The sequence below is a fragment of the Agelaius tricolor genome, unplaced genomic scaffold (genome assembly GCF_023055355.1).
Source record: "Agelaius tricolor isolate 1412-34295 unplaced genomic scaffold, bAgeTri1.0.p SCAF_3, whole genome shotgun sequence".
Classification (NCBI taxonomy): Eukaryota; Metazoa; Chordata; class Aves; order Passeriformes; family Icteridae; genus Agelaius; species Agelaius tricolor.
The window spans coordinates 37508798-37777845 of record NW_027269263.1 but is presented as its reverse complement, the minus strand read 5'-3'; the positions used below and the strand labels follow the sequence as shown (position 1 = coordinate 37777845).

At 39.9% G+C, this 269048-nt stretch overlaps 2 protein-coding genes across 4 annotated transcripts; one reads left to right on the top strand and one right to left on the bottom strand.

Annotated features, from left to right (window-relative positions):
* The first annotated feature begins 8452 nt into the window (after nucleotides 1–8452).
* MON2 (MON2 homolog, regulator of endosome-to-Golgi trafficking) lies at nucleotides 8453–84989 on the top strand. Of its 3 annotated transcripts, none has more exons than XM_071423521.1 (35): nucleotides 8453–8723; nucleotides 21611–21674; nucleotides 25621–25748; nucleotides 26543–26674; nucleotides 28121–28250; nucleotides 28808–28905; nucleotides 30102–30227; nucleotides 31005–31199; nucleotides 31918–32042; nucleotides 32427–32566; nucleotides 35179–35332; nucleotides 37889–38118; nucleotides 39206–39287; nucleotides 39971–40152; nucleotides 41416–41528; nucleotides 42661–42765; nucleotides 43004–43084; nucleotides 43172–43245; nucleotides 43324–43414; nucleotides 44571–44672; nucleotides 46907–47017; nucleotides 47695–47870; nucleotides 51062–51224; nucleotides 51742–52035; nucleotides 52773–52971; nucleotides 54288–54916; nucleotides 57787–57930; nucleotides 58455–58472; nucleotides 58739–58867; nucleotides 60810–61000; nucleotides 67644–67704; nucleotides 68965–69088; nucleotides 69856–70063; nucleotides 71316–71398; nucleotides 73307–84989. In XM_071423521.1, the coding sequence occupies exons 1-35, from the start codon at nucleotides 8613–8615 to the stop codon at nucleotides 73468–73470; spliced, it is 5157 nt and encodes a 1718-aa protein (XP_071279622.1). In that variant the 5' UTR covers nucleotides 8453–8612; the 3' UTR covers nucleotides 73471–84989. The 3 variants fall into 3 exon arrangements, with proteins under 3 accessions (XP_071279622.1, XP_071279623.1, XP_071279624.1); XM_071423523.1 differs by lacking the exon at nucleotides 8453–8723 and adding an exon at nucleotides 22517–22533; XM_071423522.1 differs by lacking the exon at nucleotides 58455–58472.
* Nucleotides 84990–107366: 22377 nt separating this feature from the next.
* On the bottom strand, nucleotides 107367–238780 carry PPM1H (protein phosphatase, Mg2+/Mn2+ dependent 1H). Its single transcript, XM_071423520.1, has 10 exons — nucleotides 238171–238780; nucleotides 180938–181106; nucleotides 171997–172341; nucleotides 165053–165165; nucleotides 149554–149638; nucleotides 142309–142427; nucleotides 129161–129224; nucleotides 127423–127530; nucleotides 118803–118954; nucleotides 107367–112234 (listed from the first exon to the last, which is right to left on the bottom strand). Exons 1-10 carry the CDS (start codon nucleotides 238404–238406, stop codon nucleotides 112087–112089), a joined length of 1539 nt encoding a protein of 512 aa, XP_071279621.1. The 5' UTR covers nucleotides 238407–238780; the 3' UTR covers nucleotides 107367–112086.
* Between the last annotated feature and the right edge of the window lie 30268 nt (nucleotides 238781–269048).

The following is a 269048-nucleotide window of genomic DNA, read 5'->3' as shown; positions in this document are numbered from 1 at the left end:
TTTTGTTATTTGTCAGGGCAGTAACTGAAATAGACAGTTGGTAATACAGATGCGCCTAAATTATTATAGTACTTGGCACTTAATTGTCACTTCAAGTATCACAATACTCTCATCAACACATAAATGTTCCACAGTATCATCCAACACAAAGTTTAGGAAATTACCAACAACCTCAAAATAATTCCCATTAGGAAGTCATTGTGGAATAGAGATGTTGTTGAAAAAGTTGGTGGCACTTGGTCTTAAATTAATGTTTTTATTCAGTGTGCAAAATATTCAGATCGTATCTACAGCATGTGGAAAGCAGTAAGCACCCCTACATCCTCTGTAGCCCCGGTGAACAAGCATTCAGCACTGAAACAGTGGCACAAGAACTAGTCCTTGGATACATAAACAGAAATGAGAAATTGGCTTAATCTTTCTGGGTCTCCGGTAAGGAGCCTGTGAAAATACACTATTTGAGTTCCTACCTTTTCAAAGTTTGGGTTGTAACCTGGGACACATTACAGAAAAAAAGTTACAACCACAGAGTTTGCACTAACAGATGGGGAGAGGAAGAGTTACTTTCTCAGAAAAGTAACTTTCTCAGACTACTCCTAGGTGCCTCAATTTGCATGAGACACCTTATGAGTGGGGACTTAACTCTATGCAGGGAGTCTTGGAGTGTAGGGAAACATTCAAATAACTAGTGGTTCAAAACTGGAACGGGACAATCTGAAAATAGAGCTAAGTGTGGGAGTCTTTTATGCAATTTTTTAAAAATGAGAAGGAAGACACTGGCAGAACAACCAGCAGAGGCAAGTGGTGCGTTGTTCTATTAACTCTGGGCTACATGCCTTCCCTGGGCTACAGAGGGAGGCAGCTGAGAGGTGCAAAGGCCCTTCCCCTTCCCGGATGGAAACTTAGTCTGAGTCATCTGAGCCACCTGCCCCAGCTTTGAGATCTTTGAATCCATAAACATCCTGTTCTTTTGAGAGGAATGTTCCTCCCTCTTTAGACCAACTGTACCCATTAAAAATCACTTAGAAGTTTTGAGTGGAGGCCTGAATAGATACGTATTTGCTCCGTGCTCACCATGGTTTGAGGGAATGCCTTTACTCACTAGTGTTATAATTCATTAACAGGGGAATAAAACCCATGCTCTTGTTCAGCATAGCAAATGGTATGACTTTCCTTCCCTTCTTTCACCATGGCTTCCAACTTAAACTCATGAAGCCACTCCAAACTCTCTTGTTAGACTGTCCTAGTTCTGGCCAGGGACATGAGGGATGGAGCCTGGAGCCATGTGTGCATGGCCAAGTCATTGTGCTATTCCATATTATCTTACATCATGGCCAGGGGCAGGGAGAGGGCTCATTTCCCGGGCCAGGGCAGGCATTCCTATTTCCAGGGAGAAGTGGGGTAACAATTGTCCTGACCAGAGGGTTTCTCTACCACTGTTTTCCATTGTTTTGGGCCTGGGGGGAAACAGGGCATGAGGAGGGGCAGAGGGACATTTTTTTCTTTGTCTTGGAGCTGTGCAGCACCAAGTTGGGTAGCTCAGTTACACATTTTTTGTATGTAAATCACCCTCCTTTTTGTCTACTTTTGTTATTAATAGTGTTGCTGATATTGTACATTTTCTTATCTCATTGCTGTTTCCAGCTGTTCTTACCTCAGGATCTCTCTTTTTTCTCTCTCACTAGAGGGGTGAGGAAGAGGAGCACCTGTGTGGGGCTTAGTTTCCAGCTGGGCTTAAACCATGAAAAAGACCTTTGACTTATTATCATTTCCTCCAAGTAACACTTTCCCCCCATTACAGCCTATACCAAAACATATATCTCCCTTTTCCTTCTTTCTTTTCCATTCTGGAGGAACATCCTTGCCTCTCCAGGACAATTTCTGTTAAAACACAATGACCCATTCCAGACATGTTCCTGTTGAAAAATTAGTAATTCCTTAAAAATGAAAATTAAAACCTACATATGGTGCAATTGGTAAGAGGTCTGCAACCAGCTCTGGAGGCATAAAGGCATTTTCCAGAACACAATGAATGCTTGTCTGGAAAAACTTCAGATGAGCTATGCTTGTTTTCAACATCTGTCAACATTCTAAAATACATATTATGCTCTGGGTATTGTATAAATGTGGCTTTTGCCTGAGAAGAAAGTCTGCAAACACAAGGGACAGTAATTACTGACTCTGTATCATCTATACCTATTAAAAGCAAATACAAATAACATATTGATTTTAGGTATAGGAAATAATGTCTTAGCAGATGTCTTCAGAAAATTTCACCTTAGCTATTTATATAATATTTTTGAGATAAGGTAGTGCAAATTAAAAGATAAATCAAAGAAGGCTGTAGTACTACTTAATATGGGAAGTATTAGGTTATCCTCTGTGTAATCTTTGAAATTCTCTTTGCTTTATGTCACGGTCAGTCAGAAATTGTAATTTAGGAAGCTCATTTTTATGATGCACATTGTTTCTGTAATATCTGAGAGGAAGAAATAGTGCAGAACTGTGAGTGTATGTAAAAATGATGAATCACACTATGACAAGCCAAGAGTATGGACAAGCCTATACTGCATGAATAGAAAAGAGGAATGCAATGAGAAAGTAGCTGTAGGATACTAGTAAGGAGGTGGTAAAGGATTTCAAAAAGGAGCAGTGTCCTATGGTTAAAAAAAGCAACTACTGCAAAAGTCATTAGCAGGCAACTAGAAATTAAAATCTTCGATAGTGGTGGTTTGTCTTGCAGAGATACAACAAAAATAAATTTGGTTTCTAGCAATGGATTTAACTTGTTAGTGAAAGATAATGGTAAACCAGTAGAAAGGAAACAGTCTAGAGGTGATTCCAGCCCATTATAAGGACCGGGAACTGAGTTTCTAATAATTTTTAGGGACTAGTTTACAAAGGAAGGTTTAAAATATCCTGAAGGGGGGGAAAAAAGAATGACAGAATCAATTAGATTGGAAAAGACCTCTAATTGAACAGCACCATATCAACTGGATCATGGCATTTAATGCCATGTCCAGTCTTTCCCTAAAATCCTTCAGTGACAGTGGCTGCATTACCTCTTTGGACAGCCCATTCCAATGTCTAATCATCCTTTCTGTGAAGAAATTCTTCCTGATGTCCAACCTAAACCTCCCCTGGCACAGCTTAAGACTATGTCCTCTCATCCTATCACAAGCTGCCTGGGAGAAGAGGCTGACCCTCACCTGGCTAAGACCTCCTTTCAGGTAGTTGTAGAGAGTGAGTGACCCCTGAGCCTCCTCCAGGCTAAAGAACCCCAGCTCCCTCAGCTGCTCATCACAGGACAATGAAGTGTCAATTTCTTTGAAATTCTACTGTTGGTGAGGCTGGTTCTGGCTTTCTGTGATCTTGCCTCCAACAAACTAAGACATTGAAGCCCACCAGACATTTGTATCACCCATGACAAAGTGTGGCTGAGTGGGTCAGGAGTAGAGCCATTAGGTAAAGAATCTATCAATAGTTACTACATGTTAACTTCTAATTTTATAGTTGTTTATCAAATTTGTGCTTTGTGCTTACACAGCATGTTCTTAGATCATGGCAGGGTTTAGTTAGTTATGACTGAAGCAGGGAAGCAAGGCCCTTAGAAATAAACAGCCATAGGAATCCACTGATGACCATGCTGTCAAAGGGAAATAAGGTTTCAGACTGGCTGAACAAGTTTTACATCCCACTTCATCATCTGTTCAGTAGCTCCAGGGCTTGGCTCTCAGGTGGAACAGTGAGTATTCAGACCTGGAATTTCCTATGCTCTAGCCAGCAGGTTGCCAAGAGCATATCCATGCACTGGTGTGAGGAGACAGATTGTTAAGGTGGTAAGGATGGTCAGTGTTGGGTTTTTCTGTGTAAATCATGTAGCATCTCCACATTCTCCTTCTCTTTTTTCTACATTTGACAGAAAAAATATGTATCATGTATGGGCTGCATTACACATCATACAGGGAAAACTCAGAGATGAACAGATATTAATTCTGTTATTTGTGTAAGGGAATGAAAGACAAATTCAATTTAAAGCACAGAGTAATGCTTGTTTCCCAGGCCAGCCACATACTTTCTGTGTGAGCTGGAAAGTACGAAGGGCATGGGAGATGCTGATAAAATTTTGTGATTATTGTGTCTCTATTGGTCTGTTGTTACATTGCCAGCTCTAACACAGCAATAAATTAATTCAAGCATTGGACAGCAGTTCTTTCTCACAAAAGGTGTTACCAGGTTCAGCTGATTCAATTATCAGCATGCAAAAGGCTAATTAAAAAAAGAACAACAACAAAAACTCCACTGCTTTGAAAATCTGTTTGGACAAAATTCAAGCAGGAAAAATTGGAAAAACAGCTTTGCTGGCTGGTTACACGAGAGTCTTGGAAACATCTAAGCCTCTGGTCAAGAGATTTGTGTGCAGGCTCTGGAGTTCTGCACTCAACAGGAAATCACTGCTGAGTACCTAATACACATCATAGGTCTGACATTTTGGGCATTGTTGCTTAACAGTGCTGTGAGTGACCTTAAACAAAACATGACATAATTACCAATAGTTTGCTAATGGCAAAGAGGATGATCCCAGAGAGTAGCTGGGATTGCTTTTTTAGTTGACCAAATGAAATAAAATGTGTGTTAGCTGTAAACATACAAACAAAATGGGTACCAACATGTAAACATAAGCTCACTCCTATGCAGAAAGGAACACAGGCTAAATTAGTGAGCAGTTTACACTGGAAAACATACTTTTCAGTCTGCTGGTAGATCTAACTTCCTTGCACAGCCACATCCTAAAGGAACAATTTCTATTCCCTAAAAAAAACCTGAAGAATACTATATACTAGGGGGAAGTTTATTACTTCTTTTAACCCATTTGTGTCACAACAAGTACTCTCTTGGCCTGCTTCTTTGGTCTGTAATTTAAGGAGCTACTGAATTGTTCACATAATAATGACCTCCTTTGTGCTTACACAGACCAATACAATGCATAGTTTTTATAAAAGGCTATAGGACATATTTAGTATTAATCCATCTCTCACTGTCTTTTAATTTAAAATTTAACTTTGTCCTTTGATATCAGTATCTATGCTTAATCTGAGACAAAATTTTCTCAATTGTGATTCTTAACTCTGCAGTACAAAAAATCACCAGAGACATCTGCAAACACCTTTACTTTTCCACACAAATGTTTTTTCATATCCTGAAGTTAGTTTAGTACTGTAACTACTGACAGATTCATATCACTTACAGAAGTATACAGGAGGGTAGGTAAAGTGAACTCAGAGAAAAATCACAACTCTTCCCATAACGATGAAACCAATTCATTGCCACAGTGAATGAAATCTGATAATTTTGCCTCTGTACAGCATGACAGAACCCTGTTCTCATATACAAAGCCTGCATCTGCATACATCTGCCAGGATGGGCTATAACTAGGACTAAACACCTGAAATTAATACAGCCAATGTTTAATCCAATTAAAAGGACTGATGCACATCATTTGGAATGAACATGAGCTAACTTAATGAGTCACAACAAGTCTCATGAGCATTTTTGTTGCTAATTAGGGCCATAAAGCTACAGGGAATTATTTCAATCACCCACTGCCCATCACAAAATAACATATAATTTAATAACAAAGCAAACCACAACATAATAATTGCAGTGCAATACAAAGTTAGCTTAAAAGCTGAGAGATAAGCCTGAGATGCAGGCAAATGTCCTATTCCCAATTAAGTCAGCCTAACAGCTAACTAGCATTCTTAACTTGCTGGTCAAAAATGTGCCCTCAGAGATGTCCACAAACACTGTGCCAACTGCTGAATCAAAAGTGACTTGAACTGTAACCAGGGTATTTCAGTGTACAAAAGACTGGCAAGCACTTCTGCTGAGGGTTAGGACTGCATGCAATAGAATCTATTGAAATGAAATGCAACTGCAGAAGTCATATTCACAATCAAATCAGTGTATCTTAAAAGGATCCTGGCTAGTTTAAACAGTTTAACTGCACTGATTTAGATTAACTGATAAATCTCTGCATTTACAAAAGGCATACATGAAAACGGTGAGAAAGATGACCTTGTTGTTTAAGAGACATGTCTGAGATTCAGGCACATGTTCCCAGTTCTTGTATTCAGCAGATCCAAGAGGAGTTTTCAATTCTACAACTGTAAGAATTCTACAAAGTGTAAGATGCATTTCCAAACTCATGAACAATCTGGCAGTATTTGGCTGGCAATGCTGAGCAGACTGAGTGTCTAAGCTGGTAGTTGAAAAGATATGTGTGATCAATGTAAGTGATATCAAGTGTGCAAACAAGCAGACAAGTAGATTCAGGGAATATCAATGTGTCCATGGCTTACTATACAGTAAATCTGTGGAAAAATCCGAACATCAAAAAGGAAGTAAATCATTAAAGCTTACCTAAGAAATACATGTGCATAGTCAATAATTGATTAATTAATTAATTCTCCTAGCTAATCATCCACGTTTCTTATTAAGGTATTTGGGACTGGTCTGTGAAATGCATCAGGCCTGAAGCCCAGAACAGATGCACTAAGATGGGAAAATCCTTAGGAAAATGCTTATTGATTAAACACATAAATCCTTCTACTAAAGACAACAGTCTTGCTCTTTTGTTGCTGTTTTTTTTTTAAGCAAGCATAGAAAAATCAAAGCTTTTGAGAATAAACAAACCAATGAACTTTGAAAGTATAACAGTATTATAGAATCATGTTTGATATTACTGGACACAGGGGGTGAAATCCTAATTCCTTGTCTGAAGGCACATAAAGTTTAACTATCTAATTCAATTGCAGCAGCATTACACAGTTTTAAAAACTCACATCCATGTATCCAGTACTGCCAAGCTAACAGCCAGTATATTGAAAACAATACAAAAATAAAGATCTTAAAATAACAAATTAGTTAGAAAACAAGACTGCATGCTTTGCTTCAGAAAGCACCCCTAAAGATTTATGTATACAGGTACAGTCAATGCTGTGCCAGTGGGAGCCTGTTTACTCTATTATTTGCAATGGTTCTCCCAGTAAATGAACTCAACATACAAGTAGGGATGCTCAAATTTATGAAGCATTTTTACTTTTTCATTACAAGACAAAAACCCCAATATATTAGAACATTGTCTGAGTAAGACTGAAGACTTTCAGGAAAGTCTAAAGAAAAGCTGTTACTCAAATTTTTTTTAAATCAAATGGCAGTTAAAATTTGTCCTTCATTTGGCTTCTTCATAATTTTTCATTCAAGATTCCCAGGTTGGAAAACTACAGCATGTCAAAACTCGTGGATGTTTCCCAACTCCCTGAGTTTATAGATGGGAGAACAGAACCATGCTGCATAACATGTGGGCAGCCAGCACAGTACAGCATTTGCAGTACCAAGAATATGGAAAAATTTTTATTGCAGAGACCAAAATCTTTGTGAAATGTTAATTGTTATGGTGAATGATGAATGGTATCCTCCAGAAGGAAGCTCCCAGACAACCATCAGGCCTAAGCTCCCCTGCATTATAAGTAACAGATACTGAAGAGCGTGTTCGAGTTGTTCAGGAGCCAGCTTTAGAAATGGGTTAAAAATTGCTGGTATGGAATTCCGAGGGACACTGCAGGTGACATGGAAGGTACCTGGGACCCAACCATTTCACATGCCCTCGTTTTTTCCCTGCCTGTATTTATCTCAAAGCTTCTCAATGAAGGGTTCACCCTCGCTTTGCTTGGAGGAGACCATGGAGCGCTGCGTACGCCCACGGGCCGAGGAGGGTACAGAGCTTCACTCCTGCTGAAGAACCACAGAACGACGGGCAAGGCTGGAAAGGACCACTTTGGGTCATCTCGTCCGATCTCCGTGCTCAAGTAGCGTCACCCCAGAGCACATTGCACAGAATTGTATCAAAACGGTTCTTGAATCTCTGGCGAGGGAGACCCCGCAAACTCTCCGGGCAATCTGTTTCAGAGCACACTCACTCGCATTGGAAAGAAAGCAAGAACTTCAGGATTCTAAAGAAAAGCAGTGTACCTCGCTTTTTGCCTTTTTAAATCAGACGTTCCTGAGAGCCGGACTTGGCCATAGGGGATCGACCCCTACCGCCCTGGGGCCGCTCGGCGGGGCTGGCGGCTGCTGAAGCTCAGAGAGCTTCGCCACCTCCTTCCTCAGTGACCCTTCGCGAACGCCGCAGTTTGTCCCCTCCCCACGGCAGCTCCCCGCCCTCGGCCCAGGTCCCAGCGCCTCTCCTGCCCCTTCACGCCGACCCAGTAACACTGCGGGGAAAGGACCCTGGGGAAAGAGGCCCGCTCCCCGGGCCGCGCCCGGCCCAGCCTGGTGGCACGGCTCCGGGTGCCGCCTCCGTCCCTCCCTCCCTGCCTTCCTCCCTCCCAGCCGCCGGCCGCCGCTCTCCCCGCCCCCGGCCGTGTGTGCGGAAGCTGCCGGCGCCCGGGATTGTGGGAGCGGGGGGGACGCGGAGCGGGGAGGGGACGCGGCCGGGGCCGGAGGGTTCCGGTGCGGGGCGCAGACGTGTCGGCCGGGGCCGCGGAGCGACAGGCGCTGCCCCTGCCCGCTCGGAACAGCGCCCGGCCCGGGGCCGGCCCGGCGGCGCCATGGCCGGGACCAGCAGCCCCGAAGCCGTGAAGAAGCTGCTGGAAAACATGCAGGGGGACCTGCGGGGCCTGAGTCTGGAGTGCCGGAAAAAATTCCCCCCCGTCAAGGAGGTGAGTGGCGCTGAGCCGAATCAGGCCGGGCCGTGCTGGGCTGAGCTGGACGGCGGACACCGTTCCGGAGGGGCCTCTATGGCCCCGGGGCCGGGCCGGAGCGGAGCTGCCGGCGAGCCCATGCTCCGGTACCCAGCCCGGTGCCGTTCCCGGTGAGCTCCGACCTCCACGGCCGCGGACTGTGCCCAGATGTGGCTGTGCCCAGATGTGGCTGTGCCCAGATGTGGCTGTGCCCAGATGTGCATGTGCCTGTCGCGTGTTCTATGGCTGCTGTTGTCAGTGCGCTGCCGAGGCGGGGGCCGTGGGCCGGGCTGTGCCCCTCGGGGCTGGCGGACAGACGGGCGAAGCAGGAGCGGCCCCTCGGCGCCCTGGGGGGAAAACACAAAGTTCGGCTCGGCTGTCTCGGCACCGCGGAGCGAGCGGAACTCGCCCGAGGCGAGCTCGGCGCTGGGGCTTGGCCGCCCCGAGCGAGCGGGGAGCCCGCCGGGCGGGCTGCGGCCGAGGAGGGCCGTGCTCAGCCCCGGCCGGCCCTGCGGCTGCCGTGGGAGCCGGGGACCCCGCAGGTCTCCCTCGGGTCTGTGCCTTGCCCCTCTGTCGAAGGCTCTGTGCCCGGCCCTGGTGCCTTATTCCTCAGCATTCACACCCGTGACTGCCGGTGGGAGCTGTGGCGGTCGCTCGTCATCGCTACCGCGTCGTTTTGGGGTTGTGTGGCTTTCCAACGGTGTGGGCACAACTGAGGAAGCTTGGGAGACACAGAAGTTTGGGTTACTTTTTTTTTCCTCTTCTTAAGAAACCCTTTAATATACTCATTACAGTAGGACTGTGTATTTTGTTTTTGAAACGTGACTTTATGCTGTGCAGGCTGAGACCTCAGTAATCTTGGTGAACAGGATTATTTTAATTGAAGAGGAATCCGAATTTTTCTTGCTAACTTAAAATATACTTTTTAACCACATGTTCTTCCGTTGTTTTTATAGAGTTAGTTTAACTTTCTCCCTATCAGCAGTCTGCTGCTTGCTCTTTAAAAAAGTTTTCTATGAAATAGCGGGAAGAAAAATATGAAACAATCAGGTCAGATTAAGATGCAGCCCCAGAAGCATCTGAGAAAGGCTTTGCATGTGTTATGTGACTTAACTTCCAATTAAGTGATATCGTATTTAATGTTGTGCTTGTTTGGAAAGACATGAGGTGACACACTGTAGCAGAGAATGTTGTGCACTATTTTAGTTTACAGAGGAATGCTGGTGTGTTATGTGAAATTTTGCGTGGTCACAGAAAAACGAGAGAAAGTTACAATCAGTCCTGACGAATTGTGTGTGGTCACATGTAAATAAGAAAAAGCTGCAGTCAGTAGAACAGAAACTTCTGTGTGTTTGAAGGGAGATGGGAGTGCTGCTTGCACTCCCTTCTGTGTATTACTGTGTGACTCTTGTTTTGTCTCTGAACAAGTTTCCCCACTGTGTTAACATTTATTTTCCTCAAGATCTCCAAAGGACTTGGGCAGTGTCGTTCATAAGCTAGTATTTTTAGTAATGCTTCATTAAGTTTGCCATGGCTGAATATTAGAGTAACTACTGCGTGTACTTCATACTTGTTCAGCACGTTTATCATATTCTTGTGTAAGCTCAACCTTTGTGTTGTTCACTTTAAATTGACAGCAATTTGTATAGCTTTCTTCATTAAAAGCACTTACCAAACTTTTTCACAATTGTTTGGGATTTGGATAGGTTTATTGGAATAGTACTGGAAGACATTTATGAGGAGGTGGGACTTTCTGCTGGGAGTTGTGTGCTCTTACAAAGAGTCTGAGGTGAAAGCAGTCTTACAGTAGGATGCATGATACAGTTGCAGGAAACGATCTTACTTCCTCACTTCTGGAAGCCCTTTTTTTGTTCTAGTTTTTTTAAACAAAATGGGTGTCCTTTTTTTGTCAAATCTCAGCTGCTTAAAGAGATATTTTAATTGCATTCTTTTGGTCTGATCGTGATTAGATTTGGCTAGAATGATCAGAGGAATGGCATATTCTTCTTACTGACTTGAAACAGCACCACTTTTTTAAACCATGTTTAAATACTGGCTTTTAAAAACAGATTCTTACGAGCTCACTTTTTAACTTGCAGTGTAACTAAACTCTCCCACATGCATTGTAATTTATGAGTTTGTATTGCAGTTGATGTGTATGCTTTCATGTGATGAGCTTACCATACTGGGATAAAACTATTGAAAAACTCCTAGTCCCAGATTCATAGTTATGAGATGTCTATCAAAGTTGTTAGATTTGATAGGTACTTTATAAAGGTAAACTGTTTCTCCTAATCTTTCTAGTGTCTGACATAGTCAAAGATTTTGCTCACAGTTGTTATCTTCAGCCACTTCTAAAATGAACTGTCTGTTCTGGTTTTGTTTTTTCTTGTTTTTATATTAATAGTATTAAAATTCTACAAAGTGAATTTAGCTGATGGGTTTGCTGTGATAAAAGTAGTAATGTACTTCTCAGTTCTGGTTTTTGCTCAGATGATTAACCTGAGTAAATTCTTTAACCAATACTGTAAGGATTTAGACCAGTTGTATGATCAGAAAAATAGAGCCTGTTTTATTAAAAGGGGTTTAGTTTTCACTCTCTAAACACCTTTCTAAGGCATATGTTATTGCAAAATTATGCAGAATCTCTTAGGTTCAGAGACACCAAAACAATATTAAATGATTCTTTGAACAGGCATGTATATGACGCAGCTGAAGAAGTTTAGTGGAGTTCTTTTGGAGGAGGAGGAGGGTGGAGTTTGTATACAGAAGAGAAGGGGACAACCAACCATGGGATCTAGATCTTATACTCAATTAAAAAGTAGAAGTGAGTTCTTAATGAAACCTTATTGAAAATGGAACTTGAACTCTTGAATGTTTTGAGGACTTTAATTTCATTTTTTCTGTTACTCTGAGTCTGTAAAGTTTTCTTAGTAGGTCACGTTCACGTGAAAATTTTGTAGTTTTAAGTCCAGTAACTTAAAGCTGTAGAGTCTGAGGTTTTTGCTGACTTCAATAATCTGTTAAGAAATGTTCAAATTAGTGAGTTTCTCCCATTGTTAAACTTGGACACAAATATGGCCAACTTCCTTCCCCTTAGTTAGAGCTTTTAACTGAGAAATAACAGGATGTTGGCTCCAAAGTATCCATATGTTGTCTGTGCTCTATGTTAACAAATAATACCAAAGTAGGATTTTCCTAGGTTATGCCATTTAAGGCTTTAAAAATAGGAGCTGCAGAAAGAACCTGAAATTGTATTGCTGGCAATGTTTGGGGTTTAAATAACATAACAGACTTATTTTTCTAAAGGGTGTGGAGAATATCAGTTACTATTACAATTGAAGCCCATTTCTCTTTGATGCTAGATGTTTTTTATGTTTGATACTTCCTCAGATCAGCAGTGACTACAGAAGTGTTCTAGGCATGAATGCTATACACTATGACCAAGAAGGGATATGGTGACTATGTCTCTGATATGCCAAACCTGTTTATACTGGCAGACATGCAAATAATGACATTGCTGGAAAATATGTTTGTATTTTCATGATGTATTTCTGTTGCCCAATTAGAAAAGTAGATGCCAGCCATGGATGGGATAGAAGCTCTCAGGGAAAATGTAAATAAAACACTGTCTTTTGGAGCTTGAAATTACAGAGGATGAAACAGTCTTTGGTAGAGGCATCAGTCCTGTTGATGTTATCTCAAATAATCTGGTGTTTCCCCTAGAAAACAATACTACTTGATCATTAATACAGTGGGCTCTGAGATTTGCTCTGTACTAGAGAGTATTGCAATGCTGCTTATGCTGCACTGAATTGCATGCTGCACACACAGAGCTTTATAAACTGTTTTGACCTGCTAGTGACTGGAGTTTTGGTATTGTGTGCTGCATTTGGGGATAGCTTGTGCTGCTCTCCTTAGTGAACTGGAGTAAGAATTTTCTCTTATCACTGAATTGAAGATGGTTTACTGTCCTAAATAGGTTTACCTGCTGTTTCTTATTACAGAATGAAAATACTGCTCAGTAAACTGCATCTGATTTGGTTAGATAATTCCACTGCATTAAAAAACTTAGAAATACAAGGGGAAAATACTTAAAATTGGCAGAAGTAATGGAGTTAAAATGAGAAATAAGTATACCCAAAAATTTCTTGCAGCCTGAATTCCAGTTGTATGTAAATCCTTGTTGTTTACACAGATCCAATCAAGCAGTCACAACTTTCTTGTAGGCTTGTGGCTTGTATTCTCTGTGTTGTCTCAAGTCTTTTCTTGACTTTTAAATAGCAGTAAAAGCAAAGTGAGTTTAAAAAAATACCACCAAAATAAAAACCAAACAAACCAAAAACAAACAAACAAACAAAAAAACCTCTTATCCAGGTCCCTGCACAGTTTCAGGCACATCTGTGCTGGTAGGAGAGGGGAAGGCAGAGGGCTGGCAGTGTTGGGGCAGACAGGGGCTACTGCATCATCCCTTGGCAGGATCAGCTTGGCCTGGGCCAGGGCTTGCCCTTTTCTTGAGAGCTGTGTAACGTGTTGCAGGTGCTTGTGTGTTTTAGGGTGTTTGTTGCTGTAATAGGGCTGGAAAAAAGGTTGTATTTGATTTGCCTCCACAGGAAGAGCATCACAGAATTAGCTTTGAATATTTTGATCAATAGAAGTGCTCTCTTGAGTCTCTTGGAAGAAAGCTTTTGGTAGCCTCACTGTGCTGTTTCTTTACCCAATCCTTGTTTGAAGGAGCAGTATTGCTTTTACTTAGCTACTTGAGTTGTGCACCTTTGGCACATAGACATCTTTTTGAAACTGTATTGTAATTTGCTGTATCTAGGAAAAAGAATATAATCCAATTTTTCAGACTTACTTTTTCGTCTTTTATAAGTAACTCTTCTTGCAGGCAAGTAGTCTTACAAAGCTCATAGGGTAAAAGTTAAAAAGGTAGGATTTGAGTGATTTCTGGACAAAGCAAACTTTGAATTATTTAATTACAGTAGATGTGGTGTGGACTAGCCTGAGGCAAGAGATGGGATTTGCCCTTACTGAGAGGCTGTGTGTTGTGTTGTGTGAAGATGAGCATTATTCTAGATTTCTTCCTTTAGGGTTCAGTCTTGTTTGCATTGAGTGACATACATGACAGTTCAGTCCCCTGGGTTAAATCATTCTTGTTGAGGAATGATATGCCAAACACATTTTAAAGCTAATGTAATTGGGAAGCTTGTTCTTTTTAGAGAACCTCTGATGTCATTGGGTAGCTGTGTGAAACTAAACATGAGGATGAATTGCAAAAGGTAAACACTCATTAAAAAGATACAGATCAGTTAATTTAGTGTGCAATGTCAAAGTGATCATTAGGACTCCTAATGCAACTGGAAGGAACAGTTAAAACGTGTGAATATTTGTTAGCTGTTTGTAATGGTGATAATATTTTAGAAATTTTGTTGAATATAGGGCAGTAGACATACTGCAGAAGGCTAAGAAGGAAATTACATGCTGAGCTGTCTTGTGATATGAGCATCTGAGTCACTTGATGTACTTCTAGCATTGAATAGTTTCTGAGTGCTCTGCACTCATGCTACTTTAGTGGTAAAAGGATGAGCCAAATGATCCTAGGAAAGAAGAGATAAACCATTTTCTGTAGGAGTAACCAAGTTTTTGGGTTTCCTGCTTTATTTTTTGAATAAAATGGTTTAAGTAATTCTGACACTATAGCCCACAGGGAATTCAACCTACACTGAACTTTCCAGGTTTATTTTCAGGTCTTCACAACATTAAAAGTATGAAAACTAGAGGGTTTTGTTTGTTGGTTGTTTTTTTTAATGGGTATTCACTTAAATGTGTTTTAAGGGTTCTTTCGAAATAGAGAAACAGTGCTCTGTAAAATGTATGTTGTCATACTTAGGCAGCTTGCACCAAAGCATGTGTTTTGTGCATGTGACTGGAGATTACTCTGTAGCATTCTTGAGTTGCCAGCCCATAGCTGAACTGGTAATTTGAAACCAGTAATCCCTAATATCTCTTTTAGTTTCTTTTATAATTTCTGATCTTTACCTTTTGCTGTGTCTGCTAGCTTCATGTTTAGAGTCCATTAATTTTGCAGTGATTTTTATTTAACATTGACCTTTATACAGTAGCATTTTTTCAAAATTATGTTTTTAAAAGTAAATTCTTACAGTTACAGGGGAAATCATCTATTCAGATGTGTTCTAAGTTTTGTGGTCCATTGTAAATCATAAGTTTCATGTGAGCATTTTAGTCTGTGAATAGAAATGTCGCTTTTTCTGAAGTGATTCACATAAGGCACACAGGTCAAGTTTCTTCATCATGTAAAGCCTTGAAATGTAATGAATGAAGAAAATTGTTAAGACTTTCACTATATTGGTCTGTCTTTCTGCTTTCCAAGTTACACTTTTCAGTGCAGGATAAAGTTGCCTGATGTTGGGTGTCCGAGCTTCATTGATTGTGCAGAGCACCTACACACTGGGTGTTCTACATTGCCACTTGAGATTCAATAATGTTTCCTCCTTGGCTTCCAGCCTCTGGTCCAGAAGAGCTTGGGTCTTCTGGTGTCTGCATGTAGTTGTCTTGGATACAGAGGCCTAAGCTTAGACCTCTGCATTGAGCCCCTGCTAGTGGGTCAGCTGAATTAGCTTAAGGAGAGGCTTTAAGAATTAAGGGGCATTCAGGAGAGACAATCTCCATTGTAACGGGAGTCTAAATATTTAAATTTGTGCATCTTAATCTCTGATTTAATTCCTCCCATGGCTTCTTGAATATTATACAGGAAACTTGCAGCAGAAGTTGGAAATCCTTGGTGACTCCAGTTCTCAACTAGTGCCTAAACTGTGAACTGTTGTTTCCCTTTACCAGGTGTCTGGCAAATGGACATTGCTGACTGAATATAGTACTTGTGACAAATCCTCAAAAGTTGCCTGGTCCCATCTGTTGTGCTAGAGAAGCTGAAGGCAACATTAGTTTGAGCTTCAAGTGTATGTCTCCCGAAGCTCTGAAACAGGGTGTTGTTTTATTTTTAACATAGAATGATAATTGTTGTGTCAAAAGTATGTAGCTACATTTCAAGTGCAAGTGCTCTGTTTCAGTGGTTTAAAATCAGTTGTGTAGTATTTGAATGGATCACTCAGAAATCTCTTAATGCTGGACATGGGCTCTCTCAGAACATCCTTATACTGCATAGGTATCTAATGTATTATATGCATTAGATATATACATGTATATAAGGTGTTATATACATTAGGTACCTATGCAGTGTAAGGGTATCTTAAGAGATATCCTCATCCTGAGAGATACCATGTATAATGTATTTTACATACTATTTAGGTATCCATATAATTTATACAGAATACAGTACAACATATAAGGTACATCCTTGCTCTCTCTGTTGAAGAGAGAAGAAGAACTTTAAATTTGTTGCTATGTGGCTTGTGTTTCTTCTCTTTCAGGTGTTAGGTTTTTTGCCTTTCTGTCTACATTAGTGCAGTTCAGTAATGAGTTGTTTTATGTTATGCCGTGTGATTGGATCTCTTAATTTATATGTGATGCTCTTTCCAGCTGAGGTGTAGTATTTTGACTGTCAAATGAAAACTTGTGGTAGTAAGTATTTGTATTTGAATATCTCTGTGTTCACGTCAAGTGAGGCAGCTCCAGAGGCAGCAGCTGGCAATTCTCCTGGCATTAGTGATGGTTAACCTTCAGCATTCTGAATTGGCTACTGGTACTGCAAACTGACAATTTCAGAAGATTAATGGGCCAGAGGAGTAGTTATTCCTGTTAAGTGTGACTGAGCACTCTGAATATGACAGCAACTAATATAGTTGCACTAAAGCTGGAAATGAACAAGGTTGTGTGTTTTTGAAAAAACAAAAACTGCAATATCTTAAATCTTCAGCTGGAGAAGAAAGTGTACGATAAAATCTGTTAAAGCTTTTTTTTTTCTAATTTATGATAATTTTGTAACAAAATGATAAATTCTTCAGTGTAATAAACCCCTGTGAGTGCACAGCAATGTCAGATCAAGACTGGCATTTTGCCAGTTTAAATTACATGTAAAATGAGTATACATAAAAGAGAAGGGTCAAAGTAGGGGTTGTACTCAGGGGGAGGAAGATAAAAATACAGGAGGCAAGTATAGTGCTTTTTCACACAAATGTGGTACACTTGAGTGCTTTCATGAGACTGATTTATTGAGGAGTTTTTTGTGTGTTCTTTTTAAGCAATTGCTTAGCAGTATAGTAATGGTCCAGAATGTGCTTTTGCACAGCAAGCCAGAATAACAATGAAGTGAAACTCTACTTTAGACAGGAGGACCTCTTATCTAAACTGTTGGATATAGGGTTAGTGTCCCAGTTGGAAAGGCAGACAGTCATGGATAGAAAAAAATTGCTCTTTTTATTTCATGTAATAGATATGGAAGTGACTACAGGTAACATATTACTCTCGTCCAGTCTTAATAAAAGGTTGGCAAACAATGTAATGTAAATACCAATAAAAATCATTCTTTCTGAATGCTTTTCTTTTGAGAATAGAGAAATCAATAACCTGTGTGCTAAGGACTTCAAATGTTAAAACAATTTTAGTGTCTCTGGAGATAGCAATTCGCTCTAATGTACAATGAAAACACAAATGGTCATTCAAAAGCACTAGCAGTGAAAATTCTTGGTTTTATTAACTTTTGGTAACCATGCTATCACATTTAGAAATTCATACAAAAAGATTCTTGATGTTAGATCAATCCTTAGTAGAAATTAGTACATGTTTGATTGTTGCATTAAATATCCTTATGGGAATATGTATTTTTTTGGTTAATAAAGTCAAAAAGGTGTTGACTTTGTTCCTAATTGTTAGATACAAATTCCTTTGAAGATGAGCATATTTATCCTTTTTAAACTTCTTTAAAAATCGTTTGAAACTTTTAAAGAAACGATTGCTATGGCAGAGACAACAATTACTTTTTCTCACTTTAGATTCAAATTTTGTGTCATCTTTCCCTTAGGAAAAGTTGTTACCTGTGTTATTATTTTTCAGTAAAAGAAGGGTAGTGCTTTCATGTTTACCCCAGAGTAATGAATGACAAATCCATAGAGATTACTGCAGAGCACCTGATGTACTGTGAGATCACATCCCAGCTGATGCCTCTGGTCCTTCACTTGCCTGTCTGTATGCATTGCAATAGAGGTCCAAGATGTACCTCTGTTAATGTTAAATGTTCAAGCATATGCCATGCCATTATTCTTTGTACTGCCAAGACAAGTCCTGTTCTTGGGCTGCAGGGTAATGTTATGGTGATCATGGAGTTAGCTCAAGTGGAATCTTTAGTTAATGTAGATTGCCTACTGCAGCTGGATTTGGGAGCTTCCACAATGTCCCAGCAGACAGATTTGAAGAACTGGTGCTTTCTAGATCCACTTACTGCTCATGGTGTGGATGGCTTGCCTTTCTGCCATGTTGAATTCATGTAGAATTGAATATCCCAGTTATCCTAATACCTTCATATGTGATTTTTGAGTTACAGATCTTTAAATATATGTAATGTGGAAAAATTTAGCTCATGAATGTTACCTGGATGTTGGTAAATGTTGGTTTTGCTTGAGGATGTGTTAAATCTTTCCTTCCTGATTGCCTGAGTGGATATTATCTGCCTCTCTTACCCAAAAAGTGCTTTAGATCCTAAACAAAGTAAAAGTTTCCAAAAATTGGGAAGATGGTCACAGCATATCTGTTGACAGGATGGCTGAAAGTTTTCTCTGTTTCAGCTGAAGACTGAGAAGTCCATTAGGAAGGTAAGAGTTTTGCATCTGAGAAGCTCCTGAAGCTGTGTTTGGAAGTCTCTATGCACCTCCACGTTGTGGTCTCTCATATGCAGAGAACCTCTGGCTGTAAGGCAGCTGTGAATGTTGTTGTCAGATTGTACATTCAGAGAGGAACTTTGAGGCCAGAAGATAGATGTTATGCACAGACTCCTTTTCAGTCTGCTTGAAACTGCACTCTCCTGATTTTTTTTAATTTTTTTTTTTTTTGGTACATAGGTTGTCTCTTTGCCTTACTTTGATTTCTGTGAAGGGTGATTCCCATGTAATTAGCAAATACTTGGTAATTTCCATGGAAGCAGAAAGATGATGGGGCAAGTGTTTGAATGTAGAGGGTCTTGTTGAATTTTACTGGGGGTTATTGACTGTTTGATTAAAACCAGGTCAAAGTACTGGAAGAGATTGACTTGATTATGTGCCATCACTGAGAGTCAATTTCTCTTCTTTGTCAATATTTCACCTTCCCAGACTGGATGCTGCAGTTGCTTCAGGAGAAACATGAACCAAAACTCAATAATGGCATGTGTGTGTTTGAGACATTTTATATCAGTTCATTTCACAATTATTAAAGCAGCAGAATTGGAAATCTAATCGGTGGAAGGTTTTAAATACATTTAAGCTTTGTTAAGTTTCAGGAATTACATGTATATTTTCTTCTTTTCAAAATAAAGAGAGAACTAACTTGATTGTTAGGCTACTATGAGTTGTGGTGCTAAGGGAAGCTGGTATGTTGCAGCTAAAATTGGTGATTGATTTAAAAACATTGTGTCTTATATTTATGTGAAAGTAAATTTTCATATTTGTACCCATAAATACACACAAGATAATGCTCTCTCCTTGATTAGTGCTTTATAAGATCCTGTTCTCATGTGATAGTGTCCTGCAAACTGCTATAGTAATTGATGTAAATTTGTAAACTTAAAAGCTATGGAATATATCTTTTAATTTGCCACTTAAACTGATGCAATCCCAGCACACTTTTACATTAATGTATACAGATTAGAACTGTTTGTAGTTATCATGTTTTCTATTGGCTATTTGTGATCAACTGAGGTATATTTTTATAGTGTTAATATGTTGTCTCTTTTACATATACAATAGAGTATTTTGTAGGGTGCATGTGGTGTAATTAGTTTTTAACTGTAAACATTTTTAACTGGGATTCGGAATAGAAACCATAGCATCATGCAGATGATCATACAAATTTCTCTATCTCATGGAGAAGAATGCTTATATTCAGCAGTTGTTTTGTTTTACTTTTTTTTTTTTTAATATATATTATTTTATATAAAGCCAGCATGGAAAAAACTGAGAGCCATTATGTTGGAAAATTTTTGTGCAAAGTGCATGGTGTTCGTGAATGCCACTACTATGAGCAGGCTTATTATTTCTTGGAATCAGAATGAGTTTGTCACTCCTGGCAAGACAGAAATCAATTGCCATTAGTAATTGTGATTAGTTTTCATTTAAAGATGATTGAAGTTGGACTGTGACAAATCCTTCATATTAATTAATAGAAACAAAGTGTTATGACAAGAAGTTCAACACATTAAGTTAATATGATTAAAATAAATAAGAGCTGCATTTGGCATGCCTTATTTTAGTTATGCAAAATACATATGTTCATGTTGCTTTGTGCTCATTTGAACATGTTGTATTGTTAATCAGGCACTGTGAATATTATTAACTTCATTTTTAAAGTACAAAACTGTGTTCAGAAAAATTTAAATAAATCTCCAGAATTTTAAGGCAGTGTTTAGTCTTCCTATATTGTTTTGGGAAATTTTTTTTTTTTAAAAAAACAACCAAACAAAAACCCCTCACCTTTGCATTTCTCATTTCGCTATTTTGAGAAATATGTATGTCAACTCTTAATTTAAATATTTAATTGTGAATTTATACAGTCACCTTAACCTGACTTTCTATGAAACCTTTTTGGAATAATGTTCTGATGGAGAGGGAATATTAACACTTGGTAAAACTTCATGTACTATCATTTTCATATTTCTGATGACACTGTTTCTTTGCTTCTCTAATCTGTTTTATGTGGTGACAGCACACATCTTAAAATAGTAGTATCAGAGGAAAAATAGTGATGTGTAGTGTGGAAAGTGCACAGAAATACAAAGCTAAAATAAAAGGGGAAGTGTGCTTTCAAATTTGCAGAACAGTATTTTCCAGCAATTTGCATCCAGTCATTTGGGAAAACCATTTATTTTGATTTGTTTAATTCTTTCCGGAGGCTTATAGTGTATTAATGAAATTTAAAAACTGGAAAAGCACAATGTAGAATGTATCTTTTTTGTTTTGTACACAAAGCTTTCAGAAGTCATGGTCTTGAAATGTAAAGCTTCAGTGTTATGTTTCCAGTTTGGCTTGATTTCTATTAGAGAGCACGACTTGAGTGATTTCTGCAGGGAAGTGTTTGTGGGCACTGGAGAGGGAGTTGCTGTTCCCTTGGGGCCGTGTGTGATGCCCTGGCTGGGCTGGGCAGCCCTGGCCCTGCTGGAGGAGTGGGAGAGGGGAGAGGATGATATTGCTGCTCTGCCAAGTCATACCTGGGGGAAAGGGAAAGAGGAGCTGGTGCTGTGCTCTGTATGGCAGCTGGGAAGAGCAGAAAGTATTGTTAGAAAGTCACCTTTGCAGCATTGCCATGGGGTCATTTGTATGGGACATTTGGGAGCCAAAATCCAGGGGGAAGATGGGTTTCATTTTTCTACTTGTAAAAAGTACAAAAATAAACTGTCTAGAGACTGTAACAGTGTTTATGCTTACTAGTGATTTTTTTTCCATTCATAAGACTGGAAAGTAATACAATGAGAATCATGATTTCTAAAAATTCTGAATATAACTCTTCCTGTGGAATTCTAGAAAGGAAGTCCAGCAACTACAAAAAATTCACTTCTGCGTTAACTCTGCTGGCAGAAACCACTGCAAATGCATTTCTTTATCTGAGACTATACCTTTTTATTTATCTACAATATTTTTTATTTCTTTGCAGATATTGATGTATGATATAGCATCTAAACTACTTGTTTTCTTTTCTTCCAGGCTGCTGAATCAGGAATAATAAAAGTGAAAACAATAGCTGCACGAAACACAGATATTTTGGCAGGTAATTATTTGCTGTGCAGTAGGAAGAATAAAGCTGAGTTACAGATCAAAATGTTAAAAAGATGTTTTGGATATGTCTAATAATGCTACACGTCTTTTAGTGTGTGCTGTATTGTTGATGCTTTACTTTTGGGCACCTAGCAAAAAATCCAGTGTAGAAAGTATACAAGCATAGAAATTTTTTAACACTACTTGTTTCTTGTTAGTGCTATTAGGATGCTGAGGAAGGGCTCCATTTTCAGTTGATGCTCTACAAAAGTCATCATCCACTTAGAAAAGTACCGTGAAATACTCAGGCCCTACATTCTCAGTGTTTTAGCCGTTGTGGTTGAGTGCTCTGTGTGGAGTTCTGCAGTATGATCCACATCTATGTATTGGTCCAGCCTTTGGGACTTGTAACTGCAGGCAAAAATCCATGTTTATCTGAGACAAGGTCATTCAATTTAAGATGTTCCAATGCCTTAAGAATGGGACATATCTTGTGAGATGCAGATTTGTAAGTGCTTAAACAATATCTCCTGACTGTCTTCAGCTTTATAAAGTTGGCTTCTTGTCAGTTGCTGGTAAAGCCCTTGGCTGGATTTGAATGTCCCTGCATCAATACTTGAGTGTCTACCCCAGATGTAGTCAAAATCCTTGAAATGCTAGAAATGTTTGGCAAGTCCAGTGAAATAGCTGCAAAACCATATCTACTTTTGAGATATGTAAATCAGGTATTGTTAAGGAGGCATTTTCTAGGATTATTTATATTAACAGACCCACTCCTCAGTATTTCACTTTAATGCCTCTTTTTTATTTGTTTATTTTCTTTGTTTTTACTGCTGTCATGTATGCTGACATAAGTGGGAAAAGTATGCCAGGTAATGTCAGCTATATCAAAATACACAAATGAAAAAGGGAAAGCAGTAGTTAGCCATTTTGGAAGCTGTCAACATATTACTGCATAAAGAAGTTTTTATTTTAGAAAGCTAGTTTCTAAATCTCTCCTGCAAAGTTCTCTGTTTTTTAGTTTTCAAAGGGAAGAGATAGGAAAGATCATTAAATTTAGTCATGGATGGGCAGTCTTTGCTTTCATCTTTTTGAGGGAACACTTTCTCTTAGTTGGTAAAATTTTTAAAATTATTTACTCTTGGAAAGTTCAAACTGGAATGTACTTAGTATTTATTTCATTCAAAAAACCTGAGCAGATTTGTTGTTAAGAGGTGTGGGAAACCAGCAGGTCCTAAAAGTTATTTTGATTAGTTAATCTTTGCTAATAGGATAATAACTTTTTCTTCCACTGTTCCACAGTTTTCTACTGGGAAAATGTAATTTGCCTGCACATTATCCTAACATTCCACAGTTAAAGCATAATGTCACTAAACAGACTCAATTCTTTATGAACTTTTGTGTTTTTTGAGGTATCAATTAAAAGCTAATCTTATACATAAGGTAGTGTCAAGAGATTGTCTATCTAATATTTAAGGTCTCCTGAAGAAAAATCATATATATTACTTTGTAATAATAAAGCTGCAAAATGCTACAATGTAATTGTGGAATCTAGTGGATACATTTTGACTGCTAGATTATTTAAGAGCATCTACAAGACATTCTAGTAATACAAATAAATATTTTGATCAGGATATGATTTTTTAATATTTTGATGTAAACTGTCATTTCACTAACATAGATAAGAACAAATGTATCAGATTGTTTTGAATAAGCTAATCTGGTGCTTTCTTGAAGCATTTCATTGTGTAGGATTATAATTTTTAGGAAAATAGATGCAGGCTTAAAATCTTTATTAAAATCTTAAAATCTTTGTTATTTTTGGTGGGATATGTTTAACCTGCCAGAACTTTGAGGTCATTGATCTAACTTCTCTCTTTCTCTTTGAAAAGTTAAGTTGAGCTGTTTCAAAGTCTTCATTCTTGGCAGTGTGTACATGCTTTATTATTTATTTATAAGAATTTGAGAAATTCCAGAGGAGGAGAAAGCCTTTTATCACAGGAGATAAATTTGAGAAATTATTTCCATGTGGCTTTGAGCTGTGCAAAAACTTATGGTTTAGGAGTTCTTCTAAAAAATCGCAATTATAATCTTGCTGATGAAATGAATAGGTAAGTTATACTTCCCAAAATTTCTCATTTGTTATGATTCAGTAAGGTAGATTTCTTTTTAATATATTCTGCTGTAAATTGGCAGCAAAATGGAGGCAGACCTGGGAATAAGAAATTTATTGTGCATTTTAAGACTGAAGCTAATACAGCCACAGAAACACATGATCACAGAATATTCTGAGTTGGAAGGGGTTATCAGCATTTAGCTCCAGATCCTCTGAATAAGGAACAACTCTGCCTGATTGCTGTAAAACCAGATACGTACCAAAGGAGGTCTACAAAACATTTATTTTTCAGATTCATTAACTAAAAATACTTATATAGATTCTGTTGTGAGAGTGTTGCTTTTAATGGATTATAGAAGAATGTATTGTAAAAGGCTAAATTTCTTCTTTGTCTTGTTATTTATTAACTCATGCCATTTTAACCATTCAGAACTGTATCTCGAGTTTCATATTAAGGATAAATGTTTTGTAGTATCTTTTTGCTTGCTTTTTTCTGCTTAATGGTTAGAATTTAGTGGTAGTTCAGAAATGTCAACTGGACATAGAGCCTGCACTGGCTCTGAAGAGGCTGATGAAACTGGACTGTGTGTTGATATCACCCTGTCAGAACTATTATCTTATAGAAAGTTGGCATCCATAGTTTATAATAGCCTATCCTTTTTGTAGAAACTTCTGAGTCAGTTAGTGTTTCAGTTGGAGAATATCACTGAAGTATTTTTTTGTAGTTTTATCTTGTTTCATTTTTTTTTCCCAAATTAGTTGTAGTGATGCTTAGTGGTATAGATCATGTTTGCATTTTTATGTGAGAATGTATTTTTTGTTTGTGGTAACTGCTGTCCTCTGAAAAGCATGTGAAACTTTTCATGAATACATTTCTTCTATTACACATAGACTAAAACACAGTGTATGACATTCAGTGTAAGAACAGACATTGAACTTTCAACTGTGAGGAAATTTTTAGTATCTGAAATGGTGATGAGCAGCTAAAATCTTAGAAGTTTGCATGAATCAGCAAACATACCTGCAAATGGAAAACCACTCATCAGTGAGAGACATGCTTTCCTTTCATATTTTTGGTATTTTCATAGTCTAAAATTTTATTATGTCAGATTTCTTGAATTACTTTTATGGAAAAAAAACCTGTTTTATATGCAGTGTAGAATGTTGTATTCATTATGAAGCTTTTTCTCCTTAACAAAAAACAAAACAAAACAAAAAACCAAACCAAAAAAAAGGAGAGAAGTTTATGGGAACTAGTTTTCTCCTGGCAAAAGTCCGTTTTAAGAAGCTACCCTTTATCACTAAAACAGCATTTGACAAATTCACAGCCAGGTGAACGTACCCAGGATACAGTCTAGTCTCTCTCTTCCTGTTTTGTCAGTGGCAGTTTGCTCTTCCCCTTCCTGCCCTGTGCTTTGGGACGTTGCTCTGTGCCAGAGTGGGTTGCTCCTGCATTAGCTGCTGAGGTGACGCAGAGCAGAAGGACAGTGCTATCAGCCTGAGCCTGGTTCCTGGGGCAAGGCCAGGGAAAGCCCTGGGGGTGGCAGAACCTTACACCTTCCTGCTAACCACATGGACTCTTAAGTGGACGTTTTGGATTTGGAAAGTCACTTGAGTGTGTAAGGGAGAAGGTGCTTGGAATTTGAGTCTTGACCAGGGTAATTGTGGAAGTGAGCTGTGTCAGTCTAGTGTCCGTCTTCACTTGGCTTTTCCCTTGTTCCACGTGTAAATCCCAAATTTCTGAAACTAGAGATTGCTTTTATTAATAGGTGTGGTTAACAGTTTTTGCATTGTATTTTTCAAAGTATTAAGCATTGACTGCTTCCATATTTCTCTTTGAAAGCATTGAAAGAGAACAGTTCAGAAGTGGTTCAGCCTTTTCTGATGGGCTGTGGAACAAAAGAACCAAAGATCACTCAGCTGTGTCTAGCAGCCATACAGAGGCTCATGTCTCATGAAGTTGTTTCAGAGGTAAGATTGATCTTTATACAAAAGCAGAAATATTTCAGAGTGAAAAATATAGACCTCAAACAGAAGGTGAATGAGTTGTTTTAGGTGGCTCTTTATATTATAATGAACATAGTCCACAAAATATTTTACTTTTATCTATTTTTCAGTAATTTAGAAGAAAACCTTTTACATTACTAAATAAAAAGGTGAGGCAATATTAGTAACCTCTAGAAGGAAATCCATGAAAATTGAAACCAGCTCATTTAGTTCACATTCTTCCACTGCAGTAACTGAACATGTAATGAACCTTGTGCATCCACAAATATACTCTGTGCAATAACATTTTTGTGCTTTTGTTACATTTTATTTTTAACAATAAGGTAAAATGGATGCACATTTTCTGCAGCAGTAAATGTCATGATAGTGTGTTAGGAAGCTGATGAAAATAATGCTGTTAAAATACACCTTCAGTTGTGCTTGCATAATGTAAAATTACACTAATTTTACATTAGTGAATTCTGAGGGTAAAATATATTTTTACTGTGTCTTCCATATTTCCAAATAAAAAATTAAGTACAGGCTTTAATTTGTACTACATATTAAAACATTTCTGTTGTCACTTCTTCAAAGTGACTCTGGGAGGGTTATGACAGTGTAATTTGCTTTATAATGAAATCTCAATGTAGTGCTATGGTATAGACAAACAGGCAGATTCAGTGGTGATATGTCCTTATGGCAGTGATATTCTTACATATGTACATGATATACCAGTACATGAATATTGTAATAGGTGACAAAAAAATATTTCTTTGTAGGCTGCAGCCGGAAACATTATCAATATGCTTTGGCAGTTGATGGAGAACAGTCTTGAAGAACTTAAATTGCTCCAAACAGTTCTTGTACTTTTAACAACCAATACAGTTGTGCATGATGAAGCACTGTCCAAGGTAAGAATTTGTGGTATCAGCTACTGAATTTGAAATATCCAAGAGGAAAGATGGAGAATTTTCACATATGAAGCATGCAAAAACCGTGAACAAGAAGGGGACTTTCTTGATTCTGTTGTGTCCCTATTGTCTTTATGGCTAGACTCTGAAAACAGGATTTTTTTTAGCTTCCTTTTCCACGTGTTTTGTAATTCCTCCACAATAATGCGTTTTGGACTTGATTGAAATTTGAAATAAAAATACTGAGCTAATGCCTATCCTTCTCATGTGTTAAATTTGTTGTGATTTTGAATTGGAATCAGAGCACATAGCACAGTGTACACTCTCACTAACAGAGAAAATGTTAAAAGAAGCTGCTTTCCACCCTGCCTTAAATCTCTTGAAAACAGTCCAGTTATTGCTCTCTTTTTACTAATTTAGGGTCATAGTTTTAAACATGAAACATTTTGGATGTTATGTTTCAACTAGGACAAAAAATAAGGCCTCAGTCCATTTAATTTAAATTATAAGATACTTCTCTTTGAAGATGCAACATTGTTTACCATCAGTGAATTGTGTAACTGCTTTGTAAGTTTCTCTCTTAGATTACATTGTACAAAATTTGTTACAGCCAGACATTTATTGCACATTCATGTTTCAGTCAAGTTGCTGTAAGATTTTAAACTAATGTGGTGATACCATCAGAGTGGAGTCCACAAATCATAGATGTGAAGAAGAGGCAAAAGGAAATTCTGAATCTTGTATGGCTCACAGCATGTAGTACTATGGCAGGGTGGGGTTGAGGTTCTTCAAATTGCAAGAACACAGTATGTGGACAGAAGAACAAGAAACACAGGTTTCACTACATATACGGATGTTAATTTTCAAAATTCATTATAAAACAGGTAAGTATTAAACTATGAGTTGGAGGTAATAACAGAATCCAGTGGGAAAAAGCATTCGGGTCATTGCCAGCACAATGGCACGTTGAACTGCATGTCTTAGGAATAATAGCAGTCAAGGCATCAAGATTATGAAAGTGTTGTGATTCAGTGTAGGAGGAGGAATGACATTTTAGCTTGGGAGTTGACTGACCTTTCTGTGATTAACCTTACAATCCTAATGTTCTTTTGACATAATATTCATACAAGTTGTTCTGTGTGATGATTACTGTGTATTCTCTGTATGATGACAGCAATTTTATTGGTACATTGTAATGTGTTCAGTTAAATACCACTTTTTGATTCCCTTTGTGGAGGATTACTAAAGAGTTTTTGGCTAGGGTAATCCATGAAATGTATTCTGGTTCTTCAAATTTAATTTTTTTTTTCTTTTTTTTTGGACAACCTTTTGACAAACTGTAGCAAAAAGCATTCCTCAGTCCATCGACCTTCTTGACTCTTAGCTAAAAGATGAAATGTATTGCTGTAACATGATGTTTTTTCTGTTGGTTTTTTTTCCTTTCAGGCTATTGTACTTTGCTTTCGATTGCACTTCACAAAAGATAATATCACAAATAACACTGCAGCAGCTACGGTGCGGCAGGTGGTGACTGTCGTGTTTGAGAGAGTGGTTGCTGAAGATGAGCGATACAAAGGTGGGCATGCTGCTTACTCAGCTTGCTGTTATTTACCTGCTTTTTTGACACATATCAGATGTTTCTCTTTCAGATAACAAAGTAATAAAATGTCTATAGATGCTATAAAAAAGTCACAGACATTAATTTTATCTGTCTTTTACACACTTATTTGTATTTAAAGGAGATTAAATCTTTCACCAATTTGTCAGTCCAATTCAGTGCAGCAATATATAAAACCTAGATTTTTTTTTTTCAAGCTGTGAGAACTGGTCTTCAGTTTAGCACTGTAAAGGGATTTGAGGTGAGGATGTCATTTATGGTGTAGGTACCATAGATTATTGAGTGGGAAGTATATGGCAATAGTAGTTTTGAAGAGAGCATTGGAAAGCAGTGCTTAGTATTGATGATCTTTGGTAGTCAATCTAATGTTTGTTTCTATAGACATGATAAGTTGGAGAAGAATTGCCTGGCCATTCTTGTAGAATATTCCTGTAGGAACACATAATGCATACTTGGTTTTTAACAGCTCCTTTGTTCACAAAACTTTGTTTTGTTGTTTTTTTTTTTTTTCACAGATGCTGTTGACCAGCCAGCTGCAGTTCAAGGGAATAGTAATAGAAGATCTGTCAGTACACTGAAGCCATGTGCTAAGGATGCATATATGCTTTTTCAGGTAGTTGGGGAGCATATATTTATGTCTTTGCAGTTAAGATTTGTTACTTCTACATCTCTTTAAAAAATTCCAAGAATTTGCTGGTTTTGCAAATTTGCATATTGACAATGTCCTTAACCAGAGCCTTGGGCTTTCTTATGCTATTTATTCTAATTGGTGATGATATGCTCTGTCACAGGGGAATGATGGAAAAATGATTCTAAGTGGCCTTGGAAATGTTGTGCTATGAATCTTAAATAATAGCTAAGCATACATATCTGCCTTAAATTCAAGATTCTTATTTCTCTGAGCCTGTGGTGGGTTTACCCTGGCTGGACTCTCAAGTGCCCACCCAGCTACTCTACCACTCCCTGTCCCACCTGGATGGGCAGAGAAAATAATAGGGAAAACAATTCATAGGTTGAGATAAGGTAGTTTACTAAAGCAAAAGTTTGCATGTGTATGAGCAAAGTGCATCAGCAAGCAACGTTCAGCCACTTCCTGGGAAGCAGAGCTTCAGAATACATGGTGGTTGCTCCCAAAGGCAAACATTGTAATGAATGCCTCCCTTCCTCTCCCATTTCTTAGGTTCTATAACTGAGGTGTGGAATATCTCTTTGGTTAATTTGGGGTGACATTTTTTGTCTTCTCACAGGATCTTGCTCGGCCCCTTAGTGGTAGGGGGGGGAAATCTTGAGAGGCAGCACTGAGGCTGTGCCATTGCTATTCAGATGTAGCCAAAGCAGTGGTGTGTTAGCAGCACCTTTCTAGCTACCAATGCGAAGCTCAGCACTGTAAGGGCTGCTGTGGAGAAAATTAACTCTCTCTCAGCCAGACCTCATACAGAGCAAAATGCTGCAACTGTAGTTCAGTCCTGTCTCTTGTGGTTGGTGTTGGACATTAAAGGCAAGTATGTAATGAAAAGGAGTAGTTGCATTCATCACACCAATAAAAATCTTCTTGACTTAGCAAACTCACTGGTCTTGGGATATTTTTGAGGGTAGGAATGAACACACATGCTGCAAGGATACCAGCAAAGTTTGAAATGTCTTTTCTATACTTTATAATTTATGTTAAAAAGGTATTTAAAGAAAAATTATGTTGAAATCAGAAAACCTGCAGAAGAGGAGAGCGTGTAGATTTCATTATGAACTTGGGAAACTTCCTTGGTACCGGACTGTACAGAGAATGTTAAAGTTGCTGTGTTTCTTTCTAAGGATCTTTGTCAGTTAGTTAATGCTGATGCTCCCTACTGGCTCGTGGGTATGACAGAAATGACGCGGACATTTGGCCTTGAACTTCTTGAGTCGGTCCTCAATGACTTCCCACAAGTGTTTTTACAAGTGAGTAGTTCTTGGACAGAAAACAGGAAGATTTTATTCACATAGGTAGTAAAATCTACACTTTATTAAATCCTCTTTAATTTAACAAGAATATTGTTCTCTTGAAGGACTTGTAGCTTTTACATATTGGTGGTGGTGGTGGGGTTTAACAGAAAAATTCTCTGTGCTTTATGAATGTTTTCCTATTCCCATCATTTTTCTATTCCCAAACACTTTATTTATGTTTATTCATTTTGTAGTGCTGCTTGTTTTACTCTGTTTCACTTTTGGTTTTTGCTGTTTATATCTCCTCTGAAAATGCATTTTCTTATCTTGCCTGATTTATGACAGCTCTGTAACTAAATTTGTGGAATTGTTATTTCTACAAAAACATTAACCTCACCCCACTTGTAAAGTAAGAATGAAGACTGTGAATTGCATCCATCTACTGCATATAAATGCACCATGATCCTGCAGTAATGTGTTTTACTAGCTGACAATAGGTAGATTAAAGAAATTTATCTATTTGTAAGTGATATATGAGCAGCTTATTTCAACCTGCAAAATACAAGAAGGGTGCATGGCATGAACTTGACCATTGTAATTTCATGGGTTTTGGTAGCTTTACAATGGTGTCTGCAGTTCTGCCTTTTCTTTTCCTGATTGTAATTTATACCAAGATTTGCATGATTTCAGACTGCTTGATCATAACTACAAATGTAAATAAGATGCATAATCAGAGCTGCTGGTAGCAATTAAGGAATATCTGCATATAACTTTTTCTATTTTGTTTTTCAGCATCAGGAATTCAGTTTTCTTCTTAAAGAAAGGGTATGCCCTCTTGTTATAAAGCTCTTCTCCCCCAATATCAAATTCAGGCAAGGTTCCACCACCTCATCTTCCCCAGCACCAGTGGAAAAACCATACTTTCCCATCTGTATGCGTTTGCTGCGAGTAGTTTCTGTTTTGATTAAACAGTTTTACAGCTTGCTGGTAAGAATATGCTCAAATTTTCTTCCTGCAATTCTGTTTTTCTATGTATATGCCAGTGCTGTGATCAGTAGTAGTATTGATTAGTTCTTGGGAACTGTTGATGTCTACTGAGGGAAGAAAAGGCGAAATACTCTTTTCCTCTTACGTTTATTTATGTTTACATGTAAACTGTACATTCTAAATGTACATTTTTGTTAAACATGGACTTGTATGAATTTCATAGTGGATTAGCTCTTGTCTTTTCTCTATTTAACTGCCTTTCAGGTTCTGGGAACCTTTTGATCTTCTGTTGTTTGCCTCACTTTAGATAATGATGATTACTGTGCCTTGTTAATTCTTTCTAAGAGGCTTTTGACTTGAGTTGCTAAAGCTGTTGACAGAATGTGGATAAAAACACATGTTCAGCTGTTCTTATGTCCTGAGTTTTGGGTATCTGCTAAAAAAGATATTTTTCATTTGTCTACTGTAGCAAATGTATGACCTTTATTGCAATGTCTCTGAGGAATTTAGTTCCTTCAGTACAATTGCATATGTGATTTTAGCTTGTCAAAAATGTTATATTTTTATATAATTCTGAGTAAATACTCATTCCAGGGATTTTTTTTAGATTCTGTACAAAACTTGCTGTAATAGGATTCCTGAGATGGAAGTTTTTTTTAGAAAATATTTTGTAGGAGGCTTTTTATTTTTATTAATTATTATAAATTATATATTTTAGGTAACAGAGTGTGAAATCTTTCTGTCATTGCTGGTTAAGTTTCTGGATGCAGACAAACCACAGTGGCTACGAGCTGTTGCAGTAGAATCTATTCACAGGCTTTGTGTGCAGCCTCAGCTATTAAGGTATTAAATATATTGGCTTTTGCTTTTACATAAAGTTTAAGATATATTTTTATTATTTTTCTCTAATGGAAAATGCTTCCTAAAACATTGCAAATGTGTAGAAACTTAAATGCAATAAGCTTTTTATGATAATTTGTGTAATGCATTAGGCAATGCTTATTATGCAGGAAGGGCTGAATTACAGTTATTTGAGTATGTCTGTGTCTTAGCAGTATCAAAGGAGCATTTACCACAAATTAAATATTATTGTTTACCTAAATATTTGCTGATAAAATGTGATTTTAGTCTACAGTTCAGAGTGTATGTGGAGGTGAAGTTGCTGTTAAAATATTCTTTTAGTTCCTGATTTGTCAAATACTTTCTGTTTTATAAAATACCTTCTAGGTCTTTTTGTCAGTCGTATGATATGAAGCAACATTCCACTAAAGTTTTCCGTGATATTGTGAATGCACTGGGGTCCTTTATCCAGTCTCTATTTCTTGTACCAAGCACAGGGAACACATCAGCAACACCGAACCAAACTGGTAAATCTTTATTGTCATGTTATTTTCCCATCGTTTTCTTGTAATAACGAATTCTGTTTTGATTCAGCTCTGGTACAGCTCTGTACTTCTGTGTTTATTTTGGTGAAAAGCTAGCTTGAGACCAACTAGTGTTCTCAGCTCTGGTACAACAGGGGATTTTATCTACCTGGGGGGTTTGTGGGGAAGGCATAGACCCCAGTCAGCAGAGCAGTGCTCCTGCCTTGATTCCTGTTTCTGCAGTGACCCAGCTCCTTGTTTCACAACTTTTCAGAGGGAGATTCCAAAGGAGTTATTTCTAATTTCTGACTCTAAAAAATGTGTCTGCTTTCAGTCTCCTTGTGTGGGAATGTCATTTATGGCAGTGCACAATTTAAGTAGTAAGAAGGTGTATGTGGGAGGCAATCACTAATTCTTCTGGATGTGCAAGGCCAGAGCTGGAGTTGAGGGAGCCAAGAGGCACCATGAAAGATGTGTACTTTACAAATGATCTCTGTCTTTTTTGTAAGCTGTAATCATACACATGTTTAAAAGAATTGATTGTCTTTTCTTGCAGTCAGGGTTTTGGCATTTCACTAGGTATATTTGTATTTTAATAAGAGGAAATGATCATCCTCTTAATGCCTTTGCAGTTGTTTATGTCCCAAGTTAAGGCTCTCTGCTTTTTCTTGTAGTTCTGGAAGCAGTCCTCACTCACAAGCAACATAAAAAAATTTTGTAAGGGTGTCTTTTGATATGCCTTCTTAAAAGAGATAAAAGCCAGATAATAAATGTAATTATTGTATATCATATATACTACTACTACTGGAAAAGTTTGGGTTTAGACTCACACTTTTCAGTGTTCACTCATGAAATTGGAATCCCATGCTGGAGTGATAGCATGAGAAAATTTGTGTCAGTGTCTATTGTTCAGTAGCTGTCTATACAGCAGCTGATAGAACATTTCTATGAGTATTATTTCTAGGTTAGCTTAATTATCTTAAAGTAAATCAGAGGAACTCTCTTCACCATGTAACATGCACATATGAGAAGCCATTCTCTAATACTCATTCTGAAAACCTAAATTTTGCCTCAAGTGAAACAGCAGTGCAGTAGGGTCATGCCTCTAGTGCTGTTGCTATTTCTCTGGATAATTATTTCGGTTTGTTTTCTCTTTTCACTTCTTCTTTCTGTCTGAATGCTTCTCATGTCACTTTCTCATTCATTTCTTTTTTCTACCTTTTTTCTTTTCTACCTTTTTTCCTCCTGTGGCCATATTTGACATGCAAAGAGCAGATCAATGCAATGTAATTCTCAAGCTGAGTCTTCTGATTATAACAGCAGTCCTCTCATAGAAGGCTGTGTTTTGGAATTGTAGAATGGCTTGTGTTGGAAGAGACCTTCAAGGTTATCTAGTTCCAGCCCCCTGGCCATGGGCAGGGACACCTTCCAACAGACTGGGTTGCTTGAAGCCTTATCCAGCCTGGCTTTGGACATTTGCACTCCTTATACACTTGACTTTTGAGCTTCAGTCTTGCAACAGGTTACCTGTTTCATGGGAGTTGGAAGCTGCATCTGCTGAAGTTCTGTGTCAATTTTACTATACTGGCCAATGTTTACCACCCACTTTAATGAATTAGATTAATAAAAAATTAATTGCATATATCTGACTACACAGTGGAATCATAGAAAATTACACCATTGTAACTGTGTTTGGTTAACCACGTGTTTAGCAGCATGATTTTATTGTTTTAGTCTGTTAAGTGTTACTGTGTTAAAGTGTATACATAAGCTTCTGTATATTCATATTGCCTAAGTTAGGAGTTTTTTGCCAAAATTAGTAGCTTACTCTTCACATACTAAAAGCAAGCACACCAAAATGGCAGTGAGTTACATGGTGAGTTGCTGTCCTGGGGACTCTGCTCTCTCTCCCCATTGTCTCTTCAGAGAGAATCTGAACTCGTGGGACCTATTCTTAGTAAGTAGAGATGTCCTTCTCTATGAAGGAAGTGTATATATACAGACTTCCTTGTTCTTTTAGCTACTTTTTTTTGGCTTCCTCAGCTGGAACCAAAATTTGTCCCTTCTTAGCTGTTGGTTGGCACATCGTCACCTCATCCCTGATGGGGTTTGTTTTATTCTGCCTTGGCATGGAACAGATTCAAATGTTGCCATTCTCTTTGATTTTCTTCTTGTGGTTTTTGCATTTCTGAAATCTTGGAAGTTTGTTATTAAAATTAATTAAACTTTCTAGCTACTGAGTTCTTGATACAACTATGTAAATAATCCTTAACTTTCAAGTATCTGTCTGACTCTTCGCTAAAACAATACATTGTTTCAAGACTGTGAAAGTTTAATAACATTCTGTGAATGAATCAATGTTGCTGTACCTTTCACAGAAACATTACCTTCTGACTGAACATTAGGCAGTTGGCATCAATGAACTGCACAAAAGATTATGTTTTAGACAGCAGAGGGAGCTCAGAAATAGTTTTTTATGTTATTGTTGATTTTTTTATTGAACTGGGTGTCTTCAAATTAATCCTAGTGTCTCAAAAATTAAATGTAGAAAAAGGAAAAGGATATTTGATGATCACAACAAATTGGTTGATTTTCTCACTTTGTTTTTGTGACAGGAAGCAATGCATCAGGGAATACTGGCTCAGCACAAACAAACCCAGGAGTGCTTGGAATGGGTGGAGGCGCGACTGTATTACCTGCCTTTGAGTACAGAGGCACTTGGATACCCATCCTGAATGTAACAGTACAAGGCAGTGCCAAAGCTACATAGTGAGTACCTCTAGCTTTTTGAAAATGTATGTAACAGGTATTTTTATTTTGAATTTGATGATGTAAGGAGTTTTTTTCACTAGTGAATATTGAGGTTTTCGTTTCACTGGTGTTGAAGTCTATTAGGAATTTCTCTTTGTTGGTGCCATGACGTGTTCCGGTCTTTTTGCTGTTTTTTTCTGCATGCCCTGGATTCTGATTGGGGTATCCCCTATGGTTTTAGCATCAGTTGGATTTTGTTTCCCTACCATATTACCTGTATTAACTTTTCACTTTTAGGCTTCCCTGTAGTATAGAACAATTTTGGAAAACCTGTTGCTGCATTTTGTAATGGCAGACATGAAGGGCATTAAGCAAACAGGACATCAGTGGGAAGGAAAAATAGCTTTCTCACACCAGCTTTACTGTATTTACAGTTTTAATTGAGCAGGATATTGTGGTAGATACTGGTCTGGTTGTCATTTCAACAATGTATTGACCTACATACCAAGGCTGGATTCTGAATGCTCCTTAGAATGGCAAATTATTTTGTCATGACTTTGTACAATGGAGATGGTGTTCTCAGTTTAAAGCTGCAAATACTGTTACTTTTACAAATAATGCAATTTTTTTTCATGTCAGTCATGACCATTGAGGGGCAAGCACTTCCAAACCTGAAGTCGTTTGTATCACCATAAAGTTTTGGCATACTAAAATTCAATGAAATCTGCAAATAGCCTGGATCTCAATATTTTTAGGGTAGGAACTCCTTTATCTGCCTTTGAGATGCAGACAGAGAAAAAAAGTCATCCTCAGATTTCAATAGTTAATGTGTATGTGTTGACTTTTTATTCCAGCAGTGGACATAAATGTTGTTTTAGTTTACCTGCCTGTTCTCAGAGAATACAATTTTTTAATTTGGTCAGCTACTACAACTCCCACTCTTTTCCCTTTTCTTTTTTCTTGCTATCTATTCTTAACTGGATCAAGAACCTTGCAGCCACCATCATCGTCTCCTGTTTTGCTCTAAACTTGCTTGTGTTTTACCTTTGGACATCTCAAGTGACTCTGTGATTTTCTCTGCATAATTTTTGCATTTTTTCTTTTGTATAAGATTACAGAGTTGTCACAAGCATTTCACAGCAGTTTTTTTCTTCTGTCTTGTACTTCTGTCTGTAGTCCCTGTATGTAAGGAGATGACTTGCTGTAATGTCATGTTCTAGCACCAATTCTCTTCTGCTGCCATTAGATTTTCAAACAATGGCTACATTTCATACTTTTACACAAGTTTCTCCACAGACCACTATGCCTTCCCTTCCCCTTTACTTAAGGAACTAAATGTTTTTAAGGGAAATAGACAAACTATTCAAGACTTTTCACAACCACTGCTGTTTAACATTAACAACTCATATAATTTCTTCAGTAGTTAGCATTTTCTATCTTCAAAAGTAAAGGATGTGACCTCTACCTCACAAATATATTGTAACTATAAAACCCACTCATAATTTTAATTATACCTGTATATATATTCAGACTTACTTGTATATAGAGATTGAAATGCTGACCATCTGATTTAGCTGTAGTTCCTGCTCCCCTAGATATCTGAGGCAGCTATCTTCAGGAAATTAGAGGTAATGACTGAAGTGTGGCATAAGTGTGGCACAGTAATAACTGAAGTTTGGGAGAAGGAAAATTTTGTGCATTCAGGAGTGGTGACACTAGAGTATAAAAGTATCTTTGGTATATTTTAGCTGGAATATATATCTTTTTAAAAAGTAGTTTGTAGAGTAAAAAAATGATGAAATAATGATTGTTGGGGTAGCAGGTAGTTTTTGTAACAGATTGTCTCTACTTGTATAGATGCTGCTGTGTCAGCTACAATTTCTGTTGGATTTGTAACTCAGCAGTTCTTTATGTGCTTTTAAAGAAAAAAATGGAGAAAAGTGGCAATGAGACTGCTATTCCAGCACAGTGATGTTTTAATTGCATGCTTTTCAGCAGTGAATCATGTAGACATATCCTCTTTGTACAAATAACTTCCATTGTTTACCTGTGCACGTAGGTGGTGAGTATTTGGCCATGTAATACCTAGCTATGGACACGCTTTTCTAGTCATGTGGACTCAAAGATAATGATAATAGAATGTCTGGCTTGTCCTCAGATTGTTATAACTATGTTCACACTGTCATGATTTCCTGATGTATTTCTTCTGTTGTTCCTGGATAATTGTTCCTGGATAATTCTTCTGAATAAGTTCTGTTGCAGTGGCTTTAAGTAAAATAATAATACAAAGTAGAATTATTCATTATGCTTGCTTATATGTGTTAGTGTATTTTTAGAAATATTTTTTGCAGATCTGTACTCAGGATTTGTCCCTTTTGGTTACTGTCTTATTTAGTCATTCATTTACTCTTTTACCTCTTGACTTAAAGGTTTTTTTCTTGAGTTGCAATAAATCTTGAAGTATTTGGGATCTGTTTGTACTTAGCATTCATTTGGAATCTTGTTTTTTATTATTGTTTTTAAAAACAATAATAGTGGTATTGCTGCACAGTTGTCATGTTTTCAATTTTTTAGTTTGGAAATGCTGGACAAAGTTGAGCCACCTACAATTCCTGAGGGCTATGCAATGTCAGTGGCATTTCACTGTTTGCTGGATCTTGTCCGTGGTATCACTACCATGATCGAAGGAGAGTTGGGAGAGGCAGAAACTGTCATTCAAACCACAACAGAGGCAACTTCATTACCAGCAGAGTCTTCAGAGCAAGATCTGCAGTCTGTTTCTGACCAATCAGAGAAAGAACTAGGTATTTCAAAATGCAAAAACTATATGAAATCCAACAGTTTTACGGAAAGCAGATTTTAAAATTTTATGCATTTTTGCTTAAAATTGTTTCTTATTTCTATATAAAAACTTCCAATGAAGTGTGATTTTTGGGGATTTTTTAATGGAACAGCATTCCATTTAAAAAAAATACTTGGCTTAGTGTTAAGCCAAAAGCAGAACACCGAGATCTAAGGTCACAAGAGACAACCTGACTGACAGAAATGGAATTATGACCACGTTAAAAGAAACATATATTTCTAGTAACAAGATAAAAGGAATATTTTAATGGAGAAATTTTTAGTAAGAATGCATTATATAGAGAAGGACTTCCTTAAAAGCAGAACTTCTGTGAAGTGAGGATTGTCTTTGTGGAACATATGAGTCTGTACAGGGGGGTCTGTATGTACAGAAAGACTTGTGTTTGAGCAGTGAGTTTTCCTGCCCCAGGAAGCCAAGGCAGTACAGCTGAAGTTTGAGCCAAGGCACTGGGGGTGCCAAATGGACAGGGGGAAGCAGAGGGGCTTCATCCCAGGCACTGCCTCGGGAGCAGGGCGCTCTCCGTGGTGCTGCAGGGCAGAGAGGGAGGTGCACATGGGCTGGGCAGCTGCCCCTTTGCTAGGCCAGTACCTTTTTCCCTATTAAATGAAAGAAACAAAAAAGTTATGGAGAATTATAGATACCACAGGAGAGTATTTTTACTTCACTGCAAAATTTTAGTGAGTTTCTTATCCCATAATTTTGCACTTCTGAATGTTTATTTTTAAAGACAAAGATCAAAAATGGTTATATATACCATAGTAAGTTGGATTTTGATGGAGTTTTTTATGCTATTTAGAAGAGGCATTACTGGGTGATTTTTTTTTACCTCAGAAATGTTACCTTAAATGCAAGCTGTTTAAATAATACTGGTGTGTTTCTGTGTGCACATATATGTGGCTGTGTAAACATGCATACAGAAACGCACTTCAAAAAATGCTGTAGTAAGCATTTTGTTTATGATACAGTTGAAAGTTATTAAGGAAACCACTGTGTTTCTGCTATTAAAAAGTTTATATATTTCTTTTAAGTTAGCAGAGCTGTCTGGGAAGAAATGGTGAACGCTTGTTGGTGTGGTCTTCTGGCTGCTCTATCCCTTCTACTTGATGCAAGGTATCTGGTCTTTCATTTCTCTTGATTTTTCTAAATTGATATTCCAAGCTATATTTTGAACTGACTTTTGATACTAGACAAATTGACAGTTGTGAATGTAAGTGCTGTTCATGGCATCTGAGCAGTCAGGTTTGTGGCTTAGACTGAGTGGCTAAATGACACAGAAGTCCAACATAAACCTTTAATGTATTTCAATACAGAACAATTAACTGCATTTTCAAAGGGTTGCATTTAAACTATTTAAATTATCTTTATTTCTTTTTACTTTGCTTGCATGTTTCAACATATTGAAGTGATTCCAGGTCCTGATTACTGCAAGTAAGAGACTAAGTAATGTGTTGGTACTTGTTAGTACTATCTAATCTTTAAAGTGGAAAAGCTTTTTACTTGGAAATGACTGTGGTAAATTAATTGACTCTTTCAAAGGGCCTTTTGTAATCAAACACCATTTTCTGAAATTAGTTTAAAATATCTTCTCATAATATCATTACCAAGTCACTGAAAAGTATAGTTCAATTTTGTAGGAAGTGGTTCTGAAGAATTTGTTGATTGGTTATGCTTGTTCTTCAATATTTATACTGTTAATGGGTTTAAAGTATATGTTCTTATGGCTTTCAGTTTTGGTTAGCTGCCTGCCTCTGTGCTCTGTATTAATTCTTGCTGAACAATGTGTACTCTTTCAGCACTGATGAAGCTGCCACTGAAAATATTCTAAAAGCAGAATTGACCATGGCTGCACTTTGTGGGAGACTGGGCCTTGTAACATCAAGAGATGCCTTTATCACTGCCATTTGCAAAGGATCTTTGCCTCCTCATTATGCCCTTACTGTATTAAACAGCACAACTGCAGCTCTGTCCAGCAAATGTAAATATATACATTTTTCTTAATTCTGTTTCTTCGTACTGTCCTCTAAACCCAGTTTTTTTTTGGGATGTGGTTCCAAAGATATGCAGCTGTAGTATTTGGCTATATAAAATTAAGTTAGAATCCTCAGAGAGCACCTAGATCACCTGCTTTCCAGAACTGGTTAGTTTTGCAGCATTTGCTTACTGTCATTTTGATCAACCTAAAATTTCCTGAAAGATTCACATATGTCAAAAGTTCAAATTCTGAGATCTGTCTACCATTGTAAAGATCTGCTAGGATGTGTAATTAAGGCATTCAAAATCTGAAGAGGTCTCTGGGCAACTTGGATTCTAAAGCTTTTTCTAGAACATCCTGCATTTGTGATGTACTACAGTCTTATCTACAATTGTCTGGTGATGGTAATACTTATGCATAAATGGAAGATCTAAGTTCTGGGCTCTCTGTAGCCTACAAAAAGCTGAATTGATGCATCCCACATCTTGAGAGAATGTTGTAATTCATAATATACGCTGGTTTAGGATGTACTCTGTTTCTAACTTTGAAAGTGAATTACTACTTACTAAGAAAAGCAACTACCTGAAAAATATACAGATGCATCTAACATTAGAGCTCTTAATATAAAACAAAAATATCTTACTCTGGGAACAAGGACCAGCACCTTTACTTCAGTCCAGTGTACCAGCTAAGTGTATTATTAGATTGTAAGTCTGTTAAGAACTTAAGAACACATGACTGAACTACACAGATATCTATAAAAACAAAGAAGGGAACCTCAGTTATTTTGTGTAGGTTGCTCTTCTTTTTACAATTGAGTCATAAAATGGGTGTCCTGGAGTCCCATATTGGAAAAATATAATGATGCAGCATCCATGGCACTGTCATTTTCTGAGTGTACTGGTACAATGGTAGCACACAGTGATACCATTTATACACAATTACTATAAAAAACTGAGTTGAGAAAGTCTAATGCTCATCTCTTAAGCATAAATATTTCAGTCTTGACATAAAATGTATAAATGTCTAATAGTCAAGCAATGTCTAATAGTTAGAAACAGGGATTAATTGCAAGATCTTTAAATCTCTAGGGCAATGACACTGTAATCTAAATATAACCAAAGGTCTCAAAGTGAGGTATGTTAAAGGCAACACTGTAAAGAAATTTTGTGGAGTCTGTTTGCCAGGAGGTAGTTCTTACTACAAGTAAATACTGGATTTTAAATTTAGAGGGTTTTTTTCCTTCTCTTTCCAATTTTCCTCCAGCATATTCCATTCAGGGACAGAATGTTCAAATGATTAGTCCCTCAAGTGAGTCTCACCAGCAAGTTGTAGCAGTAGGGCAACCCTTAGCTCTTCAGCCACAGGGAACAGTTATGGTAAGTACAACTTGTAAGTGATCTTGCTTTGCTTAACTACTTCTTTCTGCATCTCAGTGTGTCTCAAAACCAGGCTACAGATGCACAGCATTCTTACAAATAATGGTGTAAGAATGGTGAGCTGGTCTATTGTCCTAAGGCTTTCATTTGGAACAGTCCTGGACAGTAAAGTTATCTAATTGCAAAGAATTCTTATTCTTGTTTTTTTCTGACTTCTAGTGCTGAAGTTCTTATCCATTCCACTTGGAAAACTCTGGATCCCAGCTGTGTTATGTGCATGTGTGTGAAAGTTCATTTAAGATGATGTTCATTTAAGATAGACTGATTTTTGTGGAGTGATGCAATTAAGCTGGAGTACTTGAACTTGTGTCTGAAAACAATGTGAAACTGGGAGGAGAGGGCAGTGATCAAATCAGAGAATCACAGGATGGTTTGGGATGGAAAGGATCTTAAAGATCATCTCATTCCAACCCACTTGCCATGTGCAGGGACACCTTCCACTAGACCAGCTTGCTCAAAGCCCCATCCAACCTGGTTTTGAACACTGCCAGGGATGGGGCATTGACTTCTTCCCTGGGCAACCTGTTCCAGTGAGGCTGGTGAGTTCCAGTGACTCACCAGCCTCAAAGTAAAGATTTCTTTCCTAATACTGAAACCTGTTCTCTTTCAATTTGAACCCATTCCCTCTTGTACTTTCACATGCTCTTGTAAATAGTCTTGCCCTGTTTTTCCTGGAAGTTCCTTTCAGGTACTGAAAGGCTGCAGTTAGGTCATCCCTGAGCCTTCTCTTCTCCAGGCTGAACAATCCTGATTCTCCCAGCCTTTCCTCATAGGAGGGGTGTTTTACTCCTCTAAACATCTTGGTGGGCCTCCAACAGATCGATGTCCTTCCAGTGTTGGGGACTGCAGAGCTGGATGCTGCACTCAAGTACTCATATTCAGCTTCACCAAGATAAGGCTGAGAGAAGAAGTAGAAATACTGAACTACTTCTCTAAAATAATATATTTCAGTAGTGCAAACAAAATGTAATTTTGAGGCACTTCAGTAAAAATTGGAGGTTTGCTAGAAACACTATAATTATTAATGATAAAAATTGGATGGCTGTTTGGTTGTTGTTTTTTTTTTTTGTAGCTGACATCAAAAAATATCCAGTGTATGAGGACATTACTCAACCTAGCTCACTTCCATGGAGCTGTTCTTGGTACATCGTGGCAACTTGTCCTGGCTACCCTTCAGGTAATATTTCCTGTGAGGAAATATTTATGCCTTGCTGTTATGCCTTGGTGTTTTGCTATAATTTGGTTTTCGATTGCTCAGTGGGCAATAGAAGAAGCTTTCAGTCTTCTCATGGTGTTCTGTGAATTGCCTTGAATAAGTACTGTAGCTGTTTTCTCTTGAGTTCTGTTTGGTGGCTAGCTTGACTACCGTGCTAATTTCTTCTCTGCCTGAAAAATGATCCTTCTGTATTTTTCAGCATCTTGTGTGGATTCTGGGACTGAAGCCTAGTGTTGGGGGTGCATTAAAACCTGGGAGAGCTGTGGAAGGGCCAAGCACAGTAAGTATGATTGTTTGTTTTGCAGTTAATGATTGCATATTATTTTCTGTTACAATCTGTAAGATACATTTCTGTCTTTTATTCAAGGTTCTGACTACAGCGGTTATGACTGATCTGCCATCTATATCCAGTATGATTTCAAAGCTTTTTGAAAACTCACAGTAAGAAACCTTATCTTGTAATTAAAATAATATCTGTATATCAAAGTTGACAGTGTTTTGATAGCAGTTATTTTTCAGGTACCTTGATGATGTGTCTTTACATCACTTAATAAATGCCCTTTGCTCCTTGTCCCTGGAAGCCATGGATATGGCCTATGGAAACAATAAGGTATAAAAAAGTTGTTTATTTTTTTAGATGTTTTTATGAAGCAGGCAGAAGACTTGTACATTTATTCTTTAATTAATTATTCCTAACACTAAAACCAGTAATACCTTTGATGCTAGATTAAAAAATAAAATATGAACCAGAGAAGGTCTTTTTTTTAATGGTTCATACAGTTACTACATTCTCTGAACATCCTCACTGCATTCCTGTGCTTTTTAAGGAACGTCATGTGTTTCCATTAATAAGGTTGTGGGTGGATGAAACTTTTAAAAGCCCATGTAATTTCAGAGGTTATGGATGCTGAGTAGCACAGTATGTTCGGTGAGATGTTCATTTTCATTTCAATTTTCTCTTACAATGTACTTCAGAGAAAGCCTGACAGTTAGGTATTTAAAAACCTGGTAAGTCATATTTACTTGGGAAAGCATAGTTAGTAATCATGTTGGCTTCAGTAAACAACCTTTATCCCAGAAAGATTGAATATATATTCTCCTAGTCATAATCTTATCCCAGAGGAGAGTTTCTAAAGCTTGTCCTTAATCTGTTACACTAGAGATAATTAAGGCAGAGAACAGGTTTTATAATATTTTGCTATTACAGCAACAAAGAATGAATTTAATAAGCAAAGTTTGTGTTTAAAAGCAGTTGAAAATTAGAGTAAGAAATCAGCAGAAATGGGAAGAGATAATGATTTCAGTGCAACAGTCATTTTGACTATATGTTGATTTAAAAAAAGTAAAATTGAATGAAGCTTATGACAAATATTTGCAGATACATTTGATGAATGCAAAATGTATCATATTCCTGCAGAGCATTCATGAAGCCGATGAAAGCTAAATAATTAGGGTATTATGAACTGAAACATTGCAGATTTTGTCACGTCTGTGTAGTTTGAAGAGTTGCATGGGCAGAAGCTGTTGTGCTGGGCAGTCACAGCCGGTCGGAGGCAGGGGCTGTGCCGGGCGAGCTCGCACGGGGCCGTCAGTGCTCGGTTTCTGTCAGCCGGCTGCCCCCGTGTGGCCGCTCTGCGGCACTGCGCTGGCCGCGCGGGCTCCCGGCCTCCGCGGAGCGAGCGGCACCGCGGCTTAGCAATTACCCCCAGCAAAACGCCTTATTGCAGCTACCTCCGAGTCACCTGCTCCAACTCCATTTCTTTTAGGAACCATCACTTTTTGCTGTTGCTAAATTACTGGAAACGGGACTAGTTAACATGCGCAGGATTGAGATTCTTTGGAGACCTCTGACCGGTCATCTTCTGGAGGTAACTAATGGCTTTTTATCACTTGTACTAGAATTTAGTTTGTATTAATGAAAATCTTGTGGAACTACATTGTTAATGTGTAATTAAAAAAAAATCTAAATAATAATTGTATATTTTCCTTTAGGCACTTTATTGTTGCAACTTGAATGCATTATGGTTTGGATTTAAAAGTGAATTTATTATATTTCAATTGCAATATTTTAATATCTCTTGGTAACTTTCTCTTTATGGTGCTGTCACTCTTTATATGGTTTTGACACAGCAGTGTTTAAAAAGATCAAGTAATTATACTTCACATATTTGTTCTAATTAAGGTAGCGCAAATTTACTGATTCACACAGTACAAATATTTAGGATGATTCTGAGATAGAATCTTCCTAGAATTGAAGCCAGAAGATTTATTAAGAAAGGGTTGTTTATTGGTTTGTTTTTTTAATATTTAAGCTAACTTCTGATTGCTTTCTTTGAGAGAATACTGTTCAAGTATAAAAATGTATATAACAATCCTGTTGCAATTTTTTTAGTATTTTAGTATTTTAACTTCAACATGAAAAATATACTTTACGAAGGGAAAAAACCTTACATTTTGAATTGAAAACTCAAAACAGGTGACTGAATGTAACTGTAGTTTTAGTTCTCCATATAGGAGAATAAAATGTAAGAAAATAATGTAATTCTCTATATAGGAGAATAAAATGTAAGAAAAGGGTTTGTTTCAGAGTGGGTAAAGGAGAAGGCTTTTCTTCCTCATAATTCAGAATGTATCAGATACTTCCTTAGCACCAGTGCATTGTTTCAACCAGTATCAAGGATTGGCCATATCTTTTTATGGAAGCCACATTTTGCTTTATCTAGAAAAAAAATAGATACTTCTGGGTTTAAAGACTTAAAGCACAGGCATCTCTTTCTCTTGTTTATTTTTTGCCCTGCAAAACAATAAGGTTCACCGTCCACATCCTAAGACTGTTTCCATCTAGGGAGCAGTCTGTTTCAGTCTGTTACCCATGCAGTGCAGATAATCTGCCACTGTTTTGTAGGAAGTACAGAGTCTTTCATTTTCTTTCAAAGTGTACTGCCTTATTTCCTTTTAAACCTAAGTTGTTGAGGTACAATAAGGAAGGAGGAAACATCAGCTATGATTCAATTAAACACAACCTGAGGGAATAGCTTGTTCCCTGGTTCTGGAACTGGTCATCTGGACAGAATCAGAGCATGAAGTACTTCAAATTTTCTCTTCTTATTTTATATAAAATTTTTTAAATGTAATTAAATCAGGAGAGTGGCTATTTCTTGTCCACATTTTTAAATGTTAAGCTATCTCTTTTACATTGTTCACCTTTTCAGTTTGGCTAGTGGTTGAGAGGAGAATGGTCCACCAATAAAAAGCATCAGCCTTCTTCATGAAACTGCCTTGGACTTGACTCTGGGTTCTCACACCATCAGAGCTAGGGCTGGAAGAGGGGGTGGGAATAATTATGGAGTGGTCAATGAAACTGTACACTTCCCATATTAGTGTGAGGGTAATGTATTAGATACAGCACAGTTCATACAAGCTATCTAAGAAATGAATATGCACAATGTTTGTAATTTTTATATTCTAAAAAACCAATTAGAAAAGTTGTTAGGTTTAGAGAACCTAGAGACAAAGAGAAATGAAGATACGCATTTGAAACTCAAGTTTAAAGATGCTCACTATTGTTTTGTCAAGTTTTTAAATAAAGGGAGTGTGAGGTTTATTTTGTCTTCAATATGTAGTTACTTTTTGTATTTGAGAATATAGAAGACTCTTTCTTTGTTGGCTACTGTCATGCTCCTCACTTGATTATGTTAAGCAGTGTGTGAAAATTCCAATTTTGTAGCTTTAGGTTAAGTTAAACCTCTTAGGCATTTGTTGAAGGGTTGTTTGGTGCTTTTTAATCAGTCATTATCAGAATTAGCAGTTAGTTTATTCATTTTGGAAAATTTATTTACTTGAATTATATATGTAATTTTCATTATGTTTCCTTCTGTGTCTTTCTCTGCTTCCTATTGCTTCCTTATTCAGAAGGTATGTCTATCCAAAAGATAAATTTCTTTTTTTACTCTGAAGCCAAATTTTACCATTTAGAAATCTATTGTATTATTCTTATACTATTGTATGTACATTCTAATATAATTAAAATACCAGTTTTTAATGTATTATATATGTTGGTTAAATAAAAGTGTCTTTAAACAAAACATTGGTGTGTTTTCAGGTCTGTCAGCATCCCAACTCCAGAATGAGAGAATGGGGAGCAGAAGCTTTAACTTCTCTCATTAAAGCAGGACTGACATTCAGACATGATCCTCCATTATCTCAAAACCAGGTAAAGTAAGTTTAAAAGCAGATGCTTTCCTCCTTCATTTTTAAAGTAGCTTTGCTATTAAGTATATAAAGTCAGTGGCTGTAACACTCAGTTGTAGCTATTGTGGACCATCACATGCATTGTAATGAACAATCCTCTTTCATTTTTCAAATACCTAACTAAGAGTGATGCTTGCCTATTATGTCCATTTCTTAGAACAAATTATGGGTCACCCCCATGAGTGCAAAGCAACTACAAAATGTTTAGTAGTATATATGTGATTGATTCTGTGGCAGGTAGAAAATGTGTTTTATCTAACCTTCTAAATTACAGCAGTTCAATCCATGATTAATAAAATATTCTAATATTTTTACTGATAGTCATTGGATATTTTTTCCGTGGTCTCTTGAGGAAGCTAAGTGTAGCCCTGCTGAGTAAACATAAAAGTTGCATGACACTTTTTATGCAACTGTAGTAGCATCTGTAGCTGCTTCCTGAGGAACCTGGAGAACAGGAGCCAGGTAAGTAGGTTTTCTGCAAAGACCCTTTATGGTCTGAATTTGAGCATTTTGTGAGTGAGCTACTGAGTTAATTCAATGAGTCTTTAATTTGTACTGGATGTTTTGACTCATACATAAAAATACTTAAGAATCAGTTAAATGTTAGCATCCTTAATATACTTTACTGTTTACTTTTAGAGACTGCAGTTGCTTTTATTGAATCCACTAAAGGAGCTGTCAAACATTAGTCATCCTGATATCAGGATCAAGCAGTTGGAGTGTGTGCTACAGATTTTACAGAGTCAGGGTGACAGCCTAGGACCTGGTTGGCCATTGGTGCTTGGAGTCATGGGGGCAATCCAAAGTGATCAGGGGTAAGTGGTGGAAATAAAATTTTAAACTCATGTAAGGTAAGAACAGTAGAAAAAATTCTGCTTGTATTTTTGTACTTTAATAGCCACTTCAATAATCATAGTTTCAATGTAATTTTCGGCTTGTGAAAAATTTTACTCAACAAAAGTACACTTTTTAATTCATCTTGAAGCACACTTTGTTTTACTGAATTAATCTTCCAAAAGACCAGAATATTATTCCACTCTATATTCTCCTATAGTCAGCATGCAGTATACACTCAGTGTGCCATTTCATTTGATCTTGACCATCTGGTGGACACATCTCTCTGTTGCTTGCCAATACTTCTGTGTGAATCAGCTCTCGCTCAGTTTATCTATTGTTTCTTCTTAAATCTTCTACTAGTCTCTAGTGTGTGTTTTCTTCTGATAGCTCTCTCTTTTTCTTGAAGCCTTCGTGCCTAAATGGTTGCTGGTAGCAGAAGGATGGAAGATTATTTACTGGCTGAGGGCGAATCCCTTGACTTAGACAATTGACTCTGTTGCCAGCAGAGGTGGACTTGTTCTCTGCCCACAAGGGAAAGTGAGAGATGAAGTTGCAATGAGTATTTTTGAAATGAGCAATGAATTGAACATCTGCCTTTGTAACTGTAAGCACCAAGAATTATACCCACACACTCAAACCATATGTATTGGTTTTTTAGGTGCTAGTCAAGACTAGCAGCAGGATAGGTCATCACATAATTCTAGTGTCAGTAGAATTCTCCTTGGCATAGCTCTCCTTTTGTCTCACCTTAGCTTTAGTCTTCTGGTCATATAAAAACCTAAAGCCCCTTCAAATGCTTGAAGGATTTTGCTCTTGGACCAGTATTGTTTGCATTTTCAGTAATACCTACCAAAATTCCCAAGCATTTTGGCATTCTTCATTGTGAGCATCCTCTTTTTTGTAATTAAGCTTCATTTGGTAGTTGTTGTTTCCACACTTGGTGCAATGTGTTCCTGCATGCCTTTTGATTTTCACTGTTGTTAGTGATGGATGAGAACCACCACAAATTCCTTCTCAAGACAGTCTTCAGATCCCATTAAATCTCAAACCCATATCTCACTGGCTGATATCTCAAGATGTTACTAACATCTTGTGTTATATCTTAGTCTCCTCCACAAAGTATATGGAATAATCTACTTCACCTACATGTTTGTAGCACTATTTGTCCCCATCATATTAAGTAAAGTAGGAAAAAAAAAAAGCATATCTCCTTTTCCTTCAGAAAAAACTTAATTTTTTTACCTAAGTTACAGCTGTGAGTACTAGGTGCAGATGCTATTATTGTACTTTAAATATTAACTTACTGACCACAAGACTTTATTCACAACTGTCTTCCCTCTGATCGGTGAACATCCTGGATTCCAGGACAGAGTCCATTTATCTTCCTGAAGAACTGCTTTCCAGGCTTTTATAAAAACAGAAAATGCTGTTTTGATAATCAAAAACCATACTTTGGTCACTTCTGGATTGTACAGTAATATCCTGCCAAACAAAAGGAAGCCTGTCTTTGAAGTCTTTTTCAGTGGAAAGCCTCTGTTTGTTTTAAGCATAGATAAAGCCCTACACAATCTTAAGATTTCTCACTGAGCTAAGTTTCTTCTATTTATAGTTACCTTTTCGTGGTCACCTGTAACACCAAGGACAGTTTCACAATTTGAAGAGTTGTATCACTGTTACTACTTGCATGAGGGGACTTTAAAACCTTTCTTCAAGCACATAGCAGTGTGGGACCTTAATTTGGAAAAACTGTTCTGAATTTGTTCTTGTAGCCTTGCATTTGAAGTTTAGAAAGACAGGTTACTTTCGCATTAGCTCAGTACTTCAGAATGAGTAGGGGAACTATACTTTGATTTCCTGCCTCCTTCTCTTTTCTCTTAGAGTCCTTGAGGGTCACATACCTCTGAAACTATGTACTGGAGGGGGAACTGCAGCAGTTTTGGTTCTATTTCACTTTATAGACTCCTCTAATGAGTATGAGGGAAAGTATTGTTTGAGTTTTTTCTCCATAGCAATGATAAATACTTTGATCTTACATGGTAGGATGGATGTTTCTCTGCAGTATTCATCATATTAGAGAACTATTAGTTAAATCATTACTGTCCATGTGAAGTTTCTTGTATATTCCTCTGGTTTCTGTATCATGTTGGCTGTTACAATACAGTGGAAATGACCCACATCTGATTTTGATTTAGGATTAATAAAAAAAAATTCATTTGTAATTTTGAAATAGGTAACTGACATGTCTATAGTCTGAAATTTTTTCTCAGGACGTATATCCTGAAGGACACCAAGTTTCTGTGTTACAAAGCTTTGAAGTTATTTCTGTTGTACATTAAACATTGAAAAAACCCTGCAGTGAAATTTAAATGCAGCTTCCCTATTTATGTTACCTACACTCCACCACTCCTTTTGATGCCTTTATTTTGTCTCTCACTGAACAAGATTTTAGTTGCAAATGGCCTTGCTCTTCTGAGAACTCCTTCTTGCAAACCTTTTCCGTACTATATTTTTATGTTTGTATTCAGAATCAAATTCTGAAGGCAAAGTAATTATTAAGGATCTATTTAAGGGTAGATATTTTGAAAAGTTTTTGTCTGATATAATGTAGTATTGAAGCAAGTAAGACTACGATTATATTAGTGTGCATCTTTCCTAATAAATAAAAAAAAATTTTGCCCACTTGTTCGGTATACCTTGAAGTAATTTGTAACTGCTGATATGAGAAACTCTTCAGAACAGCTTGCTCTTTGGAAGATTATCATGCTTAAATTAAGCTTGTCTTTTTTTTTTTTTTGGTCCATTGTGGCTTTTTTCTAATGTTCTGGCTAACACATTTGAACTAACAAGCCTTAGAACTCTAAAACAGAGAAATGGACTTCATTATGTAAAGTTAACTAAGGACCACTGGAAAGCTTAAACTTCCAACTCCACTAGGTAGTTAACATGGACTAAACTACTTCGTCAGAATTTTAAGCTTCAACTTAAAATTATATCTCAAAAACCCCATTTAAAGTGGTGCAAATTCTTCTCAAAAACATTAATTTCATTTTTTCTTTTTGTATTTAATAATGCTATCTCCTGAGGTACTGTATTCAAAATATTTCCATGCTCTTGAAGAAATGTGAAATGAGTGTGTGTGTGTGCTTTGTTTTCATTTTGTTTTTTTAAGAGAGTCCTTAATACGGACTGCATTCCAGTGTCTTCAGCTGGTTGTGACCGACTTCCTTCCTACCATGCCATGTACTTGTCTGCAGATAGTTGTTGAAGTTGCAGGAAGCTTTGGACTTCACAATCAAGAGCTAAATATTAGCTTAACTTCAATTGGTTTGCTGGTGAGTTTTTTATTAACCTACAGTGATGCTGCTTCAGGCTTTCATTTTTGCTTTTCTTTTTTAATGAAAACTTTTCTGTAGCCAGTTATACAAATGAAAACCACAATGTAGCTTTTTGGGTTCTTACTGAACTCCCATGCTGTCATTTGGAATCGTAGGTAAATTGAGTGAGCACATCTTACCTTTAATCTCCATGATTCCTGCCTTACTAAAAGAAATAACATTGCATTGCAAGCATGTTCATCAGTATCTTATTTTTAATACATTTTTTTACAGACAAATGTACTAAAATGATGAGTTCATTCTTCATAACAGGAACCTAAAAGCTGAGAAAAAAGAGTAATTTTTGGACCTTGCAAAATTTATGTGCTGATCTTACTTCACCAGTGTAGGGAAATTAATATCTTGATGTACTTTGCAAAATACTTTGTGAAAATAAGAGACAATTTATTTCATGAACATTAAAGCATTACCCTATTTTTATTGTACAACACCATATGTCTTATTTATTTTGTAGTGGAATATTTCAGATTATTTTTTCCAAAGAGGTGAAATAATTGAAAAGGAGCTAAACAAAGAAGAAGCAGTGTTGCAGAAACAGGCAGAAGAAAAGGGGGTGTTGCTGAACAGACCTTTCCATCCTGCATCACCATTTGACTGTCTTTGGTTATGCCTGTATGCCAAACTTGGAGAGCTGTGTGTGGATCCCCGACCTGCAGTTAGAAAGAGCGCAGGGCAGACATTGTTTTCTACTATTGGTGCTCATGGAACTTTGCTGCAACATTCAACGTGGCACACAGTAATATGGAAGGTATGATGTGTAAGCTTCCTCTGAAGGTTTTGTAAAGAGCATTTACGTTTTATTAACCATTAACCATTTACCATTTAATAACCACATCATTTAGATAATTTATTAAGACTTTTAAAAGATAACATAAGATGGCAGAAATCTAATCTCTTGGGTTTTGGGAATGTTTTTTATACTTTGTCTTCTCTGGCCTTTAAAGCCTCTTCTAAAATACAATTTTAATATCCTAATAATTTATTTTTTACTCAGGAGTTTGATAAAAAGATGGTGTCTTTCTTACAAGAATGACTTATCTTTTGTGTGAAAAGGGAGATGTTTGAGGGTCATGTGACAGGGCTGATCTGGTATTGGATAGAGCTTTGCTTTGCATTCTGTTTTGGATCTATCAGAAGGCTGTGTTCTAAGTCATGGTTGTGTTTGTTGTGCTTTATGGAAACTTTGGGCTATATTTGAACCTGCCTGTTGTACCTGTGAAGTGTCTGAGATCCACTGGTTTTAGCGTTCTCCTGGTGCTGACAGTGTTCTTGGTGGGTTTGAGTGTCCTATTTCCAGCCTTCCTCAAGTGGCCATCAGTTGACTGATTGTTAATCTTGACTGCTATGGAGACTATTTAGAACAAGGGAATTTTCAGGGTGACATAGTGACAGAAAGGATAATGAAAGAATTTGTTGGTTTACTATGAATGCAGCCATGTTATTTGAAAAGTTGCGTTTTTCCTCTTTTTTTTCTGGCTGTTACAGGTTTTATTTCACCTGTTGGATAGGGTTCGAGAATCTTCTACGACAGCTGACAAAGAGAAGATTGAATCAGGAGGAGGCAACATTCTCATTCATCATTCAAGGGATACAGCTGAGAAACAGTGGGCTGAGACATGGGTATTAACACTGGCTGGAGTTGCAAGGATATTTAACACTAGGAGATACTTACTGCAGCCTCTAGGTAAAATTTATAGATATTAAAAGACAGGGTGATAAACTTTCTTCTTTTGTATGCTCTTTTCAGTTAATGTACTGGGAAAGATGCTTAGCTCAATCTTAGCTCAAAAATGTTTTTTGTTGTGTCACCTCAAAAGTTATGAAAATTATGGAGTTATTAATTCATGCTTCATAGAGCCAAAAATTGTAACTACAGATTTCCTCTTCTGTATCATGGTACTTGAGATTAAATCTCAGTAGTCACAATTCAGTCCCAATTCTGGGTGCTAAATAGCTTTAAATTATAGTAGACTGACAACAATAATACTTTGTCTTTTCTTTGTTCTTGTCAGAACATGCTTTTCCTTTTATCTGTCTAAGGGAATGCCACACTTGCCTGGAACTCTTCTGTGGTATCAGTGTGTCAAATTTAACAGCACTCTGAGAACATAAAGAGAACTTACCTGTTAAGTCAGTGGAGTATTGAACATTTTCATTGTTCAGCTGTAGGTAGTAATATTTTAAAATAGCTTGGTAATTTCTACAAGGAAAAAGTGCAAAAGGAATAGAGACTGTATAGCTTATAAAGAAAAGTTCTCATTAGATTATTCTACCTTCAGCATCCTATAGTATGCAGTTAATGTATATTAACTGGATATAAGTTGTATTTCATTTTGGTCATTTGTGATATCATGTTGTAGTATCAACATATTAACAGCTAGTAAGTGTATCAGTCATTTGCAGAAATGTGGTAGAATTTAGGCTATATTAAACTTGAGTTAAAACTGAATAAAAAAATTAGAACTACTTTAATTATTCAAACCCTGTAATTAGTAATATAGAAAATTGAAGGTTAAGGCTAAATTTAATGAAAAACTCAAATGCCTCAAATGAAATCTATCCACAGTACAATTATCAGAGCATTTTAAAATCAATTCTTTATAAATGCATTGCATGAGTAATTGCATTAATTTGACCCTTAATTCCTTGTGTGGGTTTAACCCTTCTTGAAATCAACAGGCATCTGGTATGTTTAAAAATAAGAATATTTTACTGGTATGGGATGTGGTATGTGATTTTTTGCTAGCAAATTTAGCATGAACATAGGTATATTGTTTCATTCTTCATATTTATGTGTTTCTCCGTCACATTCATTCTTTCAGCTTATGGTTGAACTGATATAAAAGTCATTCAAGTGGCCACCTAATCTCTTGAAATTTCTGTGTATTAGACTAACATGTACATGAGCAGCCTTTTAGAGAGGCAGGGTGGGTGGGAATGGGAATAGGAAGCAAGTTCCAAATTGATTTTTTTTCTGTCCTCTCTCTTTTTTTTAAATAGGAGACTTTTCCCAAGCCTGGGATGTTCTTCTTGATCACATCCAGTCAGCAGCACTTAGCAAAAATAACGAAGTTTCCTTGGCTGCTCTGAAAAGCTTCCAGGAAATCCTGCAAATTGTTTCTCCTGTTCGAGACTCTGAGAAGCCTGAGACACCACCTGCCATCAATGTTTCTGTACCTTTGGTGGTAGGGACAACTACTGCCACTAGTCTTGGCAGATCATTCATGAGAACTGACTCCATAGGAGAAAGAATAGGAAGATATAATGGATCTGAACCTCCTGTAATAACAGATGAGATTGAAGATTTGAATCTTTGGTGGGCAGCCTGGAACAGCTGGTATAGGATTGGATCAGAAAGTACAAGGCCTCCAATTACTTGTGATAAATTGACTTTCATTCCCAGCCAGCCTTTTCTTACAGCTTTAATTCAGATATTCCCAGCTCTTTACCAACACATCAAAACTGGTTTCAGCATGGATGATCTCCAAAAGCTCGGTGTCATTTTGCACGGTGCTGTTTCAGTTCCAATCAGTTCAGATGCTTCCCCTTTCATCCTTCCATCTTACACTGAAGCAGTTCTGACAAGTTTACAGGAAGCAGTGCTTACAGCTTTAGATGTTTTACAAAAGGTAATCATGCAACTTCTAGTGTGTGAAAGGTAAACTACAGTGTGTGCTACTTTTACTCTATAGAACTATAGTGGGGTGATTTAAACAAGATTTAAAAAATTATTTTTAATTGCACAGTGTGTTGTATTTTAACAATCAGATCTCCATTCCTGCTGCAGAATAGATGAAAGTATTGAAAGGAATGGTGTAATCTTTATGAAATGTGCTTTGCTTGATTGCAGAAGTACCTTAAGTGTTGTGCTGTGTTTGTAGCCATTCATGTGTCCATCTAACATTGAAGTACTGTTGATACTGAAGGTCTGTACATGGAGATGGAGGAGCAGTCCCACAAACAGTGTTCCACATGATGTCCAGGTGCTGCCATGAACAGTCTAGAAAGAACAGCAATTATGAGAACTTACAGTTCACACAAAGCATAAAATATAGAAGGTTCTCTGGCAGATTACCTACATTCTGGACTCTTAATAATCAGATATTTAAGGAAAATGCTGCATCTCTGCTTAAGAAATTCTTACTATAGAACTCATGCTCAAAGAGCACCCTTCATGCAAGTAAATCTATAAACAACAAATGAGGGTGCTCTTTCTCTGAAAGCCAAAAAAAAAAAGAAAATAACGCTGCTTGTTTCTTTCTTTTTGCAGTGGTAACATATCTCCTTGCAAAATTCAGTGCTCATTCACATAACTTATTTATTCAAAAGAAGCAGAGTTGATCATGAATTAAATAATGCATTTATATTGAGCACTACTTTAAAAAAACACCCCCCTCCCCCCCCAAAATAAAGCCCCCACAAACTTACTTGGGAAATGCCAGAATTAAAATATCCACATGACCTGACTTCATTTCCTTTGGGATTTCATGTTAGGACTACTTTGCTTAACATGTGGTCATGTATCCCCCTGGCTGCTGTCAGGATCCTGCCCCATTTAGCTCATGAAACACATGGTGGCTGACAAATGAGCAGCAATTCAGTGTCTTGTTTTCTCTTTTGTGTAGTGTGAGGTGATTAATCTCAGCCACCCCTTTAGCTGATGGTTCTAACAAAAATTCATTCATGTATTTTGAAAACAGAGGTATAAGAATAGCATCATAAAAAGGCTTGGGTTGGAAGGAACCTTAAAGATCATCTAGTTCCAACCACCCCTGCTATGAAAATGCTATGGAGTGAATTATTTTGTTTAAATTTCAATTCAATTGGATAGAAGTTGGTATTGAATCTCAGTTTTGTGTGGGGGTGTGTAAATAACAAAAAGTTTTAAAACCAGTCATGTCTGCATTTTCAGCCTTTTCCAGTCAGGCTTACCCTTTTTTATCCTCCCTTTTCCAGCAAGTCAGTCTAACCCAAATCCTGTTTCTCCCATTTGATCAGTCCATTTATTTATCTCAGATTTTTCTGGTTTTTAGTCTTCATATCCAGATTATGTTAGTTTCCAAAGGCTGCAGGCATTAGGGCTTTTCAAAAAAGGGGTTACAAAGTTTTAACATGGGGAAAAACTGCACATTATTATACTCTTGTGCTTGTCAAGATGTTTTAGCTAAAGGTTTCTAAACAGTAACAAAAGCCATAACTCTACATGAGGAAGTGAGACATCTCCCCTTCCCCACTCCCAGTTTCAGTGGGTTGCCATGGCAGTTACAAGCCTTTGCAAATACAGACTTCCATAAGATGGTACCTCAAACCTCCTATCCCAGCTATAGTTATGTTACTAACACAACAGCACTGAAGTTCCTAAAAACATTAATGTGTTTTTGGACATCAGTAAGTTCTGTGAAGTTGTGTGATTGCTCCTCTTGGCTGTATAAACACAGTACAGTTCACATGGCAGGGCAGCCAGCCAGTGCTGATGTGAAGCAAAGGCCATGAGTCAGATGGTTTTGCTTTAGGCCACAGTACCTTCTTCCTCTCTTGAAATCAATTGATACTCTCAGGAGTACACACAGAAAGCATTAAAGAAGTAAATATTTGCAATCTTTGAAACAAAACATTTCTCTGTGTTTGTGTGTAGGATCAGGTTCTTTGCTGATACAGGAAAACTTGGCTCAGTTCTGATTTTCTCTGAAGTTTTGGAACAACTTTGCAGTTTGAATAGCATGAAAAAAACTTAACATTTTTCAGACTGAACCCTGACTAGTTTAATAAATATATCTTATAATGTGATTCCACTAACAAAGGACAGGACACCATTGCAACTCAAGAACATGGGAATAGAAGGGAGCTTTGCACCTCTTTTCAGGCTTCCATATATTGAGTCCATTTTACACCCTTTGGTTTGTTCTTTTTATTTCTCATTAGAACTCGTCTTCTAATCTTTTACTGCTGTAGTATAGAGGGAATTGAGGTTTTTTGGTAGTGTAAGTACACTGTTCCTGAAATGTTTCCCATTTTAAAGCAAGATCATGAGTTTTAGCTATGCCAAACCATATAATTCTCATTTTATTTCTATTCCTCTCTATAAGACACTCTTTTAACTATTTTTTGAAGCCTTCTATAATTGACTTCTGAGATTTAAATGTTTATTGAAGTAGAACTTAAAGAAGATGTGGCTGAGATCTATATACAAGACTTATATAAGACTTTATTTTACTGACAAATCAAAGCAGAGTGAAGAAAAGTTATCTTTTATTGGATGAGATAGCTGTATTTACTGGACTATATATGCCCAGGTATCTTGCAACTTTATTTACTTCAATAAAGTAACAAAATGTAATTTCCTTAAACTATTGGAACTATACACAATCTTTCATACAGCAGGACTCCTGCATAGTCTTATATGGGGAGTTTTCTGTAAGAGTTCCTTGTACTGATGCAGGTGTTAAAGCAAAAACTCAAGAAATATATATTAAACTTCTTTTATCTTCTTTTGATAAAGGCTATATGTGTGGGCTCAGAAGGTATGCAGATAATGTATCCTGCAATCTTTGACCAACTACTGGCCTTTGTAGAATTTTCCTGCAAGCCTCCACAGTATGGACAGCTGGAAACAAAGCACATAGCAAATGCAAAGTATAATCAGGTAATTAATTAGAAATCTCACTCGTTTCACTTGGCTGGTTAATCCAATTCAGCTTCAGATATAGGTTGTCCAGCAAGATGCATTTGTTCAATCTGTAAAAATTTAACTGCATGTTGTGTAATAAGTTTTTTTACATGCTTTTGTTATCTTCTTTTACTCCCTTTGCATTTTTCTTTGCTTTTGTACTTCGTATTCCTTCATGTAGGAAAGGTCTGGCTTGGACACCAGACAAATGTGTCTGAATTTGTACATGAATTAATCTAAAATAATTTGTCCTACAAGAGATACTAAATTTAACACAGAGGCATGATAATTTTGAATGGAGAAAATTCCCTCAAGCTGCAGATTTTTGAATTGCACGTGCTGTAAAGAAATGGAACGTGTTCAGTAATTCTTTTTATCTGTGTACACTGCTGTTCACTTAAGCATGAGCATCTGATTCAGTGTAATCAAAGAGGTAACTATTATGTATGTATTAATTCTTCTTATTCTGTTTGTCCTGCAACACAATGGAATCACACTAGATACAACTATTTGCACCGGTGAGTTAAATTTCCTTAAAGATTGTCCTAATGTAGTTGTCTTGCTTAGACTGCAACATTTCTCCTACTGAAATGTACTTTACTTCAATGTAGAGTACATTTTCATAGCCAGACTATGTTGTATTTGCAGTTTTGTGGCTTGGACCATATTCTTAGCAAACCTTGCATGCATTAAACGGAGAGTTCAGTGCAAAACATACACTTTCTGTTCCTTAATTAATATGTTTTCACACATAATTTAGTAATTTACTAATTCCTTTTCCTAGGCGGAATGGGTGGCATTGAATTACGTACCATTTGCAGAGAGATCGTTGGAAGTTGTGGTGGACTTATACCAAAAGACAGCTTGCCACAAAGCTGTGGTAACAGAGAAGGTTCTTCAGAACATTATTAAGGTAAAAGTTTGACCTGCATGTACTCTGAATTTAATGAGCTTATACTGAAAATCATGAGTTTTATTTTCAGCTAGTGCTGACAAACACTTCCTGGGAAGCTTCAAGCTGTAGTAAACAGATGGATATTTTATGAAGATGAGCAGCAGGGAATAATTTCTTTTGAAGCTGAAAGGCTATTTATTAGTCTGTTTGTACTGTTCTTAGCTGGGTAATGTCAGCATCAGTATTTCAGTGTTAGGATAAAAATTAACAAACGTGTTAGGCCCCAAAATGTTCATCTTTGAAAGTGTTATGCACCTGAGCGTGGTAAGTAGGTGCCTTAGTAAATATGGCATTGAAGGCCAAAGCCCAGTTTCTGTAGACTGGCATAAAAACTTCAAAGGTGTATGCTCTGTTACTTTTGATTTGCTTTTAATGACTTCATGTGTCAATGCAGCTCTGAAATGTTACCTAATACACCTTATAATACATAATAAATGTACCTAATATACCTTTAAAGTGAAATTGTCAAATGCTTCACTTTTTTTGACCATTCAATTCCAGTAAAAAATTTTAGTAAATAATAGAAGTAATATTTTCCAGAAGTCTGGAAAATAAGAATGTGTCTGACCTGGCTTGTTTGCAATGAATTGGCTGACATCAGGATTTTCCGGTATAGAAATATAGAAACCTGAATGTGTTTAAAACAGATGATATTATTTGAAATCTGTTTTGAATGAAATATTTGTATTTCAAAGTTAAATAGTTGTTTTCCACTTCTGTTTTAATGGGATTGGTGGAACTGATAGAAATACTGCTTTTTTATAACATTTGCAGTTGATAACAGTGGGATCTATTGTGATATACGAAAATGCTTTTAAATTTATTTTTCATGTTTCTAAAGCCCATGTTGATTTTGGAATTAGATTTGACACATATGACCAAAAGCAGAAAAAAAAGTTCTGTTTATCTCTAGGGTTAGAGTCTAGCTGTCGTGACTTTTTGCCATAGAGAATTAATTATAATTGACTCCCTTGTAAGAGTCAGAGTGAGTCTTTCCTCCTTTTGCTTTCCTCAACTCGGAGACTGCACTTAAGGCATGGAGGGCATACATATAGTACCTGAATTTAGTCACTATGTATTTGAAATGTCAAGTAAATAATTGGTTTTCCAAGAAAACCAAAAACTTACTATCAGGTTCTAAAGTTTGACTAACAATACTAAAAAGAATGCATATACATGTAAATAGTTCATATGCCTAATTTAAAAAAATTATTAATGACTTTGTTTTATAGATACTGAAGATGACTTTCTATCTAAAAGACTTAAAATTTGCTGTACTTTCATCTGCTTCACATTTGAGTTGTATTGAAGCCTTTATCTTAGAATTTCTCTAACTGTTCTTACTTTCAAATTTCATGTGGTTTAACAGTCAATAATGACCAGATTTCTTCCAGTGTTTATGTTCCAGTGTTTAAAGTTCAACTTTACTAGGAAAAATTTAAATGCAATGAGGCTCTTTTTCTTTACTGTGGTAGCACTTGGGATGGCTTTGTAGGGACTGAATTCTCCAGAATACATTTGTGATAACAGACTGCCTGCAGTCTCTTATGTGTTAGGAAAGCCCATTTGTCAGACTTAGCAGAAATGGTGGATGGCAATACAGAAAAAGAAAATTAGTATGTGATTTCGTAGTGAAAATGATAATGGATCAATTCTGGCTTCTAACCTTGTACTTGGCTACAGACCTGTGCTTTAGCCAGCATATATATGATATATGATAAATATGATAAATTATCTTCAGAATTGCATTTGTAAAAGGCCGTCTCATATACTAGCAGAAAAGGTAGGGATTGTGTATTGCCATCTGTGACAGTGTCCTCCAAGATCTTGTGCGGAAACTTGCTGTAATCTTAGATTTCTCTGAGTAACTATAAGTTTTCTTTTGACTTTCATTTTGCAGACACTTAGAATACCTCTTAGTCTGAAGTACTCATGTCCTTCTGAAAGCACATGGAAGCTAGCTGTGTCCTCTCTTCTCAAAGTTCTCTCCATTGGACTGCCTGTTGCAAGGCAGCATGCTTCTTCTGGAAAATTTGACAGTATGTGGCCAGAGCTAGCAAATACTTTTGAAGACTTTTTATTCACAAAAAGGTAAACACAACTTCCTTTTTTTTATTTTTAAAGGAAAATAAAAAATATTCATAAGTAATTTGTTCACTGTACATGTCAGTAGAGCTATTTGATATATGAAAATTATTTTAATGAATGATGGAGAAGAGGTAACCAATCTGCCAACTTCAAAAAGCTCTACTTTTAGAAAGTAGTACAAAAAGCTTCAATCAAAAGGTGAAGTGTAAGAGCAAGAAAGAGCTCAGCTGAACTCTCAATATATGGCATAGTCTTTCTGTATGGACTCCAAGTATGTTTATTCTAGATTTGATAGAGTTGCTGATGTGTACACAATCTGTTCCTTTCTTCACTTTGAACAGAGTTACAATGGTATTTTTTCTAATTAACAGCATTAACTATATGTATTTGTCCTGAGTTCCATTATGAAAAACCCCACTTACTGTGAATTTTTGAAAATTATTTAGTACACTGCTGTTCACTTAGAAGCCCATAGTTATATTTGTTTCTACCTAAGATAAATTGACTGCACCTTAATAATTAACCACACTTTATTTATTATACTCTTTGAAAAGTGTAGTTAAATAGTCATATTTAAGACTATAAAGATGGATAGATTCCTCTCAAGAATGAAACACAGTCTCAGTCTACAATGGGCAGGCTGAGGAAGTCCAGAAGTGAAAAATAGTAATGATCAGAGACAGACAGTTTAATCACAGAATCATAGAATGGTTTGAGTTGGAAAGGCTCTTAAAGATCATCTAGTTCCAGACAGCCTGCCATGGGCAGGACACCCTCCACTAGACCAGGTTGCTCAGATCCCCATCCAGCCTGGCCTTTGATCTGTTTGTTCAAATAAAAGACTACAACATTAGCAAAACATTGTAAATTTTCAGAATATAATAAAAGCTTGCTTCAGAGAAGAATTTTTTTTGTCCCTTGGCAATGGGTAAAAACTTGTTTCAGTACAGCAAAGATTTTCTAGGTTAGACACTAAGAGAATCATTTACTCTAAGGAAGGTTAGGTATTTTAGATAATTGCTTAGGAGTGGTATGGAATTTCCATCTTCTGTAAACATCTGTGGACAAGCATCTTTTAGGAGTAGTTTAAGTATATCTAATAGTGTTTTAGAATAAAGAACAAGGTGAAAAGAAAAATATTTTCAGTAACAAATAAATCTTTCTTTTGAACAGAAAACAGTAAGGTTCTTCAGTGCCTTACACTAATATGCTGTGTGTTTAGTTTTGAAATACACAAAAGTCAGCAACCAAACACAGCTGTATTTACTAATGATGGATAAATACCAGCTTGCCCAAAACAAACAGGCAAACAAAAAAAAAAACCAATGAAAATTTATTTTAGAGACACATGTGTCACTAGTGGAAATGCATAATAATGAATGAGTTTGGAATATCATCAATAGGATTACCATCCATAGAAAGGCAATCAGGTGAAAAATCTTCCTGTTGTTTTTGCATTTCCTTGAAAAAATAATTCTGTTAAGTAGGAGGACCTTAAAATAGAAAAGGTCATCCATGATGGCATAAAAGGCACTTCAATCATCCAAGTTTTTGTTTTATGCTTCACTGCTTCTTTAATGTGAAATAATCCTTGCAGTATCTTGCTTGGTTTTCTTTTCAGCTGCAGTTAGTATTCTTGCTTCCATTCTGAGACAGGCAGTCCACATCAGTTAACACTCTATAATCTCTATCATTGTTGGGTGATCAGAATTCAAATGAAGGTTTTTCAGGTTATTGTAGAAGAATGTATGTTCACTTAAAAGTTGCTTTGGAAATACATATTACTATTTGTTGTAATTTAATTATTCCTAAATATTTGCAAAGCAAATTAAACATTTCTGTTTTGCATATTCTTAGCTGAACAAGACTAGTACTACTACAGCTTCTTGGTATTAATTGGTCATAAATTCAGGGAAGCAAAATTATCTCAGCTCTTTAGTGTAATTCAGGATAGTCCACGATCATCTGCATGACTTTTTGGCCAAATCTGTTTGTCTATAACAAATGTGTTTAATTTACAGTGAGCGAAATATACTTTACTTGAATATTATTTCAAACGTAGAAATTTCATCTTAATGTGTTGCTTGCTAGAAACTATTACTCTTTATGTTAATTCTAATACCTTTTTTCATTTATCATGTATGGACAAATACTCTCTGGAGTCAGAAGAAAAAATAGTACTTGTGTGAATATTTATGATGCCTTATGATGTCTGTCTTGACTGAAGTCTGGTTTTGCCTCTTAAATTATAGTATACACTCTGGTTGCTAAACATACAAAATGTGTTTTAGAGAAAATTTTTTCATCCTAATTAAAGGTGTCTTTAGAAAAGTGTAGGAAACTTTTTTTTTCACTTAGAAACTTTAAAGTTTAAATTAATTTAAAGCACTAAAAATAGGCCGATATATTGTAGAACCTCATGGCTACAGCAAGATAATTTGACCTGTTAGTGTAATTAATGGCCACTATCATTACGCTTTCCAGGCTTCTTGTGAGTAGATTAATTTTGCTTATGTAGTTGTATTTTGTGTGGCTACAGAATGTCTGGGGTTGGGTTTTTTTTTTTACCTCCCTAATGCTCATCTTTTTCTAAATAGCAGTTTGCCTTCCAAGTATATGGTTGTCCTACATACAGTTAGAGCCTTGTCCCTTGGTATCTTTAGGATAGATAGACAGATAAACTTTCTGTTCTTTCTATCAGCCTGAGCCTTGTGCTCCTAAAAAACATTAAAGCTGAAAAGGGAATACATCTTCCTCATGCCACTAGTCAGGACAATTAGTAATAGCAGTCATTTTTCCTTTTCTTCATCCTCCTCGTTCTCCTCCTCCTCCCCATATTGCTACTGAAGCATATCTCTCTCCCTGTGATGCAAGGAGGGCTCTAGAGATAGCTGTGGAAGTTCCCCACATTGAGGTAATTCTTTTCAAATTTCCTCTGCTAAAATCTTTCTGCACTCTGTGCAAGATGCTATGAGACTACCCTTGGCAAGTAAGGCAACCTGTCCTTTTTGGTTTGAAATTTGCTAAATTGTGTCTTCTAGTGGTTTATAATTGCAGTTTACTTAGTCTCTTAATTTGTAGTTGTTCCACTTGTAAGGAAATTGAATTCAGAATTTTCAAATTTAGTGCGTGCTTTCATTTTTTTTTTTTTTTAATTCTAATAGAAAACATACACTAGTCATAGTGGTGCCTTATTCCAGGGTAATTTGAGAGAATCTATTCACTGTTTTGAAAATAACAGCTAAAATTTATTGCTGAGTTGACATGCATGTCATCCTTCAGGTTGCAGGGGAAGGCAGTGAGAATGTACTTTCCAACTATCCATATTAATCCTTTATTTAAGGACAGCTAGGTGGTATAGAACTGGTTTTGTTGTGTTTCCTGATTTATTTATACTAACAATGAGTTGCGTTTTTTAAAATTCTGGAACTACTTGCATTTTTGTCCATAACACCAAATCAATTAACCAAGCCACAGCTGAGAAGAGGAGAGTGGTTTTAGTTAGATTTGTGACTTGTAAACTTGAATTGGTTTTAGTAACTCTGCTGAACCTGTCCAAATGGCTTTAGTGCAGCTGTGAGTCAGGTCATCTCTGGTGGCTTCCCAACTTGCAAATGTGCCACACAGGACAGGAAGGTTTTTAAGTTAGGTGCAGGAGTGTAGAAATCTCCCTAAGACCAGCATGGATTGAAAAGGTTTTGAAGCACAAAGAATTTGGGAAATGCAGTTCAGTTGAGTCCCCCAAGAGGCTGACAGCGAGACAGAGTAACCATTATCTGGATTTTTAGCATCCTCTAACATGTCACCCCTTGTGACAGGAATAGTTAGATATATGCAGTTAGACCTGAATATGGTTAGAACTGAAAATCCATTTTCTTATGCTGGCGTTCTGTAATTTTTCCTAGGCTCTTTGTTTCAATGAAACTGGAATGTTGTGTCACAAAATCCCCCTTCCTTTTCTTCCTTCAGTATTGATAGATTTTCATATTCCACATTTTCCACTATTAAATGTTCTAGATGTTCTGTGCTGTTGTCTGTCCAGGCTATATGCAAAGCTAGGTAAATGGCTTCCTTTTGTACCTCATCTTCAAACCTTTTCTCCAAGCCTGACTTAGGACTGCTGGCATGGTTCTATATATGAAACATCTGCATCTTTGTAAGACTCACAAAAGACTTAATGCAGTCAGTCTTCCTAACTGATTTGATTAGGTTTTTTTCCTTTTGCTTACATTAAAATATGCCAGTGCACATTGCCTTATTTTTGTATGCATGTTCTCCAAGTTTCTACCTGGCTGAGCATTGGGTAGAAAAATGAAATTATTTCACTGATGTTCTAAATTTTTAACCAATATTTGAAACATTTTTCTGATCTAACTTGTAACTCTTCTAGTCACCATGGTCCTAGAAATCATATGTGTAGATAGCCCAATGCTTCTGGCATTGAAACTGAGTTGGCATTGATTAGACAAGAGGCCACTGTAGTTTGAACCCTTAAACCCCTAAAGCTCTGTGAATAGCTGTATTTAAAATAGTATCCCACCTCTCTCTTTTGGATAGGAACAGAATTTCAAGCCAGCTATGGAGCTTAAATGAGAGGTGATACTCAATGATGTTTAAAAAGTACAAAGCACAGCAGAAATTCTCTCTGCAGCTTTGTACAAGAAATTTCAAATATAGCCAGGAGAGCCCAGGTAAATGAAAAAGGAAAATGTTACGGTCAGAGCATTAGTGCTTTCTAAGACAGAAGTTTCAGCTTAAAAAAAAAAAAAATTAGAGCAATCTACAGTTGAGGTGACTCAATAATCTTGATTTTTGTCATAAATCAAGACGACATTTAAAATTAATACATTTCATATAACTAAATTTACACAAAATTGTCTTCCAGTAAGAAGCTGGTATGTTTATTACTTCATATTTGTTCTTCTTTCCCAGAGGCTTTCATAGAGGCATGTCATGCCACTATATACAATAAAATTCACCAAATATATGTGTGTATATATATATATATAATTTATTAGAGCAGAAGTCTATGCTCACATGAGGGAATTAAATCAATACTTTCCCAAAAGATGCTTCTGAGCAGAGTACTGTGCTCAGCAGGGCTCCAGGTGCTTGTTAGGTCTTTGCTCTTGGCTCTGAAGCCGTCCCTGTTCAGTGGGCAGGGGCTGGGAGCTCTTTCCTCTCTGAGGAAAGTTGCTGCATCACACTCTTATCTTTCCTGGCTCCTGACCCTCCGGTGTGGTTTGGATATGTTGTGCCAGAACAGCAAAGCATTTGGCCCCCAGATAGGTGTATCCACATAGACAAAAATCTATTTACTTGGGAATAATTTGCTACATGAACAAATATGTACCATAATCTTTAGTAGGTAAGGTAGATCAGGTATGGATGACTGGGCAGAAAAGCCTGAACACCTCTTTAGGTAAACCTCAGCTCAGAGAGTGAGTCATAAATTGGAAAGTGTCAGTCTGAAATCTTCCCTTGTATTTCAACATGACCTGCATTTCTATGCATTATAATAACTTAAATTGTTATCAAAAGGTTTTCCATACTTTAACAACTTTGTGTGTTAGAAAAGGTACTGACTGAACAGCTACTTAATATTTTATTTTATTCTATGTTTTCAACATAAAATTTCAAACTTCCTGACTCCCTAATACACAACCCAGTAATAAATATAATAATTTAATATTTTATTCTTTTATTCATACATGTGATACATGTCTGTTTCATAGATAAAGTGATCTAGACTTTATCTGCATAAATTCTCTTGAAGAGCAGAGATATATTTATTTTTCAAGCAGAAACATTGGTGCATATATAAAACATTCTTAATTGTCAAAACTGAAAATTAGCTGTAGATGTGAAGACTGATCTTCAGTGTTTTATGTTAAGTACTCAGAAGATGGGGAAAAAAAAAGCCTATCTAAGAAAAATCTTTGTCAGCAACATACAGGAGCATTGGAAGAAAAAAATCACATAAAACAAAATGTCTGTCAGCTAAACTAATCAGATCTGAATGAGATTTCAAAGCCTTCAAGGTTCTTAAACTTTCATTAAAATTGGCAATGGGACAGAGGAGGCAGGCCCAGATGAGTACCCTTATGAGGACAAGATTGGCACAGGTCCACAGTCCTATCCTGGGCAGCTGCCTTGCCTGTGAGCCTCTGCTTAGCTCTGAACTACTCACCACAGGGTCTGCTGAATCACTTCTGGGTATTTCATCTGAAAACAAATTCATATGTATGTATGTGTATATATATATATATATATATATATATATATATATATATATATATAAAATGGAAGAACTCAAAAAAGTTCTAAATTTCTTCAAAACTATTGTTTATAAAATGGGTTTTTCTTTTTATAAAATTCATTAAAATGAGAACAAATGCATCATTTCAGTTAGCAGGGGAAAAGGACATGGTAATACCCCATTAATGAAAAATGTTTCATTAATATAGAAGAAAATGTAAGACTAGGTTGCTTGAAGCCCCCATCCAACCTGACCTTGTGATCATTAATCATTACCATATAAGAGTACTAACTTGATGCATGTAATAACTGTAAATGTAATGCACTTTCCCATACTTATCTCCTTATGTTGTAAATTTAAAGTATAACGTAGTGTGTTTATTTTTAGTACACCTCCTGATAATCTCTCAATTCAAGAATTTCAGAAGAATGAGAGTATTGACGTTGAGGTAAGGAGCCTAAAACAAATAATACTGTTAAAATTAACAAATAGTGACATTCACGAGTTGCATTTTGTTCTGAAATAATTTCTTGAAAAGTTACCCTTTCATTACTTTTTCTGTGATACTGTTTTCATTTTTGAAAACAAGACATAGGCCCAGAATTCAGCTGCTTCAGGGTGATGCAAAAAGTAGGAAGTGGGATGCCAGAAAGTATTTCTTGTCATCTCAACTTCAAAACAGCATAGACTGGCTAAACCAAAATGCATTTCTGACTCTAGCTTTATCCTTATTTATTATGTTATTGCTGAGCATTTATGCTGGTAATTGTAGACCACAGAGAAAGCTGAGAATTAAACCTGAAATGAATGCCTTCTGTGTTGAGGGGGTGGTCAGCAAAAAGCCATTTTTTCTTAGACATTGTTGCCCTTAAGATGTGTTCTCTATACTGAGAAGCTTTGGCATAAATGAAGAAGCTATGGTAGTTTGTGCAGCACAGAGATCGCTGTATGTTTGGTTGTATAAGGCTGAAGAAAATTAGAAGATGATACCTGAAGTAAGGAGGGACTTCTCTCCTTTCACTCCAGGACAAAAACTATGGCAGAACAGAGATTAGGGATACAAAGCAAAAGGAGTTGCAGAGAAGACACGGCAGTATCTGTGGTTTCATCACCCATCATCTTTCCAGAGGGGTGGTTGGAACACAAAAATATATGGATGAAAAGAGAGTGGTTCTGCTTGCAGTGAGCAGAACTCTCAAATCTAATGCATTAATTTATGGAGATCTAAACCTATTTTGTTCCTGAATGGGAGCACCAAGACAAGGATAGAGAGCATTTCTGTTCACATGTACTGCCTTAAGCTGGTTTAGATAATTAACACACTTGTTCTGCTTTGCAGATATCATATTATCAGGGATGTTTATGTGTGTTAATGTCATAGAGAGGATATTGAAGTGGGGTGGAGGGAGAGAGATTCCTAATGTTAAATCTTCTCTTTTCAAAACCATACATTTGACTTGAAGAATGTACTTCAAATGTCATTTGAAATCTGATCAGAAACTCTGGCCAAAGTGGCAGGGGAAAGGTTTTTATTTCAAGTTTAATGTCCCATGCAAGACCACACTTTAGGACATATCTGCAAATTTTAAATGCTAGCAATAGAAGATTTTGTGAAGTCTAATTAGGCCTTTCTCTCTTGTTAACTGTTTCTTCATACTAGATTTACAGTATTTAGAAAACCTATATAAATATATGTAATTTATTTTAGGTGGTGCAGCTTATCAGCACGGAGATACTGCCATATGCTAATTTTATTCCGAAGGAATTTGTTGGTCAGATAATGACTATGCTCAATAAAGGCTCAATACATTCTCAGTCATCCTCCTTTACAGGTATGGTACCTCAATGACAAAAATTATAGTGTTTAAATCTACTAGAAAATAATTAAAATGTTCAGTGTGCTTATGATAAAGACTTGAAGTTCCCTGGCATGTATTCAGTACAGACTGTTTGATATCCAACTTCTTGAATAAATTATATTTTGTGGAAGTTGCCAAGCTTTCCTTGCAATTTTTAAAAAATTGCTTCCTTACAGCTTGGACAGTATCATATTGAACTTGTGTTACTTTCTACATAGTTTATTTTCCTTTGTGCCAGTTCTAATAATAATTTCAGACAATTGTAAGACAGATATCCTGTTCTTAAAACCTAAATGACCCTAGTGTAACTATATGGTGTACCTAGCCAGATACCTTCTCTGTCTTTAAGAAAAACCATTTGTAGGGGTTTTTGGAAAGATGAAAAAAGTGAACATAAGCCATTACATAGAAAAATACTTAAATTGTACAGTTCCAAATATGAGTACTTATGATGTAGGATTGTTTGCTGTTTTTAAATTATTTAATGTATTTTTAATTAAAGTAATGTCAGGTATGTGATATGTTACTGAGAACGTGTCATAATTCATCTCTTATGTTCAGAACTATTGTGATTTTTTCACAGTCATTTTTTTCTTAGAATATATTCTTAATATTTGGTCTTATCACTGTTACTATTTTTTAATACTAGAGTGATAACCTTTTCTCAGCATGTAATAAGTGGATTGAAATGCAGCATCATGCGCAGTGCACAATTGAAATGCATCATTTTACTTTGACAGAAGCCGAAATAGATATTCGAATGAGAGAAGAGTTTTCTAAGGTGTGTTTTGAAACACTGCTCCAGTTTTCATTCAGTAATAAAGTCACAACTCCTCAAGAAGGCTACATCTCTAGAATGGCACTTTCTGTGCTCCTGAAAAGGTCACAGGATGTATTGCATCGCTACATAGAAGATGAGCGATTGAGTGGGAAATGTCCTCTTCCACGGTATGTGCATTGTCTTTAGAAAATAAAGGTATTATCTGGACTTTATAAGAAGAAGTTTGCATTCAAAATATCACTTAGTCATGAAAAAATGAGGGGAGTAGGAGAGAATGAAGTTTAAAAGGCAGGGAAATGTTTAGGGGAAGATATCTCAAAAGAAATGCTAGTACCCCATTTTTTTAAAAAAAAACTCTAAGTAACAACGGCCATATTCTGTGCTGTTAAAAGGGTTTTCAGTTACTGAAACAGTATTTCTGATATCTCTAGCATTATATTTCTGAAATCTGATTTCCTTTTATTCCCATTAGAGCTATGTGTAGTTTCTAAATTGAGAGGTGAGTAGAATCTCCTCAAAAATAAAGCATCCAAACAGCAATATTGGGAATCATTACTCAAGTAATTGTTCTTGAAATGGAAAAATTAGATCAGAAAACTAGGAAATTCTCTTAAATGGGAGTTTACCTGAAATTCACTTCACTTCTTAAGGTTTTGATCATGAATGTGGAAATTGATTATCTTTGTTAGCCTTATCATGTACTTTGATAGGAGTGTATTGATTTCTCTGGGTCTGGATTGAAGGCACTTGAGACGGTAGTTCACGTTTGGACTCAGGTGTTTATTATTTCTTATCAGTGAAACATTCTCACAACCATGAGTTCAGCAGTGTTTCATTAGCAAGGCACAAAATGGCTAACTACCTCTTGTTACAAGGTCTTAAGACTAAACTATCCAATTAAGAACTGACACCTAGATTATTTTCCCTTTTAACCCAATAACTGATCCCTGGAAGCCCGCAATGCGGACTTTTCTGTCCAATTACACCCAAACCCATGAAGAAGAAGAAAGAAGAAGGTAAAGAAGAACAACCTGCCTCTGCCCTAAAACCTCCATCTTGCTTCATATTTATTTCTGTATTCTAAAATACCAAACTCTTAAGTTTTCCACCCTGTGGTATTACACACTTCTTATCAACTACATACCCATAATCCCAGTACTATCAATCAATTCTGGAAGCCTTCTTCACGGCCTCAGGTCAAATGTAGTGTTCTCTTGTGGGTCTGTGCCTTTAGGCACAGAAAGTTTAAAATTCTCAGCATCCAGGATTCCAACAAGTGTTTTCAGATTGAGATTTGTATGGTGTTACTGTTTGAAGTTAAAGCTGTCCTAGATAAGACAACAGCAATGATAGTGGGTAAAATTTACATCGTTGAAACAAAAACGAGTAGTTGATTGTTTGCATTGTTTTCATTTGTAGGCAGCAAGTAACAGAAATCATATTTGTTTTAAAAGCTGTCAGTACTCTCATAGATTCACTTAAAAAGACTCAACCTGAAAATGGTAAGTTATTGTTGAATAACATTGTTCCAAACAAGGTAACATTATATCTGCCCCAAAGATGGATTTATTATTTCTTTTAGTAGTGTTCACAGAAATTTGAAAAAAAAGTGTACTCTGTAAGAGTCAGTATTCTGTAATTCTTTGTATATGTAGGTGACAGGTAGATGACAAGAAACCCCACTATGTTTTTCCAGTATGACTAAAAGTATAAGGACATAAAAGTATATGCTCAATGAAAGAGAAAACATCAATTTATGGTGTCCTTTTTTAGATAAAGCTTAGTGTCTTCTGAAAACAAAGAAAAAACACCATTCCATAAAATATTAATGGAATTCTTAAAAATATGAAGCCTGGATAGATCCTTTTTTCTTTCTCATGATACCTTTTTAGGTTGTTATGGATCACGTTCACATGGGTGCACTCTGCAGTTAAAGGGGTGTACAAGTTAAATGCATGGACAGGCTGGTAGATACTTACACTCGTGGTCTTGCTTTTCCCTCTCTTCCTGCACTATTATTTTCTGTCCCCTGGGCTGAGCTTAGGTCATTGATGCCTGAGTAAATGTCTGACAGATTTATTTAAAGGGCTGAATCAAATGAAAGACTTCAACTTCATTTGTAATTACCTATCCTGTTCCTCCTGTAAGCTGCACCTCTGGTATATGTGTAGAGTTCTTGGAAGGAAACTTAATCATGAGTCTTGTTTACGTCCATTGTATTGGACTCTCAAATTCTGACAGAATTGTGTATACAACATTTCCCTCTACCTCCCTGTTTTTGATATTAGGAGGAACAGAAAAAACCCAACCTTTATAATCCCCAAACAAACAAACCAACCAACAAACCAGCCTTTCCAGAAAAACACAGGCAGGTCAGTTTCTGGAAAGAGGCAGTGCCTCATTTGTATAATCACTGAGCAGACAGAGTTATAATGATACGGTTTTCAAGGTTTCATAGCCAAAGTGTGCAGGTAGAACTATGCCAGGATGCATAAAGCCTTTTGGCTAACCCTGAAGCTGCTCTGGTGGGTCTTCCTCTAAGTGCTGCTCTGGTGGGTCTTCCTCTTAGAGGAGCAGAGAAGCTGAATCAGCTGGACTGTTCCCAACATCTCTCTTCCTGCAATGAGAGACATTCTTCCCCTGGTCCATATGCAGTAGTGCTTGCCAAACCTCCCACACACTTTCTTAGAAAGAGAACTCCTGGACAAATTGCAGAATCACTTCACTCCCACTTCTTCTACCTTTTAATAATTTTATTTATTTAAGATAATTATTAATGTCTGGTTTGGGGTTTGTTCTCTTTTGAAAGCAGAGGTAAAACAGAAATAACCAAGGAAGTGACATTATAATAAGAATCATGCTACAATGTTTAATTTTACTTGTTGGATGACCAAAACTCTACCATGAATATTTTTTGTCATTGTCCAGTGTTTTTACCTTTGCTTTCTATAGCTCTTGTATTCTGAAATGATCTGAAGTCAATAGAAAGTCTCACTGCTGACAATTTTCCAAAAGTGAAATGTGCATCCAGTTCAATTTTCTGTCAATAGCTGAGACAAGCAGGCAGAAAACACGTGTATTACACATTGAAGTATTATCTTAAATTTGTCAGTTCTTCATCCCAAAGACACAGTGAAGGACTCATATGTAGAAACACAGGTGTGTAGCACTACTTTAAGGATATTATCCCATATGGCCTCTGGTTGCAGCTGAAAAAACAAATGAAATGGTTCTCCTGCAGAAATCCTGGCCGGTATCTGAGTGCCTTGCATGGATGCCACAGTACAGCATTAAGTACCTATGTTTAGGCACACTGTGAATCTACCATTTCCTAGAAGGTATTGGAAAAAATCTGTTGTCAGTATTTGGACAGTGGTAAGTGATTCAGTCTGTTCTTTTCTTCCCTGCAGTTGATTCTAGCACATGGGCACAAGTTATTGCCTTGTACCCGACTTTAGTAGAATGTATCACCTGCTCATCCTCAGAAGTGTGCTCTGCTTTGAAGGAGGCACTGGTTCCCTTTAAGGACTTCATGCATCCACCAGCAGCCAAGGTACAGAATGGAGAGTCTTGACCCCATAAAACTTCTTTTTTATTCTTGAAGGGAATATCCAAAAATGTTTGCTCCTGGGTGAAGTTTCTCTGAGGAAATCTCTTGTGACTAGTACTTTGGCAACCAGTGCTGACTGCCTCTTAACTGTACTAACAAGAGCTCAGTAAGTTGTGAATACAGGCTTTATCTCAAAGGTTCCAGAGTGAGTAGCAGTGCAAACCTTTAATAAATTTAATTGACTAGTTGGAATCATTTATAATCTAATGTACTTGCTACAGTATCTTGAAGTGGTGATTGAAAAGTGGGCTTATGTACAGCTTGTTGTGTATGTGTTAATGATGTAATTAAAAATATTTCAATTCAGTCAGATTTATTAGGCTGGTGTTTTGCACCCTTTTTTGAAGTACGAATTGTACTAAAATTTTATGCAAGATGGTACTGTAACATTCCATATATCTGTAACCAGCCTTTGTAAACAAAGGGAACTGATATACTTGTGTGTATAATAAATGGTACAGTTATGTATAAAATAGTTGCATTTATTATTTAAATTCTTTTAAAAATATTGATAATGTCAAATGCTTGAAAATGTATTTATTATGAATAAGTTGTATGCTTGCATTTTTACTTACAGTTTGCCTTCTAAATTACCAGATATGCTCATTCATATCTGATCATGTTAGTTTTTGCTTAATTGAATGTATCTTCTTTGTGGCCATTGGACATCTGCAAAGGGTCATATAACAAAAGATTGAAGCAAGCAGTCGCAGTCTGCTGATCTCAAACTTCAGAGTAGTTGACCTGAAATAAGTTTGAATATGCACAAATCCACTGTAGCACTTCAACACTACCATACCTCACTTCATAATAAATTTGTTTCAAGATTTTTGTTCTACTTAAGTCTATCCATTTTTGCAGTTGCAGCCTTGCTTTAAAAATAAAACAAACATATTTGAGGGTTGTTAGCCTTTTTTGACCTTCTTGGCAAGTATCAGAGTCTTTGAATCATGACCCAGAAAAAGCAAGTTCAAATACCTAAAATACTTGGCTGTGATATTTTGTTCAATAATTTTAAGTGTCTTTTCAACCCAAAAAAATTGTTCTAATCTTTTAATTATAAACTGTGTCTGATAAAAACCATGAGAAGTGTATTTTTGAAGATAGATACTCAGTTAGAAATGCAGTAAAATTTGTCATTAAATAAATGTGAATTTGTTTCATTTTAACATAGCACACAATTGAAGCAAACCACTTTTAATGGTATTGTTTTTAAAGTTTGTGATCTAGCATTTAAACTCTTATTTAATGAATTTTGATTTTAATAATGTTTCACCTGTATTCACATTTTTAATCTGTGATGTGAAAGCACAAAGGACAAATGTGAAAAAAAAAAAAAGACAGGTGCCTTTCTATGGATTTCAGAGCTTACCTTTAGGGTTTTATTTCTTCAAGTCTTTTGTAGATATTAAAAAATTGTCATGCATAAGAAATGGTATTACATCTGTTTGCTTTGCACTTTCCTCGCTCAATGAACACTGATTGGTACATGTGAATAGGTGTAAAAGCTGTAGAAGCTTCAAGCTGAAGGTGTGATGAACTGGTCAGGGTTACCCTGCATTAATAATGTTCTCCAGGCAGTTCTTTGGACAGCTTGCTCCCATAAGTCTCCAGATTATGGTCCTTTTTAAAAGCTTTCTGTTTCAAAGTATGGTAAATATTAAAGAGGCTTCAAGACCTTGCACATTTCTGTGACCAAAGTTGCATGGGATATAATTGTGAAACCTGAATAGTTTTAAGAGAATACACAGTTTACATGAAGGAAACAAATGTTTCTTGTTAATAGAATTTATGTCAAAATACCTTCTCTAGAAGAGCAGTTCCAGGATACTGCAGAACTGGGTCTTATATAAAAGTAGCGACATCATCCATACTCTGAAAGTGAAAACCTGACAACTGGTCTCCTAATGAGTGGAAGATAAGTTGAGGTCATTAAAGAAACAAACTGTAGGCCAGGAAAGAAGGGAATTAATTTGTTTTACAATATCTAGGTGTGCAGTGCAAGCTATGGGTGAATTTGTTTCTAATTAGTTTTGAATGGATTTTTCAGTGATTTTTCATTGAGGCAAATCTTCATCTTTACCTGTAATTCAAAAAGGGATGCATGAGTCTTTCTTGACTCTAGACCTTAGACTACTTTACACCTATGAAAATTGATCTTCAAAAGATTTTGAAATAAACTACCAATCAGCTAACTTACCATCCTTTCCTCTTAATTACAAAATGAATAATATCTGTGCTATTTGAAGCATATTTTGGACATGCAATCTGAGGTTGACCGTATTATTGCTTTTTTGTATTTTGTATAAATAGTTTGAAAACTAAAAACAAAGCTCCTTAGCTTAGAAAATGTTTTGACTAATTTTGTTTGTGAACAAAAATTATTCCCTTTACTGTGCCTTCTTGTCCAACACTCAAGTATTTCTTCAACTTGAAATATCAATGTCTTTTTTCTATTTGTACTTTTTGCTAAGCATTCTTAGGGCTTTTTTGAGGCAAGCAGCATTTTTGAATATTTAAATTTCAAATTTTTACATGTTTCTAGCAAGGTAAATCTTGTTCCAGAAGAAATTGAATTAATTTAACATTACCTGTTGAGTAGACCCGTGTCCAAGTTCATTTCAAGTCTGTAGGGTTGCTTAGTCATGAGAATTAAAACCTGTGGACATTTTCAGGATGGGGTCCGCAGTGTGTCGCTGAAGTCAGCTAGAAAAGTGCTACAGCTGACTGTATAGAAAGGTGTCAGCTGGAAGTTAGAAGATAAGAATTAATTGCTTATTAAATGTAACCACAATCTTCACCTTTTTCCTTCTTGTTCACAACTTTAAAAAAAGATGTGGATGGGAATCCAAAGAGAAAATTATAAGATTATTAGCACGTTCATATCAAGACTTTGCTTTACTTGGGGAAACTTGTATGTCTCAGTGCTGTGACCACTGCTTTAATGTACATGAGGATTTAAGATGGCATAGGAACTGGTTATGTAAAAAGAACAGATGTCTCAAGCTGGGAAGTTCTTACAGAAAGTCTTTATTCCCAGATGTAACCTACAGTAGTTTGCTTATCATCAGAGATGGTTATCTAACTGGACATCTGTTTTGTTCCCTTGTACATGAGCCTGCTTCTCCACCTGCTTTATTGGTGAACTGTGGGATGTTACTGGACGTTAAACCACATCAAACACATGGTCACTTAGTTAATTACATGAGCAAATAAGAATGTCTGTGAAACTTGAGTAGTTTATCATTGTACTCTGCAGATGGAGTTCTTTTTTTACCCAGGTTGAGTTGTTTCTTCTTGCCAAAAAGCAAATCATCTCATAGCTGGCCTTGAACTCTTCAGGCAAGATACTTTTAGTGAGGCTAATGCCTTTCTTTTCCTCACAATGGCAAACACAAGTACTAGTCATCAGTGTATTTTGCAGAACCTCATTTAGAAGCTCAAGATATGAGTGTTCTTGTGGGGAGGGAGGAGGAAAGCACATTTTGCACATTTTCTACTCATCTGTTTCTGTACAGCTCATTTCTGTCTCTTCACTAGCTGTTCACCTCACATTTGCCGCTAGCTACTCAGTTTCTGTATGCAATTTGTGTGTTGAAGTTTTTGGTTTGTTATGGTGATGGGTAATCAAAAACATCAGAAATCTACTGCCAGTCTATTGCTTGTGCAATTGATATGAGTAACAAGGATTACCTTTGTTACTTGCCTAGGAAAAGGGAAATGAGAGAAATTGGTTATATGTTATTAAATTGACTGAGCCTGAAGAATTTCTTCCTGGGATTTAAAGAACTAATCTGAGTAACCTCAGCATTTTTAAGATCATCTTTGTGGTGTCCTTGTGTCTGTCAGAGAGTAACATGCTAAAAACTGATCCCTCTTTTTCTAAGCTCCTTATTTAAGAATTTATGCCTTGACTATGAAACAACTGATAAAAAGGATAAGATTTACCTGTGTGTTTACTGTGCTAACTACAGGATTTCACTAGCAAGAGATGAGACTATTCATTGCTTGAATTTACTTTATTATCTATGTTTAGAGGAACTCTCAGATAAGCTTATTTTTATGATCAGCTTGATAAGCTTTTTTTTCTCCATGTTAACACATTTATTTCCACTGGTGATCCAGATGCCTGCCTTAAGAACTTACTTCATAAATAATCTCATTTATCAACAGTGTAGTTCTTTTTTCACCTAAAATATATTCCTTATGGAAAGAATGAGTTAAGTACAGCTACCATATTTTTCTTCCATCAAAAATATTGTGATGTTGAAACATACTCAAAGGCATCGGCCCCTTTGTCTGTTTTGTTTTCAGAAGAGATTATCAATAATTAAGTAAGAAGGGCAAGCCCTTGGAAGTCAGGTATCTGGCACCTTCACAGTTTTGTTACTGAAGACCCTGATCTTCAAACTGGGGTCATTCCTGCTGCCCTCTGTGCACAAAATATCTGCCTTAGACTTGACACAAGTCTCCAGTGGTATCTCCAAAGCTGAAGCTGCTTGAAGACTGCAGAAGTTCATGAGGCTGTGGTGGCTGGAAACTTGAAGTCTGATATCACTCAGTCTGATGTTTTTAATGGTAACTATTTCTTACTTAGAACAATTGAAGTTGCCAAGGAATTGCTTACATTTCTGGCTTCCTTGCCAGAAGACTCACACTTCTGTCCTGCATCACATCAAAGACCAGTGCCTGGTCGTGAGGGGTGGGGCTGAGAGGCTCCATAGAAAAATGGCAGCCAAAACTGGATTGCCACCAATTCAGAGAGAGCACAAAGAGCAGTCTGGTTTTGATCAACCTCTGTCATGAGAAAACATGGAAGGGGACAGAAATATTAAGTGCATTGTGCTGCTGGGATGTACATGTACAAAGAACTGGTTTCTGGAGTACATCACAACTATTACTTACAGATCTACTTACTGAACATCTGTTCATGCCTCTGGGCTTGGTGAAGCATTATATGGTACTACCTTCCCACTAAAATGAGCTCCAGAGTCTACACAAAGTACTGCCCTAGAACAAATGAGGAAAGATAAACATTTATCTTAGAACAGACTTATTTAAATTAAATATTTTCTCTCAAAATACAAAATTAATAATGTCTGTTACAGCTGTATGCACTATACTGTTAAAATTTTAAGCAGTTTTGTTGTCATAGTCTCAAAGAGAATGCACTGAACTGATGGAGTAGCATGAGCCCTCCCTTTTTATAGAGTGGGAAGCAAACTTTTGAAGTATTAATCTTCAGTCTGATAGTAGTAGCTCTTTCTTGCAGTTTAGTATCACTTTAACCACTTCAATTCAAACAACTAGGTCAAACTTGGAAATGGGTTAGGAACTGAAAAAAAATCTGCCTTTTTTTCCCTCTTCCATACACAGGATAGACCTGTGAAAGTAAAATCTGCTCTCTCTAAAAGCTGAAGGCAGTGACAACCAGAAACAATTAGTTCTGTGCTCTTTGTTAACAAAATGTATTTCATTTATGTATTCAATACTTTTAAAAGATCAATCTAAGAATGATTTTGAATGCCAGTTTTCATATTTTACTTTGAATCCAAACAGAGCTCTTGTCGAACTAATTAAGTGTTAAATTATCAAAAAAATGTACTCAGATGTTTTCAAATAAAATGTAACCATTTAGCATCTAACAAGCGATGTAATCTTAGCCATGTAAAATGAATTCCCTAGTTTTAGAAAGTTACCAGACTTAGTGGGACTATATTTAATTGCAAGCAAACATTTAAGTAATTGCTAATGAAATAATAATATTTTAGAGGAGATGTGTGTAAGTGCAAAATCAGGCTTAAAATGTAGTTTCTTGTTTGTTTAAGTCATTATTAAATAGAAGCTACTTTTGACAGAAATCATTCCTCCTATAATAAACTTAGGAGAGGCAGTATGGAATCTTTGAGATGCATAAGTTAGATTTCTCTTCTGAGATTTAGGTAACTAAAATTTTGAGGTCTACCACAAGATTAACTAACCTGGCTTTCATTTGCAGTCAGGGAAGACAAAATAGGTAGAGTCATTCCATCTTAAAAGGTCATCTAAGTTGCTATGTGAAAGTGGCAGTTCTTGCTACCAGAGCATAGGACAGCTTCCTTAGGCTTAGGCATATGGTGTTTCATGGTGTTTTTTTAGTTTACTTTAGACATCTCAAAATGGAGAAGATGAGAGAGCCACAGTAAAAGCAGTTGACTTTGCTGTTGCAATGTGTCAATGGTGCTACGGTTTTTTTGAGTTCCCCTAAGAGCATCTTCTTTGTGGCTTTTGTTTGTTTGGTTGTTTGCCTTTTGGGTTTTTACATATCCTTTGTAAGGGCTTGCTCTAAGGCTTGTCTGTTTTTTCCATGTGTGAAGATAATGTTCAAATATTTATCTGTTGTACCCTGTGTCTGCAAGGGACAACATGCTGTGACTTCCTTGTAGTCACGGCATCAGTCTAATTACATGAAGAGCTGAGATCTGCTATTGGAATGGGATCCCAATATTACCGGGTGGAACGTGCCTAGGCTCTTCTGGCCCTTGCTGCTTGACCAGAGGCAGCAACTGTGGTGTTTTCACCTCAGAGACACCCCTGGCTGGCTGGATGTTGCAGCTGGCACTTGGAACAAGTCCAGGCAAGCAGGAATTCAGTTTTTACCTCTAATGGGAAGGCTTTAGGTGAGGTGAAGAGGAAAAGGAGACTGATTCTGCCGGAGGGTTAATCCAGAGTTTTATCCCACAGTCACAGATCTCCAAATCTTGGTAACAGCTCCAACAAAAGGCCGACCACATGCTCTCAGTGTCCTTTTAAGCCCAGGGAAAGGGGGAGGGAAGGGGTAGGTGTGCCACCAACCAGGTGGGAGGGGGGAAGGCTCAGGGGACAATGACACCCGGACTGGCCAATGACCCCAGGGCTGAGGGGCATCTTTTGAACTTGAGCAATCACACGACGCCCTTGCTGGAATGTTAAGATTGACAGACAGCACTCAGCAAGGGGGCAAGGGGCAGGGGAATGGAGAGGTTGGCACACCTGGGAAACTGGGATAGCTAAAACAGGATATTGCTTCACACTGCAACAACTGCAGTTACTGTTAGTGTACAAAGCTGAGCTCTTTTTGAGCCTTAAATTCTCCCTGCTACTGATCCATCTTGGTTTTCCATTGGTTTCCCAATTTGCATGAGTACATGATATTACTGCTCAGTAAACAGAACTAACCATTTCCATCACTGCTACACTTTTGTACACTCGTCAGACAATTTTTCTGATTGTTTTACATATTACATTTAACTGCTGCTTTTTTCACAAGTGTTTCAGATCAACAAGGTTACAGTTACTTCTGATACCGTCCACTTGGGTGCCTGAATTCTTATTTTTGGCATTTGAATTTCTCATCTCTTAGGAAAATGAGAAAATACTTGGCAGTAAACATGAGTTCTTTGAAAGTCGCTGCACATTTACACTCTTGGTAAACAAAACTTGAATTACTGAAAGTAACTAGGGTTCCCATCCTCAAAATCTTTCAGAGCTTTGTATCATGGCATGAAGCAGCAAGATGGGTGGTTCCAACAAACATTAGGGATTGAAAGCTTGCAGATTGGTGCAGCCTTGCATATTTCCTAGCCTATTAGGTAATTTTTCATTGCTTTCCAGGATCTACTGTAATAGATCTTGGACTTTTTAGATAAATGTGAGACAAAAAAGATGGGTAGGTCTTCTGATTTGCCATATAATAAACTGTGATGTATGCTGAGTATCTGCCAGTAGTTTGTACTGATATCCAATTATAATTTTTAAAACAATTTCTGTTTAGACATGATAAATATTCCAATTATTTAATTTACCAAACTCCAAAAAGAAACAATATCCTGCAGTTATCTCCCCTTCTTATAATGAACTTATCCAAATGATGTGGTTTGAATTTACATTTTACATTCGCCCTGAAGTGCTGATTTTCTTCAAATAAAAATTGCTAACCCCTTATCTAAGAAACTTTCTAAATAGTCTCATGATTATTAAGATGAATTTCAGTCTGTTAATGAACAAATATAAAACATTCCTTAATTCAGGAAAGTAAGTCATTGAGATGTGAAATACTAATAGTCTTGTGTAAAAGTTGCTTTACATCATAGTTGAGGTGACCTTAGAATAAAAGGGAGCACATTAAAGGTAAAAATTAACCCAGAATTAAATAAAAACTTTAATATTCTAAGTTTTCAGGATTTTTTCCACTGCTAATATATTTTGTAATATACTTTAAAATAAATCTGCTTATTTAATAGGAAAAATAATATTAAAATATCTAGCCTTTGCTTTTTAATAAACACTTAAATGTCCCAATTTTAAATTGTATTTCTTTTTCAGAACTGAGTTTTTATGTGTACACCAACTTAACTGAGTAGTAATGGAGCATACATTTCCCTAGTGCATCCATATTTGTAATGCTTTGCCTCTCCTTAGCTGACCTCAAAGAATACAACAGTTAAGTCTCACTGTCTCTGTGAGAAATATGGATTTACAGAGGAAAACAGGAATTGAGAGAAAGCAGTCTGGAGGAGATCAAACAGTCCCTTTCAGAACCACAGGTAAAGGACTCGGAGTTACTGGATGCTTCTGTTTCCTCAGCTGTAGAATGTTCTTTAACATGCCACGTGCTATCAAAACCACATGAGCTTCAGGATCACCTCATCATGCACAATCTCTTAGCATGTTTTCTCCAACAGAATGTCACTGGGTTAAATGTGTTTTAAACAAGTGATTAGTGATCTGATTGTGCCTGATGCTTCATGTGTGTAGCAACTTCAAAAAGGGGGAACTACCTAATTGTAATGTATTTTATCTTTGTCTCTAAGGTGGCAATGTTTTGGCTCATTTCCAGTGCGACTTTCTCAACTGCAAATTTGTTGCAAGTTGTCATAAAAGGCATTGCATTTCCTTCTTAAGCCATGTTGTAGACAGATGTTTGCATTAGAAACTTCAAGACTATTGTCCATATTCCTATTTCCATATTCTGCACCACTGATGTTAATACAGTCTTTGTAAAGACAGTAACACGTTTTAATTTTTTAACTCTTCCAGTCTAATCCCTCTGGTGTGCCGGTAGCTGTTTTTTCAATAGATTTGTTTATAGATGTGTTGGTGGTGAAGGACAGATAGAATAAGAATGTTAGTATTTATAACTTTCGTGAATCCGTAATGAGGTGCACAGTGGGTCAGTTTCTGTGGAATAATCGTCATGGAGTCTGTTTACATTTAGAAAGAAAAGAGCTTCCAAATTAGAAGTCGAGAGCCAAGGAAGATACTGTGTACCCTGAAAGCCCGTGCCCACTGTGCCTCTCGGGCTGAGGCGCTGAAAATCCCGCCCCGAAGCGGCCCGTGCGGTGAGAGCCCGGAGGCACGTCCGCTGCCCGGCCGGCCGCTGCCGGTACCGCGCCGCTTCGAGACCTGGCCGAATCTGCTGCTCCCGGCCGCCCCGCCTGCCCCTGCCGTGGGCCCCGTGTGGGGAGCGGGAGATGCGGCCGTGCCCGGAGCCCCGGCAGAGCGCAGCGCCCTCCTCTACAAGCAGCGGCTCCGCGCCGCCCGCGCCATCTTGGGCGCTCGTCGGGGGCAGCGCTCCCCCTCCCTCCGCAAGATGGCGGCGGCGGGGTGAGTGACATGCCCGGTCACGTGGCGCGAATCGCCCCGCGCTCCCCCCGCGCCGCGCGGTCTCTATGGCTCAGCCGGACACACGGGCGGCGGCGGCGAGGGACGGCCGGGCGGACGGAGCCGCGGCGCCCGCACGGCGCCTCCTTTGTCTGCGGCCTCGGCAAGGCGAGCGCTTTCCCCTCCCCGGCCCTCCGGCGCCCTCGCCAGAGGGCTCGGCTTCCTCCTTCCCGCCGGCAGAGGCGACGGGGGCTCCCCGCTGAGGCGACCGGGGCGGGGGTCCTTCTGCGGCCCCTTCGCCCCGGCCGGCGACACGGCGCGTCCTCGGGCGAGCGGGGCTGGGTCCGGAGCGTCCCGGCCCATCGCAGCCTCTCCGGGGAGCGGGCGGGCAGGCCCGGCGGGGGTGGCGGGAGGTCAGGGCGGGCTGGCGGCCGCCTCTCCGCCCCGCACCCCGTTCCTCGGCGGGCTGCCCGGGGCCGGCGGGCGGCCGCGCTGCCGGGAGGGGCGGCGGGCAGATCCCGTGCCGCCGCCGTTCCGCGGGGGGGAAAGGAGGGCGGCTGGAAGAGGAGGGAGGGGGGGGTGGGGGTTTGTCTTTCGACTGTGTTTCTCTCCCCCCTTCTGCCCCCCCGGCTCCTCGCCTTTCTTCCTCCCTCCCTGCTTCCCCTCCCCGCCCCATCTGTTACAGGCTTGCGGAACTGTGGCTGTTTGAAATTAAACGTGATCTTTACTGTACCAGCTGGGGTCTGTAATGTATCTGATAAATGAAGCTCTTCCCGTCGGTTTCAGGTCATGCAAGGAAAAGGGCAAATCTGGGGAGGGAGCTGGGCGGGGTTTCCCTTTGCTTTTCACAGTCAGGCGAGAGGAGTCTGGTTGATGTCTGCAGCAGATAAAGGAGACGAGGATCATCAAAAGACCTCAGAACCCTTTTATCTTTCTTCTGTTTTTCCCTCTAATTTCATTTGTCGCTGCTGTGTTGTCTGCCTGCTTGTTTCCCCCTTGAGAAGGGGTCGGGAGCACCAGGGCCCTGGCTGAGGTAGTAGTTTGTGCTGTTGGTCGGGTTGTGACATTGCCCGCTGTGGAGATAACTGCGCAAGCTACTGCCTTGCTAGTGCTGGTGATGATCAGCTGCAGATGAAGACAATGACAATGGGAATCCCCTTTGTATTCCCGGGATTGCATGCTGCTGAGGTGGCAACAATTCCTTCTCCTCCTAGTTCTGCAGGAGGAATCTAGCCTTGGCCACCGAGACAAGTAGTGGGGTTCGACCCCATCAGTAGGATGCTCCTTCCTTCGCAGAGCTGGACGACAAATCACTAGTTTCATGCTGCTCGGAGGGTACCTGAATTTGGGCTGAAGAGCAAGTGCCTGCATTTCTTCTCGTGCTTAGACCTTATTATTCACCTGGCGTCCTTGAAAGAGGTGGATTTTCTATTTTGTGAAGATGGAGATCAGTGACAGACTTGTATTTTGTGTGTTCTGAATATGCAAAACTTGTATGTGTGCTATTAAGTGGTTTTGTCTGAATGGTAAAAAATCTTGAGTATTTCTCTAACAAAAGCAAAAATATGTAATTACCACTTTATATAGATAAGAGAGTCTTTTTACAGTATAGCTGACCAATTGTACTGCTTGGTGCTTACAATTTTAGGTGAACTTCTGAGATATCTTTCCTGTGTATTTTAACTTATTGTGACAAGCAAAGTCATTAATTTGCTGTTGTGAATTAATTAAAATCGTTGGTATATTTATAGTGATGGCTAAGGGTATCTTTTGGATACAAATTTTAGTGTGTTGATTGTTTTATTACAATGGCTTAAACTTGTTATATATTAAAACCTTTACAATAAATATACATAACTGTCTCATGTTTTTAAAAATTAATTTATTTTTCAGTCAGAATTTTTGTAAGACCTAACTATGAGTCTGTTAACTTTATAGTGAAAATTAAAGCTGTAGCTAAACACTTGAAATTAAGTCGATGCCTTAGTAATGCTTCTAGTTAATAGTTCTAATGTATTTATAATATTGAGAAGAAACTTGCAGATATTTAACTCAGCCTCTCTTTTTGAATTGTTTGAACTCATTATGTGTTTAGAAGACATGCAGAGGTTGCTCTTGCACCTCTGCTGAATGTAAAGTGTCTTGCAGAACACAGAGAAAAAGTTTAATCTGATGATACTTCATTTTGACCCTGTGCACTGCATTATTTTCTAATTCAACCTTTGTAATGAACTAAACTTTTCAAAAGCTGGCTATTATTATGCTCACTAACAAACCAACACATTAAGTGTTGTTACTAGTAGCTTTTCTCTGAAGTAAAATAGCAGCCCTAGCTGTTGACTGTTTCCAAATTTAAAACACCCTTGGGTTTTTTCCCTAACTTAGTTGAAGGGTCAAAAAGGATGCTGTATCTGCCTGCTTTTCACATCCTTACAAACAGCACATACTAAGCAGAGTTTGTCTGATCTAGAAGTTAGGGTAGTATTTTCCCCATCTACCTTTAGTCATCCTATTATAACTGGCTAATCCACCAGTCCCTTTCTCCTCAGTGGAAAAGGCAGAGAAATATCCCTGATACAAACCATGCTGGCAAGTGCCTTAGTGTTATTTGATCTGAATTAGCCTTTCACTGAGCTTGTCTCTGTATGTTGATTGTAAAGGAGGTGAAGGTGCTTCAGCTAATCTAAGTGCTTGTAGGTTGGTTGTGTGAAATTGTCCTTCCTGTTGCTTTGCCTTATGCTCAGCCAACTTGGGTAGGATGGGTCTTGGCTCCCGTTGTAGATTTTTGGGTTTGAGGGAAAGAATCAATGAGAGAAAATGTGCTTGACCATGTTGCCATTAAGCACTTAGTTGCTTTATCTCTTGTATAAAGTATCTCCCTTAAACTTCACTTGCCTCCTGAATTGGTAGGGTCTTGCACTGTGGATGGCTTAAGGACAATATTAAGAACCTGTACTAAAATGAGACAATACTACTGAAATAATGCATGCAGTGGTCTACTGAGATGTTCTGTAATGCATGAGGGGGTTTGTCCCCATGTCCACATGGGTCTTGGTTGTGTATTACTCAGTAGGTTTTAGGTAAGTACATGTGAATTGTTTCTTTGAGAAGTTGCATACAAGATACTTAGCTTTGCTTTAGGGCTCTCCATACATTTCTTGGTTCAGAACACTGCTCAATGTAGCATTCAAAATAGAGAAGTTAATCCAGGTCAGATTTCATCCTTAGTTTTGTCCTAGTCTCAGCCACTGTTTAACTGTCCGCCTTCCCTAATGTACTTGTATGATGGAGGTTGCAACATAGAGCTTTGAGGCAAAAAGATTAAATCTTGGTGGAATGGAGAGCCTTACCTTAGAGATGTTGTAAAAGTCAGGGCTCTGAAAATACTGTGAAAACCCGAAATGGCAGGAGTAGCTCATATCTTGTAAATTTAGTAATTCTTTATTGTGATTTGATGAATTAGTTTGGAAAGAAAAATTTCATCATGCCAATTAAAAAGCAGTACTGCTGGCACATTATTGTCATGGCATCATCTCTTTCTGAGACTTTTTCCCCTTTATTCTTCAGAGATTTCACTCAGTCAAACTTTTTGTGTGAATTTTTTATAGAAACATTAAAATAGGCACATAGCTGACTTGATGGAATTTCTCTGCAAAGTTATTTCGTTTATAGTGTCCCTATTGTGTATTGTTTGCTGTGCTGGGTGAGAAAGTACTGCAAGAAATGTTCGTCTGTAGCTTTTCTCAGCACTTCTTTTGACTCATGGAATAATAAAAATGCAGAGATTCACGGCATAGTCGATTAAGCTTTGGATGCTCTTATTCCCCGGTTTGATGTCTTTTTGTGCTATTGTCTTACCTATTTTGTGAAGAGCAGTCACCAGCTGCTAACCCCTCCAGCTACTGTCTGTCAATTCTGCTTCTAAAGATACTGGCATGCATCAACCTAAAATCTTAGATCCAAGATAGTTGCTTCCCTGCAGGGTGCAGTTGCCCTCTCTGTCACCAAGGAGAGTGCTGTGTTCCCATGCTGGTAAAATTGATATTTGAGAACTTGTCTTCACTGGGGGCTGGCTTGGCCTTTTACTTTATTAGGTCCTGGACCATGCACATAATAATGACTGAGACCTCCTGCTTTACACTGGGCAGCAGCTTGAGACAGTAAGAGGAAATTCCGGTTTCTAGAGAATTACACCTCTAAATACCTAAGTACTTACTTAAAATGCTTCAGTGCATTAGATAAATTATATGTGGCTTTTCATTTGATACTTCTCCATAAGAATGAGTACTAAATTAACATAAGGAAATGTTTACTCTAGTAATCACAAATGAAAGTGGACCACATTCTTTGTGTTTAAATAGTTCATGTGCATCTTCCACTATCCTGCGCCTAAGTCTTACTCAGTGAAATCAGAGAAATTAGTTCTAGAACATTGCTTCTGGAGGAGGTTTTACATCTGTTACACACACACACACACACACACACACATATATATATATAATGGAAGTGTCACTCAAGTGTGAATGTTTGGGAATCTGGTCTTACATCTGCATTACATTTGTCTAGAATGTCTTGAATATTAGTTTTTTAATACATTTTGGGTCTATTTTTACAAATGTATACATTTATTTTTAAGAAAGTAGTCAGCCTTTTTATCTGAGAAGAGTCTTTTAGCCTCTAGCTACATTATTGTATAGGCTTTGTGAACTTCTGTCCAAATGAACATGTCCTACCACTGAAGGTGTTAGACATGAGGAGAAATATAACAGCAAAAGTTACCTGCACTGGGGATCTACTGGAATCCCTGAAGTGAAAGGCTTGTATTAATGGGAAGGGGCAGGAGTGTTTCCTTGGACAAGGAAAGGGCTACATCACAGTGAAAGCTGCCATGTTTGCTGTGAGAAGCAAGCCAGAAGATGAGCTTCTCTTTCTTTTCCTTGTCCAAGACTTTACCAGCAGAAAAGTCTCTCTTACCTGGGCTTAGTTTCTCTTACCAAATTTGGGTTGTTTCTGCTGTTACTCTGCTTCCTTTGTACCTGAAGTTCTTGCTCTTGCTTTGCCAGCTTGTCTAGCCTGCTTGTCTCTGCAACCCAAGCAAGACTGCCTGCATTTTCTCAGGTAAGAGCATTTGAAGTTTGCCTACCTGTTTTAGGCTTCTGGTGAAGGATTGCAGTGGCTGCAACAAAGAACTGTATTGATGCATGAGATTAGCTACATCCAGAACTTAGTGATGCCAATGTGTCAGTACGCACATGGAAAAGAAATCTAACCTTGCGCATTCTTTCATAAATGCTGGAAGCCTCTTATTCTAAGCCAGCTAAGAAAATAGCATCCATGGCACCTGGTTATCAGTTCCCTTCCTGATCCCTGATCACTTTATCCCTATTTTCTACCCTCTCCACAGTAACTTCAGTTCTTTTCAGCCACTTGAAAGAAGGTTGATGTTTTAAAAGAAAATTATGTACATCTGACTTCACAGAAAATAGGTTTAAACACCTTGTTAAATTAGTGTGATATAGCCAAATTCCTCCTTTCACATGAGGAGAATTTGGAGTATGTCTCATCCCATTCTGAAGGATGCTTTGCCATCCAATTCACCCTTTGCAAGAAGAGAGGACTTTGTCTTAAAATTAACCAGCCTTGTTCCACAAAAATGAGAAGGAATTGGTATGAAAATGCTGGTATTGAATGAGACAAGGTCCTGTTTATCCTGTCTTCTCTGTGGATGTTGGTGTGTATTGGAAGAGAGGAGGGGATAGTTTTGCTGTTAACTTTTGAAGAACCACATTGGGAGGAACTCTCCAGGTGAAATCCCAGTGACCTTGTATTACCTGAGGTGTATGTTCCTAGAAAGAACATTACTGTGGTGCCAAGGCTTTTGACCAGAAAGGCAAGAGCATCTGTTGTGTGCCACCTGCAAAGAGAAATAGGAGGTGTGAAGGAAAGTTAAAAAAAAAAAATGGCAACAGATTTTCAGCTGCTTTGAAATCTACTTTTTTTTTTTTTTTTTTTTTTTTTAAATCTGGTCTCTAGTTTATCTGGTAAAAATCAGTGTGGTTTGTGTTGTGTGGTTTTTGCTGAGGTGTTGTTTTTCAGGCTGAAGCTTACTTTTCAGTCTAAAAACTTTTCAGTCTAAAAACTTTTCTTGTTCACCCCCAGAGTTTCTGCACCATGTTCTTAAAGAGGAGGTTGGTCCAATTAAGTTTCCAGAATGAAGCTTCTGCAAGATTAAAATAAACCTAAAAATACTAAGTTATAATTACTACAAGCTTTGCTCATGATAGTGAGTTACATTTCAGTATTTGAAATATGAAGTGGTGCCTTTTTTCCTTAGGTAGGTATAAGTGAAAGCTGTAGCAGTCTTGTCCAGAAAAATGATACCCGACATGCATTGTGGTTTTGTACATTGTGTGGAGATTTAGGTTGGCTATCAGTAAAAGGTTCTTCACCCAGAGGGTGGTTGGGCACTGGACCAGGCTCCCCAGGGCAGTGGTCACAGCACCAGCCTGACAGAGTTCAAGAAGCATTTGGACAGTGCTCTCAGGCACATGGTGTGATTCTTGGGGTGCCCTGGCCTTGTGCAGGCCCAGGAATTGGGTTCAGTGATCCTAATAGGCTCCTTGCACCTTGGGATATCCTATGATTCTGTGAGCCTTGCTGCACCCAGTTCTGGTCAGCTGGTGGAGTGGATAATTTAGAATGGGTAAATCTGATGCCTGAATCTGCTGCTGGGATGATGATTCAAAAATCTACTGCATGATGTTTTCGCTACAGTTCTCAGGCTAAGTAGAAAATAAATCACTTCCTTACCTCCACTTACTCACCTGCTTACTTCATTAGGAGCCAGTATCTACACAGACAGTGGGCTGTACTGAATATGAGGTATCTGTGCTTTCTGAGGTCTTCTTTCCCAAGGTGATAATTGTAAGTGCCATGAAGATGCACACATGCATTGTCACAGTCCAGATTTGTCTTGTGCTGCTGTGTGTCTCGTAATCCTGTCTGATTTATGCAGTGATTTCAGTTGTGCTGAAATTTGGCAGCCTAGAGATACAGTATAGTATTGAAATAGCAATCATTTGAGCTAGACCCATTGCTGGTGCCATCATGGTGGCCTTTCATGCTGCAAAACCTGCATATGGACTCAAAAATGCTTCTGTCAGCAAGGATGCAGTAGGTTACTCTTGTGTAATCTCATGTAGGTTTGGCTAGAATGCCTAGAGGAGGGTAGGTCTGAGCTGGTATCAAGTGAGAGCTAGCAGTGATATATACATTAAGTGTTTATAGGTGTGCTGGTCTTCCAGCTAAGAGGCCAGTATTTTCCAGGTCCCTCAGGTTTCTTCCCTTTCTCGTGACTGACTTTTCCACTACTCCCCAGCCTCATGAATGTCTTTCTTCTTTCCAGCACCTGAAAGATTGCTTTCTCATCATGTTAGTCCCTGATGTCATACATGATCTGTCATGCATCCTGTACCCAGCTGTTGCCTTTGCTACATTAGTACATGGTTATAGGCTAGAGTAGAAAAGAAAATGGGGAAGGGTGGCAGAGGAAGCAAGTGCTTAAGTTTACCAATCCTTTTTAACAGTTGAAAAGTAAAATGGTCTAATAACACAAGTGCAGAACTTAAAGAAAGTAGATAAATAGTAGTGATGGCAATCAAGGCACAAAATTATCAGTGCCAAGTCTAGTGGGAGCAGAGCTGCTTAAATATTTATGCAATAAGTTCTCCCCTCCCTTTCCCAGTCTTGTACTACCTATGGCCCTGCTGTTGTAGCAGCATGATGGTCGAGTTCTTAGGATATCTTATGGCTCCTGACAACCTCCAGCAGCCACTACAAGAGCTGCAGCTAGTTGAAGCTGAATCTGGAGGTGGTGTGTGAACAGATCAGGTGCCATTAAGACTTTGGTGTCAGAAATCCTTAATGCAGGTGGCTCAGCTGGTTGTGATGATCATGTGTAATGCTGCCCAGATGGCTGTGGTCAGCTCATGCCAAGGATGGACTTGGCATTTGCCCAGAAAATCCTTTATGGTAATTCTGAGGTCTTTGTGGTACCCCCACAGCCCCCTACTGAGTGGAGAGGCAGGAGGGATTGCAGGCAGCTGTGGAGCAGCACAACCCATCGTCAACATCCAGCAGAGACTGAACCACTGGAGCTGAGCTGTGCACAGGGCTGCTTCCCAAGGCCCCTCTACTCTGGCACTCATAGTCTGGCACAGTTTACTCAAGGCTAAAATTTGCACTTCTCTATATGGCTGCCAGTATTGTTCATTCCAGTTACCAATGCTCAGGAAGGCAGAATACCATCCATAATGACAGCTGCAGATGACAGAGTGATTGATGGGACTGTACACGTGGAGCATTTACTGTTACAAAGCAATCCCAATTGTTTCTTTAGTCACAGTCCAACATATTTAACACTGTCAACCATGAAGTACCATATACACTAGCAAAAAAAGTAGGCTACATCTGCAGGATGTGTTGTATAGAGACCTAAAAGTAGTTTAAGGTAACAGATGGCAACTCTCGGTCTGTTATATAAAATTATTTGTAAACGTCAGGAAAAAGATAAAAATAGAATTAATTCAGTCAAAAATTCCTGCAGGTTTAAAGAACATATGAACATATTGAGATTATATCTGATGGATAATAAGAGTGTTTGACAGGAAAATTATTGCAGTGTTTTGAAATTAAGCCTGAATGGTAGAAGAGGAGGGCTTCCCCTCTCTTCATCTCCTTTAGAATTTGTTGATTGGGTAAAAAGAGTGCAGCTTTTACCTTCAAAGTAAACACCAGTGTGGGTCACGACACTTCAGGGTTCAATCGTGATACTTGAAATCCCAAAGTTCTCAGACTAAGCCTAGGTAGCAAGGACTGAGGTGATTTTACCATCTTTACTGACTGAGCTAGTCCCAACCATTTTTCAAAATACCAAAGACTTCACTCATTTTGCCCCTTTTGTGCATTTGTTTCTCCCTCTTTCTTTTCTAGTTTTCTGATTTTTTTCCTTCACGCTAATTAAGTCTCATTTAATTAGCCAAAAACTTGCCTTCTGCAACCTTGTGATGAGGTACAAAGCAGTGTCTGATGTTACAATAAGCTTTGGTAGAGCTTTAAGTGACTGAAAGATGACACCTTTCCATTAGTAGTGGCTGGTATGGGAGAACCTTGTAAGACCAAATGGCACTTTCTTACTTTTTTAGTATTCAGGGTTTTTTCCTCCCTCTCTCTCTAGTTGTGTTTATACATCCCTTTTGGCTTCATGCTGAGAGTCTCTAAGCTATTTCAATTTGGTTTCCCATCCCTAAAAATACCATGAACACTATTACCAACATTTTGGTTTGTCAAGACAGTGAAAACAGGAGTGTTATTTCTGTTCTATATTTTGTATATCTAACATAATGGGAAAGGGATACAACTGAAGATTTAGGTTACCCTTCAAATACTTTAACTGGGTAGGACTAGTACTGCCTCCCCCACATTCTTTATAAAGTGCTTGCATATTTCTCATATGGTTGTCTGCAATGGAAGTAAGCAGGATGAAAGTGCTGAGTGCATAACTTTGACATTTCATACAAGGCAAGGCAGCATTTTGTTAACTCTTTTGCACTGATTCTGGCACTATACAAGGACCAAGGTAGTCACCACCGGGACTGTATCTCATTAGGTAAAGATTTAGGAAAAAGGCTGGCATGGTCCTCTTGAATTGGACTTACATAACACAGTGTCACTGTACAGAAAGAAAGCTATTAAGCTGAACAAAGTGATCTTCCCAGTATGCAACACTTGATTATTGTATATTGATAAACTGATCCTCTTAATTCAGAAAGAAAATGGGTCTATTGGAGAGAATTCAAAAAATTAAGTGTTTGGGGAAAACTGTCAAGATACATGCAATATATGTAGTCAGCAGATCAAATAACGGGATGGAAGGTAATATAGCACTTACGTATGCCAAAGACCGTGGGCGGCTTTTAATAATATATAGAGTCACAGAAGATGCAGCTGTATCTTGTGCCATTAATTTCTACAGTTTGAATTGTAGGAGTGATTAAACCTTTGAACAGTTGACTGGGAAAAGTGGTGGAATTGAAGCATGCTAGAGCTCTTAACAACTGTGTCTTTAATCAACACACACTGACCCATGTTTGACATTTGAGAAAGTTATATGGCTGTTGTATGGAGCAAGTGACAGCAGTGGTACTGCTAGGCCAAAACATACCTGGGACTGTCTGCAGCATCAGACTCCGTGTCTGCTTAATGGATGAGCTTCTCAATGATTTTAAAGTCTGGTCTTTAAAACAGACAGCTCCTTTTACCTTGGCAGTCTGGGCCCCGGACTGCCTTCTCTTTTTTAGGAGACGGTAATCCTGCCATCCATACAGTACTTAAAGTCCTCAGCTCCATTGAGTCCAAAAGAGACAATGACTATTGTAATGGTTCTTCTCTTCTTCCTGCAGTATAAAAATCTGCAGAATGCCTATGGCTATTAATTGAATATTCAAAGTCAGTGATTTCCTTTCTCTTTTCCTCCTGGGGGGGTTGGAGGGGTGGGAGGTTACATGTGGAGTGTGAACAGACTCTGGAAGTGTTATGCTGTCACCTGAAAGGAAAAGGGCTAATCAGAAAATCTCCACAAGTCACAGTCTGCACTGCTGATTTGACTGTAGGAGGAAACTTCTTCTTGTTGATTTTGTTCATGTGGTTGGTTGGTTTTGTTGTTAGTTGGAGTTTTTTGGTTGTTTGTTTTTTGGGGGAGAGGCCTTTAGCAAGCAGTGGCAAATACCTAGTAAATACTTGCTGGTGTTACAATTTAAAAATGCTGCTTATAAATGGAGAATTTCTATGCTATGAGATAAAGCTTGTCAGTGGGGCTGCGTTGGCAAGCAGGTTACAGCCATTTTAGTGTCTTGGTGTGGCTGTAACAGAATACTTCCTTTGCTTTCACTGGAGCTTCTCTTCCTTTCCTGTCATCATTGGCTCTGGTTCTGAATAGACATTGCTTCTCTTGGGGTGCTTATTCAAGTACAGCTGCAAAAACCCCCCCTCAAACAAACTCAAGTTCTCTGCTTCAGGAATGTTAGTCTTCTCAAACACTTCCCTTTTCTTTGGTCTCATCTTAGTTCAAGCATATTTTGTTTTCCATATTATTAAATATGGATCTTCATTCAGCAGTGGATCTTCCACTTATGTCTTTTTTGCTATAGGAGGCAACAGGGGAATTGATGGATCCACTGCTGGTATGGTCAGTATTCCTTTGAAGTAATACAGGTCCTGTGCTCTATTTATGGAAGCATCTGAGCAGTTGTTGCAGCAAGAAACTATCACTTCACATGGGCCATTAGATCAATCTACATTATGGCCTGCTTGTTAATAAAAATAATATCAGAAAATCTGTGATAAAAGCTAATTTCCTTAGATTCCTCCTTCTTTATACAGGAATGATACATTTAATTTTAAGTGTCTGTGTTTGTGCCAACAGATTTTTCTCTTAAGCTAGTGCTGAGATTGCTCTTCCTCTCCAAGGACACTCCTATGTGTTCTGCTACAGGATAACCAGCTAAACCTAATCCCAGCCTTTTTCAATACTTGAAAGGAGCCATTTACAAATTTTTCAGGAAACAGACTGAGATTTTTTCAGCTGCCCAAAGTGAACTTGAAGCAGTGAGAGAACAGGGACTCAAACACAGTGCTACAGAGATGAGTCTGGTGTTTTGGAAGTAGTCTGAAGTTATGCCAAAAATGACTAACCTTTTCTGTGAAACCTGGATATACTCATATGAGGAGTCTGCAGCCACCTGCCGTGGTATTGTCACCTAAACCCCAGGGCGGCACATTCACTGCATTTATAGGCGGTATTCTGAAACCTGGTATTGAACCTGACCCAAAACATAATTTCCTGTTTGTAGTTCAGGTGTGTTACTGTGTAATACAACTTGTTCAGCTGCCTTTGTATTTCTAGTAAGAGCCTGGAAAGCTCAGCTTGTCTTAAAAGCTACGGGAAAAAGGTGAAGGAGCAAACAATCTTCTCTATCTCACTGTCATGCTGAGGTTATCAGAAACGCCTGTTCGTGGTATCTACAAAAGAAAAGAAGGAACTGCTTGAAAAGCAACACATGTATTTATATTTTCTCCCACTCTCACCTCCCTTCTTTTATCTACTCTAACCTGAATTTGGCAAACTGCAGGATGGGTGAATTATTGCATTTATGTCAATATTTGCAAATGATGGAAAGAAACTGGAGTTCTTTTACGCTCTTTGGCTTGATGTGACTGTTGCTTCATAAGAACATGCTTATTTATCAAGAAGTATGTAAATAAGCAGGTCCTTAAGAGCTGCACAAATTTAAGATGAAAGTATGGTCATTTTCTCCAGCAATAACTGCACTTCTTTATTGAGTTTCCATTTTGGCTATTTTTTTCTTTCTGCATTTAAAAATAAACTTCCATTCTCCCTGAAGTGATTTAGCAGTTTGGAAAAAAGGACAGATTTTACATACACATGGAAAATAATTTTCTTAAAATGAATGCATCTATTGAGGCACTTTTTCGTACCTTTGCCTGACAGACCTTATTTTCCTTTTTTTAAAAATTATTTTGACCATTCCCATGTGACCATTTTCATTAGCTTTTCCCAAAAATACACTGTACTAGAGAGAATCCTATGCCTGTGACTGAAATCAAACCAGTTTCAAACATAAACTAATGACCTCATTTGTCTTGCATAAAATTTATGGCGTTTATTTTTGTTGGAACAGTATATAACCTTACCATGTAATGAACATAAAACGTATCTGCTGATTCAATGTTCTTATAATTTAACCCCTTCCTCCTTTTCTGAATTTGTTTACTTCTTCCTATCAGAAGACTTCACATCCTCTGATGTTTTGTTTCTTTATGGTGACTTCTTTTGTTAAGATGAGCCCAGGCAGTGCTACAGGCTGGGGGCAGAGTGGCTGGAAAGCTGCTCAGTGGACAAAGACCTTGGGGTGCTGGTCAACAGCACCTGAACATGAACCAGTGTGTGCCCAGGTCTGACTGAGTCACCATACCTGGAAGTGTTCAAGGAATGGCTGGACATGGCACTTAGTGCTATGGTTTAGTTGACAGGGTGGTGATCTGTCAAAGGTTGGACGTGATGATGTTATAGGTCTCTTCCAACCTAGATAATTCTGTGATTTTTTTTATCAACATGGTAATGAGTCCATAGTGACTAGACTTACTCTTTTATGTTTCAAATAATGCTGGTAAAAATCTCATTTTCCCTACACCAACCCCCAATTATTAATGACTACATAGAGGAGTGTGTTGTAGGAATGGGTTCTAATAGAATCCCCATGTCACTTGAAACAGAAGGGTAAAATAAATCCATAGCCACATGCTTCTTTGTTGTTCTTTCTTACTCTAAAGCTTGTTCTGCTTTATAATGTAATTTCGCTTGCTTTTTTATATTAATTGCTTTGCTATGGCTGAGCACCTGTAACCTGACTTTTTAAGAAAATAAGGTTTATGTGATTGTGCTAATATCCACTAATCTTTCCTTATGAACCTTGAATTCATTGGCCTATTTAATCAAAATTTGACCAACAGGAGGAAAAACTAGAAATGTTAAGTTTCTGAAAAAATTATGCCTTTAGCTAAACAACTTCATAAGGAAGAGAGCCTGCTAGTGGAGGCTGTCTCATCAGAGCTCAGTCTCATCAGTTACATTAAAATCCACATGAGGACATCATCCTATAGGCCCAACTCCAGAGTAAATGGCAGTGTAAGAAAAACACAGGAAACTCTAGAACTTTTAGAACTTTGTTAAACTAGTGGCATACACACATGAATCATTCTTGGTCCCAGTTTTAAAGGACTACTGAGCATCCCCAGCTAAGTATCTACAGAAGGCGTGCTAAAAACTAGCATAGGATTTCTCAGCAGTGGCACAGGATCAACATATATTCAAACAGTCTCTTTTAAAAATAAAAATTCTGCTGTTAGGAGAAAGGAGAATATATTGAGAACAAGACTGTTTCATGGCAGTTCTATTATGAAGTGCAATTTTTAAGAACATAGGGTAATTACTTTGAAGTTATGACTTTGCAAATTTTATTCTTCTGAGTAATTTCTTGAAAGCCTGCTTTTCTACCTGTGCCTATCAGTGCAGATGACAGAAGGTGATGCAACACCAGCCACAAGAAATGACTATGAATGCAATGATGGTAGCAATAGTAACAGTACAGATGAAACATGTTTCCACTAAAGGCTGAGATTTAAGTTAAATAACTCTGACTGTATTTACCACTGATGATAATGAGCAATTTAGTTCCTTTCCATAGGAAAGCAGCTGAAAGCAGGAAATACAGCATTCAGCATTTTTCTGTTACACAAATACATTCCTTCTTCTCATCTACAAGACTGTTTTTATGCCTAACTTCACATATATTCTGTGCCACTTTTACACCTGTCAGTAATAGCTGTAATCCAACAGATAGTTCTTTGAATATGAGGTGGAGTCAGCACCTTTGGCCTAAAGGTAAGCAAGGGTGATCATGCATCTTTGATCTCACAAACCCTCACTTGCTAGTCCCCAGCCAGTTGTGTACTGCAGTGTCATGCATTTGCACACAAGCAACTCATGATTTATATTCTCCCTATCAAAACTCCTGGCGACCCCTCCTCTCACAGGTCTATGGAGGCAACAAAGGTGCCAGTGTGGGAGTAAAAATGGAGCTTTACAAAGGATTTTCCTTGTGGTCCTGGAGCTTTAAAACTCTACTTGGAGGCTTTCTCTTACCTCTGCATTTATAAGCAATATGCTGTACGCCTGACTGATAATTAACAGCATTTTTTTTTGAAGACCAAATCAGGACGGAAGTTTCTGGGCCTGATCCTTTCTCTAGGAGATCTCAAATCATGTTAAAACTTCTGCAAAGGTAAACAACCCCCCACCCCACCGCTGTCCTAACTCAGTTCCATGAGCTTATTTCCAGCAATGTTCTTCGCATGGAAGGGAATATGAGCACAATATTCACTTCAGCTGCCAGAGTTAGCTCTAGTCCTTCGTGCGCAGAGCAGCGTAACCCCAGCCTGTTGTCCCAGGCAGATTGGATTTGGGTTTCTGTGGCTCTTCTGCTGCCAGTGCTCTGCCTGCTGTGGTGGTGGCTGGTGTCCTACAGTGGCATTTGCCCGTGCCTGTGTCCCTGCAGTGTTGGGTGGGCTCACGCTGGGCCCATGTCCCCACAGTGAGGGGGTCACCGAGCGCACACGCGCTTCCTTGCCCCAAACCCTTCCTTGTGCCCGTGGTCCTGCACACACCACCACATGCAGTGCTGTGCTTTTAGCTCATGACTTTAATTCTCACACATAGGTTATGCATTTCTGTGGGAAGAGTACTTGGCTGTAAGGTGTGCAGTGTTTTGACTGGAGCATTGCAAAGAGGTGCCCCTGAAATCCATCCTGTTTATGCTGTGCACTCCTTAAGCCGAACCAGGCTTTTCCTGGTCATGCCACATAATCTGAGCCCAGCAAACCCCCAAGCTGTGTCCTTTCTTAACCTGTGGGTACTTGCAAGAGACTTGCAGCAGCAGTTTTTGTTGTGTTTTGTTTGCAACTATATAAGAGCGGCTTTAATCACAGCCTTGGGCAGTCAGAGATTTCCTTCTAGTGTTTTCCAAGAGAAGTCTGCTTATGGTCTTTGTTGTTGGATCACAAGCAGGAGTGGGAGTGGGTTGATCCAGAGCTGGGGAGGTCAAGTGGCATCAAAGGAAGGGAATGACTCTTTCCGTGTCTTAATGGTAAACACATTGGCACTTGAGCACATTTGTCTGCAGATCGCTCTTGCAGTAATTAAAGACACCTTTTCATGAAAACGGTTCTTAAAAGTTCAAAGAAATGAAGGAGGACAATGTGTAAAAGAGCACCTTGTAGGGCTCATCAGTTATTAGCATTTTTTTCAAAGGTTCTGTCCTCTCACATTGTCTGTCTCTTGTTAAGCAGAAATATTTTTGTGAATGCAGTAACTGAGATTTTTTTCTTAACCAAAAAAAACAACAGCCCAAGTGAATCTGTATATTCTAGATTCTAGTCCTGGGCTGCTAGTGCTTCAGCAGTAAACAAGTCACATCATAGTTTTGATCCTGAGATGCCAATTAAGCCTTCCTTAAGAATATTAAACAAGAGAAGTCTGAGATGAACAGTACTCCAGAATATCATGTGGACTCTAGCCCCTAAGAGAGAATATCCTTTAGGTTGTTGTTTTTGTGATGAAAAATAATTGTGCTTTTAAAGTAACCTGTAACATTCATTTACATTTTTATGCCATCGTGTCAAGGATTGGAATAAGTCCGTGGTAAATTAAGGGATAGGAAAAAAAAGACAAACCATTTGCTAAGAAGCAGTCTTTTCTTCCAAAGTGTTTGTGACATCTGTGCTGTTGAGGATAGTTATTTGTAATTTTCCAGAAGAAAATTTGAACTCATCCAGAATGGGATTTAAGTGGGAAGAAATACATAGCATTATTTTGGGATGGACAAAGATGCAGGTCAGTACTCTGGAGGTTTATTTTATTTTTTAGGAGACTTTTGTCATGGGTAAAAACAGTGTGAGGAAACATTTTACTGTGCTACTCATTGATTATTTTTTTTCCCTGTAGATTTGAATTTAGGTAAAGAAGTAATACTGCACATAATTTATAAAATTCTCCTGAAGTATTTATAGCGTGCTATAGGGAACAACACAAGATTGATGGCAATCACAAGATGGAAAGAAGATGCTCAAGCTGACATAAAACCTTCTGTATTCTTCAAACATGGGCTTCAGCTTTGTTTTATTTGTATGGGATTTGAGGCTTGGCTGTATGGGTACCATTGGTCCCTCAAGCCTTTTAGTGAGATTTATAGCTGTTTGTGCATGTATTCTTAATCTCTTGACAATGTGTATAAGATTTTGGTGGAAGCTTTACATAGATCATAATTTATTCTATTGTCCTAGTCTTTTCACTTCTTAAAATTACTGTTATTTTATATTTTGAAAGTCTGAAATATTTTTTTCTGTTTTTTCCCGTGTTGTATGGAGATTAAGTGGACTTAGGTCAGATAGCATGTCACTGGGACAGCAGAATGACTATAAGCATTTATCCCCCATGGATGAAATCCCAACCTGCAGCATTTCTGTCTCTCACCTTGGAAAGTCGATTACTGAGATCTTTGTAGATGGGCTTTAAAGCTGGGCATAATCCAGTGGTGAGTGAAATGCAGAGCCATACAAATCAGTGACATTTAACCCCACCACACGTCAGTCCAGGTGGCAAGAGAAATTGGTAAGAACTGTTTCCAGCCCATTTTCCTGGTTAGCACTCCTTATCACACACCTCCTGTGTGATCTCTGTGCAGGTGCACACACTTGTGCAAACACACTTTATTCTGTATTCAAATTTTCTAGTTCAGGCAAACTTTTAAAGCACTTGAATTTCTTTTCATGCTCCTCTTAAAAACAGTTGTTATTTCTGGAGAGACAGTAGTCACCTTTCCCTTTGCCTTTCATCCTTTCTCCTCTTATTTGTATGAAGAAATTCTATCACTCAGTTGTGACATTTCAGTGGTGGATGCTACACCCATTTTAACCGAAAGCATATTCTTCTGAAATAAAACCTAAATATATTTACTTGTCAACAGATATGCTCTATAACTTCCATAAAGAGGACTGATTTATAAAAATAATAAAATATGTGAAGCGTTGAGGTGTTTCTGAAATCTGCCCTTAAAAAGAGCAAGAGCCAGCAATCCCTTGTGCCAACCTCTTTTATCTCTTGCAAAGCTATTTCTCATTTACTGTTATGCTTAACAATTCCATTTCACAGTGTGCTTTAGATTCCCAACAACAGAAAAAAAAATTACTTAAGAAAAAGCAACTTGCAAATCCAAGACCAGGCATCTGTTTCTGCACAGTTCTAAACGAAGCCTTACAATTTCTTAACTAATGAGAATCTTTTCCATGTGGAATAAATCCTTAGTTCTTAGCAGCATTAGTAATGCTAAAAAAAAAAAAGTCTTTAAAATGGTTCAGTTGCCTACTGCCTTTGACTGTCTCAATAAGACATTGAAACAGACCTTCTGCTCTAAATTAATAAAGCCAATCGCAGCCACACAAAGCCCAGAATGACCGATCATTCTTCTGGTGTCCTCACTATCTTTACTGAGGTCAGATAAATCACTTTCGAGCTGTTAAATCAATGATCATAAATTAGGGCTCTGTTTTTACAGCACCTTGTGGGAAATTCTCATGGTTAAATTAATCTAACAGCTGCAGCAATGAGCACCTCCCACAAGATCATGTCAAAAGTTCTCCCCCCATACACCACCTTTTTTTAAAAAGGGGAAAAAGGACTGAATTATTTGTTTTTACCTAGCACACAAAATGGAATCCCTCCGTCTATCCCTGCTAATTCGTGTTTCAATTGTACCCAGCTGTTTAAATTGCACTGTGCAGAGATTGCCTTGATCCCCAGGTGCTGGTACTCCATCTGTGCTGTTCTGAGAGACTATTTACAGCCGAGGTTAGGCCAGTGATTGCTGGGATGGAAAACTCATTTCTCAGCCTGGCTTTTATTTACACTCTTATTAAAGATCCTTTCACTCATGTTGGAATGGCAGCTAGTGGCTGCAGTAAGCGCTTGGCACTGAGCCAAGCAGGGAAATTACCATGTTGATGAAAGATAGCCTGCTTCCATTTTAACCTTTCACTGTTCCCCCCTTTCCATCTATATTTGCATGAAGAAGGATGATTATTGAAAGAGATAGGAGGACAAAGGGATGAGAGAATCCTTGTCAACTAAGCTTTTCAAGGGATAAACCAATGGTTTGTGACCAATTTTGAAAAATCTTTACTGCCTTATTAATTTCCTACTCCTTTCTCTTAATTGCTATTAGAGTTTGTTTTCACATGAAGCAACAGAGCTGCTCATGCTCTGCTCACATCCTTCCCCTGTGAACATGACCCTAGGTATGTCTGCAATGTTGAGGTTTCTACTTCATGCCCCATGCAGGTCACACAGAGCCACAGCAACACCCTCAAAGCATTTTTTCTCCTACAAATATGCCTCCTGGAAATGAATCACCTCCTTGGGAGCAAGCAGCTCATTGCATACAGCAGCATGTTCTGTTACTGGGGAGGGCAAGGGGAGAGTGTCTGGGGAAGGCTGGCAGGCAATCATCACATTATGGCCCTAGATGCATTTAAAATAAAAAACAATAACTATTTCTCCAGAAACCTCAGCACATTTGTTTTTAAGAGCAACACTGAATTGGTGAATAGCAACACAATCCACCTCAGCTGTTGCAAGACAACAAGCAATATTGTTAAGTACCAACTATAGCCCAGTACAACAAGGAGACCCTCAAAACTTCGAGTCTCTCTTCCAAGCTCTATTTGTGAGGCAGACCCTGACCTGAAGAGCAGAAGCTGTGCTAGTTCTTGACTGCAGGTAAAACCATGCTTTTGTCTCTTTGCCTGTTTCCAGAGCAGAAAGAGAGACAAGTCCTTCTATTTTCCATTTTCCTGAGTGGAGGAGCAGTGACACTGCTGAGAGGTTTACAAGAGTTGGTGTTCATGCTCTTGAGCCTTGTTTTAGGTGGCGTGCAAATAGAAGCATTCATCTCCTAGCTCAACAGAAAAAGAAAAAAAGGGAAAAGGGAAAAAGGAAAAGGAAAAGGAAAAAAACAAGAAAGGAGGTTATACCCTGAGAGATTTATCCCTTTACTTAGGTATTCATCTGCTCTTTAGCCATTGCTCAACCTTGAAGATCCTCACAAGATGTAGGCTCAACTCATCACCAGTAGGCTTGCTCTACCAGGATACATTAAGAAAAAATTTCAGGCCTTGGTTTTATAAAAACTGTACAAAATAGAATAAATTACCAGGAGCCTGCTGGTTGTCCAGTGCAGGTGCTTCACTGGCCCAAGCTGTCTGACAGCCATTGTCTGCTGCATTCCCAGTACGTGTGGAGAGATGCAGCTTTTCAGTACAAGACAGCTGTGGAATCCTCCAAAGAACAAACAAAACTGAGTTGTTCAATTTTTAAAACTCAATTTTGTCTCCATTGAGTATGAGGTGCCTGGAGAAGTGGGTGTCTTATTAGCTGCTGCTTAAAGTTAGTTATTAATTTTTCCTATATTTCCATATACATATATGTACATATATGTGTGTGTATGTGTATAACTACATATATATAATTATGTATGTTCAGTTTTTATTTCTACAAAAGCTTATTTATTAGAACTCTGTCTGTGGCATATAGCTCAGGACTCCAGGTTTGTTGGGTGTGTTTTTCCCATTTTCTAATTGACTGAGTACCCAAGTCCTCGGCTACCAGCTTTCCTAATGAAGCCAGCACCTGAAGGGAAACCTTGCAGGAGCAGTAGCAAAAAAGAATGACTGGGAAATTTTTTATAACAATAAATATTTTTCTTTTTTTCCCTTTTTTTTTTCTTTTTTTTTTTTTTTTTGGCACTAAACAAAGGTTCACTAAAACACCATTCTTAAAAAATGTAACCACAGTAGGATTTACCATCTCAGCATTGTGATTTATATTTTTCCCATTCACAAAATACTTATATGTCTGGACATGAAACTGAGTTTGAAGGTTGTGTTTTGATCCTTGTCTGGTTCATTTAAACTGCTTTATGCTGGTGCTCAGGCAGAGAAGGAGTAAGAATGATGTTCCAGATCTTTTAACATATTCCAAATTCCCAGATGTAAAATTCAATTGCATGAGTCCTGGCAAAAATCAAGCTCTAAAAGGGGGCACAAAGACCAAAAAAGTAAATTTATTTTTTGAATTGGGAGCATAGTGAACACAATCCTCAGAAAATACAGCATAAGAATTTTGTATTAGGAGCTTGTTCATGGAGTACCTTGATCTCAGCTAGATGAGATGCAGTTGACATTTGGCAGACAAAGCTCTAGGGAAAGCTGGCGGATGTTAAGAAATAAGACATTTGGTGCAATTAGCTGTGGTACCAACCCAGGAATGAAAGTAAACAGGCACAACATGGGGACAAGAGGATTTTTCAGAATTAAGGCCTAAACAGCTCATGGCTCCAGGAATCCCCTGCTCTTTGTACATTCCTTGGCAATTCCCTCTTTAAATAACTGATTTGTCTGCTTCTAGATCCTGGATAACTGCGACTGGGTTTGGCTTCTCGCTGTCTCCCCTTGCCCATCCCAGAATGTGCTGTGATACTGCACTGTAAACAGCTGCCTCAGCCCACATCTGCCACAAAGGGCTGCAGGATTAAAAATTAAACTAATACACATTTAAGAGATCTGGGTGGGCAGGGTCAGTGTAAATTCTGAACAGACTGAAATGACTGCAGGGCTGTCAGCTGCTTTTACATCCTTGAGCTTTATTGAATATTATACTGGGCAGAGAAATGGTCTCTCTTTAGGAACAGTTTGTGCTATTTCATAAGGTGACTGCCTAGTAATTTGTCTTCCACAGTAACTCTCATGGGAAAGCAGGATCTTTCCTTGTAGTTTTACTCATGGATATCTTGCAGACTTTCCATATTCTTAAGTCTTACCCTTTTAAAGCAAAAATAGCAAAATTTCAGGTTTCTTTGCTTAGTCCCCAGAAAGCTGTAGCAATTACAGAAATGCACAATGACTATCATATGAGAAGCTAAATGCTCCACCTGAGCTTGCATGACAGCCTTTGGATTTTCCAGACAGCCCTTCATTTGCCAAAGAGGAGTAGTTTTCCTGGAGAATAACTGAGCCAAAGAACTGGGGTAACAATGGTCAAAAAGTTGAGCCTTCTAAAACCGACCTAAAGACCATTAAAGTTTCCCCTTTCAAACTGGAGGATTAAAATATTACAGGCATGTAAGCACTAATTTAGAGGTAATGAGCAATATTAGAATAATGAAGAAGCCATTTCCCCTTCTGTGAGTCTTCCCTTTAGGCAGCAGCATCCCTGCATTGCTGGTGATGCTCTTGCTGTCAGCACCTGCAGGAAGCAAGTGGTGGGAGGAGGTGGATGGCCAGGGATTCAGTGGCTCATCTCAAACAACAGTCAACTACTCCAAAATATTTTAAATCTGAGAGGGGCACAGTAAGGAGAGGAAAGGAAGGAAAAATACCACCCCATAGCATAAATAAACCCAGAAGATGCTCTGTTGGAGTCCAGTCTGTTGGGAAAGTCCTTGAATTACCACAGACGAGCAGAACCAACAGACTTGTAAATCCAGGGATGACTGAGAAGCTCACAGCAAACACCAGAAAACACCATTACAGCTGTTGTTTGCCATCTTGACAGAGGAACACTGTGAGGGATTGATTCCTGTCGCTTGAGGGAATAAATGCTTGTGGTCAGGATGAGGGATACTTTGACTCTTTAGAGGCTGAGAAATTATTCACTAAAACACATAAGAACATAATTCTAGTATTAGATGGCCTCAAATTCATGAAGGTTGAGAGATCTTATCTATCTACACATCTAAATAATCAGTCTTAAATTAGCTACAGTAAATATCTAATTATTTCTTCTGCTATAGCCACCTCCCTCTTCCCTTAACATTTTGTGACAGAGTGTTGTGGACTATTGCTACAGCTTCAAATTTATGATTAATTATTCTTAAGTTATTAAGAGTCTCCAACTAATGGGTCTTTATCTACCTGTAGACACATTTTGTCTACCTCCATCAAACTCCTTTGTAACAATCTCACCCTCAAAGCACCATTTCCCCTGAAATTGTTTTTACATCCCCAAAAAGTTATGGCATCCTTTGTTTTGCAAAATGGAGGATTTTTTAAAACAACCTTCATCCTTCCTCTTAACAAGAACAGGATGTGAAAAAGCCTTGACTGATATAAGCCTTCCTGGAAAGCATGAGAGAAAGTCCAGAATCAGTAAAAGCCACTGTGTAAACGCATAAAGAAGTCAACTTTCTGTGAAAGTACATTGCTCTACCAGCATACATTAAGAAGAAACTGGTTTTACAGAAACTGTACAAAATACAATAAATTACTGGGATTGTTCCCTTATGCCACTTTAGTTAACTGGGCACATTCAGTAGAATACATGAATGGATTATTTGGCAAAGCACTTGACTTATTGCCTACATGAATTACAGAAACTGATGTCCAAATTTTAAGAGTTGTGTGAATCACCTAAAAAAAATTAAAATAAGAAGCCTTACTTGATCTACAAACTTATAGAATTTATGGCATAGGAAATGCAAAAGGATGATGTGGAATAAGGTCCTTTAGGTTCAGTTGGTGTGCAACAGTTCCCTGTCACTGCATGCTACCAGCACTTATTATTCAGCTGACACAAGCAAGCCAGGCAAAGCTGTGCTGAAGTTTTATTTGCACAGCAATTTTAAACTTGACACTGAGGTCAGACTGCAGTAATAAACTGTAGGACTTAAGGGAAGAGTAGTGAAGCAAGAGTGAGAGAAAGTAACACATTGCCTCTCTCTGCACTCTCCACTGTGCTCAGTGGATAATACAATGGGCAGGTGCAGCATTTAAAAACCACAGTAGCACTAGAACAGATGTTTTCAGTGCTCTTCCACTAACCATGAGGTGAAACAGGAAGCAGGAGAACCACTTGTGCTACAATGCAATATTTCAAAATATAATGAGTAGGTACATGCCCAGCTCTCATTGTCTTGCTGGCAACCCACTGCCCATGGCTGTGCTGGCACAGGGCAAGGCGGGTGCCAGTTCCTGCACCTTCAGTACCTGAAAAAGCACCTTTGGTTACTCAAAAACCCTGAGAGCTTGCTTCAGTGTAACCCCCAAATTCACCCTTACTCGAACATAAACTCAGAGCAGAGTTTAAGACAGTGATTCCTAAGGAACTGAGGATGAGGGAAAACTTCCTCCAACTATGCTGTCACTTCCAAAATTACATCCAATGCCTCAGAGAGCTGGTACTGGATCACTTTGCACAGCTCTTCACTGAGTCAGAACATGGCAACTGGCAGTCTGAGTGATGAATCGTGATCTGATGGCAGCACAAAGCTCTCACAGCAACCCCACAGCTGAACTCTTCCAGATCAACCCATCCACTAATCCACCTCAAAGGAATTTACTTCCCTAACTCAAGAGTCAGACCTTTTGTCAGTGAGTCATCAATTCCCTTGTAAAGCAGTGTGCTACTTGTCCGAATTGCACAATTAGTAATTCACATAAAGAGACTCAGGGAATGTTCATGACAAAGGCAGAATAAAAATGACTATACATCTAGATGGATTATATAATATATAATTTAAAATTTTATTTTAAAACTTTGCACATACACTTCTTCAGTATCCTCCTCTTTTGTTCATTGCACTGAAAAGTTTCAAAAAACACAAAATATATCCCTTTACTAAACATTTTTTGTTCTTAGGTTACAAAAAGATTAACATTTCACAGTCACAAAGCAGAAGTACATTGGTCCAAAACATCTTCCTCCAGCAGGTCCTTCCTTTCTTCAGGACATATAAACCCTAGACAGTTGTACAGATCTCAAGATATTAAGTGAGATGCCCATTGAAGGAAAGATAAATGTGGCAGGTATTAAAAAAATCAAAATTAGACACCTATGAAAGAACATCAACAGCAATGGATTAAAAAAAAAGAGGAAAACAGAATGAGCATGGAGGTGTAGAAGGGCATCCTCCTTCAAGTACATTACAGGTAGAAATACAGCAGCACAGTCACAGCATCATTTAGTCACTCTCTCTATGACAGCCACATCACTGAGTCTTCATCTAGGACACATGGAGGAAAACTACTTACATACCTAAAATGTCTGAGAGGAACAACAGTTTCACACAGTTTGCCATTCATGTTTGATAGAAAAATGCTGAAAGTATTAGTACATAAAATGTAAAATAAAAGGAAAACACCAAGGCTGGAAGAAATACAGCAGATTTTCTTGAAGCATGTAGTGTTCTTTATAAACCTAGAAGAAGTTCAGAGCCAAAATCAAGAGCAGTTCTTCAGAAACATCCTGGAGGGACAGAGCTGACAGTACCTCACAAAACTTCTTGTCATATTTCTACACAGAAGTAACTGCAAATGGAAATCCACTATTAACAGCAGATTCTGACCATTTTTCATTTAGTCTGTTAGCCCTGTTGTTTCTTAGAATGTATTAAAAAAAAAAAAATCTCCAGTGTGAGGCCACTAAACAGCAGCCCTCTCAGACAATACACTTTTGTGTTCATGAAGGAAGCATTATTGTCTTAATGCACCAAAAAATGATTGTGTGTTACATAATCTGGTGTAAATTAAATTTCTAACCACCTTCTTAATAAAATTAAATAAAGAAAATTTTAGCCTGTAGTGCAAGAGAAAAACATCTGAAATGGCTGTTCTACTTTCTGCAAGAGTATTTCTGGGAGAATGGAAATTTGAGTTTCTAGAAATGGGACTGGACTCGGCAGCAGAAGACAGTGCAGCTAACAGAACTCCTTTACTGGCACCTTTCCTTGCCATTATCCAAGAAGGGACAAGAATTTGCCCAACTTTCTAAGCACAGGCAAGGCAGAGCACTGTGTGCAATAGCAATATGAATGCAGATGTAACTGAGACTGAGGTTCCTTGCTGCTGAGGCTGTAGCAGTTTTGGATGCTGAGGGAACTTGACTGTCAAAAAGCCAGAGCACTGCCAGCATCAGGCAGTAGCTAAGATGACATGCCAGGGATCTAAAATTTGGACTTAGTGCCTAACTTGCTCCAGTTTGAGGACACAAGTGTCTTCTCCTAACTTAGGAGCCTCACTGAGCCCTAGAGCAGCTGCAAGTCTGAACATGGCAGTAGCCATCCTGCATCTGAAAAATGGCTTTGTGCACCAGGAATCCTCCCTGCCATCAGTCTTTCCTAATACTGTGTAATGCAAAGTAATTCAGCCTTTAAAGGGAATTGGAAGTGCTTTTAATTATTCTTGCTTCTCTTCAATAAGAATACCTCCCCAATAAATGACTTCTGCCTTCTGTTTCTGTGAGCCTTAAGTGTTTATATGTATTAATACCATGCCTTGAAGCAGAGCACCAGACCCCAGCTCAGGTATGCAAGAACCTCCTACTGAAAGCAGGTAAAAGTGAAAGCCCAAGTACTAATGCATGGATCAGAGATGTGCCAGACACTCCAGGGAGGCAAGCACCTAAATATGGAACAGGTACTTTCCAAAAAAGCAAAACAAAAAGCGTCACGGCATAGTTTCAGTCATATACATCTGAGTATAAAATCTTTTATTAAAGTTCTCAGAATCATTAATTGATACTAGTTGTTGATACTGTATTTCTGGCCTTTCTGGGAGAGGGGCTGACAATGAACATAACTCAATCTGGGCCCAGCTGCTGCAGAGAAGCTCCTGACTGAGGGCAATGCCTCAGATGAACAACAAACACTGTGCAGGCTGATTCACCAGCACAACAGATCATGCTCTGAGAAGTCACCTGCCAGTTTGCTCCCACCAAGACATGCAGTCTGCTAACCCATCTCTTCAGGGGCACATTTAAAAACACCCCTGAATGAGAAGGTGCCTTTTCCATTGCCATTGAAATGTCACTTTCAAATTTTGGCAAACGCTACACTGGAAATCTATTTCCATCACATTGGTGGAACTCAGTGGTTTTATAGCAACTGGTATGTGTGTTGACACCATGTTACCAAATGAAGACCAACAGTGCATCAACACTGAAATATTTGACCTGGGCTTGTAGTTGGTACCAGCAAGCACCAGCGTCTTTGCTGTTTGCTTTGTCAGCACTGATTTGTCAAAGAGGATCTGAATTGCTAGAGGACTGCACAATTGCATTTGTGAGGAGACAACAGGAGTTACACAGAGCATGAAAAGCATGTTTATAAGTTTATTAGGCCGAAAAGAAAGTGCAAGAGAAGATCTCTTGCTTAAACTTTAAAACGTATGAGGGGCCATGTGAAAAATACTGTAGACTCCAAGCCTCTCTTTTCACCCAGATGCACACAGAAAAAAAGGTAAAGAGACAAAAAGTCAGGAAAAAAGCACAAAAAGACATAATCAGATATGCCATTGATTTATGCTGAAGCTCTAGAATGTAAAACATCCATGTTCTGTACAGCTTTATCACATGAGGCACTGGGGAACTCATAGAACAGTTTTCAGGCCAGAATCACGCAGCTTGCTGCAATGTTTGAGCTGCTCCACTCTCCACATTGCCTGCTTTCATCCTGAAACTCTTCTGGGTCTAGAGATTTGCAGCAAGAGTAGTTTAAATCCACCAAACTGTACTTCCAGATGCAGTCAAGTCCAGCATCTGGGCAGCTGCACTGCACTTGGGCTGTGCTGTGTTTCCACAGCACATCATAAATTACAGAACTGGCAAGCACTGGGCCACACCTGCTCAGGAGAAAGCCTGCAAAGGGCACAGCATCTCCTTCTCTTTTGGAAAGGCCACAACGTTTGTGAGCTCCCTAGTCAATGCCCTACAGTGATGTCAGCTCCCTGTCTTTGTTCTTACTGAAGAAGTACAAACCAGATGAACAGCTCCACACCAATGTGGTCTGGGCACAAATCAGGTGGAAGCTGGTTCTCCAGCCAATATACCTGCCTGTATGCTAGAACTTTCTGATTTTGTTTTCTCTTTAATTCCTGTCAGTGAAGTAAGAGAGCCTGCCTGCGTGGACTAGGCAGCCAGGTTACACTGCAGACTTGCTCACTTGTTTCTCTCATGGACTGCTGCTTTCATGTCAAAAATGTTTACACAGATTTTCTTTATTTGAATTATCACTGCTAAGAAAAGAGCTGAAGCAAGTCAAGGGCTTGTATCTACCACAGTCATCTTGTGATCCTTGAGTAGGGTTGAGTCCAATTCTCAATGCCAAGAGGACAGAAAGTTTTAAGCTGTCCCTTTCTGATCACCGCAGTCAAGCAGGCGAAGGTGTACTGAATAATAAATGAGGCAGGAAGAACTGAAACATCTTTGAAATAGATCACTATCTGTGTATCCAAATTGCTCATGAGAACAATACCACTACTCCAAATAGAAGTCCAACTGAAAACACACTCAGGAGCCCAAACAAATTTACTAAATCTCAACTGATGGAAAAATATTATGGTCAGGGATCCTTTCAACAGGATAAAGCAGGCAGAACCACTCAATGAATGTAAATCTCTGATCCCAAAGAAACCCCAGCCTCCAGGTAAACATCACAAAAAGCTGAGTTTGCATGCTCTGTATAATCATGGTATACACACAACAAGAAATCTTGACAAGTAACTCCTTACCCCAGAATAAATTCTGCCATACAGGACTGTGACCTATTTCTCCTGGAAAACTTTGCAGGTGACTGCTTTTAGCTGCAGTAAACAGGCATAGTTACACTGAAACCAATTTCAGTTTTCCTACTAAAATACAGGAGGTATAGTCTACTGAAGAAGAGACAGGAGAGGAAAATGGGGGCTCAAAGGATTACACAAGTTTGAAGTTGCCCATAGATAAATCATGAATACAACTTCCTGAAAGAAAACTCTTGAGTCTCATATATGTATATCTATATTCTTAAATGAGATGTGACCCAAGCCCCTTCTGAATATTTGGGGGTAGATTTCAGGAGCCTCCTTGGCTTCTGATACCCACTTCTACTTTCACAACTGAAATGGCTCTTCCAAGCTACATGGTAAACTGAGAAAAAAATTAATTCCCCACCCCACCTAGAGGGATGACAGAATTCATAATATGCTAGCAGCATTTAAATCCCATTCCTGTTAAGCACCAAAACCACTTCTGTAGGGAAATTGGAATCTTAAGGGTTATCTTTAATCATATACAGTATATGTGCAGAACCCTACCTTTTGGGCAGAAAAACACCCTCCAGCATTAGTTTTGACTAGATTACATCAACTGGAAGTGTCCTGGTCAGACCACCAAAAACCTCTTGTCTCTTACAGGCCCTTCCCAAAAAGATCCCCGTCCTGTAGCCACTCTTGGTGCTCCTTTCAGGACTGCTTGTTGCCGTGGATCAGAGGGATGACGTAGACGGAGATGTCGTCCCCGGAGCCCAGCCTGTCGTTGGATATCCGCCAGCCCCGGTCCTTCAGCACGCCCCGCGCCCGCATCACCAGGTCCTGCGCCGCCAGCGTGTACCTGCGGAGAAGGCACAGTGCAGCCAGGGAGGGTGCTCTCCGTGAGCACACTGGGCTTGCACAGCCTGCTGCCTGCCAGATTTGATGGTGTGACCCACCAAGACATGCTTCCCAGTGTTTTAGAAGCAGGCAGGAGAAGCACAAACCATGGCATATGCACAAAGCAACTCCTTCCAGTTCAGTGACAGCTCCCGAGTAAGAATGTAAAGCTATTTGACAGGCACCACTTGATCAAAAGTCACTGGCTGTTCCAAGTGCCTGGCTTCACCCATCTTCAGAAAAATATTAAACATGCTTGCCTTAACAAATTGGCTTTCTAGTAGCAGTCTGAAAAATTGAGGACCCCAATAACACTACTTGTTGAAAACTACAGACTTGTTCACTGACACCCATGAAGGTAAACATGGCTCAACTATTTCAGAAATGAGCTATAACGAAGAAAGCAATTTGAAAGCAAGTAATAGAGCATAAAAATAAAATCCAAATTTCACTTTAGGACTAACTTGTCTGTTTTCTTGACCATAGGAATGACTTTTAAATATCTTTTATTCTGAAACTGGAAAAGGAAACTTACAGTTAATATGATCAGATTAACAGAGTCCCACAGTTCTTTCACATTTATGAGTTCAGTGAAAACTGCATGAATGTGAGTGGTCAAGTGCTTAATTTAGTGAAATACCAAGTTTCACACTGCTTCAAAACTTCCAGCCTGTGCTGGGCTGAGTGGCATTGGATTTATGGGAGTTATTTTTCTGTCCTGAAAAACTACCACATGCTGCTTGGGAGCAGAAGGGTGCCAGAGTCCAAAAGGTGCATAGACAGTGCTCTCATGTTCTCCCTTACTGCTTTACCTGCTGTTACTACATCAACACATCTGTGTACTCACTTAGAAGTTTCCTCTGAAAGAAATCTCATTATGGGTGAACAGCTACTGTCATGTGTTTTACTTTGTCAGCCCAACACCTGGCCAAGAGGTTTTGAATTTGATTGGGTGGAGGCAAGCTTCTCTGTGATTTGATAGTTAAAATTAACTGAATAGTTTAAAGAGTGACAAGAAAAAAAACCAGTCTGCATGGTTTTTATTAAAAGTGTAAGTATCAACCTCCAGGATGATGCAGGGCTCTATGAAGGCAGACACACAGGCCTCCAGAACTAAAGCACACCTCTGCGTTTCCAAAACAAGAAAGGACAAGAAGGGTTTGCATTTCAATACCTTCTAGGGAGGATCCTTGACCAGAAATTATCTGCCTAGATCTCATCTGTAGAAAGGGAAAGAACAATATCTCTGTTGATCAGAAGCACTGTGTGTGTGAGTTTAGGTTTATCAATTACCCAGGATTCTTCTAACCTTCGAACTTTTCACCGTAGAATTCCTTATTAAGTTGTAATTTCCATCATAGAGACTTTACTCAGTCTCTAGGGATAAAAGAAGAAAAAAAAACCCAGTCATGTTTTGTGCCTAGAGTTTTGATGCCTTCAACTCCGAGGACTCCTTTGAATCAAGAGTTGATATATTTGCTCTACTAGAAAGATTTCTTCAATGCAAATGAACCAACGCTTGACTACTCAAAAGGTTTGATGACAAATTCAAGTAATGTTGTACAGCTGCAATGCACCCACTGTTCCTGATGGTACTGAGGGATAAAATTTCCAGGCCTCACTAGTTTTGACAAATGGATTACTTTAGCAGTAAAAGAAGGGCCCAAAGATATAAAATCTAACACACACGCTTGCATACACACATGCTCTGAGATCAGTCTGTGCCACAACCTCGAGCTAGAACATCAGGATGTAAGAAGAAGCACTGCCCTTACTGTCCCAATGCAACATGAAACTCTCTTTTCTAAGGGAAAAAACCCAAACATACATACTTGCACTCCTCAGTTCTCAAATCAGATGCAGGGATAAGGAACAAAAGGACTCCACGTGGCAAGCAAGAAACTGAAATATTTATTCACAGCACATTGGAATAGGATCCCAATATTACCGGGTGGAACGTGCCTGGGCTTTTCTGGCCCTTGCTGCTTGACCAGAGGCAGCAACTGTGGTGTTTTCACCTCAGAGACACCCCTGGCTGGCTGGATGTTGCAGCTGGCACTTGGAACAAGTCCAGGCAAGCAGGAATTCAGTTTTTACCTCTAATGGGAAGGCTTTAGGCGAGGTGAAGAGGAAAAGGAGACTGATTCTGCCGGAGGGTTAATCCAGAGTTTTATTCCATGGTCACAGATCTCCAAATCTTGGTAACAGCTCCAACAGAATCCTGACCACACGGTCTCAGTGTCTTTTTAAGCCCAGGGAAAGGGGGAGGGGAAGGGGTAGGTGTGCCACCAACCAGGTGGAAGGGGGGAAGGCTCAGGGGACAATGACACCTGGACTGGCCAATGACCCCAGGGCTGAGGGGCATCTTTTGAACTTCACCAATCACACGATGCCCTTGCTGGAATGTTAAGATTGACGGACAGCACTCAGCAAGGGGGCAAGGGAGAGGGGAAGGGAGAGGTTGGCACACCTTGGAAACTGGGATAGCTAAAACAGGATATTATTGCTTCACACTGCATGTCTGATGCTGAGTGAATTTTGGCAAGAACATATTTCCCAAAGATTTCTCAGCTATTGTCAGAATTTAAGAAAGAAACACCCATCATTCTGCAAGAAAACTTTGCCTTCCTGCTTTTTCTAATTAACAAGGACTCTCCACATCTAAGAAGTACAAAGGAGTGAGTATTGCTTTTGATTGTATTTGGCTTTTGCTGCTGAATGTTTGGAGAGGGGAAGATAAAAAAAGGAATTTTAATAAACACGAAATTCTCTTGTGGACAAACTGTGAAATACTCAAGAAAACCAGCACAATGAAGCAAAGAAAAAAGGAACAGGTGAAGGCAGAAGTGAAGTAAAGTATTCCTCTCCTGTGTAGAGCTGAATTGAAGCAAAGCTGTTCAACTTGGCACTAGAAGAGATAGGGTGAGTCTCTTGTACCTGCAGATGAATAGTAGCTGCAGTCCATTACTGAATGTTTTATTCTTCAGTGCTATGAAATTGGGATTCAGCTGTCGAGATAGCATTAGAGAACTGCTGAAGTAGTTTTAAAGTATCCACTTCCTCCTAATGAATAGCCTTGCTGGAATACAACTTTTGTGTTTTAAGAATAAATATATGGAGGTTTTTTTCTTATGCCAAAGCTTTCTGTATTGATCAGTAAAAGTACTGAAGGAGAAATGGTGACAGTGGGGGAATCGTGCTGCCGTCTGAGCAGCTTCTTATCTCCTCACACCCAGCAGAGGTGGAGGAGCTCCTCAGCATCCTCATAAATCTCTAGTGAGAGGGAAAACAAGGGGACAAGAAATGACAAAAAGAAGGATGAGAAGTAAAAGATTCCCAAGGTCAGGGGTAAATGTACATATATGCAGCTGAAGGAAGTTGGCAAAGAGTCACAGTTCTCCATCTTCATACCTTTTCAGAGAGCTGATGTATGGACAGCAGCAGTGGCACTGCCACCTGTCCTTTGCTAGGAGCCAAGTAATGCTCATCTGCCACAAGACCCAGAAGAAATGAGCTGGCCAAGAAATCCAGCTCCATTCCAGCCTCTTCACTCCATCACCGCCCTCACACAGGAACTGTTCTCTAAACAAATGAGTGCCCAAATCCCCTGAGGCTGTGTCTGCATGGCTGGATGAAGAGAGACCTGAGGACTTTGCTCTCGCTGCACTTGGAGACATCCAGGCACATGCTATGTTTGACAGAATTCAGAAATGTTTTTTATGTGGGCAACAAATACTCACAGTAAGTACCACCAGGAGAGAGTCCCAAGAGCATTGCTGAGGGCTGTAAGCTCTTATCCATCAGGCTATAAAGTGACTTCTAATTCAAGTGGGAGGGATATTGGTCCCGCAAGGAGCTAATTATGTAACAGATAAGTACTCTGCAGCTCTAAAATCTTCTCTAGGCTTTTTCTTTCCTCTTTTCTTTTCTAATATGCTGCTGTCAGGAAATAAGTAGGCTATTGGGTCAGGTGGATCCAGAGGCTGTTCCACAGGTTGGTTCTCCTGAAGACCATAGCATTGCCAAACCCAGGGTGCAAGTCTCTTACATTCTGACAAGTTTTCTACATCCCTAGAGATATTACATTTTCAGCTGATCACCTCACCACAGATTATGTCACTGCACCCATCACAGAACCTGACATTTTCTGGGATAACATTTCCTTTAAACATAACATTTATAATACAGCAAAGGAGATTTTTCTGTCACTGACTAGTGAGAGGAATGAATGCAGCTCCACAGCTTGAGCTGGAATGCTACAGTAAATTCATTAGTTATACCTCATTTAGACCACTGTGAAATAATTACATAGAACCTCTCACACAGTACTTAAAAACCTTTAAATATTCTTTACAACCAAGCAGCAAGAGCAATTCCACAAAGGTAATTTTCATAAATATCACTGTAAACAATATGAGGGACTGCTCTAATTACCTTTTGCATGCTGCCATGAGAAATGTCCTGCCATCACTATCTGTAAGCCTCTAAACAATCTGGCACAAAGTTGCTTAAAAGAACAAATTTATTTACAATTCAGATGTCCATTCAAAGACCAGTAGGTCAAACAGCAATAAATATGTTTGTTCTAAGTTATAAACAGCAGGCTTAGCTCTGGAATGTGTGGTACTCATGCTGGCACAAACAGTGACTAATCCCCCACAATTACTAAACCAGTAGGAGAAAATCTAAATCAAAACAAAGAAAATACAATTTTCCTTTAGTGTCTCTCATTGCTCTGAGTGTTCTATAATGGATGAAATAACTCACCTAAAAAGTTAAAAAGGTTGAAGAATCCAGCTTCCTACAGCCTGCAGCAATCATGGTGACCATCACCATCAGCTTAGTAAAGACCAAAAGGAACAAAAGAGCCGCAACACACCCTGACTATATTCTCAACAGATGGGACTGGTGAGGATGGAAGGCAGGGCCAGCCTTTCCCAAATACTAGAAGAGAATGGAGACGGAGCAGGACAGAGGTGTTGCATGTTACCAGGTGCCTCTGCAAGAATCTCAAGGGTGAAGGAATGAGAACAAAAGCACCATAGCTTTTCTGAATGGTGTTAGGGAATAACTGAAAGTCGACTGGATAGGTCATCTCCTCCTTCCTTAAATTAATGGCACATCTGCATTGCATTCTGCCCGATACCCTGGAAGTGCCCTTAGCTGATCCTGTCTGATCTCCTCCCAGAGAGAGGGCAGACACAGATGCATGTCTGCTGAAGTAGGGATGGCCTGGGGCTGTCATTCATACCACACCTCATCTTTGGCATAAGGAGATGGGCAAAGTCAAAATATTGTAGTTGCAGCTTCATGATAATCATCAGTCATCCATTCTCCTGATAATTGCAGCAAAACCTGTTTTTGCATTCCATATTTTTGAGTGTCAGAGCAAGAAAATACTGCTGTTGAGTTATTTTGAAGGTGTTCTCCCTTTAAAACCCAAGTCACTGTCAAGGTGTCCATACCCAGTTATCTTATCTGTTGATGAACAGGGCTGATCCTGTGAAGATGACCACTTAGAAATATGACAAACAGCAAGCATTTTGAAATGGGTCTTAGCTGTTTCTGAAACTCCACTTTTCACAGACCAACTGGGGATGTGTAAAATCTCTCTTTCCTGCTCTCAGCCAAGGGTGAGGGCAGAACAAAGTGGTAGATGGCCCTAAATTCACTAGCAACACACACTTCCCTTCCTGAACAGTGCCTAAGAACAAATAACGCTCTTTCCACTTTCACAGTCCCTTTTACAAACGAGAGACTTCTGATCTCTGGCATAATGTTTTAATTCACAGTGACACTGAACTCAGTAGCAGACAAACCTATGGACAAACTCAAGGCAGAAAGCCTCTAGTTGGTTGTTTGGGAACTTGTTTGTTCACATGATGGTATGTTTTAAGGACAGAAACTGATAATCTAAGATGTGATAGATAGAAAAAGGAAGAGCATGAGGTAGCTTAAAATGATGAAATGAAGCAGGATCTAATTAAATGAAATACAAGTCAGACTTTCCACCTGTTTTGTCACCACACCTATCCTGCACTGAGCATCCTCTATGGAAGGTGGTTTAAAGGTCACACCATGACTAGGAATGAGTGGGACCCACAGTGTGCAGTATTTATGTACATATACAGTGAGAGAGAGGGAGATGTTGAGGATGTCCTCCTTCTGAAAAACAATCTTTAGTGTTACGGGATTGTCCAGGTGAGAGACTTGTTGCCATGTTCTTCCAAGACCCCAGCCTCCTACAGTTTTCACAGGACCTCATATAGCAAACAAAGTGGATCCCATTCTGTATGTAGGGTATTGTGATCCCACACCTACTCCTTTGAAGGCAGGCGTTTCTGAGTTATAATAGGGCCCCTGCTCCAGCTGCTCACATTTGCTGTAGAGGCTCCATCCAATCTATAAAATGTCTTCTTGTAAGTGTTGCATATTTCCCAAATGTTATTCATATCATACTTTCTACGAAAACATCTTACAAGAAAGTGCTCTTCTATGGAGAAGCTAGAAAATGGAGGATGAGCACGAACCTGTGGGGATCATCAGGGTCACAGTTCGGTAGAAAGTTAGTGACAGCTTCTGCCACTTCTTCATTTAACAGCACATCCCAGAGTCCGTCAGTAGCTAGGATCAGGACATCATCTGGCCCATGCTCATACTGCAGGAGGTCATAGACTCGCACCTAAAAGAAAAAACCCAAGGCACATTCATGAAGGAGGCGATTGTCAGACCTGTTTGTGAAACATTGCTGAGTTTGGCTGTGAGTTTATCAGGTGCAGCCAGGGCACTGACATAACCTCCCATGGCACTGGTGGAGCCTGTCTCAGTGCAGCCCTCCCTGCTGCAGCTCAGCATGGCTCAGGTGCTAACCCAGACGGGATGGATCAAGTGTTCCAAACCAGGCTCTAAGGCTCTCTGCTGTCTGATGCCAGAAGCACTTGAAGCCTCCCCCACCCGGCAGCCTGGCTTCAGTGCATGCGGCTCCTCCCTATCATTGGCAGGACTAGTCATATGGAAGCTGAATAATTTATTTGATGAATTTTTGATATTTTCTAATAAAATATTCACAAATAATTGTTTTCACTATTTGTCCTGATCCATTTAAGCCTGCCAGATTGCATGTTTGGAAATGCCTGTGTGACAGCCGGCATTGCATTCCCTTTTCTAAACCTGAGGCAGCTGCTGCACTCGAATTTGGCCTGAGCAAGTGAGTGGTTCCATGAAATGCAGAAAAACTGCTCAGTCACATGTATCTGTAAGGATTTCAGCAGCTACAGACCGATTCAGGATCTGCACAAAAGTGAAGCTTATTTGCACTATTAAAAATACCCGCTGACTTCAATTTGTCTGTCTGCAACCCTAGTCAGGCTGATCACTGCTGGCACCTCTTCACACCCTGCCTTTTAAAACAACTTCCACCATCCTCTTCCCAGAGAGGCTGAGAGTGGTGGAGGCAGTCACAGTGGGGGTTGCTGCAGGGCCATCAGCTGAGCCAGAATGCAAGCAAAGGTCATAGAAAGTGTTTTAAAACAAGCCTTTAGCTTGGTGTAACTCCCCTTCCTGCACATGCTCTACTCCAGCTGAGAAATGCCTGCAATTCCCAGGTTGTGATGGGGAGCCATTAGGAAGCACCCACAGAGCATTTTAATTACCACAGCAACAACCACAGTTTGAAAGAACTGTAACAACCACAGTAAGGCAGACAGGAGGGAAGGATCACCTATACTGAAATTCAGAAATGGTGCACCTCATCATGCACCCTGCTCCAGCCCTGGACTCCACTAACAGCAGTTAGTCAGGACAAGCACTGGGCATAAGAAAATATGAGCTGTTTTATTCTCCCTCATGGTGCACTCTCCCCTTAGGAGCCATGGAGCAGGCAATGCATATAAAATGCCTGGACCTTTTAATGTAATCACGCTTTTATGGGACTTCAACCAGTACCACAGAAAAAAAATAATTAAAAAATCACCTGGATCTGACTGCTAATCCTTACCAGTTCACCTTTCACTCTAAAGCACAAGAAGGTCATTTGTAAAATGTAACCTTCACTTCATTATCTAAGGTAGCAGCTGAATAAGGACTTTGGAGAGGATTAAATTCAAGGCAAGATACTCTCTTCATTAGAGCATATCTGCTTATTCAGACTTGAGTGGGAATATAGAAAAGACCCCTATATGCAGCACAGCTCTCATCTCAAGCTTATTGTACAGAAATCAGTAGCTGTCATAGTCCCTGTCTCTCAGGGAATTTATTTCAGAATTTATTTCAGCCTTAACAGCCCACAGTTGCAACTCAGAAATCACTGGGGTGTGGAGGCTGAGTTGGCCAACACAACCATCAATATACAGCACATGTCCTGGTCAGATCTCTTGGGGACCAGCAAATACTTGAGAAAGCATCACAGCTAATGCTCAGGGATCACTCAGCACCAGGCCCCTGGTAGGGCTAACCAAGCTTCAAACATCTGTGCTGGGAAAAGCACATCCCAACCGAGGCAAAAAACACATTACATCACAGGATCCATTTTTGCAGCTTCGGTGGGGAAGAAGGTGGAAAGCAAAACCATGCATCACTGATTGGAATCCTCCTGAAATCAACCATTTTGTCTGACTGAGGAGTGGCACTGGGATGGATGAGAAACTTTTCAAAGCTCCCTGCAGCCAGTCCATGAGCAACATCAAGAAGAGACCATTTTATCAAGAACATGTTTTGTTTTAGGGGAACAAGAAAAAAAAATGCATTCACTGATTTATTGTGTAATCTAGGAAGAAGGTAGGGTACTTTCCAAAAGGACAAGCTTTGTGAAGTGGGCACCTCCAGCAGAAAGGCATATGTTGAGAAGAAACTAGATGTCAGAAAAGACACAGAGGACAGTGAGGTGTTTGGCTAGTCCCCAGGCTAAGGAAAAGAGAGTACCAAGGTTACAGGGGACAAGCTTGGGGCAACTGATGTAAAATTGTTGCATATAAGGACCAGTAGGGCATGCAACAAAACATTCAATGAAATGCAGTTTTATCTGCCTTCCAGTTACCTTAAGTCCTTTCTTTGTGTCTTGCCTTGGATTTCTTAAATACAGTTGTAGGTTCCCCTAATATGTTGCTGACAAAAAAGTTAAGAGCTGTCCAGTCTATTGCAGGGTCAGGTTATGTTCACAGACTGCCTTGTCCAGGTGCAGAAAGTAACCAGCTCCTAACCCTTCATTCTTCTGCCAGCACCTTTGTTCTAGTTCTTTCTTGGGTCAGTGAGGGTCTCTTGCAGTAGCACCCAGTGCCTTCAGCTGGCTTGGAGCAGTGTGCCAGCAGAGCTCCTGGAGGCACACAGGCTGGGCAGCACCACCAGAGCACGTGGAATGGAAGCTCAGCCCAGCAGGGCTCACTGAACACCCACTCCACACACATCCCACGCTGTGCAGCACCCACAGCACACTCCACACTGTACAAAAAAGGTGACAGAGTATGATATGCCACAGTTTTGAAGTATGAGGAGACATCCAGGGAATTACCCAAGTGCCTGCAACAGGAATGAACTCACAGCCCTTTAAATCTTACATGAACAAAAGCAGTTCAATGATTGCAATGAAAATTACTATTTAATTTTTTTAGATTCCAAAGTAAACATTCCCAATGACTGCCTCCTTCCTGTAGCTGTATTTCAGAGAAGTAAAGAGTGAGGTTTAAGGAGAGTTCTGTCTGTGACACAAGTTTGTGCAAAGCTGTTCATACTGTAAAGCAGCATTGCAGAATCCTGCTCCTTCAGGTGACAGCTGGCTGGAAAATGACTGGCAGTCATTTTCCACCCAGTGCAGCACCCTTAACAAATTTCCTAACAATGCTATCTTGAATCTTTATATTCTTTTCCTTGTGAATTGCTGCTTCTGCAGCCAGACATTGCTGCAGAACAGAATTTGTGTCCTTGGCCTCCCATGATGTCCTGAGAGCCCTCTCAGCAACTCCCTCCAGCCTACCAATCCCTTTTGTGTGAAGAATGAGTTTCTCACTCATTTAAATTAATCTCTCTGGAATATCAGGGCAGCTCTGGAAGAAGCCAAGTTTGGTCACCATACTTCTCCCATCTGCTGATGTCTTATTGATGTAAAGTAGCTGACCTGTTAACTAGCTGAACCTGACAGCAGCAACCAGAAAATGTAAAAACTGTAAGGAACAAGCAGAAGAACCTCAGCAGCACAGCCAACCATCAAGCCACAGCAATATAAGGGTTACCCTTATATCCTACAGATAGAATAATACTACCTAACCTGACTAGTACTTACAGATCTGCTGACAGGTAACAGTGGATACACACCACCAGAGCCCATAGTCATACACATCTTTCTGAACGTGCATTATGCAGTTTGTCAAATAACGTCCTTCTTCAATCCAGGTACTTGTTTCTCATATTATATATTACCTACATGCAGTCAAGAGCACTGAGAAAACTGCTCTGGGCAAGCAATGAACAAACAGGTGGGCTGGTTTTTATTTACATTTCAAACAGATCCACCCACCAGACAAACCCAGCCTTTGGCTGCTGCGAAGGAGCATGGCAGCCCTGCGAAGGCGCTGTGCCTTGCTGGCCACGTTTGTTTTTAAGAGGCAGCCAAGGCGCGTCCCTGCGGCTGGAAAACCGCTCACAACAGCGACATGTGAGCCTGCAGCCACCTGAGGTGCTCCTCAGCAGCTGGCCTCAGGGAATTCCAGCTGAACAACAGCCTGCATTCACTCCCTGCACTATTGATCAACCCAGCTACTTCAATAAATTAAGCCCTTTCTTAATTGTATCCTCCCTTTTATGCACAGTGCTATCCAGTGCAGCTTTCCTGGCAAATGATGAGATCTTTCAATACCACTCTCCATGTAATTTATATGTAAATAATAAAAAGTGGGTCCCAACACTGCTCCCTGCAGCATTCACCAATTAATCTCCTTTTAGCTTTTTACTGCCACCCTTTCTTTCCTGCCTGTTAGCCTATTTCCAGTAGACTGTGCCAACTTTCCACTTTGTCTGTAGCTTCATATCTTTTATATTAATAACCCGTGATGCACAGCAGTTTCTCAAATGTTCTGAGGAATCAAAGTGCTCTCATGCAAGAGCATCAACCGTATTTTTTATTATTATTATTATTTTAATTCTCTTGTCAACATAACCTCAAGAACCTGAAGCCACTCAAGTGTGATGTTTGCTTCCTGAAGCCACTTTGACTCCCTTTGATTATACTGTGCTTCTTTATGTATTTGCTTTATTTGTTTATTGGGATGGTGTAATTCCTGAGGATTTCTCCAAAAGGCAGATATGAATCTAAAATGGTCTCCTTGGACATATTTGTGGAGTTGTCAGAAAAATTTTATGAACACTGGAATAACAAAAATTTTTCTTCATTACCTTCTTATCACTTACTCTGATGGCTGGCTTTGGGTTCCTTGCTGGCAAGGGCCAAATGCTGCCATCAGAGCCACATCTTTCCCCACCAAATAGCTGAGATGCCATTCAAAAAATTTCAGGATAAAATTCTGCCTTTCATCTGCAACAAGGCAGCTCTAAGTTTTGAAAAGCAGAACTTCCTGCTGAAAGCTTTCAAATTAACTGTTCCATTATGAAAAATAAATATTTAATTCCATGCCAGAGAGCCTCAGCCATGGCTTGCCTGCTTTGTGCTACTCCAGTTCATTATAAAAGGTGCAAATCTCTAGAGCTCACCAACCTGCAGAAGTCCTCCAAATCTGGTCTCATAACAGCTGAGCCAGTGAATACTGATTACATTTGTCAGTCTTGGCTGCATGACTTTTCCTCCCATAGCCTGGCACTCTGTCAAAGTATCATTTCACACCACCCTCAAATTACTATTATATGCCTATTTCTGGATGTAGTGTCAGGGATGTTTACCTTTCCTTGAGCTAAATTTTGGTGGATATGGCATACCAGAACTTTGTCACGCTGGAAATAAAATGTTCAGAAAACTCACCACACTGCCCCTTACTCGAGAAAGAACACTACAATTATGGCACAGAAATGGGAGCCAGAGGACTTGGATCTTCCCTCTGTCACGACTCACTCTGTGCCTTAATTTCCTGTGCCTCCCCTTTTCCAGGTCTGGAAACCACACACTGTGCTTCCCTACCTCTGTATAAACAATTCAGAATCCAGTGCTGCACAGGGACCAAATATGACTGCTGCCTGACACCACTGCCTTTGCTTCCAAATGCCAAGCCTCCCAGATGGCAGAATAAAGATGTTGTTTCTTAATGCCGGTTTCTGAGCAAGGTGCGCTGCCCATGTTTGGCAGAACAAGTCAGGGGAAAACATGAGGAGTTAAAGCACTGCAGCTCTCTCTGGGAAGAGAGGCAAGAGATGATTAAGAGGAGGAGATGCAATAGAAAGCAAGTTGGAGCATATGCTACTTCCTAATAATACTCAGGGGTTTTTTGCCAATATCTCTAAATTAAGGTGGCTGGTGCTCTGTCTTTCCTCCTCCTGCCCTCATACATTTCTGCTGAATTTAGCTGTGAAGAGGATGTGGAAACAAAGCCAATTTTGCTCCCCTTTTGCAAAGCAGTTAAGAGATCCTGAAACGTGGCTAGCATACGAACTGGATGCCACATTCCAGAATTTGAACATGTACAGACACATTCCCCACAAATCGGAAAAGCCCATGAGAAGCTTTGGTTTATAGACACGCACAAACACTGCGGCAGCAATTGGCAGAGATGATATTGCTGGGATGCTGTGTTGCAGCCATTACGTACCCCAGAAACACTGAGTCTCAGCAAGCCAGAAAGAGAAATAAATAGGTGGAATTGCATCATTTTTCTGGCATTAGATCTATCACAGTGAGGAGGGCAGAGCTCCTGCCTGCCTGGCTGAGGAGAACAGGAGCAGGTCTCAAGTGAGGGACACCACACATTCAGAGGGGAAAGTACACAATTGATAGCAAGGAAACATGAAGAAGGGGCTGTCTGTAGATCGCCCTCTTTTCTTCAGGGCTGGGTTCTCTCAGCACTTTTAAAATTTTTATTTTTATAATTGGAATTTTACATATAATTTATATATAATAAATATAAACATACATAAATTTTATATCTCTGTTTATAGGCCTGGAGGCGAGAGGGGACCACACCGCCACTCTGTGGAGTAAGCCAGATCTCCTTTAGTTGTGGGGTGGATTGTGGTGGTGCATCCTTCCTCCCTGCCTCTCCTCAGGCTAGACTATGATCTCAGAAATGCTGTCAGGCCTTGGCCTTGATGAACAGCACCTAGGCTGAGCTTCTCTCAACTTATCAGAAACACTGTCTGCTCCCAGGAACTTGTGCTGTGTAATGAGCTCCTGGCATTTTTCAAACAGCCTTGGAAACCTATTCTTACCTGGATAACAACCCAAATGGCACAACATCCTAACAAAGTTATCAAACTTTCAGAGAAAGTTATCACCCAAATTGCAGCCAGAATGGAAAATTAATATGGCTAAAACCAACTTTGGTGCAACCCTATAAACAGTGGGCCCAAGTGAGAGCCTTTGAGCTCTCCTGGACCACAGCAGGCTGTGTACATATTCTTTTAGGTCTTTGTACCTATAAGAGTGAATATACCACAACAAAGGTACTAGGAATGTTGCTCTGCTAAATTCTTAAATATGTTAAATTTGTAAGTTAAGCCCATAAGTAAGTTACTGTTGTGCTTACAGTAAATTCTATAGAATCTTCTGTTAAATTGTTTAAATTTAGCTATTGATTAAGTGTTGTTAAAACCTTTAGGCCTAAACCGGTGGTCAAGCCTGGGGAAAAGTTTGGCAAAGGGGTCTACTCTGTGACTCAAAAGGAGGGTCTCCCTTATTCCTTTTTATCCTTAACCTTTCCCTCATCCTTCTTTCTTACCCTTAAGTTTTTTTGTCCCCAGCTTCCACATAGATAATTTTGGCTAACTTTAGTTTCAACTTGATTGGTTTTAGATTTTAGTCCAATTTTTTCTCTGTGTGCTCCAACAATCTAGTAAGTAGTAGAGTGAACCCGGCCAACAAACTTTGTTGTGCTTTCATTTTAATATTGAACCTGCTTTTGTTGATACTTTTGTTGGTGATTCTTTGAGCAGCCTGAAACATTCATGACAAATTTGTCTTGGAGATGTTATAAGCAAGGTTTATTTAATAATTTCGTTCCTTCTTAGCAGTATGATGTTATTTGTGTGATTTCATTCTCTCATACTGCTATAGCAAGCAACAAATTCAAGGTCAAATACTGGGTATGGTTGAAACTCTGGCAATCCAGTTGACAATGGACAGTTTTTGGGCCATGGAAGCAAAGCTGCCTCTTTTTGTGCTGTCATCAGATGGTTTGCCCTTGCTTAATATTTTATGAAAAATATGTGACATCTGTTCCTTGATGTAGGAACAGGAGGAATGCAGTTACAATGGGAGAAAAAAAAGCAAGGCTTCCATGTTCCTTGTTAACAAATAAATTTCAATCCCTTTGGAAGGCTTGATATTCTTCACTGCAAGGTCTCCAGTGGTCAAAAAGTGGGTGGAATTGCTTGTGATGAGGCCATTCAAAAAATGAAGGAGGCATTTAAAACTACTCCTAACCCAAACTACCACATAGTCTCCTCATAACACCGTCACTTGGGAATGCACAGTGTCATTATTTGGTATTAGCACAAAACGATCAAAAGAACTGAAGGTTAAGGGGCATACAGATGGAAGCATGAAGTACTCTTTCTATGACTCTTGGCATTTTCCTGCTTAAGAGTTGATCTGGTATCCTCTGTGTAAAGCAGGATACTACACTCCTGTGGAAGACATCCCTTCTGCAGTACAGGGATTTACATCTTCTGTGAAGGCAGCATGATCTAGGCCTTTATGGGAGCTGCAGCACATGAAGGTGGAGGGAGAGATGGGTGTCTGTCATACTGAATGGCAAGGCTTTGGGATAACCATAGCACAGGGATGTGGAGCAATCAGCACACAGCTGGGGGACTTAGAATCTGCTATGAACTTAGCTCCTGCTATGTCAATGTTACTATCATGCTGCACTTTCGGAAAGGGCACCATGTTACCTGGACTGGATTACAGTCAGAAGGGATGATTTGAGAGGAACAAATAAACACACTAAGTAAATTTATTTCCCTCTCACAAATCAGATAGTTGAACCTTGGCTGTTTTACCTCAGGAGATGAGGACAGAAAAGGTTTGATGTATATATTGGAGTCGTGCACTTTCAGGTCATGGTCTCCCAGTCCTCGAGTCACTCCAATTGTTGCCATAACCCGAGCCTGGAAATAAAGAAAAGCAGTGGGATAAAATCTTGTTACGTGGACTGTGTCAATAAGGAATGAGATAATATTCCTACTCTGTAACTGCTACAGTTAGGGATGAATTCCCTTTTCTCTCCCAGAAATGCTAGATTTAATACAGCAAAACAACGTCAAACTTTTCACACTCAAGCCATCTCCATTTTCCTCCTTATTAAGCTTTGTTTTCATCCACATCCCACTCACCATCTCTAAGGTACTGGGTCTACAGAAACCTAACCCAGTCACCTCACTGTCCACACCAGTCTGTGAGAGCATTCCTTCAGCAAATTATACTGTTAGTATAGGTTTTACAAAGAGGACAAGGAGCTCAACTACTCACATAATGAATCTGTGGTATTTTCCTATTGACATATTGTTGTACATTCCCTTTACCAGGGAAAAGTGCCAAAGGCACCTTAAATTGCTGAAGACACACGTGACAGCAGCACTGACCACAGTGCTCTCTTCTAGGGAGAGTCACTCTACAGCAGGTCTGCAGTTCCCTCACATCTGCCACTTCCTTCCCCCAGCACCTTCCTCTGTGACATGAGTGGTGTCCCGAGAGGTTCTGGGCTCTCCTTCATTAAATCTGCTCCAAAGACTGACCAGCCATTCAGCCTCCCAGGGAACCCTGCTCTCTGTGCTCTACAGATCACTTCCCCCAAACTCAAGCTCAGCCACAGCAGCTTCTGAGCAAGGGAGCTCACCATCACTAACGGTGCGCAACTGACTCAGAATCATTTCGCCTCAGTGACTCCTGGCTCCACAGAGCCAAAAGAAAGTAAATTAAAAAGATGTGCATGAAACATTTTGCAAATAATTATAAACCTAACGAAATTCAGAGATAAGCTGCAGGTCTGAATCTTCGAAACATGGACAGATTTTGAAGAGCATCTATTTTTGCATTGAGATAAGAACCCAATGCAGCAGAGGAGCACTATTAAGAAACACAGCAAGCATACCAATATCAGCAAACTGACACCACTGCATCCTTATATTGATCCTACTGCTGCATCCAGCTAAGCTTGCTGGGACCAACACTAATGATCTCACTGTTCTTAATCACAGAGCTGAAAACAAAGCATAACAAACAGAACAGTGTTTCTCCCTTTCAACTATCAGCCTTCACACGGCAGAAAAATTCAACAGTGAGTTCACATAACCTTATCTTCTTCAGCTAGTGTCAAAGGTGTTATACTTTACAAATCCTGCCCTGATCCCTCCTCTTCCTAAATTAGAGTTTTGCATCTCAGAGCACTATTAAATATCTCCCTGCTTTGTTCTAACTATATTTTACAATGAAACAGGAACATTTAAAGTCAATTACTTACGACACTCTCATTGTAGCCTATTTACAATGAAAGAAAAACAAAAGCAAACTAAACAACAAATGACTGCTGTAAAATGGTTATTACTATGTTGAGCTCTCCCCACCACCCCCCAGACATGAGACTGATTTATGACAGAACCAAGATATTCTTTCAAGCTGTCAAAACGATAAAATAAAGAGATACTGAGTGGAAAACATTGGACTGCCATGGGCTAAACTGAATGGTAAACAGCACAGAATTCCTTCTTCCTTTGGTCTGAGGAAAGCAAATGTGCCCACCTTCTTGCCTTCTCCATATATAAGGGGAAACTTCAAGTCATCTTCTTCAATGGTTTTGTATGCCCTGTGGGGGGAGAACAAACAACATTTATGAAGCTTGTAGTCAGTTAGTGACCCAGTGCCCTGAAACAAGCAGCTGTGATTTCAAAAATGGGGGGAGAAAAAAAAATCATTATTTTTCCAAGGGACTCTGTCTTTGAACCAAGATGTAAATTTCTTTTTCTGCAGGAAGGTTTTCTGTAAATAGTTATCCATTTCGCTAAAAGGAAAAGTGAAGATAAGAATATATCTAACATGCCAGGCTGCTCCTATTGATTGCAAAGAAAGAGGTGAACTGGAATAACATCCTAATCAGGTAAGGTATTGTTGGATATTGTACCAGCTATACCATAACACAATGTCATAAAAAACCCCAAATCCAATCAAATAAAAAACCCAAACAAAACCAACTCCAAACCCAAGAAACTAACCAATGCCTAGATTGGCACTGTTAATGTGAAACGCGAGCAATGACAGGACATGTACACATGGCGTTAAACAGCTGTCTGATCCTGTTCTCACCCTCCAGGACCACAGAAACCAAGACAAGCTTCACGTGCTGAAGTCTTAGGATATTTAGTGCTCATTTGACCTTGACTGCAACAGTCAAGGTTGTCAGAGGTTTCACATTTCACAGCAGCTTTCCCATGGACAAGAGAAGTAAATGCTCATGCTCTGATTCTGTTTACCGCATGCCTGTGTACTCTACCTTTTACATATCCAGCTGCTGACACTGATGAGGTGAGAAGGTTAGCAATTTTGCCAGTGAGAAATAAAAAACAAACCAACAGAAGATGACAGTCATTCTTATAAGCTGTAGAGTCCTGTGGTTTGCATGATACATGCTTGAGCTCAGATGCTGCAGCTTTTTGGCTAAGGTGCACTGCCCCAGAGAGGCATGCTTCCCTTCATACCACAGTGTCATCCCTCCTCAGCCCTTCCCTGCATGTTGTGCTTCCCTCCTGGCCCATCCAAGCCCAAAGCCCTCAGGGTGACACCAAAAGCACCCCGGGTACACAAACCAGAGGGGCAGGGAAGGAGCTGGGCAGATCCCCTGCCAGCCACTGCCAACCCCTGCTGTAGCTCTCCAGGATGGCTGCCTGAGCTCCAGGGAGTCACATGGGATCGTGTTTATGCAACGTTAAGGCTCCCATGTAAACCAGCAGGAAATTGAAAATTAAGGGTGAAATCATATATTGTAATCAAACTGCCCCCTGCTTCACCAAAATATGGGACAGGCCTGGGATCAATAAATGGTGCTGTACATGCTGCATCACCCAGGCAAGACTCAGACTTCCGGAGAATTGCAGAGACATTTAAGCCCCACCATTAAATTTCCCAGTAATCACAGAAAGGGATCATATTAGAGTTCTGGAGGTGAGGAAGGACCAAGAAGAAAGAGAAAAGCCATCAAAATTCATAGAAGAAACAGTAGTGGAGGGCTCCCCTCACATACTAAAAAATATTACTATATATAAAATCCCAAAATGAAACTAGGTGAGGTTTGCAAAATACAGTGGTGGGTCCTTCATGTAGTCAAGAATATCTTAGAAAATACAACCATAATATTTGGCCATCTCTCTAAGACACAATACAGTGAAGGCATTCAAATGGAATTCTGCACTGGGCAGGGCAAATAAATTATCTCTTAAACCAAACAAAGAGGCTCAAATTACTATAAGTAGCCAACATGATAATATTTCCCTGATGTTTAAAACCTGGAACATCACTCGGTTGGGAAGGAGGAGTTGGTCATGGATTTTGCTCTTGTTCTTTCCTTTATTCCCAACAAATATCTCTGCCCCACTCACTAAGTTGGATATCCTGGTTTGAATGTAGAACAAAAAATTTACTGTTTCTGACTTCTCATGAGCATGTTTCAAAGCTTCCAACTGGACCTACAGTACTGGAAGACCTGGGAAAACATCATTGAGGAATCTGAACTATGCCTTGCATAGAGCCAGCTGTGCTCTGCCACCAAGAAAAGGGGTATCAGGTGAGCCCATTGTGGGCATCAGTCAAATGACTAATCAAGCCACAAGCCTGACAAGAGAACCATTCCTACTGGATGTTCACATTGTTGTACATATTTGTTAAAAAAGCAGACAAAACTAAGGTGATGTGGCTTAACTACTTGCAGCCCCCTCTTAAAAAGAACAAACAAGCCCATTCTTTACACACAGACTATACTATCTGCAAGGTGACCACAACTATTTAAGACCAAAGCCCTCACTTTACACTGCCCTGTAAGCTGACAAAAGCAGGGACCAAGCTTTTTCCCCTCTCTCCTCTTCCTCCTTATATTCTCCTGCACAACACCTCACACTGACTGTGCTTTAGGAAGAAAGGAAAAAAGTATCATTTAGGCCAGTGTCCTTCAAAAGAATGCTCCCCACTGCTGAGTGCAGGTTCTTTCAGGGAACCATTAAAAAACCACTGTCCCTCAGGCCTTCAACTGTGACACCTCAGTGTAAGGACACTGGGGGAGGCTGTGTTCCAAGGGCTGCAGCCAACTTGTTCCATCAGCAGATTAGGGAGAGCAGCTGGCCAGCCTGTGACCTCCTGAAGCTGTGCAACTAAGTGAGGGAGGCCCAGAGAGCTACAGTGATTTATTTTGTGGTTACTCATAGCCTGTCACCTCTTGGGCTTAGAACTTGGGTGTCAAACTCATCTCAAATGTGCTTTTTCTGTTGATGTTGCTATTGCCTGAAAAATTGCCATCACGTAAAAAACAATGCTCAGAACTGCAATCACAGCAGCAGAGGTAGCAGAGACACACTGAAAAGCAACCTGGGCCACTCTAGAAAAGTATCTATCTCCTGCATTACCAGAGAAACAGAATTAATAATAGTCTATGTGTGGTTTGCTGCAAGAGAAGCATGAAGCACAGCTTTTCAGCTAACAACTCAGCAACTGCACTGGGGAGACAAAAAGAAGGTATGAAGTTGATTTTCATTTCTGCCCTGTGAAACCTCCTTCATTTTGTATGTGGGTTTATTTCACATAGGCTACAATACAACCTTCTGGACTATTTCTCTTGATTTTATGTAATAAAGTTGCATTTATATTGTTGTTTACTGTATGTAAAAGATATAATACAGCAGTAGGTATATCAAACACAGATACACAGAGAACCTGAGGGGGTGGTTTGGCTCTTTTAGTGCCAGCACGGCCTTATTCAGCCCTCTGTGTAATTCAGCCCAGCACACTGCTTTAACAACACAGTGTTGCAACCCTCCCCTCTCCCTCTCTCTATCTTCCTTGTCCACATCCCAGGAGGTTTTGGTGGTCACCAGGGCATGACAAGAAAGGTTATAAAGACAAGGCAATGCTATTGCTTCCAGCTCTGAATGAGCCTAAAGCCTGTTAAGTGCTTCTGCCACGTAAGCCTCTATTTTTCCAAATGGAAAAACAGGAGGAGCAGTGGGGAGTAGAAAAGGCAAGCTCGTGCCCAGCTAGATCTAGCTGCATTTTTTTCAGTTAACTTTGTTTCTTCTTTTCATTTCAAAAGAATTATGAAATGCTACTGCTGTCCAAAAATACTGAACTAGGCCTTGACATATGTACCACCCACAAAGTTACATTTGGACTCAGGATCAACATTTTGGAAAACCGGGCCAAATCGCACCAGGAGCCAAAAGAGATGTCAGAACAAAAGAACTAGGACTGACATGATGTTACTCATATGCTAACTGGAATCTGCTCTAAGTGCACGGTGAAAAAATAACCAGGAGCTGCTAAATGCACAACACAATCCACAGAAGTTTCTTATAGTGCTGGGGTGATTAGTGCTTTTACACTCTAGAAATAAAAGATTATCAAAGTTACCTGTATATTTCTGAGTCAGAACTTGAAAAACCATTTATCTCCCATATGCAAATTTCAGAGCCATAATCCTAAATAATGTCTTACATGTGTTATGAGTTCTCCTGCCATATAAGTTGTTCTTAAAACTGGCCCTCTGAAAGCACATACAAATTCACGTAAGAGTAGAAGTTGATGACTAAAACCAAAATCCACATTCCATTTTCCTTTGTGGCAAACTGTGTAAGGTTACTGGTCACAAAAAGTATTGCATTGGCATCCCCAGGCACAACAGATGGTGTTGAAAACACAACCCACCCTGACCTGGAAGGTTCAGTTCTGTGCACAACAGGGGAATCCAGACTCTGTGCTCTGCTTTTTCATGGAACTTGGCTTTAGAAAGTTTGTGCTTCACATCTCTGCTTGTGACACCTAATAGTAAACTGAGAATTAAACCTAAGGAATAGCAAAGAAAATAATCATCAAAGGGCTTTAGCTTGAAGCATAGAATACACCTACTTGTGGCAAACAACCAAGAGAAAGTACTACCGCTTCATAAAGTCCTAGTTCACACTGAGTACAAGGCTAAAGGCATCTCTGAAATAGGTTTGTAGATTTTGTGCATTTCTAGCACTGATTTGCTACCACTCTAAAAACCACCAAACCTAGGGCCATCCATACACCTTCCACCTGCCCCAACTCTCCCCCTCACCCAAAAGAACCCAACTCACAACCCAACTACTCCAGCTATCCAAACAACCTCCTTCTCAAGCTCAACTTTCTTTAGTCATACCAACAGAAAATCATGTTTTAATCTTTAAGCAACACAAAACTTGATAGAAACTCTTTCTTTCTTTTCCCCTCCCATACAAGTAATCAGTGTAATGGAGCTCACCCTTTGGGCAACAGAGCTTAAACCACCAGTCCAAAAAGAACTGTTCATCTGTACTGTCTGTTGAACTACAGGCATCTAACCAGTGTAAGTGCATGCTTACTATCAAGAAGAAAAGATGTGTAGTACAGGTTAGGCACAGAGCCACTGAAAATTGTACCATTTATGTCTCAACTCAGCCATAATCTTAAAAAATGTCCTTACACTGGTGCTTCTGCAGAGTCAGGATCTCTAAGTCCAGACAGCCCTGTCTGATACTAAGTACCCTCTAGACAGGTTAGCGCTAACGTTCAGTGTCTCAGTATTTTTCCCCTATTGCTTGTCAGACACATAGTTTAATGAAATGAAATTACAATAAACAAAGATAATTAAGGGACACAAACTATAGCAATGTTTGTTAAGAGAAAAGATGATGGCAAAGCCAAATGAAAGACTGATGCACATGCATATGGGCACAAAACAGTTTTTAGGGAAAGATCTACCTTAACCAAGATACTCTCACAGGCCTTCTTTCAAGTAAAGAGGAAAACATACAAGTTTTAAAACACTCATTATTCACAGAAAATTCAGAAACACCTTCTTATGAACCTGAAATAATGCTTCATTTTGAAAATCCCAGTTCTGTCTACCAATCTACAAATTAAAAAAAAATAAATTCTCTCAGCATGACTTGTACACATCTATGATCTCTGGCTTGGTCTAATCAGACTAATACATGAGCCTTGGACTTCGAGGGAGCCTTCACTGCTGTGTACAGTCCCAAGACGAAGTCTGCACTTCAGAGAGCTCCAGCACCACATATTCCTGTGGAAGTAATTCCTAAGCAAAGCAAACAATCCATTTTGGCCAGCCCAGTTTAAAGACATGCACCAGAAATTTTTCAGGCACTTTCTGGAGTGTGGCTGACTTTTTAGTCCATTAACCTCTATTGGAGCATTAAAGAAAATGTTAGAGGAAAAGTCAGGGACAGGACTGTCAATCATCTCAAGCATTTAGAGAGGTCCTTGCCCAAAAAAAGATAAATCAGGAAGAAAATGTAATGAAGGTATTTAAAAGGAGAAGCTGGGAGGGACAGAGAAAGAGTATAGCAATCACTTTCATTCACTACTTGTGACCTGTTGAGCTTTCACTACTGAGTGACAAAACCTGTGCTCAGATACTGCAGCTGCACATCAAACAGGTTCACCTTCTGCAACAGCCTCAGCAGGCCAAGCTTTTCTTTTTTGCCCCCAGTGAACTTGCTGCCTTGAGCACTTATTAAAATTTATTTAATTTCTTCTACTCTTAAAAGACAAACAGGAAGGTTTGTCAGCAATTTACTCTGGAGATGGAGGGGTAAGGGAAGTGGTCTGTTAACACTCTGTGAGCTGAGTGCACTGCAGTGCACTGTGATGGACAGAAAAACTATTTGTAAATTGGTATTTTGCTGTATTTGTTAAAAGGTTGTTGTGAGGCAGATGGGAGAAAGGCTGCATGTTAAACTCAAGTGCCTGCTCCATACTTGTTAGCTGGGATCCTCTGGAGGCAAAGGAGATTGAGGTTGAGGAAGAATCGCAAAGTAAATTCTTCTGGGAAAGATCTCTGCAGTGCAGGATGGAGGAGGCATTGAGACACAGCAAGCAGAGACCTCACCATTCCACAACAGTGTTGGAAACTCCTCCAAGCAGCAAGGGGCTTCCTCTCAGCCAGAAGCAGAGCCATAAATCAATCTTTGGTAACAAGGGAAAGAAAGAGAACTTCTATGGACCCAGCTGAGGTTATGTCAAATTTGTGCAGATGGGGAAGCCAGAGAGCACAAGTGTGGAAAGAGACTTCACCTTATCAAGAAGAAGGGATGTTTTTGCTTGGATATTCAGATTGGAAGATTATGTCATTCCAGTTTAGTTTCCTTCTGACAAAACAGACTGGGATTCTTTTTTTTGCCCTTGCATACGCAGCACCCAATTCCACACCAAGGCAAAGCCCAAGTGGAGATGTACAGCCATGCAGGGACAGGTCTTAGATGCACAGAAGGAGATGCTCTTGCAGAACATGACTCAGACCAACCTCATTCTTATAACTCTCATTTGGCCCCAGAGAGGCCATTTACACAGAGCTTTACTCCAGCCTTAAGCTTTCTCTTTTGTTGCAGCAGTATTACTTTCCTGTTTTTGCTTTCTCCTGCCCCAAAGACTCTGGCTCAGCTGCTGTGGCATGTGCACACTTGGGGGAAAGAGCCATTCATCACCGTCAGGAGACGTGCTGTACACAGCAGGTCAGCTCTCACCTCCTGCTGCTCCTGCAGTGAGGGCCGCAGATCCTGAAAAGATGCATAACATGCACATTGCAAACAGCCATTCATCATTGCAGAGCTGTGCCCCAGACAGCCAGGCACAGCCCAGCAAGCTGCTCTAGCTGTGTGCACCAAGGAGGCACGTCCCCTCCCGCTCCCCGCTGCCTTGCAGCGACAGACAAAAGCACACACACAGAAAGCCGGGCAGGTGACTGCCGACGATGGTTTCTGCTGCAAAAATTATATCCTCTCTCTCCCCTCCAGAACGGCTCAGTGCTGCAAAGGTGCCCCATAATCATTAAATTATGAAAATGTAAGTTGCTGGAAGGAAATTAATACCAGGCACGACTGGGGAAAAGGTTGCTTTCTCGTGAAGTAATTATGAAATTAAAATTTGATCTCTCCCTGGCGATTGTACAAAGGATACAGCTGAGGTCTCAAACACAACAATACAGCCAGGTTTTCAGCAGAAGAAGCATAGAATGTTTCACTAGACAAAAAATCTCAATTAAAAAAAAACAGGGGAAAGGATGACTTTTTGTAAATTACATGATTTTGGCTAAAAGGCACAATCAAGCAGGTTAGAGCACAGGGTTTGCAGACTTCCAATTACTTCTTACAAGTTGGAATCAAGCTGTTAGGAAATGCAGCTTATCTGAATAAGACTAATAATGCTAAGCTAATTAGACCCACAGGCATTAGCCAGCAGATAAATTCAGGCCAAAAAGAGGGACACTGTCACTTTAAATACTGCCTTGGGATCGGTGGAAAAGCTAATGAGGAGTGTCAGTTGGGGCTGTTTTATTAGGTGGTTCTCTAGAGACTATAGCCTGAGGTTGCTGTAGCAGGGCTTCTGTGCTTGATTCAATAAATCAATTTATATTAAAGGAGGGTGCAGCACAGGTGCCAGCTCCATAAAGCATTTTTGTGGCATTTCTCAATCTGCTCAGGCACTCCTTGGGCAGGCTACCTGAATGTGCTGTCAAAGGACATTGAGCCCAGCAATAAAGAGTAAGATAGCGGCCACATTGGCAATATTTGCTCAAATCAGCTCACACATTACCAAGCAAAACATGTACATTGGCTCTCACCGGGTATTCTGGATCCCCAATAAGTGATTAATGAGAGCCTGGTTTTTGTGAGCTGGAGTCTGAACCGCAGACGGCAAGGCGGGCTGCACAATGAAAGCGAAAGGCATCCATCCCAAACAAAATAAAACGGCTTGAAAAGTGAAGTTGCTTTTTTAATCAGATGCTCAGAGGCTGAAAGACATTCCCTGTTGGAAAGAAAAGGGCGAGTGCAGAGCAGGCTGGCAGCTTTCCAGGCAGTGGACAATATTGACTCTAGAATAAAATAGGTTTTGCTTAGTGCTTGCCTCAGGGCACCAGCCTCCCTGCTTTGGAATAAACCATGCGGGCAGGCGATTCCCCAGCACGGTCTGACCCTCGGGGCTGACCCCGTGTGCCACCGCACTCCCTCACCAGACACACGGACACGGAGCTGGCCAGGGCTCCACTGCTGCTGCAAAGACGGTGCGCTCAGAGACTGTGCCCAATTCCCCTGCTCACAGCCACCTTGGCTTCAGCCCATGGTGTGTGGTGGGCACTACACTGCCTCAAACCATTTCAGATGGGGTGCAGCTCAGCTTTGCTGCTCAGCTCGGCCTCTTCTGGAGGGCAAAGGAAGCAACCAACAAGTAGGTCAAAAACCGTACTTGTTATCTAGGTCTCTTTTGCCATCCTAAAATCAAGTCAAATAGCTGAAGCTGTGATCTGGATACAAGCCTTTAAAGAACTGCACTTCAGTGCAAGCAGCAGTAAAGCCACTGTTTCTGTTCCAAGGAGGAGCAAAAAATTAATTTTGAAACCACTGAAGTTGATCCCAACTGGTAGTGCCTTCTGGATGCCTTTGGTTAAGCACAGTGCTGTATGGCTCCTCCAGCCCCACAGAAGGCTGGGAGGGGAACTCTGGAAGGAGACACAGTGAAGCACACAGCCAGTCAGAAACCCAAGTTTCTGAAGGTTCTAGGATATAGTCAAAGCAAAATACCTCCAAACTGTTCACACTGGATGTACACATGAAGGAAATCTGACCAACTGTGTCTTACCTTTAAATAAAAGCCAGAGACAGAGAGCACTAATTCTGTGCAGTCCTTTAAAGGAGCAGCTGTCACCAGGCCTACTGTTTCCCTCCTCCCCCCCATTTCCACTTCAGATTACTCACCCCACTTTTTAGCACTGACCAGACTCTGCTTACATCATGGCCTCTCGGTCTCTCCTGATGCTTATATTGCCAAGACTTGTGAAAACCACCAGGACACCTCTCTCCAATACAAGTCTAAGCTCTGCAAGGCATGGCCTTGGAAATTCCAGTCCAGAACCCAGCTGTGAAAGACTGTCAGTAACACAGATATCTGCCAGCAAATTATGGCTCGAGACAGCTTGAAAGCTTGTTCAGCAGGACACACTGCTCTTAAGATGCCTTGCCAGCTACACTGCACGTTTTGCAATCGTTGTTCAACCACAACACACATAGGGCAAGGGTGCAGGAAGGGCAGCTCATGGTCAGCTCCCAGCAGTGTGGGATTTATTTTACATATATTTAATACAGCATGATTTCTCATTGCAATTGCCACTGCAAAGAAAGGAGCCAGGGTAGGCGAGCTGGAGCGGGAAGGAAAAGGCTGGTCTCAAAGCAGTTGCAGGCAGCCTGGGCTAGTGATGTGGCACACATTGCTGGATCAGTGGTTGTCCTAATGCTGTGGGGAAACTTGGCAGCTGTGCTACCACCGTGGGCTGTGGAGACAAAGCCAGTGTGGAAACTTCACATGAAAAAGAAAAAAAAAAAAAGAAAGAAAGAAAAAATAAAGGGCCAAATACATTATAACAGACCCAAAGACAATAATCTTTTGTAATCCAAACAAGCTGGGCAAGCCAAGCCATTGTTGAGAATCTGAAAAGCTCTGGAGCAAAGGAGGAGGATAAAAATGAGGAAAAAAAAGTCATACAGCCTCTAATAGAAAACACAAAAATTATACTGAATTGTAAACTAAACCAGTTTAGTTTCCTGAGGAAACATCAAAGCAGAGAGTGTTCTACATTCTCTCACTAAAGGATTAAGTAATTAAGTGTAAGAGTTGCTTTTTCTTCCTAATATCACCTGCATCTCTCTACATGTATGTGGAAATGTCAACACACAATGAGGTTAGTGACCAAAAAACAATTCACACAATTGATCATCTGCATTGTATGTGATAAAAGTTCAGCAGCATTTTAGTGTATCAAGCTCTGGCTGGCCAAAGCACCATCTGACATTTTCTAGAAAAGGAATATATATGCTAATTTATTCTCCATGATAGATAGTGTCCTTAGAAACAAATGCAAAACAGACATGTCCTCGGCCACTGTGTCCTGATGCATCAGTTGAATCCAGGAATAAGAAAGGGAAGAAAATAGAAGCAAAATCGTTGAAGTGGAAAACAGCCGCTAAGAAACCTCTGCCACTTCAAACCATCACCTCTGAGGGCCCACCAAACTGGAAATCTAATGTCTTGTCCACAATCACAGCCACTAAAATTGACCCAGACTTTTACATAAATAGAAATGGATTGCTTCTCCTCTGCCTAGGGGTTCACTGCATACCATCCAATGGATAACAAACACCTTCAGTGAAACCTTGCAAAAAGAAATGGATCCTTATTTAGAAGGGCTCTGTTTTACACAAATGTATGGCAATAGAGCAATTTCCTCATCATTTTATTGTCCTGAGGCAACCAAACAAAGAGGTAATTGATGCACTAGTTGTGCAATATGGAGCAGCTGAAAGGTTCCAATTCTTTTATTAGGACAAAAATGTAGGCCCCATTTTTCACTTCCATCCAGAAGTCAAAAGGAACAGCAGGGAGAGGTAGCCTCACCACAGTCTCCACATGCTTCTGCTTGGCACAGGCCACCTTTTTCTGGGACAATACTGTGGTGAATTCAGACTTGAATTTTCAAGTCGCAGTTCAAACATTTATTCCAGAATAACTGCTTACAGCTAAGCATATTTGTACTGAACTGGTGACAATTTTTGCATTGACCATATTAGAATCTCTAACTGGATCAACGTGTGTCCTAGATTTCAGGAAATTCAGAAAAATCAAATGGAAAATAACTTTCTTCTCCTCCCTGCTATATGTTAGAGCTAAGAAAGTTCACAAACCAGTATTGAAAAGCAACACATTGGATCAAATCTGCCAGTCTGACTTACGAAAGCTCTTCTACCTCACTTATTATTCTACATTTAGAATTTCTGTTCCTTTTTCTAATGCCAAACAGTATTAACTATATAATGACCATTTTGGATAAGGTAAAGTGTTATGCATACATTCACAAGTGAGGTAGAAATATACAGATTACCCCTTCACTTAACTTTTAAACTGTCTATTGCTGTATGAATCTCAACTTTCTGCTGGTGATTTGAACTGGAAAAAAATACTGTAGTAAGCAAAACTTCCACTGAGTTTTTTTGAATTTTCAATTTGGAACCTCTAGTGTGCATAAATAGTTTTTTCCTCTTCATGCTTTACTTTGTATTTATCAATACCAAATTTGATCACTATATGCCCATTTGCGTTAATCACTTAATTCTTTGCAGTACCTCATGGTCATTCTTGTTTAATAGGAAAAGAGCTGCAGTGTCAACTTCCAATGCTGCAACTTCAACCATTCCAACCTCATTTCCTTTCCAGACCACTAACCAACAAGGGAAATGCAAAACAACTCCCATGAACCTGAAGAAACCCTCTTTGCTTTCCAGCCATGATGACAGAAATCTGTTCTTGCCCTCTTCTCAGGAAGTTCCTGGCCTATGATACTTCTGTAGCTCTCCCCCACATGTTTTTCCTCCCAACTGGCATGTCACATCTTGAAAAAGAGCTTTTGGAAGTCTACATGAAACCATTCTTTATTGGTGTCTCCAGAGACATCTGGGAGCTTAACAAAAAAACCCTCCTTCTGCAGAAATTGGGAGAGTGTCTCATGATCTTCCAAATGTTTTGCTGTCTAAGTCCTCAGTTGATCCAATGTTCTCATTCTGTTCCTATTCTTTTGCTCATGCCTGTAGCCTTTTTAAAATGTGAAGTCATCATTCTCAGGGTGAAACTGCATATTCTACTAGCAGCTGTTCAAGATGACAGACAATGATGGTTATTCTCAGATTTACATGTTCTGCACAAACACTTCAGATTATATTAAACTTAGATCATTATTCTGCCATTAAAACATAATTATATTTATGGTCCATAAAGCATGGAACAAAGCAAAAGTTATGTAGAGCTGTACTTGTATGTGAGCATCCAGACTTCCAAACCTAAAATAAGCTTTCTTTTTAACCCCTCTGTTCCTTTTTGTCTTGAAAGGACATTTACTGCTGACACTAAAACACAAATGTCATGGAAATGAAGACCATTTGCATATATTGGGCTTTTACCTTTATAGGTCATGCACAGAACTCACAACAGCAAAGATTAGGGCTTCTCCAAGGAGCCTCTTGAACGAAGAAAAAACAATGAAGACATTTAGCCAGGAGCAAAAAACCCCACGTCATTCTTTCTGTCTTCACTTCTTTAAGTCCATGCTATTCATTCAAGCATTTTCATTTTAGGCTGGTTGTGTTCAGATAGGCCCATGTCTAAAACAATTCCTCAAGGGATATCCAAACCAAGGGCCAGCTGCAGTGGAGTAGGGAGGAAGCTCCTCCCTTCTGCAAGCTTTCCTCAGCATGTAAGGCATGAGGGCCCAACGTCTTGGTTTAAAAGACAACGTCTGACCCACTCATCCAGAATTTATAAAAAACTATGTCCAAGATAGGAAAATTGTTTTGCTTTCAGAAAGATCCCCTGGCACATCTTTGCTTTATATGCTTTCTCCGCTTTGTAGTGCTCCCACACTACAATGAACTCTCTGGAGGGAGGTCCACTTATTTAAAACATTATCTTCTAGAAGAAAGATACACCTGAAAGAAGGAAATGCCTTTTCTTTTAGTATGCAGAGGTACACCTCCATGTTTGATGCAGTTTACACTAATCAAAGATAGGTACAAAGTAGGCATTGGCTGGGGGAGAAGGCTGACCCCATGCTGAGAAGGACACATTCTTACCAGCCAGTCATGTTGAAGTCACGGTACAGCATCCTCTTTCCAACCTCCTTGCGCTGCACCCTCCGTGGAAACTCTAGATGTGTGAATTCATTTCCCAGCAAGTGAGGCTGCATGTAAGCCTGTGGGCAGAAATCAAACCACAGATACCACATAAAACTAGACATCATCTATTTTTAATGAGCTAGTATTACCATCCCTTCCTGGTCCCTTCCCACACAAATTCCACCCACTCCTCTACCCTTCTTTTCAAATAAGGACAATGATGTGCTCCATTTCAGCAAACAATGCACATACACCATTTCTGCCCCTGCCTGATATCCAGCAGCAGGCTTATGCAGCCTTAGAAGTTGTCTTGCCCTCAAAATCCTTCATTTCTTCTCCCTACTCCTCAAGGTTTGGGATCTCTAAACTACACTTCATCCATTGACCCTGAAGGAGTCTGCAGAGCTTTGTAAAACAGAACACATGCCCTTTTGTAAGTCAGCAAGAGAGAAAGGAATGATCAAATACAAAGCCATGCAGAGACTTGAAGGGGTGATTGTGTAGTGAAGCTCAAGCTTTTTGACTCACAGTTCAGCTATGCCAGCAACACAGAAAACCTAACATTGCTACCACATTTTAATTGTCACCACCTTGAGAAAAATGCACCCCATCACACGACACTGCAAATAAACACAAGCTACAAAGCAGTTTATTTTCTTGTTTTTGAAAAACTACATCCTTCATCCAAAACAGACTTTAAGAAAAGCAGCAGCAGTTTTGTGTCACAACTGCAACTAAGGCCTTTGATGGTTTAATGCTCAAATGCTGCTCATGTCCTTTGTGTTGCACTGCTCTGCAGATGTTGGGAGGCCTCTTTGCCAGAGTTGTGCTTTTGACTCATGCTCTCCAAAGCTGACCATAGACAACAGCATCATGAGGCTCTTTGTCCACCGTGTAAATTTTTGGATTGAATTTATAGATAGATCACTTGACATGATAGTTTAATCCTAAACATACTCTATTTCTTCTTTCTGAAATACATCTCACTCCTTTTTCTTTAGTACTCAAATAAACAAGCCTTTCTCTCTTCCTCTGCAAAGCTGCATTGTGAACGAGCTCTTATGAAAGACACAGTCAAATTGGCTAGGGAACTGAAAAAAAGTTGCATTTCTTAACCTTTTTGCAGATAACTCTTTTTCCTCATCCAGCCAGTTAAGGCAATAAAGCCTGTCTTATCTTCAGCAGCAGCTGCCATCAAGGGAGATGAAATGAGCTGGGGTTTAGTTTGTATATATGTCATAAATCTAGTGCTCATCAAAGGTAAACAGCAGGAAGCACTGGAAGCCCTTATTGATCTACCTGGCATCTGTCATGCAGATAGTTCACAATAAAATATTTCCTGCATTTAAGAGTTGAGCCTGCTCCCACTCAATTTAATAGGAGCTCTATCAGGCTCAGCACATCACAACACTAACTTTCTATCAGCTTGTCCCTGTTCCCATCACCAGACATCCTTCCAGAAAATACCTCAAGCTTGGTTGGAACAGGACTGAGGAAAGTTGCTGTGTGTAGCCAACAAGATTGGATTCTGCTTTCAAGAGGTGGCTTTCAAGCACACAAGAGATCTTGACATCACGATCCCTTCCTGGAACAGGAACTCCATCAAATTCTCTCTGTGTACAGTTAAGGGAATTATATTTTTTTCCTTCAGTCTACAGTCAGCCAAGGTCCCCTTCTACACCCAAACATTGTTGTCAAGGGCCCTCTAATTGGATCCCTCTCTTCATTATGGAAATAGTTGAGATGCACTAGTGACTTTTGAGAGGTTCAGCAGTATTAGTCCACATGAGACTTTTCATACTTCCAGAACTCTGGAAGTATGAAAAATGAACTTCTTCATTTAAAAGTACACGTAAGCTTTTTATTTTATTTATTTTCATTCCAGTTGCAAAAAAGATGGAAAATTCCTAATGGTTTGATGCATCACATAATATGAACGATATTTTTTCTTTACATGATAACAAAGAGCTGGATTGGTTTTGGTATATTTAAAATTTCTTCTGGTCTATGATATTGTAAACAATGAAGTCAGTCTGCATTCAAAGTGAAATTTGGTTTGCTTTTAAAATTGCACAGCTTATCTTGATTAAAACATTACAAACCACTACCAGCTAAATACTGTCACCTGCCTAAAAAACAAGGTCATACTTAAAAAATAATCACACCTGATATCAAAATGAAGTTATCTAACCTTCAGATTGTGAGATTACTAGTCTGAAGAAGAGGTTCAGAAGAAAAACATTACAGGCTTTTAACCTTTTTTCACTTTAAACCAAGAATTTTCTTTAATGAAAAGGTAAAGCAACCAGGAGAGACTGCATTGCATAAAGATTTACTCAGATGGAAAGACTGAGGTCATAACTGAAATAAGATTAATAAAGCTGGCACAGTTACCAGTGGACTGCTAATGTTCAAATAAGACTTCTCTTCCGCCGCCAAGCCTCAATGCTTGATTTACAATCCAGGGATCTTAACTTGATTCTAATATTTTTGGCGTCAGTGAAACAGAGGGAAAAGAGCAATTTGGAACCTTCTGGTGTCTGAGATCTGAATTCTTATGTGAAGAAATGGGGATTTTTGTTGTGCTTTGCTTTATTTATTTAATTTTCCATATTTTTTACCATTTTTAAACTGTCAATTTTGATGCTTCACTGGTAATTCTACAGAGAGAAGAATGTTCTACTACAAAACTCAGTTGCAGCTTCCAATTGGGTTTGTTGAGAACTGTTCTCCATGTACAAGGCAGGGCTCTTCTTCCCACCTCAAGAAAACCATGCTGGGCAGCAGAACCAGAAAATAAACAAAAAGGAATACCTTAAAAATCTACAGAACTTTCAAACAGATAGACATGCAGAACCATGAAATCCCCTCAAGTGATCAAACAACAACAAAAAAAGATAAGTGAACTAACTACCAGAATTTCACCTTTGATGACACAATGTATCTTCCATTTTTTAATTTGTTTAGTCTCAATTTGCCGGAACCTCAGATCAGAAACACCACTCAGAGAACCTGAAATTTAACAAATAGTGTGGTGACCAAACACTTCCTGTATCCTTATGAGGTATTTTCAGACAACATTGTCATTCTGTGTTATGGAACTGGAACATTTGTCGTATTTTCTCTTTCAGAAGCTGTTAGAGCTTTTTGGCATAAATCTGGCATAGTCTGCATTGTGTGTTTTTGGTACTCTGCCATTTTATGGTGTGTTTTGTGGATGGATGCATTGCATTCAAAATTAGTTGTTTAAAATGAAGTTCACTCAAAGAAATATTAGTCATGGTTGTTTAAAAAGGGCATTTACTTCCTGCTGTGTTTCCTGGTGATTAAAAAAGCAAACATGAAATTAAGATAAACCTAGACTTACACACTAGCATGCCAGTTAATTAGGCAGCAGGAAACACTGCATGTATCTTATCTGCAACTCAGTAAGGCCTGCCACTGCCTTTTCCACTCCTTCAGTAGGCACTGCCCTGGAAAGTCGCTGGCACTAGTGATTTCACTGCATTCTCTGCTATTTTCAGATTTGCTGCTTTCCCCTACACCAGCTATTATCTTACAACGTTATACTTTTATTATATTGTGCCCTTTTCTCCAAAAGAATATTCCACTATATGGGACTACTGCTCAAAACAGCATGCACAGCCCAGCGCACCCAGAAGTTTTGCAAATAACTCAGCCATTATCATAGGGACACATTTAAAACAAAGAGAGATTAAAATTAAAGGATGTGGTGGCAAAAGGAAGGAAAAGACTAGAAGCCAAATCCATCTCTTGATTGGTCTCTCATCTTGTGAAAGGCCAGGACCCCTTCCATGGAATCACACATCTCCTTTACCACAGCATCATCCACTGTGTCAAATGGCTGAAGTAATTCTATGCTGGGTGATACAGGGAGCCAAAACTGTAAGTGAATTACATCTTGACTGACTTGCAATTGAAGTGCTGACTGGACATTTAGGAGATCTAGGTTCATTTCCTCTTCAGGCTCAGGTTCTGCAGGCATCCTTCAGCAGGTGAATATTAGTGTCACTATTATCCTCACCTGAGCAACAAAATAAGAATAGATCCCCTTTGAGCCCATGACTATCTGGGCTCATGAACCTTTGCTTGAATGGTGGCAAACACAAAGAGCACCCATAGTCACTGGCACTGGTGGCCACCCAGTCTCTGCTAGCAGTGACACCTGCACTGGTAGAAGTGGTGTAACCTTTCTGGTGAACTTTAGAAGGGCTCTTTGGCTGCACACGTGAAGATGCTACAAACACCACATTGACCTCACATGACATCTTGAAAGTGTAAATTTCAGTAACTAATAGAAATACACCCATCTGCAGTACACTCAATTCACCATTCATTTTAAACACATTTTCCAAGGGAATAAGTAACAAAATCTATCCTATTTACTGTTGCAATTTAGACTATCATGACTGAAATTAATAGTCTCCTCAGAAGATGAAAGAAAAATTGCTTCTGGCTGTCACTGCCTGCACAACTGCTGAATCTACCAGAGCAGTTCCCAGTAAATACTGGATTTTTTTTTTCCTTCAAGATACACTGATTCGGGAAGTTAGGACTTTTCCCAAGAGATGTGTGGAAGTCTCCTGCTACAGAATTTGCTACACAAATTCAGAAGGAGGCGTTTGAATGCCCACCAGTGGAAGGGAAGCAACATGGTGCACTGAACCTCTGCAGAAACTGAAGGATCAAGGGAATACTGGTGCAAAGCTTTCACATTTTACAACTTAAGAAGTGCTCTCTGACTGAATGATTGATTGTCTTCTGCAATACTCTCACAAGCTGCCTGACACAGAAGTCTGTCTCTATCATATAGCCAGCCTGAAGTCTGCAGCTGGATGCTGCCCCACCACTGCCCTCCTATGGAGTGATGACCAGGCTCAGAGTGGCTTCAAAGTCAGAATGGATGGATAGATAACTTGTTCTTTTCAGGTGTCCATGCCAGAGGCCTACTGCCAAGGTAATTCTTGGATGCATGGCAATAAACTTGCCAGGACAGGCAAGTCCTTTTGCTTCCATTTGCTTCTCTCCCCTCTTAGTTACTCAATCAGTATTAGCTGAAGCACAGTTTTGTCTAAGACTAGATTGGAGGACTTCATATAAGATACTCACATGACCTGAACAACTCATTATCCCATGGACTTCTTTCCACACAGGAATTAAGGCTCAGGAAAGAGGGCCTAAAAGAACATCCCACGTGACTGAAGGAATCAACAGGCACTAAATTTAGGCAGATGGAAGCTCCTTCATTCTGACAGCACCAAAAGTGTCTGCTGCACAGGGAACAGCTTGCAGGCTGTAAATCTATACTCTCCCTTTGCTTGTACAGTAACTTCCTCATAGTGAACAGGATCTCTGCATTTACCAAGTAAAATATTAATGCTAAAGTGATTATGGATTTTCTTCCTATCGTGCAGGAAGAACATATTTGAAGCACAACATATTTGAAACAAAGAAACTCAGCTTTAACTGCAAGTAAGAAAATAGACTCCAAGTAAATAGCTTTCAGACAGAAAAAGAGACAAGAGATGTTGGTGGTAGAAACACAGACTAATAGAACCTGGGGACAGACAAGTGATAAGAGGATTAATTGGGATCTAATTAGCAAGATAGATGCAAACTTTGGAGTGTAATGCTTATGCCAACTTTGCAAGAAGTTTGAAGTCATCTTTTTATTTTTCTTTTTTTAAACACAAGGGTAAAAATCTTACTTAGGGAATGCTGTGTTTGAAATTATCTGTAATTTTGTTTCACGGTCTTGCTGTCTTGCATGTATTCTCTTTGAACATGATACCCGTAGACCTGGCATATTTGTTACATACAGAATTAAAATAGACAAACAAAGGTAAAGGAATTTTCCACAGGAAACAGCAGAAATGCTTTTCAGATCAGCAACTGGTTTCAAATTTAAGCCAGAAAGGACATCAAAAGAGAAAACAAAAACCCTTGTAGGCAATGTTTTATCTCATATTTCCTACAGTAGTAGCAGACTCCCTAGATGCTAAAGATACCTTTTATTTTAGAGGCAAACAAATTATTTTAAATGTAACTGAATTGTAAATATTTATTAGGCCTCTTTTCCATTTGGTTCTCTGAATATGAATAGTCCCAAAGCAGTATTTCCTCTGAAATTTTCAGCTTCAAGCCAATGAATCTGACTGAAAAAAAATTAAATGTGACAATTGAGGAAACACAATTTTTTCTTTAAAACCTTCTACCTCTGCCTTTCAAACACTGGGATTTTGTCTAGTTTCAAACCACAGTGAAAAACGAGGCTGAAAATAAAAAACACCTTAAGACCTGGGAACATTGCTAGCCTTGGCCTGTCCACCTTAAGTCAGGCAAGGCTGAGAGTGACCCCACCTTGGCTGAAGCTTAAATTTCTAAAAGAAACAGAAGAAGCACAAAGGAAATCTCTCAGCCATGTTAGAAATTACGTTCTGACAAACAACTAATTGACTTCAACCAACTGATCTGTCCATTGAAGAAAACCTTAAAAAGTAACAGGATGGTTTGTATGAAAAATAACACTATACATTTTAACTTATATTCCTCAGGCAGCTTATCAGCCAACACAGCTTGGTCAATAAAGCATCCCATGTGTGCCCAGCTAGTCACCCTGTCCCAGCTTTATGGGCGCTGCTACAGTAAATAAAACTAATCTTTGATCCATCCTATCCTGCAGCTACTAATGTTCACTGAGATCACCTCTAAGTTGGATATCTTTCTTCTGATGGAGATACTGCTGGCATACTGTTTGAGTAAATTAATTGAACTCTGCAATATCACTCACATACAATGAGCAGTCTGTGGTATTTCATACTGTCACACAGCAAGCACTGGGATGGATTGAAATACACGTGTGGCTCGTTAACTCTGTGTCTGAGTTCTCAAAATCCAACACCAGTGTGCAGGGTCTGCAGCTGAACAATGTACACGAGCATAGCCACGCTAATTGATGGCCTTTGCTGAAGAGGTAATACTCCTTTCACTGAGATTTGCACCACCAGGATTTTCTCCACATCTGCTGATGGCTTAAAGACATACATGATCAGTCACTGGTGTTCAGTGGACACATCATCCTTCACTGAGCCACAGCAACTCAGCAGCATTTCTCTAAGCCTTTGACATTAGTGGGCAATGCTTGTCATCAGCAGCACTTGATTTGGTCCTCAGGTCTCTTACCAGATACTGAAGTCGCTGGCGTTCAGTCTCTGGAGTGAATTCTGAAGACATTGGAATGACTTCACCATTTCGGATTATTATAGCTCTGTAAAAGTAATAAAACATCATCAGCACAGAAAAAAATAAGTAAAAAACCCCCAGAAAACCACAGGGTACAGTCACACTCTTATTCTCTTCAGAATTACAGTCAAATAATGCCATTTCTTTTCTACTGAGGTTGTCAGCAGAACAGGATAATTCCTGCCCTGCATCCTTTAGGCTGGGTAACAAAGTGTACTTGTATAAGCTGAGTTCATTTTAGAGCCCACAAAAACATCCAAGCAACAAAGGCAAGAGTTATTTCAATTGATGTCTACAGGGTATCTTTATTAAGTGAAATGCAGACACCCAGAGGAGATGCTGAAGAATCACTGATTGTAGAACAACTCTTTGCAGGTTTTAATAACAGTTGTGGCTGACACTGTCTAAACTACTGGCTTCAAATGACTCATCCAAGCACTTTCCAATCATTAATTGGTCATATGTCATGTCAGAACATTTCTACTCCAACATTAAATGGAAATAGCAAAGCAAATCCTATTTAGCACAAATTTAACTAGTTACCTGCTGAAAGATGGCAGGTAATGGTATGACTGTAGATTAGACAGGAGATTTTGTACACAGTTCTGCAAATTGCAGAGAGAAAATTTTCTCAAACATCTGCCTGTTGCCTCTTAACAATCTGATATGCTGCACACAAAATATGGTCCAATCTTTCACTGGTGTAATGCCACTGGCTGGAAGGAGGGAAGAATTCACTTAATATTTCTACTACATTCTGCATTCATGTATTCACTTACAGAACTATGTTCCTTTATCTTTCCATTATTTAGGCAGCTCTGTAAGTAGAGCAATGCCTGGCACTTTTGATAAACTATCTATCATCCCAAAGACTTTAATACCTGCTGTGGAACTGTTTCTCAGCCATCAGTAGATTAATTCAGTGTTTGGATAAACAGCTCTCCTCTTGAACATAGACAGAATTTGGTGTAGCTAAAAGAAGTATTTGCCACTTGGATTCCAGTTTCTCTATGTTTTAAATGTTCCCATTTCTGTGATATTTTCACCCCACTGATGTCCTATGCATGAGCTAGCTTACTTCCCTTGATCATTTGATCGATTTGCTGTCATTGCCTCTATGCCAGGTGTTCTGATGCCACTGGAATGCAACCAACAAATATGGTAGGCACACAAAGACTGAAAACTTAAACTTCTCAATTCAAAACACAGGCATCTTGAGAAAACCAACTCAGGTACAAACCTGAATTTCTAAAACTAGTGTCATTGGACAGATTTCCAAGTCTTGTGGATTGGTCATTGGACTAAAATTGCCTCCAAATTGTCATCTACTACTGCTAGTATGCAAAAGGCAGCAGCATTATCTATGAGTAAATGAACTGTTCACATTCCTGAGATTCATGTGGCAAAGAACAGACAGGTTCAGGATGGTACAACAATGGCAGATGTGGGAAGAAGCTCTGGCAATGACAGGAAAACAAATGGCTTTGCTTTGAAAGGGAACAAATTTACTGCTCTTGGGCTTCACGTCTTACTGCTCTTCACTTCCTTGCAAATAATCCTGTGTAGAAATTAGAGGTGGCAAGAGTGCATCCTACATACTGAAGGTTCCCCCTGGCCCTTAATTAAAACCAATATTGTGTACTTAGGATAGACATGGTAGTTGCATGTGCTTAATTTCCTAAAAAAATTTGTGCATAATTTTTGACACATTTTTTCCTCCTTTAGGGAATCTGAGTACAGACTTACAAAAATGCCTATCCAATCAAAAATAATAAAAGTTTGCTGAAAATTTTTCTTTTGCATTTCTGAGACAGTAATTTAAATACGAATTAAGAATTCTAACACCTCTCTTCTGCAACAACACTTTTGCTTTTATTTTTGCAGTTCCTAAGGTATTCATCTTTGAATGAGATTCATTTACTCAGACAGTGAACATTTTATATAACTTATTAAAAAGTTATTTGATTCAGGTGGAGTAGGCCTCCACCTAAGGGGTCTGTAGGTTTAGTACAGAGTATGTACTCTGGCAATAGTCTAGACTAGACTGATGAAAGAAGCTGATCAGACTCTAAACCAAATTTTAAACACTAGTTTAAGCAAATCATAAGGGATTTTCTGATCTTTTGCTTGTCTGAAAGAGCTAATATAAAACCACACATTGATATAACTGCTAGTACATCAGGCTAATTTTCTAATTATTCTTTGCTTCCCCTTTAAGCACCATTTCACAGGAAATCCATATTTTAAAGACCACTCAGACCAGTCTGGGGTTCACCTTTTTCTTTGTGCACATTGGCATGCTTCATATATATTTTGATAGCTGTCATTCTCACTTCTGTGGGTAGAATTTGGCCCTGAGGGGCTCACATCATATAAAAAGCAATTCAGAGGCGAGTGGGTCAACCTTTCACAGCTCAACTTATTTTCACCAGAATTGGCAGCCACCTGGGATGAAAAGCACAACCTAGCACACACACACAAAAAAATCTTCAGAGTGGGTGGAATTAAAGCAATACTGTTGATACGTGGTAAAAGAGAGTTTTATGTTTTTCATTAATGTTTTCAGCAGTTGGACTTTGTTCAACTTGCAAGTTACAGCTGTTCATAAGAGTCAAATGATTTGATCTGAGGAATGAGACAGCTCTAGATATGAGTAAAGGGAGGGACACAGACATATACGTACAAGGCACTGGTCCAAATTCAACTGTGGTGAGCTTGTAAGCCTGTACTGGGCTCTTTACCTTTCTGCCCTAACTACTTAGCTGTTTCACGACAGCAAAGTGTATTTCTGATGGCTCAAGTGGCAAAAAGGGACACATTTGTTGGCTGTCTCACTGAGGAGACTGGGTGAAAAAGCCTGGCCGGGGAGCCACCCTGCTCAGTAGGGTTTTCCCCTGTGATTGAAAAGGTGCCAAATAAGGCCCTAATTGGGTTTGGAGACTGACGTGCCCTTTCCGTGACCTTGCAGTGACAGAGCTGCCAAGCAGCAACTGAAGGCTTTTTCCACCGAGCAACCTCCAGAGCCCTGAATTCAATAGCCCAGAGTCAATAACTGCTCACGAGGAAGGAGCCTGGCTGATGCAGCAGCTGCAAACAGCTCCAGCAACTGCTTTTAGAGACCCACTCTATATGGTCCTGCAGGACAATTAATTTTGATTTTACACTTCCTAATGGCCTAAGCAGCAACATGGTGTTACATGAGCATTACTGCTTCTGCCATGCATGAAACACTCATGTATGCAAGGAAATAGTGTTCTGAAAGCATTTAACTCCCCATGTATTGAGGATATATGAACGTATTGTTTTATGCCAGAATACAGCTGTCCCATTAAACTGTCAGAAATAACTACATAGGAAGCAAGAACTCCTTGAATAGACGCAGTTCCCAGACAGCATCTGATTTTGCCATGTTTAATAGTGACATTTTAATTTCCACCACACTGGTGAAACACATTATAGCAGAGCCACAGGGCGAGCCTGCCAAAGGCAGATGGATGATTCATGTTTGCAGAGAAACAAGTATGTCAACACTAACCAAATATTCTCTGATGACAAGGTTGCTTCAGACCCATACCAATGATTAATTTATATCACCAATGAAATAGTAATTAAAAAAACAAAAGCTTTTTTTGGCAGGATTGGAAATCAGGAGTCACAGATCTGCAGCCTCCTCAGTGCATTGCCCTTCATGCTCTGATGCCCTCTCCACACAGCATTGTCTACAGTAAGAAACTGCTCCGAAGTCTTGAGGCCACAGAGGCCAGTAAGTCACTTATTCTGATCTCTTCTAAAAACAAACTAGACTTCCCCGAGTCCTTTCCTCTCTTTTGAACGCTAACTCCTCACCCACAGGAACTACAAGCTTGTACCTGCCATTGCATTTCACGTGCTCTGCATGTCAATGAACGTATGTTCACTATCCCAGAACTAAAGTAAACAAGAATATTTTGGAGAAAAATCTCCCCAAAACACAGCTGAAGTAGCCTAAAATGGAAGAAACAAAAATCTGATTTTGTATCTTTTCTGGCCTCTTGAGTTCTTCTGCTCCAGAGAGAAGCCAGACCGTGAATAAGTAAATGGAGAGCAAGAGATGTGCCAGTGGCTCAATGCACAAGGCAGGACTGGCACTCATGGCAAATCCTACAGCTGTCTATGTCTCCTCAGTTACAGGCAAATGAAAAGAAACACCAGGAGCTTAAAAGGCTGCATGTGCATCTGCAGAAAACAGTGTATTTATCTTTTGAATTGACACAACTGTGTAGTCCATAACAATCACCTAAATTCACATAGAACATTAGGTATATGGGTTTTTTCTATATTCAGATTCAATACTTAGAAATTTTATTTGGTGCCTTAGTATACATTTGATTTAAAATCCATGGAGAATGAAGCAACAACAGGATAAAAATCTACCACTGCACTGTACTGCTGCTGTGATGCTCAGGGTGTAGCAACAACACTGGCTTAAGGAAAACATTGATATATCAACTGCTTTTGCATTTTTAATATGCCTAACAACTACCAGCTCTCCTTGAATCAAGCAGGATTTTGGGTTTATTTTTGTTTGTTTTTTCTTTTGTGAAAAATACAATCAGCTGAAAATTGCACAGTGCCGTTTCTGTTTCTTATGAGAAACTAACAAAGGAAACTCATACATTTCAGAGGAAGCTCTTGTTGGTTACTCTCATTTCATCATACAGACAAAGCAACACTTTAGTGAACAAGGTCAAGAGTGTAATTCCACTGCTGTCACAGGTCTATTGGGATTCTGCTGTTCAAAACAAAGAGACATCTCCAACTGTTAGGAGTATTCAGGGGACACCCTGATTCCATTACACACTTTTTCAGGCAAAAATGATTTGAAATGCAACATTAAACTGCACATTTCTACAACACAGGATAAAAATCTGGTAAAGGTGACAGAGAAAGACCATTCAGAAAACCCTTTTTGACAGTGTATATCAATTCCAAGCCACAGGGAGGCCACATCCATTTTGTCAAAAGGTGTTAAGCATGTGGATTCAGTACAGATGAAGCAGAAGTGTCTGGCCTGTCTGCAAAGGTATTAGAAATGTGTCAATGAAAAAGAAAGAGGGATTAAACTGACAGAAAGAATAAGGCAGGGTTTTATTATATTCAAAGGGGAACTAAGCAGTAGATTTTAATTAGGTGTGTCACAAGATAGCTGTGGAAAAAAGAAAGTAAATCCTAGAACTATGAAATCAGTCTATATGGGTACTTGTTTATTTTGGTAACTAAATGCATATATTTAAACAAACCAGGGAAGATCAATGCTAATGGTTGCTAAGCTTCAAACCAGTTGTGCTTTTTTATTTCTTTGCATTTTCCTAATTGCTAAGAAGTGAAAGACAATGACTATAACACAATTAAAATGAGAAATGTTTTTCTATTCTGTAAATGGAACTTACTGCCATTATGATTACTGATGACTTTTAATACATTCAGCACTGGCACCTTGGTTTTACTTCTTCAAACTGAATTACTCTCACTTAGTCCCACCCAATCCCATTTCTCAAAGTTTCTTTAGAAACCAGGTGTACAAACACCTCACTGCACTGGCAATAAGTATGGAACTGATCTCATATTCCATCCCATGTATTCACTAATAATGTGGAAGTATAGTGCAAAGCCTTTAAACTATTTCCTTAATTTTATGAATTAAGGCAGGCTGGGGATAGTGGAACAAACTATTATATAACATTCAGCTGGCAATAAAACAGGCTCCAGTGATGACATATCCATCACCATAAAACTCAGGTGGAAGCAGCAACCCTCAGCAATACCAGTGGAAAAAATTCACTATTTTATTGCACTGGGAGAAGACTCTGTGCCTCCCACATGTAATACTTAAGGTAATGCCTCAACTCTTACTTGGCATCACTATCAAGAAGAAAACAATCCACAAAGCAGGGAAGGAGGAGAGCCAGTGAAAATGGTCTCTTATCCTCATTTTCTATTTACTGACACTCAACAGTTGTGCCACCCTGATTTCTTTGTATTTTTGAGCACAAACATGAGCCTGTTCACAGAAATGTTGTGACAGGATAGAAACACTGGATCATTTTTCTTTCAGCCAAACAAAGTCAACGCTAAGCGGGAGTAGACTCAGTCTGCTTGTGGCTCTTCCCATGACAATGTAGTTTCATGTTACGTTGTGGATTATAGCAGGCTGCTCAGACACTTTCATTCATCACTTGGGGGAACTTCAGCTCCCTCAAGCCAAAAAAAGGTGTGAGAACTTGCCTTGGTGAAGTATTGCAAAAGTAATTTCCTACAGGAGCGTGCTCTGGCATTTCCTGCCAGAACAATGAAGATCACTCCCAAACTTCTGCTAAGGCTTTTTGCAGACTGCCAGCCACCCCAGCTGCTCCAAGGGTTAGTATCTCAGCAGTGCAACTGCCAAGCACAGCCCTTTCTCCAGGACTCTGACTGGGCATTCCCAAGAATTTCCTTCAAGGTCCTTTCTTCATGCCTTTGCCACAGCATGGAGCCAAGCATGCCATACCTCTCCTGTGGCAAGATGAGAACCTCCTCCTGCCTTTGAAAAGAAGCAGACAAAGATGTAATCCAGACCCTGAAAACCCCCCTGAAAGTTGTCTTTCAGAGGCACTTGCAAGCACATGAGCTGTTCCTGTACACACACATGCAGAGCTTTACGCTGTTTCCAATTACCTGACTCATTCATATTTATATTTCTAGTGCTTACTTAGTGATTCCTTTGGAGAAGGCCTCTAGACACAACGAGGCTGCTGAAACACTCTAAAGCCACTATGCTGGTGGTCTGATTTTACTGAATTAATTGCATTATTTTTAATACAGCACCACAAATAGGCAAATAGAAACTGTTTCTGTAAGCAGAATAACACAGATTTCCATGGAAGGGCTTACTTCTCATGTTCAGTAGCACCTGAGTCAGTCAGGATTTTTCTTACTGCCACCAAGAATAACAGAAATCAGAATTTTTAGAACTGATCTGCTATTCCATCTCATATATTCACAACAACTTAGTAAGCAGCAGTTAAAAGGATTTTCTATTGTTGGCAGTCTGCCCTATATTGCATCTAACAATGAGAAGCACCTGGCTGTCACCGACAATGGAACTAAATTACCTCAGTTGTTTCTGCATCACTACTCTACAGTTTAAAATTAAATGTAATGCTGAGCTTGCAGGCTGTCCACAGAGGAGATAGCTTGGAGAAGACACGCTGCTCCATCATTTTTGATCCCTGGAGCAGTATGCTTCTAGTTGTCAGTGCCTCTTCAGTGGGCTGCAGCTCCACTCCCATGAGACTCTACTGTGAGTGAATTCCCTGCTCTCCTTTAGGTCCTCAAGTGTGTTGCTTGGCTGATGAAACCAAAGCATGGAGCAATTATTAGCAGTTCACTTTATTAACTGTGTTTTATTTTAGGGCTAATTATATATTTTTTGTTATGCCCACCCTCCCACTAATGTGATGGCACTGGCTGTCTGTATGCAATGTTCTTGTTTAATTAACCAGGAAAGTAAATTTTGCTATTGAACAAGTAGTGACTTTGTAAATTTACCTATACACTTCTAGTAATGTCTACTCCAGCTCCAGTAGTACTAACCCAAATGTGAATGAACTAAACTAAAACGCTGTGTAATTAATTACTTTCCTGATGGTTTATATCTCAACACATCAATCTTTCAGAAAGGGCTTCAGCTGGCAGCTAGAAAGCTATTACAAACCAGTTTATAGTGACACTGCTAGCACACAAAACCTGCCCACCGTGGGCTCCAATACCCTTGGGCTGGGGATTTACTGCTCTCTTAGGATTCATTTTGCCCCAATGACTTCAGTGTATTCTTCATCTGAACAGAGCTAAGTACAAGGTTGCACTGATGACGGACCACCACGTTTCTGTATCATGGCTGAACAACATGCCACCAATTACTCAGGCCATGCCAGGGAAATGAACACAGAAATGCAGTCACATCTCTGCGGCCAGCTCTGAGCCTCAGGACCAGTATCTGTGGAATCAAAGTCTTTTTCCCTACTGTCCAGGATATCACATTCATCTCCAAGACAAGTTACTATGGCAACTAAACCTGGGCTTAGTGGATGAAGGCATTGCTGTGCAAGTCAGTGTTTATTTTGCCAGTAATATGGCTGGGGTATGGCTGTCCATGTAAGATGGAAGTAACAAGGATTTTTTATCTCTCTGCTCTTCACTGTCTTTCCATTGACAAAAAGAATGACTTTAGCACCTAAAGGCATATCTACTTTGATCTCAGCTTTTCTGCTTAACTCGATACCAGTTGCAGGATGATATTGGAAAAAGCTGGACTGAGATGTAAAAGCAAAGATTGCAACTCACACTCTCTGCTCACTCCTCATGGGTGAATTTTTACCAAAGCCCAGCTTCATTCACCCACACAGAAGTGACCAGAGCCGCCACCAAAAGTCGCAGGAGCAGGGTTCAAGCAGCACTGCATAGCTGCTGCTGAGACTGAACAGCCTGGGCTGCCTGCAGTTTGTTGAATTCAGGTGACCTGAAAAGCTTTTCAACATAGTAAGGACCACAGCAGACTCTGAAACACACCAAGCAAGCCTTGGGTTCTCCCTCTGCTCCTCCTCCCTCAGTACAGATGGGAGCTAGAGAACCAAGGTACTCAGTCTGCTTTTCATGCCTTGGTCCTGGCCCTGCAACACTGCAGTGAAGAACTTGCATGTCTCTGTGGTCAGCTACAAAGGCACAGATTTAAAAGACAGTTTGTTTGGAGTTTGCTGGAGATTTTTTCTTTCTTTTTATTTTTAAAGGCTGAAAACCCATGAGAATTAAAGTTAATAAAATTCTTTATTTCTGGAAACCAATACCAATGAACTGTGGCTTGAAAGTTTACTGGTATTACTCGAATAGCCAAAAATTTTCTTCCTCATTATCTGGAACATAGGATAATGCCTGTGTGATAAGGATCAAAGATTTAACTGAATGTACCCCTCTCTGAAAATGTTTACAATGGCTTCAATACCTAGCTAATTGCCATAGGTATTGCTAAGGCATATGCTCTCCCAGGAAAAACAAGAGCTTGGAAAAGAAGTTGGACATTTGTTTTGTCTTCAAAGCCTGCAAACATTTACTACCAAATTAATAATTTCTGCCAAGTCAGTGCTAGATATGACATGCCAGTAACCTGGAACTTGTCATTCACTGGATAACTAGAAAATGCTCTTCCATAGCACTGTCCTTTGAGTGAAATGACTTCTTTCTGATCCAACACCTTCTCTTCACACCTCACCTTAAGTGTTTCTTGAAGCGCCTTCAAAAGCTTTACCCAGCACAAAATCCTGCAGTACCTGAGGCTGCTGTTATTCCAATGTATCTTGTGCTCCTGCTTCTCCCTGGAAGGAGACCAGGCAGGAAAAGGAGAGAAGGGTTTCCTGCAGGCCTGCAGATCATGCTTCTAACAAAAAGAGACAGGAGGAACAGAGAGAGAGGACACGGCCATGGGTCCTGAACATGGCTAATCTTTTCCAATATTTTGGGCTAGTCAGGATCTGACCTCTCCACCTATCAAACTGCAGGGAAGGAGAATGTACATGGCAGAGACTTGCCTTGCTTTGAATTCAGTCTCTCCTCACTATACAGACCTGTAAGCAAACCAGACTTCTGTTATCTGTTGCCCTGAAATGATCAAACATTTTTTATTTTCAACTGATTCTGTCAGAGAACTAATAATAACCTATAGGGGGATGTACCATAGATTGGACAAACTGCAGTCCATAAGTGTTGCTCTTGCCTATGGGAGGGCATCTTCTGAGAATTTGGAGGAATGAGAACTTCAGAGAATGAAGAGAAAGCCCTACCGATTGCATGGCCCCAGTGTGTTGTTCAGTCTTGCAACTTTCTCTGCCCCTTCTTTAGGAGAAAACAGGAAAAAGAATGCTTTTCAAAATACTGCAGACTGGAGAAGCTTAGTAACTAAGTTAGTCTTTCCTCTAGAGACCTCTAAGTCTCTAGTATGAAGCACAGTTATTGTTCATGCAGACACAGATATAAGGAGACAGAGAAGGCTTAGGCCTGAGACTACTCACAGGAAACAGGGAAAATACACACCATTTCGATTAGAAGATGAGTAGTTACAAAAACCAGAAAAATAAAGCTTCCTAGACAGTAAACCAAGGACTAAAGTAAACTAATTTTATAACAGCAATGTATTAGAACACTTTTTAGTTTTCATCCTTACAGTGTTAGCACTTCTGGCAAAAACGACCCTGCTGGACTGCCTTGAGGAAGAGGTCAGATACCATGAACCACAAAAATGGCTCAGAATCATCAATTCTGACTTCTCAGAAATTCTATTTAAGCTACACTGCCAGTCAGCAGATATGTGGCTGTTTCCATGCCACTCTCATTTACTTCATAAAAGCAAATTAAACCCCAAATCTGACTTCCTATAATGAGAACTAACCATGAGGGAAGCAGCTGACAAGCACCATGACAAAGAGGAAGTATAAATGTAGTAAGCTTCAACACAAGCAGAAAATCCAAAAAGAATTGAAATGGTAAACAAATTCAATTTTCAATTCACTATTTTATTACACTGGGAGAAGACTCTTATGAACACACTCTCCCACACCTGGTCTCTTGAAGTACCAATGAAATTACTTCACCTGCACCCACACAAAACCATCACAAAAATATTCACTCAATGAGCTCCCACCATTTAATAAGCCAAAATACCTTAGCCGTAATTTTACACATGGGAAAAGGGGGAGAAAATCTATTCTGGACATGAGGAGGTATGTTCAAGTAGAGTGTGAATATGCCCTGAAAACATAAATCCTGGGGAGCAAAAGCAAGGAGGCAAAAAGATGATAATAAAGAGCTGATGAAGCAAAGCAAAAAATTCAGTGACCCTGCAAGTCTCTGAAGCCTTTGAAACATCAGGCTCTTTGCTTTCATGCCATGTTCTGCCAATAAATCAGGAAAGCCCAAGAACCCATTTGCAGATTTAGTGAGGGTTTCAGGGTGTATGGAAAAGTCAAATCAACTTGTGATGTTCTGCTTCTTGTATAATGATAAAGGCACAGCTTCCCTACGTGGCTCCAAGCACAGCACAAAACGGAAGTGCCTGCAGTCTCCTAGCAGGCACTTCCAGACAACACAAAAGCCAGAACAATGCCTGTGCCAAACGTGGTTAATATGATCATATTGCATTACAGTCACTGCAGTGATATTGGACAAATGTTATGTTGCATGAGGCTATACAATAATTGGGCAGTAATCAGTAAAAACATTAAGTCCCTGCTTAACAACTGCTTCATCAGTAGCTATAAAACAACATCCTAATAAAGAGCATAAAACTAAAAAGAACTGAGATTAACAAGGCATGCCATGGCAGTTTAGACGTAAAAGTCACTTTAGCAATATAGAATTGAACAACACTGTTTAAAACCATGACCAGAGAAGATTTGCTACTCCATATTTTAAAAAGAAAATAAATAAAAAGCAGCTATTCCAATGGCCTAGTTTTCATAGCAAATATGTCATGCTGGTAAGCAAAACACAGTGCCTCGATGCTCACCAAAAAAAGCACTATATATTGGATAGCTGACTATAGCACTATCAGTCCCTAATCAGATAACCCTGCATGGACAATGCTAATCACTGAAAAGATGAAAGAGAATGAAAGAAACATTAGAAAAAGCTTTGGCCGATATTCAGATATGAATTTTGACTGTAAAAGTAGGTATATTTATGGCAGAGTCCAAGAATGATCAGACAAGCCATTAGAGAATGAAAGCAGTTCCTTCCAAGTTGTTTTTATCAGGCTCTGAATACATCACCTCATTTTTAGTAGGGTTCTGGTATCATGTGCAGTTAACATGTAATTATTACAGAACTGTGATTGCATCGTTAGCAGAAGTTTAATTATATCATTGACATTAGTGATGCCATAACATCAAGCTCAATAATAGTTCATAACAAAACCTACAATTAGCACAATTTTTCCTCCCTTTTACACCAACCAAAAGTGTTCAGCTTGGAGAAGCCTAATAGTCCATACAGAAGTGAGCTAGGGCTGAACCTGAAAGGATTGCTGGCTGGTAATTTAGTAATATGGTAATTAAAGTCTTTTCATGATGTAATTACACATCAACTACAAAAGGACAGCTGCTATACAACACTGCCAGGGTACGTGGCATGAAATGATTAGATTTGAGAAGCTTTGGTGGATAAACTGAATACCACAGACATAAGTCTGAGGTATAGCTGGCACCACACAGTACATTATTATTCAAGTCTCACACTTAACGTGTCCTTAGTCTCATTGTGATAGTAACAGTTTGTTGCACATACCTTGGTCCTCTGACAGCAGAAGCTGTTCAAAACCCCACTTTAAAAGCTTCTGCTGTTTTGAAGTTCCCTGAAATTATAAAGCCTAACCTTTGGTTAGGTTTGCATGAACCCAAAATGTTTATTTCCCACACAAAACCTTCTGTCACGGATTCCTATCTGTGGGAAACTTGATTTATTTGCAGGCTTTTTCCAGTGGGGTAGCAGAGAGAGAAGAAGGAGAATGAGGAGAGGGGAAAGGCACAAATGAGTAGGTGAACTCAGAGAAACAAAAAACTAAGGATTTCATCATCTAGTTCCAACAGCAACAAGATGAAGTCCCCTGTTTGAGTGAAGAAGCAAATCCACCCTTCTTCTCGAGAGCAGATAACCATTTCTTGAAGTAGTTTCCTTACTGTACTTCTCAATGCCCTCCCTTTTATCTGTAGAAACAATGAAGTTGACTATACGAGGCATGAGACAGCAAAAAGAAACTTATTTTTCCCAACTAGCACAAGAAAAATTTCTTGACTACATAGCTGGGCTCTTCAAAATACAGGAATGCACTGTGCACTGTGGCAGGGGGCAGACGACCTCAGAGTGGCTTGTCTAGTCCTAAAATGTCGTTTTTGTCATGACAACAACCCAGAAGTTTTGCAACAGCTGTTTTTTTTCCCTGTAAGTGGGAAAGAAGGGATTTGGTAGGAGAGAGACCCAAACCAACTGATCTACACTTTAAAGTTTTAAAATTTCTTTTGAGCAAGGAAAGTCTAGGAATGGACTTAGCTGAAAATGAAACATTTTGAAACAATTCTCCTCAGCATACCAGAGACTTTCTGTGAGATCCATTTGGGAAGTGCAAAACCAAACTATTTTGAATCTGGAGGGACTTTACTACCAACAAGATGTTAGGAACGAGAATTTGAATCCTGGTTCAAACAACACCCAATCTTCCTGATGGTTTCCTTTTTGTTTCTTGCCCTCCTTCTTTTTCTGAACAGATGTTCTGGGTAGACTTAGTGAACATGCAAAACTTGTTGAAGACTTAGTATGTTTAACTACAGTGACACCAATACTCTGGCACCAACTCCAGATCACCGCCAACAGCAGTGTCTTGTACTTGGGTATCAGAGGCTGCAGTGGAGCTGAGGCTGCTCTCACGGAGCACAGAAGGAATCCTGAGGGAACTGGAAGCAGCCAATTCCAGTCATTTAAGAACAAAGATCTTGGCTACTTAGATGTAAGTCCTGCATGCCCAGTTTTACACAGAACACTTTTAAGAGAGAGCCAACTCAGAGAAAGAGGCTCAACTGTACTTCAAGGGCAATAGCACAGGAAAACATGATTATTTCTCATTTAATGGCAGAAGAAATATAATGTATTTCAGCTAGTAGCTCTGCTGACCAGATAGGTGATCACCTCAAACATGTTTGCAGCTACCCTGTAAAGACTCACTTGACATTTGATACAAAAAGGAGATTCAAATATGACACTTGTCAATAGAAACTGAGTGAACAACTTGCAACACATACAGCAAATTTAACATCTTAAAAACAATCACCAACATGAAAAGAACAGGAATTTTATGCACAAAGGATTTATCTGCCTTCCTACACAGTGTAAAGCAGAAAGAGGCAATAAAAAATCTTAGGTTTAAACTACAAAACCCTTGAGTGTCGTCTCTGTAAGTATGTGGGTGTACACACTACAAACATGAACTGTGTATGCACAAACCTTAAACACAAACATAGCAGTCTTCACCTAAAGACTGATGCCTTAAGTTTTAGCTTTCATATTTTTCAGATTCTGAACTGCATTAGTATGTAACTCTGAATTTCATATAAAGTGTAAGCAAGTTCTCTTCACAGTTTAGTTAGACAAAACAATCTTTTTCCAGCCTGAGAACCAAGGATACCATTAAAGTTTCAGCCCCAAAAAGTGTAAACAACAGTGAATTGAGGAGAGCAAACTGGGAGGATGGGACTTCATAACCTGAAGCTGCAATTGGACAATTAACCCCAATTTGTAAATGGACCAAAACTTAAAGTGTGAAAAATCATGACCAGTCATCCATCTTGGGTGGAGCCACAGCCAGGCTTTTGTACTGCCCAAGGTGTATCCTTTAAAGGCCTTTTAATAAATACCTACTTTACTCCTTTAACACTGTCTACCCTCTGTTCCAGGTAGCCTCTTTAGGCATCAAGACAACATGGCTCAATACCCTTGCAGATGTTAATTACTCAGCTATTAATGAACAGAATACATGAGCAATTAGTATCGCATGTGAACTCTTCTCCCTGCCCTGTTTATGCAGTGCACTGCCAAAAGAAACATGTGAAGTCTGAAGTCTTGCAAGAAGAGCCTCATTATCTCTCTCCAATGGTGGTAAGGGCAGGTTAGAGAGGGGAAAAGAATGCAAGTGAGAGATTTCCAGTATGCTCCTATCTTTAGCAACATCAGAAAACAAAGAAAATGCTCCTTATCATGATTCTTCAAGAACCCAACTTCAAAATAAAGTAAAGCAACAGCTCCTGAGCAGCAGCATTCGGTTCTGAGAATTGGACAAGTACTTGAGCTAGAAGAGGACAAGGCAAAAAAGTTATACTGTGATTAGCCTGTTTCCCTCTCCTCCTCCCCTGGGGCAAGAGTAGCAGCTATTTGATCACTACCTTCAATTATGTGAAAATCTGGGAGCCAAATGGCCTATCAAGACTAGGCCTGGCAACAGGAGCCAAAGGACTTTCCATGGAACAAATGTAGCCCTACCAGCTGTTCCAGATACAGTCACCTTGTCAGTGTTCAACACACAATTCTACTACACACCCAACACCTCTTCTGTTTCAATGGCGTTTTAGCACCTTTCCACTTCTCTGCAAACATCAAGTCATTCAGAAACTGCTGCAGGACCAGAAGTGCTATCAGTTTCCCTGACTGCAACCACTGCTCAAGATACTGGAATGCTATCCCTGGCACTTGCATTCACTTCTGTGAGAAGTTGTAAGTGTCCAGCCAAGAAACAGAATCTTCTTGTGATGCTGCCTGCTTTAAGGGACTCAGTAACACCAGGCCTGGGCAGTTTGGGGTGAAGGATTAGATGGGGAAACAACACACTTACCTGCTATCCCCAGCGTTTGCCACATAAAGCTTCCCCAATAAATACACCACCACCAGGGCTGTGCAGCCACCAGAAATGTTATACACGGTCCTCTCTCGCTCTATCTGCAAATCCTGGGGGAGAAGAGAACAAGGCTTATAAAGACAGCATTGCAATTAGTGCTTGAGAAAATGAAGTCTCCTGTAGAAACCAAAAATACAATAGAGCCTTTATTAAACTGTATGTCACGCTGTCTGCCTTTTCTTGCAGCTATGAGCTAGGAGAAGAACAGAAAGTTGAGAAGTTCCTATTACTTATACAAAGATGTTTGAGGAAAATCAGGTCAGGAGACTGTAAAACATCAGGTATTAAGGAATAAACAGCACCTCTCACAGATGCAAGAGAATTTGCTACAGCAAAATCACAATGAAGGCAAAGATAAAGCAAGCTTAGCAACAGGTACCTGATGGTATAATTGGAGAGTGCTTTACATAGACAGCAGATAACTAATGAGACCCAGCTACAACATGAATAACTACCTACTTCCCAAGAGGAATGCTAGGATTGTGGGGTATACAGCTAAAAAACAACAGCAAGATGCAGTTGTGCCACAAGGCTACCCTTCAGAAACACAGGGAATGAGTGGACACTAAACTGATTCTGAGTGCAAGAAACATTATATATTAAAAGAGTCCTTCTGCTTAACAGAAGTGGAGAATGCAAATTATACTTTGCACCAACAGTCAAAGTCCTGGAAAGAAAAAAACCAAACACATAAACACACACACATGTATATATATAAATACACATACAATGCACCAAGGAAGCTTGCAGAACACACAGCAAGTAAGTAAATGAGCTACTTTCATTCATACATTTTAAACAAACACTGAAGTGTACGTAAACAAATTAATTCTGCCGTCTGTAGTTTAGCTTCAGGTAGTAACACACTACAAATTACCCTTCTCTCCTGTGTCCATTTCAAACTGGTCTCTTCTTATAATATTGGATTCAAATAGGGAGCATCATTTAACATCACTATTGCAAGTACTGGCAGATCTTTTCCAGCTAAACCCTGCCTACTTTTATGTGGTATTTTTAATGAATATTTGTTGGTCTGATCTATACTTCAGCCATTTTCATATCTGCACCAAGGAACAAACAGCTCAAATTGTTCATGCCTTGGGGTATGAAATTTGGAGCTTTATTTTAGAGCTAAATTTATCTGAAGAAAAACACTACAATAAATAAAAACTGTGACAGGTGCAAATTTGATTTGAGGGGAGGGAGCTGACGTGGTGCAGCAGCAGGGATTCTCAGCAGCACTTGGGCACTGTCCTGAGCCAGTGGGCAGAGGTGTCTGTCACAAATAACTCGCTGACTCCTCACTGGCCAATGCACACATGTCCCATTTGTGCCATGAACACAGTGCTGAGGTGCTGTCCCAGCAGGCTATCCTCAGCTGTGTGTGCAAACTACACGTGGCTGCCACAGGGACATGGGTTCTACTGCATTCACCAACTTTTTGGCGGGGGGGATGGGTGGTAAGGACCAGGAGGAAAACACCTCGAAGCTATAAATCATATCTTGCAGAACCTTTGGTCACAGACATGGGCCTGTTATAAATGCCTCTTTATCTAATCTTGCCATAGAAAAGCTGATTCTCCTCCCCATGGCTTCTGTATTTTTTAAAATTAAGCTGAAAAGAAAGTTCAAAGGAATCTGACATTTCTAACCATCAAAATAATTTAAACTTACAAATACTACAGATTTTCCAAGCACTGCCAGGAATTTTAAGAAACCTTCATTTCCACAGTTCAGAATATCCTCCAAGACCTTCAAGCAATGTGCAATTCCTCACCTGGTTTCAGCTCTGTCATACATATACTTTGCAAGTGCTGGAATGTCTAAATTAAAATGCATTTCTTCCAATAAGCAGATTTCAGAAGCATCTATTATAGGAGAGAATATGGATAATCCTCAGGGCGTCTTTTTCAGAACATCCTTGACTTAAACTGCATCTGTGTACTGAGTTTTCTCAAATCATTGCTGTTGTTGGGTTCTCCCATCTAGAACTTCAATTTAGTACCATGACTTGTCAGAGTACATTGAGTGCTATGCATGTTTCAATATTACATACTTTGCTTGACATTTTCTTTTTCAACAGCAAGGAAAGAAGGCAAGGCTTCCTAACAGCTCAACAAGATTTGGGGGAGAAAAATAAAGCAAAATAAAATTAAGCTCACCAATGCCACCAATTCGTTCTAATGTAGAGACATTGGCGTTTAATGAAATACATTGTAACAGTGGTGCTGGGAACTTAGTACAAACATGGGCAGAAGCCCCAAAACGCATCTAAAGCCTTTATGAGTGTAAAGGGGCTCATTCTAGACAGAGTGTATACAAAGCTTTCCTCATTTTCCAGGTAGTGTATCTTTTGTTGTTGGTGGTGGTTTTGGTTCGGGTGGGGTTTGTTTGTTTGTTTAGTTTGTTATTTTTCCCCGCAGGAGCAGTTAATTTAGCCGGAGCCCTGCCATTCGTGCCGGGACACGTGCTGCAGCGGGTGGCAGCTGCTCCCAAGGGCTGCCCCAGGCCCGCTCCCCCCTTCCCTGGTGCGGGATGCGGGAGGGCGAACCGCAGCCTGCAGAAGGCACCGCGACGAACCGAGCAGGTGAGGGCGTGCAGGGCGGCTTTCCACAGCGGGCCCGGCAGCGGCGGGAGCGCCTTGGGCCGGGGCGAGGCCGGGGCCGGACCGCCCACAGGCCGCGGCCGCCTCCTCGGGCCCGGCGCGGACCGCTGCTGCCACCTGGCGGAGGCTGCGCGCAGCGGCACCTCCATGAGCATCGCTCGAGCCGCAGGCCAAGGCAGGGCCGGCCACGGGAACCGGGAGGGTTTGGAATGGCCGCAGAGACGGAGACACCATGGGCTCCCTGGGCAGCCTGTTCCAGTGCCCTGCCACCCTCAGTGTGAAGAAGCGCTTCCTCCGGTGCAGGTGGAACTGTGGTTTAGTTTATGGCCATTTATCCTCATCCTGCAGCTGGGCAGCACTGAAAAGAGTCTGGCACCATCCTCTTGACACCCGCCTTTCAGATATTTATGCACATTAATGCCATCCCCTCTCGGTCTTCTCCAGACTTAAACAGCGCAGCTGCCTCAACCTCTCCTCACAGAGAGATGTCCCAGTCCCTCAATCCTCTTTGCTGCTGTGAGAAACAGCTACTCATTTTTCACAGTTTTGCATTACTTATTTATCACACTGCCCTGTGCTGGACCCTCTCCAGTCTGAGGAGCCCAGAACTGGACACAGCACTTCAGGTGTGGCCTCACTAGGGCCAAGGAGAGAGGGAGCATCACCTTCCTCAACCTGCTGGCCACACTCTTCCCACCCTCTTTTCACCTGTATTTATCCTCAGAGCAGCAGCCTTTCCTCCAGGATCTCAACCTTGCTATGACAGAAGGCAGCTTTACACACATAGTATTAGATATCTGGTTTAAAAAAAAGTTTCAGAAGGCATAAACATAAGATTAACTCCTTAGGATGCTTTACATCAAATGCCTGTAATTCTATTTAAACTCTCAATTCTACTGGCTATATAATGAGAGGAAACTTTCAAAAAAGTGAACTGTACAACACATGCCATTCTCTCAAGACTGTTCAATTAATTAAAATGGCACCAATCTAAAAAAAGCACCTGTCTAGATTTCATCTAAGTAAAAAAAAACCCTCAATAAAAAAAGAAAATCATAATACAATGAATGTTGATGTATACCTCCCAATAAATCATACAGACTAATTCTGTGCCATTTCTTCCCATTTAAAATTAAATAGGGTTCAGAGTAGAAAAGGTGCTCTGTCCTCTTAACCTTTCTTGCAAATACATACAGCATCACACATATATACAAGGTTAAATACAGGGAAAGGACAATAATTTGATGTTTCTATCCAATATGGAACTGCTCTCCTGGCTCCTTTGAACTGAATCTATAAATGCACATCTTAAAACTCAACAGATGAAAATTAGAGGATTTGACTTTTATGACACCTTCAGAACTTAAGCTTATTTATTTCCTTTTAACTGGAACAATTGTGATACTGACAATTACTGACATTTGCTGTATTTTAGACAGAGCATTAAATTATCTGAAAACACAGCACAAACTTCCTAATTCCAGTTTCAACACAGAAAATATCATTTAGATGTACTTCAAAATGGAGACAATTTAATTGCTAAATGTCTAAGTTAGGCAATGATGATCTGTGTCAGCTTTCCACAGCGTTTTACTGCATGTAGCTGTTAGACAAGAACTGTCAAAAAAACCCCACATCAAATAAAGGAAAAATAATTTTTAAAAGCCTTTTGAAAGCCATGAATTGCATTTAGTTGAGACTTGAGGAAAAAAACAGGGAGACCTTAACTAGAATTCAAAAGCAAGTTGGGGAAAAATATAATGGAAATGGGGGGAAAAAAATGCTCTTAGGAAAAGGGGACAAAGCCATCATTGGATAAACCTGTCAGGTCAGACTCTTTAAAAAACAGTATCTTTGTCTACTTGTTACTTTCACTCTGTTCACAAGAATCCTTTGCAGCAATTGGTGATTCAGGAAAAACCACCAAGAAGTCTGCCAATGTGTCCAGGAAACGTGAGCTTTCCTCAAGTGCCACCTAAACTGATACACTCTGCTGGCACAAAACCCTTGTACACACTGAACATCTTGACTGCCCTGACCTAACTCAACAACATCTATCATGTTCCAGTACAAACAAGGGCTGATTAAACAATGTGCTGTGGAAGAGGCCCAAAGTCTTCATGCAAAGACTAAAAGGAGTATAAGCTAGCAGGAAGTTAAACAGAGGCAGGGGGAAGATCAAGCACTGCAAGCACAGATGAGACACAGAAATGCTGATTTTATGAATTGCTCCCTTATACAGATGAAAGAAAACACTCTTTTGCCTAAACCAAGTATAAGTGCAAAATTCCCCTCAGAGCTTAAAGTAGATACAATTTAATTATCTACTGCATTCCTTAAGCTGGCCGTTTTTATAAGATTTCCTGTAAAACTTAATGCTGAAATTACATTGCATTGGAGTAGTCATTTGTTTATCAAAGACAATGATGAAGTTCAGCCCTCTAATACAAAGCACGTGGGAATTAAGATACTTGATATGTAGCATGTGATCAAAGATGCAGTGAGGAAAATGTTCTGTTTAGAAACAGAGAGAACAGATTAGCCTGAGCTGTACAAGGAATACCTGAAGACCATAACTGTAGTGAATTATCCAGTGTTTCTGTATTTGTCATACTCTACCCACAAAAGCCCTCACAACCAGATCTCTGAGCATAAGCTGAGATGGTCTTCTGTGTGAACACCTACCAGAGATGTGAAGTCAAAATAAAGCAGTGCAATAACAGCCCTGTTCACTCAGACATGTTCAGGAAGGCAGTGATGGGTAACACACTCTGCTCTCCTAAGAGAGGTAGAGAAACAGCCCTTCTACACCTCTGTTACTTTCATTGCCCAGTCCCACAAAACTCCACTTCTCATCTTACCCACACTTGGAAACAGTTTCAACAGGAGAGAATCACATCAGGCTCTCAGAGCCTGGCACTCTTCTGGCCTCAGAGTTACACCAGCTGAAGCATGAAATTGGTGTTCTTCTTAAGCATGATCTGAACACACTAGGGTGCAGTGGATGGGCATGGTCATCTTCTCCCTCATTTCTCAACAAAGAAGGGAGCAATCTCATCCTCCCTTTCTGAAAAGGTGTGCTAAACTGTCAGATTTTCATGCATCCTCCTCTTTCTTTTCATCTAGCAGAAACTGAGCCCACTACCCACAGTGCACAACCCACCCACCCACACAACCCCCACTGAAGTATGCCTAAGCCATGGCTGTGAATGCTGCTCCTGGACCTACCCACCTGCAAGTCCAAACCCAGCTGGTGGGTCTGCTTGCCTGCACTTCCTTGGGAAGAAAGAACAATCCAGCAAAAGATAATTGTTATTCAGAACTCAAAGTGAAGTACTACGTGTAACAACAACTGTAGTCTCTAATTAAATGCACGTACTGGATGAAATTCATACATCAAGAAAAACAATGATCAGATATGTCTTTTCAGACAACAAATAAAACCACTGGGAAACACTGAATAGCTCACACTCCTCCTTTTCAAATAAGAGGCTTTTCGGAGACTACAGCAACAAAATTTAAAAAAAACCCACAACACTACCAGACCTCCCAAAACCTGATCCACATGTACTTACTGGCAGGCCAAACCTTTGCTCTGCCTGACAAGAATGACTTTCAGTAATGTGGAGAAGTGAAGGGGGAAGTTGTGGAGGAACTACATCAACTACAGAAGAGGAAAAACCAGCTTCCATAGGGAAATAGATGGATATTCTGTTCCCATGGGGTCATGATTTCCTGACAGTTGTTCAGGCTGTACACAAGTCAGAGAGATGGTAGGAATGAACTTCATGCCCCACTCACCCACAAATGTCTGCAGACACTCTTCAGACACTACTCCAACACCAATGTGAACTAGGGGTCACTGGACCAAGCAGCCTTTGCTGCTGCTCTGGTAGAGCAATGAGGCTTTAGCAAGTGCATGCCCACATACTCAGCCCGATAACAACTGCCAGTGCTGAAATCTGCACTGTAAGGCAATACTGATCTTTATCTTACAAAAGGAGGGGAGAAGAAAATTAAAAAGAAGAGTATTATACATTGAAAATTCAAGTAATTCATAACCATTTCCACAGTACTACCTGGGAGTTAAGATACAGCTCCAGCCCTCCCAGGGGTGTACCTGGCAGGCTGTTGAGGCTCTTAAACAGTTCTGTTCACACTGAGATGTTGTTAAAGCAATGAAAGAAAAAGAAAAAAAAATCTAAATCTTCATGATCTCCAGGTGATGTGACTCAATGTAAACAACAAGGACTTCAGAGCCCTGAGACATACATACCATTTCCTTGAATGCACTTTCTATGGCCCCAATAACCAGGCACTCATGTGGGATCTTCTTCTCCGTGAAGAAGCGTGTTGGGGGTGTGCTGGGCGAGCCCGGGGCTCCCACACCGCCGCGCAGGGAGGCTGCCCGGGTCAGTGTCCTGCTGTTGCTGGATGGGTTGTCGGGCTCCTCTCCCAGGCAGGTGGGTGGGAGGACAGCTGTGTTCCTCAGGATGTCCACAATCTCCTGCAGCTGTTCCAGGATGTGGTGCTGCAGCAGTTTGGAAGCGACCACAGCTGCCCCTGAGCCAGCATGTCCATCAAACAAGGACCAGTAGTACAGGTTGATCCCATCTGTGTCCTGGAGAAGCAAGAGGGGGAGAAAGGAAAGGAAAGGAAAGGAAAAGAGATGCTCAGTGTTAAGCAGTTGTGAGAGAGGTGACTGGTGCCACAGAGGCAGCAGGTGAAACACAAATAGCTTTCCCAGAGGTAACATTCTTTCTGAAACACAGAAATACCCATGGTGTCAGTACAACTCTGGTTGAAAGAAGAGGTGCTTATTTTTACCATCCCCAGCATGTTTTTTCTTTTCCTTAACCTCATTAAAAAAAAGCCAAAGAAAAAAAATGGAATATGAAAGGCTGAACTTACAATCTTTCTTACCTTACAGCCATCACAGGCTGTAGAAGAACAGCATTTGTATATATGATAGACCTACCACCCTGAAAGATCAAAATTCTACACAAGACAGCACCTGATACTTTGTAACAGACCTTTTTTTTTTGCTAGGAATGAGACAAAGGACCTCAATTTGACATCCAGGAATAAATGTGAAGTCCACTTCCATACCTGGTAGATAAGGTCCATCCATGCTGGCAGATGGGACAACTCAGGCTTTTCCTGCCTGTGCCAGCCTAGGAAACAGCACCAGCACAGACGTCCTCGAGGATGACAGACACAAGTGGGATCAGCTGCAGTTCATCTGATCTAGCCTCTATGTTCACTGCCTGGTTCTTCACAGTCCTCTAAAAAGTTTCCTGTATAGTACTGGAAATGGTGGAGTACCCTATCACTTAGGGCATTAACCCAGGGCTGGAGGCAGAGTAGCCCTGGGCATCACAAGTTCCAAAATATCTGGAAAATACCAAGGAGCCATACTCTTGATAAGCTCAACTTTTTGTGTGGAGAGAAATTCACCTACCAATCCTTAGGTAATCATTTAAGATTGCCTTAAATGATACCCACCTTTGCATGACAGCATATTTGGCAGCAGCATGGGAAAAGAGTCTTTCCTGTCTTTCCTTCCCCTCCATTTATTTTAATCTTGCACCTTCTCCCAGCTATGCAGAAACAGCTGTTAGTGGGGCTGCCTTGCAAGTCGGATGTGGGTGGACTAATACAGATTTAGAAAGAAACAATTTTGCAAGGGACAGGAATGAGGCTATACTGTTGTAAAATACCTTGTAATAAGAAAGCATAACCCAGATCTCACTACAATCAAAGAACCTCAAAATTACATGTGGTCTAATTTAGAATGACAGATGTGATTTGTTTCGTTCATCTAACACTGCTCCCTTACACTACAGGTCAGCATAAAGTCTAGGCACCACCTTCATCCCAGCTCTTCATGTCCAAAGCACTGCCTATTTCAAATTTATGGACAGGGCTGTGAACTGCAGCTCCTTTTACTTTCTGCTGTTTCAGCCACTCCACTAAGGTGCCATGATAATAAAAATCACATAGAAGTTGAGGTGGTTTTTTTTTTGCCTACAGTATTGTTGATGTGGTAAAGTTCAAATATATTCTTAATCAAAGCATCAACATCATAGTCATCTACACAGCAGAGAGCTCCTCCAAGAGGAGGAATTCATCAGTCCCTCATGCACTCTTCATTACTGAAATGCTGTGATAAGGGGGTATTGTCCTCAAGTACTGTTTACTTACCACAGTAAGGATAACACGGGATACATCCTAGAATGGTGGAAAAATGAACATATGTCCACATTTCCGAACATGGTTCCTTAGCCAGACACCACTCCCCTCTCCCCCCACACTTACCCAGCCTGGCAAATTCATCAATAAACCAGTTGTGAAACTTCCCACCTGAAGGCAGGACTGGCAGTTGTACTACCTTGCTCTGGGCTCAGAATCCCTCGAAATTCACAACACTTGGCTGTAAAATTCTGTGTAATTTTTAACGGCTAACAGGATTAGCAATTTTAAAACTTGCTTGTAAAAATAGATTGCTATTAATGTAAAATGCAAAGTATTTTGCCAACAGAAACAAGTTTTCCAAAGTGAAAGTATTTCAGCTGAAAACTGAAACTATTTATTCAAAATAACTACATTGTGCCTCCTGGGATATCAAACCACTTCTGCTCCCATTCTTCTCTTAAGAGTTTGTCTCCCTGCCCAAAATCCATGTTATGATGCACCATGGATAATGCTTCCACAGTTTTTGTCCTCATGTCCTTTAAAGGTGCTACTCCTTTGGAAATGTGTCCTCTTTGTAGGGGGGAAATCCCCAAGGCATATCAACTCTGATTGAGATTGAAATATTTTATCTTCCACCAAAAGGAAGCAAATGTTTTGTCATTGTTCTCCCCATGCCTCCAAACTGGAACAGAAACTTACAATTAAGAACAAGTTTGATCTGCGCTCCATTTTCATGAGTTCTCCAAAGCAAACCCCCCAGCAAAGTCTGTGTTACAGCTTTTTAGAAGATAAAGACAACAGTTATTAAAACAATTTATTCTCATTACTATGATCTCAACTCTGGATATGTCCTACACTGATCAAGCCTCATGTGAGTTTGGGAGTTAAGGATGAGACTGGGACGCTGTAAAACAGATGAAAATAGCCCCTGACAAAAAGGGAAGATGAAATGTTACCATTTATTTCCTCTAAGCCAATGGGCAGCACAACTTTGGGCAGAGAAGTTCACATGGACTTGAGCTGTATCTCAGACTTTCACTGACACATCACCCTGTCATGTACACATCAATTATGGTGGTCCACTGATCTTGTACTTTTTGGAGTAGCAATTCTTGAACAAAGAGGACGTTGCTACCAGTTCAGCTAAGCTCAGACATATACACTGCACACCTCCAAGACAGTTCTCTAAATTGCCCTTATGTTGGGCAGACAGAAAAACCCCTACATTTTCAGACTATGCTCATCTCATTCCAAAGTAGATTTATTTCTCCCTAGCAACAGTAGAAGCACCCTAGATAACTGCAAAGTCTGTATTTTGAGCACTCAGGGGAGATGACTACCATAATGCTGCTCTCATACAGACATTCTGTGTGACATGCTCTAGGGCCTTAACTTCAGCTGATTTCTGCAGGCATTACTGTAACCTAAATATTAGTCTTGAAAAACTTCTGTGTATTCCTACAAAGCTTCATTTACTTTTGAACTAGCAAAGAGGAAAACCACAGATAATATATTAGCTGTCTAAAAAAGGAAGAAAAAACAAACTCTTTTTCCCCACTCTGAGAATAAAAACAGCTCCTCTATTTGAAAGAAATTAATTCCCCAAAACCACACCGATTCAATGAGAATTAAAAATATGATGCAATTAAGGCAGTGACTCAGTGAACAAACAAGGGCCAGTAGTCAGGGCACGCAGATGAGGCAAAATGCACAGAAAGGTCCTTGCTTTTCCTCACACAGCTGAGCTGACCTCTGCAGCCACCAAGCAATTACCTGTTTTGGTGTGCATATGCATTGCTGTTTGCTCTCTTTTATATCTGGGAGCTTGAAATTCTTCTCAAAAAGAACTGACATTCTGCAAACTCAGAGAACAAGACATCTTTTTTTACTAGCACTGGCAGTATTCTATCAGAAGTAGTCTGTTTCAAACACCAGTCTTCATTTCTTCTTTTATCTGGACAGAATCCTCAAATAAGAGTGTAGTCAGTCACCACAGTGATGTATTTTAGATTTTCATTCAAAAGATTCTGACCTAACAAATAGGCTGAATAACTACCAGAAACATGAAGAGAAAACAAATCCTTCACTGCACCGACCTCACAATTAATTTCCTAGTACAGAATGTACTAGGAAATTTAATAAGCTTCAGGCTCCTCAACTGCTGACCTAGCTTTCAGGAAGGTTCAGCAGTCTCCTGGGTTTTGCAATTGTAAAAGATAATTAAGACATGCAAAGTTTTGGGTCAAGCAATGGATGAGAAATCATGAGAGAAACTGCATATATATACATACATAATTGAGCTCAATGATATGAAGAAAAAAAAAAGGAAAAAACCTTAGCAATAGCTAGTGATCATTTTGGAACATGCTTTTCAGGTAAGCTAGACAGCAGTCTTACATTGCAAACCTTCAGATTGTTGTTATGGAGCTAATTCCAAACAGGCAAATAAATCATGTTGCCACTAAAGATTTATTCTGGGAGCTACAACCTACCCTGACTATTATTATTCCAGATATGAACTACAGTCACAAAACACTTAAGAGAGTGTTGAGTTCTCATAAAATCTGAACTGGGCCATCAATTGCCACTCCAATCCTCAGAGCAAAGCCTCCTCATGTTACCAACATGTTCAGCTGCCTGTGGCAGGCTACCAGCCTTATGCTACACAAAACATACAATATCCCAGACTTGTGGCAAAGAAGCCTACAGAATTAGTAATTATGTATCCTCACATTACAGTGACAATTAATAATGCATCACATTAAGTCCTGCAGCCTGATTATCACTATGACAATGTCCTGGTACATGATTTCCACTTTGCTTGCTGATGGTTTTCAGCATTCATCATGAAGGTACTCTGTAGTTAAAGGCATTTAAAAATAGTACAAATAAAAAAGATGTGCAATTTAACAGGAATGTTCTTGAACGGGGACAGACAGGAGACACAATTAATCAAGCAGCAATGGAGTGGGATGGGGGGAAGGGGAGAGAATTAACTTAGGGTTGAATTTAAAGAGTCTTTCCTTTCACTGCTCTGCTCATTTTATTACCTGCCCTTTCAAGAAGAAAACCATGTTTATGCTATTTAATAGCTTCCCAGAATTTGTTTGTGTGTTTGGGTTAAAGAAATGTTTACTTCTCCATTTCTGCATTTCTGGCCTACCTCCTCCTTTCCACCCCTGGAAATCTGTGTGGAGAGTCAAGACCATGGTAGTGGCATTCAAGTTTTATGGACAACACATGGATCTCCAACTCCCTTATGCTGCTTTGCCAAAGCACAGGGCTGGATCGATGGGGTTAGCATTAAAGAACAATCACACAGATGTAGCTGATGTTTCACAAACTTCCCAAAATGCAGGAGAAAACAAAAATGGCATGTGCCATTCTCAGAGAGTCTGTGGAAAATAAAAATCTGAGGATGATGAAAAGGACTCTGTTACATAAAGTTTACATTTCAGTGCCTATTTCCCTTGTGCTCCACACTTTTAAAAAATCCTTTCAATGAACTTCTTCCCTCGTTCCTTTTTCTGTCAGTATTTCTGCAGGTGCTTCAGGACATAGAGAGAATTTCAGATGGTGTGTTACAGTGGGATATACTCATGAGGCATTTACACTATTTAGCCTCTGGCTTTCTTAATAAATATTCCCTAGGATGATATTCTATCATTCACTGTAGTGTTTAAAGCCAGTATTTCTACATCTTATTCATACAAATTAAGTTGGACGCTTATCACATTTAACATCAACCTCATATACTCCTTAAAAAACATTTGCCAACAGTGCTATGTGAGCGGTATTATACCTCACAGTATAAAAATATTAAAAAAAAAAACAAACCACAACATAGCAATGTGCTTTTTTCCTTCCTGTTTTTAGATATATTCAACCAACAAAAGATGCAGCAAGGAAAAAATCCTACTATGTGCTAGTGTAAGACTGCCCTCTAGTAGAAAACTTTCTCCAGGAATACGCTGCCTGTTTTGGGAAAATATATTACAAATTTAAATACATAACCTGTGGTCTAATAACATGGTAGAATAGGTTTTCCTCAACTAAATAATGAGTGTGAGAGCACCTATATCGGTGCCATGTAGAAAACAGAAGTAAATCCATAGATAAGAAGAGAACATATAAATAATAAGATAAGAAGTAACTAGAAAACAGTACAATCTGTTATATGGATCATCTGGCTCCTGAATTTAGATGTTATGTTCTCATTTTGTTAAAATATGTCAGAAATAGAATCAAGAACAGAGGATTTGGAATAAAAGTGTTTCTCTCAAGAAACTTGAAAGGGAGTGGCTTTTTCATCCAAAATCAAGATGAAAGATACAGACTTGAACTAGGAAATAGTGAAAAGAGAAAGAAAAATCAGAACATTCCGTGAGATACTTCTCATAAACTCTGTGTAAGTAGATATTTACTGAGGAGATATTTACCAACAATCATGAAATATCAAATGGATAAAAAGAACAGCTTTTAAAAACATGAAGTTTATTGACCCTACCATTACATTGCCAGAACAGTACATCAACTGTAACAATGGATAACAACAAGGTTAGTTAAGATGCTTTTCCAGTAACAAAACTATTTTAGATCCCTGTATCTTTAATGCAATCTTACTGACTATGTAATGTTTTGAAAAAAGTTCCTTCTGAAGATGGTGATTAATCATGGCTTTTGCTCTTGAGAAGATTTTTATACTGAAGTTGATCAAGCTTTGTGAAACAATGCTACAAAGATTTTTATGTCCCATGCAAGCCCCTAAAATATGCAAAAACAGGCAAACTCAGTATAGTTACATTCACCCACATCCCAGGTGCAGAGGCCCCTGACCATGCATCTCACATGGTAGGTCTGGAACTTTAATGTGGTATGAGACCAAACCTCATATCTCTGCACAGCATCAAGAGGTGTGTAGCCAGGCTGGTGTGCACACAGGGGTCTTTGCAGTGTGCCTGTGTGCATGGCACAGTGATACCCTTAGTGTCAAACAAACCCATCACCTGGACCAAGGTGGCTGTCTTCTTGTTATTTCTATATGCAAACAAGTACTGTGGCAAAATGCTTGCTTCATTAAACATAATTAATGCATACAAAAGTTAAATACCCTCCTGAAACCAAGCACCTTCCTGAACCAACAGCAGGCAGTTGCATGGACTTTCTAGGAAAGACTTTTAAATACACAGCTAATTAAAAAAAAATTCTGTTTTGCTTTGCATGACTGTATGTAGAACTCCAAGCCCCAGCAAGTTCTAGGCACAATTCTTTATCCAGGAGTTTGCAAAAAGTGTACTTGAAAAAAGAAATCATGACTGTCTGAATACAATGAGGAATAACAGCACACAGGAATTGAAACACTATTTAAAGAAAGATTTTTAAAGAGGAAAGAACAGGGCAATTTGCAAACCCTCAGGACCTGTCAGTTTGAAAATGTTGCAGCAATAATGAAGTAAACAGAACTGGAGGAGCAAGAGGTTGGGAGGAACACAGTACAAGAGGAATGCTTGTTTCTCAGGACCCCAATGAACCCTGCAGCGATCAGGTGTACCAAGCCATGGAATTCTGAGAGAGTGACTAAAGCAGACTGCTAATCACCACCTGATTTAAAATAGACACACACATACCAACTAACCAAACAAAACCAAAACATATAAACAAACCAAGCCCCAAAACCAAAACAAAAAAACCTCCAAACTACCAAAAAAAAAAAAAAAGGCTACTTACAGTCCATTGAAAAGCTAATTATCACAACCTGTGCTCTCCAGCAGCAGGAATACAGCCTATCCACATTGTCTGACTAAAACATTCAGACAGGCCATTTAGTATTACATGGTGAAATGTTGGAATTGAACACACACTATCAATCACTGCTGGAGGCTGAGCTCATGCTTAAAGAGCAGGTGAAATAATTAGCCAGTCAGGAAACAAGACAGATGAAAAATAGCAGACAATTGCCAGTAGACAAGTGTATGACATACACCACACTTCACACAAATGAGGGAAGCTATAGTCTGCAAAAATCACTGAATTCTATGTGCTGATGACCGTACCCTACCTGCATAAACCAGAGGAGTATCCTGCTTTAGTAAATTAAATTAGAGAATGCAGTATCTTTTCAACATTGACTGAAGATGTGGTTTAATGGCTTAGATATAAGACACATTTTAACAGCCCATATGGTTCATATAGTTCTTTATCTGACCCCTGTGTAGGCACAGTGAAAAAAGCTGCCAGTGCAGTGTCCACAGAGTTCCATGTAGTGCAAATGTGCCTACACAACAGTACAGAAACTTAGAAAGAGCAGATGGAGGTTGACCTGTGTTTTTGTGGCACCATGGGCATCTGTGTAAATTACAGAACCATAGAATGGTTTAGGATGAAAGATGATCTGGTTCCAACCCCTCTGCCATGGGCAGGAACACCTTCCACTAGACCAGAATGCTCAAAGTCTCATCCAACCTGGCCAAACGTCTCTGGGCAACCTGTTCCAGTGCCTCACCATCCCCACAGTGAAAAATTTCTGCCTAATATCTAATCTAAACCCTCTATTAGTTTGAAGTCCTTACTCCTTCTCCTGTCCTTGTGAAAGCCCCTCTCCAATTCCCTTTAGGTACTGGATGGCCAGTCTAGGGACTCTCTGGAGGCCTCCCTTCTTCAGGCCAAACAGCCCCAACTCCAACTCACAGCCTGTCTTCATAGATGTGCTCCAGCCTTTTCCTCATCTTCAAATTTCTCAACATTATATTTCAGAAATGAAACAAAAAGAAAAATCCAGGAGCATCTCCTTGCCCATCTTTAAACTAAAATATCTTAGATGGAAGAAGCATTTTTCAAGACAAAAAATTAAGTAGTAGAGCTAAGAAAAATATAGTGAAATGTTCTGCATTTAAGCAGAGATAATCAGTAAAGGTAACTGAAAAGATATTAAAGATTCAGAAAGCACCTTTCAATGCCAGATTCTTACACCCTTTTTAATTATTTTGTATGTCTCTACTGACAAGATACAGAAGTTTGCTTACTGAATTGTCTTTCAGCTGGAGACCTTCTCCATTGGGTAGCGATGACCTCCGTTTTGTTGAAGAATTCTTGTTTGGTGTAGAATTACTGCCTCCAGCTTTCTTCTTGACAAAGAGGACTTCACAGCTGGCTTGATCCTCATTGTGCGTGCTCTTCCCTGCATTTATTACCCTAAACAAAAAAAGAAAACAGTGACCAGATTAGCAAAGCACAGAAGCCCCCATCTGTATCTTGCAACGTGACTTCAGAGGTATGGAACCAGAGTCCAGCACTGTTGCAATTACTGACTGAATTAAAACACCTGACTGCCTTTCAGAGATACAACCATACACACAGACATACCTTTTATTTCTGTACACATACACATGACACAACAAGCATTTTCTGCAGAACTATGTGAATAAGAACCAATGGTGTCATAAGCATATTTCACCCCTAGGCATACCACACTCCTTTTAAAAAGAGACTACTTTATGGATGAAGTTGATAACACATATGCCTCCCAGTTGAACATGAGACCCCCATTTTCTTTTCTACCTGTCAGCATCTCTGCTGTAAATATTGAATCTGCTGGCTAAGAGTGTGCATTCTGTCAAGTACCAAGTCTTTGCACAAACAAAATACCTGCTATAAATCTACAAAGCTGTTACTGCTAAAGGCAGTCTGTTCAAACAGCATATATTAGAAATGCTGTGACAGAAATACAAGGGAAAGACTTTGTCTCCGACAGGCAAGTCAAGCTTGCTTGTACCACAGTGATACAGTGATGCATACTAAACACATCCCTCTGGTACTGCACAACATAACCCCCTGCCCCTAGAAGCCTACCTCAAACCATCTGTCCCACCAGCCCTGTAGAAAACAGAAGATTTGCACTAAGAGCTGCAGGCATGCAAAACCCAGCACTAAGAGCTCAGTACAAGCTTTTAACAGCCAAAGGTATCCTGAGACTTGTACCACAGCTTCCTTCCTTCCTTTGATCAGTGATGAGGCTGAAATAAACAGCTATTCCACCAACAACTTTTATAACTTTAACCAGAAGTCTGTGTTATCCAAAATACTGTGGTTACTATCATCGATCTCAGAACAGTCAAGCCCAAACACATTTTCCACTTTCTACATGAGAATCTTATCACAAATTGACCCATTTTGCATCGGTTGAGAGTCCTGGGTTCACACAGGGAAAACCCATGCAAGACAGGATGACATCTTGTTCCAACCAAGCAAAGACTCTGTGACTTTGATGGAAGCACATCTTCTCCCACAAACACTATCCACCCACTCCTCTTCACTGCGAGGTTGGGGTCAGTAAGACTGATAGTCAGAGACAGTATTTCCACTACTGGATAAGCACCGAGTTTCACAGCAGGCACACCATGTCTTTAGAAATAACTGCTGCCTCCCCAGAAACAAAAACAGCTTGAAGGCCTATCATGACCCTGATGGCAAGTTCAAGACATTCCTGACTTCTTGATCTCTAAGATTTTCATTACAGTAAAACTTTATACAATAGGAAAATACTTGCTAAAGGTTGTTGAAATGAAAAGAAAACAAAAACCAAAAGAAGGCTTGCAGGGAACCCCAGCTTGCTCGCTCTTGCTGAAATGTCAAGTCTGTATCAGCCTTGCTTAAAGGTAATACATTTTTTTCACTTTCAAGGAGCAGTATGGTGCTGTGACACACATATGAGTATTCCTGCCTCTGAAAAGAAAAAAACGTTTTTCTAAAAGAGAAAATGTACATTCACTGCAGTTAACTGTTTTCAGAAATGGGAAGTTTCCTTACAGTGCTAAATGCTACACTTTGCAGCCTATCTGTATGCACAGTACCACCATTTGTTTGCATGTCTTGTAAATAAACACTAATTGTGGATAAAATTATTTTGCAAAACACATAGAGAGCAGAGATGAAGGAGCAATTAGCTGCAAGGCACTTGTGAGCAGTTTAACCACTCATCCCCTGTAGTACTTAACCTTTGGCAATTGCAGATCAAATATTGAGATGCAATAAGCTTCCAGTCTGAAAATTCTTATTTTCTTGACATTAGGAAAAGTAGAAGCATATATTCAAAAATGGGGGAAAAGTGTCTGGGGAGGAGGACAGAACACACAACACACATGACAAAATCATTATCCCAAAGCATTTAAATCAGCTGATCAAGACCTGATCAGTTTGAAACACCACAAACATGACTAAAATACTGCACCAGCAGAGAAAGTGTAGTTTTACCACATTAGGAACTAATCAATACTTAGTTTATCTGACCAGTCTCCTTACTGATGCTGCTGTTTTCAATCCCATTTTAAAAAGAAGCAGAAGACAAGTAAGAGACAAAAGTTACTCCTTACAAACACCACTGCTCTCCTACTGCTCCTTGTTCCCTATGAAAGTCATTGAACTCTTGGAGTTGCCCTGGTTTCTGAGCTTAGTGATGGACTTTAGGACTATGGTGGAAGATGTTCTGATGTTTAATGACATGTCAAGTTATGCACAATATTATAATTTTTTAAAGCTCTTACAAAGAAAATTTTTCAATGCACTGAATACATTAGAAAGACTATGAGAACAAAGTGACCCAAGAGACTGGCTTAGCAATCAGCTATCACAAAACACCTGGAGTTAAAATTATGCACAAAGCACCTTGCTAGAAAAGGATATCATCAAAAGGAACCTGGCAAGACTGAATACTGAGTAGACATGGGAGTCGGGGTGTCAGTGTATTGAGGATGGAGGAATGGGCTCTGAACAATACAGTTAATCCAAGAAATCGACTATATCTCCCAGAATTCCAGTTTTTCTTTCTTCATCAGAGGATTAAGTGTATTTTATTCCTTATGAATACCTGAATTTTTCATAATGTCAAAATGGTGCTTATGGATCCTCCCAGCTAACACAGGGTCTAGATACCAAAAGCTGCTCCTCTTTGGACACAGGCACTCTTCTACTCCCACATCCTACATCATAGGCAAATCTTGGAAAACTGCTACAGTGAAGCCCTGTGATTTTTAATTTCAAATCTTGAGCTATGTGCTGGTGCCTGATGCCAAGCACAGAAGCTGGTAGCATCTACTCAGCTTCAAACAGCTTCGACTCAACTTCAAACAGCTCTGTCTTTGCTGACTTTTGAAATCCTTTTCTTTCTGCAGTTTCCTAAATCCCTCCTCCAGGCGATTCTTTCAACCAGCTTTCCAATGCTGATTTCACTGTTGTCTTTCCTCCCTGCTCTCCCACACTGAAACTTATCAGAACAAAAATCACATCTAAGCTGCTTATACAAATATCAAAGCAGAACTAACAAGATATTCATATCACCAAAAGGTAACTCTTAATTAGACCTCTGGAATTTTTTATGGAAAATCTGCCCCTCTTCCCACTGATGAAGTACCTCAGTTTCCAAAGATTGCCCCTGTGTATTTTTTTCTGTCTAACTCAAAATATAATTTTTCCACCAGTAAAGTGAACAAAATGAGATGAAACAGCTCCAATAATTTCAATTTCATTTTACCATTAATACTAATAATAATCCAGAGAAAAAAAAGTTAAAAATTAATTAAAAGAAAAGTGAGGCCTACATAATTCTCTAGCTTACTTAAACACACATTTTCAAGTGAATTCCTCTCTTTGTTCTCTCTCCAAATTTCTCAAGACACTGATTAGACCTATTGATGATCAACTCCTTCCCATTTTTTTCCTCCTCTCCTCCAATACCCATGTATCTCCTATCCAATCTTTTGCTACATTCAACCAAATAATATATCTAGATGAGAAGCCCCTCCTTTTACAGAATTCGCTCTCTCTACTGTGTCAAACACATTTCTCAGTAATAAATAAATAATTCTAATGTTCAGTTTGAGGTACAGTGGTGCTAGTAAAACCTATCCTGCTTTCCAAACAGGAGCTTCCTGAAGCCTGCACAGTCAGGTGATGGGCTTTGGTCACAGCCAAAGTACCTGCATCAAATCTTGGTGGACACTTCAGTGTTTCGTGAGTCTTCATTAATCCTCAGCTAAAAGCAAATCCACCAGATAGGGGCCAGCTAGTTTGTTTGGCTCACAATTAGGATTCTCTTGGTATCTCATGAGACCCCAAAGCCCATCTGACTGGATGGAAATGCAGGTCACACTGTGCTTCTATTCTTCTCTCAACAAGCAGAGCTCAAAGTTCTGTGCCATGATCACTGCAAAATCTGAAGTTTATCTTAAGAGAACCAAAACAGGCATGGTAAACACATCCAAAACAGGCTTTGATAGTTTCAAAAAAAAAAAAAACAAACCAAAACCCAAAACAACCCAAACCAAACCACAAGCAAACACAAACTAAAAATAAAGCAAGCACAAACTAGAAATAAAAGCTTCAGTCTTATGAAGCATTTCTATTCATCCCTCTATTTTTTTTTTTTTTTTGGCATCAACACCAATATATACTCTTTGGGTGTTTTATTCCCTTCTATAACATGCTCTTTGATATTATATCAAATTGTGATCAGCCAAAATTCTAAGCTTTGCTGTAACAGTAAAGTTTGCTATGCTGTAACAGTAAAGTTTTACCCATAAAAAAAAATCCCTAATGCAGTTGCCTTACCCACTTGGAGCAAAATATAGCCCACAACAAAAGCTTCAAACAGTCTATGAGCTGCAGTGAAGGAACATTGCTGAAGGAACTGCCCTGAACAATGTTTTTACTTGGGGAACATGTGCTCATTTGCTCCACAAATATTAATCCCATAAAAATGCAAAAGCTCCTAAGGGCTAGCAAGAAAAAAAGAGCTAGAAATAAAAGGATATATCCATATGCAGCTTGTTGTACACTGCAATTTTCAATTCTACCGTCCTCTGGGGTTTCAAACTAGCAGTGGACACCTGTATTTGTTTTGACTCTGAATTAATCAATTGAGCGGGACACAAAAAGCCCTTCTCTCACAGGAGTTACAGCCAGCCTCTCCTCTTTCCAGCTGTGGCACACACACACCACTCCACAGCTGCATGACACCAGCTTCCATCCAACCCAACTAATAACACAGAAGTAACCCAGAAGAATGAATACTATACATACAGACAACAGACAATACATTCCTAACAGTTTTGTGTTATAATTTCAATAGTCTTAGAGTAATGATTAAAGATATCATAAAAAAAACCAACTTTCATAAAAGTGTTGCTGGCTTTACTTCCCACTCCCACCTTTCTTTTTTTTTTCCCCTTAATGGATAAGCATGTGAGTGGATGCTGCTGCTTTTTTCTGTGACATCTCACTTACAGTCTTAGATTTCCAGGTAGGTGTCTGTTTCCTCCCTTTCACCCACATGAGATTTATTTCTGCACTGGGAATCAACTTGAAAGAGATTTCCTTCTAGCTGTTCACCTCCTCCCTCAGATGAAAGGCAGCTTTTCAAGCAGCCTAAACAGTTCCATTCATTCATTACTGTAACTGTCACACTGTGCACATCAAAACCAAAGCACTCACTAGCATTGTCCACTGCAGGCAGAAACTGAAGCCAGATCTGAATCAGTTCTTTAAATCCATGGAGCTAAATAAAACTTTCATTTTATTAACCAAGGAAGGAGTGAATATTTAGCCATGAAATCTTGCAATGATGTGCTGTGAAAATATGGTTTCTCCTACCAGCAATTACACTAGTATACTAGACCAAGCTCACTTTGAGGCCCAGCTAGAAGCTATGACACCCATCAAGCTAATAAGAACTAAAGATGAGATTAAAATAGACAAAGTATAAAAGCAGAATAGCATTTATGGAAATTTACCACAAGTTCAGTGTAATGACCATAACTTGGTAACACAGCTTGTCTTTGGGCTGAAGTCAAGGACATCTTGGAAGGGAAGTCCACTCTGATGTTATTTGTATGGACTTCCCAAAATGCTACAATGCAGCACACCATCCAGCTACCCTTTCCAAAAAAAAAAAAAAGATTAAATACTAAGTGACTACAAGGAACAAAACAGCTGTAGGTCACTGCAGGAATGTGCAAGCTCTATGACCACTACACAGGGGGAGGCAGCTCTTTTTGATAATTAGCATGCAGGTATTGCAGAAGAAAACCAAGGGACAGTGAGCCCCAAGCAGATGCTGAGCCAGACCAGTGGGATACAAAGAGGGTTAAGCATGATCTCACTTCAGAGCTGAGCAGTCTCAGCCACAGCTGGCAATACAACTTGCCAAATTCTTCTTCTTCACTCCTTCTGTACTAGCTACCAGAATGGGGTAAGAAGAGATTGAAAAACCTCTTAATTAATTAATTTGACACAATAAGAGAATCACCACTTATTTCCCACAAAGGACAGTGAAATTGAAAAGAATGCCAGGTCAGACTGCTCATCGTCCATATTATATTTCAAGCAACTTTGCCTGGCTGTTGAACACTTGCTGAAATATAAGCAAGAGACCCAGAAGACAATGAGAATAAACAACTTTGCATTGACCAGTGTCCTTCTAGTCCAGTTCCCACTAATGCACTTGGACCTTTTTCTTTTTCTCTCCAACAGTTACGTTCTCAAGGGAAATGTTAAGTTCAGTTAAAACAGTTAAGTTCAGGGAAAATGGGCCTGAACTTATTCCCATTATATTCAGGAGGAAGTTGCCTTGAAAGTTCTAAAAGTTATGCTTCTTATATGAATAAAGAACATTCAATATGGTGAAGTCAGCCTCCAGATAAACATATTTGCACAAAAAACTCTGAGATTTTTATGCATTATTAGATTTTTCTAGGTTTTTGTTGCTCATAAAGCTTACCTTATGTTATTATAAAATTATGTTACCTCATTATGTTATTACGTTATAACATAATTATGTTGTTGATAATGCTCACCAGCTTTGGCTGGTGTGATAAGTTTTCAGCTTTAAATTGAAACAGAAAACATTAAAAAATCCCTAAATAGTAGTGAAAAGAAATGGACCCTTTCTACAGGAATATCCTTTATCATGTCTCATTAGCCATGTGTGAATAGTACCTGTGACTTTGCACATTAGGACTGACAGCTCTTGAAATTGAGGCACCTGGTTCAATCTACAGAAATCACACTCTGATAGTATCTTTTTTATTTTGTTCACAATCATTTTATCACATATGATTTCACTGTCAGAGCCTTTAGGGGTGATGCTGGAAGTTCACTGATAAGCAGTACTTCGTTTTTGACTGCACACCAAGAAACACATCATTGGATACTGGTTATGAGCTGCTTTTACATGAGGAACATCTCTGCATATATCCTAGAGCTCACATTCAAGATGGGAATCAAAGTTCTCCCATTCCTTCCCCTCTAATGCAAAGGAAAAGCAGCCACTTCCATGTTAGTTCCCATGAGCTGTACACCACCCTCTGCATGTCAGGCTGAATAAAGTCTTGACCATGACATCCCCCATAAGGATGGCACCACAGCTGAGACACAGTCTGACAGAATGGCTGCATTTGAGGTTCAGTTGTCCCCACAGAGTTAGGTGACAAATACAGAAATCATTCTAGTTAAAATGATGAAAAGGTAAGGAAAAGCAGCCTGCCCCTAATTGCTACAGCAAGGGGCATCTGGGTTTCAACAATATTCACTCTGTCTACAAGCTCAGCACTACCATTACTACTACACCAAACCCCAACCAAAAGCTCAATTTGAATTGACCTCATAGTTTTATTTTCTTTTAGATTTTTAAATGACTGTATGCACATGACAAGGATGAATGAAGAAAACAAAAGACTACTTCCTCCTCCTCCCCAGTTTCCTTCCCAAAGTTCTACTTTTGAAGGCACATCTAAAATAAACATTCTCTTCCTTACAGAAATGCCAATTATATGCAAATAAAAGTTCTCCTTATGCTTACAGTGAAGCAAATTATATGCTTAAAGTAATGCAGTAAATCCCACATCTTTAGACTGATGCTGTAGACTGAAGTCTCAGTTTCAGGGTTAAGAGAAATCAAGATAAATGGCTTATGCAAAACTGGTCAAAGCTTTTAAAAAAATTATCTCTCATATTTAGCATGTGTGAAAGTTAACCCCAAGAGATGAGTGGTGACAGTACTAATCCCTTTTATACAGCTGTCAACTGAATTTAGCCCCAAGATAATCTCTGCAAGTGTGACAGAGAAGGTACACATTTCCACAGATACACACTAAGGCCTTTTTCACAATATCCCTCTACTGCAGCAGGTACTTGAAGCCCTCACAACCTGAAAGAAAACAATCTGCTAATTTATTCTTAAAAGTCATTATAGAAATTTATATGTATGGAAGCACACGTATGCAAGGCAAGGGGGAGGAAAAAAAAAAGGAAAACATTACATACAGCTTTATTACCACAAGTAGGAAATTAATTCAGAGCCACTCATATGCTGGTAATTTTTAATAATTTAAGAAAAAATACACCCTGCTGTTGGAGTTTTACATCCATCACTTTTCCTCTGGGAGAACCATTAGCTGGCAAATGTGCAGGAAGGGGCCATGTGCAAAAAACACTCCAGTGACTCTTTGCCATAGAAATGTGCCTCAAAAGCCAGTCTCTTCTTCTGTTACTAAAATTGCATTCCTAGACCTCATCTTTAAAGCTGTTAAAATAGAAGCTAAATGCAAACCAATGAAATGTCAGCAATCCTGAGCCTGAAATAAAAGACTACAGAAAAATGGCAGCTCCCTTAATCTTGATAGACCATGATTCATCAAAACATTTGTAGTGATCATTCATTTATTCCTCTTGGGGCTAACAATCAATTCCAAAATAAGTTTTCCTAAATGTAAAGCATAAAAAGTCACAGTAATTAAAGCAAAACAGGATTAAGAAAATTTTGCAGTACTTTAACATATATTTTATACACACATAATACACACAAACACATCTAAAGAAAAACCTGTGGCGATTCTCATGCAACTTATACAAAATTCAGTAAAACAGTATGTCATTGAAAACACTTATTTTTCATGTAATATAATTCAAAGTGCTTAATAGATTTGCCCAGTTGTTCAGCCATACAGATGAAAATTTCCAGGTGCAATGTTAATTCAGAGTGAAAGTCAACATAGAAACCCTGTCAAAATCAGTGCCAGTAAAAGAAGAATAACATCCAAATGCAGAATTTCTACCCAAGAGGAGGCAAATAGCAGTGAGCAAATGAGTACCTGGCTCTGTGTGAGTGTGGGTGTGTGTGCATGCACACTGTTTGGAGACAAGGGTGTCCTTTCCAGCCCCATCTGCTCCCTTTATCCAGAGGGAAGGTACTGAAGCTCTGAGGTCTGCACAACACCTGTTAACATAGTATGCCACAACCTCAGGGTAAATTTTCCCCAAAGTTTCCTTCTGTCCTCTCAGGGGGTGGGATGAAGAGATGAGTTCCCACCTAGGAGCAGAGGAGGCTTAACAAGGTTAAGAAGTTTTGGAAGGCGCAATATCAGAGAATCACAGAAAAGCTGAGTTTGGAAGTGCCCTCTGGAAGTCATCTGGCCCAAACCCCCTGCTCTAGCAGGGTCACCTAGAACAGGTTGTCCAGGAACTTGTCCATATGGGAATGCAGAGGGAGCAAAGCACAAAGCAAGAGGCCTGTCTTACCTGATGTGTGCACAGCAATTGGCCCTGAGCAGGAACAGCTCACTGACACCCTGTGAAGTCTGAAAGGTCATGCTTCTCCAGCACACCACTTCTCCTACTTGTGCTGTGCAATCTGCCTCCACTACAAATCTTACCCTTTCCAAAGTCAATAGCACAAGCACCTAAAAAGCCTCAATCCAAGTTTTCACTTGTACATGCAACAGGCACACTGGAAAGCTTACAGACTGGCAAATACTTTGCACAAACACAGTAAGCAGAGCCAACATTGAATATTTTAGAAAGCTCTATAACTAAGAGGAATCACTTGTGACCAAAGAGGCCTAGAGGAGATGGCATAACCTGGCACAAATTTAAGCAGCCCTGAAGGGGTAGATCTTGAACAGTGTGACCAAAGGCACGTGCAGTTCCAGAGAGGTCTCAACAAGAACAAAGTCAACACCAGAACCAACTGACTACTGCAACTTCCATGTAAACTCCATGCCTCTCAGACCACTGGGAAATTACAATTGTGTCAAGATCTATAAAAATATGTATCAGGAAATAATAAATATTAGTGTCCCTGCATCCTGCTACACCAAGGAACAACTTGCTTCCAGAAATTATAAGTTGCACAAATGTGAAGAATGCATGAAGGCAAACAGCGAAACTGGAAGTTTGAATTTACACACCCCTAGACAAGATTCTAAATAAATATTAAACAATGTGTTCAGACTGAAAAGAAAACCCACAGAATTCAGCAACTGAATAATCTGCAAAATCAGCAACAAACAACTTTTCAGGCAAAGGGTGAAAGGCAAAATCAAGTATCCCCTCTCTTGGCTTTCCCAATATAAGCAATCTTCACCTTCATATGGCAGTGAAGGTAGAAATAGCAGATAATAGGGAGGAGAAGTCCTGACAAAAATTTCTGAAAAAGAAAGCTATGAAGCTATGAATCTTAGTAGCCTTGGAAGCAAGTAAGGAGAAAGAGATGGTGCACCCCAGTTCAGCAGTATGTAACTGTGAATATCAAATACTGATACATCTCTTTTCTGGGAAAATCCACTCAAGTTTGTCATTGGTTTCAAGAAGATGAGCCCAGAGCACCTTCACCTTGGCATTGGCTCTGCATCAAGAAACCAAGTACTTTTAATCTTCTTACGTGTCTACATGTGTCTAGTCACCCACACGCGACTGTTGTGACAAGTGTGGTCCCCAGAGGTGAGATCTAGTCAGATGTCTACGGTGCAGACAGCTAAGTCTGCTTATTAAGTCTGGGTGATTAGCTAAAGAGAAAGAAGACATCTGGGGGCATGATTCATCTGACCTATTTTAGTTGTTTACATAGCATGAAACGTGTCTTCCTCTTGGCGGGTGACAAAGCTGAGCCTAGACACTGACACAGCAGGTTGTCAGCATGCAGTCAGATGATTCCCACTTACATGCCTGAGCTTATGAGGGTGGAGGGAGCAAAGCAAACATACAAACAAACAAAAAAAACCAAGCAAACCCCCCACAAAAAACCAAAAAAGGCCATCAACTTCTCTTTCAATAAGTTTTTTTGCTATTTGAAATGCATTTTCCTCAAAATGCATCTTTTATAAGTATGTCCTTTGGTATGACTAATAATGCCACCCAAGGCAGACAATTAGGGTTTAAAACAAAACAGAAGAAACAGAAATAAATGCAGCAAAAATTACTTTTAAAATAAAGGGCATATTGGCATTGTCGCTCCTGATGCAATATGTGAGTTTAGCGTGGTGTAACTATTTAAATGCATCTGAAACAGCTGGTGGGATTTTCAGACTCAAAAGGAGATAATTGTCAATCTTACTCACAGCAATTAAATCTGTATAGGCTAAAATAGGATCTATTGTTCCCCACAAATACTGAGACTGGAGCCAGAAGTAACTTCAGTGGAACAGAAAGCTGGCAGCTCAGAAAGGGGCTGAGAGCTGCATATTCTCTAGCATAACAGGGAAAAAGCCCAACCCATAACCACAGCCAAGCTCAGAGACTTTTGCATAAAAAGAATTTATCCTCTTCTGAAGGAGGGAGGTGTCAGAAATTAATACTGAAAGGGATGTCAACATAGACTTATCTCAGTCCATACTCCACACACATAGAAATGTATCCATCAATTTCTTCTGGTGACTGAAAAGAAAAAAGCTAGAGATTATTATTGCTATATTTAGGTATTAAACCTACCTACATACCTACTGCACTACCTACATACCTTTGGAGTCATTGAGCACAGGATATTTGGATTGGCACAGAAAGCTGGATAGCTCAGAGGCCAACACTGCCAATAGAGAAACAATCAATAATCTGCTCTCAATTCAAAATGATCAACAAGTGGCAGCAAAGGATTTGCAAATCATTTGCCAAGGACAAAACACCTCCAGCAGCATTAAGTGATGGCTGTTAAACTGCAACAGAAAAAAAAAAAAAAGAAAAGCCCCAAAGAGCTGGTGCATGATCTTCAAAGCAGTGAGCAGTGCACAGGCTGTCTCACACTTTTAACTGATATCAATATAATTTTCCTTCACTTTACTCATCAATCAGCTCAGAATACCAATCTTTTCTCATCAGAGTGTGTGTTTCAAGGGTAGGGGTAATTCTTCACTTGAGAAAAAGGAGATTCTTTACTCCAAAGACTCAAATAGTCACAAAATACAATCACACCACCTACTGTACAAAATTAGTATTTCCTGAACCAGTTAAAGCACCATACTTTCTTTATGTTTTGGAGACTTGCATGCATACACACACACACACACATTTATATATATACGTATATATATATACGTATACGTGTGTATATATCTATATCTATATACACACACGTATCCCATATGTATATTTTAAACAGGGATAAACTTATTTGATTAGGACACATTTTATTTACTATGCAATGATTGAGAAATGCAATCTCAGAGTGTTGAAATAAAATGCCCCACGGAATACAGGAGTAATCAGCACAGCAATTAGAAAAGAAAGATTTGAAACACAGAGGAGTCTTCCCCTACTGGGAAGAGAAAGAAAAAAAAAGGCAAGCAAAAAAATTGTAATTCCTCTGAAAGGAAGGACTATATCAGTAAGCACAAAATTCAGTCTAACAAAGAGGTGATTTGGAGTAATGTGCTTCTGGACAGAAGAAATAGGTTCTTCCACAGAATGGAGAGTGGCTGCAGCAGGAGCAAAGGTGTCTCCTGACACATTACCTGCTGTTACACACCTCTCTCTGTTAACATATCAACTAAGAATTGTGTGGCCTCTCAGGATGAAACAAGGGAAAGAAGGGCACCAGAGTGAAGGCACACTGACTGACCTCCTCCAGAGCAGCATTACACACTCAGGAGTGAGCAAGTTGCCCATTTAGGTCTGCAAAGAAACCAGCCTGCAGCAGACAACAGCAGCAACTATGTCTTCCTGCTCCCCTACCCACTGGAAGATCGTGGTGCCAACAGGAAAGAAAGATGCCAACCTTCCAACCTGCCCATAGTCCTTATGATCTGGTCTCATTCATAAACTGGAAGAAAACAGAAATCACTTTCTGAAGCATCTTCAGAATGGCCTTAGCACAGCTGTTCTGTCCCTGATGTGTCAGAACTCCAAGGTAGCATTTTGGACCAGACAGCAGGCAGCAAGCAGAGCTATTTACATATTTTACTGAACATTTTTTAAAGGAATGTTCTATCCTGCTGCAGTACTGGGACCAGACACCTCCAAGGAAATGCCAAAAGAATGGTCCACTTCCTCCTTCATGGTCTTCTAGTGTATGTGGTGGCTGCTCCAACCTCAATTGCTGCTCTAGTCCCAGTTAATCACATTTTATCACTTGAACTTAGATAAATATGTGTCTCTGAGTGTGATTCCTTCCCTTCTTGTGAAAGTTATTCTGGTTGGAATTTCTTTTCCCTTTTACGAAGGGAAGAGGCTTTTCCAGGAGGCTGGATGCTGAAGGAAAATTGCATGTTGCTTTTTTGTTGTTGTTGTTTTGCAAGCAGTATTTCTGCTTAAGAAGGCATGGTTTTTTTCAATTACAGCAAAAAAAATTACTAAAATTGCTTAATCCTCTCATTTCCACATGCATGAAACTTTGCCCAGTCTTCTGGATTCACTGTACTTTTTAGACCATAACTAGCCATTGAATATAAAACGCATTTTTGCCATAAAGACATCAATGGGGGGCCAGAGGATTAAGCAATAAGTATGCCATCTTTCCCATTTATAGATGCATACAAAAACTTCACTGCACTCTATTTTCTCAACTCTATGACAACAGTAATTCCCCACCCCTGATTTATCTTCTGCCTGCCAGCACAAACTTAAGTACACAGAAACGGAAAAAAAATCGAAATGCCTAATCATGATGGTTTTGATGGGGAAAGAGATCATTTTGGGGCTATCATTTTGGGTTTGTGCTGAATACAGTACTGATAATAGAGATAATTTTTTTTTTCATTATTGCTGAGAGTTGTTTACATGGAGCCAAGGCCTTTTCTGCTTTCTGTACTGTCATGCTGGGGAGGAGACTGGGGGTGCCTGGGAGGTTGGGAGGAGACACAGCCAGGACTGGTGACCCAAACTGGCCAAATAGATGTTCCAGACCATGTGCCATCATGCTCAGTATATAAACTGAGGGAAAGAGGGTGGGGGATATCTGATGTCATTCGTCTTCCCCAGGAACCATTACATGTGATGGGGCCTTGCTCTCCTGGAGATGGCTGAGCACCTGCCTGCCAATGGGGAACAGTCCTTTAAAATTCCTTGTTTTGATTTGCTTGTGCAGCTTTTGCTCTCCTTGTTAAACTGTCTTTGTCTCAGCCTATGGGTTTCCTCACTTTCACTCCTCTGATTTTCTAGCTGGTAGTTGGCATCACTGTAAACCTTTTTTTTTTTCTGCTGTTTCCTTCATCAGCCAACAGATAATGGTACAATGTGCTGTGAAGTATACCCCAACTAATATTTTCTTAGGATATGGTATGTTTTGAACACAACTCAAACATTCAGTAGAATTTTTTTCTCTAGCTATGAAACTTTGTGCCAAATTACATTTTGAATAGTCTCAATAATTAGTGCAAAGAGCACTACAATTATTGCATCCATTATACTTCTGTGCTTCCAGCATTTTTATCTGTCTATGACTCCACAGTGGCCTTCACAGCTGGACTTTAAATATCACAATAAAAAAAATTGAACAAAAGCACTGTTATAGTTAGTCCTCAATAGTACACAGACCTTCAAAATTGTCTTGATTAAGGTAAGACTGATCATTTTTACTACATATTAACAAAGAAATGCATTGTTTGGACATGGGAACAATATTCCCCAAACCGTTTAAATCATCTCAGGCTTTTTCCTTTACAAAATGTCTTCAAAACACCAAGAGACGTGGTTAGCTTCTGTAACAAAGGCAGCATTGCTTCATTAGGAGCCCAAGGAAGCAGGGAGGGACGGGGATCACACCCAGCTTGTTTGCTCTAAGAACATTCCCCACATAACCAGCCCTCTGTAGGCTTTTGTAAGGCTCAAGGGATAATAGAGTCAAACTAACATTCAGTCTGTGGGGCTGTTTTGCATATCATTTGGGTGCATGCCATGAGGTGAACACTCCTCAACTCCATCTATGTTAGGTCTCCAAAACACACTGCAACTCTACTAAGCTTATCTACCTGAAGAATTATTCTTTCAAAAATAAGGAGACCACCTTTGCTTTCAATCTATTTGCTAATGCCTGTTTAATCAGAGAAAGAGCTATCTTGTCACTATGGGAGGAAACAGACTATCCATCTTGTCAAGTAAGGAGGTGGGCATGCTCTCAAGCACCACCACTTCGGTCAGAAGTCAATGGAAACAAGCAAGAGTTCAGAGATATGAACAGAGCTGGAGACATCTTTGTGTTGTGCTTATTCCTCACCCTTCAGGCATTCTGATGATACTCATAGCTCTTGGTATCTTCAAAAGCAAGTCAAAAACTGCACAGGAGCCTGAAACAGCCTACTGGAACAAACAGCTTTTCTTTCCAGCTTTGGCAGATTACAAGAATAATGAAGGTTCCAAGCCTTTGGGAGCTGAATAAAAATAATAAAAATCCACAAACTAGCATGGGCAATTCTGTAAATGAGCAGATGCATAGAATACTATGTAAACAAAACCAGAAATGAAATGTTTCCCTTTGCCTATTGCAGCTTATTTGTAGCTACCTCCCAGCCATGCAGGCCTAGAGCCTACAATATATTCCTGGTGCACTGATGAGTGCAGGATGCAATGAAACAAGCAGAGGTGCTGCTCACTAGAATATGCCAATTTATTCCTGACTTCAGAATATATTTCAACTACCTCTCACATATAAAATCAGAGTGCAGCTTTGTTTCTATTTGCTGCTGAGAGAAGGTGGTGAACACCAGAGTACACAGCCAGCCAGCACAGACAACTCCAAGATATTTGTCACAGTGTGAGGCTCCTGTAGGAGCATCTTGGGGTCAGTGCCCCACCAGCTTTGTTCCTGCACCACTGATGAGCTTGACTGATGACATCTACAGGGATTTCCACTGGGAAGCAACGTTTCAGTGGGAATGGGCACGGCAGCAAAATCCTCCCAGTCAGATAAAATGCAGCACAGCTTATGCAAACCCATTTTGCTGAGGTAAAATCACCCTCTAAATAGAGCTTTCTGACATAATCCCAGCACAGTAAGGAGGACAAACAGCATGAGGAATGCTTATTTGGGGAGAGAAAAGTGACAGATGAATGCATCTGATAACACATTATGTGTAAGGAGATAAACTTACATTATTTTTTCCCCCTGCATGTTCTACAGTTGTCTTGAAGTGAAAACTAAGTTATATAGACTGAAGCCATCTATCAGCACCCCAGCAATTAATAGAAATAGTCCTTCAAGTGTTTAATCAAAGTTTTTGATTTAGAAGTACATCTCTAAATCTGAATTTTGTATTTGACAACAGGTATGCCTCCATTACTTTTCAAATACATATTATTAATCAGAATGTAATCCCTTTCGTCACATCTCTCAGGTGAAACAGAACTGTAAAAAAACCTTTTTTTTTTTTTCAAACTAAGAAACAGCCTTGTTCACCTACACAACTGTTACACAGCCCAGGTCAAGAGACAGAAAAGTATGCCCTTATTCTAAATCCAAACACCCCACCTCTCCTCCCTTCTGACTTCAGCCAGCAAGGCTGCTTTACAGTCCATGGAGTTTCCTTCACCTAACACCTCCAGCCAGGCAGTTTAGCAAACACTCTTCTATACAAATGTATCTTGTGAGCTGGATGGCCACTGGCTGCTCCTATTCCCAGTAGGTTTGTTGGTGAAGCCAAGTCAGGAGAAGAGTTGGAAGGCAAAACTGGGGGTTTGCTCTCCACTGGCTTAGGCACCCACATCCTCTGGTATCCTAAGCTGGTGTCCCCAGTGACAGGGTGCTGGTGCTCAGTCAACAGCATTTTCCCAAATACCAAACACAGGATTTGCTACTTTCAAGACCAGGAAAACCAGTTCCACAACTCAGCATTAAAGGATGATTCTGCAGCTGAAACTGCGGGTTAAACATTCAGTAGTCTCCAAAGCAACAAAGGGGACATGAGATACTTAAGCCTACATTTGGAGCATTTTTCCTTAAAGTAACCAAGAAAAACAATTTTTGTTTCTTCATATACAGTTACTTAGCCACTTACAAGTTTCCTTTCTCCTAACTGTAACTAAAAATAATTACAAGTTCAACAGTAACAGCAGGTTGAAACAATCCCATTTTATAGGGACAGTTCAGCACCTCAGAAAAGATCAGCCCTAGGCAAAGGACTGACAGAATCAACACCTGCCCTCCCAAGTGGACTTATGTCTGCAAGAAACTTAAACACCAACTGAGAGTAACCCTGGAAAAGCAACTGCTTTTCCTGCCTATAGTTCCACATCCCCAAGATGTTAACTGAGTTAACTGTGTTCCCATCTCTCCAAACAGGGAGTTTATACTCTGCACCCCAGGAATGAGACAGGGCTGGTTTTATGCAGTCCTTCAGTCCTTCTTCTCACCCCCCCCCTCCCCCCCTCACCTTCTTCACCTCTGACTATCAGCTGCAGTAGGTAAGCCAAGGGAAGAAAGAATTACAGCAAACTTTTTCATTATCCACCTCTACCTGCACACTCAGGAGAGATTCTAATGCAGTAGAAGCCAATATTAGCACTATTTTTAAAAAAGGGAAAGCTCCCACTCGGTATCTCATTTATTAGGAGATGGCAGATGTTCTTAACAAACATTGGTAAAGAAGGATAAAATCAGCAAAATTAATATGTATTTGCAAGCAGCACTGCACTGAAAAAAGGCAACACCATTTTCTATGTCATATCAGTCAAACCCACAGAGGTTTACCAATCACAACCTGCAATCACACTGAACATATTGGTTGCCTAAGGCAACTGCATTTTTTGCCTCAGCAGAAGAGATAACTCAGGTATTGAATCAGATAAACTGCAATTTTTAGGCCAATAAAAGCCCATATGTCAGTCTTTTATCCTTCTAGCAAATCAAGAAGAAGCTATGTTGAACCAAAGGCTCACGATTCAGCTCAGGCAATAAGACTTCATAAAGACTCTTGTGAACCCAACTCATCAGCCAAGCAAACAGGCAGCTGAGGCTTGATCACCCTCCAGGTGTCTTTGCCATCTTCCCAATAGGATTTACTGTGCCTGTGGACTCTCCACAAGCTGCCTCCAGCCCCTCTCCCCACTCACAGGCAAACCAGCCTCCAGTGAGCAATGCCAAATCAACTGCTAACAGGGCCGTGCCACAGACACCCCGCTGTCCTGAGGCATGTTACAGAAGAGTTCATCTGGTGGAGAACACAGGCAGGCAGCTCAAAGCAGCCTGTCTTAAAACAACATAAGCTGGATAACACCAGTTTTGCCAGGGGAGTTTTGGAAACTTCTCCCTCTCTCACCAAGGCACAAAGGATCAGTGCAAGTATGATGCTACACTGGGCTTAGAAATCTGCATCTATTCCCTAATTCCTCACACGCAGGTTGTGAGGTTTTGAGAAAGTTGCTTCCACTTCAGACAAATTTCCAGTGTACAATCTTGGCAAAAATGGGCAAAAACTGCATCAGGAGCCTCCAGATTAGCCAGTCACAAGAAGACTTCTTCTCCCAGTAAGGGCTCTTAAGACCTTTAAGTACAAGTGTCAGCAAATACAAAAGCTTCCTTTTCATTGCCTGAAAATTCATGCTAGGATAACGTAACAGCTTTCCAGTTTGTTGTCTTTCTCTTTTTGTACAGTAATGTTTGCATGTACCACAGGAAGAGGGAATTAAGGAAGAAGCGGTTTTAAACTGTTGTTCCTCCTTGGAGTACTGCCCTAACCTGGTTTCAGGAGGTGAAACTACAACTTCCGTGTATTGTCTGTAAACTTCCTTCTCCACAGCTGCATTCAGCAACAGAAAACACCTGGGTTGTTCCAGTGAGATCTCAGCTTGTGAGAACTGAACTAGACTATCAATAACATGAACTCAGTACTGATCAAAGACTCCAAGAGCAGAGAGAGGTGCACAAAGAAACAGAAATTAAAGATGATACAAAAGAAAAGAAAGCTCCAGATTTGGGTCTGGTTATTCTTAATTTTTTTTTTTTTTTAGGCTGAAACTTAAGGCTCAGATTTACTGCACCCTTGTCCCAAATGCTATCTCATATCCTAGTTTACAGTTCAGAAAAAATGGTGCACATGCTAAAACCTCAGCCCAGTGCAGATGGTTTGTGCAAGTAAACAGCTTCATCCTGGCTTTGCAGGCAGGTTTTACAGCTTGCACTAGAGCTGCAGGCTGTCCTGGCCACAAAGCATTTACCAGGTTAGCTTTCTGCCAGCCCCATTCTGCACGTGATTGATGGGTACCTTGAAGTGGCTTCTCCACTCAGCAAAACACAGGCTGAAAGCTGAACTCTGCAGCAGCAGAGAAATCAGACATGGCTATAAGAGAGCTATCCTGTGCCATACAAGATTTCTTGTGTGCAAGTTTCATATTAATTGATTCTCAATTATTTTAAGGGAAAATTCTTCAATACCTGTAGGAAAAAGCAAATTTGAGAGAGAAGACACTGAAGCGATTAGAGAGTCTTTTTTGCTTTCTTGCATGCTCCTCACTTTAAGCAGCTGCTTATTTCAGAGGGTACTTTTCAATTTCCAGGAAAGGTGATTGAGGCAAGGAGACATGGCAAGTGGCCTGCCATTTTGCAAGCTAATGAATTTGAACAAATGAAACTAAACTCGCATCTGCCTTTCATCAACAGAGCCAACGCAACAATCTCTCCCCAAAAGGATGTACTGATGAAACCCCAAAACCTCAAGTGCAATGAAAATCCCAGAACTGAAAGACATGTGACATCTGCAGCATCTGATATCTGCTGAGTATTAGACCAATAAGCATTGTCTACAGTTAGTATTTCCACAAAAGAAGTAATAAATGTAAAACTTTGAAAGCCATTGAGTATTTTCAGCCAAGTAAGTAAGGAGGTGTACACAGAACACTTGCACAGATCTTGTTTGTGTAGAAAACAGAGTATATAATTGACCAGAATAATGAAAAAATGAAAAAGATGAAAAAAAAAAAAAAGAATTACAGTTATTACAGACCAGACTATAGAGATCAACAGGAACAACAAGTTGGTTTCTTTGTGGTGAGTTTTAGGGAGTTCTGTTTGTTTGCTTTTAGGAACCAGGGGAAACCATGAGGCTTTACCCAGTAGATAGCTACCAAATAAAGAATCATATAAAACTGCACTGTAATTCCAATGCAACATAATTGGAAACCAAAACACAAGGTTTCCATGCTTTACTTTCAGCTTCACTGGAAGCTTACAAAGGTTTTAATCAGAATCTGATGTCCACACATAGCTCCACAAATTCAGCATAATGTGACATACTTCTGAACAAGTACAAACTCTGTCCTGTACCTCAATTAAATAGAAATATTGCCCAACTGAAAACACATTTGTGCAACTCACTAAATAAAAATTGCATGAGAGTTCTGCACTTTTTTCACACTATCAAATTTTAAAAATACTCTTAAGATTATCTAATAATATCCTCTTCCTCTTTTCAAAAGAGGAAACTTTTGAAACTCAAAACTACCACTGCACATGACAAGAAGATGAAATGTTACTCAATGGTAACACTCAAATTCTGCTCTACAGTAACACATATGGTCTTATATGATACTCACAAAGAGCCACAGGCACTGAATTTCATATATTCATCTTAGATTAAATACATAATCTTTCTCCACCTCTACTATACTGTTTTTCATTCCACACTATTAAAATATAATAGGTGATGACAACATTAAATGTACAAAGTGCCTTGTAAGCATGTGAGGGCCACAATGGGACATGTGCAAGGTGAGATACTCAACAGAAACTTTAATCAACAGTCTAAGGACATGGAGAAATTGCTTCATCTCCCACAAGATAACAGGCCAATGTCTAGTGAAAGAAATTAGGTTGGAAAGTCAGGATATTCCTCATGTTTTAGGCAGGGAGAAGAAAATAACTCAGAGCAGCTGTTCTGACCAGGTCCCACCAAAGTACCTTCAGGAAGACACATTACCTGAAAGGATACAAAAGGAAGATGTAGCTTTAGCAACTCTTTGGGATATGTCAGCCCAACTGTGGGGCTCATTAGCCACTTTCACAAGCTCTTTAAAATGATCAAGTAAATAAGAAAGGAACTTAGGACTGACAAACTCAAACAAAAACAAACAGAAAACCCAACTAAGCATAACTCTGAAAATACATTTCAATGTGTCACCTTTTTACAATTTTGAAAACAACCTTTTCCTGTAGTGAATCAAATAAATGTATTTTTAACCCTAAACCTTTACTTTGAACCAACCTGACCTCAGGACATCTGTTACACAAAAGGTACTGCACCACTGAGGACATGAAGAGTTCTTGTGATGCTCAACTCCCAGTTGAGTTGAAGGGATCTCCAAGGATAACAGCACAATCCTTCACTAAACTGTATGGGTCATGCAGGAATTGGGTGGGTCACTGCAGGGATCCAGGTGAAGAAGGAGTTTGTGTGATAAACCCTGGGCAGGCTACCTCCTTGGTACTCATTTTATTCTAAGCATGTCCAAACCTTAAGAGTCCTTACGGAATTCTGCAATGAACATGAAGATGGCATATGAGTCATCAAAACACAGGGCAGGAGAAGCTTCTGAATTCAGCTACAGACTGATTTGAACTGACACAGATGCCATTTTACTTTAACAACCATGGCAAGTCATACTGTATTTTTGACCAAGATTTACATCTGTTTTACCATGAAGAGCTTCCAGTGGGTTACTGCCACAGTCCTGGAATGACAGTCAGTTTACAAAAAAATAAAAAGCAAAAAGGGAAAATTTTTATTTCAAGGTAACATTTAGATTGTAGCAGGAAAATCATCCCAGGACCTACTCAGAAAAATGAATTTACATCAGTGTACACTGATGATATAAATACAGATATATCTTTCTCTAGTCATATTTAATCTTGTTTAACATCTCTTGCTGAGGGGAATGACACAGCAATTGCAACAGCAGAAAAAAATCAAGGGAAGATTTCCTATCCCTGCCTCCAAGTAGTTTTTTAACTGATCATTTGGATCAATGTTCATCTTCAGCACCAAGTTCCTCTCTGGGATACATAAGCAAGGACATATAATTTTCCTCCCTATAATACCTAAAACACTTTCTAGAGGAATTTAACAGGTGTTGGCATCAAATGTTCAAGGACTCTGTAGACTGGTTGAACGCTGTGTACTGTTTAATCAGCCAGAAGAGGAAAATATTCAAATTATTCTGTTCTTGGTATTCCTATCACATGCCTGGCAAAGAGCAAACCCGTTAACACACTCCCTCCACGTGAGCACTGCTTGGTTTCCGACAGCAGATTCACATTCCAGCTGGTGAGGAGTTACTACCCCTCCCCTAGATGATTCCCTCACTGCTAGTCAAAACTCTCCTCTTGATGCAGGGAAAGATTTGTCCCAATGATCTTGAAAATTATTGTGATTTGAAATTATAAAACCTGAAGTTAGAACAGTGTGTGCTGGATAAAGAGCAATGATCAAAAAAGAACACATTGCTCATCAAAAGAGATTGGTGAGAAATTGACCATTTGCCATTCCTTTGGGGAAAAAAATCATCTCACAACAAAAGCAAATCAAATCAATAGGGTCATCACTGAAGCAAGCCCAGGGCAAAGATACAAGCAGTTTTCCAGATTTTTGCAGTGTGTAGCAGAATGGGAAGAACTCAGCCTAATATCCAATGCAAAGCAAAACCACTGAGACAACCAAAGTACCTGACTGCTACAAGTTCCCAAACAGATAACACCGTAGAGATGTAGTTTAATTCTTATCAAAGGCCTGGTCTACAGAGTCCCACAAACAATACTAAGGCACCTGAGACCAGACAGGTCATTTTCCACTAAGGAAAATATTCATAAGAGAAGGCACAGAACACCCAAGGAAAGACAACAGATAAAACCTGGGATTTTTCTGGAGTATCTAATTCTTCTGCATTAGTGATTTTTTTTTAAATTCTGACGGGAAAACATTTTATGCAAGTGTACAATCTTGCTTTCAGTTCTCCCTGTTTGTTGGCTTGATTGCTCTATTTAAAAATTACACAAGTTATGCAGAGTAACATACATAAATGGAGTAACATTTAAAACTAGGGAGTAATCATAGAGCAAGATATGTATCTTTTAAACCAAGGTTTTGTTTGGACAGTGACAGAACTTGCCATAATGCTTCAGCTATCTGAAATCTGTCCTGTAAAATAGGATGCTTCAAATCACTATGACACTGCATGTTGCAGAATATAAACTAAAATTATTTTCACTTGCCATCTGAGAAGTGATTGCTATTTATACTGCATTATAATTCCAATTCATACTCTCCACCTTAAAACCATTTACATATATTTGGCACTGGAATAAAAGGAAAAAAAGTTTTCTGCATTCCAACTCCTTTAATAATACCAGTGAGATCACATTAAAACAAACAACCCCCTGCCAGACAGATAAGGGAAATTATTAACACTGTTAAATGAAGTATTGATGGATTACCTCTTTGAGAAGCTAAAAACCTCAGGACTTTTGGAGGTGATACGTAATCATCCACCCACCAAACGTTCAGAACAGCATCCTCCCCAGCAAGAATTCACAGCACTGAACTGACAGTGTTGAAACATGCTGTTATCCTGGATGCTATGTTTGCTTTTTCCTCATCTACAGTGAAGAATGCAAGAGGCAAAACTATCACTGTGATCCAAACATGAGAAAAACTTACTTTAAACATAACCCTTTTCTAACATGAACTCTTGGAAACCCATTGCAACTAAGCCCAAATCCACAAGGATGCCAGTTTAATTTACAGCTGCTCCTTTGCCTTTCTCCTCACCCCATTCTCTATTTAAATCAAATGAAGTAAACAGCCAGGACGGGGAATAAACAAAGACATCAATTTGCACAAAAACATCTCACTGCTAGCACCAAGTATAGCAGACATCTTTCACTGCATCCATCCCACCCCAAACCCAGCCCAGTAGGACTGGCAGCACATGCCAGCAGAGGATCATAGGAAACAGCATAGGAAAAATGGAGAGAAAGGCACCCCTGAACTTCTGATAAATCCAAATTTTAGGACTTTGGTTTGCATCACCTGTTCTCCATTGCAAGCTGTTTTAAATTAAATATACTTAATTTGTGACATGGTAGACTCAGATTGGTACAGGGTTAATGTGGTCCATAGTGGGATGAACCCCTTCCTGAAGAAACACAGAAAAGCCATCTCCCCTTCCAGAGTGAGGAGACAGCCTTTCACAGAGGGTGCAGATGAGACATACCCGAGCAGATTTATCATGAGTCCAAATCTGGCATTTCAAGAAGTACAGTGTAGTTCCAAAATGTATAAGATTGGTAAAACAAAGACTAAATAAAATGTGAGTTTAATGATAAGTGAAAGCACAAAATGACATTCTTGTTAGTAGGATACACCTACTTAAAAACAGTAAACAACTTGTATCAATATTCAGTGCTCCCAGAAAGCAGGATCTGCTCCTACAACATGTAGCAAAAGTAATTTGACCAGCTTCCATGAAATCCAGTGTAAAACAATGTATGACACTTCTGTCAGCAAAAAGGCTTTTTCATGGTAAAACATTAAGAAACAACCAAATCCAAGCATTCTACACCTGAAACAGTGAGAAGCCTCCACTCCTGTTTACCACACTTCAGCAGGTGAAGGAGCCTGCTCTGATCACCTATATTAACTTTGTAAAGCTGTAAAATACATAATGAGCATACTTCATGATTCAATGGTTGTCATTTTTTCTTTGTCTTAACTGCTGAGTTATCTGATAACAGTTTGATTTTAAAGATTCAAAGTTATTGAAGCAAACATTTTAAAAGTTGTCAACCTCTCCTGATTTCCATCACTCAACTACATACCATCTCATAATTTCCATTTTTCTCCTGTCTTTTCTATTCAAAGAGTGAATAAAATTCAGACAAAGCCCTCTGACATTAAATCCAGATTTGCTATTATCATGAGAAAAATCCTAACAGTTACAGAAATTTAGAGAAGGCAAAAGACTTCATCCTAAAGTTACAAACAAGCACAAAATTCAAACCATTCTTCACTGCAACTAAGTGACCATGTAAGAAGTTAGGAAGGAATACAATTCCAACAAAATTGAATACTGGATTATGCAACGTATGCTACTGCTTAATTATTAGCTTAAGGATATCACGGAGTATTAAACATTCAGTAGAGACTGACACATCCTGGCAGCTCAACTGGCAGTGCTCATGTCCAAGAACAAGCATCATTATCTTGCAGCTGGCTCTTTTTTCTTTGCACTGTCCCATACTACAGGGAATTTGGGTTTCACAGTCCCAGGGTTACTTCTGGAAAAAATATTAGAGGGCTAGAAAGCAATATGAGGTTATACCACCAGACCCACCTAACAGAACAGTTATTTCACAAAGCCATCTGCTAATCAGTCTAGTCAAAAACTAAAAGAATTGTTTTACTGAAAAATTATAGCTTTACAAAGATTTTAAGTAGAGGTGGATCATTTTACCACTGCTGCATTTAATCTGGTATGATATAAAGCCCCTTCCCATTTGCTAACACATCTGATGATGAAGATGCCCCAGGTTTATGCAGTGTGAGAGTGAAAACCAGGCCTTCTACCACTGATTTTTAAAAGTCATCAAACATCAGTAAATGTGTTCCTTTGCAAAGTCCCACAGGATTCTGCTGCTGTTTAAATGTGACAAATTTTTTCACACGTGAATTACTGTTTTATGATTTGCCTTAAAAAAAACCCCAAAAACTATCAAAAGCCTGGAAGCCATTTGGGCTGTTAAAAATTAATGATCAGAGGGCTTTTAGCTGTTACTTTATACTCAAATTTCAATAGGAACTCTGTGAACAATTTGATTAACCTGAGCAGAATTGAGGGAAGGTGCCCACACAGCCCCTTCTTACCATGGCTAAGTGTAGCTCAGTAATTGTACAAACACCTGTTGGCTTCCACAGGATGCACAAGCAATGCTTCCAGCACAAGCCTCTGAGCTCAGGTGGAGATGCACCTGAAGGCACATCCTTGCAAGGGAAGCAGACAAGGCTCTCCTTCCCTAATCCTCAACACACACACAGACACCACACACTTACATGCAAATGCTTAGGTAATAAGTCATGAATAAGGACTTGAACTGGAAACTTTATCCTTCATATTATTCAAATAATGAAGCTAGGTAAGATGTTCCAAGAATTAAATTACACATGATAGACTAAAAGCAATCAGGGTAGAAATACTACTCTGGGAAGAAAAATAAAATCAATGTACACACATACCCATATCTGTCCCCCAAACCAGGCAAATAATACACACCACACCTAATTAAAAAAAAAGGGGATAATTTCTCAGCCCCTTGTTGCCATCTCTCCTAGCAACACCCACACAGTAGTTACGTGCAGCAAAGCAAAAAATTTTTAGGACTGCTTCCACCTGCAAAGAGCCCAGGCAAATCAGAAGTAAAAACAAAGCACTAAAATAAATCAAATTTAATCAGAGTAGCACTCCTTTCATTCCAACCCATGAACTACAGTGCCAGCTTTTAGGACCCCTTCCGGACCTGCTGGGGAAGAAGAACAAAGCAGCTGCAGGCCCCTGGGCCATTCCATGAGCTGTGCCTGGGAAGGTGTGACACCACCACAGCATTGCCTCTCCATCCCAAGCACAGACCTGGGCACAATTCAAGTGCAGTGCTGCCAAAAGCTTCCTTCATCACGACTGTTTCTTCCTGCTGGAACACATTCCAACTTTGAACGTGTAAAATTGGTTGGAAAATGCCATTTGCAAATATATCGACTGCAGTGTAACAATTTTTGCCGGTGACACAGAGACACACTGGAGCAGCCAGCAGCTGACACTCAAGCACTTCTGTCACTACTGGCATTCCTGCAAAGAGGCACACAACAAAAACTGAACACTAGGATAAAAACACCAAATCCTACAAATTTCCAGCTGCAGGTGAGCATGACCAGTAAGGGAGCCAACAGCATCAGCCACATAAAAATGGAACTTACTCTTTCAAGTTTGGGCTATACAGAATTTATCTGTCCTCTCCATGTCCAGCCAAACAACTGAATCAACTTATTTTATTCACTCACTGGAGATGCCCAGTCACAAGATGTTAGTTCTGTCAGCTGGGCTGAAATACAGACTCAGGAGGACACAGCTCCAGGGCTGACATGATCTGGATCTGTCACTATGCCTCCTAATTCCCTTTGAATTCCACTCCAGCTCAGGAAGCCTGAAGCTGGCCATAAACAGGAGCTCATGCCAAACAGAAGAGGCAACCTTCATACTATGCATGGGATGGCTTCTACATTAGGGAAGAGCTGGCCTGGAGGATATCTACAAAATTTCTACTGAAAATGAAGGTTTCTGTTTCTCTTTCCTCTCTCTCTCTTTTTTTTTTTTTTTTAATAGCTTTGTCTGTTCCTAAATTGATAGTGTTAGGCTGGGAGAAGTGCTCAACTTCAAAGCTAAATTAGTATCATTGCTAGTAATCAACAACGCAAACAAAAACGATGAAGATAATTAGACATCAGTTAGTAAAGAAAAGCACTAACAGTCAAACTAGCAGCAGCAAAATTCTGATTCCTGCAGAAAAGCTGGGCAACAACCCAGGGTACAAGTGGCCCATGTTTAAGCCTGGCTGGTCCCAGCTCAGCATATTCCATCAGCCAGAGACACTTAGAACAAAGTTTTCAGGTTCCTCTGATGGGTCCCTTACCATGCAGTTAAACAGATTCAAGCCAGATAAAGATGTAAGTGAAAAATGCATTTGTACTAAAAATCCCCAAACCTGACCTGCCAGTGCCACCCCATAAAAAAGCTACCATTTTAGCTACCTGCTAAAAAAGCAGGTTAAACTAAATCTCTAGTGTTGGCCCATTTTTTCGAGCTGGTGCCTGTCCATTATCTCAAGAGTGCTATGGTAGAATAAGGCAACAACATCCAGGGCAAAGACTGCAAATTAATTCAGAAGTTGTCAGTGACAGTCACAGCTGGAACTTACAGCCTACTTTTTTCCAGAGATCACTTATTTAGACTTCACAACAAATGAGAGCAAAAGAGCAATGTCATTAGTGAAGTCAGTAGATGGCTGGCAGGGATGCAACTTTGTAGAATTAAACATAACAAAATATTAAATAATCAGGTCAAACATCCAGTACCAAACATCCAGTACATACACTGTAACCCATCAAAGCTGGGTTACAGTGTATGTACTCAGTCAAACAGCTATTGAGAAAAATTCCTGAGATAAAAATGTAAAGTTGCCTTTCATATTTCCTATTTTTAATTGACTTTTAAAATAGGTATTTCAAAAGTAGACATACATTTGTTTGTAGGAATGCCTTATTTTTTTTTGTTTTGTTTTCTTAAATGATCTAGAGCATCTTGGTTAGGGCAACAGGATTCTCTCTAGAAAATGTTATAATTTTTGAAATAATCTTATATGGTGGGGTATTCCCCAGAACACTCAGAAAAGAAAGATGTACAGCCAGCATTCCATGATCAGTATGACCATCTGCTAGCATACAAATTCCACATAAAAATACATCTTTCGAAGAGTTTCAGAACCTTCAGACCAAGTTTTCTATAACCAGCATCAAACATTAAATAAGCAGGAAGGCCCACAAATAATGTTATTAAGATCATTCTCTAGAATAGTGATTCAAGACAAAGTAAAATATGCAGTCTAGAGATCTGAAGAAGCAGTGTAGTTAAATATTACTATAAACTTCTAAGCAAAAGAGACCAACACAACACTACTCAGAATGGTATCCTGAGTACCATGAACACAGCCCAGGACAGCCCAGCACAGTTCACTGCCTGTGACTTCCCATACCAGCAAGGATGGAGGCTGCAACCATTGGATGCCTCAGGCTGTGGGCAAGGAGAGAGGGAGCAGCAGTAAAGAAAAAAAAGTGCATTACATAAAGTAATCATCCATCCACAGAAAGGGCTATGAAAATGGATGTTTTTCACACCTTTAAAAAATATTCAGAAGCAAAAAGATGCACCCACTTTGAAGTAACATCCTTCTCTGCGATGCATTCAAATTCTCTGCACAAAACCTAGATCATGAACTCCTTACTCTGAAGGTGAGGATTTTGCAAGGGAGATAATCTTATAAATAACAAAAAGCAATAAACAGGACTTTTCATTAAATACAAGGACTCAAAACCAAGCAAATTTCAGCTGTATCTGGATTGCCAGTTGTGACCAGAACATTTACATTTCCTCAAATCACAACACGAACTTTAGCAGAGAAGGGACTTGGTTCATCCACCTGCTTCTCCAAAGAATGACAGGTGAATGAGAAAGTGCTTTTAATGCTGGGCTCCTTCTCTCCACATCCGCCATTCTTGAGAACAGGAAGGTCCAGGCTGGAGCAGATAGGAAAGAGAGTGGCCCCAATGTGAAAACAGCCTAACTGGTACAACAGAAAGGCAGTCAGGATGACTCATCCTTGACAGAGAAAGAAAGCATCACTTCAGTTTTTTGTTAACATTATAGCTTGTCAAAATATAACATAAGGCTTTACTAAGTTCTTGGGCTGGAATGTAGGTGTGTGTAGAAGCCATGGCCATCTGAAGCAGTTGAGACACTCTGTTCATGCATGGAAGACTGGCTGCACATGCAGCACATCCTGAGGGAAAGAAGGGAGAAACCCCATCAGGATGGGTAAATAAAAATATTTTTAAACGAAACAAACTCCCTGTAAAGAGTAAAGTATTTAAAAGGACTTAATTTTTGTAATTTCTGTGTATTTATCTGAGGCAATACATTATTGTCCCGTGCAGTGCCTCCACCTCATTGTGCATTCCATTAATAAAACTGAATTTTGACCATGCACCCACAATATATGTACATTTATGAATAAAATATTTATAATTTTAAATTTTAAATTTATTTATAAATTATCTACATTTTCTGCTATTTTCCCTCCTGCACCCTAAGGGATCATCTTGCACACCCCATTTTGGAGACTACTGATCCAGTAGAAGGAGCTTTACAAAAAACATTTACTGAAGAGATTCCAAAAGACATCACACATTAAGATGAAAATATATCTAACAAGGCACCTGTTTCCCAGAGACATATCAGTTTTTCCACAATTTCTTCACAGAAACACTGATCCCACAGAGATTTTCCCAGGATGTACCCATAAGCAAAGACAATGTTCTCCAGATACCAAAACTAGAGAACATTAATGCATCTCCTCTTCAACACTGTCTAAACATCTGGAAAACAGAGTTCCTGTAAGGCCCAATATTCAGGGCCTCAAAGCACAGGTTTCAGGGGTTTGACTCCCTGCAGTGCCACATTCTCAATCTGAAATACTGGACCAACATTTTTCCTGCAAAGGGACAGCACCCACAAGCCAGCCACTGTTTTTAGGGGCAAAAGCCCCAAAACAACCAATGAAATAACTAACAAAAAAACCCCACTGACAAACAAAACTTCAACATGTATGCAGAGACCATGTTTGAAGTGCTGTATCATTGTACTCATGTTTTTCCAGAAAACCAAAATCTTCACTTAGCTCCTTTTTCTCAGGGTTTACAGATGATGAATCTGTTCTAAAATTGTGTGTTCCTTTCACATTGGATTTCACTAGCTACAGCTGCACTACACAGTTTCTCACTCAACCATATAATTAAGTTACATTTTCAGCTGACTACATCAATTGATCTTCAGATGCAATAACTGCATGTGCAGACTGACATTCTGGACATGCACAGCTACTCTTGGCTGTACCCTGCTTCCACTGAAACAAATGGCAAAGCTCCCTTTAACTCCACAACTGAAAAACACTTCTTGGAGAAAAAGCACAAAAAAACCGTAGCCAGAAAAAACAAACTAGCAACACTAATTAAACTCTTCCAGGAAACAGAAGTAAATTCAGTGAAAGCTGCTGGTGAACAGCAATTGATAACAAGTCCCTGACTGTTGCAGAGGGCTGTGTCTATATGGTCAATGCAAAGGGAAGAGCCCTGCAATGGAATAGACAGATCCAAGAACAGGGTTCATCTAAGATTTTGATGCCTTTATCAGTGTTTACAATTTATTTTCATAACTATTTTGCTTCATGAGACTAAAAGACTGTTTTCCTTCTTTGTTTCAGACTATTTACATTCACAACAATTTGAAGGAATAACCAACAAGAAATTAACAACATTTTGAAGGCATAATGATGTCTTCTAAATTCTTCCATTGGAGAAGAGACAGAAATAACCCTTTTGGACAAACTGAACTGTCAGGTAAGGATTTAGTCTAGACTATAAGAATGTTGGAGTTTAGGTAGAATGTTTTTCTTTTAAATAGTAATTACAGACATTTGGAAGTCAAGTAATCTAATAAAAGCCTCTCCATAATAAGCAGTCCTAACTCAAGAATTTACTTCCTGTGGCATACTGCAAGTCTATTCTTGCTTTCACAGATCAGGTACATTTTTGAGTCCTAGGAACAGCCAGAAAAGTGCTTCGGTCACTTCATTAAAATATTTATTAAACTTACACAAAAACCAATTAAGTCACATCTTGATGAATGTTTCTCTGTGGCATGTATTTTTCTTAGAAAGAATTTGAAAATATTATTCCCAGTATCTTGAATGAGTAAAGACATTTTTAAAATTATTTCTAAACCAGACTGAGATCAAGCGACTGTACAGACTACATAAATATGAAATTCCTGTCCCAGGTCTCTTCAATATCGAAGTGATAAATCCTAATGGGTTCTGGACTTCTAAGGTATGAAAGATACATTTCACCCCCTCTTCATGAGAGACCAGAATAGACTTTTGAGTCTATTCACCCATTTCCCATCACTACCCCAGTCATCTAGGAATGGTATTACAGCAGTTGCTCTGAGCTCAAAGCTTTCAGCATTTGTTGGGATCTCAAGGCAAGAACGAGGCACCATGTGAAGGCCTTTCTAAACTAGATCCAGAAAATGGCAAATCTCAGAGCATGGCAAGATCACCAGCTCTTGTAGTGATGTCCTAGAACAGCCTTGAATACCTGCACCCAAGCATTGCCCGAGAGCACGGAACAGCCTGGCTGAAACCCCAGTCAGCCTGAACAGCACTTGGCTGCAAGCCGGTGCCAAGGCACCACACAACCTGCCTCCAGCAAGAGCCTTGTGCCTGCAAGGCATCCCTGCTGACTTGCTTCTGCCACTCACCAGGCTGCCTCCCCGTTTGGGTGCATCACCTTAAAGCTATTTTAATGCATAACACATGGCCACCGATTCTTTCCCTGTTCTGCATCCATTTGCTTCCTCTTCTCTGCCCTGTTTAACAACAGCAACCCCAGTCTCCTCCTCCATCCAGCCTGCCTTGCAGGCTGGCAAGAGCATTAACAGAATTCAGTTTTTAGCACTTCATCTCAGTCAGCTCATTTCTAATTTTGCTCCTATAGCTCTGCATTGTACTGTTTCTCTGTGTCTTTCTGCTTTTGCTATCTCACCACACGTCTGTTGCCAGGCAAACTGCTTAACTTGTGTATTGCAATTTGAGGGACAAGCCCTCCACCCTTAAAAGCGAGGTGGGATAAACAGATGCAACTCCTTTGCAGCAAAACAATTCCTTTCAGCTGGTGCAGCAACTGCGAGGTATTGCAGAGGAAGCATTAACCAGCTCATTTGCCTTTAAAAATGAGATTGCAACAACTCTGGAAGAGTTTTCCAGCACAAACGGAACAAAACCAGCAATTAGCAAACCAACCCAGGAATCACCAGCCATCAGCCCAGCTTGTGGATCACCCCCTGTGTAAGAGCTGCTTGCTACACTTGCACCCTTCTGTCAGCAGCCAGGGCATTAGTCTCACCTACCAGCCTTTCCTGGTCACTGGTGCCAACAGCTTTTTCCTCCCATGTGTTCTTCAATCAAACATAAGCATGGCACAACACTTGGGCTGGCCAGGGCCTTCCACCTTCTCCAATCCCCAGGATAAACACATCAAGGTACCATTTTTTCCAGCATTAAGGACAAAGCACTGAGAGGGAAACCTCCCTACACAACAGCACAGAAAACACAGACAGTTACTGAGATGGTTTCCAGCTGCCAATGACCACCAGTCAAATCTTCAGCCACCAATATCACTCACACCCTCCCAAAGACTGCCCAGCACCATTCTTCTTACCACTTCTCTTTTCAAGTCACTTGTGGCTCTTTTGGTCACAACTCAAGACTCTTCCAATCACTTTTACTGAAACGAGATCCAATGACAAAACAAAAATAGGGCGGGCTTTTGACTTTTAAAGACAATTGTGATTGATCCTCTAGCACTACAAGACACCATGCCACACCACACTGTGCTACCAGACTATGAGTATGCACAACCAGGCAGCTGCAAGCCCACACTGGAACAGACAGCAGCCCCAGAAGAGGGAAGGTCCCCAAAGAGCACAAGCTGCCTCCCAGGAGCCACACCACTGAGAGCAGACAGAACACCACCCACAGAACACTCAACACAATACTCTACTACACTAGCTTTGGGACTTTAGTAGGAGGGCACATACATCCTTTTCCAAACTCATGATTTAACACTACATTAGGAAGAAAAAAACCCCAATAACCCCCCTGCCCTGCCCCGAGGTTTAATGTACAGTGCCTAGAACAGATAGTACTGCATGTGCAAAACACTCCTTTTTCCTGAGCTGATTTTTCAGGTAATTCTGGTATAAAATACTTATTTCCCAGGTTTCCCCATCTTAGTAAAATTTTTACTTGCACAGGTCAAAGTGATAAATATGTATCTGGAGAATTATTTCCTCCTATTTGAAAGTCAAACCACCTTTGTACCAGGCTAATGATACATGCATAGGAGAGATTTATTTTTCAGAACCTCCATCTCCAAGTCATACATATTTCCAAAGACTCACATTCTCAAACAATTAAATCCAAAGCGAAGCCACTTAACTGACTTCAACAGATGCAAAATTAAGCCCTAAGGTAATAATTCATACAAGCAATCAATCTTTCATATGTATTGCAAGCTGAGATGCCTCAATAGTTTATCAGAAAAAAGGCTAGCCCTCCAACCCCCATGAAGTCATATCCCAGCTGAAGTCATATCCACATCCCAGTCATATCTTCTGTGTGAAGGCAAAGAATAGCAAGACAACATAGAAAAGTCCAGCAATATCTGTGTCTTAGATTGTAAACACCAACTCAATTATACAGGTATAAGTGGATTTTTAAGAGGCAAGGTTAAACTTCTAGCTTTTCCAAAATTTAGTGGTCCCATGAATGTCAAATCATCCTGAAAAAGATCAGATTTAATCAAATATCCCTGATGTCCAGACTTCAAAGGAAGTTTGGCAGCATTAAACTTTCAGAGCCTCACTACCACATTGTATTAGATGATGGATGTCATCACCTTTGGTAAATTCTGGTAAAAGGACTAGCACAGACAGTATGGATTTTACTGCATATTTTGTCAGCTCATTTTTAAAATCTAAAGTTTCTGAGTGCTACATGGAACATTTGTTTTCGAAACCAACTGAAACATCAGTGCTCATATTCTTCTACATGAAATAAGCACAACAAATAAAAGAAAAAACTCTTAGCAAAATTGTTTAGGCTTCTAGTTAGCTGATGTCAGAGTTCAGAAGCAAATGGTAAAAATAGCACTTTGGAACATAAAGTATTTTAACAGATGTAATTATAAAAAATTATCACTAACTTTTTACTTCTGTGCATTAGAGTATTTTTCACTTTTATAACTTAATTTCTATTTTTTTCACCCTGAAAAGAAGGGAGAAAACAATCTCTGCACCTCCTTAACACCACAAACTAGGGCACTGAGTTCTCTTTCCCCCTTATGTTGTGGCTTATAAAGCATCTTTTCACTTAAAACCACTAGTTCTATAATCAATATTTTTAAATACCCAACCTAAGAAGTTATAAAAAGATGTCCATTAAGAATAGATTATACTTCAACATAATGCTAAAAAAACCCTACTTATTTCTGGTAAGTTTTATTTTTGCTCTGTGGTATCAACTGGCCCTTGCTTTAGCATATTAATAATTAGGAACCAGGGCATTGATGCTCTCATGAAGGTCAATAGAGAGCTTCATTGTCTCCTCTGCATTTCAGAGGACTGGAATGACAGCAGCAGAGACAATGGAAGTTGGTCCTTATGCCCCTTGAAACACCATAACATCATGCCTCTGTCTGTCCCTGATACCAGCACAGTCTCTGTGTCCTCCCCTTTTCTGATAGAACAAATCTTCTTATTTCCAGCTCCTTCTGCACAACCTTCCTTTCAGGGGAAGAGTCAGCTTATGCAATGCCCATTCCCTTGCTAAGCATCTGCAGACTCACTGACCAGCACACCCACTCTGACAGACAACCAGGCCTGGCCAAAGAGAACAGATAAATCAAGATATTTTCAAGAAGTCTGAGAGCACTCAACTTGGAGCCCTACTCCTTGGATAAGTTTGGCTTGGAAATTTTCCTCTGCAAACTTTAAGCTGTGGATCTAACTCAAGAGATGTGATAAACAAGTGTGCATTAGTCCTTCAATTTTGACTTCACTTTTTCTACAGATTTATGTGGGGGTTTTTGTTTGTTCTACAAGATCAGTTGCACTTTAATACATATTTTGAATCAGGCAAAGAATAATACACTTTTGATCTTTTCATCCTAATTATGGTATTTTCAACTCAAATAATATCTAGAATAAGATAATGGAAAGAAAGAGACTGGTAATGAAAATACTACTCTTTACAATTACAGCACAAAGGTAAGACCAAGCAGAGCAGGCAAGTTACAAATGGTTCATCCTTGCCTTGAACCAGCTGTCCTGAAAGGTTTCTGCATGTGTGAGGTCTCAAATAGCTGATTCACTTGGTCTGTCATATCTTGATGGAAACTTATTCTAAAACATATACACATATACAAATATTTACAATTATATAAATATATTCTAATACTTACACAGATATATTTAGAGAGGGAGACAGACACACAGAAATCCCTACAGTGGAGGCATTACTTTCTGTATACATGAAATTTAGCAGGCTTTTCTTTTCACTACTTGTGTTATGAAATTACATATAAACATCAAACTCATATAAGGAACAATAAATTCCATTAATACAGCCACCTCACAATTAAGTATTTATATAGAGACTGCAGAAAGCTCATAGATATTTTATAACTCCTTGGGGGCTGAATAAAATTAAATCAAAGGGAAAAGGAAATGTGGTGACGCAAATGCTCCCCCCCTTTAATTAATCAGAATTAATCAAAATAAAAGTAATCTTCTAGCAGTCAAAGCAGCACTAGGCTGCATATGATGATATAGTAAATAACCCAGCAGAAATACAAATGCTCCTAGTATAGGCAGCCCTAATTAAAATGAGGTTTTTTCAAAACTGTAAACTACCAAAGATGGGCTTTCACAGAATCCTTTCTGGGTATTTTACAGAGCAACAGTGAGAAATGACCTTCAAGATCCACTTTTGAATTCCAGCCTTGTTAAGCAACCATGGGTTGCTGCCCCTCTGAAGTGAGAAGCTACCTGCTTAATTACAACCCCAGCCAAGATAATGTTTTCTAAATGGGGGAAAGTGCAGAGCATCTCCACAGCCACTAACAAGGCTGTCACAATCTCTGATTAGAGTGGTGTAAGCACCATCAAGCAGGAATATGTGAAAAGCTGCAGCCAAGTGCTATAACCAATGTACCCAACTGCTATGAAAGTACAAGTGTTCTAAAAAGTATACTTGTCAGTTCTGAAGCCAGAGAAGTTAATTATCTTGTCAGACCACTGATGTACCATAGATCCTTATGTGTGATTGAAATATCTCTGTATCAACAACGGTCATTTGTGTTTCTACAAGTATTTTGGTGTCTCTGGTGCGTTCACGTGATGGTTTGGAGCACAAGATAGGAGCTTCACCCATTTCCCTGATGGAGCATTGAATTACCCACCATCTCATGGAAGATTTGAGCTTCATTCTTCATTTAAATTAACAGTTTTACCTTCCAGGCCTCAGCTCTTTTTCTGCTTTTCTTCAATAGAGAAAAGAGTCCCTTCTTTCCATGCATATTTTCATAAATCTAGTAAATTCATTTCTCAACTTTTTTTTCTTTTTTCCAACCAGATAAGTTACATCCATGTCTCCTGCTCTAAGATGCTTTCTTAGTCTTTGGAATAACTTCCACAGCCCACTTCTTCACCCTGCAGCGTTTCTAACATTCTTTAAAGGATACTGACACCAAAACATTACCCAGTGCCCATGCAATGTGATATGCAGAGGTAAAACCTATTCACCCTGCAGTTCTGGGGCATGTTAGAGACACATCAGAGAGACATGGCCAGGTTGCCTGTAAAGCACAGTGGGTCTTTTCATGCACATCTCAGCTTAAAAACAAGGCTCAAGCTATCAAAACCCCAAAGCCTTCAGCTCTGCCCACTTATGCCAAGGAGTGATAAATCTCTAGAACCTTCTGCATCGTCTCCTCTCCTGCTCTCTCCTCTTTCAAAGCACACCAGCTTGTTAACCTCATGCTTTGAGAGAGTGGAAAGGTCTCCACTGAAGTGACTTGCCCTATCCTGTGCCTACTCCCATTGGGTGTGTCCCTGTAGTTTTCCCTTCTCATCCCAAGAAGTGCAATAGCCACCTCAAATTTTTCAAGGTGACTTCAAAATGCAGTATAAAGTTGTAAGCACTGTGTCTGTGCTCTGCAGCACGGAAATTGCAAAATTTGAGAGAAATCCTGTAAATCTAGTGTCTGTGTTATTTTAATAGACTTCCCGTGCTAGCTGCAGTCTCTGCAGATTTATAAAACCATTTGGCAGCATGCTACACACCAGTAATTACCAGAGCAGGAAACGCTCAATAATACAGAAATAACTCCTAGTCATTACAGATACCAACTATGATGTGAAGATAGAGAGCTTTCTTTTTACCTTTTTCTTTATGTACCAAACAGAAAAACAAGGAATCTTTACCCCAAACAAAAGAACTGCATGCAACTCTCCCCACAGCACTCCTCACTGCTGGCAAATGCTCCTGCAAAGTACCCTTAGGGGGCAGCTATCAGACTTGTCCAAGCCTTCAGTCCTGGAATAATGGGCAATTCTGCAAAACAGATACCTTGCCTATGCAGACCAAAGAGATAAAAGGGCCAAATTCAGCCCTGTAACAAAACAGCAGCAATGCTTTTGCCTACACAACACTGCAAGGGTTTATACTTAGTTTTTAAACAAAGCATTAGATATATTGCAACCTTCATATAAAATGATCACTCAACCACTCAATTTTCACAACCACTCAATTATCACAACCACTCAAGGGAATTCTGTAGTTTATGCAGCATTTTTAATTACTCAGTACAAAAAGGCCCAATTTTGATCTAAGAAGTGACAATTCGACAAAATCTCCTAAGAAACAGGACTTCTCAAGCTCTGAATCTTTATCAAGGTTTTCCCATCTGCAAGAACAGTGAAGAAGTGAAAACACATAAGAAGAAATTTTACCAGGCCCAAACCAGGGAGGCTGTGGAAGATGATACACTGTTTGTAGCAAGAAAATCATAATGTATCTCTATTTAGCATATGCATGTGTGCCTATTTGCTCTAGATGCATGTATAATCAGCCCTAGTAGAAATTAGAAATCATATGAAGGATTAAACATCAATTGCCTGTCCTCCCACACTTCCCATCCCTCTGCCAGGTCCTGATTAAAACAGAAGGCACAGTAGCAATGGTTGGAAACAGATTCTGAAATTGAAATAAGAGAGGAAAATAGCCATTTTCTTTTTGTAGCAAAACCTATAAAAGCCACATTAGTATTTGACTGTCAACAAATACCACCATATTCTGAAATTAGGAAATCCTGATGGTTTTAACAGGATCTAGAAGGCGCAGAAAAGTGAGGATTATTAAAACTTGAAGATGTGACAACTATATTTGATGATGGAAGTCAGTGTTATGCAAATAATTGTTTTAATATTTCTCAGGCATCCCACATATTATAACTATTTCTCAGTGACTAGGAGGGTTTCACACAATCTTTAAGTGTAATCTTTTGCTAGCTTCACCATCTGGGAGTTCAGACAGCATTTAATCTTACTGGCTTTTTTCCAAGAGACTTACTGTAGGTCTGTGGCATGTGTTTCTTTTAACAATCAAATTTGGGGGTGATTTTGTTCTTGACTGTAGCTTAAAATAGACCACTACCAAAATAATATTAGGGAGATCAGGTCTTCAGAGAGCAACAGCATTTTTTATGACAATAGCTGACAGAGCTCTAACTTAGCATGATGCTTTCCCCAAAGTATGCAGAAACTTCTGAAGAAATGAACAAATGCAGAAAGCTTCTAACTACATGCAGAGAAACCATAAAAAACCAAACTGTTGGTAGAACACAGGGCACCTCATCAGACAAGAAGAGCACTAGTTGGTGAGGTGATGCAAGAAAGGGAATGAAGGGGGGCAAAGAAGGAGAGCAGAGTACAATTCAGGCCATAAAGTCATTCTACATATCTAGGGATATTCCTACCATTATGCACATGTGTATCTCTAGCTTTTTCCATTATGCATATCCAGAAGAATTACAGTAAGTTTGATTTCTCTGGTCCATTTTTTAAAAGGTCCATTTTCTCAGGTCCATTTTTTTCTTTGTTCTTTCTTGGATTTTTCAGGGCTTTGTTTTAAAATATCTCAGAAATATCATGGCCAGGAAGATGATGGGAAGATATGAAAGATGTTCCAAACCTTCACCAACTGTCTGGAGCAAAGTTCCTGGGTGTAGAGTCACCCACACAATCCCTACTTCTCTAGACAGAGTCTACTGTACTTAAAGCACATTTATATTTCAAAATTCCTACAGCACTGCCCTCCAAAGCATTTATTAGAAACAGTATTGTTTCCACCCAAAGCAGGGGGGTTGGAACTGGATGATCTTTAAGGTCTTTTCCAACACAAACCATTCCATGATTCTCTGAATCTATTCTGGCACAACTCAGTTTCAGATTTTTTCCTTGGTTTGATTGTTGTTGTTGTGTGGGTAGGTTTTGTTGTTGTTTTTCTTTTGTTGGTTTTGGTTTTGTTTTAATGCATTGGGAGTTTGTTGCTTACAAAGATTTTGGTGAGACTGATGTTTATTTGAAGGCTCAAGAACTAAGGGCAGAAAAAGAATGTGAGTTTAAGGTAAGTGCAACACATGAGTTGCATATAACAGGTTGCTGTTTCAGATGCCTGCTAGTTTTGGGGATAAGGATTTCTTGGTCTGTGGTCAAACCCCAGTAGGTTTGACAAGATCTAAGAAATCAAAGCATGATGACAACTTCGTTGTCCCCTAACACTCCACAGGACAAATGGACAGCACATCCACACTGGACATCACAGACTACAAGCTGGCTGAGGAAATAATATTGTCTCTCTTTAGACAGAAATGTTCTGTTTCATGTAGATTTGCCACACAAATAATTCAAAGGAAAAATTATCAACATAATTCACAAAACATATCTGTCACACTGCAAGATTGGACCAGCTGAAAAATAGAGCAACATGGCTTTTTTTATCTCATATAGTACTCAAGTCAAGTGGCAGCACTCTTAGATATAATTAGAAGTTTTCCATTTTATTCAACTGTTACAAACGAACAGCATGAGACTTCACAGGAGCAATTTCATGGGAAGGGCCAAAGGAAAGTAATAAGCAAAAGAAAACAAAACACTTTCACAAACACAACTACCCACAGTATGGCAACCTGCTGGGCACACTGAATAGGAGAGGCTGTGTTTCAGACAAAGGTCATAGGTTTGTTTTCTTTAAAAACCCATCTAAAATGGCTTTTTTCAAAACATCATCTAATAGGTCATTACCAACTCATACAGATGAAATCTATACTCTCAGTTGTGGTGCACATTCCTCAGCTGCTAACACCAGCCAAAGCAGCTGCTCACACAGGAAGCCCCTATATGCAACAAGGCAACACCAATAACGGTCCTAGACTTCAAGAAGTTGTCAAATTCTTATGTTCAGTTTTCTAGAGCAAATTCCTGTTCACAGCTAGTTGAGTGGAAACTTTTTTTTAGCTACACTGTCAGAGTACTCAGCCATTCAATGGACATATTTCACTCTTTTGTAACAGGAACTGTATCCATGAAATATGGAGGACAAGAGGGATAGAAGTCAGCTTTGCAGTCACATCACCTGCTTCACCTCCTTCTTCAGAAGATCTAAAGACATCAGAACACAGAGAGACTCTGACAAGTCAAAGCTTTCTATGGCAAATCCTTCCCATCAGCTGCAGACCACCACAGACAGATCTACCCCCCACTCCATAGCCACGCTACCCCTGGCTTCCTTGTCCACAAATGTAACATCACTGTTGCAAAATGAAAGCTTTTATAGCTCTGCATATCTGGGCAGCAAAGCATAAGGTGAACAGACACAGGCAACGGGAAGGACCTTTCCTACAATCCATCCAAAGTTGATCAAGGGTACACACAGCTTACACAGCTACCTGGAAGTATATTATTTCTAACACTTCAAGTTATTGTTCAGATTTCATGTTGTTTCCTAAAACACCAAGCTGGAACTCTTTCACCTTCGTTTTTAAGCCTCCAATCACACTTCCTCCCATAGCCCCACAGATGTATATTTTACTTAGCTAAATTTGCACTGTGGACCAGGTTTACTTTGCTGACAAATACTGGATAAGCAATGATCTGCAGATATGCCTAAGGCATTCTTCCTTTTTCAGACACAGGAGAATAATAGCTTATGGAAAAGTTCAAGCAGGAACTTCCCAAACAAGCTTATTTTGTGCCTTATATATAGAAACTTTCATCTCTTTCTACAAATTCCAAACATGCTTTTAACTTTGGTTAAGATAAGCTCTCTGGCAAATTGCTACCCCAGCTGCCTGTGTGCTTTGGTCCCTCACTGCACTGTGACATGCTACTGTGAGCACCAGGTGCTTCTGTACTGCAAGCGCCTTCATCTGCTCAGAAAATAAATCCCACCTGCTCTAATTCCTTGAGAGTAGAACTACTTCCTCATCAATACTTTAGCTCCTCCAGGTCTTGTTAAAGATCTCACTAGGGAAAGAGTTTTCAGATTTCATTATTTTCAAAGTCAACACCACCTTGCCATGACCCCAGACTGAGCTATTTGTTCAATGATTCTTTATGACTAATCCATTCACTAGTCACAGATCTTTGGTGCCTTCTAACCTGCCTGTAACAATGCTGGCTCGTTTATTGTAATAGGATGTTCACTTGACTTCTGTGAAGTCTTTTTCAAACAGTAATCTTGCAACACTGGGGAAAGCAGCATAGAGCCCCACAGGTCTGCAATGCTTCTGAGGAACTGTGACAGAAGAGGGAGGAAAAAAGGGTATCTGGATATATTTCTCCTGCCTTTTTTTTTCTGAAATATGAGCTAAAATATTACACAAGAACTGAAAGACAAAGAATAAGATGTTACATGATGTAGTAATTATTTTTCTTCTTGGTGAGATAGCCTTCCTCAGTTCTTTTGTGGGGAAAAGTTTTTACTCTGGAATAGCATCAAATAAGCACATCAATCTTGAAACAAAAAAAATTTGCCTTCTCCAGTGTTTAAATATACACTCCTAAAATGAAAATGCTGCCCACCATTAAAAAGAGTTGCTTTTCTTTTTTTAAAGGAAGTTCATACCAGTTTTTGGTCGTTAGTGCTGCGACTTTTGTTTTCTATTGCAGTCTCCATGGAAGGGCCCTGTCCTACCTTTTGGTATTTCCTCTGTGTACTGGTTTTGGCTGGGATAGAGTTAAATTTCTTCATAGTAGCTTGTGTGTGGCTCTGTTTTGGATCTGTGCTGGAAACAGGGTCAGAAATATAGAGATGCTTTTATTATGGCAGAGTAAGGCTTACACAGCATCAAGGCAACCTTTTTGCTCTCTCACCCCATCCTACAAGTGAATGAGTTGGGGACGAACAAGGAATTGGGAGGGAGTACAGCCAAGACAGCTGACTCCAACTGATCAAAGGGATATTCCATACCATATGGCATCATGCTGGCAATAAAAGTTGGTGTAAGAAGGAAGGGAGGGACATTTGGAGTGATGGCATTTGTCTTCCCAAGTCACCATTATGTGTGATAGGGCCCTGCTGTCCTGGAGATGGCTGAGCACCTGCCTGCCCATGGGAAATGGTGAATGGATTTCTTGTTTTGCTTTCCTTGCATGTGCAGCTTTTGCCTTACCTATTAAACTGCCTTTATCTCAACCCATGAGTTTTCTCATGTCTACCCTTATGATTCTCTTCCCAGTCCCACTGTGGGGCAGTGACTGAACATCTGCTGGTGCTTAAACAGAGTAAAGCCACAACACTCTGGATAATCATTCCAAACAACAACAATAAACAACTCTGGAAAAATTTTCTCAGCAGCTCAGTTTGTACCCTACTAATTGCTCTGCCTTCTATTGCACAGGTGGGAGTGGGAGAAGTAAGAGGTTAATTCAGGAATGAACCCAACCATGGCACAGCAATCCCCTTAATGCCCAGTAGACACCTGTCATGAAAAAATGAAAACATGAAAAAGTTCTTTATTTCAAAGAAAAAAGATGAGTGGGGGAAGATTTTAGGTTTTCAAGATACCTGTCTTTAACTTTAAATACCTTTAAGTCCTGGGGCTTCCTGAAACAGGAGACCCTGAACTACATCTTTAACAAACTTCTCTGGTATGTCCTCATGCAATGAATTCTGCCTATATACTCTAAGGTACACAGAGAAGCATTATCTTTATTGTGGTTTACAGCTTTTCCTTTTCACAGGGACTTCTACTGCTGTCAAACCTCTCTCCCAACATGAAAATATTTAGCCTGCCTTCAGTGTGCTCTCTCCTGGCTTTTTAGGCTTCATTTTTGTTCCTCTCTTTCAAATCCTCTATGTTTCCCGCTTGTTTTTTTCCAATCATTACTCCTCTTTACCTCTGCCCATAATTAAGGGTGAACACATCTTATTGTGCTTTAAATGTAGAGTTTCCAGAGGCAACCCATTTTCCACTATCACATCCTACTTTGATCATAGGCATGCTTTCCAAAACCCTACCAGAGGGGTAACTGTATCTTCAAAACAGGTACTTGTGTAACACTACTTCAAATTATCCCTGCCAAAGACCACTACATTTCTCCAAGGTGAAATTCATCTACTCTTCCAGTGGTTTTGTGTTCTCCAGGGAGTACGAAGCAATTTCAAAGGGAAAAGAACAGAAACTCCCCCTTTATTTGATAGTGGGAGGAGCTTTGAGGATTTTTTTGTTGCTGTTGGGTGGAAGGTACTCAGTTATTTGATGGCTTAAAGAGGTTTTCTGGCCTTAGAGAAAGCTGTGAGAGAGCACAGCAGTTAAACCACATACCAAACCATCCGGATTGTAAGTAAGTGCAAGAGAGGCAGTGTGCTTCATACCACATTCAAACAAAGTGAGAGTTTTTACTTGTAAACAAGGCAGTTCCAAACAACCTCTCAAACACCAGCCTGACCGAGCCTATAAATTTATAGGATTAGTATTGCAACATTTTGTTGCTACAGCATCATCTCTCCCAAGCATCTTAACTATTGTAACAGGATCAACACTTGAGGCAACTCAAGACAGGAGACAGAAGTGGCTAATACTCCTTTTCAGTGAATTTGCTCCCACCTTGCAATCCTTTAGGAATGGAACCAAGCAGCTGTGTTACAGGCACCCTTCCAGCAGTGCCTGCACACTCCCTTCTCTTCCCTGGGATTCTGGTGGCAGCTGCCACCAGGACCTCCCTGGCCCAGTGTCACTGCAGCCACGTTGGCAAGAAAGGACACCAGAGGAGGGGGAACCTGACAGGAAGTCAAAGAAAAGCCTCAATTCACACAATTTCTCTAAATTGAAGAATCTCAAATTTGCCACTTGAACAAAAAAAAGCAATAAGTTAAGTCCTTTGACCTCATCCTTGTCAGAGCTCTTCACTACTGAGGGTTCAGGCAGTATTTGACCCCAAAACTAGGCACACTTATTTTGAATTCCCCAACAAACAGACAAGACACAAACAAGGTATTTTCCTGCCTTAGTTTCCCATGGAAATAGAAAGCAGGCTGAGCTGCTGAGGGCAACACTTCCTCCTCCCCAAATGATGGCCACAGGGAGCATGGAACCTTTGAGACAACTAATCTGCTCATGCTGCCTTTTGCCTTTCACACAAGAGGATGCTGCCCATGACCAGTGTGCTGCCCATGCCCACGCTGGCACAGGCTGTGCCCCAGTGCTCCTCTTCTCCTGGGGGCTTCTGTCTCTGCCTCTCTCCAGCACCCAACAGTGTTCCCAACAGGTCACATGGAAGTCCATCCTCTTGCTCCCTTAGCACTAAAAAGATGTGCCTCAAGGGAGAAGAGATCTCCAGATCATTCACTCCAGGTAGAAGCTGCAGCTTTTATTAGAGACAGCCCTATCCCTGGGCTGTGTTAAACCAGCCATGCTGCCTGTCCCAGCAGCAGCTGTCACCAATTGGCTGATAACACAATCCCAACACAAACCCTGGGCTGCAAAGCCCCAAAGAACCATGGGCAGTGTGTGGTAAGTTGTTCCATGCCCATGTTTATACACACACACCGGAAAGGATTATGCTCTTTCTCTGTTTCCATTTACATGCTCTTAGTTTCAGATTTCTAAATTATGCTGTGCAGCAAGAACTAGAAACTTACTGCTGGCTATGAGAGTTTCTTCTTCTCTTGATTCCAGTGCTTTTTCAAAGACAGAGGAGCTGAGCTGCCAAAATAGTTCCTTCTCCCCTCTATGAAGGCACTTCACAGAACCAGCTTGTGATTCAGGAATCAGACACTTCTCTAAAACCAAGCAAGAATGGAATTACAGCTAATCACATTAGCCTGCAACTTTTTTCCCCTCTAAAAGCAGGATTAAAGGCAGAGATGGGGAACTTCCCACATTCCCACACACCAGCTGCATTCTTCCAGACTCAGCTTGCTGAACAGCTAATAGAATTACTATCCATAGACCTAGGATTTTCAGGGATTACTCTGGAGAGGTTGCCAAAGGAACTAACCAGACTGTAATACCTGGCTTTGCACACCACCAGAAAGGAATAGAACGACCTTAAAATGACATTGAGAATTATCCCAGAGGGAACCACGGCCTGAGGAAGTTGCCATCTAGATTTTGTAAGGGCTGTGGAGACAATGATCTTAAAGTTTATTGAGAAGAACAACAAAATGAACTGAAAGCCCAGGTTTGGAGCTGTGATTGATGAGAGGAGTGACAAGGTAAGGGAGAGGGGATTGCCCTCCAAGACTGAGCTGATGTACATCTGTTTAAAGAGATCAGTGTACATTTTAATGCCTTATCTATTCCTGCATTATGCTTGAGAGCATGTATGGCTAAGTTCTAATCTTCAAATTACTTATGAAAATAGCTGAAAACAATTTATTTTTTTTTTTGTTCAAAGGGGAAGATGAAGAAGGGGAGAAAATTTTCTATTTATGTTCTTCAAAATGTAATTCACTCATATCAAACCAAACATACATAAAACTTTGACCTTTGTCATGACATGAGCAGCAATAATCACCGAGGCTAGCTTTATGATTATTATTTTTCATTTCTAAATACCAAAATCTAAAGTCATACTCCACCCCCTCCATGGCACCACAAATGCAATGCAGGTTTCACTGTACAACTTTTAAACTTTCTAAAGGTAAACGTTGCAAGTTTGAACTTAAGAAATTAGAAGTTTTCTTTTTTCCCCATTTTTTGGAGAAATTTGATTTGATCTTTCTGAGGACACCTACAAATAAGGTCAGCAAAGAAAAACAAAAATTAGTTCAGATAAATCTAGTTTCAACTCAAAACTTTAGCATTCATTTATGAAACAAAGATTCTTAATACAAATTCGGAAGAAAAAGCATGTTCTTCAAAATGAGGTTTCAAAACAGACAAGCAGCAATTTAAGGACCCAAGCTTTTCTGCACAGACTTCTTCAAAGCCTACTGCTGACCTACTGCTGAGCAAATTAAAAACCCAAGACCCTCAGCCTGCCAAGGCACTTGCACAGACTTGGAGCCATGGAATTAAGAGTGGGAGGGGTGCAATGGGACAGAGGAAAAGGCATTAACCCCCTCTCCCCACAGCCACTGGAGCCAAGGGAGGTGCAACCCTTTGCACTCCAGGTTAGCAGCAGAGCTGTCCAGCTGCTTCATGAGCCTGGTCAGCAAGGCAGGGACAGGAGTGCAACATGGGGGTCCTGGCCTTGGAAACTGATGATCCAGTGCAACACCAAACCTGCTGAAGAGGACCCTGCTCTCATGTACCAAGGCTGGGCATGAATCAATTTAAGGGGTGCTCTTCCCAACCAGAAAGAAAAAGGTTGCTGCCCATTGTTAAGTTTCACAGCTTCTTGCCCTCTCCTCCCCAGACAGGCAGCAGAGATAATGAATCAAAAAGAAAAAAAGTCCACAACGAACAATAAAATAACAACTTCCCTCAAGAGAGAAGGGGAAAAGAAAAGATTTTTTTTTTTTTTTTTTTTTTTTTTTTTTTAATATTAGTGGCACTTAGCTGGAAGTTGGGGAGGGGAAATGTTCCCCAAACCCACCTTTCACTCAGACTGTTTCAAAACCTAACAAAATCCATGAGCTCACATGGTGACCTGACATATCTGGAAAATACAGAGATCTCTGATGAACAGCAATGTAACTTATTTTGTCTCTTCACAAGGCATCTGCACAAAATGGAGCACTGCTCAAGTTATAAGAGCTGGAGATGTGTCCTCAGTCCCACCTCTAATGTTAAACTCCACCAAGGACCAGATTGTTAGTTATGACTGACAGGTATTTTACAGCATTACAAACATGCACTACGCATCATCTGTTTCCGAAGAGGTCTCTAACACATACCTAAAGATAGAAAAATCATACTTGGCCTAAATGAATCCATGTTGGCAGGAAAAAAAAGTGATCTGCTGCAGAACTTGGCTGGAGATGGATCTTTTTTGCTCCTTGCAGGGAGTTTGGAAAGCAGAAATTATCATAACGGGACATAAAGGACAGAGAAACAAATCAGGGAAATCCAGAAGGGCTCACAGTGGGGAGCAGAGAAGAGAAAAGAACTCACCTCTTGTCTGCACCTTTATGCAATGGAGTAGATAGGACAGCACAAAAGACACTTAGATAAGGACCAGTAGATGAAATAAAAGAAGAAATTAACTGCAAAAACTTTGGAAACAGAGCTATGCCTATAAAGGGGCAATCTCACTGATCTCTAATGCTAGTCCAAGGACATTTTGCCACAGATTTCTGGAGCAGGGGTATGCAGGACATCAGATACAATCAAAGCTCAGTGTATTTGTCCCCTTATTGTAGCAGAATACTACCATGGAAAGCATAAAGACAATGGCACATGGTCTTCTACTCCTCCCTCCCCTCACCCTTTCTCCCTGAAATCAGGCAAAAGCTGGCTGTCTCACATCACAGTTTCAGTGTCATTATTGTTGCCTGCAAAAGAACCTGAACAGCATCAAAACAGTCAGTCAAGATCAACTACACTTAGGGCAGCACTTCAGAAAGAAGAAAGAGGGAGGGAGAAAAAAAGTATATTAGAAATGGTTATCCACATTTAAGCCACAGTCACCACCTGGACCTCAGACCTGCCCTCATAAGAGGGGAAGTGCAGAGCCTACAGGGTCTGACATTGCTCACAAGTTGAAAACAAGCTGGCATTATGACAAATTAGAGCGATGGACAGACAGATCTCCCCACACCAGAGAAGAGAGAGGCTGAGATGATCTTGGGGGACCAGACCCATTCAACTCCTGCTTGTCTTGGAGATGGTGCACTGAGGTCCCCATTTGGGCCACACAAGATTTTCAGTTCTATCAAGCCAGAGCCAAGTCTTCTCTGCAGACACAGCACTGGCCATACCCCTCTACCTCAAGCAGCTTGAGACTCCCTCAGCAGATTCTCTCCCCCTTAAGCCTCACTGTATTGAATACAGACCCTAAACAATGAGCAAAGCTCCAAATTTGCCACCCTACTTCATGCCAGAAAGTTGCCTGCTGGCCTCAGCCCCCTAAAACCTCTTCTAAGAAAGTTATGTGTGATAGCTAAGTTATGTACAGGGTCCATATTTTGGCATTCCCCAGTTATGCATTGACCACATACCCTCCTGCATTATCTACTGCACTTGCTAATGTTGACTGCCTCAGCATGGTGTTACTTTTGTCCTTCCCCCACTCAGACTCCAGCAATCAAACCACGCTGTGATCAAGAGCCACAGACATCTCTCTGGCTGGCTTTATGCTAGCACTGCTTCCCTTGACAAAATACTGTGTGCTGCATTTATTTGGAGAATGTTAAACTCTTCAGACAAACACTTGCCTTACACACAGTATTGGGAGGAGGAATCACTCCTGCCTGCAGCCATTTTATGAGCTTCACCTACTGAACAGCTCATGCAGCATCAACCACTTAGCAACCATGGCACTTACAACCCCAAGTACAGCTGGCAGCATCCACTAGACAGCAAGTGTGCTGCTGGATGAGGGAGAGAGTGGTGAGGAAGCCAAAAGGCTTCAATGGACCTGCTGGCTGTCTCCTACTTGCTGGACCCTCTAATTACCATTCCATAAAGCTTCCACCCTGTGTCAGTTGGATTTGAGGGGCAGAGCAGCTCGGCACAAGCTGAGAGCTTTCTCACCAGCTCTGCTCCCTGCTTAGTGCCCCAAGCACTTGAAGCTGTGACCTACTCCACCTGACCTCTGATCAGGAAACCGCTCTGGATAATATGTGTATTATACCTGGACATCCCAAACATACCCTACCAAGTAAATGTGACTGGCCAGCTCAATCAGAACAGAAACCCAAGGGGAAGTGGTTAAAGATGCAGGTTAGATGTAGTTCAGCAGCCTCTATCTTCCTTGCAAATGCTGCTCCATCACAGATATAGCACCGACTCCAGCCTCATGCCACAGCAAAGCAGCTATGTCTGCTCTGCCTAAATTATCTCTCTGCACTCATTAACAGCACTCCCCCACTCCAAATCTTATTTGGGATTCAGCTCACAAAGCTGACTTAGCCCATCCTTAAACCCACAAACCATATTTCTTTCTCAAGTGGCACCCAGATCCCATCAGAGGAATGACCCGTGCTTTGCAGCACTGCCTCCTCTCAAGGTCAAGCTGAGCATGTTTCATTTGATCACATCCACAGGCTCCAAGCAGTTCACCCCGAGGGGCACAGCCCTGTCAGGTTACTTTATGCCTGCTGATAACTGTGCCAAGCCACTCCCACTTACACCTATCCCGAGTGATGCAGCTGCAACACAAAGGAACAAGCTGGAGTGTTTGCACTCCCATCTGCTGACTGCCACCTGTGCCAGGGCAGAAGGTCCAAAGGAAGGCTGCCTGGGAGGACACAGTCCTGCTCTGGTGACAGAAGCTGGGACCATGCTCAAGCAAGCCTTTCAGAAACATCTGAGACAACACTAGTCTTAAGCCTCTGAGGGACTAGCACTATGAGACAGCTTTGAGGGATAAATTTCATACTTGTCCCATTAGGAATCACATTTGTGCAACTTAGATAGTTGCACAAAATACCTGAGCACGATTTACCTTCTTTGTGCTCTTTCTATTTTTCTCCTTTGACCCCTGTGCAAGTTCTAAGAAATCAGAGGCCACATAGGAAAAAGCCAAGTACAAAACAGCAGGAAAAATAACTGTCATCAAAACACAGAACCTAAAACTTGAGATTCATTCTCCACATTCATGTCAAATCTCTTGCCAAAACTTATTCTCATGGCTGTGTTTTTTTCACTTGGAAGAACCAATACATTTACACATGTACATTCTTCTCCAAGGTTATTCTGAAATTATTACTTGCAATGCCCTTGGCAGATTAGAGGCATTACATAAATCTTAGATGCTATAGCATACAGTCTTAAACAAGGAAAGGGACTTCTGAAGCTCTTAAAATTATCATGAGGTTTCTGTAGGCAGTTTTATATGAACCCAGGCTTAAACAAGAGCCAGGCAATATGCATTAAAGTTAACATTACAATATGCATAGAAGAATAATTCCTACAGAAGAAAACTGTTCAGTTGTCTCTAGCTACATGTATGGGACTTGAGTTTTTAGTGCATTCATCAGATCCTACTCAGTCTTATGCTCTGAACTATAAAAAGAATAAAAGAAAATATTTTCATCTAGACAAAGAGAATTGCAAACAGTTTTTTAAAAAGTTTAAAAAGGAAAGTAATTCATTATTTCTGTGTACATAACCTGACAACCAAACAGAACAAGATAAAAAAGTATTCCTTCCCCCATGAGTCTCATCCTCCTGAAATTTGTACCAAACAGAACACACACAAGAAATGTGTTTACAGATGGGGTATGAGTCATGCTCCCAGGTGAGGCTTAGAAAGACTACCACTTCCAATTCACAGGAGCAGGACTGTGGTGTTGTTATCTCCCATTAATAAGAAGCAATGAGGATTAGAATAAGCAATCAGTAGTTTCAAGCCCTATGCTATCCTCCAACACCAAAATATTCAATTCAGGACAAGCATTTTCTCTTTTTTGCCTTGTCTCAGCTCACAGATGTGTTAAGCTTTCACCTGCTTCATAACATTATTAAAATGCTTAGCATTTTAATAAATAGTTTGGTCTAGACAGAACATGAAAGGTAGATGAATACTTCTGTGTTATCTTAACTCACCAACCTGTTTATGATCCCTGAGAAATGCTGGAAAGCCTTTTAACAAAAACCTCCAGTTAATTCTCACATACATTCATTTGCTACAAACTAAGTAACAGAGCATGAGAAAACATGATGCAATATTATCAGCCTTACAAAAAATCCAGTAGTTTGAGAAGAAAAAAAATCCATAAACTGCTCCCCCTCTTCATTTTGAACTATAACAACTTGTCACTGTAATAGTGCTGGAAGGACACGGTCATCATACTTCACTTACAACTCTGCATTCATTATGGGTCAGTAGCCACCAACACCAAGAGGAAATGTAATTTCTACTGCAGACCCACAGAGCAGAGAAACCACAGTATCACTGAAATGTTACATTATGGAAAAACAGCCTGGACTTTGTCTCCTCAAACAAAAGGCACTGTAGGGATAATGAACTGACTTTTTAAGTCAAGAAACACCCATACCAGTAAAGTCAAGTTTCTGGAAACCTATTATAACTCAGGACTGCAAAGGTATCTGAAGTGTCATTTAGAATTTTTCAAAAAACAAATTAAAAACGCAGGCAAAATTGCCTCTTGCATGAGGACACAGACAACGTATCAAATCTTTTCCCCTGTCCCTTAAGTGTATTTGATAGTACCTTTTGAAGTTCTCCAAAGAGATGGCAGAAAGGCAAGAGAAAAGAGAGGAACACATGTGACACAGAAGCAACCAGCTATGGTCCCATCCCCAGGATTCATACAGTTTAGAAAAGCAATGATAGTTCTGGATTCTGAACTGTAGGAATATACATTCAAAATGGATGGAAAATGACTAAGCTTGTTTTTCTACCATAAAATGCTACTCAGTTGCAGTTTCTCTGCAACTCCACCAGCATGAGCAGCAGGCTAGTTCTTTGTCATTTGCAAATTTAGCATTTATTTTAACATGCCATATGTAGTCAAGAGAATTCAGCTAGGAGAGGTAGGCTCTGCTCCACCCTGTTCATCCTCTGCCTTCACAGAGGAAGATAAAGCAAAGAGGAAAAGGTGAAAAATAATGTTCTGGGTAGAGTTTAGATGCAGTGAATATGATCTGGGTCATTTCACGTTACATACTCTCTCTTCCTGCCTTTATTTTGCCAGTTACTTTCAGAGTTGAACGCTGGGGCTGCTTATCAGCAGTGCTGCGGGGAAGCAGCACAACACACAGAAAACAGCACAGGAAGGGACCAAACCAGAAACTTCCCTGCCAGTAACAGGGCAATCCAAGCAGAAACTCAAGGAACAGCTCGCAGCTCAGGCAGGGAAAGCTCTAGAGCAGATCCCAGTGGCCTCGGGAGTGCAGCTGCTTGCAGAGGAGAGGGAGGGATGAGTAAATAAAGTGTGAGGCAGGATCCCTCCCACCCTCCCTTATTCAAATAAATCACTTAACTTTTCAGAGAGCAGCAAATCTCCTTACTCCTCTGGATTAGAGGCAGACTTAAAAGAACGTTTGTTAACAGACTACCCTCTCCCAGGGTCATTCCTGATGCATGCCAGCTGACCACATGCAGAAAACTAAGTTAAGGGTGCCCTTGATTAAAAATGAAAAGTTTATTTCTAAATAAAACAGTACCTTTAAAGACAATTGAAAAGCTTACTGGATATGGGATACAATTTTAATTTTGCTTCTATGGAGCTTGATGAACATTAGACAAGTGTCTGTGGTATAAGAATATCTCTTTGAAACGTGGCCTTTTGTCATCCTGTATGAGGTGAAATGAAATTCAAGGTCTCAGGGCTCCCATGCAAGGAAGAGACAGCAGGACAATCATTTCAGAAGATAACCTTTAGGCTGCTCACTGACTAAGGAGAACTGAGTCCCTATGGGATTCCCACTAAAATGTCAGGAAGCAACAATATTTTATCCCAGTACCAAGTATGTTTCTGAAGATTTCATTTGCCTGCCTACATGTTTTCCATAATGATCACTCTATTAAAAGAGGGAAAGTTAATAATAAAAAATAAAGGCTAATTTACATTTCACTGCCTAATATCACAGAGCTAAGTAGGTAATTTTAAAAATAAGTTAAAATATATTACATGAATGAATAATGTTGCAAAATACCCATTACAAAAAATGTTCAGTACAAGAGGAGGAAGAAAGTGGAGTGAAGGAGAAACACTTGTTCCAGGGGAATAAGTCAGATGAATAGGCCCATATCACACAGATTCTAGGGAAAAGAAATAGTCAACAGGGTGAGCTACTTTGTTTAGTAAGAAATACAAATCCTCAGGAATCAAAGAAACAAGAGGAATCCCCTAAAAAATGCATATTTTGTAGATAGAAACTGCTTCAGTCTGGTATGAGAACCAGGTCTAACCCCAAAATGCATTCTCCAGCTTGGATGAAACACCAACATGACGACATCAAAGAACTCCAGTACCATCTGTAAACTGACATGTTTAACAGCTAAAGAACATGAACATTACAAATGCTTTCCTGAAACTCAGCCTCCAGGTGACCTATTCTCAGAGCCAGAATCTCTTCCTAAAGATAGTGAGACAGATGCTGCTGCTGGGTGTGGAACATAAATCCACTGACTCAAACCCTGCTGTGCAATGGCTCACTACATCAGGGCAGATACAGTACACACAGGTACAGGTGGCACACACTCTCCTTACACCTTCTGGGCCAGTCCCCACCTTCTAAGTCTACAACAAACCTCTCATTATCTTCAGGAAGTAAAAATCCCTGTGTGCATAGGCATCCCAACCCACTGCAATCGCTTTTGCTGATTTGCTAAAACATGAAAACAAAGAAAAGGCAATAGGTCAGGGAAGCTGCACCTTGGCACACTGCAGGTATGGCATGTCTTCTCTCATGTCTCACACCAAAGCAAACTAGTAAGATGTGAGTTAAATAGCTGACCTTTGGGTTACATCACAAGCTGCTCGTGAGGACACCAAACTTCCTCCTAACATTCTTGTGAGTGCTCACTTGTATTGTAACGAAAGGCAAACATTGCTCTGATAGTTTCCTTAATATAGACACTAACAAAATGCTAAATAATAGCATGAAAGTGCTTTATTCCCTGCTTTCCCCAAGCCAACAAATTTCAGAATATGTATAATAGTAATTTCATCTTCCTGGTGCTTTTTCCATTTCTTTTCTTTATGTAACTCAAACCTGTTTCAAAAGAAAAACATAGTTTCAACACATATCTCCCAGCAAGTCTTACAATTATTTTCAGAAAGCCTGGTAATAGCTCAGTATGAGTAAAACAAAAAAAAAAAAGTTCATAGTTGGCAAAATCTGAGTTTGTCCATATTTTCTTATTTTTCTTTATTCTTCAATGCTTTGCCTTGGGAAATCAATGCAATTTTCTTGGCAGTGCTTTCCTCTCAGCTTCTCCACAGCAAGCATTTGAGATCTTCAGGTTACAATGAACCCCAGTTTTGGAACATCATATACATACTTCTGGGAAGGGGGTAGTAACTCATTCACTAGCTCTCTCTAACAAGTACCACCTTTCCCTCAGATCTGTTCCACCAGCACTCCAGCCAGTAACTGCAAGGGAAGGGGATGAGACAAAAAACTGAAACCAACCAAACAAAAACAAACAAAAAACCCCACAACAACAAAAAAGCTACCAGAGACAAAGCAAAAAGGCAATTTATTTTCACATAGATAACAACAGGAACTGAAAAAGCTAGTGACTTTTTTACGTCTCCCAATTAACCAAGCTGCTCAAAGCTCAAGAGGGAAGAGTAACAAGTATATGAAAACAATCCTGGTATGTTCTGCTTTCATGACCACCAGAGCCATTTACTTTATCTCCAAATACTCTCTCACGTCAGGTTTCATGAACAGGGTCAATGAAACCTTCACTTTGCAGCAGCCACATTTTTCTGCTCCAGCAGCCTCAGGTGAAGCTCATGGGATGCACATACCTGGGAGCCAGAGAACCTCCCTTCCACTTTTGTCACCAACTTGCAATTACTGTTACTTGCTGAAAGCCACAGAACTTCACCCAAGCTGAAAATAGCAGCATGTACTTATTTTGGTAAAGAAGGGCTTTTTAAGGGACCATTATAGTGTCAGAACAATTAGAGCTTACTTTTAAATATTTAAATTTACAGTTCTTGGGGAATTTGCTCAATAATTCAATTCTTTATTAATCTGAGGAGAACAATCCAATTTAAAATTCTTTAAATTTTTCATTAAAATCTCTCTTTAAATCTCCCATTTCAGCATCCCCAATAATGTAACAACCTTTTAAATAAAGCTAGTGATTGCTCGTTAACAATGTGAAGCCTTCACTGTAGTTTTTGCAACAGCTTTTTGGGGAATTCATATATGTATAAAGAGACTATACAGAACACTTGTGGTCTGAAAGGGGGCTAACTTAGTTAACTTTAGTAATCTCTGAGCTGGTAGCAACAATGGATGGCCAGACATGCTCAAGACTTAGAAGCAGTAACAGAAAGAAACCAAATACTGAATCCTGCACCCAGAATCCTTAAGGAAAACAATGTGCCTACCGATAAAGGCATCAAGTGCAAGGACATGCCTTGCCTCTGCAGCTACTCCCACTGCCAGCTGGATGCATCCAAAGGAACACTGCCTTTCGCCTGGCTGGCAAGGCTACAACCAGGTCCTGATCAGACACCCTCTAAAGTAAATACCATTATATGAGTGAGTCAGGGCAACAAACCATTTGGAAAGCCCAGTTTGGGGGCTAGCCAATGTGTTTGGGTTTTTTTTCCTTCAGTTTGGAGCCTATGGTCCTCAAGCGTCTCCCCAAACTGAAAAGCATTTTAGAGATATGTGGCCAGTCCCCACCAGCGAGCACAACGGCTGTCAGGTCCACAGGAAGGTGCTCCAAACCCCACATATTTCACCCTTCCTGGGCAGCTGGAAATATTTACACACGCACAAACCAACCCGGGTTTCCTACCAAAAGCATTTTTTATTCCAGGGTCAAGGACCGAGACGGCCGTTCAGTACCCGGCGGGTGTCCCATTCTTGGCCCCTGCTCCCCCGGGGCCGTCACTGCGGATAGGGGAGCCCGGTGCTGCCCCTGGGCATCCTTCGCCGACCCGGGTACCGGCCACTCCCGCGGGGACATTCAAGGGCAGCTGATCTGCATCCTCGGGCTCCCGGAAAGAGCCACCCAGGTGCAGAGCCGCGGCCAGGGCCGGACACACGGCGCCGGGGATGCCGCTCCCCTCCCCCGGCACCTTCCCCCCGCCGCTCCCGCCGCGCAGGCCCGGGGCTGCGCTCCCCCGCCTCCGGCAGCGCCGGCACCGCCGGGGCTCCCTCGGCATCGCCGCCTTTGGCCGCCGGTGCGCCCTGGAGCGCGGGCAGCGGCTCGGCCGCGCTCCACCTGCTCGCAGCCCCGTACTCACTCCGCGTAGCCCGTGGTCCAGGGCAGGCGGCGGGTGTCCTTGCTGAGGATGAGGATGGGGCGGGCGATGTGATCCGCGGAGCACTCCACCTCGTCCGGGGACAGTCCCAGGAACTCGGGTCTCCCGTAGGGGAAGCGGAGGGGCAAGTCCGCGCCGCTGCCGTGGTCGGCGCCCGCGCTGCCAGCCATGATGCCGCCCATGAAATTGGCCACGGCGGACTTCACCCGTGTGAGCATAGTACCCCCGCCGGCGGCGGCGGCGGCAGCGCCGGGGCCGCCGCGCAGGGCGGGGAGCGGGGCGCGCCGGCGGGCAGCGCTGCGGAGGCGGCTCCGGCAGCCCCCGCCGCGCTCCCGCAGTGGGGGCGCGGGGCCGGGCGAGAGGACGGCGGGCTCAGGGGCAGCCGCGGGGCCGAGGCCTCATCGCAGGTTTCCCCCTCCCGGCGCGGCGCTGGGTGAACTCAGCCCGGCGGCAGCGGCTGCTGAGTCATGTGATAGCGCGGCTGGATTCGCCCGGGCGCTTCCTGCTCCTCCTGCGGCACCGGCGGGCTCCTGGCACACGCCGGGCACGGGCGCCGCCGCCGCCGCCCGCCTCCCCGCGCCGGGGCCGGCCCGCGGCAGGTGCGCGGCGGGCGGAGCCTGCGCCCGGCGGGGCCGCCCCCGGCTGCCCGCAGCGATGCGGCCAGGACCCGCGGTCGTGCCCGCGGCCGCCTCCGGGATGAGCTGCCCGGGGCAGTGCTCGGAGTCGCTCGGGGCTCCCCTACCGGGGCTGGGGATCGCCGCCCGCAGTGCGCTGCTCCTGCTGCCCCTGGGCTGAGCCAGCGCCGTCCCAACCCCGGCAGAGCCCGCTGATCCTGCGGGACAAGACTCCGCTTGGAGGGTTTACTTGCCTTCTGCTCAAACACGCCAAGAATATTTTCGCCAGGAAGCCATTTGTTAGAAAAAGAACCTGGGTCAGAGGCAGAAAGCGAGCCCTGCTGCCCGCCTGCCGTGGAGTCGGGGACATGCCCGTCCGCCGGTCAGCGCTGACCGCAGCCCCCCGGCTGCTCCGCGCACCGCCAGGCGTTCAGGATGCTGTCATGGAGCAAAAGTGAAAGGACGGGGCTAAAATTATTCAAATCTGAGGACATAGATGTTTTAAACCCTTCTTCTCTTGTTGTGTTATTTTGACCATGTTATACTCTTTCAATTTGAAAAAAAAATAAATTAGGAGGTCTGTTCAATGTGGTAGTCACCCATGTGTGGAGGGGTTGCAGATTTGGGTGTGCCAAGCTTTAAGAAAATGTAGGAATGGAGCAAGAACATATAGGAAGTCTGTCCACTGAAGCAAGGCTTTGTCTGAGCCCTGTGATTCTGCAGCCCTCCTGAGAGCTGTAAATCTCACTGGAAGGCAATGACCTGCGAAATGAACGAGGAAGGTATGGCAAACCTTGAGAGCAGTGAAGTACTGGAACTTAAACTTTGCAGTCTATTGGACCCAAAGACGTTGAAAAATATCATTGACTAAAACTCAAACAGAGAGAATGCAATGTTTGTTCTCCAACCCCATACTGCATCACTATTCCACTCAACACAAGGGAGAAATGTGAAGTAATATGTTAGAGTTTAAATTATTATCTCTGCTAGATGACAAGGAAAAGCCCAGATGAGACATATGGGGAGACAGCTTAGCAGCTCACCACTCAAAACAGATCGGTGCAGTTTGAAATGTATTGATGCTTACCTCTGGTACAAGAATGTTGTAAGGATACAGCAGCACAACAGGAGGGATAGGGCGTCTTCATGTTTAAAAGTACAGAGATGCCTTGATTTCAGTTCTCTGGGAAAGAGGATGATGTTCACTTTTGAGTCAGAAATGAAGCTTCACCTCTCAAAGGAAGTAATAATCAGTCCCTGCAGGGCTCAGCAAGTTCCCCATATCTCCCAGCCCGTGATCCCCCTGGTCCAAGCCAGACATTTTTCTTAGTGGCAGGTAGACCTTTAAAGGTTTTGATATTGAGTTCCAATAAAATTTTGAGCCTGAATTCTCGATGCAAATGTTTGAAAATTGACTCTCTGTCCTTCTGCAATCCCATGACTAATGCAAAAGAAAGATGTCAGGTTAGAGGTTTTTTTTTTTAAATGTTACCTTATATGTGACACTGGAGCAAATCTGCTTTTCTCTCTGAATGGGTAACCATGCCGGGGAGTGAAGCTGTGTGTGGGCCAGAAACGCTTTCATGTGAGCTCTTTGAAGCATCTGAATTATGCCACCTTGCTATGCATCATGTTCAGCATTCAACAAATTCAGTAATTTTAATCACAATGAAAACAGATTGGAGATGACTTCTGAAAATCATGTCCTCCAGCTCCTTTTCAAAGCAGGGCCAACTTTTAAGTTATGTTATATTCTTCAGAAACACATCCAGTCAAGTTTTCAATATTTCCAAGGGTAGATTTTCAAGGATGGAAATATTAAAGCCTCTCTGGGCACCAGTTCCAATATTCAACCACCCCTTCATTAATTTTTTTCCCTTGCCATCTGTTTGGGATTTCTGTTGTTGCAGATTGTGTTTGTTGCCTCTTATCATGCTTCACCTTTGAGAATACCTCTGAGATTCTTTCCTGTCTGTACTGTCTTATTAGGTAGTTGAAGGCTGAGCTAAGGTTTCTTCACCTTAGCCTTGCCTTCTAAAAGCTGAACAAATCCATTTATCTCAGCATCTTCTTGCAGAGCCTTGGTGGCCCACTGCTGGACCAGTAGGTCAGCTGGGGAGCCCCAAACTGGACACAATTCTCTCACAAGTGCCATTCAGAGGGATGTGATCACTTAATGTACCCCAATATGTGCAAAGGCACATTGGTGACTGATACTCACTTTATTGCCTGCCAGGATCCTCAGGATTTTTCCTGCAAAGATGCCTTCTTGACTGTCAGCCCTCTGTATGGGTTTTCCCCATCCCGCTTTCAGGACTTTGCTCACGTTCTTGGTGAACTCCAGCAGGTTCCTGTTAGCTCATTTCTCCAGGCTGTTGAGATCCCTCTGAGTCCTGCCCTCCAGTTATCAACTTATTCCACACAACCAGGAGGAAAGGAAGACAAATACTTATAGTCAGAAAAAGATTCTTAGGGCTATCATAATGTTTCTGTAGATATTATTTTTATATAGAACCATAGAATATCTCAAATTGGAACGAACCCATAATAAGGATCATGGAGTCCAACTCCCTGCTCCTTGCAGTACTACCTAAAGCTAAACCATGTGGATAAGAACATTGTCCAGATGCTCCTTGACCTCTGACAGGCTTGATGCCATGACCAGTTCCCTGGACAGCCTGTTGCAGTGACCAAACACAGTGAGAACTTTTCCTAATGTCCAGTTTGACCTTACCTTGATGGAGCTTCATTCCATTTCATTGTGTCATATTTTTACTTTTGTAGCTACTTTTTTAAAGAACTATAAGAAAATTCACTTTAAATAAAGAAAAGGTTTGCAAAATGAAATATCCACTGGGCTGTAAAGATTCTGGTTCTAGCTCATGAGTACTTGAGCAGAAAGTATTTTATGTGGAGTAGTTGGAAGTGTATCCAGTGAAAGTGCATTGACTCAATGTGTTTAAAACTTTTTGATAATAAAAATATTTCTGGTGCAAGTCCTTTTTTGTTTATTTTGCATAATATGGCAATGCTTGGGGCTCTCTGCCTCACAGGAATGTGGAATTTATTTCAACAGTGTAACTATCACTAGCCTGTACCTCGTTTATACCTTATGTTGCTTGCTTACTTGAAGGTTTTTTCCCTGTGCTTTTCATGCTCTAAATAAAAGCAATAAAAATCTCCCAAAGACTTTGGTGAGAGAAGAAGCAGGTCTGATGTGAGATGAATGCTCCATTTCTGCAGGTTTGAACTTCTGGGTCATGTTATCACAGATATAATCAATGTCCACAGGTGTGAACTGAGCTGCATAACAAATTCAGAGGGTGTGTCAGAATACATGCCTGACATTACAGGATGAAGCTGTATATGTAGGGGGGAAAAAGCTTTGACAAAAGAATTGGTTGCACTTCTCTGTAATTCCCCATACAAAAAACACGGAAAGCCTTATTTTTGCATATGATTCTACTCAGGAAGATTACCATGTCATCTGGTGATCAATGAAGTTATTCTTACCTTTTCAAAAAGACTGGGCAACCTTTAATTAGCATGAGGGAGCTCTTTATCTCTAGAGAAAGGCCCTTCAGAAGCACAGTGCCTGAAGCATCATAGAGATGTGGAGGACAAAATGCCTCTTATTAAGACATCAATCCTACTTCCAGCAATACCCAATCTCTGTCTGCCTTCAGCAATCCCCAGCATTTCTAGGCTTATCAGACCTGATGAGATGGAAGCTGTTAGTGTTCTTGCCAGTTTGCATGCAGAAGCACCAATTAAACTTAAAAATAAATAAATGTTAGCAATACTTGAAGTGGTATATTTCCTCTGCTATACCTGATATCTACTGCACCATCCTATAGTTAATATTAATTCCATACATGGATTTCCTTTTGAGAGACTTCTGCAACTGAAGCTCAGAGAGAGCATCTCCATCAGAACATGATTAGTGTGATGGTCCCAAGGCTTTGTGGTTCAATCCAGTCCCCAACAGAGCATGAGCTGGGTAGTCCAAATGAAGGCTGCTATCCAAAGAGTCAAAATCCACAAAATGTTATCAGGGCCAAGCCCTCATATATGAAACTTAGGGTAAAATGTTCTTTTTCTACTGCTATCCTAACCACAAAGTGACCAAAACCCAACAGTATTTTTGCTTTTGTCAGGCTACAGGGACTATAGCTGGGTTTAGCTTTCAAGGCCAGGTGCTCTTCATCTGCAGGTTCTCCTCTAAGTATTGTATCAGAGACCTGCTGAGGCACTGTGTGACTTGGGGACAGGGGAAAGGGCAGGCTAATATACAAAGTTTCTTTTAGGCTGGTGTGAAACTAGTTGTACACATGGGGTTTGTGCTAATATGCAGCATGGACACATCAGGAGACCTGGGATGGCAGGCAGGAACAGGAGCTGGGTGTTGTCTGCTCCACTCCTATCTCCACACATGTGGAGAATTACCTTTGTTCTTGGTCATGCTGAGTGGCTAAACCCCTATACTTTTAGGGATTCAAAAACTAGAAATTCTCTCATCAGCACGACTTAACTGAGAAGGTATTTTCCTAGCACAACTCTTGTACTGAATCAGGATGGCTTTAACAAAGCAGGGGTTGGGGCCCTGGGGCCCTGGGTTCCCATTTCCCAACAGAGCCTCCCCCTCCTGCTTTAGCAGACTCATTCTGTCTGCACCTTCCCAGAAGTATTTTGAAGGCAATACAAAGAGAAGGCCTGTTGCAGCCCTGTCTTTACCCAAAAATATGTTGTCCAGCCGAGTGGGAAAAGTATTCATGCCAGAAAAGTGGATACTTCTCACAGCGGAGGACTAATAAGTGCAACATTATGAGCTGCATGAAAGCAGCCTTCATTAACATACCTAGGCATAAAAAAGGCTCTGAGGAGGGATGGTAATTGACTAGCAATCACAGCAGAAGATGTCACAAAATCATAACACTTCTTGCAATCTATATAAATATAGATACTTCAACATAAGCTGTCCATAAGCCTGCAAGTGTTGCATTTGCCAAAGGCTACAGAATTACTTTTTCTACGAGAATCTACCTGCAAATATCCTAAAAATAATTTTCTAATTTCACAATAAGCATCATCATTATGATTTTGCTTCTACAGTCTCTTCTTACTTTCCATTATCTGTTCCTTTTGAATGCCTGTAGCTAAATCTGCTAATAATGGGATGGAATAGGGATTAGTTTGTTTATGTGCTTCTGTTGGCAGCTTTTCATAGGGGAGGTGGAGCAAGATGATTATATCCTCTCTGGGGCTCCTTTGCCCTGGCTCTTGTGAAAGAACATCTTGCCCTGATGATGTTGTGAGCTGCTTCAAAATGTCAGCAGTAGCAACACTTTTGCTCTCAATCTCAGCAAAAAAAAAAAAAAAGTTGAAAGTAATCAAATAGATTTCAATGCAGAGACAACAGGAAAATAAGCAGGTAAAAGGGCATGTAGGTGTTTGTAGGGGTAGGGGACAGTACTAAAAGCTTGACTGAGTACAGACACCTGTACTTCAGCTACCTCAACATTTCAGATCCAGTGGGAGCATGTTTCAGAACACAAGGGAGTCTTGACTGGTGCTTGGGTTAAACATGGGTTAAACACGGGTTAAACACACAGGGAAGTGATTTGTATGTACCACATGGAGGGGAATTTTTGAGTAACCTGCCAGCTGCCTTCACTGCAGACACTCCTTACATGGGGATGTCTCAAGATTAAGCAGGATGGGCAGATGAGGGGCTTCTTGTCTGCTGGTGGTGGCTTAGGAGCAGATGGTGAACAGGAACAAAGATTCTGTCCCTACATTTGAGCTGTGGCTTCTGCTGCACAAGCTTTCCTGCAGTTCAGGCCAGCCAGGCACTGGCTTTCAATTGCATACCAACCATGGTCTTGTTGGCAGCATGGTCAAACCTTAACCATCACACTTAGAGTTAGGCAGTGCTTTTTAAAATATTTTTTTATTAATTAAATAAACAGTTCTGGCAGAACTTGAAGGTTTGAATATCAGCTTGGATACATGAAATCCCAGGTGTCTTATGTGGTACTCATTCTCAGATAGTTTTGCCAAGGAAGGAAGTAGGATATTTGAGCAAGTTGTCAAAACTCCAGGGTCCTACACTTCAGGCTGAGTTTAACAGATGTGTTATGTTTTCATAAATCACAGTTGCAGCTATAGTGAATGATGGCAGAGAAAGTTAAAGACATTATATTACTTTTGCACTTAGATTTCTGCACATCTTCTGTAAGCAGGAATATGAAAACTGTTTTTCTCATTCCCTTTTTGTGTTCTTTCCAGCATTGGTCTGTGGTGTCTGTGGCCCTGTAGAGTCAGTCTGATTATCTGCTTTCCCAAATACATGGCATTCTAATATTAATATACTGGCATTCACACTAGTACAACTAATACATATGTAACCTTGTCAATAGGCAAAACAACAACAACAACAAGAGCAGCAAGAATTTAGAATTTGTTGGCACTTCCAATATTTTGATGAAGAGGTAAAAGTGAGTATATAAATATTTACTGAAATGTGTTAGAGTAAAAAAAATGCTCTTCTGGTTTAGTTGTGAAACAAGATGCTAGAAATTTTCTCCATTCTTCTACAGCATCCTTCAAAGGTCTCTTGTATCTGCTTCTTTTTCAGCAAAACCCTGTGTCAGTAGTGCGGGACATAAAGCATTTAAGCCTAGACAAGCACATGGCTCTCTTTCTCCCCTGCTCTTGCTTTATAATTTGAGTGGTCTCTTTTATTAATGGTCATGACAGTTTTATTTAAATTAATTCTTCCTCACCATGTTTTATTTATGGAGGGGTTTGGGGACTAATTTACCTTTGTTTTTTTGCTTATTTTTTAACAGATTAGAAGATATGTCTTTTGAAAATCTCCTGCAGAGTGAGTTTTAAAGTACTAGAAGTAGTAGAAGTAGTAGTAATAATAATAATGGAATAATTCTCTTCATGCTTCTTTCTCAAGGCACAAAAATGTAACTGTTATATCTGCTTCATTTCTCCCAGTTTGAACTGATTTAGTGACAAAACCCCAGGGGTTAATTCAGCACTACAGTGCTGCCAGTCAAGGGACAGACATGTGAGAGCATTAGCAATGTGCCAGTAATGGCCATCCTGAGTACAGCCACACTCAGGAGCTTCACTGGTGAGAACTGGACCCATTTCAGTTGTGCTGTAATACAGCACTCAGGCTAACTTGAGGGATCTTCCAAGTTCACAGAAACCAGGCTTCTTCAAATGCTCTCAAAAATGAAGAAAAACAAGCACTGACTACTGAAGAGGTTGCATTGGGGGAAGTCAGTTCAGTTCTGGAATGAGCTGATGGGGAAAAAGTTCAAACAGGACTGAGTGAACATCTCTGCTTCCGCGGCCAAGGCAGCCACGGGAAATGTCCTAAGCAAACACAATGCCACAACAATAGGCAATCTGCACGACCTTCTGCTTACTCCAGCTGACATATCTGAAAATCAAATTAACCTCTGGCTTTTATGGGTCATGGTCTTTCAACTATTGTGTGTAATAACCTAAGAAACCCAACAGAAAAGATGTTTTTTAACAGATTTAAAGCAATAAAGCAAGAATCATGATCTTCCACCAAATAACTGATGTAGAATAAACATGCTGACATTCTGCAAAAATAATTATTTGTGATTTCACATCTGTATCTAGTGTTTTGTTTTTTAATTTAAAGTATTTTTTAAAAAAATCTTTAATTATTTCTATGGAGCTGGAGCCTCTTTTGAGAGCGATACATGCGCCTCAAATACATTCAAGTAATGAGAGTAAATAATCAGCATGCCATAACCTAATGCTGGTTGCTGCCAATTGTTTTTCAGCTTAGACACTGAAAACAGTTCTCACTGTGCTACAGGGCAGCTCCTTTTGTCCTGTCTTTTCACACTCCTTTACCCTCCACTTGAGGTCTTTCCTAAAGCCCTGCCTGAAGCAGGGAGATGCCAAGGGCTCGCTGCCCGTGGCTGGCACAATGCCTCAGACTCTGAGGATGCAGTCCAGTCATGGTACCCCATGGCTAGTCCAAAATTTGTCACTAGCCTCAGAAAAACTGACTCTGGTCTCCCTGAAGACAAGAGTAAAGTAATTCTGCTGTGGATTGATGCCTTCCTCTGCCCAGCACAGTGTGGGACTGGCAGTGAACACGATGTGGAAGTTTTGGGGGCTGCTCAGCCTGGGTTTAGAAGCTCTAGCACTCACAAATCCATCCTGAGTCAAAAAATAGGAGCCATGGTCACATCTATGCTCTTGTCCTTGGTCCTTTGTGCCTATGCTTTACTATCACCAACCAAAAATGTATTTCCTCCATGGATTTTGTTATATATCCATTTGCAATTTAAGAAAGGACTTAACTGAACTACAGGAATTTACAGTTCCAAAAAAAGACCCATGATTAAGAAAAATCTACAAAAGTATAGTCTATATTTAGGCATTATGTATTTAACAATAAAGGGTTTATGTTGGTAAGGAGCACTGTGAGATACTTCCCTTGACAATGCTCAAAATAACCCTGCTGGGCAGACCTCTGTTTCAGCAGCAGTTAGGGGGAGATGTGGGCCTGAAAGTCAGGGTGAAAGTCATGGTAGCAGGGAGAGAGAGTCTGCAGCTCAAGAACAGACCAAAGAAAAGTGTCGACACCACAAACACAGCCGCAATGCCCCATTAAATCTGATGAAGCCTGAAATTCAAAGCAGGTTGGAAAGGCTTGTATAAACTGCAAAGGAAGCATTTAAAAATGCTGGTAAGCAGGCATCTCTCCGACCTTGTTGGCAGCTACCCTAATGTAGCAGGTTTTCAAGGGTGAAGTTCTTTGAGAGAAGTTTCTCAGGAAAGTTTGATCTCTTAGTGCTTTCAGTCAAACCCAGCCATGCCCTGAGTAAAAACAAACACATATAAGGAAAACAGTGGCAACACTGTTAAGTTTCCTGTGTTGTTCTCATATGCTCCTCACAAGGGATTTTGTGTCACAGGACTGTAGCTCACACATACAATTATTGTTTTATTCCATGTCCTAAAGCCATCCAGCAAGAGTCCACATCCAGGTATTTTTTTCACAAGGGACTGAAGCTGGTGTTTGGCACTGCAGTGTGCTGAGCTTGCTGTCCCTCTCTGGGAGTGCTCAGGGGGCTCACCCAAGCAGAGCAGTGACCATGCTCCAGAATTTTTATGTGATACCCCTGCCTGGAAGGGCTTGTCCCTAGGCAGGGTCTCTTCCCTGAGCCCAGACTTGCAAATGACCAGAAATCCTCCCAAGAATGGAAGCAGGAAACAAGTCTCTGCCTTTCCTGGGAAAGAAATTAGTTGCTTAAGACATGGGTGAGAAGTGGTTTGTGGGGGATAGCAGCTACCACACAGGGGAAAATGGTTGAGATTTTAAGATGGGGCAGCAGAATGTTGAAGTGGAAAAGGCATCCAGCAATTATAAAGACATTAATTCAGTAGTACAGATTATTATAATTTAGACTATTATCATAATATCATAATACCTTTGTTTCACAATAAGGTTTCAGCAAAGACTGCAGTTCTTGGTGAAAAAGAAGTTTGGGAACTACGGATTTCATTAATAAAGGGTGATTTACTAGGTCTTAGTAAATATTAATGGTTTAGACAACACTGCCTGTTATTTTAGAGTTATGAAGGTCTTGATGTAGGAAATTCATAGCCATTTAAGCCCCCTTGATGCTGTTATTCTGCAAAACACAGCCATAAGAAACTAGAGGGTTAGAACCTGTTTCCAACTGCTTCTGAAGCTGCCAAGGAAAGCAAACCTGATTTTTAGAAAGTTCTTCCACTTGGCTTCAGCTACCTTTTAGCTTCAACAAAATTGTGTGCTTAGCAGTTCTTGAAAAGCAGTGCATTTCCATAACGTACTCATAGCTGTCTTTTGGAGCTGGAGTTAAGCACTTGTTATATCTTGAACACTGATTCAAAAAAATAAACTTACTGTATCACAATAGTATTACTGCAAGAATTCACATGCCAAAATAATTTTTATATGATAACTTGCCAGAATTGCTCACCCATGCAAAATTAGTGATGTGCCAACATTGGCAGATGAGCACATAACCATATTGTACCATTATGATTAGCACATAACCATATTTTCTGTCCTTTTTTTGGCAATAATCAGTAGTAAAGGGGAGCTCCTGTGCATGTGGTTTTAGTTTTCATAGCTTGGGTAACAGTCATGGTTGCAGTGAAATGAAATTATGCAGATGTTAGCACAACAGAGTTTCCAGAGGAGAAATCCAGTGTTAGTTTTGATAATCTCCTTACAACCCATGCTGAAGCCCATTGCTTCTCCCTAGATAAACTGAAGGGCTCTCAGTCAGGGCTACTTCAATGAAGTCACAGAATCACAGAATGGGCAAAGTTGGAAGGGACCACAGTGGGTCATGTGGCCCAATCTCCCTGCTCAGGCAAAGTCATCCTAGAGCACAATGCACAGGATAACACTTAGACAATTCTTGAGTATCTCCAGCAAGGAAGGCTCCACAAATTCTCTGGCCAATCTGTTCCAGTGTATGGTCACCCACACAGTGAAGAAGTTCTTCCTGATATTCAGGTAGAACTCTATGTGCATCAGTTTCTGCCTACTGCATCTTGTCCTATTGCTTGGCATCACCAAGAAGAGCCTGGTTTCATCCTCTTGACCCTCACTACACATACTGATAGACATTGACAAGATCCCCTCTCAGTCATCTCTTCTTGAGGCTGAACAGCCCCATTCCCTCAGCTTGTCCCCATAAGAGAGATGGTCCTGTCTCTTAATCATCTTTGTAGCCCTCCACTCAACCCACTCCAGGAACTCCATGTATCTCTTGTAATAGGGAGCCCAAAACTGGACAGAATGCTCCAGATGTGGCCTCACTAGGCCTGGCACCTGCTGTTCAGCCCATTCTCAATCCACCTCACTGTCCACTCATCCAGTCCTGAGTTTGCCTATAAGGATATTTTGAGAGATGCTATCAAAAGCCTCACAGAAGCCAAGGTAGACAACACTCACTGCTCTTCCCTCATCAACCCAGGAGTTGTTTCATTGTAGAAGGTCACCAGGCTGGTCAAACATGGTTTACCTTGAGTGAATCCATGCTGACAACTCCTGATCACTTTATTGTCATTCCTGTGGGTAGAGATGGCCTCCAGATTGAGGCACTCCATAACCTTTCCAGGGACTGAGGTGAGGCTGACTGGCCAGTAGTTCCCTGGATCCTCCTTCTTGCTCTTTTCAGATACCAGGGTGACCTTTGCTTTCTTCCACACCACCCAGATTCAAAGGCAGCATGGGGGCTCTGTGAAAGAGAACATGAGATCACAGCAGCTTGTGCTTCTCAGGCTTGTAGACAGTTATCTTTTGTGGAAACACAATGCTCAATACATTTTTGTATGAGTCATATGTGTTCTTCCTCTTTGGTCTCTTCCCAAACAAGTTCTCAGTGTTTCTGCATATCACTTCTAGCCATTATCACAGTAGTTGCATATCTTGTATAATAAAAAGTGTATGTATGCTCAGAATACTCTCAGTAAAATAGAGGTTATTTAGTTATTCCAGAACAACAACAACAACAACAAAATCTATGCAGAAAAATGTTGCCTTTATAATAAAGAGAAACTTTACGTGAGAATCTCCTCCAGGGTGGTGGATCTTTTGATTTTTTTAATATAAATCTCTTAAGACTGCTTTTTCTTTTCCTTTTGCAGAAATAAAATAAAAATTTTAAAAATAGCTAGAAGGTAACATATTACCACATTTTAAATTTTGACAAGTTCTTTTGATTTCTTTCATAAATGCTATTAAAGTCAAAAGGAAATTCTGCACTTACATTCTGAAGCATTAACATGATATTTTGATTCACACTAGAATTCAATCTGAATAGTGATGTTTAATGTAGTATAAGGGAAAACAAAACTACTCCAAGGTTTCTACTTATTCTGTACAGGGAAAGAATTATCTCTGTAGGAGACCTAAAAAGCTGTATCATGTACATGCATTTATGTGCCTGCATACATAGTTAATAGAAAACATCTCATGTTTTTGTGGATGGTATATGACACTCTAAGACCCCTGAATTCAAGTGGAAGAGGTTTCCAGTCTGGATGGGACGACTGAATCTGTCCTGGTGAGCAGGGGTGATCCCTATGAGCACCCACCCTGCCCCTGCATGCCCGTGCTGCTCCCCAGGCTGCCTGCAGCCCCTGCTGCTCTGCACAGGGACAGGGCTGCGCCCTGGGCAGCCTCTTGCCAGATGGCACCGAGATGCCTGTTCAGTGTTCAAGTGGCTGAAGCAGGCACTGTTCTGGTGTTCACTTTGTCTGGGAGAGAGCTTGCTCTTCCATATGTGTCCCAGTTCACTCTAACTGGACGTGGTTTACATCCACCAGTGCAAATGGGTTGCTGTGTGGGTGCACAAGCATAAGCGGGTCAGATTCAGGAACAGTTTTCTGTTTTGCCCTGGTGGTGTTGCCAGCGAGGCAGTGTGATTCACAGGGGAAATTACCACAAGTGTGCCTCTCACAAAAATCAGAGCTGTTACATTGTGGAAAAGATTGGTTCCACTCCCAGTTCCTTGCAGCCCCTATCCATCTTCTTCCTTTGCAATTCAAAGTTACAGATACACTTGCATCCCTCCCAGAGTGGAAAGGGGACAACTCAGCTGTAATTACAAAGAAGACTTTTGCGATCAAAAGGTGTCAACTGTTTCTTGGAACTGTGTTTAGACTTCAAGCTAAGTCAGCCAACTGAATGCTAACCCATGTCCTGCTGAGATGCAAATAACTTGAAAGGTGAAGAGCAGAGGTCAGAGTACTGCCTGGGGAGTTCTGGCCCAAATACAGTGAGCCATATCTCTCCTTCCTTTTCCCTGGTGGGACAGGAATGAGAATCAGAAGAAGGTAAAATCAATTAGTTGATAGCAGTTTAATAATTGAAATAAAGTTAAATACAATAACAATAATTCTAATAACAACAGCAATGAAAAAGCAGATAAGAGAATAATAAAGGCCAAGAGAAACAAGTGATGCATAATCCAATTGCTGAGCACCCACTGATGCTCAGCCCATCCCTTTACAGTGAGCACCCTTCCCAGCCAGTTCCTCTCAGTTTATACACTGATCTTGATGTTCTGTGGTATGGAATAGCCCTTTGGCCAGTCCAGGTCCTCCATCCTGGCTGTGCTCCCTCACAGCTTCATGTGCACCTGATTGTTGGCAGAGCATGGAAAACTGAAAAGTCCTTGACTTAAGTAAGCACTACTTTACAACAAAGTGTATTATCAACGTTGTTCCCATACTACATCCAAAACACAGCACTGCACCAGCTACTAGGCAAAAATTAACTCTATCCCAGGCAAAACCAAGACAGCAGGGCAAAGCAGCTGCTGTTTCTAGAAGCCTGAGCTGTAGACCCATTCCCTGCAGAGCTTGCTGAAGGCTCTCCCATGTGTGAGAACACCAGCCCCCTCTGCTGAGTTTTTCAAGAGCATTGTTGACTCCATATGTGTCTTTTGGCTCTCTGCTTTTTATTTCTGTGTTTTATCTGCTGGCATCCTTAAAGTGTTAAAAGTTGCATCTAACCTTGTCAAAGGAGGACTGCCTCTATTTTAAATTGAAGCATTTTTGTACACAAATCATATTTTTCTTGCAACATTTCCTTATGGTTAAATATTTGTGTTGGAATTCCTAAATTATAGTACAAAAACAGTCAAATGAGCTGAGGAAGAGCAACTTCTGTTCCATAAGGGAGCATAATGATATCCTCAATAACTTGTAAGTGAAACTACATTATTTCCAAGGCATTAGAAGGAATAGCAGCTATATATTTTGTGACAGATAAAGCCTTTCTCTTTTTTTTCCCCCCAAATTTCATGAGAATATCATGATCTCCTAAAATTTGTTTAGTAAAATGTCTTGGATTGTTTTATTTTGCAAATTGGCTTCTCCTAGATGTTGACTGATAAGAGTTCTCAGGTTGAAGATTTATTTTCTCACACATGTAGCTGATCTTGCTGGGGCAAGTCACAGTCTTGGACAAGTGTGTATTTAATGTGCTTGGGTTAATTTAAAACTTAATTTTCCTTGAATGTGCTAATGTGTGGCTTTAAGATTCACTTTCTTTTGGATATCATTAGGCATTTTCCCAGAAAAAGAGTTTTAACCATTAGTCCTACAAAATGACAAAACTTCCCAAAAAATATTAAATTTACAGACTTGTTGCACTACAGAAGGAAATTAGGTTGGCTTGGCTTTTCTTAATCTGACCTACAACCTCAGTGTTTCAAATCCTTAAATTAAACTTCCTTGTTACCTTGCCCAGGGCATTCCTTCTCCAGAGTTCTGTAACAAATCCCGATTGTTACATGACTGCACATCCAGCAAACATTTCTGCATTTCTCAACCAATTTTTTTTTGTGTTTTATTCCCATAAAAAATGGTCCCAATCTGATTTAGTACAAATATGAAAATTTCAGAAATATGCCTAAATAAAGTGATAACAAAGGAAACTACAAATGTCTTTGAGGCAAACCCTTTTTTATCCCTTTGAAATAAATAACAAAATCTCCCTTTTGAATAGAGATACTGAATGAACGTTTTCTATTTTTCAATATATATTCCAAGAGGGAAAATACATGACAGATAGTTAAAATATATGGGAGACAAATATTATTGTGTGGTTGCAATCCAGTACACTGAGGTCCTTACTTCAGCTGGGACTTGATAATGGAGATAAAATAAATGATAAAGAACACTACCTTTTTCTTTAATATCTCCCTGAAAATATACTTTATCTTGACACAGAGATAGCAATAGAGCTGCATTGTTTTGTTTCTGCAGAAAAAACTCTAGGTAAACAGCAACCATTAATAAATCAGATAATTTTCTTCAATACTGACAAAGATATTGTGAGACCAAGATTGTTCAGATGATGAACCTGCTTCTGTAATGTGTTTTGGATAATAGTATTATAACAGCACAGAGAGTGTGCATCTCTGAAAGATACTAATGATTTCTTCTGAAGCAAAAATGCAAAGCAAAAAACAGCTGTCTGAAAATAATGTTGATCTTGTGTTACACAGGAATTAAAGGTGCTGGTGGTAGTGTTAAAAACATTTTGTTACATTAAAATGAAAACTTAATTTTATGGGAGGAGTGGGACTGAATTTTGTACTAAAAACAACATGCATTTATCTATTTATTTGAACTGTGGTCTTTGGGTGCCTTTATTAGGTAAGTCTAAACCTTTCATATTACCTCACTTTCAAATCCTTTAAGAAACTTCAGTGATACTGTTGTACTTTCTATCTGATCTGTACCTTACACTGAATTTTAATGTCAAAACTAATTTCAAAAAGTTTCAATGCAATTTTAAAAATTCTAGGAAGAGGTGAGAGATATCTCAATACCTAATATTTTTTTCAACATAAAGTACTTGTAGCAACCCTTTAGTTCAGAATGATATGAAATTTGGCAAGGGACTAGGTCCTAGATTCACTGAGCTTCTGTTATTTTTTCTGGGAAAACCTTCCTGTATTAGAAACCCAAGAAAGTCTCAAACTTTACTGGTTTTCCTGCACTTGTTTCAACACAGGTGAGAATTACAGCAGAGTTATGCTGAGAGACTGGAGCTGCCTGCAGACATCCAGCAAGAAAGATGGAGGCTGGGGGTTCTTGTTTGCATAGGAATGGCTCTGAGTGGCATTCCCAGTGCTGCCTGTTTTGCCTCATGCATTGAAGTGTGTACTTTGGAGCTATGCTGTGTACTGCTCTATCCCAGAACCACTGCAAGCCAAACTGGCATTTTGGCTGGTATGGTGATGGAGACCATTCACTTGCTTTTATATTAGATGACAGTGATCATCTTTCACTCCATATGCAAGTAAACTGCACTTGCTGCCACAAGAAAAAGAGCACATTGAAAAAAACAACTAGATAAGTATATTGATCAATAAACATTTGAAATTGTGTAGTCAAAGGCTTAACTCACATTTATTGTAGTTCTCATTGCTGTGTAGCGTGTGCATGCTATCATGATCCATGACTACAACTAAACTGTTAGAAACACTGAGCCTGAGAATTAGAACAATGAACCAGCAAATGGGTGTCTGGATCATGCTACACAGCACATCATGCCATGCTCAAAATTTTTATCACCTTAGTACCACTAAAATAATGATAATTGTAGGATCAAAATGGTGAAGACTTTGATGAAGACATGCAGATTCTTTCAAACCTGAGTTTGAAAGAACTTGCATCTCCTATGTCACAACAAATGGCTGACTTTTGGAGTGTGCCATTTAACTAGCTTGTCTCTATTCCCAGGTTTTAGTGAATTTCTAAACAGTTCTGCAAAAGTTTTGAATTGAACGCCCCCAAAAATCATGAATCTAAGATGAAAGTCCTGCAGGTGAAGTATATGAAAAGATCAAAATTAAGAAAACTGGACTTTCCCTGCTATCTCAGTTATTCATTTTTCTCAGTTATGTCTCCAAACAGTATCTTGGCTGAAAATCCAAGTTCCAAAGATGCCTATTTAGGATGGCTGAAGAATATTCCCTGGAGATCTGGTAAGTTTCATGAAATTTGTTGTGTTTTCTCACTGGCCATGTGTTAGGAGCTCATAAGATTGTTCATGCTGGTGACCAGTAGGTCAGCTGCAGAGTAGGATTTTCCAGCCTGCCCCTTCAGAGGAGGAAGCATTCACTGCATAGAGTTAAGAAGCAGAGGTTCCTCTCAGATCACATCCAGATGTTTACTGCAGGCAAGGAAATACAGACTACATGCTGGTGGCTCTTCCGACTATCACTCTGGACCTTGCTCAGGTGTTGTATGAAATGTTTGCATGGGAAGCAGTGGTCACAGCCTCTCCCAGCTCACTGCATGCAGGCATTTCAGGAGATGTGACCCAGGCACCTCCATCCACTGGGAAACCAGCGCAGACAGAGCTCTGAGCTGCCCTGGTGGCTGTGGTTGCCTCACACACACATCACTTTGAAGCCTGCAATGTGCTTCTAGTCCAGGATGCCAGATGTAGTCTGGATCTCTGGATGAGGACAGGACTATGGCCTGAGGATTTGAAGCCTGCCTTGCACAAATGAGATGGGACAGAGTCCTGGTTGCTGGAAGCACAGGTAAAGGAGGAGGAATGAAAAAAATAAAGAGTTTAGGTTGGGGCATTGAGGTGCCAAAAATTGGGAAAAGTGGGTGAAGTAGATAGAGTTGTGGGACTGAGTCCTGACAAGACCAAATTAAATGCCATGTAAGTAGTCAGGGAACTGACACTGACAAGTTTAGTTTGGGAAGATTTTGTAGGCACTTGCAGTAGAAGGGTGCCTTGCAGGGTGATGAGCATGCTTGGAAGATATGTTGCAGAAAACTCAGGCTACTTACCTGTCCCAACAGCGTTGTATTTGAACAAAAATACATGCATATGGCAGCATAAGGAAGTTGGAAATTTTGTTTGTTCTTTTAAATTAGGTGATAACCAAGGTCAAGTTTCTCTGCCAACAGGAAGATTGTCATGAACAGAGTAAGAGGGAAAGGAAAAGAAACTGTTTTCCCACTGGCTCAAAGAACACTTCAGATGTGACTGGCTCTGAAGGACCAGTGTGACACTTTCAAGAAAATACCTGAACTCTGGAAATAGGGGTGCCTGTTCCCAACCCAGGACGATCTGCTCTAGCATCGTGGGCTGACAAGCAAAGAGCTGCCCAGTAGGGCTTCCCAGTCTCCTCAGGCCTTGCAGACAGAATGTGGCCTTCATTCAATGACCCCAGTACAATTTGGGAAAGCTAAGAGAACGGACTCTCTGTTTATTCCTATAGTTTCTGACATCCTGATTACTGATCTCTTGTTGCTATCTTAGCACAAATAATGAGCATAACTTCAGGTGATGATACTTTCAGTTAGCCTGGAGTCCTGTACTTATATCCAAGCACTATTAGAAATGTGTCTGCTACATTTGGAATAAACCTAAATATTGCTGTACCTCATTCTGTGAATACCTTAAGGCCTCAAAACTGCTGGAGGCATGATGCTAAAGGCCTCTCCAGGAGCCTGCTCCTACTGGGGAGCCATGGATGGAGACGAGGCTCCCAGTGACAATATGGAAAAAAGTATATTTGCCTTGGCATTCTCAGTGACATCTGTTGGACATCTCTGTTGGATTGATTCCCAGCATTAATTTGCAATAGTCACATTAATTCACATTCAAATCCTAATTAATGAAGTGCTAGTGTTTATGGGATGGGAGATCTTGAAAGGATAGGGTGTACTTTCTGTTCTATTTCTGCTATTTTTCATTCTAGTGAAACTCTACTCATGACTCACTGCTCATTACCATCTCCTGGCAATGTATGAAGAGAGAAATGTACAGCAGAACAAAATGTTTCTTACCCTGGTTATTTGCTTCTTTTCAACAGGCCTATACCCCCTTTATCACAAACTGGTAAATGGCTTCCTTATAAATTCAAATCTGCAAAAATATTTTTGTCAGGAAGCACTTGAATATATGACTACCTCGAGGTTTTTTGTATTTAGCCTCTTTGTGCTAGATGATTGGGGTAAGTGAAGAATGGTAAGCCCCTTTCAGTGAGATGTACAGACAGGAAGCATTTAGGCTTGGAGCCTCCAGCAACCACACTGGATGGACTGTCTCTGGGCCATGGAGACACCAACTATCTGCTGATGACAGATGCTGAGGAAAGCGACTAACAAGAATTTTGTGAGGCAAAGATGAGTCCTTTATCTAGACTATATAGCCACAGAATCTTGGAATCACAGAATGGTTTGGGTTGGAAGGGACATCCCTCATCTACTTTCACCCTGTTGCCGTGGGCAGGGGCTCCTCCCACTAGACCAGGTCGTTCAAAAGCCTCATCCAACCCTATCCAAATGGTTCCAGGTATGGGACAACCACAGCTTCTCTGGGCAACCTGTGCCAGTGTCTCACCATCCTTACAGTCAAGAGTTCCTTCCTTATCTAATCTAAACCTACTCTTATGCAGTTTGAAGCCACTGCCCCTTGTCCCTACAGGCCCTTGTAATAAGTCCCTCTCCAGCTGTCTTTCAAGGCCCCTTTAGGTACTGGAAGGCCACTCTAATTTCTGCCTGCAGCCTTCTCCTCTCCAGGCTGAAAACACCAACTCCCTCAACCTTCATTCAGATAATTAGTAAGGTGATTCTTAACTTCAGGTAATAGTAAGTCAATTAATTTATTAACCAGCACCCACATTAAAGCCCCTCTGAGTTTGTGGTGTTTGTGGTATTTGGGTACTCGGGTATTTGGCTTGGTACCCAAGCTGGTTGCTGGAGCTCTTTGACTTGGTAGCTTCTAAACTACACCTTTATGTCCCCCTGCTTTCTTATATGACTTCCAGATGAAGGACAGGTACATTGGCCTTGTCCCCTCTTGCTGTACAGGGTGATCCTCAGTAACTTGCTGAGCTGCACAAAGGGACAACGCTGGGCCTGTATGGTGGCATCCTGCATTGGTGTGCACCACCCCTTAGTGCCCAGTGGTTGCTTTTGAAAGAAGTCTGGTTGCACAAGCATGGAGACAGTCATGATGTGTGGCAGTAGATCCTCTGGTCCACATAGTGCAGACATGACTATTAGGAATGAAAATCACCAAGATGTGACTTAAGTTTCTGTTCACCTGGAAGCATAACTCTTGCATGCTCTCTTCCCTTGGAAGAATCAACCATTTATCTTATAACCATGCAAAATTTTATAAAATTATTAACTACTGATATTTGATAGGAAAAAAGCCAGGCATCTTTCTTGGGTTTTCTGCATTTGATGCTGTTCTGGTGAAATTACTTTATGTGGAATCTTATTAGTCAAGGGTAAAGTCTGCTACAAAAATGATTTTTTTTATGCTTTGGGAATGAAAAGTAGATGTCAATTAACTTTATTAAAGATTTGGAAACAGAACCAGAGTCCTAAGGACTTCTTCTAACTCTGTTTTGTGAGGTAGTCAAGCAGCACAGAGCACTGATGGCATCCCAGCAAAACAGGCACAATGCAGGAATGGTGATCTGAGCACGGGCCAGGACCATTTCCTAGGAGAGAAGGACTGTCAAGCCTAAGGACAAACCTCACATGGAAGGTGAACCAGGTTAGGGGGAGCAGCCTTTGGGAGATGAGTTTGATGCCACTGAAGAGTTGTAAAGAATGGGGCCAGCAGCCACCTCAACACCCCTCTACCCCATCCACCCCTCTCTAAGCAGTAGAAGCCAGATGAGCTTTACAGAGACGTAGTTTCACAAGACAGTGAAGAGAGGACAAGGCTCTTTGGCCAGCCCTAACACTCTGATCCCCTCTGCAAATACCTATTTTTCTGATGCATAAGGCCAGTGCAGGGAGGAGAGCTGGGTGTGTCTGGCAACTGGAATCTGAGTTGTAGAAATGATGTAGAAATCTGAAAAATAGAAACACACTGAAATTATCCCAGGGCATATTCAGTTACTCATTAACAGATTGCACACATTTCATATCTGACAGTAGGACAAAGCATTGTAAAAATACCCTTAAGAATGGGAATCTCTGCTCTGATACTGAAAAGGCAACATCTGTTTAGTGTCTGTGTTTTACTAACAAAAGACTAGGAGGATGAAAGCTTCCCAGATACAGCCTTTATTTCACCAGCTATTTTTTTGTAGTATATTGTGGAAGAAAACACCACATTTCATTCAAGTCTATCATTCATACACAAGAAAGGATTTGACATCAGTTTATAAACTGTAATTTTTATGACAATTTTAAACTTTTCCGGTTTTTTCAGTCTCTGAAGGCTCTTGAAAGAAAATGCCTTAAATGACCTCTGAATCAACTGGTGTTCACTGGTCTGTGTGGGGCTGTGAGCTGTTGTACACCAGCTGTGGGGCTGCCTTTGGTATAAGCAGCTCAGTTGTTGTGTCAGCACTTTTCACACTGTTTAATTTTCATAGACTTGGTTACACAACACAATTCTCAGACCTTCCAGCTGTGCCTAATGAAAATTCATACTGACACTCATTCAGGTCTCAGCATCCCTCTTGCTCTGGTGTTACCTTATTATTTTTTTATTATTCTACTTAGAAAGAGCTGCAGCACTCCCAGTATAGGAAATGTGATATATGTTGAAGATAATCTCCTGTCACTGCAAGGTTTCTCCTCTGTTAGTACTCTCTCTGTGCTTCATTTCACCTGTTTGTCACCCATTAGAAAAGCCAGTGAAACATTTGGTTCTTAAAGGGTTGGCTGCTTCATTTTATGTAATGTAACTGCATCAGCAGAGCAGTAATTTATGATGAATATCTTGTTTGGCAGTCTTGGGCTTTTTCATGGATTGTCTTTGAACAGATTGTAATTTTCTTGATTTTATTAATTATTCAAAATGTTAATGATTCTGGGAGAATGATTATGGGCAATTTCATATGAGCATTTGGTATGCAGTACTCCACTTCTACAGCCATTACTCTCTTGTGTAGGTAGATGAAATCACTCCATATTTTCTCTATTTTGTTGTCAGAAAATGGTAAAAATCATCCATGAAATTTTGCTCAGAGTATATAGAAGATGAGGGAGAGACAAAAAAAAAATTAGAACATTTTCCCCTAATGTTCTGTCTAGATAAAAGAGTCTTTCTAAGACTAACTTATGAAAGAAAGAAGATCATTGTCAGATTCCTTTTATTTACTCACCAAATTTTAATCTGTTTTAGTAACTTGCATAGAAAGGTAATAGGGCATGTACTCATAGTCTCAGTCCTACATCTTAGGTTGTGATTGCCTTGTGCTTTGGTGAAAGGTCTATTTCTCTGTATAAAATATTCTGAAAATATAGTTATCATCAGCTTGAAAATTTCTCTCAAGGTTATTGTGAAGGTGAAAGTGACTGTAGGCAGTTTCAAGTCCAGAAGAATGGTCTCAGAAGGTTGTGAGGTTTGCTGGTCTCCAAACACTTGCTTTCTATTTCAACTGAAGCATGTTAAGTTTCAATTCACCTTAAATTAGCATTTTGTGGGAAAAACCCATCAGTTCTTGAACAGCAAGTGGTTTAAAATAGGTGTTGAGTTAACTTTTAAAGTAATTTGAATGCTTGAGGACTTGAATAGGAAATATTTTGTAATGCTTCCCTCAGTCTTCTTTTGCTTTAAGAGGGAAAGGAAAGTTGCTATGAGGAGGAGGTACAATTTAGGTCAAATTATGAGTATGACAAATTTGAAAAGTCACATTTTAGTTGCAATACTCTTTTGATTTTTACAAACATGGGAAATGTTTTGTGACTGGCTGCTGCTGCTGACTGAAGCTTTCTGCTGTGTCTGAATTGAACCTCTGTGGGTACTGTGCCTCCACAATGTACCTCGTTCATGGCTTTGAAGAGGAGGTCTATTTATGGAGTTCTTTAAAAAACTAACTTCCACCCAGACTTTAGAGTGACATGCTGCATGCTGAGTCCCTCTCTAGCTGTTCAGGTGAATAAAGTGCACTTTCCTCCTGCAGCTCTGTACATGTTGGGCTGTAAGTAATGAACGTTGCAGCTGCTGCAGAGGACTGTCAGCCCAGGACAGGAATGGTTTCACTGCAGCCTGCATAAGCTTGTGAGAGCTCCTTTCTGTAGTTCTGCAGTCACTTTCATTATTGTTTTCCACTAAAGGTTCAGCTTTTGCTTTACTTCTTTTTCCACAGCATTCCACCGTCTGGTTTGTGTTTAAAAGACAGATAGTTCTGTATTGCAACAATGCAGGCTGCAGCTAGCTTCTGCTCTCCAGGAACTGGTAACACATTATGTGTCAGCTTTTAGACAAAGATAAGGGTTTGTTGGGTAGAAAATGAAGCAAAAGCTATACATCTTAAGGTTCCCACCAGCAATGAAAATTAATCTCTTTTAAACTCCTTTTATCAGTTAAGCTTCTTATGGTGGGGGTTTGTCTCCAAGTTGCTGTAAATATCATGTGATATCCATTCTACTCTATTAAATGAGTAAAAAACATTACCCAAAAAGCTCAGCAGTCATGCCAGAAATTCGTGTGGCACTACACCTGGTTTGCATTGAAACCTCAGTAGGCACTGAAATGAAAATTCATCATCAGTTAACAGTGCTCTGGCACTTCCCTGGCCACAGCTGAGGCAGAGCTGGGTAAGGTCTCTTCCAACCAAACATGGAACCAATCTAATTTTCTTCGAACATCCAAATGTAAGAATCTGAATGTGAGCTAAGGGCATGATACAGTTGCTTGGCTACATTTCTGGAGCAACCAGAACTGCTCATCTGCCTAGTTGTGGTTATGTGAACCATCCACCCATGCAGGCTGGGCAACTGTGACCAGTGGGAGCCTCACATTCATCTGGAGCAGCAGAGCAAGCTGGGTGGGATAAGCTAGTACATCTTACATGAGTTGCATTGTATGCCTCTGTTTATCAACTGAATCAATCTGTGGGTATGTAAATTCCCATTGAAGTCAGTGGATATTTATTAGTGCTGAGTAGAGAGGGCACAGAGCAATTTGGTCACCCTAAAGTGAACACCTATGTGCTTGAATCATGTTTTCTCCTTTTGTCAGACTCTTTAAAAGCTGTCTAGAACCTCTCCCTCAAATGTCAGAGCTAGGCTACATCTGGCTAGAGGGTAAGAAGTGAGTGTGGGAGGTGCAGAGCCCATGTCCCATCTCTCTAAAGTCTTCTAGATTCACCAAGACTGCTAACTCACAGCTTTCCAGCCACTTGCCACAGTGTGGTTACTAGTCCACAGATTTTATCCCTTCACACATTGCTATTGCAGGGCACAGTTATTGTGTGCATTGTTCTCTTCCCACACAAAGAACAAGGTAAGCGAGCAAGAAGTTGGAGTATAGTAATACAAGCATGTACTTGTCATACAAAGATTGTTGTCAATAAAGTGGTCTAATAATTTCCATTTCCTTTATACAAATGCCATTAGAACTGGAGTTTTTATGAGTTAAATCTTTGTTTGCTGATTCTGAAACAGGGTCTCTGTTGTTTTAACTTTCTTCACTGGGAAGCCCTGCTTCTTCTGTGCACATGTGCCTGGGTCTGCTGGAGGTCAGCAGATATTTACTAAGAAAGAACTAGATGGATTTTCTTCCCTTGAAATACATGGAGGAGTTATCACTCTGAACCTTACAGAAAAGTAGAGTGATAGGAAAGCAACAGGGAGAATAGACTTACAAATTTAAAGCTAAAATTCAAGAACAGTGTCTGATTTCGGTACTGGGAAAACACAACTGGTCAACAGGGTGAGTTTATGGAATGCACTGAAGTATCAGCAGAGGCTTATTCTTTGTTGACCACTTTTAACTTGACAAGATCCTCAAATGTATTTTTATAGTTTCCTTCCTGGTATGCTCCCAGAGATAAGTGCTTGAAGTGAATGTCAGGCCAGAACTAGCTGGAACAAAGGTTCTACTTACATTATGTGAAAGAAGCCACTGAATTTGTTCCTAATTCCTTTGTTAAGCTACCACAGCTCATAAGCGGTAAAAGGATAACAGATTTTTAATTATTCACTCTTGGTTATTCTGAAAATAGTATGAAGAAATGTAAAAGCTGATGCACACAGGAATACTCGGTCCTGCACTTGATCAGGGGCTTCAGTAAAAATAGGATTATAAACTCTGAAATAATTCTTCTTTGTCTCATATGGGAAGATATTTCCTGTTTCATTCATTATACTGGGCTTTCCAGCATGAATATTCCCAGTACAAGTCTGCTTTGCTCCTGAGTTCTCATTCATATGCACATCATTAAAAATATTGACTCTTTTGTCTGTCCTGACAAAAGACATTTTAAAAATTATTCTTGCAACAGCAACACTCAGTGCAAGTACTTTTTGAAGTGGTTTGGCATTTTATTTATCTTTGGTAATCAGGACTAATACACAACAAGTAGTGTTAGACAAATACCAGAAAAGAGTAGATCCTTCACTTCTGCAGTTGCATTTGATGCTCTCACACTTCTGGGTGCAGTCCTGCTTTTCCTTCCACTGAACACACACTATACAGTGTGTGAGTGACATCAAAGACTGATAGCAAAATCTGTGGCTTTGATGGGGCAAATGTACCTCAGTAAAGTAAGTCCTGCTGGAGCTGATGAGGCAGCAGTGGCAGGGGAGCAGGGACTGCTCCTGTTGCAAAGCAGACAGAGTCCAGCATCCCAATGGGATGCTTCTGCATCACCCCTGCTCTCTGAGTCTTTGATGCTGTAACAAGCAAATAATAGGGATATCCTGCTGATACAAACTCAATTATTTCACAGCTTTTTCAGTACTGAATGATTGAATCACTAGCCAAGAGGGAGAAAGACCACTGACATCAATGGGAAGACTCACTGTTTTTAGCATTTTGGATAATGCTCCAAGAGATGTGGGATTACTTATAATTAAGGAAGGTAAGACAGAAACTGCTCCAAAGGAAGCCCTGTTCTGTGGCTTACATCTCTACTAGCTACATCTTTACTGAAGAAAGTTGTCTTATCCAAAGCATCAGCAGGATAAAGTTATCATGAAGACAATTTCCTGTGGAGTAATGTTTACTTAGGAAAATAAGAGATAGGCTGGAAAATACCCCACCTGGAATTAGAGGAAGGTAATTGGAGTGAATCCCTGCAAACAAAAATGTTTAGAACATTCTGGTTACGATGAAAGCAAACCCCAGACAGCTTCCCACTTCTCAGGAGAGACACTACATAAGTCTTTGGAAACATCCTGTAGCAAATCTATCTCATTAGAAACAACTGAATTGATTCCATACAGAACTATTTTTCCTTTCCTAGTGTCACCTTCAATGTCACCTAATACAGCATAATGAAGTGCAAATGAAATTGGTGTTAGAGAGAAGAACCTGTTATTTCTGGTAATGACCATTTAGAGGCTGTGCTTGTTTGGAGAAGCCAGAAGGTTGTTAATTACACCTCTGTATGAATGAAGTGCACCTTCTAAGAGTAAAGGGGGCTCAAAGATGAGCAGATTCCTGCTGCTTGCCTTGTCAAGACTGCAGCTGCAGAATATATAATTAGGGAGAAAGTAATCAGAAATCAATTTGAAAAAATGCTAACAAGATATTAAGCACCTTCTAAAATCTGTAGAAGTGCCTTTAAAAAATATCGGAAAAGCTTCTATAGAAGATGTTGAACAGTTTCAGCACAGGAAGTGAGTATCTGAAAGTATAAGGACACCTAGGATCTTGGGGTTGAGGAACTGAGAGGAACTGACTTCTATTCTTAGACTTTCTTTGTATTTTGCAATGACCTTAAAATTTATTATGTTGATCCTAAATTAGCCAGTGAAAGTCAAAAGGCCAGATCAGGAGCTTTGCACATTTGAAGTGCTCCTTAAATGTTTTATAACATTATATAACATTTTATCTATATAACAAGCAAGAGTGGAAATTAAGCCTCATGTAGACCTTAGATTACACACTTCATAAAATTAATTTTGCCGTGTAAAGAACTTTGCTATTGTCAGGCAGAAATCACTGTTTACCTGCCAGGGGAGCCCATTCATTACACTGGTTAAATTATAATTTTAACTACCATCTCCCCCTCCAAAAAAGGCCATGAGGTTTGTTACAGTGCATGTGGCACAGTGATGAAAATTAGGCATTTGGAAAGCTGTGGATTGAAGGGGATCCCAGCCAGCTCCTCCAAAGAGAAGCGCTTGCTACAGAAATAACTTACTGGAAGCTCTGCAGATTGTGTTTTATCTGCATGTGCCTGTTTGCTTGGAGACATTCATACTCAGGGAAATGAAGACATTTTAAAGCAGGATCTGAGCCCTGCCATGGCAGGGTTTTGACCTCCACAGAGATTCTATCAAGATAAATCTGCCAGAGAAAATCAAGGAGTGCAAATTAGCTGTATGCCATCTTTGGAGCAAATACACTTATTTCAAATATGTTAGCTTATTTCAGCAACTGCCTGGGAAGATCCTCTAAAGCTACCATTTCTGCAGAGGAACATCATTATAGCAGGAAGAGATTAAATCCAGCTCTCCTGACTTCAGTCATCTTAAAGCCAGGCACTGGGTAGAAAAGAGGTAGACAAGCATTCTCTAAAATCAAAGCAGAGAGATATAAGCCCTCCCATGGCAGAGGGATTCATTGTTGTCTAAAGAAAGCATCTGACACAAATCAAATGAGTCCCCCTGGGAGAGGACTCCCTGCAGATAATGGATGGAACCCAGACTCCAGGCAAGGTACTGAAACCCAAGAGTCTAATGTTAAGTCACAGGAATCTTACCTTTCATGAACAAAGGTTGTGTTTTAGTGGGAATCATTTAATACATAACATATATATACAGGAAAAATTAAAGACAAAATATAAATGAGAAGAAATAAAGGGTCTTTCCCCTGAGAAAAAAACCATAAGGAACTAATATATTTCCAAGTCTGTTTAGAAAATCTTGAGCATACAGCTCACTAAATAAATGAAGAGTAAAGCATGCAAATAAGAAGTAAAGAGTACATATACATAGATTATTCATATACAGTTGTTTAGTATGATAGAAAACATCTTACTTCCAGTGGATTATGTTTTCTTAGTTTGCTTAGTCACTGGCTGGAAGCTGCCCATCCAAGGAATCATTGTGGAGGAGATGTGGTGTTCCTTCTGTGCAGCACCTCTCTGTGCTCCCAGTGCTCACAGCTCATGGGAGCATCTCGGCCAGAATCTTATGTCTGCTCTGCCATGGCCTCAGCTCGCACACTGCTTTACCTGGATTGGTAATTTGTGATATGTCTTCTTTTAGCCAGGCTTTGTGGAGGAAAGTTCTTTCATACCTATTGTCTTTGACAGTACTTGCTTCTCAGAGTTTTCATTTATTCAAGTTCCTATTAGCATGACTTAGTCTGGGCAGTTAAGTCACGTAACCTTTATGTAACTGTCTCTATGGAGACCTGTGCAGTTCAATCTAGAGACTATCAGCTATACACCAACTAAACAGATGTTTATTATGTTTATATCAACTATGTGTAGCTCTCTTGAATAATTAATTTAAAAGATAGTATGCAAAATTGCAATTAAAGCTACAGGTACTGTATTAGAATTTCATTATAGTTCCTTTTTTCTCTTGAGTAGGAAAACTCATTAGCAAAAAAGAGGTGAGACATTCAAATGTTCATTCAGAGGAAGAATGTTAGATGATACATAGGTGATTAGCAGTTGAATACTTGGTATGGTTAATGTGAATGGCTGGTTTAATTCCCTTGCTCTCACACCACAAAATTACCCTTGACATGAACTTCTGTAATGTGATGAACATTATTGCATAGACTGAATTTCTAATATTCTAATTAATTTTGTTTGGTGAGACAGACCGTGAAAAGGATAAAAGTAAGCACCTCTTTGCCATGAATGATTTCTTCTGTGTTTGCTTCTTGAGGTAATGTCTGAATTGTGATTTCTTTGTTGGTAGTTCAGTACATTAAAAATAAGCTAATGCAGCATTAACTGAGCACTAATAGGCCATTAAAGATAAATTTTTATACTGGAGAAAAGAAAAACATTTCAAATGTAAATATAAGTCAATTTTATATGCATGAATTTTTGCTATCTGATGCCATTTGTATTAATAATTAATACTTGTGTTTCATCAGGATTTTATCAGGCTTAAAAGATAGCCAAACTTTCTTGGCTGAGTATTACTCCTTTTCTTTGCAAATGGTTCAAGAGGCCAAGATAACACTGTGCATTTCTTTATCCTCTCCTGCTGACTACCTGGCAAGAGGATGGACCCCACAGAGCAGTGATGCTGGCTTCACCACAAGTAATCCAACAGCAAACAATCATTGAATTGTGTCCTGCTGTCCAAAGGCCTTAGAATCTGCATGACAATCAGCAAATCTTTTCTCCTAGTTAGGGACATAGGGTCCCAGGGCATTTATTCAAAGTGCAGATACATGAACAGTCATTCTGGGAAGTTCATAACCTTGTTAAGAGCTCCTACCCACAAACCTTTAGCAAGTATAAAGGCAAAGTCTTTTGTGGATCTGATTAAAACTAACTTTTTTGTCCAGCATTCATCACAAAATGACAGAAATGTATGCTGCAAGGGCCCTGGATGTCACAGAGTTGCCTGCCCCTTGAGGCAGGACCCCCAACACCAAGGTGATTAGGTCACCCCAGCTTTGCTGGGGACCATCTGGGGTGGATTGTCTCAGCTCCTTGAGCAGCTGGCCCCATATGACATATTACACATCTGCCTGTTCTGAGAAATGAAGGTTATCCTCCTATCCAAGCATCAAGGGGAGAGTCTGTTTTATAAGGAAATACATCCTTTTTTTTTGTGTTGAAGAGCTATTTGATGGGAATAATTTCCTAACCAGAGTTTCAGTAAAAAACAGTGAGTCTCCTCCTAGTGTGGGGGTTGTTTCTTGTTAGGTTACTCAAATTGTACCTTACAAATGATGTGCATGGCTACAGCTAGTGATCCTGGCCCTCTGCTAGCCTTTGATCATCTCTTTTGCCAGGGAATACACAAAGTAATAAAAGGCTAGCTTGCTGTTGATGATCAGTGATAAATCTTTTGGGAAGAAAAGGCTTTGTTCTCCATTCTAGTAAAGATCTGAACATAACTGCACCAGGATTTGTGTTATCCTTATATAGCAGACAGTCCACTGAAATCAAAGGGAGTACTTGCTGTGCCCAAACTTACAAATGCACCATGCTTTTATCAGATCTGGGCTCGTAGCAGATATAGTTTAAGAGATTATCTCTGAATTTATCCATCTACACAGCTGACAAGAGGAAACGAGATTGTGAATAGGTGGTGAATACAATGGTTTTCATTTCCTAAACCAACTCTCCAGATAATTTCCTAATGAGGGAATCTGTCTGAGTTGTTGCAATTACATAAGATATTGCATTTGGCTTTGGTATAGATAATCATGATAATAATATTTCCCTCTATCAAAATGCCATATTAAGACAGGGGCATGATTTTCATCTGTCTTTCTCAGCTTGGGTGGTTTTTGTTTGTTTTTTAAATCCATTCTTTCAGATAGGAGCAGCTCACATAATCAAAGTCCAAGACATCTTTTCAGCTTTACTCTACTGATTTGTTGATTCAGTTGCCTGCCTTCTCCACACTCAGGGGGATCTTTATTACAGAGAGCTACCAGAATGTTTTGTGTTGGCATTTAAGTGCCACTATGTGCATGTGTACCACACAACTGCAAAGAGGCAGAGAGGATATTTTTCTCACACAGAGAATAAACAGGACATCAGAACAAATTTCTTGCTT

Bases quoted from the DNA above. Each gene is read 5' to 3' on its own strand.
- MON2 (XM_071423521.1), top strand. From the start codon at position 8,613: ATGGCCGGGACCAGCAGCCCCGAAGCCGTGAAGAAGCTGCTGGAAAAC. The intron at 25,749-26,542 runs GTAAGATTGATC...ATTTCTTTGTAG, and splicing joins CTCATGAAGTTGTTTCAGAG to GCTGCAGCCGGAAACATTAT. The intron at 43,246-43,323 runs GTAAGAAACCTT...GTTATTTTTCAG, and splicing joins AAGCTTTTTGAAAACTCACA to GTACCTTGATGATGTGTCTT.
- PPM1H (XM_071423520.1), bottom strand. From the start codon at position 238,406: ATGCTCACACGGGTGAAGTCCGCCGTGGCCAATTTCATGGGCGGCATC. The intron at 172,342-180,937 runs GTAAGCAAACTT...TTGCTTCTCCAG, and splicing joins TCCAGCTGAAAGACAATTCA to GACACAGATGGGATCAACCT. The intron at 127,531-129,160 runs GTGGGCACATTT...CTTTATTTCCAG, and splicing joins TATATGGAGAAGGCAAGAAG to GCTCGGGTTATGGCAACAAT.